This window comes from Conger conger, chromosome 11 (genome assembly GCF_963514075.1).
Source record: "Conger conger chromosome 11, fConCon1.1, whole genome shotgun sequence".
NCBI lineage: Eukaryota > Metazoa > Chordata > Actinopteri > Anguilliformes > Congridae > Conger > Conger conger.
In genome coordinates, this window is record NC_083770.1 from 28878832 (window position 1) to 29098434 (window position 219603).

The 219603-nt window shown below is 44.2% G+C and overlaps 9 protein-coding genes across 16 annotated transcripts; 4 read left to right on the forward strand and 5 right to left on the reverse strand.

Moving 5' to 3' along the window:
• The first annotated feature begins 10358 nt into the window (after positions 1–10358).
• nefmb (neurofilament medium chain b) lies at positions 10359–16516 on the forward strand. The gene is made up of 3 exons (XM_061261443.1): positions 10359–11505; positions 12744–12868; positions 13831–16516. Exons 1-3 carry the CDS (start codon positions 10471–10473, stop codon positions 15797–15799), a joined length of 3129 nt encoding a protein of 1042 aa, XP_061117427.1. The 5' UTR covers positions 10359–10470; the 3' UTR covers positions 15800–16516.
• Positions 16517–21958: 5442 nt separating this feature from the next.
• On the reverse strand, positions 21959–25793 carry neflb (neurofilament light chain b). The gene is made up of 4 exons (XM_061261738.1): positions 24668–25793; positions 23469–23593; positions 22850–23169; positions 21959–22757 (listed from the first exon to the last, which is right to left on the reverse strand). The coding sequence occupies exons 1-4, from the start codon at positions 25718–25720 to the stop codon at positions 22471–22473; spliced, it is 1785 nt and encodes a 594-aa protein (XP_061117722.1). The 5' UTR covers positions 25721–25793; the 3' UTR covers positions 21959–22470.
• A 5019-nt stretch (positions 25794–30812) lies between these two features.
• On the reverse strand, positions 30813–54856 carry LOC133141302 (centromere-associated protein E-like). Of its 2 annotated transcripts, XM_061261810.1 has the most exons (61): positions 54740–54856; positions 54164–54279; positions 53613–53702; positions 53363–53481; positions 53157–53276; positions 52984–53065; positions 52767–52834; positions 52354–52428; positions 51573–51624; positions 51347–51434; positions 51108–51237; positions 50891–51010; positions 50396–50551; positions 49778–49922; positions 49587–49686; positions 49298–49490; positions 49125–49181; positions 48873–49040; positions 48359–48433; positions 48111–48179; positions 47866–47997; positions 47593–47770; positions 47349–47503; positions 46918–47211; positions 46634–46762; positions 46253–46474; positions 45830–45997; positions 45132–45353; positions 44927–45022; positions 44757–44840; positions 44347–44511; positions 43983–44204; positions 43763–43876; positions 42427–42648; positions 42216–42320; positions 40759–40980; positions 40550–40645; positions 40380–40463; positions 38488–38655; positions 38124–38345; positions 37904–38017; positions 37054–37275; positions 36831–36947; positions 36588–36683; positions 36154–36237; positions 35867–35983; positions 35557–35778; positions 35352–35447; positions 34764–34844; positions 34497–34631; positions 34197–34400; positions 33898–34104; positions 33562–33774; positions 33081–33278; positions 32799–32975; positions 32593–32705; positions 32219–32316; positions 31986–32121; positions 31510–31772; positions 31300–31365; positions 30813–31010 (listed from the first exon to the last, which is right to left on the reverse strand). In XM_061261810.1, exons 1-61 carry the CDS (start codon positions 54793–54795, stop codon positions 30925–30927), a joined length of 8424 nt encoding a protein of 2807 aa, XP_061117794.1. In that variant the 5' UTR covers positions 54796–54856; the 3' UTR covers positions 30813–30924. The 2 variants fall into 2 exon arrangements, with proteins under 2 accessions (XP_061117794.1, XP_061117796.1); XM_061261812.1 differs by lacking the exon at positions 31300–31365 and having other exon boundaries at positions 43730–43876.
• Positions 54857–55112: 256 nt separating this feature from the next.
• ddx51 (DEAD (Asp-Glu-Ala-Asp) box polypeptide 51) lies at positions 55113–60770 on the forward strand. Its single transcript, XM_061260975.1, has 16 exons — positions 55113–55405; positions 55810–56192; positions 56318–56571; positions 56718–56868; positions 57271–57416; positions 57505–57576; positions 57721–57827; positions 58161–58269; positions 58404–58546; positions 58686–58884; positions 59290–59405; positions 59530–59646; positions 59821–59922; positions 60029–60092; positions 60337–60471; positions 60638–60770. The coding sequence occupies exons 1-16, from the start codon at positions 55383–55385 to the stop codon at positions 60662–60664; spliced, it is 2148 nt and encodes a 715-aa protein (XP_061116959.1). The 5' UTR covers positions 55113–55382; the 3' UTR covers positions 60665–60770.
• Positions 60771–61645: 875 nt separating this feature from the next.
• cabin1 (calcineurin binding protein 1) lies at positions 61646–133121 on the forward strand. 4 transcript variants are annotated; one of them, XM_061259874.1, is made up of 39 exons: positions 61646–61691; positions 62353–62402; positions 62536–62628; positions 62963–63076; positions 63174–63308; positions 63589–63769; positions 64782–64911; positions 65032–65181; positions 65648–65946; positions 66436–66607; positions 66694–66830; positions 66929–67146; positions 67592–67664; positions 67752–67939; positions 68282–68431; positions 68996–69190; positions 69279–69521; positions 69988–70138; positions 70227–70342; positions 71120–71281; positions 74756–74962; positions 77468–77613; positions 79068–79329; positions 80349–80519; positions 81434–81523; positions 82190–82350; positions 84038–84255; positions 89938–90003; positions 91608–91787; positions 92401–92837; positions 100393–100506; positions 114374–114537; positions 114751–114847; positions 115107–115802; positions 118003–118077; positions 126187–126445; positions 128732–128884; positions 129613–129818; positions 131037–133121. In XM_061259874.1, the coding sequence occupies exons 2-39, from the start codon at positions 62400–62402 to the stop codon at positions 131178–131180; spliced, it is 6756 nt and encodes a 2251-aa protein (XP_061115858.1). In that variant the 5' UTR covers positions 61646–61691; positions 62353–62399; the 3' UTR covers positions 131181–133121. The 4 variants fall into 4 exon arrangements, with proteins under 4 accessions (XP_061115858.1, XP_061115859.1, XP_061115860.1 ...); XM_061259875.1 differs by having other exon boundaries at positions 67592–67655; XM_061259876.1 differs by lacking the exon at positions 89938–90003.
• A 6793-nt stretch (positions 133122–139914) lies between these two features.
• tbx16 (T-box transcription factor 16) lies at positions 139915–143280 on the forward strand. The gene is made up of 9 exons (XM_061261740.1): positions 139915–139930; positions 140249–140405; positions 140622–140724; positions 141230–141394; positions 141722–141868; positions 141970–142040; positions 142135–142223; positions 142334–142553; positions 142842–143280. The coding sequence occupies exons 1-9, from the start codon at positions 139915–139917 to the stop codon at positions 143278–143280; spliced, it is 1407 nt and encodes a 468-aa protein (XP_061117724.1).
• Positions 143281–154014: 10734 nt separating this feature from the next.
• LOC133141175 (crk-like protein) lies at positions 154015–162690 on the reverse strand. The gene is made up of 3 exons (XM_061261608.1): positions 161392–162690; positions 159923–160385; positions 154015–156072 (listed from the first exon to the last, which is right to left on the reverse strand). The coding sequence occupies exons 1-3, from the start codon at positions 161700–161702 to the stop codon at positions 155938–155940; spliced, it is 909 nt and encodes a 302-aa protein (XP_061117592.1). The 5' UTR covers positions 161703–162690; the 3' UTR covers positions 154015–155937.
• Positions 162691–165626: 2936 nt separating this feature from the next.
• Positions 165627–173864, reverse strand: klhl22 (kelch-like family member 22). Of its 2 annotated transcripts, none has more exons than XM_061261800.1 (8): positions 173698–173864; positions 172624–172904; positions 172327–172492; positions 170882–171193; positions 170014–170420; positions 169445–169637; positions 168400–168633; positions 165627–167769 (listed from the first exon to the last, which is right to left on the reverse strand). In XM_061261800.1, the coding sequence occupies exons 2-8, from the start codon at positions 172842–172844 to the stop codon at positions 167428–167430; spliced, it is 1875 nt and encodes a 624-aa protein (XP_061117784.1). In that variant the 5' UTR covers positions 172845–172904; positions 173698–173864; the 3' UTR covers positions 165627–167427. The 2 variants fall into 2 exon arrangements, with proteins under 2 accessions (XP_061117784.1, XP_061117785.1); XM_061261801.1 differs by lacking the exon at positions 173698–173864 and adding an exon at positions 173290–173621.
• A 4586-nt stretch (positions 173865–178450) lies between these two features.
• On the reverse strand, positions 178451–190469 carry LOC133139846 (sphingomyelin phosphodiesterase 4-like). 3 transcript variants are annotated; one of them, XM_061259281.1, is made up of 19 exons: positions 190338–190469; positions 189518–189604; positions 189309–189395; positions 188419–188555; positions 188163–188238; positions 186849–186954; positions 186058–186110; positions 185807–185958; positions 185524–185656; positions 185206–185277; positions 181893–182041; positions 181489–181579; positions 181210–181310; positions 180971–181134; positions 180422–180627; positions 179741–179971; positions 179463–179594; positions 179108–179236; positions 178451–179005 (listed from the first exon to the last, which is right to left on the reverse strand). In XM_061259281.1, exons 2-19 carry the CDS (start codon positions 189551–189553, stop codon positions 178685–178687), a joined length of 2376 nt encoding a protein of 791 aa, XP_061115265.1. In that variant the 5' UTR covers positions 189554–189604; positions 190338–190469; the 3' UTR covers positions 178451–178684. The 3 variants fall into 3 exon arrangements, with proteins under 3 accessions (XP_061115265.1, XP_061115267.1, XP_061115266.1); XM_061259283.1 differs by lacking the exon at positions 190338–190469 and adding an exon at positions 190187–190271; XM_061259282.1 differs by lacking the exon at positions 190338–190469 and adding an exon at positions 189684–190036.
• Positions 190470–219603: the final 29134 nt, after the last annotated feature.

Sequence of the window (219603 nt, forward strand, 5' to 3'; positions counted from 1 at the left end):
TCTGCTCTGTAATCTGCTGCCTGCTTGATTTTATAGTCCAGGGCCGTCTCAGATGAACGCTGTAAAACATTGGAGAGTGATGTGATTTAATTAGTAGCCAATGGGGAGAAAATGCCCTTCACAGCACATAAGTAGTATTTCACTCACATAATCTAACTTTTCGAGGATACTGTACTGTTTGCAAACTCTCAGGATGAAAAATTCAAATCAATAAAACTTACTGTGAGAACTGGATATACACTAGTCTTCTGCCTCTGTACCCTATCCACTTGTTTGATGCATTGTGTTGATGTTGTGATGCTCTTCTGCATACCATTGCGTTAATGTCACCTTCCTGTCAGCTTCGACCAGTCTTATTCTGTTTTTCAGTTCTGTGGGCAGCGTTTCTGTGTGCAGAACCGCTGCTCACTGGATGTAATACTGCATGCTTTTATGCATTTAGCTGCTGCCACATGATTGGCTGATTAAATACTTGCATTAACAAGCTGGTGTACTGGTCTACCTAATAAAGTTCTCACTGAGTGTATTTATCCATTTACATTTTGTAATTAGGTGTCATTTCTAAACACCCAGCATGACAGTCTTAGAAGATTGTGTTTGTATTTTGGTGACACATTTTCACAGGTTTTGTTTGGATTTCTTTTGGGCATTAAGGTGTTTGTGTCATTTAAATACAGAATATGTGCAGTACCAGTCATCCTTCAGCTAGGAACATGTCTTGTCTTTTTGCCATACATTTTGTCTCCCTTTCTTCATTGTCCTTTCTGCCTTTCCTGTGGTCATTCTAACATTTTGTATCTGTGATACAGATGTAACATCAGTAAACAACAGAGAGACAGGAGAAAAAGAGAGAGGGAGGGATTGTTAATGTAGCGAGACAGTAAGAGAGACAGAGAGAGACAGAGAGAGGGAGAGAGAGAAGGGGGAGAGAGAGAGAGACAGAGAGAGAGAGAGGGAGAGAGAGAAGGGGGAGAGAGGGAGAGAGAGACAGAGCGAGGGAGAGAGAAGAGGGAGAGAGAGAGGGAGAGAGAGAGAGAATGTGAGAGAGATAGTCTGCTGATGCATTGCAGATAAACTGCAGATCCTGAATCAACCATCCCTCTGGTCTACTGGGACCCTCTAAATACACCCCAACCCGTCTCAATCCAAATGTTGCATCATTAGAAGCCTCCTCCTGCCTTGCTCACCCCATATACCCTGCTCCACTCTCCCTCCACCCACGGAAAGACGGCTGCATCATTAGCCTGGAGCGATGCCCGTTTGCCTTACCTCCGTGCATGTCTGTCCTTGCTTACGTGGCCTCTACTCTTAACCTCTCTAACAGTTGCTCAAATGTGTATGTGTGTGTGTGTGTGAGAATATATGAAATGTATTGAAGCAAATGGGTTTCATGACTTCAACTTAAATGAACCTACTGTAAGTAATTCACCCTTTTACTCAGCTGTGCAGGTCTTGCCCGTTTCTTTAAGCGATCTCATTTGGACAAGCAGCTCAGCGCCAGATGGTGCCAAGAGGGGCCCGCTCATCCCATTATGAAGGCTGCGGCTCCTCTGTAGGCTACATTAGCGAAATGAGTTTGTGGGAGCTTGAGTGGGAGAGAGAGAGGGCAGGTAAGGCTATCCTGCATCCCTTCCAGAATGTCCTTTTATTGATGAGCGTCTGGGAAAGGAATGCGCATTTGCTCCTCAACTCATCCATCCAGCCACACATACACACACCACCGTCTCCATCTCTACTCCATTAGATGGTCCCGCATGCCTGCAGATATGGGGCTTTGCCATCACTCCCATTATTCAATTGTCCGTTGGCCTTTTTTGCTGTTCAGAAGCAGGCATAGTCAGCCCCTGCATTTTATTTAACATTGTTTCAGTTTTGTATAAGTAACTGTGTGAAAAATGACCTTCAGAACTGCTTAGAGTGGGGGTTTGCATCCCTGGTCCTAGAAAGACACTGGCTGTGTAGGCGGTCATTGTTACTCAGCAATTATGCAGCTAATTACGCAGTAAATCCATCTCATCTGGTTATGCGCTTATTGTCCATCTAAAAGTGGAACAAGAGCAGATGCTGAAGGAAGGACAGTCTTTTATTGCACCAATATTAGTATTATGTCCCTTCAGTAATGGTGATTCAGGCTGAAGAGTTGATGTGTTAGAGGTTGGGTCCACGACAGTTGACGATAAAGCGTGTATGCTATATCTACAGGCATCCAGCTTCAGCCTGTAGAAGGAGAAGATAAGCAGTATATGCTACATCCAGAGGAATCCAGCGACCGCCTGTACTGGAGTATGAGAGCCTATGGGTTAATTGTGCTGCGTCATTCAGTCTACCTGACCTTTCAGAATCGCCGCAAAGAAGACTGGTGCGGGCACAGATTTGTGTGATGAATGATTTGGACCCAGTCCACGGTGCGCTGTAAGTCATAGTCCATCTCCCTGCCCTTGGCTCACTTATATCACCCATAAATATATGATGAGGCTCCTTGGTTGAAATGGGATTGCGCTGCCCATAAGGCCTGCTCCTCCTCTCACCGGCATGGAGATCCTCATGGGGTCTGAGTCAATACGGTTTTTAGCACCATACGAGAAGGATTTTTCCCACCATCACTTTTTCATGGCAGATTGCCGTACATAATAAATGATACCGTGCTCTACAGTACAGCAGTGCAAAAGTATAATGCATAAGCATCCATTCAGCGAGTGTAGCGGCCTGGCTTCTAGCCCCAAATGAACTCTGAGGAGTGGAGGGATCATGTATACACGCGATCATTAAACAGATCAAAGGATGCCGTGTATTTATTTATTTATTTTTACTCGTTGGTGTAGCACGTCTGAGCTCAATCCTTAATGTGAGGACCAGCACGTATGCAATGTGCAGTACTGTTTCTTTTCTTTTTTTTTCTGTCTGTCAAATTCTGCTGCTTGCTGCTGATTACCATCATCCATTCTTTCATTGTTCTGATAACTCTATCACTGCAAGTGCTTCTCCACTTCCAGCTCCTTCCTCTAATTAATTCCAGACTGGATCAATTTTAATATTGATTGCTTACTTACCCATAAACCCTCCCCCGCTTTCTGTCAAGTAATGTGAGCTTCTGGTTATCTTTCAGGGCCTTTTCTTTCCTAGCACTGTTTTACAACACAAAATGGCTCCAACCTAACAATTCCCATCTAGTACAAATCCCGTTTAAATGTTTGCATACCTTCACACTTCATAAAGAAGTATTGCCTTTTGTGACCTCTGTATTCTTGTACTTTTTCAGCAGTCTGTTTCTCATAAGTCTGTAGTACTTAAACAATCCTTTTTTTGCCTCTACCCCTACCGCTCTTAATCCATTTTTTTATGCACTGTTTGAATTTCAGTAGTCGCTGCTGTTCTGTGCATAGTATTGATAGTGTTGTATCCCGTATAATTGTCCAACCATAATCCCATCTGTAAAAGTGTTGCCATTTTAATTATGGGGGATTATCATGGGTTTATAAGTGATTGACATGGGTTTGTACGTAATAGAAAAAAAGCTAATATGCATATCACTAGTGCCTGGAATTGTGGGTGCTCTGGGATTCAGGTCACACTGACACAGACATTCCAGCACACACTAATGGGTGAATAAATTTGAGTTATTTTCTAAAATTGTACATGACTGTCAAAATGTCATGTATTTCCATGTATCTAAAGGTAATGTAAGCATATCCAATTACATACAATATTTATTTTGACAGGACCTGGACAGAGCTGAAGGTCCAACATTAGTTATGCCATCACCACTCAATTCGCATTATTGTCTGTTCTTCTCCATTTAATACACAATAAGGAAAATTGGACATGCAGTACAGTATGTGAATACAGAATGTGTGCTATATGTACAATATGTAGCCTTTGTCCGTACAAGTGGGATGCATGTTCAGTGTTTTCTGATGCTTTCTATTCCCTTCATATAAACTGACACACACCCTTTCTCTCTCTCTCTCTTGCTCTCTCTTTTTCTCTTCTTGCTTTTGTAATGTCTTGTGTATTGTAATTGCTTTTGTGTGACCTTGGTGAAAATAGACTATTAAAGAAGACCCATATGGTTTGACTGTGGGTTCCTCAGCCAATTAGCTGATACTCCCAATTTATGGATTGACAATCCAGGAAGGCCTGTGAATATTATGACCATCTATGACCAAGAAATTGCATTTAATTTTACAGTCTGTCTGTGCTTGTGCAAGATTCTACAATACTTTTCAAAACTTCTCTTCTTGCTATAGCTCCTCCTTCTTCCTCCTTCCCTGACTTGTTTTGTGTTTCATTTTTGCTAAACAAGCATGGCATTATTCCTATCAAACTCCAGTGTAACCACAATAAGATCTGTGTAGCTGTGGGCCCTAGAGCAAGGTCCTTAACCCCACATTGCCCCAGGGGGGATTGCCCCCCACTTAGTCAGAATCAACAGCCCTCTCTGCCCCCTGTGAATGAGGGTGCCTTTTCTGAGGAATGGAGTGTCTCGTTTTTAGATTAGACCCTCTTCCCTAAACACATAACCTGTCCCATGCACACAGTCTTCATTCCCTGACCTTAGATGCCCCTGCTGAGCAGGGTAGCCATTTTGCTGTGAGTCAGTACTGTGGGAGAATGCCCTCTGCTACAGCCTTCCCATTGATCGTATGTAATTGCATTGACTCGTCTGCATTGTGAGCCGCCATGCGGCCACAGACATTTCCCAATAATGCAGCCTCTGCTGCTGCCGCTGTAAGGCTTCCTCTTACATCATCCTGGCTCTACGGGTGAGCGCAGCTAAACTCGGTTTGATCAATAAGACCTCACAAGCAAGCTAGTCCATTAGTTCTAGAGATGTGAACACGGAAGTATTATGACAAATCGTTTGCCCTTGTACCATTGCAGGCTGTACTGTAGGGAAGTGTGCAGGCAGACAGCCTGGCAACTAGAATGCATATAAAGTATGTACTGCACGGAAAATAGGTGGCTTTGTTAAAGTAGCAAGGGGCTTGTGCCAGAATACGGCCAGAGTAATAAGATAAAAACATAAAATGAATTAATGAATTGGACAGTCATATTAGTGATTTACCATTGTATTTTTCCTCTTATGCATGAGAAGACAAAACAAGTGCCAGCAGACAGAAAGTACTAGAAAATAGCCAGTCGGGAGCAGATGTAGAGATGAGGAGGGTGAACTGGCAGCTGTCTCTGTTTAAAATGGCTGTTTTACGAGGCAGCATATGCAGCAGATACTGCTTATGCATTATAATCGTGCATGCCTGGAGGACAGGCTACTGCTGTCCATGGTCCTGCATCTCCAGGCCTTGGGAAGCGATGACAGTAACAAGTAATTAGCCCCTCTGCCCCTCCCCCACTCCCCAAGATCTCCTGGAGAAGATACTCTTCCATTTCTGTGATATGGTCATTACAATGATTCATTATTAGTTAGTGCAGCTAACAGTTATGAATAAATGTGCTTTAAAGGGATGGTCTGGATCCTTTTCAGCTGAATACTGCAGAGCGCATAAATTTGAGCCGCTGCTGCAGGAGCCCCGTGCAGGCTTTTGAATGAGGAAGAGAAGAGTGTGAGGTTTCGGCTTTAAAAGCCACATTGATCGGAGACTGATGAATGGGTGTCCAGTCGGACAGCTTTGCTTTACTTTTGACCTGCTCCCTGGGACTGGCTCACTGATACCCATGCTGATACTAAATTCTTCTTACCCTCTCATCACCTTTTCATGAATATATAATGATCCCAGGCTATGGGTGCAAAAGGATTAGGGAGAAAGAGAAGAGAAGGAAAAGACAGACTGTATCATCCTTCATCCTTTTACAGTAGAGCTGGAGAAATAGAGAAGGGGGAGAAACAAACTGTATCATCCTTTTCAAAAAGAACATCACCCACATAAACACAATTTTCATGCAATATGGCTGTTTGAAAATGTGTAGTACCACATCTAAATCAAAGGAAGATTAGCCTAGTGTGCGTCACAGTGTAATGCTGTGTACTGATGGTGTATGCTGCCAAAGGGGAAACAGGAGAAACCAAAATTCAGGATGGGAAAGATTTAAACCCTTTTCCTTGTTCTTTGAAAAAAGTAATTAGCATATGCATTAGATTTTAAATAAGCCTCCTCACAAAGAGAAATCCATATCCGCTGTGTGGCAGAGATGAAAGATGACCATTCACAAGATGCGTCAGTCCTCAGGAACCACCCATGTTCTCGTAGTGTCAGAACTGTTTGAGTTCGAGACATCTGAGAAAGTCTTTATCATAGCCTAAAGTCAGAACTTGACTAGTTTAAAGCCCATAAACTCACAATTCCTTAAGCAAAATTGTATGAGCACCACTAACATAAATAATAAGGCCTACAGTCATTGTCTCTGCTTGGTTCTCTGTAGAGAGAGGAATATATCTACAGACATGCATGCAATAGAATGCTGACTCAGTCATCAATACTATTGATTGTGATTTCCCAGAACAAAGTGCATTTTATAAGGTAATTTGGCCATTATCCTCAGGTTTCCTGCAGTTTGTTAGTTAGATTCCTTTTAAATATGCTTGATATTCGGCATTGAAAGGCATATTTTTAATAACCACTCAACACTTATTGTAACAGTCTTTTCATTTTAAATATGAATATGCTGCATTGCAGAAGCTTACATTAGGATAGAACACTGATTTACTGATGAGAAACTCAAATGCAATTACAAAATTATGCTCAGTTGGGTTTTGAGGTTGCTTGGTCAATCTAAACATACTAGACAGATAGATAGTTTAATTTATTTAGCTCTTTTCTCACACTCAAATCACTTTACAGTGATGAGGGGGAAACTCGCCTCAGCCACCACCAATGTGTAGCACCCATCTGGGTGATGCAACAGCAGCCATTTTGTGCCAGAATGCTCACCACACATCAGCTGAGGTGAAGAGGGTGAGATTAAATCAGGGGATTATTGGGTGGCAGGTTGGGAATTTAGCCAGGACACTGAGGAACCCCCTACTCTTTTGCAAAGAGTTCCATGGGATCTTTAATGACCACAGTGAGTCAGGGCCTGGGTTTAACGTCTCATCAGAAAAACAGCGTCTTCCTCAGCACTGCACTGGGGCATTAGGACTTATTTGGCCAGATGGAATATCACCACCTACTGGTGACTCACTAACACTACTTCCAACAGCAACTTAGTTTTCCCTGGAGGTCTCCCATCCAAGCCCACACCTGCTTAGCTTCAGCCATTCAGCAGGAGCAAGGTGCATGGTGGTATGGTGGTATGGTACTATTTCCTGATCTTTGCAATGTTTGCCAAACAAAAATTGATCAATTCCGTGTTACTGTGGAACAATAAGGGATACATTAAGATATGCTCAGTTTAGTTCAGCCTAATTGTCTGAATCCTTAAAGGATTTTTAGTTTCTTGGGGATGGTCACGGGTGTACGTGCAGAAATGGCTCTACTCCAAGGTTTTGATTTTATCACAGTGCAGAGCTTCATTGCCTTGAATCTCAAAGGGTAATTGTTTATAGTTATCTTTTGCTGTCCATCTAAATGTACTATTTAGCATGAAAGCCAAAACATGACGTTGAACAGAATTTAATAAAAAGCTAGCTCTGCTTAGTTACTGATGTTATAGATTAAATCACCCCATAAATCTGTTTAAAATGTCTGCTCAGTTTCATCTGAAGCAAGCAGGGAAGAGTATTTTGTTTAATTGACTGAATGGTTTAATGAAATGTCACGCTGTTTTCCTTCCTGATCATGCAGCGGTATGCCTCAACAGAAAATAGCTATGAAATAAACTGTGGCCAATTGTTTTCACTCTTCATCCATCTCAGGTTTTAAATACCATAAATGAGGTAGTTGTAGTGTTGTAGGATTACACCAGAGACAGTAGCTTTTGTGTGACCATGAATTTCATAAGGGACATGAACTGGTAAGTCCCTTATGTAAAATACACCGATGAGCCAAAACAATATGCCTAATATGCTGTTGGTCCAAAACAGCTCTGACCTGCTGAAGCATAGAATCTACAAGACCTCTGGGAAACACCTTGAACTCTTCGACATGTTCCTCAAACCATTCCCGGGCAATTTGTGCAGTGTGGCAGGGTGCATTGTCCTGCTGAAAGAAGCCATTGACATCAGGAAATGCCATTGCCATGAAGGGATGTACCTGATCCGCAACAATGTTTAGGTAGGTGGCACATGTCAAATTGAAGTCCACATGAATGCCTGGACCCAGGGATTCCCTGCAGAACACTGCCCAGAGCATCCACCGGCGTGTCTTCTTCCCACAGTGCATCCTGGTGCCATTTCCTCCTCAGGTAATAAGTGAACATGTATCCGGCCATCCACATTATGTAAAAGAAAATGGGACTCATCCAACCAGGCGACCTTCTTCCATTGTGGACTGGACTTGGGCACTCTGTCTGTGGCTACGCAACCCCATATGCTGCAGGATGCGTTGCACTGTGTGTTGCGACACTTTCCTCCTGTAACTATCAATACAATTTTAGGTCAGATGAGAGAGCCTTTGTTGTCTTCGCACATCGATGAGCCTTGGGCACCCAAAACTTTGTTGACGGTTCGTGGTTTGTACTCATCACTGCTGACCGAGAGCACCTCCCAAGCCTTGCCATTTTGGAGTTGCTCAGACCCAGTCATCTAGTCATAACAATTTGGCCCTTGTCACAGTCATTCAGGTCTTTACCCAGGCCTGCCCATTTCCCCCACATCCAACACATCGACTATGTGAACCAACGGTTCGCTTACTGTGTAATATATCCCAGAACTTGACATATGCCAATGTTAAGAGATAATCAATATCATCATAATGTTTTGGCTCATCTGCATATGTCTTTACACAAGTCTTGCCTTTAAACCAACATGCTTCATGCAACAAGCCCACAGATATCACAATTGCAAACCATCATTTTTCAAATGATTTTTTAAGAAATTACAGGACCCTAGGTTACAATTTATTACACTAAGTGCATGTCTCAGAATGCTCTGTAGGAAAGCAAAGGGTGAATCTTGAGGTCAGTGGAGGTGAAGGTGAAGAGACACTTGGCTGAAATTTTGTGCTGAGCTACAAAGCCATTGCTCTGCTGTGTGAAGGAGGGAGGTGGGAGGAGTGAAGAGATGCTATTGAGTATTCAGTGTGGTACAGAATTTTAAGTAGCACTCTGCAATTTCCCCAACTAAGAATGAATCTTTCAGATGTATGCCACCGAAATTCTCCCCTTCTAATGTGCCATTTCTTTTCACAAATTATCCATATTGAAATATCCCTCCTTATCGGTCCATCTTTCATAATTTAAGGGTCAAGTTTGTTCTGATATTATTAGAAACTCTGTATTGGTATTATGTTGCTTTTCAGTCACGCTGTAGTAAAGTCTGTGACACTACAATGTCCGAAGCCAACTTTAAACCATTTGTGATCAAGCAATATTCTAAGTTATATTCAATTAAGCTAAATCTAAAGAAAGGTCTGTCTATTGTATCTAGAAATAAATAAATTTCAATCCAATTCAACAACTTGAAATAATTTCCACGGTGTAGTATTTCATTTTAAATATGGATTAATTATTATATTTTAATGTAGCAAATTAGTTCGGTCACAGTGTAGCTGCCTATTTGCGCAAGTAGCTCAGTTTCCTCTTTCCAGGAAAAAGGAGGCCTAGAATGTCATTGGAATTATCTTAAGACGTTATACCTCTTCATAAGCAACATGGTTCTTCACGAGAAACATATACTATTTCATATATTTACAGCATTATTCAAATGACAAAGTAGGCCTATGTGTTTTGTCGGATTTTCATAAAACATTTAGCCTACGTTAAGCGAATTATTTATCATAGTCGTATTTTATGTTATTGCAGAATTAGATTGATTCGTGTGCCTAATCGACTGAAATACTGACAGAACTTTAGTTCATATACGGCTATCAGTGAACCCCTTGATGAATTGACATATAGGGTACTGTTATATTTGTTTAAACGATATGCTAGTCGTTTACAGCGTGCATGCTTCAGCAAGTAGCTTTGGGTGCTACCGGTTTCCACAAAAAGATACTGGCAATAAGACTAACAATTAAGTTCACGTCAGTATCATCTCATTGTAGTTTCAATGTTGCCAAGTCTTTGTATCGCAATATTTTTCTTTGTAATCATTTTCTTGAATTATCTGTAAATATTTGTCGTCTGTTCTATAGCTTACACCTTTTCCAATGTGGTCTTTTCATCAGAAAGCAGGAATATGTTTGGTGGAAGTGAAAATAATAAGCCCTCCCTTTTCAACGGATCAATTAGGTTTCCCAAGCAGGGCTGCATTCTTGCCCTGTTAGCGAATATGGCTCTTGCCTCCTGTATAAAAGGCTGGTCGACAGAGCAGTGGGTGCTATCAGAGCCAAACACCTCATACCACACACCAACAGGCAAACAGCTCATATCCACTATACATCGCCCCGAAACAGAACTCATTCACTGTCTTCCAGGATGAGTTACACACTGGATAGTATAGGGACCCCCGTTTATCGGAGGGCAGAGTCTCGTAGCTATAACCGCACCAGCGCATCCCCGTCCACTAGCTATAGACCCCAGTCATGGGCAAGGACGAATCCGGCCACATTTTCAACTTCCTACAAGAGGACCACCACAGTGCCTAGGGCGTACAGCTCCACTGTGCTGTGCTCATCCGACAACATCGACGTAACCCCGTCTATGTTCAACGGGGACTACAAGCGCTCCAACGAAAAAGAACAGCTTCAAGGGCTCAACGACCGCTTTGCCGGCTATATTGACAGAGTGCATTATTTAGAACAACAGAACAGGGAGATTGAGGCTGAGATCCAGGCGCTGCGGCAGAAACAAGTGTCGCACTCCCAGCTAGGTGATGTATACGACCAAGAGCTTAGCGAACTGCGCTCGATGCTGGAGCAGATACACCACGACAAGGCACAGGTTCAGCTTGACTCAGACCACCTGGAAGAAGACATTCAGAGGGTAAAGGAGCGCTACGAGGATGAGCTCCGAATCAGAGACGAGACGGAAGCGACTATCCGAGCCGCGAAGAAAGACATGGACGATTCGGCCCTTATAAAAGTAGAATTGGAAAAGAAAGTTCAGTCTATTAGAGACGAATTGGAGTTCCTGCGCAACCATCACGAGGAAGAGGTAAGCGATCTTCTGTCTCAGGTGCAAGCGTCGCAGGTTACTGTGGAGAGGAAAGACTACCTGAAGACTGACATCTCCGCGGCGCTCCGTGAGATCCGCTCCCAGTTGGATGGCTACTCTTCTCAGAATCTGCAACAGGCTGAGGAATTGCTCATGTGCCGCTATTCCAAGCTGACCGAAGCTGCCGAAGTTAATAAAAATGCTATCAGTGCAGCCCGGAATGAGATTGACGACTATCGCCGCCAGATACAAAAACAGAATATCGAACTGGAGTCTGTCCGCAGCACCAAGGAATCACTGGAGAGGCAACTGAATGATATCGATGACAGACACCACAATGATATGAGCAGTTATCAGGTGAGTTGCACCGAGCCGTGTTACAATATCTGCTTAGGAAACTTGTAGAGATAGCCCTGTGGAGTAGGCTATTGTGCTGGATGTGATAGTCAAAACCCTTTGCAAAATGTATTGATAGATTAATCAGAGGCAGAATTAACCTTTATATGCTACAATTCTATAACTCAATGATTTTGTCAGGTCATGTAGGCTAGGCTATTATGATTTCTCTTTAAAGGCACAGATAGGTTACTTAGTTTCAAAGTCACGTATGAGCATCTCATCGTTCTACCTCGCTGCACCAGGGATGGAAACTTACTTTAATGACACGTGTATTTCAAGATAGAAATTAGGCTACATCTTCTTTCCACATCTGCACGAACTGGGAAGAGAAGATGAAACAATGTCAAAATTACTTCCTCAAATTTGTTTCCTGTCATCCTATGAGACTATTTTTATTTTATTCTAAGCCGCATTATTTTGTAATTAAGAATATACAATATAGACGAAAAATAGATTAGAAAGAGACTTACAATGCACTAGAAAACCAATGCATTCGCCTGATTTACATGACAAAAATAATGGTAGACCTGGCTAACAGCATTCTCAGGCTTTAAGATATATGCTATAGATGGCAACTAAAGAACGGATAGTTCGTTATGCTAAGCAAGAAAACAGATTATACCCATAACATGCCCTAAAACAACATACAACCAATAACCTAAACCCATATAATTACCATAACCGAAATTAATACGTAAGGTGGCAGTGCGAGTGTGTGTGGATGGGAGGGTAATCGATTTACCGAGATGAAAATAAGGGGACATTAAATAGCATTGTAATTCAGCTTTTTCTCTTACAGTTCTGTGTGTGTGTCAGTGTGCAGTTAGCTGTTAATATAACTACTTGCATCGTCCGAAGTAAGGACACACTCGGGACACTATAAGGAAGTCTTCCCCATTGTAGATTACTTTCGGTTGGATATCAACAATGTATTATGGCTGTATAGAAGTAATTCACATTCTGGATTTCCTTGTTTTTACTGTTAGTAGGCCTACATCAGAACTACATACATTTCTTGCATTTATTTTGACCCATTACCAGTAAGAATGAATACGCATAGGCTATAATTGTCATCGAGCTACAGGTGTCTTATGCCATCTACTTACATCAATGTTATTTATTTTTGATATATCACTGTTGGTCATCTTTTTATAGCAGTGTTTTTTCTAAAGCCCTCTCAATTTTATTTTCAAAAGGAGACAATTCACCAGCTGGATAATGAGCTGAAGGGTACTAAGTGGGAAATGGCCCGTCACCTGAGGGAGTATCAAGACCTGCTCAACGTAAAGATGGCCCTGGATATTGAGATTGCTGCATACAGGTATGATTGAGCCATTACATTTAACTTCCAATGAGTTTAGCAAATGGCGTTATTCAGGTTTTTCGCAGAGTTTGTAGCTTTTAATTATGAACAAAGTGCTCAGCAGTTTATTTTTACAGCTAGATATTTACAACGGCACAACGGCAATGTTCTACCTGGGATACAAACATGTTCCGTCTAATTACAACTCCAGTCCTGAAATGACAATTACAACTGACATCACAAACTTTACTGATCTATGGATACACATGTGATCATTTGTTTTCATTATAGAAAGTTCTGAAAAAGACTGCATAATTAAATATGATATATCATATACAAGGGGCCACAGCAAAAGCATCTGCTCTCAATGGCGCTAAGTGCCTGTTTCTGCTGCACAAGAGGCTAACCCTCTGTGCTCAATGACTGCACAGCTCTCCTGACTGACAGCATGAGTTTCAGAGGACTTGTAAGTTTATCTCTTCCTGAATTGGTGGATAATTTTCCTGGAAATGGACAGAAATAAGATTTTTATTGGGCATTCCAAATTTGTTAGTTAAAGCAAAATCAGCAATCATGCAAAGATAATATATTGTATTTGTAATAGTACATTGATTTGAAATCTCTATTACAATAAATCAAAAGACTGAAGTCAATTCTCTCTGCAATGCTATTATCTGTGGTGTGAGCACAAAGGTGATGTTACTTATGAACATTTTTGTGTGGATATAGTTCAAACAAAGCTGAAGCTTATATCATTAAAATTGAAAAGGCACAAGGATCAATTTTTAAAATTATTTTATTAACTTTTATTTTTACAGGGTAGACTAGACTACATGTAGCCTAATGTAGTCTAGGATTTATAAACAGTTACAAATTAAGAATAATTCTTAATTGTTTTTTTTTTTCTGCACTTTGAAATTGTGAATGTAATCAACCTTTATGCAATAATATATCTTGGGTATATGTTTGTCTGTCTGCAGGAAACTTCTGGAAGGTGAAGAGACTCGCTTCAGCACCTTCAGCCCCTCTTTTCCTTACCGCCAACCCATTGCCCCCTCCAAGAGCCCAAAAGACAAAATTGAACCTCCCAAGCTGAAAGTACAGCACAAGTTTGTGGAGGAAATCATTGAAGAGACAAAAGTGGAGGACGAGGACTCAGAGATTGATGACTCCCTGGCTGAAGTGGCCGAAGAGCTGGCTGCTGACCTGAAAGAAGGAGAGGAGGACAAAGAGGGTGAGGCAGGAGAAGAAGAGCTGGTCGCCTCCACTGAGGCCAAGGTGAGCGCTTGTGCCCCAGATGACCAGGAAGAGGAGGGAGAGAAAGAGGGAGATGAGGAAGAAGAAGGTGGAGATGAGGGAGAGAGTGAAGAGAAAGGAGAAGAAGGAAAGGAAGATGAGGAAGAAGGAGAAGATGAGGGTGAGGGAGATGAAGAGGCATTAGTGATGGAGGAGACTGTACTCTGTACCAAGGTTTCTAAATCTGAGACAGTACCTGCAAAATCAGAAGAGGGAGACAAAGAGGACAGTGCTGAAGAAGAGGAAGAGGGAGAAGGAGATAAAGAGGGAGAGAAAGAGGAGAAAGAAGGGAGTGACAAAGGATCTACCAATGGTGAGAAGGAGGAAGCAGGAGCAGAGGATAAGGGTGAAGAAGCTGAGACTGTAGAAGATGAAGAAACAAAGGAAGAGATAAGTGAGGAGCCAGAGGTAAAGAAAGCAGATAAGGAAGATATAGCAGTGAATGGAGAGGTGAAGAAAATTGACTCTGATGATGAAGACACACAGGGGAAAGAGAAGGAAGATGTTGAGGAGAAACAGGCAGGAAAGGAAGTAGTGAAGGAGAGCCCCACCAAAGAGAGCCCCACTAAAGAGAGTCCCACCAAGGAGAGCCCCACCAAAGAGAGTCCCACCAAAGAGAGCCCCACCAAGGAGAGTCCCACTAAAGAGAGTCCCACCAAAGAGAGCCCCACCAAGGAGAGCCCTACTAAAGAGAGTCCCACCAAAGAGAGTCCCACCAAGGAGAGTCCCACTAAAGAGAGTCCCACCAAAGAGAGTCCCACCAAGGAGAGTCCCACCAAGGAGAGCCCCACTAAAGAGAGTCCCACCAAGGAGAGCCCCACTAAAGAGAGTCCCACCAAGGAGAGTCCCACCAAGGAGAGCCCCACTAAAGAGAGTCCCACCAAGGAGAGCCCCACCAAAGAGAGCCCAACCAAGTTGAGCCCCACTAAAGAGAGCCCCACTAAAGATAGTCCCACCAAGGAGAGTCCCACTAAAGAGAGCCCCACCAAGGAGAGCCCCACTAAAGAGAGTCCCACCAAGGAAAGTCCTACAAAAGAGAGTCCCACTAAAGGGAGTCCCACCAAAGAGAGCCCAACCAAGTTGAGCCCAACAAAAGGAAGTCCCACCAAAGAGAGTCCCACTAAAGAGAGTCCCACCAAGGAGAGCCCCACCAAAGAGAGTCCCACCAAAGAGAGCCCCACTAAAGAGAGTCCCACCAAGGAGAGCCCCACTAAAGAGAGCCCCACTAAAGAGAGTCCCACTAAAGAGAGTCCCACCAAGGGGAGCCCCACCAAGGAGAGCCCCACTAAAGAGAGTCCCACCAAAGAGAGCCCCACTAAAGAGAGTCCCACCAAGGAGAGCCCCACCAAAGAGAGCCCCACTAAAGAGAGTCCCACCAAGGAGAGCCCCACTAAAGAGAGTCCTACCAAGGAGAGTCCAACCGAGGAGCAGACTCCCACAAAAGAAGACCCTAGTCAAAAGGTGGTGATTACCAAAACTGTGGAGACTATCACCACTGGAGAAGATGGAGCCAAACATGTCACCAAGTCTGTTACGGTGACAGAGACAGTGGAGGAAGCAGAGGATACCGTGGAGGAGAAAATGGTTGCTACCAAGAAGGTGGAGAAAGTTACCACTCAAGCAATCAAAAAAGTCGTCACAGAAACAGAGTGAATAATTTAAGCAAATGCAAGAGGATCAGGGGTTGAGATATGGGGCTATCCCTAAAGAATAAGAATGACATGTTTTGAGAGCCATTAGATGCAACACGCTAATCAAAAACGCATGTCGAGTGATAGCTTATAAATGGGCTTTACTGCAGTTGTGGACCTGCGGGTGAGTTGGGGGGTGTAAAGTATTTGGAAAGGGGACACAAATTGTCTGCATGCTACTTTAAATAATTGATTTTGGAGAGCAAATTCTGATGTAAGTGTATATACACATGCACAGAGTAAATGCAAAAAATAAGCTAAACTTAAATGAAATGTGATGATGAGATTTCACTTGGAATGGGGATGGGTGGGTTCTAAACAGTCAGGTGGGATGGTTAGTTTAGTAAGGTGTGTAAAAGCTAATGAAGCAGCTTGCATATGCAAAGAACCAACTGAGCCAATATTAATAGTGGACAATCTACATGAATACTGGGATAGAGAATTAATAAATCTAAGTTAATAATGTGAGGAAGTGGGAAAGTTCCAAGCCTTAAAATGCTGTTTATTCTTGTCAGCTATGTTTACCCAGTGAGTGCAATTTAAATAAACACGCACATACGCACACATCCACATACTGAAGGACATGCATTCAAAACTTAACACAACTGAGGTGCTAATGTTCTCAATCCCCTTTGATCAATCATAAGCATTTGCTCAATAAATATACTGAATTACTGTCTTCCAAATGTCATCTTCTTTTTTTCCCTTGTATTAGTGTGTGTGTTTATGCATGTGTACGTGTGTTGATCGATGTTATGAAGCTCAGTTCAAATGGACCTCTATGTGACAAATTACTTTACTTTGCATGAACACCCAGACTCATAAAGACCAGCTACTATTAATCCTTGGTTCCACCAAGCTACATTTGGCCCAGTTGTCCTCAACTAACCCCAAATGTGTCCTTAACTGAAGGCACAAATGCCGTAGACTATATACTATATAACTTAACTCATAAAAATATACTGTACATATTACAACAAAAATAATCAGGCGTGCAAGAGAAACAGTGCTTTCATGATATTGAAAACAAATTCTTGTATTCCAAATGCTTTTCTTTCATTTCTTCCATGAATTACAATTAATGTATTACTTTTATATGGAAAATGTGAGGAAGATGTATTAATGCTAATTTTCACTATACTAAATAGAGTCAAACAGAGCTTGAATATTGGTGGCAGCAGTCTACAATTTGCTTTAAATCCGACATAGAAAATAATAAATGACAATAAAAAGGTATGGTCAGCTTAATTATTGGTCATCCATTTACCAAAATGTTATTATCCAATCTAGATTCTGTAAAGGTTATTTATATTCCTATACATAATGCTGTCTATAAAAATAGTTACTTTAGAGCAGAGATCAACAACCCTGGTCCTGGAGAGCTACTGGGTCTACTGGTTTTTGTTTTCACCTTAAAATCAGCACCCTGTTGAGACCCAGGTAACCAAGTGAGGTGAGTTAGCTGTGTAATCATTTGCTCTAATTGATTAATTAAGTGCAGAGTAACAGTGAAAACCAGCAGACCCAGTTGCTCTCCAGGACCAGGGTTGGTGACCTTTGCTTTAGAGACTACTTTATGAAAATGCTACACCTTTATTTTACTTTGTAAGAACAGCAGGCCAAACACCAGGAATACACCAAGCTGAAGTACATTCAATAGTCAGTTCTGAAAACAGTATTCCAGTTTTGAAAACAGTACCAACAGTGCTTGAAGTGGAAAAAAATAAGTGCCAGTGCCTACTGAGCACAATTTAGTCCCAGTAGGCTACTTGAGATTTTTGAGCCAAACTAACATTGAGGGAAGCATATGATAATATATTAATATATTGCTACAATAATGTGAATGAATAATAATTGTGTGCAGGATTTTGTACTTTTGAATCTCACTGTGACTTATGTTCAGAGTGTGTCGCTCTCTTGGGGCCACACCTATGCGTCAGCCCAGGGCCTCCGAACCCCTTAATACGGGCCTGCTTGGTGAATTATTGGATTTAGGTATAAAAATGTAATTATTAACATTAAAAATAAATGTACCAAAATCACGCTGCCTTAGCCATCTACCTTTTTTGTCATCAAATTCTATTTCACAGTGACCACTGGCATCAGAGTTGATATCCCTATGCGTATGTGCGGATGTAATGCACTCTATATTCTTTCATTTATTTTAACACTGCATTGCAGGGCTACACAAGACAGGTACTTCTATGAGAAGTACCACAGGTCAAAACACTTCTCTTTCTCTTCAATCTTCAGCTTATTACAACAAGACTTCGATCTCCTTACATCAGGGGTTCCCAAACATTTTTCTGGTGTGACCCCAAAAGAATGTTTACAAACTTACATGACCCTAATACCCCACCCACACACATCTTGTTCCTAATGACTATTCTGGAAATATACCACTACCTCTCCTGCCTCATTGCTTTATCATAGTTATGTAATGTTAAACATGTAGTGGCCTTCATTCTAATATATTTTAAAGACGCAAAAATTACATTTTATGTTTTTAAGAATTTTCAGACAACCCCATCCTGAAATCGAGTGACTCAACATGGGGTCCCGACCCACAGTTTGGGGACCGCTGCCATACATTATTATGATGACACATAAGAGTTTTTATTGAAAGTTTTATTTGTACTTTAGGCCTATTACATTTACATCATTGGAAGAGACTTTCCCAAAGCAATTTACAGATGCGCTTTTAATCACAGTAGAAGATCAAGTGTTTTCTGAAGAGATGGGTCTTAATTCTTCACTTTGGCATTAGGACAGAGGATAGTCATGAATCTTGAGCATGCACTGGACCTTGTAGTTTTCAGGTGACCAGCTTTGGCTGGACAGTGTCAGCCAGGGCATAGAGCTTAGCACTATTGTCAACCTGAAAATAATCTGAGTTAGCAGGTATTTCAATGTAATATTCCATCGTGAGTTTACACTTAATTGGTGCAATATACCAGATCCCCTTAAAGCTCACTGGTATCCAAGCCTTTTTACTGACCAGTATTTATCAACCAAATGTAAATGCTAGTAGAAACTGTACTTGAGTGAAAAGAAAAGGCTCTCAGAAGGTGCTGAGGTAGATTTTTTAAGCATTCATATACCATGCACATTTTATCAATTGCCTGCTCATTGGCACAGTCTGTCAGAGTGCAGATGCTGGCAGACTGCAACCCAAAGCACTTACTGATATTGCAATGGACACGGATACAAGTGGGCCAATTCTGAGATGAGAGTTTTTTTAAAAGACAAGTGGCTCCCTCTCTTCTCCCTCCTCTGGTTGCCAACTGGATATCAACTAGGAACCTTGATGCTAGCCTATTGGGTAGCTAAAGGGACAACTGGACAGGTAATATTTTCAACAACAAATTTTCATCAAACCCTAGGCACTCTAGACTTTTCCATTCTGCTACATCTGACCCCTCCCCCCTGTGTGTCTGCACTTCCAGATCATGTCTCTGGTCTGTTCTGACCCCCCTGTGGTTAAATGACCTTCTTACTGCAGTCAGGATAACAGAAACACTGTCCATCTTCTGACACAGGCTGAAGACTCACCTATTCATGCACCATGATTGGTTCTCCTGGCCCTGTTAGCTGAACATTACACTTATTGTTTAAAAATGGGCCTCTGTACCTTCCTGGTAATATTGCACTTTTGTATTCCTGACGTTCTCCGCTATTATACATCACACTAGATAAGTGATTGCAATGTAATGCAAAGCAGGTACAGTATTTAAAATTTTTAAATCAAGAATAATGGCATTGTAAAAGTTATGCAAAACCTGTCAACACTCTCTTTAGTTTCAGCAAGGGTTCCAAAACCTGCTGAATCGGCCCTACCCGGGTCCTGTACAGTTCCGGCAAGTGTGTATATCTTGAGTCAGTAATTGTCCTTGATACATTTACCTTGTATGTGACAGCATACAGTACAGTAGGTACTGCTCCATTCTGCTGTCATATTTCATTTGTCCCTACTTAGGGGTCATTCGGCAACTGCTGTGTCAGCTGCAGCAAGCAGTATTCAAAATAACATTTATGATGCTGACCTATAAGACAACAAGCAATGACAACACGGTAGTTAAAAATTAGTATTCCTACATGTGAAAACTGCAATGATATTAACCTACTGAGCTGTTCCCCATTGCCTTGAAGTGAGTGAAAGGGAGATGCATTATTTTCAGATTTCAGATTTGAAGTAGCATCTGCACTATTAATATCATTTTGTTAAACTTGTCAGGTCTTTGACTGGGGCATGACACTTTTTGTGTCCTGATGAACACTCCATATTTCCCATATAGGAAACATTAATTAAGTTATTAATGTTTAAGAGGGCCCACATCACCCCGCTGCTAGAAAAGCTACTCGACCCAGCTCCTGGTCCCACCTGGACTACTGCAATTCCCTCTTGGCTGGCCTCCCAGCGTCCACCCCTCCAACTTATCCAGAATGCAGCAGCTCGTCTGGTCTTCAACCTTCCCAAGTACTCACATGTCACCCCCCTGCTTACTTCCCTTCTCTGGCTGCCTGTCATGGCTCGCATCAAATTCAAAACATTGGTGCTAGCCTTTCAAGCAGTTAAGGGGTCTGCCCCAGCTTACCTCCAAAAAATCATCAGACCTTACACCCATGCCAGACCTCTTCGTTCAGCCTCCACAGGCCACTTGGCACCTCCCCCTCTCCGAACTTCCACCTCACGCTCACGACTACTGTCTGTTCTGGCTCCACGGTGGTGGAACGAACTCCCTGTTGAGGTCAGAAAAAAGAAAAATAGGCCCTGGTCCTTATCTTTGTTGTGCAGGTAGTAGTTGAAATTGTACTTCCCTCTAGGGTCTTTCAGCGCACTTATCCCTGGTTATGGGTATGCACTTTGTTGTACGTCGCTCTGGATAAGAGCTTCTGCCAAATGCCATTAACATAATGTAATGTAATTAGGTAGACCTGTACAGGTAGACTAGCTTGTTAATGCAAATATTTAATCCACCAATCATGTGGCAGCAACTAAATGCATAAAAGCATGCAGACGTGGTCAAGAGGTTCAGCTGTCTTTCAGTTAAAGTGTCAGAACGTGGAAGAAATGTGATCCAAGTGGCTTTAACTGTAGAATGATTGATGGTGCCAGACCGGGTGGTTTGAATATCTCAGAAACTGCTGATCTCCTGGGTTTTCCACATACAACAGTCTCTAGAGATTGCAGAGAATGGTGCGAAAAACAAAAAAATATCCAGTGAGCAGCAGTTCTGCTGGCAGAAATACCTTGTTTATGAGAGAGGTCAGAGAAGGGCCAGAGTCGTCGAAGCTGACACTAAGGTGGCAGTAACGCCAATAACCACGCATTACAACAGTGGTATGCAGAAGAGCATCTCTGAACACACAACACATCATAACTCTAAGTGGATGGGCTACAGCAGCAGAAGGTCTAATAAATAGGTCTAATAAATACATAATAAAGTGCTATAAAGTGTGTAGTTTACTAACAATTATTGAGGTTGGAACACAGTGAAAAAAATATATACAGACTGCACTTCCTTGTCACAGGGTTCTGAAACATTTACATTTATTCATTTAGCAGACGCTTTTATCCAAAGCGACTTTCAATAAGATTCAATAAGCCCCACTGGAGTAATTTAGGGTTAAGTGCTTGAGGGCACACTAGTGGTGGTGTTCCCAGGTGGGATTTTAACTGATGACCTTTTGGTCAACAGGCAGCGGTCCTACTCACTGTCCATTAGGCCACCAATACCACCCCTAACACAGTTCTAGGGATCTAAGTTCTATATACAGTAAGTGCAGGAATAGCTAATATCAGTGTAGGGGTATAAGTTACACCAAATAATGGAAATGGCAGAATACTCCTTTGGATGATGTTAAACTAAGGTGGTCTGGTAAAATTCCCACAAGACTGGCGTACTGCTAGAATTGAGTTCTTAGATTATATACAGTACATGGTTTTGTAAAGTGCAAAAACTCCCTATGATATATTCTCCTTTGGAACACTTGGTCCCGTTGGTTAAAGTGACTTGTACCTGTTTCAACCTCTAAACTTATATTTATGAACAATATTACTTCACCTTCTGTAATTGGTGATTGTAAAGATAAATAGGGAAAAATGCAAAATTCAAGTTGGCAGGTTTTCAATCTTTATTTCTGTTTTTTTTTTTTCCAACAGTAGATCATAGATACTTAGTTGAGGCATTTTGACTAAGGCAATTTGATTGAAATCTCAATCATTCTCACTTGTCAGTTTTTTAATAGGCAAGTTGTGGTGACACAGTGAGTGAACATCTGGTACAGTAGAACATACTGACAAGTTAAAGGTTGACATGAAGCTCAAATTCATACACATCACAAAATTGGCACTCCCTCTCACAAACTCGCTCACAAGCTCACATTTAAATAAATACATGACCATGCATATTCGCTTATTCACTCCTGCACCCATAATTTGTAGCAGTTCAGCATGTTTGCAAGTAATCACATTCGCGTTTATTTTGATGTGTAGTTTTTTCCCATGTGATGGACAGAATTTATTATTTTTTGCATAGAGCACCTTGATAATTAGCACACTTTTGAAGGTTGTTTATACTAGTTATTCTGTCCCAGATTTCATTCATATTGTCGAGTGGCTATGGTTTTGTCTCAATCCTTCTTTTTCTCCTTTGGCTTTTCTTTTTCTTCCTTATCATCTTCCTTTGTGCTCTCTCCTCCCTCCTTTTCTTCCTCATCTTTCCCTTCTTCCTCATCCTCTCCACCTTCGGTTTCTACCTTTTCATCTCCATCTCCTCCCTCTGCACCCTCTTCTTTTTCTCCTCCCTCTTCCTCCTCTCCTTCATCCTTTTCCTCTTCTTCTTCTCCTCCTTCCTCCTCCTCTCCTTCTTCCTTTGCCTCTTCCTCTTCACCTCCCTTTTCTTCATCTGCATCTCCACCTGTCCCGGAAATAAAAAGAAAAGTTTAATTCCTAACATTTTCATAAAACACGTTAACTCAAATGCATCTTCAATAAGAAAAGGAAAGTGACCTTCTTCTCCCTCTTGTGCGTCTTCTTCCTCTCCCTTCTCCTCCTCTTCTACCTCTTCCTCCTCCTCCTCCTCTTCCTCTTCGTGGGGTGGGCTGGACTCTGCTCGCTGTGCTTGGCTGACAGCAATGATCTCATCGGCAGAGGAGAAGGAGGAGCTGAGCAGGCGGGAGCTGAGCAGGTAGGGGGCACCAGAGGTCAAGCTGGACTGCAGAGAGAACATGGAGCGGCCGAAAGCAGGGGCGGCTGACACACCCGAGGAGAAGACGCTGGACATGGCACCTCCCGCACTGAAGCGTGATTCCTCCCCTTCCAGCAGCTTTCTGCAGAGGTACAGGAAGAGAGGCTTACTGATATTGTGAAGAGACATGAAGAATGGGGTAGAAGGAGGTCATGCTCATGCAAGTATGTATTATGTTACATACTATTTAGCTTTACGGCAAACTAAGCAGTAGGTACACTTTAGTGGTACGAAAAGGCGAGCATTGTTGGGCTGAATGGCCTGTTCTCATCATAATGTCATGTTATGATACGTTATGTTATATTATGTTATATAGCACAACACTGATACCACCACACCATACCAACTGTATACTGGTTTCCTCTCCTTACAGGAACTGACCTGTAAGCAGCAATTTCTATGTCCAAGGCCATCTTAACATTGAGCAGGTCCTGATACTCTTTCAGGTAACGGGCCATTTCATTCTTGGTGGCTCCTAGCTCATTCTCCAGCTGGTTGATTGCTTCCTGAGTGAGGAAAGAGATGGGTCAGAAGTGTTAGAAGGCCTCTAACCCCCTGTGACCTCTGACCTAGTGACATCATCACTTCCTATATGATGGTCGTGTCATACCATGCATGTTGTGGCTTCCCTTAAAGGACAAAAACCTTTTTGTGTGAGAAGACGAAAGTGGAAATGGAGTTGAACCCACACCCACATCCCTTGTGGGGCTGCCTGACCATCACCCCATAGTGGAATTTCAATAAATTAAATGTAAGCTTTCTCTTTCTTGTTCATAATGCTTGCTTTTGTTGATCACAGTTTTATCGTTTATATGTTAATTTAGATGCTAATTAGAGGTAGAGTGTTGGCTGAGTGGTAGTCATTTTTTAAATATTGGCGGATATTTTTCATGAAATATCACATAGGATTCACTCAGATAATAAATTACTATTATGCAGATAGCATTTACTCATTCTATTTCACTGAATAGGGGGAGGATTAAGGGAGGCTGTTTGCATGCCCTTCAGATTTAGCTTTTCTTTTGCTCAGTTAAAGGCAGAGGACAGCTTTTTGTACTTACTGCTGTGCAGTCAGTAAGATGTACTGATGTGAAGGAGATAGCATTGTGAGGAAAAGTACTGGAGCTGTAATTTCACAGACAGACACCCCAGTTCTGCACGGCATCCCAATGCTAGACCGAAACATGGACGGATGGCCTTCTGCCATCTGTTTCTCTCTCTCTCTCTTCTTGTCTTACAAGCATGATACATCTTTTCAGAGAAAGATTTATTGTCTGCTATGCACGGCAAGAGACACTCTCTTAACCCTCCCACTAAAACTCAATTCAAACAGACAGTTTTTATGAAATTACATGCATCCTGGATGCAATTTCAGCAACAGACACATATACAATATGTACGGTACATAAAAAAACAACTACATTTCCTAACAAAGTTGAGGTGGTTGTCTACAAACAGCGTCATCTCTAGACAGTGTTGGCAGTTTACATCAAACTAAATAATTGAATCAGATTCATACTTCAGTTACTGTGGAATTGCATGAGCTGGAAAGTGTCAAAGTGTGCAGTACTGGCACTGACCTGCATGGCGGCGATCTCAGCGCTCTGTTTGTTTTCCATGTCCTGTAGCTGCCTCTCCAGGGAGTCGTTCATGCCACGCGAGGCGTCGATCTCCAGGCTCCGGGCTTTGAGCAGGCGGCGGTACTCTGTGGCCTCGTCCTTGGTGTTCCTCATGGTGTCGCTGTGGTGAGCTGCGCTCTCCGTCATCACGCTCACCTTGCTGCGGAACCACTCGTCGGCCGCCTGCATGTTCTGGTGCGCCAGCTTCTCGTACTGCCCGCGGATGTCCCGCAGAGCCGACGACAGGTCCGGCTTGGCCACCTCCATCTCCACGGACAGCTGGGTGCTGTACTGCACCTGCGACTGCAGCTCGGAGATCTCGCCCTCGTGGACCCTCTTCAGGAAGGCCAGCTCGTCCAGCAGCGCCTCCACCTTCTTCTCCAGCTCAGCCCGGGCCAGAGCCGCCTCGTCCGCCCCCTTCCTGGCCTCCATCAGCCGGCCCTCCGCCTCCTCCCGGCCCTCCACCTCCTCCTCGTAGCGGGCCTGCAGGCCTCGCAGGGCGTCCTCCAGCTGGTCCTTGTTGATCTGGGCGGCCTGCTTCTCGCCACGTGCCTCCTCCACGGCCATGCGCAACTCGCGCACCTCCTGCTCGTAGAGCGCCTTGAGGCGGGAGGGCTCGCCGTGCCTCTGCCGGAGCACCAGGAGCTCAGCCTCCAGCACCTTGTTCTGCTGCTCCAGCTCGTGGACCCGCTCGATGAAGCTGGCGAAGCGGTCGTTCAGGTCCTGGAGCTGGGCCTTTTCTTGGGTGCGCACTGACTTGAACTCGGAGCTCACCTGCGCGGCCTGGCTCAGGTCCAGCTCTGCCGCGGCCACGGACAGCAGCGGGGAGGAGGTGGAGGACAAGCCGCGGCCGTAGCTGGAGTAGCTGACGCGGGACAGGCCGGAGGACAGAGGGGCCGAGTGGGTGGAGTAGACGGAGCGGGCCCCGCTCCGCAGGACAACTCGGGGGCTGCTCTCCACATAGCGCCTCTTGTACGAGGTGGAAAAGTACGGGTCGTAGCTGTAGGAAGTCATGGCTCCCGTGGGTGAGATGCTTCTCTCTGTTCTCCTTTTACTGACCCGATCCTGATCTGCCACCGCAGCCGCTGTGCTCCTGCTTTTATAGTGCGGAGGAGAACTCTGACGCAGGCTCGATTTGAAATACAGGCAGCAGGAATCGATAGCCTGCCTCTCAGCCAAAACATAGCCTGCCAGTGAGAGGGAGGGAGGGAGGGAGGGAGGGAGGGAGGGAGGGAGGGGGAGCGGTAGAGGTTTTGGGAGAGGAGGAAAGGGTATGAATAAGGGTTAGGACAAAAAGGATAGGATTTTCAGCCAGCAATGTACTATCCTGAAATCTTCTCTTTCATAAAACTAATTGTCACAGACTTTACAGAGACAAGATACAAATGAATTAATTAACATTAGTTAAGTCCCGAGAGGATTGCCTCTTTAATTGAAACCCTCTGTACTTTGGAGCTAATGAAGATGGTTCCTCTGAATACATTAATACATAAAAATTATTGATGCACGGTTGAACATACAGTGATAAGCCTGGAGCCTGTGATGTCTTTGGAGGCATTAAGAGATATGATGTGAGGATGATCAAAATATTTTGTCGCAACTTTGCTGCTGGATTTTGTAGTAGAGATGCATTAGGAGGTACCTATAAACAGCTTTATGGAGATTTGTGTTCTGCACTGCAGAGATGAACATTAAGCAGGCTTCTGCAGTGCAAAGTACATACACTGTTGCACACTGCCCCTTGTGGCTTCAGATGGCAATTACATAAAGTTCAGGGATAAAGCAATGAGACTATGTATGGTCAACATCCTAAATATCTACCTTGATTCAACACTATGATTTATCTCCTGCACTAACCGCAGTACAAAGTGACCATATAATATGCTTATTACACCAAAGCATAGGAAAAGATGTTCATGAAAACATGGTATGGTCTTTGGTTGAAGATCCAGAATCCAAGGCACTCAAGGGGACTGACATAAAAGGCCTTCATTCCACCCTACATGAGTGCCATGGATCACATACCACAGATCTTATTATATTTTCATAGACATTGTTTTAATATTTTTATTGATTGCATGTCTCCTGTTATCAAAGACTGGCTGTGGTGGATTATTAACCCCTATTGTGTATGAAGTGAATTTATTCATAGAATGTACTTTTAAAATTACTTTTTAGTTTTGAAAATCAAATAACATTGTGGCCTTGTTTATATCAAACAAGGTTCTGTTCATATCATGCCAATGCTCTCGAAGTAGTTCAGAAGGGTTAACAGGTGGATCATTCTTGCTCGTGCAAGTTAGCATGCTAGGGGTTCTGCTTCCCTAAACTCTAAAGGCAATTATTTTAATTTTCTCCCCTCCTCCCAATCCCTTCTTGTTAGTACCACCAAGCTAATTTGTCTTCATCTGTGCTCCCAGCCAGAGGCAAGCTCATTATTTTAAAACAAACTCACGGCACTGATAACAAAGCTGGAGGAACGGGGAGTAGACACAATACTTACATCGTAATAGGAAGACCAATTTAAAAAGGATTCTATGAACAGCTAACATGGGATATTTGTAGTTATTTTGGCTTCCCGAAGGACACACCACAGATTTGTGTGTTCATAAGAGTTTGTGCAGAGCTGACAGTGAAACGCATGGAGGAGCTGTGCCTGGTACATGATGGAGCCATTGTGGTTTGTCTGACATTCAACTTCATCTCCATTACCTGACAGCCCCCCGAACCCCATTCATTTCTCATTCCATCTTCGCTCTCATATAATGTTTTTGGGAAAAGAAAACAGTAGATTCCCAGAATTACTCAATATCTGCAACTGATTCTCCAAAGCAAACATTGTGAGCTGAGAATTAGAAGGTTCTAACTGACATTTTTGAAAAAATGAGTTAGTGTCATAAATATGTTGTTTATAGGGCACTAAATACGTGTGAAGTTTTATACAAAAATACTGCTTAAAAGAAAAAATGAAAAATGTAGAAGTTGTATCTGCTTGGAGCCCATTCAATTTGGAATAAAGCTAAAGCTCAATATCTCATAGAACCTTTTAATTCTCAGCTCATGAAATGCTGTACTACTTAGAGCAGCAACACAGACTGTTTACTGAAGGTTTCAGTGAGATAAGGTATGTATTGCATTTTCCTCTAATGTTCTGTCAAATGTGTATCAAGCAGCATATAGTGCTTCGTTTTTGGAGAACCACTGGAAAGTGTACGGATGGAGAAAAACCTAAGTATTAAGCCTTGTGTATCCTCCCATCTAGTGGTAAAATGTTATATTGCAGGACATGGGGAGGGGGGAATACTTGGATCTGGATTTATTTCTTGTGGTCCTTTTAATTATTTTATGAAATGCATTTCATACTGCAAATATGTTACTTGATTACTAGGCAATTTAGTAAAAGCCAAGTAGTGGCTATGCCATTTATTTACCGTCTATAGCCCATCTAGAAAGAGAGGCACCCACTAAAATCTTATCTGAAGTCATTTGTCTCAATTAAACAAATGTATTTTTAATTGGAGCATTTTATGTATATGGGCCCTTTGTTGCTATTATATTGAAAAGACAGAGTGTCCGTTTTGTCAATTGCTCTCTCATAATGACCAAACCAGCAGCAGCAACACACACTGTAATTCACAGTATTGATACCAGTACCTTTTTCAGTTAATGAATTAAAAAATCTGTGGCATTGCCATTTGCTGCCGAGACTGCAAATGTTTTGTGTTGTAATGGTAAATCCTGCCATGTCAGCAATTTTAGAGCAGTATAAAGAGGGGAAAAGATTCTGTTACTCAAGCGCTGAAGCAGGACTTTTATTTAGGTCCAGAGTCCCATGAGGATGGCCATGCAATAAAAATTAAGTTTCATATTCAGATAACAGTAGACCAATTCAAGGCCAGGGAGTTGGTCTACTGTTAACTGAATATTTTTGCTTCACAAAAGTCATACATGTATAAACTCCTGGTGCTTACAGCGGTCATGTTCTGCCAGACTCAGCTCAGTTTCCTTTAGATTAAACCCACCCTGGGCCAGAAACACAGGTGTGTGTCTAGATTATTTTAGTAGTGTATAAGAGCATATTTGTTTATTTAATTTTGTCATTATTAAAAATAATGTATTGTACATTTCAATGTATTGTCGGTGTTTAGTTTCGGTTAGTTTAAGGGAAGCCCTGGGTCTTACGACCCATTGTGTGGTTGGCCCAGGAGTTTACCCTCATTTTGTTTTTTTGTCCAGATTATCTTTATAATGTTAAATGTTAATATATGCATCGTTTAATGAGAGTCTGTTCCCCAAGCTTCTACCCGGTTTCAACAGTTCTGTCGCTCTAGGCAAGATATGAACGATTGTGAATCAGTGAGTGGCTGACAACCATCAAGAACTCAATGTATGGATTTTGGTTGTTTTTTTCCTCCCTCCCTGACAGACGGCAACCAAGTCACTGATGCCCAGAACCAGCCCTAATGCAGTGTTAAGAGAGTGACTGAGTAAGACATGGTTTTTGTGCTGACTCAGGTCTTCTCCTTTCGATTACCCTGTGGACTCTCCCATACCCCGTTATGTACAATGTTTTCTTTGCCGCGCTTCGATTGGCAGACCCCTGCCTCAGTCTCTATTAGCATTAATTTCAGTCTGAACTGGCCTCACTCTTTCTGTGTCCATTTGGCTACTAGCCCAGATTCCCATTAGCGTTATAATTTACTGCGGTCAGTATGGTTGTTTTGTTTCCATACAGTGCATCCAGGGAATTGAGACTCTGAACTAGACCTGGTGGATGATTGGAAAGACCTGCACGTAGCAGTCGCACATATGCCCGTGTGCACGTGAATGAACCACGCAGACATGTTAGGGCCAAGCCTGCGGCAGTCCGATCATCCGTATTACATTATCGATCCAAACATCCCAGGCTGCCAGTCAGGGTCAGAATGCATAATGTTAATGTGTTCGCAAGCACACACGCTTTACAAATTATGCTTACTCCAAGTATAGGTATGAGGAATGTCTGAAGTTCACTTGCATCTGCGAGATTAATTAATCTTGCCCTGTAGACTTCTATTGGCCCAAGCAATCAGTGAGATTATGCGGATTGGTAAAATGCCTTAGAGGTAGGTGGAATAATGCCAGTATGTTGTGCTTCATAAGCAGACACCTACACTGCATATAAATATCTTCTTTAATGCTGCAGAGATAGCAGTGAAAATGTGCTCAAGTCTAAAAATAACCACTGTTCATTTGAGCCTGGTAATGCAAAGTTAGTGAAGAAACTTTGCTTGTAATCATTCATACTTTCATTCAATATTAAACTGACATTGATGCCATTATTTGTATACATAATAGTAATTCACCTTTAAAGGTTGATTATGACCTTAGTTTATTAAGCCTAGCAAGGTTCTTTTTGGAATGTATCATTTATCCACAGGAGACTTTATGTACAGACATGCACAGCCACAATTGCTGCCTAGTTTAGTTGGTTGCATTCAGTTCCGAAACCATTCTAATCATGCGGGCCCAGATGAAGGCAGAATCATTTCCTATACGCTAACAGATCATTTCCTGCCTCCCTCCCCCTTCCTTAAGATGTAATGCTGCAGCAGGAGAACGCTCCAGTCGAAACCTGAAGACAGCGCAGAAAGGTCTACGGGTTCGTTTTGGCGGCTTTCCGACTACTGCGCCTCAGGTTTCTGCAGACAAAGCGCAACGGCCATCGGGGATAATTTAACATCTGCCATCTTACTCCAGGAATAAGGGGGCATGTTAAGGCGATCTGATCAATACACGACCGCAGGTGACTGAAGGTAACCATTAAGAGCAATACCTTCACCAACCACGTACATGGGGTGACCTCAAAAATAAATATTGTCTGGATCAAGAGGGGATTTTTAAAATTTTATATATAAAAAAACAAAACATTGAGTTAGATTTCATCATCCAACTCAGAAAAACGTTTCAACAGAAGGGTAAAGAGGTACCCAATCAAAATTCAAGGCACATGCAGTGCCATAGTTTATGACAGCAAAGGACATGTATTTTGCTTCTGGATACCTTTTGTTGTTTACCTGCATCTCTTGGCAGGTTCTGAAGATGAAGATGAAGTCATCAGAGAACGTCTTTAAGAGTCGCACTTTATTCAAGTTAAAAGACATTTAAAAGACAATTCAACAAAAATAAAACACTTAAAATGTGCAAAGGAGACAAAGACAAGGACCGATCCCATGAGATTATTGTGTTTTGCAGTTCTCACTCTGTGTTGGTGACATAGGCCACCATTCTGCGTTTCGGTCTTCCACTGCAGGTGCATTAAGATCTGGAGGGAGGAGGAAAGGAAAAAAAAAAAAAGGTCAAATGAGTTCAGTCAACCCCCCTCCTCAATTACAACATGGCATGCAAATAGTGTTTTTTTTAATGCACAGCTATTAAAACAAAAAACGGTGGATTCAACCCACTTCCTCATGTGCAGGGTCAGCTACAAAAATCACACATTCCCAGGTTACATGTGGTGTTCAGTCAAGTGAATGTTTGTTAAATGTTAGTGCACCAAGACTGCTGGAGAGCCACCAAGTGGTCCATACAACCCCAAAAACCAAGCTAATTACCAATTTCTGCAATTTCTTGACTTTCTGGAGACCCCAAAGCTGGCATGGTTGGTGGGTATAAGACCTCTGACAGACAAAACATACATTTCTTCACACACTCGGAAGGCACAGCTGATGGCTAGCCGGCACCATCCTGGATAACAAGCACCCAATAAAAAAAAGAATAATCCAGAGCAGACAAGTGGCAGGCGTGAAACAAACATGGCCTACCTGGAGCGTTCCCAAGGCTGGAGTTATCGAAGAACTGCTTGGGGCAGTTTGCCGACATGGACTCGGAGACCGAGCGGGCGTCAAAGAACTTGCTCTTGGGGGAGTCGAGGACGTGGCCCTCAGAGGTGACCGGGCGGCGTCTCTTGGTGGGAGTGTGTGGAGAAAGCGGCATCTCCTCCTTAATCGCCTCCCTCTTGTTCTCCTTAAGCTTTGTGGCTCTCATCTTCCACTTGGTAATCTCGAGCTGCTGACTGGAGATCAGGCTGTCCACACAGGCAACAATGAGAAAATCACACCTCCAACACTTGACACAAGGAACCCATTATCGAGCATCCCTTACTCACATTCACTCACAATTTGGCCGGCAAACATGAATGTTTATAATTAAAGGAGGCACTCCGCCAAAGGTAGTGCTAATTGAGCATTCAGTGAAAGCACTTCCTTTGAAGGAGCCAACCCTCTCCCGTTAACATTACCTCTCGAGCTGTGCAATTTTCTTCTTCAGCAGTTTCACTTCTTCTTCAAGTCTGTTCTTCTCCAGCGCTACTGTGCTCTGAACAGTGCGCCCCCTGGTGGGTGGGGGTCCCTTGGCATGGACGGGTTCTTCCATGACTGAATTAGGGGGGAATAGAAACCGTCAGAATATAGCAACATGCGTGAATAAAACAAAATCCATACAATTTTTTTGTTGGTCTGAAGGAACACTGACAAGACTCATCGCCTTGCTGCTGCGCTTTCCGAAGGGCCTCCTTCAGCTTCCTCAAGGCCTCCTCTTTGTGATCCAGCATACACGTCATTTTCACCAACCTGCAAGAGACATTTCAGACGTGCTTTTAATTTACACCATTACAACCGTTCTGTAACATGAAAATCAAACCCTACAAAACCCTTTAAAACAGTGAAGATTCTTATGCAATCATTGGCAGCATGGTCAGTTATCTGAAGAGAAAAACCAGTTACGAACCCAGCAGTGACCACTTATCTCAGGCCGGGGGTAGGGAGAAAAATCAGCATACAGTGAAGGTGTCAGTGCACCATTATGCGGATTTTCCAGTACAATAAGTAGACGGGCTTTGTCCTTACTCCTCTTGGTGAGTGGAAGCATGCACCGTTCTCTCCAGCTCCATTTTGATCAGTTTATTCTTCATCTCCTCAAGCTCCGCAGCAGTGGGTGCCATCCCTCTCTTGACCTGAGCCTGGGTGGCAAGTGAAAACCTCCGTAAGCAAACATCCACAGCTCAGTCTCGAGGCTCCAGACAGCCAGGAGTGAGGAGGGCCAGGAGACTCACCTCGGTCTCTCGGAGCTTCTCTCTGAGGCTCTGAACGGAGTCGTCCCGCTCCTTCAGCTGGGCGCAGACGTCCTGGAGCTCCGTCTGCAGGAGCTGCGTGGCCTCCTTATGTTTGGAGACCCTGTCCTCCGCCCTCACCTGCGCCTCCTCCAGCTCCTGAGCCCTCGCCTGCACCATCTGCCCAAGACAAGGAGCAGCGTTTAACGCACGTCGCGGGAGAGGAGACGCAGCAGAAAGAAACTGCCAACGCTTCGGCGAAGGGAAGATCCTTGAGCCCATTACCTGCACGAGTGTCTCGGACTGCTGGAGCTTGAGCGTGAGCTCCTGGATGCGCTGCAGCAGGTCTGCTTCACTCTTGGCCGGGCCGCTCTCTCTCTTATGCAGCAGAGTTAAGCTCTTGCTCCGCTCCTCCTTCAGCTGCTGGCAGGCCTGGGCTTTAAAGGCCTTCAGGTCCAGCTTCAAATACTCATTCTCCACCTTCTGCAAGTTAAGGATAGAGCGCACATGGAGTTAGCATCAGCTGAAACGCCCATCAAATATAGGCATCCTGGAGCCATGCAATTCCTTCGCACTAATATCGTCACTAACTTAAACTAGTGAGGTAGAAAGAAACCAATTCATTCTGCTATTATTCATTTCATTCATTCATGTTACTTTTCAGGATGTGACCATTTTCTAGAAGAATATATTTACAAGAATGGGAAATTTACAGGCAATGGAGTAAGGACAGCAGTCCTATGAATGTTGCAAATGCAGGACATACTTGGAAAGTATCCTTCATGTTCTGCAGCACGAGGGTGCGTCTAGCTCGCTCACGCTCCAGCAGGTTCTCCAGGGCAGCATGGTCGAGGGAGGGGGCATCGATCAGCGCCCGCAGCTCCTCATTGGTCCTCTCCTGTTTTGGAAGCTCTTCAGAAACAGTGGCTGCATTCCTGGCCACACCCTCCTCCAGGCCTGCCAATATGCTGTTCATTTCCTGAGGGATTAAAGAAGAAATGGTTTGTGTTCAACCTCAAAAAAATGATCAAAAAAATACATTAAAATAAAAAAACATGCGCATGGTGGTCAAGATTTAGGTAGCCTTCATGAGAACACTCACCTGCAGTTTCTGCTCTCTTCTCTCCAGAAGCTCGGAGAGCCTCAGGTCCCAGACCTGGTGGAAGTCACCTCCGAGCGTGTCTTTGGGGCACTGAACGGCCCGGATTAGCAGGTCCTGCAGGCGGCTCTCCACAAAGCAGGCCGTGTCCAGCGAGGCCTGGACCTCCAGACGCTCCCGATGCAGCTTGGCGACACATGCGCTACCCCGCTGGGAAGAGAAGAGTTCTCCATTGGTTAGATCAGTGCTCACAAAGCTACATACAACACAAAAATGTATAAGCACGTCACCGGGCGTCTTACCACTGTTCGGCAAAGGACATGGCGGATGTCGTCCGTACTCTTACGGAAATTTACATACAGGGCCGTCAGAGGCTTCGGAATGGACTCCAAGATCCGGAAAGCCAATTCGTTCTGAACGAGTGAGGCATCTGTCAGAGGCTGCAACAAGCTCTTAGAAGTCCCCGCGGCACTGTCGCCAAACTGCTGATATTTCTCGAGAACTTTCTGGAGACAAAAGGAAGACCGAGGTGAGCACTAAAGTACAGGTGCGAAGCTTGTGAAGGACTGAGCTTGGAGGTTTTTAATGGAGATATCCGTCACCTGGAGCTGCAGTTCAGATTCCTCTAGTCTACAGCGAAGCCTCTCCCCTGCCTGCCCAGCTGGGCCGCTCCGCTCCTCAAGGCCACGGATCTGCTCCCTCAGGCTGGAGATGACTGCGTTTGCTTCAGAAAGTGACTATAAACACAAACCATCAGAAAGCATTAAAAAAATCTTTACCGCCACAGAGAGGTGAAAGGTCAGCATTTGTTAGGTACCGTGAAGAAAAATAAAATAATAGAAATAATAATGAATAAATAAAAATTGAACCTCTTGTGAAGCCTTCTCCTGTTCGGCCTTCAGCCGACACTCCTGTCTCACTCCCTCCAAGTCCTCAGCCAGCTGCTGGTTCTGCAAATAGGCCAGTGTTATTTTACAAATCATTCTCATTTAAATAAACTTCACAGCATACCGACATTGGCAGGGTTTGCCAGGTCTCGGTAACAATTCCAGCCCAACGGATATTGAAAACCTGCACAAAAGTGGAGAAAGGTAGCCCATAGCCGGTGGCAAACTATTGTACTATTACTATTCTTGGCAGGCTGGGGAGAGCGGGAAGTAATAGCAGTACCATTATCTACTGATCAACGGCACCTCTTAACTGTGCTGCCTGGCTGAGAGTCCAATAAGTTTTGCCTTTTCCGTGACCGCGCACTTGCTAAATAATAAACTAGAATAATAAAACCACAACGCGCAGCAAGTCATTTTCGGCCCGCAACAAAGTCTAAAAAGTAGCCCAATTTGGCGTGAAAATTACAAACCTGAAAACTCAGCACTGAGGCTACAAATGTTCTCTAAAATGGATTGGCAACCACTCCAATCTGTAGCTGAATATACAAAAAGCAGTTTGACATTTACCTGCTGCTGGAATTCCGTTTGTTCTTTCTCCCTTACAGTCTGCTGCTCTGAGTTCAGATGTTCCTGCTCCAACAACTGTTTCTGCACCTGTGCAACCTGTCAATAAGGGGACATTTCTCCATAAGTTCTGAGTCAAAGGGAGAACAGCGAAGAAACAAGTGCCAGTCAAGGTACAATGGTGTCAATGAAAGTAGTTCCAACTCACCATCTCCTCTTTCTCCTGCACGTCTCTCTTCAGCCGGCTCTTCTCCTCTCTCACTCCCTCCAGTATCTCCTGGAGCTGGTCTCTCTCCTCAGTGAAAGAGGTGAGGTTTGAGCGGAGTTGCTCCTGCTCCTCCTCTGAAATCTGAGCAGTGTTTGTCCTCTCTGACTGGAGAGCATCTCTCTCACTGCGCACCAGCTGCAGCTCCTCACTCAGATGCTTTATCTGCAGAACAGGGGTCAACAATCCATTCAGACACCACTCCTCAAAAAGCCTGGACTAATTTGTAACATTCAACATCTGAAGTGTGAACCTGTTGTTCAAGGCGAGCCTCAATTTCAGAGCTTTGCATCTTGAGGTCAGCGTTAAGTTGCTGCTGTCGTTTTAACTCCTCTTGGATGGAGTGAAGCAGATTTTGAGTTTCTGTGGCCTGTAATGAAAATGACAAAAAAAGAAAAAGAAATTAAGTCATTTAAAGATTTTAAAGCCAGAGCCTTGGAAACAAGTGCACTGCAATATTAGACCTAAAATCCAGCAAGTATCCAAGTGTAATTCATAGAAATCAGTCAGTCTATCACATGAAGTCGAATATGACCTCACCATCTCCATGTTCTCCTGCAGGTCACTCTGGAGTTTGGTTCTCTCCTCTCTCACACCCTCCAGTTCCCCAACCAACTGCTGGATCTGATCAGAGGGCACAAGGTCACATTTAAAGGCTGCTTTCTAAAAAATGAATTGTACTTCCAGCCAAAACTTCAGGGTGTGTGCATTTTACTTGACCTTAAAATCAGGGCCAAAAATAGCCGTTAATGCAAAAATGCCAAATGGGACACCTTCTAATAGCTTCTACCTGATGTAGGAGGCCTCATCAAATAGGTCCTACAAGACAACATTCATTAACCAAGTCTGGAAGAATCTACTCTCACACAAGGAGAAAGAGTTGAATAGTCTGAGCAAAGTGTCGGCTGTTCATATGTTATGGCGGTCAATGCCGCCTCTAAAACCTCAGCAATAAAGAATCTTGGTAACAGAACCTGCTGTTGAAGCTCAGCTTGCTCCCTCTCCGTCACGGCCTGATGTTCGGAGTTCAGTTGCTGCTGGCGTTTCAGCTCCTCCTGGACCTGGGACACCTGAGGACACAGGAGGGGTCCTCAACCACTGCATCTGATTGGCTGGATATGCACTCCTGTTTCTTAAGCAAAAGTAGTTCTACCCTACCATGTCAGAGAAAAATATGGAAGCAAACCAAGCAGGAGTGTCATCGTCTCAGCCATTACCTGCTGCTCCAGCCGAGTCTCGTTCTCAAAGATCTGGGCCTGGAGGTCAGAGTTCAGCTGCTGCTGGCGTTTCAGCTCCTCCTGAGCACTGAGGAGCTCTGCTTGTCTCTCCACACTCTGAAGGAAACGTGCACATTCAGTTAGGAGGTGACCAGAAACCCCCATGAAATCAATAAGCAGGAAGGCAATGCTCATTTGCATTTTTCACAGATCAAACGCTGACCATCTCCTCTTTCTCCTGCAGGTCTCTCTTCAGCTGGCACTTCTCCTCTCTCACACCATCCAGTATCTCCTGGAGCTGGTCTCTCTCCTCTGCGAGGGAGGTGAGGTGTGAGCGGAGTTTCTCCTGTTCCTCCTCTGGAATATGAGCAGTGTTTGTCCTCTCTGACTGGAGAGCATCTCTCTCACTGCGCATCAGCTGCAGCTCCTCACTCAGCTGCTTTATCTGCAGAAATGTATTGAAATAAAATAAAAGAATAAAACAAGCTAAATTCTGGCTGCAACGTCAGTCTTAATATGAACTGGCCATGTAGCAATACAAATAGTTGTTAATGTCCAGCTACGTTAGCTATACAAATACAAAGTTCAGCGATATAAACATTTTCATGCCCTGTACTTTGAGTATGTTCACTTTATGAAACATTACGAAGGAAATAAATAAAATTCTGATGAGGTTCAGTAATCAAAAAATCTGTTCTAATTCCACAATTTTTCTTTAAGTCTTAGTACGAGGGGGGGGGGGGGGGGGGGGGATAATTCAAAAGTAAAAAAATGAATAGACTATTGCAGAGAACCACTCATCGTGTAGAAACAAATAAACCATTTGAATGATTTCCAAGAGATTCCCTAAAATACATTTTTATTCAGCGTAGCCAATTTTAACTTAACACCTGACAGACTATTGCAATACACTCCAATCTGCATCTATGAGAGACAACTAATGGGGAGGGGGGGTGTATGTATATTTTCCATATTGCAAAAGTTAAGTGACATTTAGTTACATTATAAAATATTAACATTTTGCAGAAGCTTATCCAAGTACTCCTGCATTAACTTATAGTTTCAATCATCACCTGCTGGATCTGAGTCTCGTTCTCAGAGATCTGGGCCTGGAGGTCAGAGTTCAGCTGCTGCTGCTGTTTCAGCTCCTCCTGAGCACTGAGGAGCTCTGCTTGTCTCTCTACACTCTGAAGGAAACATGCACATTCAGTTAGGAGGTGACCAGAAACCCCCATGAAATCAAAGAGCAGGAAGGCAAAGCACATTTTCATTTTTCATGGATCAAGCACTGACCATCTCCTCCTTCTCCTCCAGATCTCTCTTCAGCTGGGTCCTCTCCTCTCTCACTCCCTCCAGTATCTCCTGGAGCTGGTCTCTCTCCTCAGTGAGGGAGGTGAGGTGTGAGCGGAGTTTCTCCTGTTCCTCCTCTGGAATATGAGCAGTGTTTGTCCTCTCTGACTGGAGAGCATCTCTCTCACTGCGCACCAGCTGCAGCTCCTCACTCAGCTGCTTGATCTGCAGAAAAAGGGTCGACAATCCATTCACACACAACTCTTCCTTTAATTTTACTCATCACTTGGTAGTTCCATCCACAATTCAAGTAAATTCAATAAGAACCACAGATGTGCTAAATTATTGATGTGAACAAAGATCTTACTTGATCTGGATGGTCCTCTTCCAGGTAAGGTAGGGTGTCGTCAGCCTTGTCGACATTCTCCAGCTTTGACTCCATTTGTGAAATCTGAGTCTTCAGGTCTTGAACAAGATCCTTTAGTTTTTGAATTTTCTCTTGAGCTAATCTCAGTTCTTCTTGATTTTCAATCATCTACAGGACAAAGCATATTTAGTGTTAATATTTTATATTACAAAACAGCATATTTGATACCTTCTCATTATGGCGAAGATTCAATACGTTTGCCTTTGTAAACTTCTCCTTTATATGCCATTTTTATAGTAGTCTGTGTTGGGGATTAAAATGTTATGACAAGTAACAATATAGAAGGCGCAAGGTGCGATGCATGCACAGAATGTTGAATGATGAATAGCACGCATCAAAAATATGTTTTTTTTTTTTTTAAAGGCATCTTGAAAATTTGGTTACCTAATGTGCTCAATTATTACCGTGTCAGACAACATTATTGATTCTTTCTAGGCAGTTCTTTCTGCATTTATACTAAGGATGGAGCATCTTCAAAAAAAATAAAAAATAATAATAATAATAAAAATAAAAAGAAGAAGCACTTAATCGGCACCTATTAAATGGCTGCGTTTTGAATGGAACCCTGCCGTTTGGCACATGAAATGAACATTGACTACCAGTGACCACAGAAGTCACTAAATCCTCAAACTGAAAAGGTACAGATACTTTAACAATGGATCGTTCTTAATACGTCACAAACCATGTGACCTTGACTCATCTGCTATGTTGGAGGACAAGCTGCCCATAGAACTGCATTTTTCCGCCAAAAATATAGATTGGATAACTATCACTAGTAGACGGGGACCCGCAAGGTTGGAGCTTCAAACCCTGATGTAGCCAAAATAAGATCTGCACAGCTGCTGGGCCCTTGAGCAAGGCCCTTAGGCCTGCATTGCTCCAGAGGGATTGACCCCTGCGTCGTCAAATCAATTGTCAGTTGCTTTGGATAAAAGCGTCAGCTAAGTAACATGTAATGGTAAGTTTACTTTTAACCAGTGAGCTGAAAAATCCAGAGGACCAGTTTTACCAAGAGTAAACCCCAAACTTGGGAGCTACTTTACAACAAAATAAGCTAATAAATGTTGTGGCACCATGATTACTTGTATATCCTAGCTAATTGGCTACATCCTAACTCTTTTCGATGTAAATTGATTACAAAGAAGAATAGATAATCAATTATGAAAACTACGATGCCAAGATTGTAACCACAAGTTAGTTGGCTAGCTTGATTGCAACTGAAATATCAGATACGTAAATGAAACCTCTACTTGATTGTCGAGTTGCAAAATGCCACGGTGTTACTGAAAAATGATGCTGTGTGCAGAAAATAAGTTTCACTGTTAGTGAGTGACTGTGTGATTACACCGGTTGTGTGTAGGTGTAGGCTATTGGACCGTTTCCGTTGTGACACTGCATTGATGATACTAATGATACTGTAATGCATAAATCAAGAGTAAAGTTATAGCTAACTAGGCTACGTTCAAACTGAAACACAGTTTGTGCCACCCAGTCCTAGAGGGCACACAGACGGTTGCTGCAGCAGTGAAGTCCTCCCTCTTAAATCTACATTTTCTTCTGTTACAAGTCAACCATCCAATCTTTATATGAAAACTGATATTGACTGGGTACAATCATAATATATTTTTTAAATGGATGCCATGTAATCAAGGTCGAGTATAACCCCTGTGTTTTACAGCAAAAAAGAATGGGAAGCTATGGCCGCTTGTCCTCCAAAATGTCATCGTCAATGATGAACAGTCCATAGGAAGCTTCCAACACACATCATCCTGAAGATGAATGTCCTCCACCCCCACCTCCCAAAGAAATCAAGATCACGCCCATTTTCTCACCATCTCTACGTTCTCCTGCATGTCAATCTTCAGCTGGCTTCTCTCCTCCTTAACATTCTCCAGTTCCTCTCTAAGCTGATGGATCTAAAGCACAAAATCAAGATCATTTTCACAATCGACCACAGAAACAATCTTCAAACACACCCTGTGTAAGGGAAGCTGTGACCAACCTGCTGTTGAAGCTCAGCTTGCTCGCTCTCGCTCAGGTCCTGATGCTCTGAAGACAGATTCTTCTGCCGTCTCAACTCCTCATGGACCTGCACCACCTAACAGCCAAGAGATGTCCTCATTAAAAGCCCAATTTCTGACATCAAGTGAGAAAGTAAAGTGGAAGCACATCAGTTTCATAACATGAACAGTAGCACTTCTGATGCTGTACCAGCTCCTCTTTCTCCTGCAGGTCTCTCTTCAGCTGGCACTTCTCCTCTCTCACACCATCCAGTATCTCCTGGAGCTGGTCTCTCTCTTCTGCGAGGGAGGTGAGGTGTGAGCGGAGTTTCTCCTGTTCCTCCTCTGGAATATGAGCAGTGTTTGTCCTCTCTGACTGGAGAGCATCTCTCTCACTGCGCACCAGCTGCAGCTCCTCAGTCAGCTGCTTTATCTGCAGAAACATCATGGCTGCAATGTCAGTCTTAAGAGCATGAACAGGTCAGTCATATAGCATTAACATTAATAGTTGCTCAAATTTAAATGTCAAGCTGCTCAAATAAAGCAAAAGTTCGGCCCAAGAAACACTCATGCCCTGTACTTTGATTAATGTGCACTTAATAAAACTTTACCAAGAAAATAAATATGATAAGGTTCACTCATCTAGAAAATAAGATTTTTTTCATGTCTTCCGATGAGGGGGAAAAAAAGCATAAAAATTAAAGATAAAATTAAAAAGATGTATTGTAGAGGAACGCTCATTTATAGAAATGGTGCCATTTTGTATTTTTTCCAACTTAGCATATTTCTGAAATTTTTATTTTTTCAGTGTAACCTGTTTTGAAGAACACCTGACAATGGACTGCAACTTGCATTCGTGAGGGACACTGATATCAGAAAAAAACCCCTCTATACCTGGTTTAGCAAGATCCTGATGTATAGTAGAGCTAAGGGGAGTACGTGTAGCAGAAACGGAGTTCACCCAGGTGAAAGTTCAGTGTCACATTACGAAATGCACATGGTTTTATCGAATCAGAATCTGCACTACGTTATAAACTAACATTACCCTGTTTAACCAAGAAAGCTATAGCTACCCAAGTAACATGAAATCCAACACTAGAGAACTGCAGAAGATCAGGATTAACTAACATTATATTTAAGGATTTCTCAGATAAAATCTAATATGCAAGCAAACTAAATGCTTGCAACAGCAAACTCAATAGCTAGCAAATATTCTCACCTTCTATTAACCAAGCTACCTGTGGGCTACCAGAAAAACAGCCAGCTATTCATTGCTAAAGAGAAGCATTGTATAATACTTGCAGTGTTCGAATTAAGACAGCTATGTTATTTTAACTTGCATGTTTTATTTCATTCTCCACTATTGTATGAATTGCTTCCTTTCGTCTAGCTAGCTAGCACAGACTTGAGGAGTAGCAGTCTGCTTTGTCAACTTTTTGCAGCTTGCCGAATCTTCCGCACCAGACCCTACATTGTATGTACTGCGTAAGCCTTCTCAAGCATTTCAACAAGATATGTCATTAGAAAATAGAAACATACGATCCTAGGCCAGCCCTGTGGGTCCGGCAAAAACGAATAATTAGATGGGTCAAAAACACTTGTTTTGCAGAATCCGGTTCACAATTTGTGCACTTGCATTAAAATATAAAGTTTCAACTCAAGCATTACCTGAGTCTCATTCTCAGAGATCTGGGCCTGGAGGTCAGAGTTCAGCTGCTGCTGCCGTTTCAGCTCCTCCTGGGCACTGAGGAGCTCTGCTTGTCTCTCCACACTCTGAAGGAAACATGCACATTCAGTTAGGAGTTGACCAGAAACCCCCATGAAATCAATGAGCAGGAAGGTAATGCACATTTGCTTTTTTCACGGATCCAACACTGACCATCTCCTCTTTCTCCTGCAGATCTCTCTTCAGCTGGCACTTCTCCTCTCTCACACCATCCAGTATCTCCTGGAGCTGGTCTCTCTCCTCTGCGAGGGAGGTGACACGTGAGCGGAGTTTCTCCTGTTCCTCCTCTGGAATATGAGCAGTGTTTGTCCTCTCTGACTGGAGAGCATCTCTCTCACTGCGCACCAGCTGCAGCTCCTCACTCAGCTGCTTGATCTGCAGAAAGGAGAGAAATCAATGTTTTCAAATAAATAAAATAAATAAATAAAATAAACACAAATAAATAAATAAAAAACCAACAATTGCAGCAGCAATGTCAGTCTTCAGAGCATGAACCGGTCATCTAGCATTAAAAATATTTACCAAAAAATGTTACTGTTAAGCTGCTGAAATGCATAGGTCAGCCATTGAAACATTTTCATGCCCTGTACTTTGAGTAAGGTTAAATTGATAAAACATTACCAAGAATTTTCTTTTTTTAATTCTGATGAGGTTAACTCATCTATAAAATAAGTTATTATTTCAAGATTTTCTTTCAAGTCCTACTATGAGGGAAAACATTTTTAAAATTAAAAAACAATAAAGGAAAAATTGAGAAAAGATGCATTACAGAGAAACACCCATGTTATAGAAACAAAAAAACATTTAATATTTTCCACCTTAATGACAAGCTGAAATCGAAATTCACTTTCCTGAATTTACTCAATTCTTCATAACCGTACGAACACATCGAAGTATATATTCCATAAAATGAATATTGTAGTACTTTTGTATTTTCACACCAAAGTTTTTTTCTGACCAACTTCCTGGAAAACTAAATGAATTTACATTTTACACCATTATGCACCACTGGACATGTATGCTGATCAAATGTGTCAATTTTCCATTGCTCTCCAATCAGTATACTTTCAAGCAGCAGGGCACATTCCTCCCCCTTTTCATTTTACATCAGCTCCCCGCCCTTCGAGAATCCCCCACAAAAGTATTTGCTTTGTTTGCGTATATGTCATATCATGGAAGAAAGTGCTGCTCTAACTTCCATTTCAGCTTGACTAAGAGATTTCATAAAAACAAAAATAAATAAATAGATAAAATTCCCCCCCAAGTGTAGCCAATTTTGACCCATACCTGACAGACCACTGCAAAACTCCAATCTGCATCCATGAGGGACGATTAATAACAGAAAAAACTGACAATAGACAGTATATATCGCAAGCTATCACTAAGTAAAAACTCATATTTAGATGCATTGAAAAATATTCCTGCTTTGCAGAAGCCTGTCTGTTTGGACACTTGCCTTATGGTATAATCGTTTCAACTCAACCATCACCTGCTGGATCTGAGTCTCGTTCTCAGAGATCAGGGCCTTGAGGTCAGAGTTCAGCTGCTGCTGGCGTTTCAGCTCGTCCTGAGCACTGAGGAGCTCTGCTTGTCTCTCCACACTCTGAAGGAAACATGCACATTCAGTTAGGAGGTGACCAGAAACCCCCATGAAATCAATGAACAGGAAGGCAAAGCACATTTGCATTCTTCTCAGATTGAGCACTGACCATCTCCTCCTTCTCCTCCAGATCTCTCTTCAGCTGGGTCCTCTCCTCTCTCACTCCCTCCAGTATCTCCTGGAGCTGGTCTCTCTCCTCAGTGAGGGAGGTGAGGTGTGAACGGAGTTTCTCCTGTTCCTCCTCTGGAATATGAGCAGTGTTTGTCCTCTCTGACTGGAGAGCATCTCTCTCACTGCGCACCAGCTGCAGCTCCTCACTCAGCTGCTTGATCTGCAGAAAAAGGGTCAACAATCCATTCACACACAACTCTTCCTTTCATTTTTTAAATCTCTTGGCAGTTTGATCTGCAACTCAAGTAACTTTAATACGAACCACAGATGTGCAAAATGATCCATGTGAACAAACATCTTACTTGAGCTGGATGGTCCTCCATGTTAGGTAGGGTCTCTTCAGCCTTGTCGACATTCTCCAGCTTAGACTCCATTTGTGAAATCTGAGCCTTCAGGTTTTGAACAACATCCTTTTGTTTTTGGATTTTCTCTTGAGCTGCTCTCAGTTCTTCTTGATTTTCAATCATCTACAGAAGAATGCATATATTTATCAAAAGTAGGCTTCCAACACATATCATCCTGGAGACGAGTGTCTAGTATAACCCCTGTATTTTACGGCAAAAAAGAATGGGAAGCTATGGCCGCTTGTCCTCCAAAATGTCATCGTCAATGACGAACGGTCCATAGGAAGCTTCCAACACACATCATCCTGAAGATGAATGTCCTCCACCCCCCCCTCCCAAAGAAATCAAGACCACGCCCATTTTCTCACCATCTCTACGTTCTCCTGCATGTCAATCTTCAGCTGGCTTCTCTCCTCCTTAACATTCTCCAGTTCCTCTCTAAGCTGATGGATCTGAAGCACAAAATCAAGATCATTTTCACAATCGACCACAGAAACGATCTTCAAACACACCCCGTGTAAGGGAAGCTGTGACCAACCTGCTGTTGAAGCTCAGCTTGCTCACTCTCGCTCAGGTCCTGATGCTCTGAAGACAGATTCTTCTGCCGTCTCAACTCCTCATGGACCTGCACCACCTAAAAGCCAACAAATTTCCTCAAAGGCATATCCAGTGTCTGACAGAGATAATGCAAAGTGGAAGCCTATCAGTTTCATAACATGAACAGCAGCACTTCTGATGCTGACCATCTCCTCTTTCTCCTGCAGGTCTCTCTTCAGCTGGCACTTCTCCTCTCTCACACCATCCAGTATTTCCTGGAGCTGGTCTCTATCCTCTGCGAGGGAGGTGAGGTGTGAGCGGAGTTTCTCCTGTTCCTCCTCTGGAATATGAGCAGTGTTTGTCCTCTCTGACTGGAGAGCATCTCTCTCACTGCGCACCAGCTGCAGCTCCTCAGTCAGCTGCTTTATCTGTAGAACAGGGGTCAACAATCCATTCACACACAACTCTTCCTTTCATTTTTTAAATCTCTTGGCAGTTTGATCTGCAACTCAAGTAAATTTAATACGAACCACAGATGTGCAAAATGATCCATGTGAACAAACATCTTACTTGAGCTGGATGGTCAACAATCCATTCAGACACCACTCCTCAAAAGCCTGGACTCATTCATAACATTTAACACGTTTTCATCCCAAGCACGAACCTGTTGCTCTAGGCAGGTTTCAATTTCAGAGCTTTGCATCTTGAGGTCAGCGTTAAGTTGCTGCTGTTGTTTTAACTCCTCTTGGATGGAGAGAAGCAGATTTTGAGATTCTGAGGCCTGCAATGAGAATATTTTTTGAAACCGTTATCAAAAGTCTGTGGGAATGAGTCAAACATCCAGCAACCTTTCTTGCCATGCTACAGTACACTTAAACACAATCTATTCATACGAGGATCTTACTTGATTTTGAAGGTCGTCTGAGTTAGGTTGGACCTCGTCACACACAACACTGCTCACAGCATTGACAGACTCAGTTTGTGCCACCGGAGTCTCCAGGTGTTGAATGGTTTCCTGTTGGGTTCGGATCAGGTCTTCAGCAGCTCTCAGCTCTTCTTGATTCTCCATAATCTGCAGATCAAGAATTCCTCAGGAAAATCAATCATACAAATCAAATCATCATACAAGTTCAGCTAGATAACCTCTGATGATTATTGTACAACAGCACTTTTAAAGTAAAATGTTTTTCCAGGATATCAAATTATTTTTGTACAAGGGAAAAGAAACACAAGCCCATAGACATAACATATTACTCCTGAACACCCTCAATACTACATATTGTAAATGCAAACAAATGTGCAGCAGTTGACTCCATAATTTCACTACCATCTCCTCTTTCTCCTCCAGATCTCTCTTCAGCTGGGTCCTCTCCTCTCTCACTCCCTCCAGTATCTCCTGGAGCTGGTCTCTCTCCTCAGTGAGGGAGGTGAGGTGTGAGCGGAGTTTCTCCTGTTCCTCCTCTGGAATATGAGCAGTGTTTGTCCTCTCTGACTGGAGAGCATCTCTGTCACTGCGCACCAGCTGCAGCTCCTCACTCAGCTGCTTTATCTGCAAAACAGGGGTCAACCATTATATAGTTAATGCTTATGTTCTATTCATATACCGTACAGTGATGACAACAGTTTCATCTGCCATGAGAGCCAACTCTCTTCCGGGTCTTAGGACTACAATCTTCATTAGGATGGCAACTTAGAATGTAATAAACACCTGGTCTCGATGTTGCTCTTCCGCATTCTCAGATGACTCTTGAAGTTTTTTCTCCAAGTCTTTCACCAAAAGTTGTTGTTCGCACAGCTTTTCTTCAATAGAGGTACTATGTTCTCTGCTTTTCTCAGCCTAGAAAATCGCGAAATTGAAATGTTTAAAAATGACACCATTTGGAAAACAATTCTCTACTCTTGGGGTGAAAATCACATTTTAGGATGACGGAGGATCAATTTTCATGCAAGCGTGCAAAGAATTGTATTTTATTTATATATTTTTTTACTAACATTCATGTTCAGTTCTTCAACAGTGTTGAGAAGTTGGGTTTTTTCTGATGCGAGTTCGTTCAACTCTGCTTTGAGTTCCTCAGCCTGCGTGGTGATGTCCAGATGTTGCTGGGATAGACGATCCTCCCTAATTTCTGCCTCACTCAGTTTGGCTTGTGCTTCAGCCAGCTGATCCTGGGCTTGCGAGACTTCAGCCGTTAGTCTGCTGATTTCCACATCGCTGCTGGTCTGAGCAGAGAGCAGGCAATCCTTCTCAGCCCGAGCAGCACAAAGCTCTTCTGTAAGGCCACAAATCTACAGCCACAGAAAACAAAAGGTAGGTAATCTTTGATGAATAATTGATGCATGGACAATGGATCGTGCCGACACTGGCGAGCCATCAATAAGTCAATAAATAAATTAAAAGTTTTTAAAAGTTAAATAAATTTCACCTGTTTCTTTAAACTTTCAACTTGAATTGGGAGGTCCTTCAGAGGTTCCAGATCTTCCAGCTTAGTCTGCAGGAAGCGCTCCTGCTCCTGATGCATCTCAAGCTCTTTCTTCAGACCAGTGACTGTTCTCTCTAGTTCAATACTGTCAATGAGATCTGGGGAGGAAACAGTTTGTGAGTCAAGTCAATTACATATAAATGTAATTCGCCAAATAAAACAAAATGAAACCCTGAAGAGGCCATACTTTTAGGGACTTTTCCATCAAGAAGGGCAGTCAATTTGGTATTCTCTTCAAAGGCCCCTTGTAGTTCCTTCTGTAAATCAGTCTGCATCTTCTTAAAGCGTGATTTCTCCATCTCTAGTTTACTGCAAATGGCCGACACCTCGTTCTTCATCTTCTCGTAGTCCGCGGTCATCGACGACTAAGGGAGAACAAAAGATGACATGCAGCCACCAGCTACATTCACTTAAATTAATGTCCTTCACAAGGACATAAGAGATGGGAAGAGATACTTACATCCCTCTCCTTCAGTGAAAGATTATCACTCCGCAGGAAGGCCCACTCCTTCTTCGTTTCACGACTCAGAGTCTCTGAGTCAGCCAGGGATCGTCTCAACTGCTGATTCTCCTGGACCAAATCCCTGCCATTCTTTAAAAACACACACAGCAGCACAAGCAGTGAGCCTGAGGAGGAAGTTATGCTCATTTGTGCACATTTCTTTCACAGCAAGCAGTTTTACAGACAGATCGACATAAACTTACAAGGTTCTGTAACTCCTTTATGAGCTCCTCCTTCTGTTTAAGCTGAGTTGACATGGCAGCCATCTCAGCCTTGGGGGAAAATGAACATAAGTCAGAACTATCATTTCATGTGGATTTTGAAAGAGAATGAATAACAGCTTGCAATAACTAACAGCGATTTGGCTCAACAGGTGTTTGTGATGGTTCCCCATTATCACCATTGCCAGCCATTCCAAAATGCAAGAGAAGCAATACTTATGTACCCTCACCTCTAGCTTTTGGCTACATGCAACAGACTTCTCTGCAGCCTTCTTTAGCTTTGACATTTCAGCAAGTAGTTCAATCTGGGGAGAAATCCATGAGCAGAAAGCAAAAGCAGAATTTACAAGGCAAACCAAGATGCAAAATGCACCACCTTCCCAACATGTCAAAAGACCCCAGCCATCAACCACATGTCCACATGCCCCAATTTGTTTGTGCAGAGATGCATTTGCTTTGCTGGATAATCATCATGAACATCATTTCATTTATAGAAGTGAAAATGACCATGATGATTCAGTAAGGTGGCATTTGCAATGGAAAGGAATACAGGTGATTTCCCTACATACAAATTATTATCCTGTGCTCATTTATGACATGCATACAATGATTTCCCCCACCTTTAAATAACAATATCATCAAATACAATTCCACATAATGACCAGTTACATAGAGCCTTTTCTGAAGAATGGCATTTTAAAACACACCCATCAAGTGCTGATGAGACCACATAAGTCAAGTCACCTCGTATTGTTTTGTGCTCTCCTGTTCCAGAGCATTGAACTCCTGCATTTCTCGGTTCTCCTCAATTTCCTTCAGGAGATGGTCCTTGTCCCGTTTCAGGATCTGGTTTTCATCCTTCATGATGTTGAACTCCTGCTTGATGAGATCCCGCTCAGCAACAAGGATATCCTTTTAGAGAATACAGTGTTGTAAGTCAACAGAAATTCAGATAACCTCATTACATTCATCATACAGGCGGAGGGCGGAATCTACCTTTTCCGACACAAGCATTTCACAAAGTTGGATGGTCTCTCCCAGATCCTTCTTGAACTGTGAAATTACAAATAATTATTTCCTTCAATGTGACACTGAAACAGTAAAAACAACCCATATACCCCCTTTGTAACCAGGCAATATCTGGACAACCGGTCATGACTGAGGCCTACCTCCTCCTGCGGATCTTCCAGCGACTCTTGTTCTCGAACCTCCAGCTGTTTCTCCAGCTCGGACACCCTCTTCTCTAGGGACTGGCTCGCTTCAACAGCTTCCTGCTTCTGCTGCATCTCCATATGAAGCTGCAGTTCCAGGCCAGCGACCTTGTTGCAAAGTTCATTCAGATGGCCAGGAGAGGAAAACTCACTGAGGACGAGAAGTCAGAAGATTATAGCTAAACTGGCTGTTTTTTCGTTTTTTAGATGGAAAGCAATCAACTTTGAGACGTGTATCTTTGCTGACCTGTCAGGTATACTTCGCATTGTCACATTGCTCTGATTCATCTCTATGTCAAATTGAGTATCTTCTGGGATTTCCCACTGAGAATCAAACTCCACACCATCTGTTTCAGAATGAACAAACAGTAATTAGCAAACTCAGCAAACACATTTAAACACTATATTCATGTGGGAGTCTTAAACAAAAATGCCAACCCTCATCTTGTTCTGCCAACACAGACATGTCTGCTTTTCTCTTCTTGACAAGTGGCTCAAACTCAGCATCGCCAATATTAAAGTTGCCAGATTGTGCAGCCCTGAAAAGCTTGCCACCACCCCATGTGACTCTTCTCTTTGGAATCTGCAAAGCACACAAACACAAGCACATATGAATACAGTTAATAATTGTTTACAGAGACATATTTTCCTCAATACTAGCGACACATAGGAATAGCGTGCTTGCATTTTTGTATACGCAATATTACATTACATTACATTATTGGCAGGCACACTTATCCAGAGCGATGTACAGTTGATTAGACTAAGCAGGAGACAATCCTCCCCTGGAGCAATGCAGGGTTAAAGGCCTTGCTCAAGGGCCCAATGGCTGTGCAGATCTTATTGTGGCTACACCGGGATTAGAACCACCGACCTTGCGTGTCCAGTCATGCACCTTAACCAATACGCTACAGGCCGCCCCAATATACGCACCTATTAATTTTTGATACTTCAACTTCAAATGTGACAACATGCGATTGTGTGGTAGTGTGGTGAATAATCTAAGGTAAGCATTCACAAGTCGCACATCTTCTGATGCAGCAGAGCACAAATCACCTTTTTTTCAACAGCAACAAAGTTAGAAGATGTGACTATGATTTTGGTCAAGTTTCTAATTCTGTCCTGTTGTTCTCGTTGAAGTTGATCCTTCTCTTGCAGTAGCTGGGCCAAAACCTCCTTCTCGGTCGCTGTTGTTTGCGTGACAGAAGAAACCTAAAAGAAACAATGTCAGTTAGCCACAGTTCTGCCCAATGGCACGGACCTCAAGAAAGGTCAGGGGTGGGTTTTCCGATAACATTGAATCTTCAGACTTACGATTATTTTAACGAGGTTCTTAATCAAAGAACGTTCTCTCATTACCTGGGCTCTCCCATTTAGCCTATTCTCCACATTGAAGGGACGGCAGTGTTTTGGCCTTATTTATGCAAGTATAAGTAACATGCAGGTTGCATCTGCCCATAAGGGGTTTAGAGGGATCCGAAGAGGCCTTTAAAGAGGTTCCCACCCCTGTACTATTATGAATCACTGTTAATTAACACTGGGATAACTTGCCTCCTGCAGACGCCGCTTGAGATCGACAATTTCATTTCTGTATCTCCTAAGCAGGGCTCCATCATCAGAAACCTCTGTGACGTGGGGATCATTTTTCATGCGCTTTGCAGCACTGGCAAACTAGAGGAGACAATCATACACAAGAGTAGATCAGTACATTTGAGGGGCATTCTAAATGAAAATTACTCTAAAGTCATACAGTCATTTCTGTATCTACCTGCAGAGTGCTGAGTGTCTCATCTACTGTGGCAGGAGTGATGGTACAGATTATCACAGTTTTAGCATTGCCACCCAATGAGTTTTGGAGAATTCGGGTGAGTTTACTATCCCGGTAATTAGTGAAGCCCCTGAAGGAAGAAAATATCAAAACATGACAACAAAATCTTTAACAGAATATATATTTTAAAAACATATGATTAGAGGCACCACCATGGAATGTAAAAAAATTAATCATACCCTTGATTCTCATCAGTCAACTTCTTGATCACCTGCCCAAGAGTGAACAAGCTGCGATTTATATTACACCCTTCCTTGAGTCGCGCTCCTGCAAGAAACAAAGCAGTAATCAACATTTTTAATGAACCTTGTCGACAGCGCAAACATTTTTCTGGCATTGAAATATTATAATTCACTTTACAATCATAAAGGACAGACTTTGAGGACAATCACAACAAGCTCTTACCCTCAGCTCCTGTCTGGCTTGCCCTCTCAGCACCAGCTAAGTCAACCAAGTTCTAGGGGACACAGGGAGAGAAAATGAATCGGCAAGAGTCATACGTAGGCCCGTCGTATAAAAAGTGAAAGAAAACAAGCAATAATGTTCAAAAGCAGATTTACTATAGAGGAGCCAAGTGGGATTAATTTATGTACAATGAATACGGCAAGGACTTTTACTAGAATGGGGGAGTGTACATTGGTCATGAAGAATTGAGGAAAAAGTGAATTTTGTCTGTGAAGTCAAAAATGCCCAATGGCCTTTCTAGTGTTAAACTGCCAGCTGTTTGTAACCATCTCTTGAACAATGGGAACATTTATTCTTAATATGTTCGTAGTTGATTCATGAACTCCATGTGCATTTTCTCAGTCAGTTTTCAAGTTCAATTATAGTTATGTGTGTCCCAATCTTTGACATTTTCACACTTTTGCAATTCGTGCTAACTGAAATAAATTTTTTGAATTCGGATTACAGCCTCCCATTAATTTATTCATTTTTTTTTACTTCCTGTAACACTGTGGTCCTCTCAGCTTGAATTAACACTGCATGCATGGCCAAATGTGCTCAAAAAACGTTGATTAATGTAGTGAATGACTGTAGTACAGTTCTGGAGCGGAAATTCACACCGTTTTAGTCTGGAAACCCCGCAGAAAACCCAAAAAGTCTGCAGATTCTGTCCGGGCCTAGTCATACAACAGAACAGTTTACATGGTTTCCTCAGAGGGAAGATGTATGAATTTACACTCACCAGATGTGACACAATGATGGCACCATCAGCGTTTTCACCGGAGGCAGGGTCACTTCTCTCACGGCTTTCCAAAATCTACAACATAAAACATGTTAATAGTGAGAGTGTGTCAACCAGACATTACATTTACAGATGTCTTCAGAGATTTAAATGATCTTGAGGTCATGAGAATAGGCTGAAATACAAATGCGATTATATTCACATTTGATATGCCAGTTAAGCTTAATAAAAATGCTGGAGGCATGTAAAGTTTAGCATACAATCAAATTGTTTAGAACCCCCACAGCCCCACCATATAATTTCAACCAGAGATAATTATTCAAAAAAATATAAGATCTAACTTAAAAATAAATGTCAGTTATCAGTTCACAGGCAGCCACACAAACTACATTACAGCATGTGGCATATCTTACCATGCGGAAAATGGTATGCGAGCGACTGCTTCGTTGGTTCATTTTGGTCTTTCCATAATGACGATTCTCTGTACAAAATAAAAAATAAAAGAATATATTCAAATCAATCCAAAAACACATTTTAAAACATGCTCACAATAACCTCTTGTCTAACATGAGAAAAACGAACACGGATTGAAATCAAGAACTGAAGTGCAGTGGTCTGCAGTGCACCCACTTTCGCCTTTTCTGATCCAAGAGAGGGCTTGTTCAGCAGATGTAACCAACTCCTCAGACAGATCAGCCACGTAGACATTTTTCTGCAAGTACAGACATTTGACTTCCTATTAATATTCATGTTCCCAATCACACAGAAGGATTTTAAATAAAAATATAAGCTACCACACATACATAGTTTCCCTCTCGGATTTCCAGCGGTTTCCTCTTCCAACTGTCACAGAGCAAGTCTGTAACGGTCTCATTGTAGATTTCCATATAGGACACTCTCAGAAGGAACTCCTTTTTTGGACACTAAACAGAGAGTGAAAGATTAGCAAAGGTGGACAGTGCTCTCTTTAAAACACATTCTAGTAGCACTTCATTTGTAGATGACTCACGTTTTTAATGGTCTGGAAGACATCCTCCATGGCCAGTGGTATCACCCCAGGGATGCGACTGCACCCCATCATGGTAAAGGTCTTTCCGGATGAAGTCTGCCCATAGGCAAATATGGTTCCTGTAAAATGGGATTAAACATGTTACTCAGAGAAAATGAAAATGCTGACTGGGAAATGAAAGCACAACACCACTTACTGACTAAAATTAATTGTGTACTACATTTGCGTCTATGGCAAACAAAACACTTACCATTGTAGCCTTCAACAGCAGACACAACAAGGGGCTTTGCAATGTCTTGATACAGCTGATTAGTTGATTCTTCAGCACTGAAAACCCTATCTGTTGGACAGGACATAAAAATCACTTGATTTTGACATGTTTGCCTCTAGTGCCAGACCAGATGGGAAATTCAAACAGAAGTTGCTCCGGATATACCCTATTGGGTGTTATGTAGTATGCATATAGGGTGCTACAATGTTTCAATTTCCCATGCAATGACAAAGGCATTTTATTTATTTAAGCAAATGTTTTAAGGACACATTCAGGAATAAAAGTATTTAGGGCGAATTAGCTTTAGTTATCAACAACAGTGAAATATAGCAATAAGGTTTCTGTATTCGCTGAAACCGTAGCCTCCAAGCCCAATCATTAATTCAATCTGTCAGTTGGGAAGTTGCATCCTACAATACTGAATTCAGGTCAGTGGTGGTAACAGTATACGTTTCACAACATAGTAAGCTATTTTCTCATTTAATATTGCATAACGCTAATTACAAGTTCAGGTTTGACGCTCAGCTTACCAAAGCTGAAGCTCTTTGTGACATTGCCATCGTCGAGCTGATGCACAGCTTGTGTATCTGCTTTCCAATACAAAGGGACTGGCTCTGCATTTTCCGTGACGTTACTTGCTTCCTCCCTTTTTTGGGGGAAAAGGTGAGAAGACAACATTACCTTGCTAGCTAAGTTACCTTCTGCAAGGTTTAATATTACACCAACGGAGTATTATGAACTTACTGCATTTTATCTTAGTTACTCCATTTCAAAAGTTAACTTAATTGTCACAGCCACAACAAGTGATGTTTTCCAACACTTCAGCCTGAATACCATTAAGTGACGTTAGCCAAGACACAGAGTGAGTAAAATATACAATTTAGGCTAGCTTATATACCAACAAGTGCATTATAAACGTTCAGTATGTAACTTAATGATGTAAAACAATGCAAAGTAAAACTTTTAAATATTTAACGTCGTTAGCCTAATGAACTGACAATTTAGCTAGCGAGCTACGCTAACTTAGCTAACTTTATGGAATTTCTGAAATTTGCAATGGCTAAATTTAACTAACCACTTAACCATCGTTGCACCAGCTATCTCACCTTTGTATTAACGGTCGAACCCTCACACAGACTTTAACGGCGGATTCTTCTGTCATTTTGATTGAACATATGTCAGGGAAACGTCCTTCCCTTATATTGTCCGGTACCTAAATGGACTATTTGAATTTTTCAGGTTTAAAATTTAGTTCCTCACGTTCATTGGACGACGTCATCAAGCTTTAGCACCAATGAGTATCCTGGAAGAGTAGCTTTTTTAAAAACATGCATAAATGACCGCACTTTTTGTTTTGTTGATTATACAAATCTTATCTAAGTACCCGTTAGCACAGTTATACAAGCAATGTAGACACTTGTGTTTATGAAATGAAAATATCGATTTTTCTTCTTTTTAAAAAAAATACCATTTCAGCGTTTGGTCATTATTGAGCGACCTACGTCATCATTAGTCGTCGAAGAATCAGGCACACACATGGTGGGCTCTTTACATTTATTTTAAACCTGTAGTTTGTAAACATAATGAATACGAGGATTATGTGACAGCGAAAGCAGTGATATAAATATGCTAGTTTGCTGCTCATAACTCAACTCATACTGCTTACCGGTGTAGCTAGCTAGTAGAAACGAACTAGCTTGCTCATTGCTCCCTTCGAATTTTAACGTTACTTCACAACTCTATTTGAAGATGGCACTTTTCCTGATAAATAGGTCTGTATATTTATCTTGTTTTACGGAAGATGAATATGTAGCTACCTGTCCAGTAGTCCTGTTAACTTTGAATCGATGGCAATTCCTGGTGTTTCTCTACATTGATACCTGACGAGGTTATTGATAACTAGCAGCTGATTTGTAGAAGTAGACATTTGTGTTTAATTGTATTAGAAATGGGAAATGTTTTCAGCTCATTCAATTAAGATATTAGAAATGTAAATAACTACATTTGAAAACATGCCGCACTGGATTGGTATGAAATTATAGCTGCACATTACAAGTTAGCTTTACAGTTAATAATGTGCAACGGAAGTTTGTTTAGAGCTCTGTTTTTACTCTTTTTTTCTCCTGAATACTATTTCCTGTTTATACCATGCATTACGCTTGTTGCGTTTTCTCAGGTACCTTGGAGATGACGATGACAATGATGGATCTAGCAATGAATCACGATCCAAAGCCCTTCTGGCAAAGCTGCAGGAGAAAGCCCGTGCAAGACAGCAGCAGAAATCTGCCACTGAAGAGGAGAGCAAGGCTCAGCTGTCTGGTGAAGAGGTTATTTCAAAGAAAAAAAGAAAACCCAAGGACAAAAATGCGCTGGGACAAGGACACAAAAGGAGGAAGAAAGAGGAGCTTGCCCAAGGGTTGTCTGACACAACCTTACAGTTTGAACACAAGGACTTGAGTGCACCAACAGGCACAGGAAAGAACTCCTTGTCAAGAATGAAAAAGAAAAGGAAACACATTAAAACAGAAGAATTGGAAGAGGCAGAAAGCAGTTCCTCAGGTAAATAATTTAATTTAATTCAATATGTATTACTGATATCTGTAATGATTACTGCGGAAATTGATATCTGCACATTTCCCTGTGGCCAGTAGCTGTTGTCATGGCATAATTATTTTATGTTTCAGAAGAAGAGGTGGAAAAAAGTGTGCAGACAGAGAAGAAGTCAGTGCAGCAGAGTGTTTTGGCAGCTGATAAACCAGAAGAGTCAGACAGTGAGGAGGAGGAGGAGGATAAGGATGAGGAGGAGGAGAGAGTTGAAGACGTGAGCCCGGAAGAAACAAAGGAACAGACTGACCAGTCAACAGTGAACTCAGAAAAGGGCCTCTCTCAATCAGGGTTCACTATCCTGGGTGGATTTGAGAAAAAAACTGTACAGAAGGTACTCATTCTTCTCCCCTGTCGGCACAATGAAGACACACCACATGTTATGGGAATTCTCAATCTTGCTGATTATAGGATATTTTTGTCTAAAAATGTTGGGATATGTTTTTATTTTATTTATTTATTTTCATTTTTATGCCCTAGGTTCAGATGGTTTTACCCCAGTGGCTTGCACAGCCAGATGTGGTTCAGAAGGATATAAACAAGAATTTGGTCCCAGTTGAAGACATCACGGGAATCTGCCCCAGACTCCTGAAGAAACTGGAGAATAATGGGATCAAGCACTTCTTTCCAGGTGAAAATAACTGTTCTCCCAGTATGGCAGCAGAATGACACTATCATTCACTTCATTTACCACCACATTCCTAAAGCCTTTAAGGGAAATTAAATATATTATTCTGCATCATTGTAGATTGTGGTACAATATTTTTAAGCTAATGCCTATGATAAATAATCAGACTTGGTATGGCATGATCCTGTATTTAAAAAATAGATCTATAAAATGGTATACTTATGCTTGGTGCATTAATTCATGCACCGTAATGGACATGGTGATGGAGTACTAGATTTACGTGGTGCAAGGATTCCTCAATTGTAAAAGGGTAACAGTGCCACCTATTGTTTGGATGCGTTAAATCCACACTCACAAGTGTGACATGGCCACTAGAATCATGGTCTCTGGTTTTCTTACATGCAGTGCAAGCGGAGGTCATTCCTGCCATTCTCGAGAGTGTGTGCCATGGGCTACTAGTCGGCAGAGGGGGCTACAGGCCTCGAGACATCTGTGTGTCTGCACCTACTGGCAGTGGCAAGACGTTGGCCTTCGTCATCCCAGTCATTCAGGTTAGTATAGTATCACAGAATCAGATAATACTCTGGAGAAAACGTCTGTGCCTTAAACATTTAGCTGTGCTCATGCTCTTCTTTGTAGGCCTTGTCACAGAGGGTGGTGCGCAAAGTCCGGGCTCTGGCGGTGCTGCCAACCAAAGAGCTGGCACAGCAGGTAACCAGGACCATGGCACTCTCAGCTGTGGTCTTCTCGCTTCTCTCATTACATGGATGAGGAACCTACTCAGATTAAGGGACCACTACAGTGTTGTTCAGTCTGCTCTAACCACACCTTTAAACTCTTCCCACCCTGTGACAGGTGTGTAAAGTTTTCTCATCATATGCCGAAGGCTCCGGGCTGAAGGTGGTCATGGTGACCGGGCAGAAGTCCTTTGCGGCTGAGCAGGCCTCTCTTGTGGAGAATAGGTACTGTACAGTGAAATCACGCTGGTTAGGAAATTGACTTGTGATCCTTTAAACATTTTATTGTCTTTAATGCTAATTAAGCCCCTATATCAGGATGTATACCTTTTCAAATTCACAGCATTAACAAATCTGCAATATTGATAGTTTCTACAGAGGCACATGAAGATTTGAATGTGAGTCGACGGTTGGCTGCCCTACAGACTGTGACACATGGTCTACCATATAATTGTGAAGTACGATGATTTTAATTGAACAGGGCCTTTAAGGGTTGTGGAGCTCTGTAATGTAGTTGTAGTAGAGTAGTGCACAAACTGTGTTTTCTCTTTACTGTAGTGGAGGCCAAAGCCGGAGCCTTGCAGACATCGTCGTGGCAACCCCTGGCAGGCTGGTAGACCATATCAATAAGACTGCAGATTTTAGTCTGCAACATCTACGCTTCCTTGTGAGTACTGTGTACATTAACTCATCAGACGGGCTCACAGAGTCCAGTTGTATGTTTTCTGGAAGTCTGCAATGGTGATGTATACAAGCTTGTGCAAAGTTAAGGTCTTGATTAGTCTATGCGTGTGCCTGTAGATAATCGATGAGGCAGACCGGATGATTGACAGTATGCACCAGTCGTGGCTGAGTCAGGTGGTGAAGGCTGTGTACAAATCTGGAAGTGGTTCTGATGCCTCAATCTTCAGGAGAACAGAGCCTGGACCAATCACTGCTGCAAGGTAACCGATTACCTTCTGGTATTCCTTAAAATGTCTCAGTGATGCAAGGATGGGGTCTTCCCCTTTACAATACAAGGGAAATATTAAAGTGCATTTCAAATGCTTGAATGCTACCTTGCTACTTTCTGCTCATTCACAGCCTGTCCCAGCCCCAGATGCCACTCCAGAAGCTGCTCTTTTCAGCCACTTTGACACAAAACCCAGAGAAGCTGCAGCAGCTGGGTCTACACCAGCCCCGTCTCTTCAGTTCAGTCCACAGCCGACTTCCAGCAACGGACTCCTCCACAACTGCCACCTCCCAGCCCCAAGAGAGATTCAACTTCCCCCAGGGCTTGACGGTGTGTGCCTGACACAGCTCAGTCTTAGCTACAGCTTTATACATTAAGCTAAATTAAGTCATAAATTAAGCTCCATGACACCCAAATCGACTAACTTGTTTGAACCAATTACTGAATTTCATAATGCAGAGCAAACCTTGTGATTGGCTTAGACTAGCCAGTGATTGATAGATCTTTACAATTCTAGCCATTGTGGGAGCCCATGAAATCTCATGCTCATCACTTGTCCATGGTTGATCTGTTTGGTAATATCCCTCTTTGTTAGTGAGTGAGATGGGATAAACAATACAATTAAAAGCCTCTTAAATTTGATCTTGTAACAATAGCAATTTTAATGCACTATTTTAAATGTGTTACTGTGTTAGACCACCCTTAGTGAGCTGCCTATGCCCTGTGCCTTTCCAGGAGTACTATGTGCCCTGCACCCTAAGCAAGAAACCCCTCCTCATCCTCCACTTCCTTCTGCGGCTGAAGTTCAGCCCGGTGTTGTGCTTCACCAACTCCAGAGAGGCGGCCCACAGGTGAAGGCACAAGCCCCCTCGATTTAGCCAAAAGATGGACTTGCCAAATCTCTAGTTGTGCATTTGCATTTCAGAATGTACATTTGTGCAGTGTTGATGGTTTGTTCGTTGCTCTTCCCCACAGGTTGTTCCTGCTGGTGCAGATGTTTGGGGGTGTGCAGGTGGCAGAGTTCTCTTCCCGGCTCAGCCCTAATGAGAGAAAGAAAGCCCTAAAGGGTTTTGAACAGGGAAAAATCCAGATGTGAGTGTGTGATATACTAGTACTGATACTTCCTGTTTTGCAGCTGATTTAGAAAATGGTATATAGTTTTGAATGTGTTGTCTCATTTTAAAGATATGCATTCAGAGTAATTTTGACCATTTTTTGAAGCCGCACTGGTATGTGTTGTGTATTGGTCATTTTTGTTTAATAAAGGTTAATCAGCACTGACGCTGCAGCCCGTGGCATCGACATTAAGGGGGTGAAGTGTGTCGTGAACTATGATGCACCCCAGTTCATCCGGACTTACGTTCATCGGTAAGTAACCAAGAAAAGTCATGAGCAAAATAGAAAGTTTACATGCATTTCACATTTGGTTGCTGTATTAGCAGACTCAGGTTGGTATTTCTGGTGTTTTCCACAGGGTGGGGAGGACCGCGAGAGCAGGGAAAGCTGGACTGGCTTTCACATTCCTACTGGGAATACAGGCAAGGCTGCAATGCCCCATAGATAGTAATACATCATTACATTTGTAACTCAGTCAACATTTGTTACGGATTTGAATGGTCCAGATTATACATAAGGAAAGCCATGCTGGGAACTGCCTCAGTTGCAAGTGGGACTGAGTGATGGGAACGGCAACAGAGTTCAGACTGTTTCCACTTGTGATGTTGGGTTCTGGTTGTACGATGTAGTAAGAAGAAAGGAGGTTCACGTATCTTGTTTTATCAGGAGAAGAACTTCCTCCAGATGCTGAGGGATGCTGGCAGCCCTGGGGTGCAGAAGCAGATTGTTAAGCCTGAGAGCCTTAAGGGGATGGAGGACCACTATCAGCAGACCCTTCTGGAGCTGGGGAATGTAATCAAGGTAACTTCCACAGGAGACAATGTGGATATTTTCAACTAATATTGCCTCAACATTGAAGAAATGTGTGTTTTGCTCAAAACTTATTGTCAGTAGCATGATTACTTTGATCTGTTTTGAGTGGAAATGTGACACTGATTTTCTTATTCTTTTTTACTCCTTTAAACAGGAAGAGCGGGCCAAGAAGCGGATTTGATCATTTGTGTCCGTATAAAAGAAGAAATTATTTCGTTTGTGATGGGTTTTCAACTTTGAGTATACATATGTCTTTCATTGTATTTAATAAAGAAATTTCTCATTAATATTTGTCTTCCTTTTGTTCTTTTTTATTATTTTGTTTACATTGGCGGCACGGATGGTGCAGTGGGTAGCACTGCCGCCTCACAGCAAGGAGGTCCTGGGTTCAAATCCCCGTCAGCCAGGGCCTCTCTGTGCGGAGTTTGCATGTTCTCCCCGTGTTTGCACGGGTTTCCTCCGGGTGCTCCGGTTTCCTTCGGTTAGACTGATTGGAGAGTCTAAATTGCCCATAGGTATGAGTGTGTGAGTGAATGGTGTGTGTGCCCTGTGATGGACTGGCGACCTGTCCAGGGTGTATTCCTGCCTTTTCGCACAATGTATGCTGGGATAGACTCCAGCCCGCCTGCGACCCTGTTCAGGATAAGCAGGTTAGGATAATTAATTAATTAATTAATTAATTAATTAATTAATTAATTAATTAATTGACAAATACACTTATAATGCATACATTTTGTAATGTACAGTAGTATAAGCAAGGATTCTATTTTTATTTTTATTTTTAGTTAATCAGATTCAGCAACGAGTTTGTGTCCCATGCACAAAATATGTTTTTAAATTTTTGGTTGAAATTAGGCTGTTTAATATGATTCTCAATTTTCTTGGGGAAACGTTTGCCATATATAATAGCTAGTGTGCTTATTCGCCCTACCTTTCTTGCAACATGTAATCTTATACGTGGATTGTAAGAGGGTGAACATACATGCGCTTTTATTAATTTGTTCAGTTAGAACAGTGTAATAAAATAATATCTGTTATCAAGATAATATTTGACTGCTCCAATCTCTTCAATATGAACGTTAGGCTGAGTATTCACGTTTTTGATTGGACCCTGTGTACCGGTGAACGTCATATGCCGACCAGTCAGAAGGTGTATTGGTGAAAGACCAGTCAAACAGTAGTCCAGGGCGGACTCGCGTTCCTGTCAGGTAACGCTATTACAGTTATTTGTGAAAATTATTATTTTTATACGTGTATGGATATTAAAGACAAAAATTGATCTTCATGGATTTGGTTTGTTCTGGAATGCGGTTCTCGAGTGGCTAGCGCATGACACCTCGCATTTCAAGTATTCGAAATGCTGCTTAGCGGGATGTGAAACACAATTGCAGCTAGCTAGCTAACATCAACTAGCTTGCTAGCCAAGTTATCCAAACCAAGAAACAAGTTAATGTTTGCAATGGAAATGAGAACTTGTGCTTAGTTACATACCCCATTTCTAGCTAGCGCTACCTGTATTAGAATGTTTTGTTTACTAGTTAGAAGCTAGGCTAGCTAATATTGCAACGATTACTAATGAAAGACAGCGTCATTCGTGCAGATCACATTGTTCAGCTCATTTTGTTGCTAGGGCGTCAAGTTAACACGTTAGTTACGTTAGAGATGCATTCTTAGTTTTCACACGTGCAGAATATTTTCTAATATTTAGTTATCTGGTTGTATACTTAGTTGCCTATTGCAACATATCGTTGAACTTCTAGTTTGTAAATACCAGCCTTTGGAAATATTTAACGTCAACGTTACTGTTGGCAATTGTGTATCGGCAGCAGCATGCATCGTCTTTACAAATTTTGCATTTTTTCTTTGTAGGACTTGTTGCCTGGAACGGCTGGTGACAGATGGTGCTGAAGTAAATCATGGTAGCTATTCTTCAATCCTATGCTGTTTACATTTGTTTGTGAGGTGTAACATCAGTTGATGTAGGATATGTTGTGTGTGTTTGTAAACATTCATATTTTAAGCAACATTTTTATTTTATTAATTGCCCTGTAGATCCGAATTGCTGCACTGAATGCAGCCTCTGGGGCTGCAGACGACCACGAGGATCCTTTGAAGAGTCAGAAGAGCCAGACGAAGGAAGCTCAGGTGTGTCCTCACTGTCCCACAAAACACATGACTTGTATGCATCCAGAGTTAGATACAGATTGGATACATTTGCTTCTTGATAAATTCATGTTTGCCTGCTAGGACATGGTGCGAGTATCCCTCATTCATGCATGGAAAGACTAACATTGCTATTTTCCTGTTTTGTTTGCTACTTGCCTAGCCTTTAATGTCACCGTAAGTGTTGCAATAGAAATACAATATTCATAACAGACTCCACATAGTTACAGCCTCAGAGATTTGGCAATTATGTTGTGTTTTTCTCCTCTCAATCGATGCACTTCAATATAGTCTATATTTCCGTAACCTTGTCCAGGAAGCTGAAGCATTTGCATTATATCACAAAGCACTGGATCTTCAAAAGCATGACAGGTTTGAGGAATCTGCCAAGGCCTACCATGAGCTCCTTGAAACCCCACTTCTCAAGGAGGTACGACTTTTGACATTCGCACAACCCATGTTGTAATGTGTTGGCAGCGGACATCTCTGATTGGAATGTCATCTCTGCTCCTCTCGTCTCTCCTCAGGCTATGCCCTCGGATGATGAGAAGGTCGGCCTCAAACACCCAGGTTTAATGCTGAAATACTCCACCTACAAAAACCTGGCCAGCCTGGCTGTGTTCCGAGACGACCTTGAAACCGCCATGGAATTTTACCTAGAGGTACTGTAAAGCCATTCTGGGACACGACAAGAGCTTTGTGCAGCACAACTGCATGCAGAGGGATTGTCAATTGACAGAATGAACATGTCATCCGTAATCTGTCTGCATGCCATTTTTAGGTGTTCTTGAGAGCTTGGGGGGTACTCTCTAACTTAAAAAAAAAAAAAAGAAAAGGTATAGTTTTTCCTATAATGGGTGATCAGAAAGGGTCTTTGTAGCTGTACTTGGAAAAACTGTCCAGCCATGTATTGTTTTGACATATTTCTGATTGTAACCCCAGGCCGTGTTGCTGGACTCCACCGATGTTAACATGTGGTACAAGATTGGTCAGGTGGCCATGCGGCTGGTGAAGGTCCCGCTGGCACGGCATGCCTTCGAGGAGGGCCTGCGCTGTAACCCTGACCACTGGCCCTGCCTCGACAACCTTATCACTGTGCTCTACACACTCAGTGACTACAGCTGTGAGTCTTACACATGCGTTTGACCTGTGTGTGCACTGTTGTGTATACGGTCTAATTTAATTTAATTATGATGTTCACACACATTCAAAAGTGTGTTTTACAATTCGTGAGCTGAGGTTCTATTTTTGAAATTATAAGGTTCTATTTTTGAAAAAATGAATTGGTGTCATAACTATGTTGTTTATAGGGCACTAAATACATGTGTGAAGCTTTATGCAAAAATACTGTTTAAAAGTATGAAATTATTAGTCGTATCTGCTTGGAGCCCATTCATTTTGGAATTTATGAAACTGAATATCTCAAAACCCTCAGAACACATTTAGAACCCTCTAATTCTCAGCTCATGAATTGTGGATGACAAATCCCACTAAAGTGTTTGGCTTTAAAATGGATGCATTTAGAAATTAATTGCAATTATGAAACCTCTTTGGGTGAACGTCACTGTACCTGCCAGTACTTTCTCTTGACTGTCAGCTCAAAGCTGGGAAACTGTCATCAGTTCCTGTGATCAATTATACATCACACAGCTTTCAGTTTGCTCAGTGGCTGGTCATCAGTTCTGTGCCCCTCCCAGTGGCTCTAAGGGGCTCCAGCTCACTGAAAACACAGACACACACACACAACACACACACACACACACACACACACACACACACACACACGCACACACGCACACACACACACCAAACCAAACCAAGCCCTGATTATCTCTTCTCCTGAAGCAGTGCCAAACAAAGTCAGAGTCAGTGAGCTTTATCCTCCAGAAACCTGGCCTGCTGTGAAAGTCGTGTGGCACCTGTAGACACAGGAGTACAGCTATCACAGTTTTATTTTTAGCACTTGCTCCTGATGTGGAGAAGTTAACCAGGGAAGTGTGCACTGTGGAAGGAATAGAAGGAAAGAGCAGAGGGCTTGGGCTTTTCTGTGCTGCTCTGGGATGAATTTAGGGCTGTAATTTGGTGTATGTTGCCTCAGTCCTTGAAGAGCCTTCAGTCCGATTCTTCACTCCCAGGCTGCCTGTACTTCATCTGCAAAGCCCTGGAGAAGGACCACTGCTATACCAAGGGCCTGGTGCTGAAGGAGCGCATATTTCAGGAGCAGCCCTGTCTGAGGAAGGACTCTTTCCACATGTTCCTGAAATGGTGAGTTTTCCGGCTCGGAGAGATCGTGGAAAATACCAGCGCAGCACCAGCCGAAAAGCGGCTGCAGCAGCACTGGCCAATCAGCATTGCCCTGATAGTGTGCCCGCCCCCACCCCACAGCGACATGTCGGTGCACTCGGTGGACGTGGAGGAGGAGGAGGCCCGGGTCATCGTGCAGGAGGGGCTGGACTTGCGCCGGCGACGGCAGCTTCTCTCCGCCCAGGAGCCCAAGCCCGACCTGGTCCTGGTGCGGCCCATCACTTACTTCACGTACGTCGCCCTGCCCTCCCACCGACCCACACCGCACTGTGCTCTGCAAGGTTATCTTTTTGTTGCCTTCTGGTAATATTAGTGTGGGTCTTCTCATAATTCGCCTGGTAAATGAGGTAAATATGTAAGGTACTTTGCTACAGGGGTGTAACTGATCAGACCAGTTTCTGTGTGAGAGTGTATTTGTGGAAATGAATGCAGTTCACTGAAGTGTTATAAGAATGTGTGAACACCAGAACTGAAAAGTCTCGGGGTCATGGAGTATAAGTCCTGCCATGTGTTTTTTCAACCCCATGCACTCAGCTTATTTAGTTCACTAATTAGTTCTACCTCCTCTCTGAATAATTGTGGTAATTAGCAAATCCAGGTGGTTGGAACAAAATACTGGGGAGGACTTTCTGAACCTGGTGTACGCTGTGTGGGAGAGCAGTGCCTGTAGACACCTTGCCCTCTGTTGCTGGCTCAGGTGGAAGTGTCTTGGGGAGAGCCTGCTGGCCATGTACAGGCACCAGACCACCTGTGAGCCCCCCCGTCCCGGCCTGGGAAGACGGATCGACCTGTCGGAGTACCGGGACCCGGCCCGCCTCCAAACATTGCCACAGACCTTCACCCCGGTCAGCGTGATCCAGACCCTGCCCTGCAGCAGCCCCAGCTCCTCCCTGCCCCCGGTCAGCGAGCCGCCCCCCATCCCCCAGCCCACCACCCTGGCCCAGATCGCCCAGAGCCAGAACACTGTGGAGGTCACCACGTCAGCCCCCATCATGGGTGAGGCCCTATCAGCTCTCTTCATTTACAAAACCTGATCTTCATGGGCGCAGCCTGTAGCCTGGTGCCTATGGTACATTACTGGGACCTGGAAGGTTGGTCGTTCAAACCCCGGTGTTGCCACAATAAGATCCATTCAGCTTTTGGGCCCATGAGCAAGGCCGCACATTGCTCCAGGTGGGATTGTCCCCTGTTTAGTCTAATCATCTGTAAGTTCCTTTGCATAAAATTGTCAGCTAAATAACTGTAGTAATAGACAATGAACCAGCTGCCCTGAGAAGACCAAATGCTGCCATTTCTTGTTTGTCATGGCTTCTTTAAGCCTCAGAAAGCCTCAGCATTCTGTTATTTGCTGAAGCAGAAGCGAGCCATGCCTGGTTGTAATGGACATTTGTATGTTAATGCTCTTATACATCAGTAGATGTAGGTGACTGTGTGTATATGGGTGTGCTCTGGGCACATACATGGTGCTCTGTCTGTGCCCTGCAGCAGTGGACAGCTCTCTCAGTGACAAGGTGAAGAAAGCCACTAAGCGGAAGCGCACGATGGAGGAGAACGGAGAGACGGCCAAGCGCCGTTCGGCTCGCGTCAGGAACACTAAGTGCAAGAAAGAGGAGAAGATCGACTTCCAGGAGCTGCTGCTCAAGTTCCTCCCGTCCAGGTACGCCTGTGAAAACGAATAAACTGCAGACGTGTAACACATCCGTGCGGTATCATCTCCTCACCACCTCCCGCTTCCCCTCCCAGGCTGAAGAAGTTTGATTTCGACGACGATGAGGAGAGCCTGAGTAACTACGAGGCGCAGTCGGAGGTGAAGCCTGACTCCCAGCTCCACCCGGGTGCCAACTGCTCTCCCGTCGACTCCATCATGTTCATGGAATCAGGTGGGTGTGACGGCGAATATTTCTGGCTCACCAGAACATGTAGACTGTTGAAAGGCGTTGTCTTGTCTGAAGTGTCGTTGTCTTGTTTCTCCACCCAGAGCGAGACGACGTCCACAGCTTCCTGCTGAAAAACATGGTGAACAGCGGCATTCTGGAGCTGATGATGCGATACCTGAAGGCGGTGGGGCAGAAGTTCCTGGAGGAGTGGCCTCCGGGGCTGGCAGCCGTGGTGCTGGAGGTGTACTGCAGCTGGAGGAAGCACAGCAGCGGCCTGCCCAACCCCCTGCTCAGGGACTGCAACAACCAGCACATCCGGGTACCAGACGGGCACAGGGCCGGGGGGCGGGTGGATAATCGTTTTTCTAACAACATTTTGTTGAGTTTTTCTTATGCTCTCTGACTACAGTGAACTACGATTGTAATTATGAAATATTTATATTCTACTAAAAAGTGTTAATGATATAATATACGATACGTAATGACATTATTTAGAAATTATTTCATGCAGTGTGTTGCATAGCCACTGCAGTCCAGCCTGTATAATGTAACATATTCATCTTTTTATTGTGCAAGGGGTTGTCCGCAACAGGGGCTCATTTCAGGAGGCTGTGAGAAAGTTTGTAAACCTCTTCTCTCGAGTGTAGATCTGTATTAACACGGACTGGTGTTCTTCTTGAGAGAGCTTGTTGTTCTTTGCTTCTGACCGGCTGTTACTGGTTGTCCGATTTGTTCCTGAAAGCTGACTGGTGTTTTCGTTGCAGGACATGATGGTGATGAGTCTCTCCTGTATGGAGCTGCAGCTGGAGCAGTGGTCACTCACCAAAGGCAAGACTGGTAATACTCAGACATGTCATCGGCCTGTGTGACATCGGCGGGACAATAGAATGGAGTCGGTCAGCTCTGTGTGTGTTTAACCTGCAGTGTCTCCACGGAAGTGCACCCTGGGACAGCCCGCAGAGCTGGGGGAGGCCGGGTTCCCCGGCCTGCACTTCCAGGGTGACCTGCTGCAGCTGGCCTTCGCCGCGTCGCAGAGGGACCTGTTCGAGGACGGCTGGCTGGCCTTCCTGGTGCGCGTCTACTGGCTGAAGGCCCGATTCCAGGCCCTGCAGGTAGAGGCTCACTGTGGGTTTGCTCCACTTGTGGGGTTACAATGTGGGGTTAAGGGCCTTGCTGGTATCATGGCTGCACCGGGGCTTGGACCAGCAACCTTCTGATTCCCAGTCATATACCTTAGCCACTAGGTTACAGGCTGCCCCTACACATGAAATAGTTTTGCAGCATGGACCTGTGATTTCTGTATACTTTTGGTAGTATTTGAATTACATTTTGGACCCAAGTCTATAGGACAAATCATCATCTGTCCTTTTTTTCCTTTTAATGTGTATCTGATTGTGAAGTTTAGCTTTGTTGATGAAGGGGTCCTGGATGTCCCCTTTGCCTCCTTCCTGCAGGGGGACATGGAGCACGCTCTGGAGAGCTACGACGTGTGCACGGGGATGCTCCGGAGCCAGGCGGGGCAGCAGGCCGGGGGCGAGGGAGGGGAGAAGTACACCATCTACCTGCCCAACCTCCGAGTGGACGCGTCCATCTCTGTGGACGAGGTCAGTCGCTCCTCAGGGGGGCGCTCTCATTACGGACAAGACCTTTCGGAATAGGACTGAACATATGTAGATGTGTCTCTGGTCTAATCTAATCCAAACCCATTCCAGGCTTTGCCCATTAAATGCAGTTACGGGTACCCTCATACATTTAACACTTAAGTAGGTGGAGGTTATAAGTAGGTGGAATAACTGTTCATCTATTGTTTCTTTTGAGTGCTGTAATATCAGTGATATTTGAAGCATTACTGTAATGTAATTAGTGAGTTTTGTAATGTGTATTTAGGATGTTTGTGTACATGTGTTTAGTATGCTTGTGTATCTTTATTTAGCAATTTAGCATGTTTTGATATCTGTATTTAGTATGCTTGTGTATGTTTATTTAGCAATTTAGCATGTTTTGACATCTGTATTTAGTATGCTTGTGTATGTTTATTTAGCAATTTAGCATGTTTTTATATCTGTATTTAGTATGCTTGTGTATGTGTGTTTAGCATGCTTGTGTATGTGTATTTAGCATGCTTGTGTATGTTCAGTGTATAAGCCCTCTGCTCCTGCCCTGGACAGATTGATAAGAAGCTGAAATCTCTGGAGCGCTGCCAGTCCCTGGAGGAGATCCAGCGCTTCTTTGAGTCCGGGGACTACGACTCCGTGGTGCGGCTGCTGCGGCCCACCCTCAGCTGCGGGGGCTCCGGGCGCCTCAAGGCCCTGGACTTCATCAGCTCTGTGCCGGAGAGGCCGGCCCAACTCCTGCTGCTGCAGGTACGCAGGGGGCCGGCGGGGGGTGGTGGAGGGGTAGGGGAGGGGAGTGGTGTTCTTCTCTAACGGACGCTGTGGTTTGGGGTCTCAGAGCTCCCTGCTGAAGCAGCAGGACCTGCAGCAGTGCCTGGAGTGTTCGGAGGTGGCCCTGAACGAAGCGCTTCAGCAGCTCACCAGCGTGTCGCCCTCCTCGCCCTCTGCCAAGGAGGAGTGGGTGGCCACCATCACGCAGATGCTGGGCGGCATCGAGCTCTGCCTGTCCCAGAACCCCCAGCTGCTGAACACCGCCCCCCGGTCCGCCAGCCTGGCCCGCCTCACCAATAACCTCATCCAGGTCTGGAGCCCCCACTGCCGTCCTCTCTCAGCTGTACACACGGCTGCCCTTTAGGCACTATGAAAAGGTCTTAAGTATTTTCATCTTATATTTAGGCTTAAAATCTTATATCTTAAATCTTAATCAAAAGATATCGCTTGTGAGTTTTGCTCATTTCAAGATGTTCAAAATTATGGCCCAGTTTTACAGACACAGATTAAGTCCTGAACTAAATAGAGTTTTGTATGGAGAATCTAAATTTAATCTAGGACTAGGGTTAATCTCTGTCAGTTAAACTGGCCCTTTATGTCTTAATACTAGATTAAAACAATTGTTGAGACCAAGGTTTTTCCAGTGTAACAGGAAGTTCTGTCCGGGTCCTGCCCCTTACTGTTTTTATGTGTGTATGTGTATGTATATGTGTGCATGCGTGCGTGTGTGTGTGTGTGTGTGTGTGTGTGTATGTGTGCATCCTCGCGCTCTCCAGCTGATTGACTGCAGCATGGCGGTCCCAGAGGACCCCAAAGAGCCCCACTTCTCATCCGTCCTCCCCTGGATCATCCTCTACCGCATCATCAGGCACGAAGAGGCGGCTTTCGACTGCCTGCTCCGACAGCACCTGCCTCCGGAGGACGAGGGTAGGGCGAGCTGCTCTCCGACACGCCTCACACGGCCGCGCCGCGAGCCCCGGCGCCCCGCCTTAACCGCGCGCTTCCTGTTCCCCAGACGACACGGACACGCCCATGCTGCCCTCCTCCCTCATGCTGCTCAACACGGCCCACGAGTACCTGGGCCGCCGCTTCTGGTGCTGCAACTCGGACGGAGCGCTGCTCAAGTTCTACGTGAGTCTCGCCCCCGCGCTCCGTCAGGGGGTGACAGGGCTTCCTCACTTATTAGCGCTTTGGACGACGGTCAGCACTTGTAATTCATGATGAACAATTTTTCAACCGATATACAGATGTCTGTGGTTTGCTCATTTTTGACAAATGGGACTTGAGACAGGCATTTGACTCCTCTGTTGAACAGACGTAAGGTTGCTTGATAAATTAGGCTTTATAATAATAATGATAATAATTCCTTGCATTTGTATAGCATTTGTATGGCATTTGTATAGCACTAAAGCACTAAGGTGCTTTAGAGTAGTGAGGGAGAAACTCCCCTCAACTACCACCAATATGTAGCACCCACCTGTGTGATGCGCGGTAGCCATTTTAAGCACACCTCAACTGTGGTGGTGAGGGAGAGAACAATTTAAGCGGCCTTTAAGAGGCTCTGTTTTTGGGGAATAATAGGCTGATGGGAATTGCGATTGCCTGATAATGTAATTAAAGTAATAGCATTGCGGAGCAACACTCACATTGACAGATATGGAAAACTCAATCTTTGAGGTTAAATGAATGTTACATGAACTAGGCCATGCAACATACTGAACTTATTTAGCCAAATAACCCAGTGTGTGGCACTGAATAAAGTAGAATAGTTCACAAGGCCAAGTGCCATGTTGTTTGGCAGGGTTTGTATTTGCCCTGATTGGGTTTGACCTCGGCAGTGTGAGCCTCAGGGTGTGTGCGACTCTGTGTCACACTGACCGCACACGGTGGGGCTGGGTGTGGGCGCAGGTGCGGGTCCTGCAGAAGGAGCTGGCAGCCTCCACCTCGAAGGACACCCATCCATACAAGGAGGAGCTGGAGACAGCCCTGGAGCAGTGCTTCTACTGCCTGTATGCCTACCCCAGCAAGAAGAGCAAAGCCCGCTATCTGGAGGAGCATTCTGCTCAGCAGGTCAGACCAACGCTCCCTGACAACCCTCACTGTATTTCATACTCAACATGAGGGCCATCTGTCCTTCATAATTGTTAGACCGGTTTAGTGTTATGTCCAGTATAATATTAATATAAAACCCTCATTGCATTTCATACTCAACATGAGGGCCTGACTATGTGTCCTCCATAACCATTATGCCCAGTGTGATATTAATGTACAGTGGGATGCAAAAATTTGGGCACCCCTGATTTAAATGTCTGTTGGATCTGTATGTGATCGAAAGCAAACCTGAACTCTAAATGATCCAAAGTTAAACATGAGACATTTCTGCAAATTTTAAAGCAAGATTGCTTTTTATGTTCATTTTTTACTGTTTATTTTTTTTAAAGGAAAAGGGCCCTGTGCAAAAGCCTTTTGGGTTTTTCTTTGTTATTTAAAAGGTTATATTTCTGAGCTAGAGGTGTTCTGCCAGGAAGAATGGTGAAAAATTCCAAAAGCAAGAATTCAAAGACTACATGATACAGGAACCTGTTGTTATGGCCCATACTAGTTGAAAGAACTCTTGAAAGAAAAAACTTAAATATAGGAATTGGATCAGGGTATACAGGATATAAAACGTCCTTTATGTCTTTGGGGATGCAGAAAGGGCATATGTAAAAATAGGCAAGAATCACTTCAGCTCACATGAACATTTAGGCATTTAGCAGATGCTCATATGCAGAGCTGCTGGCACTGCTTACATGTTTAGTGAAAAGCCAATAAGATGGTACGATTGTGCTAAGACCGGTATCCAGCCAGTCTCAGAAAAGCGTACTCATGCCTACCAGTGCTTCTCATTCTCACAATTCCATAGCTAAGTGCCTGGCAAAGAAGCATGTGCTGATGTCACAGTAGCACATTAGCATACCTGTAGTGCCTGATACTTTGCCAGGCACTTAGCTGTGGAATTGTGATAATGAGAAGCACTAGTATGTATAATCAGAAGGTAACACTTGAGGCCAGTTAGAGGGGAGGCATACCAACAGTTGCATAGGACACCCCCTGGTTCTGGCAAGATGGTCAGGAGGATCATAGTGTAACTGATTTTCTGTCACCTTGTTCTTCTCCCTTGTGTGTACCATCTCCTCTGCTGATTTTAGCTTGCTTAGTTTTTGGAGCTTGGTGCACTTGTCCTGTGTCGTATAGCAGCTAAATTACTGTCATTTTACAGTCCAGGCTTGCTGATTGTAAGTTGTGCCTGATGCTTGTGGATTAGGCAATGCTGTTGCACTGTGGTTGCCATGCCTGGAGTGGCTGCTAGGGGGAAGCCAAGTGCAGGAGATGGGTAGCAGTCCTGTTGTTGCTGTGCAGTGTGTGCACTGAACGTGTTCTCTCAGAGGAGTTCATTAGTTAATGAATACAGCCTCCTGAGTAATTAGAGCTGGTCAAGCGGGTTACAAGACTCCGGTTCAGTCAAACTGTTCAATAGACATGTCATTGATTTGCTTTCAGGGACCTTGAATCAGGTTATTAATCAGACTCTGCAACCAAATCTTTACCGTTTTTTGGGATAAGTTGTGCAGACTGCGGTTTAAATCTGCATGCGTGGTCGGGCATACAAATGATTTTTAGTGCATTTTTGTCCGTGTATTGAGCATTTGTTTGTGATTCTGTGATTACGTGTATGTGTGTGTGTGCATGTATGTGTTTTTGTGGGCATGTATTTCAAGGTGTTATGTGTATGTGCACACACTTTCTGTGTGTATACACTCAGTGAGCACTTTATTAGGTCGACCTGTACACACAGCCAGTCGTGGCAGCAACTAAATGCATACAATCATGCAGATATGGTCAAGAGGTTCGGCTGGTTTTCAGACCAAATGTCAGAATGAGGAAGAAATGTGATCTAAATGACTTTGACCGTGGAATGATTGTTGGTGCCAGACAGGGTGGCTTGAGTATCTCAGAAACTGCTGATCTCCTGGGATTTTCACGCGCAACAGTCTCTAGAGTTTGTAGAGTATGGTGCGAAAAACAAAAATCTTCCATTGAGCAGCAGTTCTGTGGGCAAAAACACTGTGTTAATGAGAAAGGTTTGTTATATCTTTGAACACACCACGTGCCAGACCTCTATGTGGATGGGCTACAGCATCAGAAGGCCAATAAGTAAAACATTTTTTTTAAAATAAATGCCTAATATAGTGCTCACTGAGTGTATGTTCCATGTGTCTGCATTTGTATCTTCTGTGTGCATATGTGCTTTGTGTATGTACTGTGCTTGTGCCTGTATAGTGAGTGTGTTTGTGTGTGTGTGCACGCGCATGCATGCTTGTGTGTTCGGAAGTCTGGCTGCTGCTAATGTAAACACTCTGGAAGCTCTCTGTGTTGCCAGCTCTGGGACTGTTAAAATGGCTTTGCTGGCATGACTCCGTCTCATATCGCGCTCTATTTACAATCTCAAACTTCTACTGAGCAGCTTTGGCGTTGCAGCAAAATATGTATTTTTTTCATGTTTACCATTTTAGAGGATATGCAGAATCTCCCTCTTATTATCATATGCCTTTATTTATGCATGTACATATACTTTGATTGACAGCGAGCCTGATCAGCAGAGACTGCAGTTGCAGCAAAGCAATGGAGGAGACTGTGCTGGTAGATGGGCATTGATAAAATAAACACTTGCTCCATCACGTGCCTCCCTGGGATCTTTTTCTCTTCTGCTCTTGTTCCCTGCAGGGGGCAGTAGTAAAGCCCCGGGGGAGCTGATTAGCGGTAGCGGTTTCAGCTCGCCCCCGTAGCCGCGCGAATGGGAAAACGGGCGGTAAAGGCACGAGATGAGCGAGGAAAATATCGACCGGCGCGAGAACCTTGGAGGGAGGTTGCATGTAGGAGACGGCACATAGATTAAAAATACATCGGCTTCTGTCTGCACGCGTGCAGAGCGAGCAGAACGCTGCTTCGTCTACAGGCAGAGACAGCCTGCTGTACTCACTCTACCCTCTCCTCTGGGTAGACAGGTAGTGCTGTGACTGTGTAACTAATTTAACCCTTCATTTATTTATGTGGTAATTGTTTCTAAACACAGAAGGGATGAATTCATTTGGGGTGGGGGGGTGCTATCAGGGTAGATAGGGGGTGTGCATTGAAGCGGTTTGGGCCAGTGTGAAGACAAGCGACTGAGTTTGCATAAACTAGACTGGAACGCATGTCTACTGATGTATGTTTAACATATTAATGAGAGTGGGGATTTTGTAGCTTTTTTATATTTAATCCAGTCGTACAATGAAAAGAAAAAGATCTTGAAGTAAGCTCAGGTGTAATGAACTTAATGTTTGCAGTGCTATCCCCGGTGTGACTCAAAGATTAATAGAAATATGAACAACACATCGTGACTTGCGGTCACAAGGTAAAATCTATGCTGTCCCTTCTTTGCGGTTGTTAAAGCACACCAGTCATATGGGAAATTGCAGTTTAAAAATATTAAAACATTTTGTGATTGGCTGTTTCCTGCAGGTTGAGCTGCTGTGGGCCGACGCCCTCTTCATGTTCCAGTACTTCAAGCCCAAGACGCTTCCGGAGTTTGACAGCTACAAGACGAGCACGGTGTCGGCCGACCTGTCCAACCTTCTGAAGAGGATCTCAGGCATTGTGCCCCGTACTGATGAACCCACGCTGACCATGGAAGAGGTGTCGGCCTACATCGAGGGCGGGGGGCTCAAGGTTAGCAGAGCCTCAAGCAAAGTGCTCAAATAAAATAAATAATTTCTTATTTAGTTGACAAAATATTGTAGATTAGATTAAGCAGGGGACAATCCCCCTGTAGTAATGCAGGGTTAATGCCCTTGCTCAAGGGCCCAACAGTTGTGCTCATCTTATTGTGGCTACACCTGGGCTAGAATCACCAATCTTCCGGGTCCCAGTCCGTGTACCTTAGCCACTAGGCTACATGCTGCCCCAGGCTCCTCCTAAGGAGCTCTGTTGTGTGAACAACACTGGGCATTGTGGGTTTATGACAATGATTCAACAACGAATGTAGACTCAAAGTACATTGAGCTCTATGTCCATCCACCCCACACAGGATGTTATTTTGACTGATGCTTTGATCTTCTTTGAGTCGCACAAGCTACCTCTAACCGCACTCTTAACACATTTCGCTATTTCCCCTTTCTTGCTAAACCACTGCAGCCCTGACTAGGTGCCATCAGTTAAGTGGCTTCCTCAGATTACCAGAGGATGCTGAAGCAAAATCGTTGACCGTGTAAGAGTGCAGTTAAATCTTACAACAAGCTATACCAAACGCCCATGCTCCTTTTCCGATCCATGTTGGAAGCCGCTTGTATTGTAGACAATTACCGAGCAACATCACCGTAGCAACACATATTTTACTCGCTGCCATGCTGCCCTGCCCTTTTTTCCCGTACTGTCCCAAAAGTGCCGTTCTGCCGTCGACCGTGATCAATGTGGACGTGGCATTTCCTGGTGAAGCTGTGGTAAATGCCTTGAGCATTTGAAGCGACGGGATGGATGCCCCAGAATGCAGAGTTTATAAAAGAAATACTTTATTTTTCCTCACAAGAATTTCAAGTCAGTTGAACTCACTTAAAAACATTCAACTGGAAACCCACTGGTTGACATAACTGCACCAAGAGGGCTGACTGTATAACTTAGAAATGCAGAGTTAGACATGAGAGCTAAAAACAACGGAGGTTGAATGTCTTCCAATAGCAGAACACACAAACGCAACCCATCCACTGCCTTACACAGCAAACAAAGTGGTGAAATCTGGGCTGGGGATGTGTTCGTTAAGATATCACTAGCCAAGAAAAATATTATTTTGTGCGGTGTTCTTCAGCTAAAAATAGTTCCTTTCCTTTCAAACTTTCCTTTGCCGGCTGAGTTGATCTTGGCACCTTTGTTCCAAACGGAGTCGTGAACCTAGCAGCTTTAGTAATTTGTGTCTTTCCAGTGATGAGCTGCAGATACTAGAAAGAATGTTCTACCTTTTTTTTTTCTGTAAATGCAAAGGTAACTTCACCATGAAGTTGTCAAACAGCCCAGTCTGCTCTCATGAATATGTCACAGCTTGATGTCCCAGCTAATCATGCCCCCCAACAGCGGGGAATGATTACTACACATACCTTCTGTCAAGCCCTGTCCGTGTGTCTGCTTGGATCTGCATCTATAAATATAGATAGGGATGTGTGTTAGAAGAGCAGAACAGAAGGCAGCTCCTTCGGTTGTTGATAATGTTACAGGCCACCCTTGTGAACAGTCGGTGTATCTGTTCCAGTACTGACGGAGCATGGCGGTTTCATGTTGGTGTCAGTGGGCTGTCGGACCCCTCGAGAGAGGTCCTGTTTTGCCTATGGCCAGGAGCTCCTTGGGGCAGTGCGATATTGGCCATGGTGTTAGACATTTTGAGAAGGGGAGTGGTTTTTACGTCATAAAGGTATCTTCAGCCTTACCGTGAACCAGCAACTCATCTGCTCAACTAAGCACCTTCATTCTGGGTGCATGGATTTTGGGGAACATGCATCCTTGTGTGAGCCTTCTCCTGTAGCATGGTAATAGACAGAGTTAATGTGTGAGGTATAAGTTTGAGACACGGTACTGTCAAGTGTTCTTGTTGGGCTTGTCAGAAATGCCTCCACTCCACCTCAGTTAATGTGTGGAATGGACCTTGCCAGCAGTCATTTTTATTTTTGTCTGTTTACACATGGGCTGTTCCTCTGTTCGTGCATTCAGCCCGCCAAGAACATAATAGAGTAGCTGGATTGGTTCCCTCGCACCCTTAAGTTTCCTGGCGCTCTCTTTTCATGCAGCAGTTAGACATTAGCTTGTGGAGTGAAAATCCCTGGCAACATTGCCGTTGTCTGCATATGATCCCTCTATTGCCACAAGGGGCGGAATGCAGCTTGCCTTGTGGTCTGCCTACCTGTCTGGATTATGCAGGTGGTGAAGTCCATTTTTATTGTGGATTACTAGTTGTCACACACTGTCACGCTATGTGTCTCCTGAGAAATAATTCTGTTCCAGCAAAGAGGCCTCATTTCCATTCGCCTTTAATCGTAATGCCAAGCCCTGTCAAGTAAGCCTCTGCTTTGAACAAGTAAGAAGGCTCTGGAAGTTGCTCGAGAGGAAGCCATTTACCTGCGCTGTGAAAGTGATTTTGCTGAGACTGAAGACCATTGCTTCACCTTTGATTCTTTGCTTTCTTGATTCCAGGTGCCCTGTCTTCCTGAGGGAGCAGGTCCAGCGCCCCCTCTTGTCAATGAGCTGTACTACCTCTTGGCAGATTACCACTTCAAAAACAAGGAGCAGTCCAAGGCCATCAAATTCTACATGCATGATATCTGCGTCTGCCCCAACAGGTTTGGGTCACTCTGCATGTGTCCACTTCATATTGCCAGATGCTTGCTGATTTTTAGGCCTCTCCAAACCTTAAATGATTTAGTCAATTTAAATGAGTGAGCAATGTCTTATTGAGTGAGCAATGTTTATATGTTTGTGATGGTTTATTTAGTTGCATCGCCACCAACATAATGTTTTTATGGCAATTTAATTCCAAGACGGAACTGCTTTACTGCTGATAGAGTGAATTGGAATATCTCCTGTAAATATTTCATTGCATTATTCTACTGTACATTTGTTGTTGCTAATTGACTGATTTGATGTTGCTAGTGCTATCTTAAAACCCTGAAGGTTATAATATATGCTGGATTTAAAAAATACAAATACATCATGGCAAGACTGCGCGGCAGGCCATGGTTGTACACTAGAACTTGTGTTCTCATCATCCTCTTTACTCTAGTCTCTTAGCTTACCTTGGCAGTCACGCACTGTTATTGAGTAAACCAGGTTAGTTTGGGGAGCCTGGCTGGGCTGAATGGGCTGTGCTCATTATGTATTCTCATGTGTAGTGCCAGTAAGTCATTAGCCATCGGTTATCGAGCACAGCTCAGAAGAACGGAGTTAATGTGCATTCTGGAGCGGTGGTCTCTGCTAAGGCAGGAGGTCGTGTTATCACCAGCTGAGGCGCATTGTCTTGCATGTGAAATGGTTCTCAACTGGGTAGCTGGAAAATGTTATAATTATAATTATATATTATTATTTTTTTTATTTTTTTATTTTTTATGTTTCAGGTTTATGACTTGGTTGCTTACCACTGTTTTTTATAAAATTACATTAATGTTGGAAATGTGCATGCTGTTCAAGTGATGTTACAATTCAGTTACAATTCAAATAGTGCCTTAAAACAGAAAAAGCCCATGTTGAGCTAATGGCCATTTTCAAGACGTATATAAAGTGTATATTTACCAGGCAAGAGCTTCTCTTCAGTTAGGGCTAATAGTTTCTTTCAAAGGGATTTTATTTTTGTCTGCTCTGTGATTATCATCCAGTGGGTGGTGTCACTGGAGTCACTGCGAGAAACTGCGGCTGAAACCCTAAAACCCGACTTTCCATGAAATGAGGGACGCACTCTCCGTCAGGGTCAATAAAACAGGGTTAAGATAAGTAAAGGGCTGCTGGCTGTTAGTGTGATGCAACTCCCGCAAGTCTGCCCGTTGAGCTCCAGATGAAGCGTCTTCCTCCAGCTCTGCATGAACCTGGCTTATAGACTGCTGTGTGATAAGAAGCAGTGGCGGAGAGCATGTCTATCTGCACTCTCCAAACTCAAACGGGGAAAGCCTTCATTTAAAAGAGACCTATTTACCGGGGCCAAACCAAAAGCAGTAGCCTTAGCATGTAAAGAACGGAGCCGTTTGGTGCCAAAGCATGGGCGTGTCACGTTCAGTCTCGCCCCTTTAACGAGCCTGCCCCGCAGGTTCGACTCGTGGGCGGGCATGGCCCTGGCGAGAGCCAGCCGCATCCAGGACAAGCTCAACTCCAACGAGCTGAAGAGCGACGGCCCCATCTGGAAGCACTCGCAGGCCGTGCTCAACTGCTTCAAGCGCGCCCTGGAGATCGACAGCTCCAACCTGTCGCTGTGGATCGAGTACGGCACCATGTCCTACGCCCTGCACTCCTTCGCCTCCCGTCAGCTCAAGCAGTGGAGGAGCGAGCTGCCCCCCGATGTGGTCAAACAGGTGAGGCCCGGGGCCATGGGCAGTGCAGTGGGAGGAGAAGACCACTGGTGGAGGAGTTGGGGGATACCCTATGGAGGTGTGAAATGGAGGAAGGTTGATGTTGAAGAATTACTTGCCAAATTGGGGAGGGTCATTAAAAGGGCTGGATACTTCAGCTGGCGGTAGTACTTAAGTTGTCTTACAGGAAAAGAGGAGAAGACTCTGGTCGCGGGGCAGGGAGATTAGTGGATTGTGTCTGTAATGACACTGGGGGGATAAGAGTGATGTTGCTCTGGTATTCCGGCTTGGCTTTAGCTCCCGGAGCTTGCCGCTCACTTGATTAGACTGCCATCTGTTTATATTTTCAAATGATTTCAGCACTCTCCCTGTTCAAGCTTCACAGCAGCATTTTATTTATATACAGCAAATGCCATAAAGGCAACCAGCGTAGTTTTGTTTTCCCCCACAAAGAGAGAGAGATAGAGCAGAAGGGTGCTAGAGAACGTAGCCTTCAGGGCCTGTGTGGGAAACAGTAATACTGCTGTCGGCAGCAGAACAGAGCTGTCCTCATTTTTCTCTTGTCATTTTCTCAGAGTAATCATGCTAATTGTGCTCCCTCTACCCCCTCCAAAAGCTCTGGCACAGTTCCTTTCACCAAGCCAAAGTCAAGCTTGTATGACCTGAGGGCACTAGCCGATGTGGCAGTGTTGTTTAGTAAGTGAATGAGTTTCCTGGAAGAGCCTTTGCTTTGAGGATGACCCTGTTCCAGCTGTCAGCAATTCAGTGAGGGAAGAGAGTGCCAAAGAGTGAATGCGGCAGAGTAAGCTACATGACAATCTGTGTGCGTGCGTGCGTGTGTGCGTGTGTTTTTGTGTGTGTGTGTTTTTGTGTGTGTGTGTTTTTGTGTGTGTGTGTGTGTGTGTGTGCGTGTGTTTTTGTGTGTGCGTGTGTGTTTGTGTGTGTGTGTGTGTGTGTGTGTGTGTGTGTTTGTGTGCGTGTGTGTGCGTGTATGTGTATGTGCGTGTATGTGCGTGTTCTAGATGGTGGAGCGGAAGCACGCTATGCTGGAGACGTCTGCTCAGTGCTTCCAGGGGGCGTCCCGATGTGAGGGGGACAGTGATGAGGAGGAGTGGCTCATCCACTACATGCTGGGAAAGATCGCAGAGAAGCACAAACACTCGCCACGGGAATACCTCCTGCTCTACAAACAGGTGCGCTTTGTGGTTACGCTCTCAACCGCCAGAGACAATATTGTGGGGAAGTCACTGAATGATTAGTACTTAAATTATTCAGGGGATGGTACATTTAGGTTTCGCCATATATACAGTGCAGTCCATTAGTATTTGGACAGTGGTACAATTTCTGCTCTTTTGGCTCTGTACTCCAGCACATTGAATATGAAATAAAACAAGAAGGTTAAAATGTAGACTGCCGCCTTTAATTTGAGTGTATTTACATCCATATTGGGTGATATATAGGAATTGTATCCCCTTTATAAATGGTCGCCCCATTTTAGGTGACCAGAAGTAATTGGACAGTTGGCTTCTGATTAGTTAGGTCTAGTTCAGTTGTTTCCCTAGTGCAGGTATAATAAAGCTTTCAGTATCTAGTTTTGATTCTGTGCTTTTGAATGCCATTGGAGTCTATTATTGGTGTTTGTCAACATTTGAAGACCAAAGTTGTGTGGATGACAGTCAAGAAAGCTATTATGAGGCTGAGCAATAATACAAAAAAAAACTGTCAGAGCCATGAGCCAAACAATATGCTTACCAAAATAAACTATTTGGAACATCATTAAGAAGAACTCGATGAGCTCAGTGATTGCAAAGGGGCCGCTCTCCGACAGATCAGAAATGTTCTTCCGGAGGCAGGCCTGGATGTGCCAAGACTTTACAAACAGATCTGCACAGGCTGCACGGGTGGGGCGGGCGGGGGGGAGCTAACACTGCCGTAAGGGCCAGAGACGTGTGTGTGTGTGTGTGTGTGTACATATGTACACAGATCTGTATGTGTATAGTACATGTTCTCCCAAGCAGCCTGCCTTTTCCCCCTCCCCATCCGTACTGGAGACTGGAAGATGGGGAGCTGCCTGACCTCTCTTCTCCCACCTCTCCTTCCTCCCCAGGCAGCTCATTATCTGCATGAGGAGGCGGCCCGATACCCACGCAAAATCCACTACCACAACCCCCCCGAGCTGGCCATGGAGGCCCTGGAGGTAGGCGGCACTCGTGGAGGGTGCCTGGTCCGCTGACCCACAATCCTCGCCCATGCAAATGAGAGCGGCCTGAAAGCACGGAGTTGAAAGCGGAAAACATGAAAGCTGAATTCTCAGTCTCATTTGATTCTGGACGTGCTGCATTTCTGAATGCTTCCAGCCAACTCCCCACTCTGAATGTTTGATAAAAACACTGGCGGACCTAAAGGAGCTGACAGATTCAACAGCAGTCTAGACACCAGGCTTCTGAGTGAATCAAGTGTTTGTTAGTCAGCAGTTCAGTTTGGTTAGTTTTTTCAAAAGTTATTGAATTTGAATTTGTAGTTTTTTCTTTGGTTATTTCAATTTAGTTAGGCTGGTTACTATGCTAGTTTGTACGGTTAGTTTAGTAATTTGTTCAGTTATGTGCTCAGTTTCTTCATTTGGGTTAGTAATTTGCTCAGAAATCTTCTCAGATTAAGATTAAGGTTAGTTACTGGCTAGTTACAGTGCATTCGGTTAGATGAGTTATTTGCTCAGTAATTTGCTCGCTGTGCCCAGTTAGGTGAGTTATTTTCTCAGAGTGTGCAGTTAGATGAGTTGTTTGATCAGTGAGGTGAGTTATTTTGTTAGGCAGCTGGCTGGGTTGTGCGCTGTACCAGGCCTTCTCTCCGGTGTTTCCTGCAGCTGTACTTCCGTCTCAGCACCACCATCCTGAAGCAGCTGGAGGCCGAGGAGGCCCAGGACTCCCACCTGGAGCATGAGCTCTTCTTCACCATCCTCTCAGAGGCCGCGCTCGGACCCTTTGCCAGGGGGGAAGAGAAGAACATGCCCAAATCCAGCGAGAAGTGAGTGGCCATGCCCCAAACCACTGCAGTGCCTCCTGGGTACTCCCAACCCCCCCTTTCTTCCTATTCTGAAGGATTCTGGGAACACTAATTTTACAATTATTGCCAGTTTGCCAGTAGCCATCCCTGACCTGTACTGGACATACAAGTAGGATGCAGTGCATTAGTATCAGGCTACAGGTGCAGCCATGACTATTCTGCTGTTCATCCAGCACATTAAACATTGGACAAAATCTAAATTGGGCAACTCATGTCCTGCATGGCTACATCCATCTCACATGCAGATTTGGCCATTTCATGCTTTTCTTCCTTTCACTCGGAAGCCACAAAGCGAAAGATTACAACAGCCAATGACCCAGACTTGAACCACAACAAAATAAGTACTCCTTACAGTGTCTTAACATGTGTGTTGTTTATTGATCAATATTTACACAGTCATTAGCAGCATTGCAAGATTCAAAAGAGGAAGTACTTCATTTGAATGAAAACTAGCTATTATGTCCTTTTCAGTTTTCTCCACACGAGTAAATTAAAATGAATTCAGAAATCGCTGCATGTTTTTTCATCGTCATTTATGTTCCGCTTTAGAAAACCGGAGAGTTTGCTCTGGAATCTGTTGGGTTTTTTTTGTACTAATTTTGAATTGAGCTTTCAATTTTTCTTTTCCTTCACAAATCAGTGCTGTTGCACCTCTGCTGTCTCAGCCCCAGTCTAGCTGCATGTAATTAGGCGAGGGTGGCAGGAGCCTCTGGCAGATTAAATGTTGAGTTGTGTAGCGGAGGCTGCGACCCAGAAGCCTTTGCAGCTGTAAATGAACTGTGGCGCCTTCATGCCTCGACAGTGACACCTTGTTAGTTTGCATTCTGCAGAAGTTATATAATCAAAGCCATGACATCACCCTTTTTTTGTTTCTTCATTGTATTTTAGTATGGAAATAGAAGGCAGGACTAATTACAGTGTTTCTGGATCAAATTAAAATGTGTTACAATGGCAGTAACTGTGGCGCATGATTAGTGCAGATTTTTCTTTCTGCTTATTTTGCCAGTGACAGATGGTGAGCATGCAAAGCACCCAGTGTAGACAAAATATTCTGTTAGTTTTCTTTAATCTGAGTCAGTAACACAATCTATTAAAAACACTGTTCTTAAGCAGGTAGGTCCTTTCTATTTGCGTTTCTGTTGATATCCCCCACGTGCAACCTGCTCAGATAGGGTATTTTCCCCTTTCCCCCCCCCCCCTTACCCCCTCACGTATGCACTTGTTCTTAATGTGAATGGTGGCCATTGTTGCTGGTTGTTGCGTGGTGCTGGTGGGGGGTTCCTCACGGTGTATTTTTACATGGGAACCCTGTTTTTTTGTTACATTTTGTTCTTTCTCTCTGCCCTTCTCCACCCCTGCGGGGACAACTCCACTAATATTTTCTATAGTTATTAATCTGCTTCTTTATTCTTTATTATACCCTAATATTCATTACAATAATCTTCTATCTCATACATTACTTGGCTATCTATTGATGTCACATCTTTATTTAAATATTACCCCACCCTAACTATGTCCCATCTCTTGGCGTCGGTTAAAAGTCGTAATTTCGTGTGCCGTAAGACTCTCAGTAGTAATGTGATAGCCCTGTTCTCTGAGGGGCGCTATGCTGGAGGCTCCTGACCCCGCCCTGGTTGTGTGGTCCCAGGGAGAAGGCCCCTTCGGTGAACGACGAGGACTCGCACTCTTCCTCCGCGGGCGCCACCCCAGGCCTCGGGACGTCACTCCCCTCCAGCGGGCCAGGTCTGACATCCCCACCTTACACGGCCACTCCGGTCGACCACGATTACGCCAAACGTAAAACCTTCCGGCAGCAGCAGCAGCAGCAGCAGCAGTGGCAGCGGCAGGAGGAGCAGCAGGCCGATGGTACAGTCCCAGTCTTAGACTCCCGCCGTCTCTTCACTGGGACAGGAATCGCACTGGGGAGGATGGTGATAGTGATGATGATTATGGTGGTGATTGGTATGACTCCAGTAATGGACCCCCCCCCCCCTCCTGCACCAGGTGACAGGGAGGTTGTAAGATGGGCAATATGGCTGCTGAGAGCGTGTCAGGAGATGAGGCTGTGCAGATATGTGTCGCCGCGTTCGAGCTTACGCGCACGAGCCGCCTTCGGACCCGGCTGAGTGGAAGCAGAGGTGACGCTGTGCGCGTGTGCGCGTGTGCGTGTGTGTGCACTTGTGTGTACGCGAGAGTGGCTGTGTGCGTGTGTATACTTGTGTGTGCGCGAGAGTGGCTGTGTGAGTGTGTGTCCACTGTGTACATTTGTGTGCGCGCGTGTGTATACTTGTGTGTGCGCGAGAGTGGCTGTGTGAGTGTGTGTCCACTGTGTAAATTTGTGTGCGCGCGTGTGTATACTTGTGTGTGTGCGAGAGTGGCTGTGTGAGTGTGTGTCCACTGTACATTTGTGTGTGCGTTGGTTATGACGGTCGTCAGTTGGAGACGGCTGTAGCTGCAGCCTGTGCTTCTCACCCCGCCCCCCCCCCCCCCCGTGCTCCCTGCTCTTCCCCCCCCCCGCTGCTCCACCCCCCACCGCCATCATTAACTAATGGCCCCACGCACATCAGCGAGAGGCACAGCCATGCATATCTAACACGGGCCTCGCACCGAATCACCTGCAGCGTCCTGCACTTTTCCCTTCTCTCACAATTACCACAGGCCGCTGGGTGCTCGTGCCGTTCCTATTTTTAAAACCGCCGTTTATTTATACGTGTTTTTTTAAGAAGAATCGCTTTCGTCTGGGAGCGCCGTGCGCCGGCTCGGTGAAAGCTACATACGTGAGCTGCGGCGGTACAGATGGTCCCCGTGAGTTGTTTACGTTCCCGGCGAGGCAGAGAACGGCAGGCAAAAGAGCAGATAAAAACACTACCCACTCAGGCATGTTCACGCAGGAAAGCGCTTTGAACCCAAGCAAGCTGGCAGCCCCCAGGAGCCGGGGTGGGGGCCGGTGCCGTGGGCTCGGCCGGTCTGGAGCGCACTGAGGGGGGCCTGGGTCAAAGCCCAGCTCTCTCCCACCCCGCCCAGGACGCAGGGTCCAGAGAGCAGAAGGGTAACCGCAGGAATGACAAATCAGGCAGAAATTGCTCCTTCAGCCGGCCGAGGGAAGTCTCTGAAATGTGCAGCACTTGAGCTTAATTATCCCGTTCTCTGGACCACTCATCCAGTCTCCTGTTATTAAAATGATAGATTTTTTATATTAGCCAGACGTGAGTCGGTGGTTAATATGGTGGCGGGGTGAACAGGTGCCTCTCCGGCAACTGAGCAAATACCAGCTCTGTCTCTCGCACTTGTGTTCATGTACACGCAAGCGAGGTATCTGTTTATGGGCGTCTAAGCTGTTGGTTCCCCAAGGACACACTAGATGAAGACTGCACTCTCTGTAACCCTCAGATTATGGGAATTGTATTAAAAAAAAGAAAATAAAGTAGAAGTTTTGTAAAAACGGCTGCGTTTGCATTGCATCTAATGCAGTGCATGAAATAGCTGCCACATTTAATTTGTGGCAATCTTTTTATCATTTTCATTTGAAGTTTTTTATTAATATATCTTTTTCTTGTGCGCATCTCATGACACAACAGTGTGTCCCGACCCATCTGGGTGCCACCTGGAGTACTTTCTCTGCACCTGAAGCTTGACAGAGGCCTAAGCAAGCTGAAGGCTCTCGTGCTGAAAGCAGCTTTGAATGTCAGTCTGAGCAGCACAGTCGGTCCTGCTTTGTGCAGGGGGAGACTCTGTTCTGAAGAGCACAGCCGGTCCTGCTTTGTGCAGGGGGAGGCTCTGTTCTGAAGAGCACAGCCGGTCCTGCTTTGTGCAGGGGGAGGCTCTGTTCTGAAGAGCACAGCCGGTCCTGCTTTGTGCAGGGGGAGGCTCTGTTCTGAAGAGCACAGCCGGTCCTGCTTTGTGCAGGGGGAGGCTCTGTTCTGAAGAGCACAGCCGGTCCTGCTTTGTGCAGGGGGATGCTGTGTTCTGGCAGGAGACAGGGCCATGAGGTGCCCCCCTGTGCTGTCTCACCCAGGTTCATTTGAAGTATCCGGGTAGAGGCTGGTTCATAGAGGACAGCGAGCACTGTGAGAGGAGAGACAGTGGTTTGTGTCCGCTTAAAAATGTCTACTGCTCCCTTTTAATGCACCTTGTGCAGTTTGTTTCCCTTTTTACTGTCGCCATCGGCTATAATTGATTATTATTGCTGTTAACATGTTTTCAGAGTCTCATTGCAGAAATGTGAATCTGCTTAATGGGAAAATGCTTTTAATGCATTTTCCAGCCTCCGCAAAATGAAATTGTCTGAAATCTTACTTGCAGTCCAAACAGCCTCTTTGCAGTTTTCTTTCCATCCTCCAATAACTGAGGCAATAAGGGATGAAAATATACAGATTAACTATCATTTCTCACTATGATTTGGTTCCAGTGTGCTGAGATTGACATGTTGATTACATGTCATGACATGTCTGATATGGAGATATGTAGCTGAACAGCTTCACTGTGACTAAATAGGCAGTGACTCTGCGGCCCAGCTTTAAGGGAGTCCTCTCCTCCCTGTCCTTCTAAGCCCCAGTCAAGCCCATTAGGCCAGCATGTGAATAATTGATTTGCCTGCAGTGATATCTCTTATCAGTCCATACCCTTTAGACAGTTTGGGGGACATGCAGGCTGAGCAAACCGGTTGGTTTACTTGGCAAGGACAGACCTTTGTTTTTCTGTGTTTTTTTGTGCAGAAGAAAAGAGCCAAAATGCAGGCGAAAAAAACACTGCAGACATTCTGAGATCTGTTTTTTAAGGTTACAACTGGCAATGACTCAGACATGAACCACAACAAAATAAGTGCTCCTGTTTATTTGAGCCTATTTGAGGTGTCTGACGTTCGTGTTGTTTATTGATCATAATATTTACGAAGCATTGCAAGATTTAAAGAGAAAACCCTTCATTTGAATGAAAAGATGTAACGCCCCAGCTCCACTCGAAAAGAAGATGAAATGTCCGTTTTTTATGAATTGGGTAGTACACACACACACACAATCTCAAGAGTCATAACATGTCTGTGCACCCCGCCTTTGTGTTATTTTCTTTGAAATAAATAAAAAAAACTGATTCAACCAATAATTCAAATATAAACTCCAGAAAGTGAACAGTCCCTTTAAGATATCAGTTGAAGTGCTGCTTTCAAGGCCATGGTTATAGCTTGCATTGCTCATACATGATGGGACAGGATGTTATGTTGAGTTTGAGCAGATCAATAAATATCACTCACTGCCGTGCTATTTGTAAGGTGATAAAAAGTGTATTTTTTTGTCCTGTGGCTTCCAGTTTTCAAGTGTTAAATCATTTCACATATAGTTTGTCCCATATTGAAATTGTTGAGAGGCTCCTTTAACATTGTATTTTTATTTTCTAGATCAGGTGTCTGTGTTCCTGTTCAATGATTTATCTTTGAATAATTATCTTCATACCTCATACATCATTTCAGTGCTTCCAAATGTCATTTTTGAAACAAAGCTTTTAAGTAGTTTCAACTCCAGCTGGTATAAAATGGCTGAATTAAATTGAGTTTCCTCAGAAGCAGTTCACCATAAGTAGTAGTGTAGTCACTGCCTCAACAAAAAAGCAAAATAAATGTAGCGGTAGAAGGCTGGTACCTAATGGGTGGGTACGAAGGTTGCCTCAGGTTAGCTAGCACATTTAGGATTTGGGTTGAACCTCGATCCTGGTTTATTCCCGTACATTCCGTCTTAAGGAAATATGAAGTTGAAATCGGTTTCTTCCCTTGTATAAAAATACCCCACCTCTGAACAAGGACTAGCACTGCAACCTGCATTTTGCACTTAATTTAAGATGCATTGTGTTGTTGAAATGGTGTCAGACAAGGCCTGATCAAACATCTCTGTCATTGCGAATCAGAAGTGAGTTCACAGGCACTTTGTTAGAAAGGGACTTAATTGCACTCCTGCATCACAGAGAGGGTGTAAGGGCTGTCACTAATGCTTTTAGAGCTCATGACACATCCACTCAGTGAGCGACACAACAAAATAGCCTCGCGCTTGGAGTGATTTTGACACGAGTAAGAGACCCCGGTCACTCTGCTTGTATGTGAGAGTATTGTTCTGTTGTCATTGGGCTGCTTTTAGCCCTCAGTTGCGCATGCTTATTCTGTTTATTCTGATGGCAGGACAGTGCTGATTACCTGCATTCGTGTCTCTGCTAACATAAAGGTTATATGAGGAAAAGAGCACATCTAGGCGGTTGAATTTGCCTCAACTTGCAGACCGTGGAACATTTCAGATAGTTAAATCTGATTAGAACACAGCAAGATTTTCAGTCGGTGTAAGAAAAAGCTGTGGTTTTGCTTCAAGTACAGTTCAATAAAGAAATCTAAATCTCTCCATATACCTGTGAATAAGGGTATACCCTGCTCTGAAACCAATCTGACCGGCCCACAGCTTGTGTAAACTGATGGCAGCTAACTGCTAAGGTCTCATTAAAGTTGATAAAAGAACAGCAGCTGTACTGTATGTGTCAAAATGCACCTGTTTGTGATCATTTTGTTTAAAAATGTGTTATTTTTTCCTATTGTTTTGTAGAGCCTGTTTGTCTGAGTACTGCAGCCATATTGCCCATGTTGCTGGTTTCTCTGTCAGCCTTTCCAGATTCCTTCCTGCCTACCTGCCTGCTACCTCTCTGCCTGCTTGCTTCTGACACAACCTGCTTTATCATTTTTGTATGCATGTTGACCCCATGGGATGAATGCCCCGCCAGACAAGTCCGGTGCCCCCAACCCTTCCCCCCTACCACCCCACGAAACCAACATCGTCCTACACCATGTGTCTGAAAATCTACAGTGTGGCTGGTAGAGGGTTTGGACCTTGTGACATCAAATTTCCAAGTGGTTCTTTTTCAGGAGAAATTAGAACTGTGGTCACAGAAAGGTCTGTTGTCAAGGGGAAAAAAAGGAACAAATGAAATGATTGGTTCACAGATGACCTGTAGTGATGGCGTCACAGGTTGCCCCTGTCCTGGGTCACACCACGTTGGTGCACCGCCCACTGGAGTGATGTCTCCCGTTGATTGGCCGGTCAGCAGGACGGCCCTCGGGAGCTGAACCCTACCTCTGCCTGGCGGGGGCTGCTCAGGCTCTTCTGTGCTGCGATGATGTGTGAGCTGTCGGGGATATGGAGGAAGTCAACAGTGCTGCAATAACTGGCTGCACTGACTGTCCTCTTTGCATCATCCCATCCCAGGTGGCTGCAGTATTGTAGTAAACAGCTATCTAATACTGTGGCTCATGTTGCAAGTTCACATCTGAGGGGGGTGGGCCTCTGCCATTGTACTACACCTGAGCTGCTTCAGTAAACATCCATCTGTATAGATGGATTGTATGTAAAACATGTAAGATGCTTAAGTAGCCTTTGTAGAGTGGCCAAATTAATAATGATTTTTCAATGCTATAGTTATTCCTGTCGACCAGGAAAGCTGGCGCACTGTTTCTCCTCAGTTCGACAGGACGGGGAACCTTTAAACATGTAAGCTAAAGCAGGCTCCCGATGTCCTCCACAGCCCCCCCTGCCTCTGACCACGATTACTCCCTGCCCTGCTCCCCAGTGTGGCTGTCGTCCAGGAACGGTACAGTCCCCACCGTCTACTCTCCCAGCTTCCACAAAAACAGGGCCATCTCCTCTTCTCTTTCTGCACTTCATTGGCTTCCCGGGCTCTGTGCACTCCCTCTCTACCGGTCTCTTCACAGATGGACTTATTGGGCTTACACAGCGCACTGAAAAGTGGTTTCATTTAAAGTTTTACCTGGCTTAGGGCAGAATGATGCAGCCTCTAGGCTATTTCTTTTAGTAAAGGGGTTGAATGTACAGATGGTCTGTGATTAATTTCTAGCTAAATTCCTGGATGCAAATGGACCTTGGGGAGGTATGTGCCAGTAATAACTTGCAGTCCTGAGCTACCGCTGTGTTTTTTTTTAGCTAAGCTAACAGAGAGCATGTAAAAACGAATGGAAATAAACAGAAATATCTGGCTTATATCACACGACCATGCAGTCGAGCCTCCTAAGTTACAAAGGTTTTTGGACAAACCCAGAGGACGGTGAAGCGTGACACCAAGAAAGGAATCCTATGCTACCGCAACCAGTCCTGGCCGTGTACACTGTCTGAAAATCTATCATGTCTGCTGATGCCGGGAAGCAATACCCCGTGTCACGACTGGCTCTCGGACCTTTTCCAAAAATACGCTTTGTCCTTTCTCCAGTGCAGTGGTGGCATTCCTCTGCCTCGCAAATGCAAAGCAGGCCATCTATCATACAGCCCCGCACTCCTGAGTAAAAGCAGCATGACAGCATTACGCTAATTAGATTTAAGAAAATTCCCCTGTGTTCCCATTAAAAAAACACACCGGAACCTTCTCCTACCCCCCCCGCAGTTAATTTTGCTATTGTCTGCTATAAGTCTGCTGGGTGTTGCTGAGGCTGCATTCTGAGATACGCGGAGCTCTCTCCGTGACGAGGAATGCTGGCCCCAGCTTCTTCGTTCCCTGCCGGAGTTTGGACACGGTGTGCAGTTTCACCGGTCGACCGGAGACCCTGCCCGGCCCCTTGCGTTAGTGAGCACAAAAAAACACTACCCTTAACCGCGGTCCTCTCTCAGCGGGAGGAGACGGACTGCCAAGAGTGGTGCCAGACTCCCTCATTAAAGGCCGACGAGCTAATGGCTCCACCAGCTCTACTTGCTCTCCGCGCTAGGCATGCTGGGAAAAGCCTTTTCAACCCTAAGAAAGGTGGGAGGTGGGGGGGCTGGTTTTGTAAGTTGGAGCTCCATCGGTGAACCCCAGGGGCTGGGCAGTGGCTGCCGGCAGACCTGCCTCTCCTCGATGAAGCGGCGCGCCCCGGCGTTGGTTGGGGCAGTCATCGCGCTCCTCTGCCGTGTCTCGTGAGCCTGCGGGCTGGCAGTTCCTGGCACCATAACGCTCTCTCTCCTCTGCACCTGCTCCACCTCCAGCGGTGTTTCACCTTCACACCTCTCTGCTGGCGGGACATTGCGGCTCCACAGGTGGTGCTCTCACTTTCTCGCTCTGTCGAATCTGCTGGGGGGTTTTTGGGGGGGTTGGGGGATGATTCATGGGCTGATTCATTGACTGAGCGGTGTGAGCCCTCCCGTCCCACCCGAGCCACGCCCGCCAGCTCTGACGACGCCGTCCGCTCGTTTGTGTGTCTGTCCAACCAGAGCGCAGTCAGGACAGCGAGGTGGTGATGCTGTCTGACTCAAACTCCACCCAGGACCCCTTCACCGACGCCGCCAGCTCTCAGGATAGCAGCCACAAGGTGCATTCTGGGAAGGGCGGCACCTCTTCTCCCGAGAACACCACTCCCACAAAGGAGGGGCAGCCACGAGGGGAGGATGCTGGTAGGGTTTTTTTTTTCAATCTGTAAACACGTCAGTTAAGTGTAGATTGTATTAAACAGACTATAAATGGTTAACTGGAATATTTGATTGGAAATCTCCTGTCAAGTTATTACAACCAGTTGGAGTGCAACATCTCAGTTTTGGAAGTGGGAGGGTATCTTACAGTGAAGATGGAAGCAGTAATGACCTTTGCCACCAGTAGGGGGAGCAGAGGTTATACAGGCTCCTCTGTCTGTCCTTCTTGTCTGCCTCTCTATCTGTCAAAAATAGCACAAAACATGAATGATCAAGCGGTTAACTGTACAGAACACAAAGTGGTTACTCAAAACAGTTTCAGTTTTGGTGCTAATAGTAAAAGGTTGGGGGGGGGGGGGGCAAGCAAATTCTTTCTGCTTGCAAATGTAATAACCCTCATCAGTAATGGGAAAAATAATAAGGCACACGCTAATAACGTCTTGCATGAGAGACTGTCATGTCACCGTTGTAACAAGGGAACATTATAGGCTATTTGTAGACATCACAGTCCCTGTTCCACAATTTTCAGTGTTTCCTGTGTTTCTCCACCTTATTACGCTGAAGCCTTATTGCTGGTTCTTGTGTAACCCTGCGTTAGCTCCAGGGGCCGGCGTGTCAGCAGACCCTCCCTGCCTGGGTCCTGTGGACCAGAAGAGTGCAGAGGACCTGCAGGAGGACAAGTGCATCCAGGAAGTGCTGGACACCCTGTCCATGACGCTGGCAGAAATCCCCCCGCCCAAACCTCCGGCCGAACCCTGCCCCCCTCCCCCGGCCGTGCCCACCACTCCGCCCAAGGCCGGCCCGCCCCAACCGCCCGCCCTCCAGGTCACGCCCGGCGAGGGCAGGAAGAAGGCGGAGCCGCCCGCCGAGCTCCCGGACATGCCCAAATGCCTGCCCGCCGGCCGGCCGGAGCAGCGGCGCCTCCTGGTGGAGATGTGCGTCCGAGCGCTCTTCCTCTGCCTCAGCAGATTCCCACAGCACTACAAGAGCCTGTACCGCCTGGCCTTCCTCTACTCCAACAGCAAGACCCACCGGGTCAGTCCCCACCTCCCACACACACAAATCACAATGTCCTCGCAATGTTACTGGAATGTTACTGGAATGTTACTGGAATGTCAGTGTTGTGACATTAACTGGGGAAAAAAAGCCTGCACACTTTTGAACTCCAAACCTTTCACCTTTCATTTGTGATACGCACACTAGAAGGAGGACAGCATTTCTGGATCCTGTCTGGATCTTCTTCAGGTTTCATGTTATAACATTAACACTGCATTGCAGCAACATTGTGAGACTGTTTTGTGTTAGCTGGGCTGTCCCTTGTCCACTTCACATTTATAAGCAACATGACCGGGATATGAGATCTGTTACACTTTAAATGTCATTTGAGTTTAGACTGCAGTTCAGTGTTTAGTTGTTTCAGTGAATCTTGGAGTTTGTAGGGTAATTAAAAAAGGCAAGCAAGATGCCAGTGTTGGTATTTGCATAGTTTCCATTTTCATGTGATTAGCTCTGATGGATTCAACGTAAAAAATGTTGGATGAGTCGTGAGACGGTGGCTCTGTTGGTGCTGGTGTCCGCGGGGTGGGGTTTGTGCTGCGTAAGGTGCTGACGCAGCGGAGCGGAGTATCGCCGTGTGGGCGTACACGCCATCAAAACAGTCCCCGAGTCAGCACCACAGTGAGGATGTGCACCTCACACGCGCTCCTCACGCGTTTTCATCTGCTCATCCTTCTGCTTGGCTCTCTTGGTTGAGCTTCCTCACAGTGAGGCTGTGTGCTCCAGCATCAGTTCGGCTGTGCCCTTCAGCCTCGTCTGCGCACGCAAGTTAACGCACGCGGTCACAGGCTAGAACTGACTCCTACTCAGAACGTCCAACTGACAACTGACTCCTACTCCGAACACACGGTCACAGACTACAACTCAGTACTTTCAACTGACTCCTACTCAGAACGCGCGGTCATGGACTACAACTGGCTACAACTCAGTAATTTCAACTGACTTTTACTCCGAACACGCGGTCACAGACTACAACTTGCTACTAGTCAGTACTTTCAACTGACTCCTATTCAGAACGCGCGGTCATGGACTACAACTGGCTACAACTCAGTAATTTCAACTGACTTTTACTCCGAACACACGGTCACAGACTACAACTGGCTACTACTCAGTACTTTCAACTGACTCCTACTCAGAACGCGCGGTCATGGACTACAACTCTCTACACCCAACTGACTCCTACTCAGAACGCTAGCTACAACTCAGTACGTCCAGCTGACAAGTGCCTATTACTCCAAACACGCATTCACGGATTACAACGGACTACTAAATTTAGCATCCAACTTTACGAAACATGCGACTGAAGCAGTTGGAAGCTCTGTAGGCACTGGATGATTAATTGAAGGGGTAAGCACTTTCTGAAAGGGTGTCAGTTTCATTTGTGTCACGCTTTTGTCCAATTTTCCATTACTCCTGCGCACAAAGACTTTAAACCCTTTAAGAGTGAAATGACAGCTTAAGTAAATGGGCTGGTAAAACAAGGCCTTTTATGTGTTGACTGATTAGATGGTTGTATTAAATTGCGAGGTTGTAACAGCTGGGACTTTCAGCACAGTGGAACTATTGTAGCTATTCCTGCCCCCTGGGCTCTTGGTTAATAAGTGATGAGAGCCCTGTTGTTGGAGTACAAAGCCTTGGCTGTTATGGTTGTGTTCAGGTGCGCTTATGAAAGTGATTTAACGTCACCCTCTGCATTCTTCCGCCGTTTTGAAGCTGCGCGGTGGCCTTCCGTTACGAGCGTGTCTGTTCAGGGAGGAGCCTGCAAGGGCAGAGTTGTCGACCGATTATTGGCGACCATCTTATAAGATCTGGAGATTGGGACAGGAGGTAGAGGGGGGTGGAGGTGTATTGGAGGTGTGTGTGTGGTGTACTTATCTGACAGAGGCTGCAGTTACAGCCTCTTTTGGCTTGTTCTCGTCAAGAGTTGAGGCTGGCTGTCGCAAAGCAGTCATTTGGAGCTGTTGTCTGTTTTCAAGCCCATTGTGAAGCCAGGCTCAGCGTGACGGAACAAGTCATTCTCTCGTATGAAATATTTAACAATGACAGATCTGGCAGGAAAAACCCCTCGCTCTCCTCCTCTACATCTGCCGTTCTTGTTCCTGCGAGAATAGCCCTGTGGAGGAAATTGCTTTCATTCCGCTGCTCAATTATTACAGTATCAATTACCTTCAGTGACTAAGAAGCCCAATGATATGCTAATGTGGCGCCACTGTGGGTGTGTCGATCCCTTTCGACGTCGTTTAACGAGAATGGAGATTCCCGACGCAACAGTCACTTTGGGGCACAAACCTTCACACGCTCTGCCTCTCTTCCGTGTCATTGTGTCATTCTTCGCAGTGTTTAACCGGTCACACAGGACACAGATAAATTGTGTGTGCAGTGTGCATGAAGCAATTATCAGACACTTAGGAATTATTACAAACTGCTCCATATGTTAAGGGGGAGTCCCTTCTCCTCTGTGGTATTCCATATTTATCGCCCCCCTGATACTCCGTTAGCTAGAATGGGGGAATAGAGACATGGCAGCCATTCTGCCTGAGATCATTTTCAGGAAACATTTACAAACACATTTTTTTCCCCCTTGGACCACAGCGCAGCCACTTGGCTTCATCTCCATGTTCGTCTCTCATGTCTGTCTGAAACAGCAGCACTGTAAAGTGTCTAGAAAAGTGCTATATAGATGCAATGATCTACAGAATTTCAGCTTTTATTTCCTGGTATTTATATGAACTACTTAGAACATAGCATATCTGGTATCGGATCATCCAATTTTTAGGTGAGCAAAAGTATTGGAACAGAGATTATTTAAGTAATAAAAGTAAATAACATTGAATATTTGGTTGCATATCCCTTGCTTGCAATAACTGCATCAAGCCTGCGACCCACTGACATCACAAAACTGGTCGCAGGTGATATGTTCTTTAACAAATTTTGTTTAAAAAGTTGTAAACAAAGTTGTTTAACAAATCTAGATTAAAAATACCAGGAAATAAAAGCTGACATTCAGATCTGTCATCTCATGTACATCTTTTGACCTCAAACTCAATTGTCTTCAGTGTATAGTAAAAACAAAGGAATTGACCGTTCCAATACTTTTGGAGGGGACCGTATATCAGGAGTAGGTGTTGTAATGTTGAGAACAAAATTGGTTGCCGCATCTGGCAGTTTCCGTCCGCAAGCTCATCACTTTAACCACGAGGCATGTAGAGGAAGGCCCCACTCTCTTGTGATGGTCGTGCAGAGGAGAGCTGTTTCCCACGGTACTGATGAAAGCGTTGTGGGACGGCTCTGTAGATCTTTGCGTTTCAGATCCCCTCTCTCAGTCACAGGATCCTCTGAAGCCTGGCTTCTGTCATATCCTGAAGTCCACAGGCTGCTTCTACAGGTGGGAGATAGATGCACTCTCTTCTTTCCCGGCCAGAACAGACCGCTCTTAGGGCTCCCCTGACAGGCTTGTCCCAGGAAGGGGCCTGTTCGCCCTCCACCCCCACGCGCCCAGAAGCACCGCGCGCTGCACGCAGGGACAAAAGCGGAAGGAGCCGGAGATAACCTTTTCCCCTGTCACCATGGCAACGGTACCCCCCACACACTATCTGTGGAAGTCTGATGGAACCCGGGCACAAGGAGACGGGAGGGGAGCGAGGACAACTGGGGGGACGGGCTGCAGAGGCTCCGTGTTCTTTTCACATGTCACCCAGCCGTGCAGGAGGCTGCATTTCTTTTGCTCCCTTCAGCCAACGTGCCATCTCACCCTCTCCTTCCCCCTGCAGCTCTGGGAACCTGGAATAGGGTATTACAACATCAGCTTTACCGATTACAGTATGTTAGAGAACAACAGTCACAGTATTTAGCAGTTACTCTGTGGCAATACTTCCAGGCTCCCAGTGAGTATGAGCAGGACTTGTACCAACAAACTGCGTTTGACACTGTTCCGTTGTTTCTGTTGGTTGTTACCAGGGTATTGGTGGAGCTGCTCCCTTGTTTCCTACCAGTAAGGTGACGTCATGGCTGCCTTATAAGTTTTATTATCCCTGCCAGGGACCAGGAAGCAGACTCCGGAGACATGGAAACCCACACCTGGGTTCTGTCAAGCTTGCAGCAGAGCAACAGTGGCAAGGATCGTTCTGGCAGCCTTCTGGCTGAGAGGCCGCTCAAACACAGCTACCCCCACCTCTCCGTCCCACTCGCTGTCCCAGCAACTCAAACGCACCAAGAGGATCCTCCTTTACAAAGGCCCTGCTGCCCACACAGAGTCCACAATACCAGATCAGAGTACAGAACGTAATGATTGGTAATTTCCCAGCTGCGACCAAATTGTTCTGATGCTGGCCTAAATATCTTCCTAATAACACAATACACAAGCCCACCCTGGCTGGCTGATTAATTCTCCAGTGCAGCGATGACCTTTTTAATCTTCTCCCCAATGCGAGTCCTGGGCTCAGTCATGAGATATGTGTCCATTCATGAAGTTCAACTTATCAAAGTCTTGTTTTTTCCAGATGAAGTTGGGCTTGAGAGCTTTGTGCTCATTATAGACATGGCGGTTTCCTAGCGGCGTTCTTGCTCCATAATGGATAATGCTCACAAGGTCGAAGCTCCTCCCAGTTTCCGCAGCAGAAGCAGCGAGATAAACCAGCCCACCCCCAGGGCCTCAACTCCAGAACACTGATCTGACTCCATGCCAAGCAAACTATTATTACAATCTTTAACATGACTTTGGGTTTGGCCACGGACCCTGATCTGTCTATCCACATAGTTTCGCTAATGAATTTTCTTGATTTGACATTTTTAACACAGTTTGCTGTGATATACTGGACCTCTAGGGACGTCTTTTTTTATAATGAATCTGCCAAAAAACCCAACAGCAATGTCTCTTTCCAAATATAATGCCATATTTACTCACGATCATCAACAGAGCTGAAAAATGCACATTTCATTGGAGAATTGTTTGCAATGTGGGACAGTGAAGAAGGCATGAATACTTTGCCCAAGAATTCTGGTGTGCTTCAGCAGAAACTTCAGCTTGCAAGGACACTGATGGCGAATTTGAGTTCCTGCAGCAGAATAAATTGTTTTTGATTAAAATGTGGAATTTGAGCACTGTTGATGTTTGTGAGCAAACGTGGCATTATATTTGGGGGCCAAGCAGCGAAGCTACATCGGCACAGACTTATTATTCATCATCATCATCATCATCTGGCAGCCCCTAGAACCATATGGTTCTGACTGAACAAAAGTTGCCACACTGATTGGGGATAGTCCAATGATTCTTTTCACCAAGATTCATGTCTCCACCTGAAGCGCTCTAGCGCCATCAATGGGTCAAATTTGGAGGTACGCTTTGAGCCTTATGAGCGATTTTTGAAAGCATTCGTCCATTATGGTCAATCGAAAATTGCGGTGAAGTTGCCAAACAGGAAGTGATGTCATAACTCAGCAATGCTTTGATCTGTCAAAACCAAACTTGCACGGACTCTGGACTCTGGACTCTGGACTCGAGGAATATTCCTTCCTTTGAACACTGGGGGCGCTGCAATAAGAAAAAATGGGTTTTGGCTAATAACTGGTGATGTGTTTGCTTAAGTAAAATAAAAAGTTTCTCGTGCCTGGTGATACCATGACAGATCCCAAGGCCAAGACATGGCCAGTTAATTCTCACAAGGCACTTAGTTTGCCCAATCTTCACCAAATTTGGTAAATGGTAAATGGTTTGCATTTATATCGTGCCTTTATCCAAAGTGCTTGATACTTCTCATTCACACACACACATACTTCCTGAGCCAATGTGAGAACCGCTAAACAGGAAATGAGGGCTTATCTCAGCAACACTTTGATGTGTTGATTCCATATACTTGGTATATGGACTTCCTGAGTATGTATAAAAATACTTCAGGAGATCCCAAAGATGAGATTTGGTGACCCTGACCTGCTGAATTTCTTGGTCCCCTTCAACCCTGCTTCCAGGTTTAATTGGCAAGTTTGCTGTTGAGTTTTGTTAGTGTAAATTGTCGCCCTATTGATTACCAGGTCCACAGAGCTCCATTATATCCATTATTTATATAAATGGGGAAAAGGGTAGAATTTCCTTTTGCAATTGAATAAAACAACCACAATACTATAGTATTTCTTTTCTTTGGTTCTTTTTATATAGTGTTTTAAAAAGTGATCATTTTGGGTTGTACAGGGTCAGCCGATCGGCACAGATCAGCCTCAGGCTTGAGCTGCCCCTGTATGGCCCTGTCCAAACGTACAGTCCAGTGAATCAGGGCTTCGCCCATCATCCCGGCTGGCTGTGAGCCAGGCAGAGCGTGGCAGCTGGGACTCGGACCGCTGAGCCCGGAGTGCATCAGGAGCCGTGTCACGTGCCTCCTTTCACACCACCGTAACACGTGCATATGCTTATTTACTTATTCAAACACATCAGTTCATCTGAAATACTCTTCCTGGGTTCACACACAGGTACGATAGAGACACGTACATACATGCTCCGTGAAATCTTAACAGTGCATCGCAATGAAGTGGCATGGTAATGCCATGTCAATAGGCTTTCACCTTGAGCTCCCTGTGTGAAATGTATGTAGTCCCCACTGTGACCACACTGGGTGTATAAAGAGTTTCTATACTTTTTACACATGGGATCTGTAATACCGTTTAGTCACTACTCTTAATCCAGTAAATGGCAATTGTTATGCCCATGCCTAACTGTCGTCTTCAGTAGGGTATTTTCCTTATTTATTCATTTATTTCCCTTAGTTAATAGTAATGTAACCCCTGTTCTAGGAGCTTGATTTTATTCATTTATTTCCCGCAGTTAATAGCGAGGTAACCCCTGTTCTAGGAGCGTGATTGTCTGAGTGGGGGGACGGACGTGTAATTGGGAACAGGCCCAGGGGTTTGATTGGGTAACAGCAGGTAGGAAAAAGATAAAAGGAGTGAAGAGGATGGCGCGGTCTTTGAGGAGTGTGGCTACCGCCATTTTGAGTTCCATGCTAGACGCCCATCTCGCACATTCTTTCCATCACTTTTCGGTTCTTCTGCGACCTGTTAACACAATGCTTCTAGTGGCTGAATGGTTTTGTGTTTGGTTGTACATTGAGCCGGGGAAGTGTTTTTCGGATGCAGATTAATACTAAACCTATGTGTCGTTAAGCTCCTGTTGGCATGCCACATTCATCCAATTGTCTTGAACCAGTCAGATGTCAGCAGATTTTCTCCAGTTCAGATATTACATTTGTGCTGTATAAATAGAATTGAGTTTCACTGCTGTAATCGTCCTCTGATGCAATATTATGGGACTTGTTGGGGGATGTATTGTGGATGAATCAGCTCTTGCATTTAAACTGAATGGAATGATGTAAGGAAGGATCTCCTATCAAACTGAACATTGCTTGTCATTTATATCTGCCTTGTTTTTTTTTCCCCTTCTCATTTTGCCAGTGTGTGCCAGCTATCTGTTTCTGGTTCTCCCAGCAAGGAGTGGTTTTCCCCTGCTCTTCTACCCACAATTCTCTCTGATTATATTTTGTCTCCACAGAACCTGCAGTGGGCCCGAGATGTGTTGCTAGGAAGCAGTGTCCCATGGCAACAGCTGAAGCACATGCCAGCGCAAGGACTTTTCTGCGAGAGGAACAAGACTAATCTGTTCAATGTAAGTCACACAGCTCAGCAGAGCTGTGCTTCTTCAATGCTGTTGCCCTGTAGGTCCACAGCCAGGCTTTCAAATACAGGTCCCTCCTGTAGGCATACAGTAGAGCCAGGTGGTCCAGAAGCTCCATTTTGAAATGGCAGAGACTGGAGGGGTTGGGATTTAAGCGTTACAGCGATTTCCCAACTGTGCTCTTATCTTTCACACCAATGGGACACTGCAGTATCCCCTTCACTGTTCAGAGGATAGGATGGCTCAGAAGTGCTTAAGCTGAACCTGCAGCCATGCAACTTGCCAAAATGCTGAATGCTCAAGTTAAGCTGAATTAACTTTAACTTTTGTTGTTCTGTTTTATCCATGGATTTGCAATCCTTGCCAAAATGAGAAGCATGTAATCTCGAAAAATGTGAAAGTGAAATTCATGTTCTTCTTTTAGGTTTATTGAAAGTGTTGGTCTTAGATGTGCTCATAGCTTGCCAGAGTCATGAAATGGATGCTTTAAAGGCTGTAGCTGTTAGTATAATGGAGTCTAAGGAAGTTGCCTTCTGTGTGGCAGTAAGACCCGCCCACTCAACTCATGATTGACAGCTTGAGCTTGAACGGCTCCTGTGCTTTGGGTAAAACTTCCATTATTTGCATGGGTTGCATATCCATGTTATGCACAGCAGGCTGTAAAGCCACCATCTGCGACTAAAGAATCACATTTTAACGTCGTTTCATTTCTTAAACATCCGTTGGACAGTGTGGTAACAAATTCAGAGAGATTTTATTAGTCATAAGAGCTATTTGGGAATCTTTATTCACAGCATAACACACAGGCTTTACCATATTCATGGTAATTATAGTGCTTCTTGTGCTCAGGAGGGAAGGGCAGCTGCTTGCAGATCAATCAGGGGTTTAATATAATACACTGTAAACACAATGCATCAACGACAAGCACAAAGCTTGTTCTAAGAGCTCACTTATCGCTCTTCCTCAAAGGCTACTTTTCCAATTTCCCTTTGCATTCTTCATATTTATTTGCGGAATCTGCGGAGAGTAATGTCTCTGGGTGCGGTTGCCGTTTGTGTCTGCGACGGCGGGGTTGCGGGTTGCCCTGATGAAACGCTGCGCGTGCTGTAGGCGTGCGTGGAGGCGGATTGTTTCTGAGGTCTGTGTTTGGAGAGCTGGGTAACGGCGAGCGGGGGAGGGTTCTCAGCGGGACGGGAGGTCCGCTGCTCGGCACGGGCCGCGCGCTCACTTCGCCATCGGCTGCCGAAATGAAGCGCAGATGAGCGCGGGCGCTCGCTGCTGCGTGGGTGGGAGGTGCCGCCGTTCCAGAGGGTCAGCGGGAACAGGCTGCGTCAATCGCGCCTTCCGGCCGGGAGGGACGGAGCCGGCGCTGGGAGCTGGGCAGTCTTCCTTCTGGAGGCGGGCGGACCTGTGCTCCGGCTCGCCCGCGGGGCCCAACTGTCATCGGCGCCGAACTGAGCCCGGCCTCTACGGAAGGATCTAGAAGCTCAGACAAAAGGGCAGCCTCAGCCGCGCTGGTCGGAGCTTCTAGAACCTTCCGTAGAGGCCGGCCTCAGTTTGGTGCCTGTTTGGTTCCCATAGCCAAAGTGTGCATTGTGGCCCGCTGCTAGAGTAGAGCTGATATGCTCCTGTTTACAGGGAAGGCCTGTGGTTAAGGCCTCACTGGACTCAGAGGAAGGAAAGCCTCCTTCGAGAGTATTCCTCCTTTACGGGGGTGTCTTCTCCATCTCCTTCTGTTCCTTTCAATCTCCATTATGTAGGTCAGGCTGCCCTACTTTTCTCCTTGGATCGGCCTGGGTATTTGTGCTGGGCCAAGTGAGGCCCATGAAGCCTGACCCATATCCTGCTTATCTGACATGTTCCAGTTAACAAGAACCCATGCATTATTTATCTGCATCATCATCATCATAATTTCTTCTTCTTCTTCTTTTTTTTTTTTACCCCCATGCGATCGCTAATTCCGCATTTCACACTTTGCCTTGAGAAGACTCAATATTGACGCGTTCCAAACTTTGATTCTGAGCCACTGCCGTTGCACATAAGAGCAGGCGGCCACCTGTTAGCTTGGCTGAAAGCTCGCTCCTTATGGCATCTCATGAAAATATTAGGCTGGTATTTTTGATCCTTGTTTTTCTCAGCCATTTTTCACATAATAACACCCCTTATGTTCATTCGGGCCTTTTGCCTTCTCTCCGATTCATCGCCCATGAACGAGCACATCACCTGAACCCCGGTGTAAGTGGATTCCTCCCAGCCCAATGACCTCCCACACACACCGTAGGTGGTGACTCCATAGACTTCAGGTAGACTGCACACCGGGGCGCTGTCTAATAGGGTTAATGAACTGATTGTGTCGAGCTGCACAGAATATGCGATTTGTGCATTGTTCTTGAGCATTGTGATTTTTGTTGATTGAGGTTAATGCGTGCCAGTCTGGCGAATGGCAGTCCTCATTATCGCGTGCGCTTGGCTGAACTCCTGCGTCGGAGGTAAAAATAGAATGACAGAAAGTTGCATATTAAGTTCCGTTTCTTCAGAGGAGGCTGAGCGGGTTATTTCACGAAGCGGGCGGGAGCCGCGCGCGATGCCGGGAACCGGGTTTGAAAAATAAGGCCCGTTTGAAGTGCCTTGCTTTTAGTTTCTTTGCGTCCATTTGGATGCCTGATTGTGTTTGTGCGCTCATCCCGTCACTGCGTATCCGACGCGTGTCCGTCCTCCGGAAAGCGCGGAGCCGGCCGTGTCGTCTCTTCAGTCTGTGCTGCTCTCACAGCTGCTGCAGGGCACACGGAGTCGTGCCTCCGCGCCGCGGCAGGGGCCCGGGGTGGGGCCGAGGGTGAGCGCGAGGCCACGGCTCATACTCTGCAGACAGGAGTGATTTCAGGCTGTGGGGTTCATCACCCTACGTGGAGCGAGTGCTTTAGCTGCGTGCCACCCAACTGCAAATATTTATTTGTGGGGTTTTTTATGTGTTTTTTATGTTTGGTTAGTGGGCAGTTGCCGGGGCAGCATAATCCCCTGGCACTTAAATGCAGAAATGGAAATTAGGGAAATGAAGAGCAGCCTTATACAGTGTTTTTTATTGCCGTTTATATAGTCTCTTTATCTCTGGACGGACGGTTTGTTTGTGACAGCAGGGCCAGGTGAGTCGGTGCACTGCAGGATATGGCAGGATGTTTCCGCTGTGGAACATGGAATCTGATCCTTTGTCTTCCTGCCTCAGAGCAAATCAATCTCTATCAGTGTCAATGCAGCCTGTGTTCTCCCGAGTGCCTGTCTGGTATGAGATGTTCTACATTGTGAAAGGGCATTTTTGAAGGTGCGAATCATGTCCATGTAAATCTGCGCTCGCAGGCAGAACGGATTTCCCTCTCATTCTGAGATCCCATACAGATATAGTGCAGTCCATATGTATTTGGACAGTGACACTTTTTTTGTTTTGTTTTTTGGCTCTTCCCAACGGCTTTCTAAATCATTGGATTCAGAAAACAATTAATATGGTGTTAATCTCCACTCTCCGCTTTATATTGCACATATATAGTATACAGAAGACCCTGCAGGTTGAGAGTGTGCAGGGTGTGAGTATACAGAAGACCCTGCAGGTTGAGAGTGTGCAGGGTGTGAGTATACAGAAGAGCCCGCAGGTTGAGAGTGTGCAGGGTGTGAGTATACAGAAGACCCAGCAGGTTGAGAGTGTGCAGGGTGTGAGTATACAGAAGACCCTGCAGGTTGAGAGTGTGCAGGGTGTGAGTATACAGAAGACCCTGCAGGTTGAGAGTGTGCAGGGTGTGAGTATACAGAAGACCCAGCAGGTTGAGAGTGTGCAGGGTGTGAGTATACAGAAGAGCCAGCAGGTTGAGAGTGTACAGGGTGTGAGTATACAGAAGACCCTGCAGGTTGAGAGTGTGCAGGTTGAGAGTGTGCAGGGTGTGAGTATACAGAAGAGCCTGCAGGTTGAGAGTGTGTAGGGTGTGAGTATACAGAAGACCCAGCAGGTTGAGAGTGTGCAGGGTGTGAGTATACAGAAGAGCCTGCAGGTTGAGAGTGTGCAGGGTGTGAGTATACAGAAGAGCCTGCAGGTTGAGAGTGTGCAGGGTGTGAGTATACAGAAGAGCCTGCAGGTTGAGAGTGTGCAGGGTGTGAGTATACAGAAGACCCTGCAGGTTGAGAGTGTGCAGGGTGTGAGTATACAGAAGAGCCCCGCAGGTTGAGAGTGTGCAGGGTGTGAGTATACAGAAGAGCCTTCAGGTTGAGAGTGTACAGGGTGTGGCAGTAGTCCTGGAGCTAACAGTTTGGTGCTGTTCCCCCGCCCTGCTGACAGTCCTGCAGGGGCCTCAATGGGGATGGATGCTCTAACTCACAACCAGAGAGGCTGCTTTTTTCTCCTGCCTGGTCTTCATCTTCCACACATTTTTCTGTTTTCACATTTTACAAACCGCGTCCAGTGCCATTGTTGAGCATTCCACAGTGCCTCACTGCTTTGAAGTTCAGAAATATTGTTTCAGCATAGTGTGCACAATGTATGGACTGTGCCTTGCTTGAATATATATTCCTATGTATGTATTTATTTTGTATGATGGTGGATTTCATGCAGTAATGCTCATCCATGAAGATGCTTTGAGAGCTTTGGCCTTGAAGGCCTGCCCTGATTAAAGGGCTTCCCATCATGCAGTGATTAAGCCCCATCCTGCCTGTGCACATTGCGTGATTCCCTCCCTCTCTGTATCGCAGGCCCATGGGCACTGCCCCCCTACAGAGTGCGGAGCCCACCGCTCAATCAATGCATAACGGCCGTCGGTCACGCACAGAACCCTGCCTCACACGCCAGCGTACGATCCCGTGTGTTTACCAGCTCTGCCAGGAAGCCGCTCACCCCAAACGCTAGCCGTCTGTACAGACGTGTAACTAAACCACCGGCCCAGCACTGTTGACGTTGCTGGGAAACGCAGCCGTCTGGTGCCATCGTGTGCCACCATCAGCACACACTGCCCAGAGGCCTCAGCCTCCCCTTCTCCCCTCCATGTTCTTCTTTGAGGGCTTTTTTCTTTGTTTCTTCATTGTTTTGGCAATTCGTTGTTGTAACCTCAAGGTCATTTTGGGTTTATTTATCCTTAATTTGACCAGGAATACCCCATTGAGATCAAAATCTATTTTACAAGGGGGACCCAACATAAAACACAAAGCTACCAGCAAGACCGCTTACAAACTTGAAATGGGGGATGGATGGTAGTATACAGGTAGCAGTGATAGAAGAGCAGGCCGGAGGTTAAAAGCCGCAAGTGAAATCGCAAGTGGAGAGAACATTGATCCACTAAAAGCAGAGAATCCAAACCCCGGGTCAAGATTGTGGGCCACAAACATAGAATTTCACTAGAATTTAAGATAGCCTGCCTACATATAGTGAGGTGTATTAAGAAAATATGAAACGATTTCACCCTTTAATTGAGGGGTTTACATTCGGCTTTGTATGTAAACATAGAAAGCATGAACATTTTTATCAAGGAAACAGCATCAGCAGCGCTGGTAGTGTCAGGGCCGCACCATCGATCCAGGCAGAAGGTTATGTAACGGTTTGTGTGGCGTGTGGAGGTGTTTGTATCTCACTGTACCAGTAACATTACACTGTAATCAGATGAGCCCTATTGGAAATCAATAAGGAAGTCTGGGAGTTCTCTTCCAGCTATCACCTGAGAATCCAACTCTCAAGGCCTTGATCCTTGTTTCATGTTTTGTGTTTTTTGTAGCTTTAATATAAGTCTGTTTTCTGTAACGTAGACTGCCACGCATACATGTGCCCATGCGTGTGTGTCAGTATCGTGTGTTCACATATGCATGCGTCTGATTGTGTGTTAGTGTTGTGTGTATGCATGCACCCTTTTCTTTGCGTGTGTGTCAGTATTGTGTGTTCGCATATGCATGCGTCTGATTGTGTGTTAGTGTTGTGTGTATGCATGCACACTTTTCTATGCGTGTGTGTCAGTATTGTGTGTTCACATATGCATGTTTCTTTGCATGTGTCAGTATAGCGTGTCTTTGCATGCACTCACTCTGAAAGCGCGGTTGTGTCAGGCAGGTGGGGTTGAGATTAGGGCGAGGGAGGGGGCAGGTGGTTCACATTTTTTTTTCACCTGTTGGATCCCGCTCCACCTCCCCCCGGGCGCGGGGCTGAGGCAGTAGCAGTCAGCACATTTGTGCAGCTCTGCTTCGACAGACGCAGGCGACAGGAAGCAGGAAACCCAAGGCGTGCGACAGTGGGGGCAGCCCAGGAGGAGGGGGAGGATGTGAGAGGTGGGGGTGTTTCTGTGCAGGCAGCACTCTCCTGTTGCAGAAATTGCTCCATTTCTCTCTACAACAGATGTGTGCACACAAACTCTCTCTCCTTCCCTCTCTCTCTCTCCCCCCCCTCCCTCTATAGCGTGCTTTGCAACTCCCCTCCCCCCTTCTCTTTCTCCTGGTGAGGCAGTCTATCTGAGCTTGCTTTGGCAGTGAAATGCTGAGCGCACTCTCTCTCTCTCTCGCTCGCTCGCTCCTCTGTTTGTGTATGTTGTGTGTGGGTGTGTGCCGGTGGGCGGGAGGAGCCCAGCCCTCCTGCCATTGGTTGGCCGCAGCCTAAAGGGGCCGGCTCTGGCTGTGTACACAGCGAGCGACCGAGAGGGGAGGGGAAAAGAGAGAGAGAGAGAGAGGGGGGGGGGGAAAAAAAGCCCTAGCTGGCTGGGGTCAGGGGAGAGTGGAGATAGAGTGCGTGGGCGTTTTGTTTTGCCATGGCAGGGTTTGAGAGAGAGAGAAGAGCGAGTCAGCCCGTCTGTCAGTGGCTCGCTGCCTCTCTCAGCCCCGGCGCCTGCTACGTTTCCCCGTCCGCCCGAGCCGCCTCCTCTTCATCCCGCTCTTCCTCCTCCTCCTCCTCCTCCTCCTCCTCCGCCAGCGAAGAGCCGAGCCCCGCTTCTCTCCAGCGCTCGCCCGCACTCCCGGACCTTGTGCACGCGCACTGAGGGGCACTGCCTCAGCAGGAGTAATACCGCCGGCTCTGTGCTGTTCCTTCCCTTTGTGATGGTGAGTTTCTTCACTCTTTTTCTTCAGAGAAGGAGCGCTCTGCGCTGCCGTTCATTAGCGCGCGCAGGATGCTTTGCTCCTGCCAGTTACACTTCTCGGGGGCGGGGGGGGGGGGGTGGGGGTGTGAGGGGTGGAGTTTTCTGTCAGTCTTTTTTGGAGAAAGGAGAGGAGAGTTGACTCGAGTCCACGGCTCGTTTTTTGAAGCAGCCTGTCGACTCTTGCCTGTGTTTTCTCAGAAACCGCAGGTTGTTTTGAGCGCGGTTAGACCCGGCGTGTTGTGAAAAGCACCTTTTATGTCACTGTTTTGATGAGTTAGATACTGTGTGATGGTCCTCACCTCAGTAGAGTTTGAGGTGGGGTCAGCTGGTCAACTTGGCATAGGGTAGGGAGACAGTGACAGAAAGAAAACTTTGTAATGGGCAGAGACCACCCGGCAAGGTTTAGAGGAAAACGTTATGATGTGGGAAAAGGAGGAAGACCAGTAGGGTGACTAACGAAAGCTTCGGGTGAAAACGAAACAGTTGGAAGATGGTCAGAAACATGCTATTCATGCAAGCGATGGCAGAATTGGTTGTATATTAAAGTTGTATATTAGAGTTGTCCACCCAACCTCGCTCTCCTGTCTGTCTCTTCTGTGCTTGAGTAGCTATCCTTAACCTGGTCATTGTCAGGACCACAGAGTTATCACACACAGTTCACATCCTGCCTCACCTGCTAAAGAATGGACAGACTGGCCACGTGACTACTAGAAGAGGAAGGTTTTTGTTCCTCTTCCCATTATTTGTTAATGTTTTCTTTTAAGTTGATAGGCTGTTCCAATAAATGCAAGCTTCTGCTGTAAATGTGTTGTGAATCCTCCTGCCCACCTTAAAGAATAAGAATCTGTGAATCAGGAACCTCAAATGAAAACAAACGGTAGATTAATGGATGCTGGCAGCGATGTGCTCACTGGTGCTGTCAATGCTTCAGTGGGGTATAAATATTTGATACCCGCAGATCAATTAGAGCGGTGAGCGTGAGAGAGAGAAGGAGCTGGGCCTGCCAGCCCTGCCAGAAGCAGTGTTTCTCTGGCTGGGGTCTAATATGGAAGAGCATTTCACTCTCAGTGGGCAGGAAGGCAGTAGGCCCGCTACATGTTACTGTAGCATACTTTTTGGTGCAATGTTGCCGTAACTCAGGCTTGCAGTAAATACATTCCTCTGGATTCTGAGTTCCCAGGCTTTTTATAGCGGACGGGGAGCCCCTGTCCCAGTCCGCGCTCAGGGACAGCCAATCACAGGGAGCCCCTGGCGGGACAGCCCTTACGGGGGTCGCTCTTCCCTCGTTCCCCAGATACAGGCAGAGGGGATTCCCTGCCGGACACTGGCACTGCGCTCTGCTCCCTGCCCAGGTCTGCTTCATCTTTTATTGATGCACAACAGCCCGGGGAGAGCAGGGGGAATCTCCCTGTGTCTTTCTCTCTGTCCCTCTCTCTCCCCCTCCCCGGCTCACTCTCCGTTCCCTATCGCTGGCAGTGCGTGAGATGAAGACAAATTATTGTAAAAGTCTGCCTGAATTATTGATGGAGCCTTTGTTTGGCTGCAGAGTTTGATGCCCATTTAAATTGTAAATTGCTTATGTTGCCAGGGGGTACATACACACACATTGTCCCAAACATACTTTAGTCGCACACACACACACACACACACACACATACACACACACACATGCACACACGCACATGCACGCACAGGACACAGGGTGGAGTTACACACTCAGTCTCAGGGCTGAGTTACATGTACTCACTCAAGAGCACTCATACTACAGTCTCCACAGCCAATGCAGGACAGTGTAGAGCAAACTTCTCAGGCCACGCTTGACAGACACATATCTGAGATAGACTTCTCACATGGCCAGCGTGGGGCGCTGGAAAGCGATGAGCAGTGACACTGAATCCTCTGACAGCAGGACGGTCAGGATTCGAAACCAGACCATTGGGCCCTTCCATGCACTGGAGCAGAGCCCCTTTACCGTTTTAACAGAAAGGATGGTCAAGGCATTACAGCATCTTAGGGTGACTGTGTAACTTCTGAAGATCATTTTTCACCCTGTTATAGAAAAATGGGTGCCACTACCACAGTTTCTGAGTAAAGCGGGGGGGAAAAATAGCATTGATATTGTGCAATAACTTCAGACTTCTACTTACAAATGGGGAAGAAAAAATACTGAAAGTGTAAATAAATATAAAAGCAAGGCTTAATCCCCTGCATCAGCGTAATCTGCACAGTGCCTGGGTTCCAGCTCTCCCTGAGGAGCTTTGCTGGAGTCGCAGCGCTCCTGCCCAGGAGGATCCTTCCACCATTAGGTTTGTTTTTCCAAGTGATCACAGCCCCCCCCTCCCCTCCGACTCCCAGTCGGACACACAGTCGCACACAGCCCCACCCCCGGGTCCCACCAGGGTATGAGGCTCTCTAATCTCTTCAGTGGGAGGGTAAAGCCGTCTCTGGCCCACTGCACAGGAGCCAATGAGCTCACTGCTCCCTTCAGCAGCCTTCAGCCGTCTCGTCTCTGTTTGGATCTCATCGAAGGTGGGCCTCCATCTCACCGCCGCGTTTCCCTCCAAAACCTGCTGAGAAAGACTTTCATACTGCCTGTTTTAAAACCATTGGAGGTGTTCCGGTTCAGGAGTGTAGGAATGACTTAATCGTGTTTGCTGTAATGTCCGATGAATAATTGAAATAGACACACAACATGTACGCGTTACCGCTGGGAGATGAACGCGAGGCTGCGTGTCCATCGCACTGGGAGATGGAAAGTGCGACCGCGGAGTGGGACGCTTGATTAATGCCATTCTGTTTGATGAACTGGTTGAGCTTCCTCTTCTGGGGACTGTCCAGCCTTGTGAAAATGTCAGCAGATGACACGGGCCATGAGGAAGCTCTCCAGCACAACACAGAGGAGCCCACAAAGGGATCTCATTTGTTTAATCCATCCCCATACTGCCTTCCTCCTCCGGGCACACGTATCTAAGGAGATGCACCGCCCGGCGCCAAGTCTCTGTTAATTGCACACAGACCACCATCTGCTGTCCCTCAGCCTGGCACAGAGCGCTGAGACCCAGACCGGTCTTCACTGTGCTTCTGTGCTCAAAGATGGCTGAAACTGAAAACGGTGGCTGAAGTGGTTGTCGTGGTGTGTTTACCCAAGTGATGAGTGAGGTAATTTGCCCAGTGGTTCTCAGGTAAAGACAAACCTTATAAACCAATGCTGCTTTATTTGGTTCCTTGTTTTTGCAGGTACAATAGGTCATTTCTGACTCTTAACGGTCAGGAGAGGAATTGCTGCAACAAACACCTTCAAACCACAACACTGTTTATCCCTCCCCCTTGTCTGTAAATGCGCTGACGTTGATTGTCCCATGCCATTGGCTGTGACAATTAGAACCAATTTTCAGCCAATGAGCTTGAATTATTGTACAGCTGTACAATGTTTTGGAGCAGTGTTGGCCCGTCAAGTATATATTTTGAAACCCGAATTGAAAGATTGTAAACACAGGCAGAGGGTGAGTCAACATGTCAGTGCATGTCAGTTTTTCAATGATAGTAAGGGATTTACAATGGTCTTGTTACAAAAATCTTATTGTGCCTTCAAGTATTTCAAAAGTTTGTTTTTGAGTGGGAACCATTTCTATAACTAGATTGAATGTACCATGTCAGACTTGTCTACCTCTAAACGTGTAATAACTGTAAGGGTAGGTGCAGGGTGTGCAGTGTGTGCGGTGTATGTTGCAGACCCTGTGGTGTGGTCTACAGGCTATGCCCATTTCTCTTGTACAGCCGCAGTGCAGGGCGGTTCCTGTCTTTCAGGTTCCAGGGGGCATTCCAGGGTTGTTTCTGTCGTGTTGATGTGCGTGAGCCTGGCCTCGTTCACGTAACTGTGAGCTGGGGTGAGGCTGTAGAGCAGCATTCTTCTGCATTGGCCTTTGAGACAAGACCTGGTGCTGGAGACTCAGGCTAGAGGAAGGGGACTGGCCCAAAGGCATGTGCCACCTGGGTAATGTGAAGCTCGTTTCAGCCTTGGACTGCAGAAGCCCAGGCTGCGTCCCCCTCCTGGTGTACGCGGTGTACCCAGCGCTTCAGCTCTGGTTGCAGGGCATACAAGAGTATACGAGAGTTTACCTTTTGGGTAAAAAATGATTGATTTTGTATTTCGACTGCATTGGTAGCATTGACTTGCATTGCAACGGGGCTGACAGACCTATACTGGAGCCAACCACACTGGTGCTAGTGAGCAACGTCTCAACAAGACCAGGAAGTGAGCTTCAGAAACCCTGGGTTGGGTTCCAATTGAACATATTCCCTTATGAACAACCTCTTGCAGTCTGCCCTCGAGGGAGGTATTTTCCAACTAAGTCTGTGAAGCTTAACAGCCGGTCTGCAAGGGAGGATAGACGATGAACAAACCAAAACGGAACTGAACCGCTCTATACAGGAAGTAACCTAAGTATTGTCTTTAACCGGAAAATTCCACCCATTCTTAAGCCTGTCCTATAAAACACTAATGAGGATTTCTCAAAAACACAAAACATGTAAGCTAAAGTATCTGGAAGTTACATTTTCACTTCTTAGTCCCCCCTTCCATTCCTCAACATGTGCTTATGAATTATTCCCCAATTATTCCCCAACCTCTTCCATTTTAAAGCGCACTGATTTGCTCCTCTCTTCTCCACACATGGAACAATGCATTATGGGATTTCCCTTCTTGCTGGAAGCTTGAATTGTATACCTTTGGCGGGAGGGAGAGGAAAAACTAGGGGCCAAGGGAATTTAATTGCTCCCTCCCCTTTCATAATTCAGAACCGAACCAGCTTGGCATGGCCTCCATATTTTATCCTGGCATTTTGGGGATTCCCCCCCTTAAAACAAGGAAAGGGAATGCCAGGAAAACTGTCAGCAGGCAATTTGGATTTGATGTTCACTTCCTTCAAGGGGGGAAACCCCAAAATGCCAGGATGAAATGCGGCAGTCACGCCCCGTCCCACCCCACCTGCTTGCTGTTTTCCATCTCTTCATTAGGGCCTGGAGCCACCGAAAGATTCCAACTCGCCAACACCACAACATTGTCCCAAACATACTTTACTCGCGCACACACACACACACACACACACACATACACATGCACACACATGCACATGCACGCACAGGACACAGGGTGGAGTTACACACTCAGTCTCAGGGCTGAGTTACATGTACTCACTCAAGAGCACTCATACTACAGTCTCCACAGCCAGTGCAGGACAGTGTAGAGCTGAGTGCCAGGATGAAATGCGGCAGTCACGCCCCGTCCCACCCCACCTGTTTTCCATCTCTTCATTAGGGCCTGGAGCCACCGAAAGATTCCAACTCGCCAACACCAAATCTCCCTTTCCTTCAGTTCTCCCTTTTCCTGTGCGTAAGCCCCTTTCTTCCTGTTAATGCTTTCCTGATGTCAGCCATGCTAACGTTTCGGGGCACCGCTGGGGGACCGGACTCGGCCAAAGGAAACAGCTGTCCACACGCCAGACGCAAATAAACAGCATTAACAGACCCAAAATTAGTCAACCCTGCTCCCCTTTTCCAAAAAAGCACAGTCCTCTGAGGGACCAGGGGTGAGATGTCACCTGCTAAACGGGCTCTATGTTCTGCAGCAGATGGAATGTCTAAACTGTGTTCAGCCTCCTGATTACAGAAGCACCAAGCAGTTCTGGAAGCTGTTCTCAGACTTCTCTGTCTGGCTTTATTTATTTATTTACATTTTATCCGTGTCTACTTAATGAACCGACACTTAACATTTGAAACCGTTGTTTTAATTATCCTTGTGCCAAAGTATGCTGACATTTTCAGGCCTTGGCCTGGAGAATATAGGCCTCCATATGCGTTTCCAGCGCAGAGGCTAATGCTGAAGGTTTGGCGTAATTAAAGCCCTTTATTGCTTTGTTTTGCTGTGGCTGACATTCATCAGCAGCGCTTTAGTGTGATCGCAGTTCCCTTCTGAAGGCCAGTTTGTGTTAGATTAACAGAGTCACACGCTGTCCTCTCCCAGCCTTTATAAGGAGACGGCCATCCAAGCTCTCCCCACGCGGCTATCAAGGCCATCATACAGTCCCCCTCATAAAGGCAGGAAGATCGTCCAAAAAATAACCTGCCCCCCCACAGATACACAGACTTTGAAGTCTTTGAAGAGTATGTTTATCGGAATGTTTTTTTAATTTATTTTTAAATTTATTTATTTTCTCTCCAGTTAGTGTTCGAGAACTCCATATCTTTCCATTACAACTGATTGTAGTGATTATTACAACAGCATTCAAATGTCCAGTTCGTTCTGATGGCATATTTGTGATCCGCAGCGTGCCTAAACCATTTTAGAATGTTGCAGAGGAGCTGCATTTGGAATGCCTGATGTCAGCCTTTGACATTGCAGGTGATATCACTCTGATCTAATCTCTGCTAAGAATGCTGCTAAGAGTCGCCAGTTGAGTCGTACCATCAAGAATATTTGGTCTTTACACCTCAAAGGGTTAAAACTTCATTTTGTTGCACCTCACATTTAGGTAATTGTCTATTGCAAGCCTGTTCATAAGCCCATTTATAAAATGTTGTGGCCCTGCTGAGGCCAGGCTTGGCTTATTTTCTGGCTGTTTTGAAATTGGAGTTGAGCAGGCCCGACAGGCCGCGCAGTGCGTGAGCCGGTTTCAGTAACGCGGCCGAAGTGAGAATTACTGTCAGTGAGGGTCAGGCCTGGGTACGGGCAGGATAATAGAATCCAGCCTTTTCTTGTGCCCCGTCTCCCCCAGGGAATCTGGCGTATTCCAGTGGATGAAATTGATCGCCCTGGCAGCTTCGCGTCTCATATGAACCGATCCATTGTGCTCTTGCTGGAGGTGCTGTCTCAGCTAAAGGACCACGACACTCTGCTCAAAGTCTCCTTCATGCTCCAGAGAACCCCTGATCAGGGAAAGTAAGTGCTTTTTCCTCTTTTATTGTCTTTTATTTGGAGATTGGTACCGTTCACTATTTATTAAATTCCTTCATATGTGTTGGAGGGAGGGGGAGGGTTATTAAGGATCGGATGTTCCAGAGACTGTTTTGCGTCATGGATTTCTGACTCTCTTTCTCTTTCTCTGTCACTCTCCATTTCTCTCACTCAATCGTATTCTCTTCCACTCTGAAGAAAGTATTTGAGGGATGTGGATCGGCAGGTTTTGGCCAAGAGAGCTTTCTTCTTCACTGTAAAAGTACTGGAGGATAACCTGAACAAACTTACAGGGGTAAAGAACGCATACACACGCACACACAAACACATGCACACAGACATACACACTCTCTCACAAACACACACGCATACAAACACATGCACACAGGTACAAGCACACAGACACAAGCAGACACACACTCTCACACAAGTACACACACACACACATACACATGCACACAGACACAAGCACAGACACAGACTCTCACACAAGTACACGCACACACACACACATTTGCATTTGTGTTAAAGCGCTGTGCTCCGTGTTCTCCCAGGTGTCCGAGCAGCCTTCCCCAGCGCCCGTGCCCCCCATGGGGGAGATGACCACCACAGACGTGTCCCACAGGCCCTCCACCGAGGACGGCAAGCACCCGCCGCCCAGGAAGCCCGGGCTGACTGAGGGCGCCTGCCCGCCGGGCCCCGAGGCCGGGCCCCGGGAGGCCCCCCTGGGCCAGACCATGCTGCAGGCCATGGAGATGCTGGAGCAGCAGCTGCAGGAGCAGCAGGGGGCCCAGAGGAACGAGGGCTCAGGCCCCGAGGGCCCCAGGCCGGGGAGCGAGGAGCCCATGGAGCTGGACAGGGAGCTCTGGGGTGGAGCCGCCAGGACCACGGGCCCCCCTGCCACCCCCACGGCGGCCGAGGCCCCCAGAGCCGTGGCGGGGCCCGGGGAGAAGGGCCCCGAGTGCAGCCGGGCCCCTGAGCTCTCTCTGGAGGACCTGAGCATCAGCTCCAAGCAGCAGCAGCTCCAGCTCCAGGCCCCCTCAGCCAAGGCCCCGCTCTCGGCCGGTGGGGTGGAGCCGCCCGCCGCCCGCAGGCCCAGCAGAAAGAGGAAGCTGCTGGAGGACGCCGAGTCCGGCAAGACCCTCCTGCTGGACGCCTACCGGGTGTGGCAGCAGGGCCAGAAGGTCATGACCTACGACCTGAGCCGCATCGAGAAGATCATGTCCGAGACCTACATGCTCATCAAGCAGGTAATCAATTCTGCGCTCTCATTGAGAAATACTTTAGTCAACCATTTTATTCCTGCTCTTTGTGTATTTTATAGATATACAGATAGTATCTTTCTGTCACACATATACCTACACCTACATATATACACACAGTAGGAAGCTTTATGCTGGGGAAATATACACAAACACAGATGCACAAACACTCACGCTTGCATACACAAACACAACCTTCCATTCAGCAGGTGGTGGGTGCGGCTGCTAGGTCACCATGGTTACATTACAGCGAGCATGGTAAACAGTTGTTTATCCTGGAACTGTGAACCAGCTGTGATGTAATCCTTAATTGGCTGCTACTTGAGATTTTTGACATTTTCCTTCCTACTTTTCATAGCCTATGATGGCTTCACCATACATAGAGAGCTAGAGCTCTCCAAGGCTCCCTCATTCATTTGGAAGGGGAATCTGGGCTGATTGATGGCTGTTCCGGTGTGGCTCCCCTCGTTCCGGCCTGGATGATCGATGCTCTGTGTGGGCGGGTTGGGATGGAGGGGGGGTGGGGGAAGGCGTAGGAGCTCGGCTAAACGGATGCAGCCCATGGGAGAGGGGAAAGGGGGCGGGGCCTTGCCGTCTCCCCACCACTATGGCTCTCCACACAGCCCACCCCCGCTCTGTCACCTCCCCGCTCCACACCGAGCGCGAAAATAACACTAATCAACTGCTGCGAAGGCGCCAAGACTCCCACTCACAAAAGAGGCTAACGGCCCTTTACCACGTCTATTCTAAGTGAATATGCTAATTCGTATGCTAAACCGCATACGGGTTCTGCCTCCGACACACCTTGGAAGTGTCCGTGCTGTACCTCTGCCATAGGGGCAAGACCTGAGGGCATGGCGTTATTCCTGCTTCAGCCATCATGCCTGAAGTATACACAGGCTACACTGGAGGTGGTGGACCAAGTTGTGGTCAGATCTTAACTGCCAACACCGCCAACCCGTACCACCCCACCCGCCATCAAAATCTCTGCTCCTTCTGCAGAATATGTGCCCCTTAGACCTGGTCTACAACTTATTTAGTTGATGCTTTTATCCAAAGCGACTTTCAGTTGATTAGGGTATAATCCCCCTGGAGAAATGAAGCTGTGCAGATCTTATTGTAGCTACACTGGGACTTGAACCACCAACCTACCGGGTCCCAGTCATGTACCTTAGCCACTAGGCTACGGGCTGTGCCAAGCCTTTGCAGGAACTCCATACGTTTCCCTTAACATGGCTGAGCTGCTGTTCCTCAGTCCAGGCAGCCAGTGAGGATAAGAAACTGCTCCTCTCCTCCTTCCCAAGGCCTCAGCTTTCCATTCAGCCCGTACGGTTTTGTTTAGCGATTAAGGAAGGTGTCCCAAATCCACGCTACTCATCCTCAGATTAGCTGTGGAATCCCACTCATTCCAGCTTCAGTCGAAGCTCGAGTCTGTCTGTCTGAAAAGAGCTTTTGATCTTTATGCATGTAGTGCTGTAAGTGGCTTACGCCTAATGGACTTAATTTGTGGATTTACCTTTGGTTCTTCAAATGTGGCCCACACAGCAGAGTTCTTCTTCAGTCTGTTTCGTTGTCATTTTCCCCCTCAGTAAGCAGTTAATCCTTCTGTCCTAATCTACTTTTTACTCTTCTGTGTTGCTCTTTTATTCGAAGCCTAAATGACCATTATTTGTGCATTAAGGTGACGGGACGTTTGTGCTTTATGGCTATTCAAGCTGAGAACGTACGTGTTAGTAATTCTGTACCCCAGTAATTTAGGACAGTCACAGAAAGGCCAGAATGGCGTGGCCTCCCCTCTCTGTTTTGTGCATCCTGTGAGAGAGCAGTGGGTTACGTCACAGAGAGCGCCGTGTACAGGCCGGGCAGTGAAGGCAGATGCGCTGGAGAGCAGGGCTGTTTGGCTAAATTACAGTGTGCTGCTGTCACTGCCCCCTGACCCGAGGGGACCCGGCTCAGCGGAAGCCTGGCTACACCACACCGCCCCGCCCCGTTTAACACTGCCATCTGACCAGAGTGATGCACTGGACTCCTGATCCCACCTCCTTATCTCTCCCTCTCTCTCCCTCTCCCTCTCTCTCACTCACTCTCTCCATCTCCCTCATTCTCTCCCTCGCTCTCTCTCTCCCTTTCTCTCTCTCTCTCTCTCTCTCTCACTCTCATTCTCTCTCTCTCTGCTCTGTGCTGTCAGGTTGATGAAGATGCCGCGCTGGACCAGGCGGTAAAATTCTGCCAAATTCAAATGGCTACATCAGCACAGAGACAGGTAAGAACTCTGCTGGCTCTCTGCATACACACCAAAACACCACACACACACACACACACACACACACACACACACACACACACACACACACACGCACTCGTGTGAACGCACACGCTCAAACACACGCACAGAAATACCATACTTGCATCCACACACCACACACGCGCCACATACGTGTGTACACACACACACACACACACACACGCAGGCCCCGCTGCACTCCACTCTGACAGATTGGTCCCCTGGGAGATGGATAATGGGGCTGAGTCACCACTTCACAATACACATGACTCTCTGGAGCAATCACAAGCTCCCACCTGATGGAGGAGATGGATGAAACGGATGGAGTCCAGTCCCCGGATAAATGAAATGTTCGCATCGGGAAGCTCTGCTTCCCCTTCACAGTTAATCAGGAGACTTGAAGTTGAGCCTGAGCACTAGCCCCGTGCTCAGAAGTAGACTCTATTTTTCTTGGTTTGATCTCGACCAGATTAGCTTTTCATCCAATGCAATCCAGTTCGGAATGCTCCTAATGACGGTAATAATGATTCATTTTCTTTGCGATGTGCATGACTCATGCTCGAAGAATTCAGCCGGGCGGTAAGCACCACGACAGGGAAATTTGAGAAAAAGATCAGGTGAAAATAGAACAGAGGCTTAACCACAGATCATAGCCAAGATATTGAGTAGGTTAAACAAACTCATTTCAAAACGTGCGCAGAAGGCTTGAGGTACCGCGTCAGTGCTGACTGCTGACTGTTGGGCATCACTCGGGGATGCGAGGGTTTTGGTCCTAGCAGCGGCTCGCTGGAAGCCAGCAGGTACGCACACACAGCATCTTCCACACTGGTGAAATGCGGTGAGATGTGAACTTTCTACACACTTGCGTGTGCCCTTCTGATAGTGAACATTGTAGGACTGAGAGCTGATATAGAGCGGGCTCCAGCATTTTTGGCACCGTTAATAAAAAATGGGAATAAGGGCTGCATATCTATATTTTATATTCAAACACTACTAAAACTACTACAGTATATACTTTTATTTGAATAGATTTACTCATGTTTCAATATTTTTTAGTTGGTAATCACATTCTTTTCGAAAAACTTCAAATTAATCTCAGTCTAAAGAAACTATATTGTGGCTTCATGAGTGTAAGGATCAGGCAAAATCCCTTTGTCAACCATCAGCATGGGAAAAGTCAAAGAACTGTTAATTCAGGAGACACAGATGGTAATTGAGCATGTCAGGTAATGGGTACAAAAAAAATGCTTAAATAGTTAAGCATACCACTTATCACTGTAAAAGCAACAATAAGAAGGTGTAAAATGTATGGAATGGTGATATAATGGAATGGAACTTGCCAGGAAGATTATGCAAATTAATATCCCCACGGTAGGGAAGACGGTGAGGGAGGCCATAAGCAACCCACAGTTCAAAGTTTAAGAATTGCAGAGATTGGTTATTTCATGGGGTCACCAAGTAAAAAAAAAAATTTAAAAAAAAAACATTAAATGCCACCGGCATACCAACAAATTATTTGGAAGCATGGCACAGAGACAACCCTTACTGAGCACAATTACAAAACCAAACATCTTGCATTTGCCAAACCTCATTGGAATTATGCCTGGACGAAGTATGGTCAGATGAGACCAAAATTGAATGTTTTGGCCATACACACTGTCAACATGTTTGTTGACAAACAGAATGCATACAAGGAGAAGCATCTCGTACCTACTGTCGAATATTGCGGTGGGTCATTGACGTTGTGGAGATGTTTTGCTGCCAGTTGTCCTGGGACACTATTTAAGGTGGTTGCCTCTGCACGGAAAGGGTTAAGCAAAAACAATAACCATGTTCTGCAATGGCCATCCCATGAAAACCTGTGGTCTGAACTGAAGAGGATAACATATCATGCTGAAACGTTCTGCATGGAGGAATGGTCAGAATTCCCTCCAAATGTGTTCTCTAACTTATCACAAATTATAGGATAAGACTCATGGCTGTCACCTTTGCCAGGGGTGTTAAGAATTAAACCAGGGATGCCAATAATTGTGGAACCAGTTTTTTGGGGAAAAACTTTTTTATTAAAAAAAATGTAAGATTGGTTGATTCCATTAAGAAAGCACACTGCTTCACACATGTTGGAAAATGAAGCTTATGTCAATAGCTGTATTATATTTTCGATGACAGTGACTTCTGTGCATATTTTTCAAGGATGTCAAAAATTCTGGACTCACTGTATATACAGTATGGTTCGGCATTTCAAATTAAGGAGCAAGAGTTCAATTTTTTTTTTAAGTTCTAGGCCGGTTTTGAAGCCGTCAGCTGTTTCCTGCTTTCGTTTTTTTGGTTTACGTCAGCCCGGTTAATGTATTTCCAGAGCTAGACAGCTACCCACACTTTCATAGTCCCTGGGCCCTCCTTTCCTTCTCATTGCCAGCCATTATTGAAACCGAGGAGTGATTTTCTGGATGCTGCGGACTCTTCAGGCCGCCCGTGGAGCTGGAGTAGCCTGGAAAGCAAATGGCCTCCGGCGAGCGGGAGCTCAGTTGAGAGTGGCCTTCTCGGTGTGCCTGCGCCTGCGCATTCTTCCCACCAGGACACCGCGGTCTGAGTCCTCGGTGACGCGCCGGGGTGTTAATACACTCGCAGGTTGTCCGAAGCGCTAAAACGACCCGCTGTGCCTGCTTTCAATACGTGAGCTCCCCTGCTTCCCTGCTCTGCCGTTTGCATGACACATCTCCTGGCACGTCTCTCTTTCTCTCCGCATCCCTCTGTTCTTTTCCCACTTCGCCACACGCCTCACACCGCTCCGTTTCCACGACAGCCTCCATCCGCTGGGTCCTGCCTGCAGCGTTCTCGGTGTTGTGGGCTCTGAGCGTGGAGCCAGGGAGCGCAGGTCAGACGGGGACAGCGGTCATAGAGAGGTAGTGCGGGAGAGAGCCGTGAGCAAGATGTCCACACACTGAAGTTTTGCTCCGCTATGTTTATTACCTTGCTGGTCGAAGCGTCGCAGTAATGAACTTCTTTGAGCAAAAATCAGTGTGCAGACATCTGACAGCTGCATATATTGTCCTGCTCCTGTGCGCTTCTTGGGTTGGATGTGCACAACAACTTTTCTTTGCTAGGGAGCCAGGAGCAGCCAGGACCATTCTTTTAAAACTTTGTTTGTGTGTGCATGCCGATGTGTGTCTGTGTGTGGGACTGTGTGTGACAGTGTGTGTGTGGCTGCGTGTGTTTGTGTGTGACTGCCTGTGTGACTGCGTATGTGTGTGTGTAACCACGTGTGTGACTTTGTGTTTGTGGGTGCCAGTTCTTCAGGGAGGGGCAGGTTTGGTCGCTCTGCCAGGGGTGCAGACTGCAGCAGCCAGTGTGAGTTTCCGCAGTGGTATTCCTCTCCTGCAGTCAATCTTAGATCAGCAGCATTGTTAGAGCAGTCTCTCCTGCAGTCAATCTTAGATCAGCAGCATTGTTAGAGCAGTCTCTCCTGCAGTCAATCTTAGATCAGCAGCATTGTTAGAGCAGTCTCTCCTGCAGTCAATCTTAGATCAGCAGCATTGTTAGAGGCAGTCTCTCCTGCAGGAAGTGCACGCTCTTGCAGAAGGCAGTGTGCAGAAATCACAGGCCTTTTGAAGCCTTATCAGCACAAACCTGCCGATGCTTAAAATAACTCAGAAAATTCCCCCTCACAACTTCCGTTCTTTCCACACTGCCGTTTGTGTAAGCAGCTTGGTAAACTTCACCTCTTTTGCAACGCATATGCATGCAGATAAAGTTTCTGCTTGTATTTGTGTCACTGAACAACTGTGGAATGGAATGTGCAATTCAGAATCCAGCTATAATCAGCTGCGCTCCAGAGATCCGAGAGTCCCTGGGCGGGAAGGAGGGAGAGAGTGAGGGAGGGATGGAGAGAGAGAGAGAGAGAGGGAGGGAGGGAGGGAAATTATGTTCCTCCCCGGTAGAATCAGCGAAATGGAGGCCTGGGATTTTGCATTCAACCCCCGCCCACGCTGAGCCACTCTGCCTTAACACTGGCAGTACAGAGAGACAGACACACAGGCTACACCTGCATGCACCACACTCCAGTGCTGAGCTGCAACCAGACCTCAAACCTCTCTCTCTCTCTCTCTCTCTCTCTCTCTCCCCTCACCCCTTCTCTCTTTTCCCTTACCCCATCTCTCTGCCTCTCTTTTTCCTTACCCCTTCTCTCTGCCTCTCTTTTCCCTTACCCCATCTCTCTCTCTCTCTCTCGCTCTCTCTCTTTTCCATTACCCCATCTCTGACTCTCTTGTGTTCCTGTTCTTCTGTCTGTTCTTGCTTCCTACGAATCTCTTGCTCTCTCTTTTGCTCTTACTTTTTCATCATTGTGTCAGTTTACCTGTTTGCTTTCTTCCATCCTCCCTGCAGCCCTCTCTATCTCTCTCTCTCTCTCTCTCTCTCTCTCTCACACACACACACACACCAGTACGGAACAGACAACAGTACGGAACAGAAGCTGCGGAATGCGTGACTGTCCGTTGGGTAGTCTGCTCGCCGTTCTCCCAGGAGATGTACAAATGCCACAGTGCGCATTGGTCAGGACCAATCCCCCTGCCCGCTCTCTGCAGCTGCCAGCCCCTAATCTCCACGGAGACGGAGAATGACAGCCCAACAGGAAATGAGTTTCCAGGGAGTGTGGGGGCGGACTGAGCACGCTCTGTAGCGAGCCGTGTCCCAGAGGCAGGGCGCCCCCGGCGACCTCTCCCCACCTGGTCTCATGCCTGGGAGAAGAGCCGTAGCAGTCACTTTCCCCTGCGTTTGGCCCTTTCTCAATGCCTGGTCTTGTCTTTCCTCATCAACTGTTAACAGCCCCAGTTCTGTTACAAAAGCAAGGACGCTAAGAAGGGTTAAAGAATGGTTAGAGAATCCTGAAAGAGTTCTTGATTTCACCCCCCAATACTGAGGATGCATCACCTTACATCTCGCTTCGAAGTAGCACTCACTAGCAGGGGGCTTCTGCTAAGATTAGTGGAAGATAGCTAGATAGTCTCTCAGTCCTATGTTTGTGTCAGAGACTTGCCGAAAAAATGCAATGCCTCCGTATAATGCTACATCTTTATCTCAGATATATAGTGCAGTGTTCTCCGTCCCAGTGACACTTGACAAGACCATTCTTCAGGAGAAATCAAGTCTGAACTTGATGTCCTCGGTATTGAGAAACACCCCTTGCGTGCGCTTCATTGCGTGTGAGTTGGGGCTTGTTTGTTTCGCTCCGTTTGTAACACTGTGGGTTGAGTTTGTAATGGAATAATTTGTATCCAGTCGAGCTTTTCATCATGGCCATCACTTTCTCCTACGCAAGCAGCTCCCCCTCCCAGCCAAGCGCCAAGAGACATTCTCTCAACATTTTCCTTACGTAACGGCAAGATTGTGGTAACGTACAGATGAGCCTCCTCTGGGTATCTAGCTTGTTTCTAGTCTGAGTGCGACAGGCCCCCTTTCCCCATATTTTCTTTAGTTTTTGGGAAGGACCGCATCCCGCCAGCTGTAAATATAAACAGGGTGAGTCAGGCGGCAGGAATGAAGGGGCAAACAGCAGCGAAATATCGGAGGCCAATCCCAGTACGGCCCTCCTCTCCCCACCCGTCCGCATCTCGCCTTACAGTGAACCGCAAGGCATGCTGGGAGGGAGTCACCCTGCGCACCTGTGTCTGATTATTACTCAAAACAGGAAAGGTGATGAGTGGGTACGGCATGGTTTTGCTGCACATGTGCACGGCTACAAGGCTGTGTGTGACTGTGTATTTGTGCGTGCCTGTGTGTGTGTGTGCGCACGTGTGTGTATGCGTGTGTGTGTGCGGGTATCCAGGGGGAGACGATGCGTGCTCTGTGGAGTGTGAAACGCCTCCCTCCCTCCCTCCCTCCCTGCCTGCCTGCAGGAAAGGAGCGCTCCCTGGGGAATCCTCACTGTGCTCTGTCATGGCTGAACGCGCTCTCACACTGACAGACAAGCGCTGCTGTGCACTTAACCTACAGCATGTGTGCCTGTGAGCATGTGCGCGCACACATGTCTGTTCAGCTCCCGCCGTGGTTCTTCAACCACTGCAGGAATTTGTGTGAATGCATGGGTGTGTGTGTGTGCGTGTGTGCATGTGTGTGCATGTACGTGTGTGTGTTCACGTGCGTATATGTGTGTGCGCGTGCGGGGGCGATTTGATCTCGGCAGCGCAATGAGTCAGTGCTCACAGGATGGATTGATGTGTCTTAATGACTGTGCTAATGAGAGCAGCATAAGCACTCGTACCTCTGAGAGCTCCTTCTCCGCTCACCCCGCGCCCCGCGCCCCACTCCCCGCCCCCTGCCCCCTGCCCCCTGTCTCACTGGCGCACAGCTGGGACCCTGGTCAGCTTCGACTCAAAAGCTCCAGTGCCACCTGGTGCACTGAAATGTGTGAGAATGTAACTTCTGCGTGTGTGTGTGGGTGTGTCTGTCTGTGTGTCTGTGTGTGTGTGTGTGTGTGTGTGTGTGTGTGTGTGTGTGTGTGTGTGTGTGTGTGTGTGTGTGTGTGTGAGAGTGCGTGCATGCATGCATGCATGCGTGTGTGGGCTTGGAATGGGAGCTTCTTCTTTTTCCCTCGAATAACAGTGATAGAACTACACTGAACTACAAGCGTGTCAACAATTTAATTTAAAATGTTTCGTTTTTTTCCTGTAATGATACTCAAAATGGCCGTTGAGATAAACATCACAGATAAGCTGCTTTAATACTCCATTCCCTGTAATTCCGTTGATCCGTCTTCATATGGATTACAGTATATGCGGATGCAGAAGCATTGGGGAAATTCTTGCGGTACAGTGCGTTACAGCCAGAGGGTGTTGCTCCTTCCTTCATTTGTGATTTATTAATCGTTCTGCTGGCTTGTAAGCTCAGTCTGCAGTGGTGCTGTTTGTATGTGGCTTATGACAGGCCCTTGGGGGGATGGTGGTAATGAAGGGCTGTGAGTCACAGGTTAGACTTGAATGACCTGCAATATCGTTAGGAGGAGAACATCACGAGTTGCATAAATTAGCTGCTGCCATGTTTCTTGGTTTGTTTTCGCACAAAATATACACCAAATAATGTATTTTTGCCAAGCAGCATCTCTAGATTGTGTTTTCACGGTTACTTGTTTTCCTGTTTATGTAACGTTTTGAGCAGCCAATATAAAAGTTGACTTTGAGGTTGTTTATTCCTTCCTGTCCTGTTTTTTCTCTTCACTGTGTATGAACCGTGTATTTCCCATGCAAGAGAGGGAGATGGAGAAGGGGTGAGGGAAAAGGCTTCTTTTGAATGCGCTGCCTTTTTGGAAGGGAGACCAAACGAGTTTCATCTATTTCGTTAGCCGTCGGCTGTGTTCTCTCCCGTTGCCATGGCAGCAGCTCCGGGAGCAGGGTGGCTGTTGTCACAGGTTGTTTGTGCAGCTCTTGTGTTTATGAGTGGTCCTCAAAAGACACACGCTCACACACACACACACACACACACACACACACACAGAAGTGGCAGGGAGGAGTGGTGCTCACGTCTGTGATTCTGGACCCAGAGCCAATTCGTCCAGCAAGGTGATCCCTTAGCAGCCTGTTTGTGTCTGCGCAGAGGCACTGTCCAGGGGTAAGCTAGTGCCATCTGGCGCACTTAGAGACCGGCTTCGATTCCTTTAGCAGGGCACTATTCTGTTAGTGGCACGCTATTCTGTGAGTGGGGCACTATAACATTAGCAGGGCGCTATTTTCTTAGCATGGTGATATTCTGTTAGCAAGGCACTATTCCGTTAGCTGGCCGCTATTCCGTTAGCTGGGCGCTATTCCGTAAGCAGGGCACTCTCTTTTTGAGTTGATATCCTTTTGTTTTTGCCCGCACATTTTCATATTGTGTAATTAGGTGTTGGTTTGTGTTGGAGCTAACGGTGGCCCATCTGTGTTGCCTGATTAAGCATCCGAGTGACCGGCTAAACCATCTCCCGACCTGAACCCGTGACGCTTTTGACTGGCTCCTCTTTCGTCTTACTGCGGGGAACCAACTGGTGACATCGTTACCACCCCACCACATCCAAGACCAGGTCTGAGTATCTGAACTCTCTGCCTTCCCTTCCAGTCGAGCTGCGACACCCCCACCACGCCCAAACACACCAAGGAGCACCGCGACATCTTCTTCCCAGCCGCTCTTCCCACCCCGGTCCCGCTCAGCAGCCCCGTCAGCCAGTCCCTGCCCTCCCAGGACAACGAGCCCAGGCCCAGCTCCGAGCCCGCCAGCAAGGCCCCGAGGCCACAGGCCACCGCTGCCCTGGACCAATCACAGCCCAGGAGAACGCACAGCCATCCAGCAGCCGCCATGGCCTTCCTGTCCCAGACAGGTGAGTGACAGTCTTATCATAAGTGATAATACAAAAATACTGTTTTACTTAGGTGACGCTTTTATCCAAAGCAGGGGCCAATCCCCTCTGGAGCAATGCTGGTTTAAGGGCAAAACTTTCTCTCTAGTAACATTCACAAAACATTCATGTAACATTTTGAGAGCATTTTGTTAGCTGAGAGGAGGCTAACAAAACATTTTACCTCGTACAGCGTTTGATTTCAGAAAAAGCACTTACATCTAACATTTAAACCTTGAAAATCCCAAAAGGTTGGAAAAAATGAACTCCAGTCTCTCCTGCTGATTTGTAATCACCTACGGTCTTTATGTGGAAGGGGCAATTTGAGGGAAATCAGTCTTAAGTGTTTTCACCGGGCACAGAACACCTTGTGCCTGATTTGAGAAATTGGCCCTCGCAAAGCGCGGGTTTTGCAGACATAACGTGTTTAGTTGCCGGAATGGGGAACGTGCAGCGTGTGTGGCTCAGCAACACTCTGCGTGAGATGTGTTTTGGCAGCGGTTTTCAGTACCCGGTACGCTCTGAGTCTACGTGGGCCTCCCACACCCTCAGCGCACAAACAGCAGGCGTGCGCCCTCCATCCAAAAATCACTCTGGTGTTGCCGTGCGCCGTCCAGCACAACCGCCATCACAACACTTCCGGAACCCCTCCCTCGCACGTTCCCCGCTCATCGAACGCGCTCGCTGTCCAACAGCTGCATTTCACCTCCTGCCGTGTAAGGCGGAGTTTACGAGCTGTTGAGTGGGTATCGGCGAATCCGCACGGACAGGCGCACGCAGGTACACGGGCCATTCGAACGCTCTCGTACCGAGAGGCGGGGAGAGACTCAACTGTATCTGGACGCTCGCCGCGGATTTCTACAAATGGTGGTTGCCCAGGCAACGCAGATGAAGAGGTCAGTGCGAGAGTGGATTATTACATTTGCTATTAGCCCTCGCACAAAAGCACATGGGCGTTCGCGTTTTCAAAAGGGCCCGTTATCCTGTTATGCTGCCTTATTTATTTATGTGTGGCTTTATCTATTTATCACCAGGGCTGGCAGGGGGGCGGGTGGGGAGGGGGGGGGGGCGGGGGTCGAGGCTGTAGCCAGTCAGGTCCCCCCGTTCACAAGCTCTGGCCAGCGATTGGTCGATCTGAGGCACGATGCAGTGAAGTCGCTGTAGCAATGCGAGTGGATGACAGGGAAGCAGAACTGAGACACAGATCACGCACAGATGCAATTATCCAATTTGACTGCCGGTCCAATCCGTCACTTCATTTTGTTTCAGTGCCATTTTGCTTACATTTCACTAACAGGAAATCAACCACAAGCCAAAATACACCCAATCTGACATTATTTGTTTCTAGAAGTACTTTGAAGGCTACCTGCTTGCATAACCTAACACGGGGTGGTTGAGGGACATGTCTATGAACTATGTATACCACCCTACCCTTTTTGTAAAGCATATGATTTGTTGCAGTGATTTTCCTCCAAAAACTATCAGTTAATTTAATAATATACCAGACGATGGTCTTCCCCTGTCTTCACCAACCATCATCACCCGTCTGTCTTGAATCAAGTTCACTGGATTTTTTATTCAACCGATTTCATAATGTCTAGCACCACCTTATGGCCAAATGATGCAGCTCTTCCACAAGTTCCAAGTTCCACACTCTTTTCAGAGTTGTCTTGCAGTTGACTTGCTGTATGACAGGCAGTGCCTGTATACTAGGTTTACTTGGTGGTGTGTACAGTGTACCAGGTTCACCCTGCTGTGTACAGTAGCCAGAGGAGATTGTCAGGCTTGTGAAGCTGTGCCCAGGCTTGTTATATCTGTGTCTCTGTGTTTCTCCTCCAGAGGAGCAGTGTATGTGGATTGTCAGGGTTGTGAAGCTGTGCTCAGGGATGTGTGGCTGTGTTATATCTGTGTTTCTCCTCCAGAGGAGCAGTGTATGTGGATTGTCAGGGTTGTGAAGCTGTGCTCAGGGATGTGTGGCTGTGTTATATCTGTGTTTCTCCTCCAGAGGAGCAGTGTATGTGGATTGTCAGGGTTGTGAGGCTGTGCTCAGGGATGTGTGGATGTGTTACATCTGTGTGTTTCTCCTCCAGAGGAGCAGTGTATGTGGATTGTCAGGGTTGTGAGGCTGTGCCCAGGGATGTGTGGATGTGTTATATCTGTGTGTTTCTCCTCCAGAGGAGCAGTGTATGTGGGTTGTCAGGGTTGTGAGGCTGTGCTCAGGGATGTGTGGATATGTGGATGTGTTATATCTGTGTGTTTCTCCTCCAGAGGAGCAGGAGGAGCCGCTGGAGGGGCTGGGGTACAGGCAGCAGGAGTCCCGGCTGTGTCAGCAGATGAAGATGGCCAGTGTGTCCCCTGGACAGGATGCCTCGGGCTGGCTCAGTGAGGAGCCTGCCACCTGCAGCGCACCGCACCCTCCAGGTGTGTGTGTGTGTGTGTGTGTGTGTGTGTGTGTGTGTGTGTGTCTGTGTGAACGCGAACATGTGTGTATTTACACATGTGTATGTGTTTGTCTCTCTGTCTCTCTGTTTCTGTTTCTGTCCATGTCCATGTCTATGTCTTTGTATCTCTTTTGAATTCCCTTTTACTTTTTTTGTTTTCATTAACTTACAAAGGCTGTAGAAACTGGTGAGCTCTAAATTGCAGCTCAGGGCTGCACGTTTCTCTCTATGCACCATGCTGCTGAGATGGTTTGAGGTGAGGTGTAGTAACCGGTCTCTCTGGTCTCTATGCACCATGCTGCTGAGATGGTTTGAGGTGAGGTGAGGTGAGGTTACCTGGTCTCTCTGGCCTCTATGCACCATGCTGCTGAGATGGTTTGAGGTGAGGTGAGATTACCTGGTCTCTCTGGTCTCTATGCACCATGCTGCTGAGATGGTTTGAGGTGAGGTGAGATTACCTGGTCTCTCTGGTCTCTATGCACCATGCTGCTGAGATGGTTTGAGGTGAGGTTACCTGGTCTCTCTGGTCTCTATGCACCATGCTGCTGAGATGGTTTGAGGTGAGGTTACCTGGTCTCTCTGGTCTCTATGCACCATGCTGCTGAGATGGTTTGAGGTGAGGTTACCTGGTCTCTCTGGTCTCTCTGCACCATGCTGCTGAGATGGTTTGAGGTGAGGTGTAGTAACTGGTCTCTCTGGTCTCTGTAGCCTCGTCTCTGAGCTCCTCTCCGGACCAGCAGTACCCCGCCGGGGACGCCAGCCGGATCCGCTCCCGCATCCCGCCCAACATGCCAAAGCTCCTCATCCCGTCCACCGTCACCAAGTTTCCCCCGGAGATCACCGTCACACCCCCCACGCCCACGCTCCTCTCCCCCAAGGGCAGCATCTCTGAGGAGACCAAGCAGAAACTCAAGGTGGGGCTCTCTCTCTTTCTCTCTGCTGACTATGGGAGTCAGCATTTTAGAACATTGTCTTGTAATAACTACATGTAGCCTTTCAGGCCATATAATGAAAATAATTATTTGTCTGCACATAATTATTATTTACTGCAAAGCGAACAGTGTAGCTAAAGCTAACGCCCGGTATGTCCAAACGGCATCAGAGTTAGCACGCTGAGCAGACCTAGCTGGAGCTGAGGTGCACTGTGCTCGGCCAGGACAGTATGAAAAGGGCAACGGTTCCCCAGGTAGACCTTAGCAAACAGCTCAAAACCAGGAGGACATAGACAGGCAGATGGACAGCCACCTGCTCATAGAGAGAAGCAGATCAAATTGACGTAGTATTCCCAGTGTTGTTCAGGCACTGGAGGAGAACACAGTCATAGAGTCGGGTGGCCTGTCAGGGCGGCCTGTAGCGTAGTAGTTAAGGTACATGACTGGGACTCGCAAGGCCGGTGGTTCGATCCCCGGTGTAGCACAGCCTTTGGGCCCTTGAGCAAGGCCCTTGTCTCCTGCTTAGTCTAATCAACTGTATGTCGCTCTGGATAAGAGCGTCTGCCAAATGCTGGTGTTCAGGCACTATATTAATGTAATGTAATGTGTAAGGCTAATTTTCTTAATTGACAATGTGCGTTAACATAAAGACAATCACATGATTACAAATAACCTTTTAGTGATAATCCTTATTACTATTAGAGCACTTTCTGAATTAAGTGCTTACTATGAGTCTTTCTCTGTCTCTCTCCAGCAGACAGACAGCCTTTGACCTTAATGTCTCGGCTTCTCAGCTAGCACATTCTGGTCTTACAGCAAGGTCAACAAGGGGTATTGCAAATAAATACGAAAGTTAAAGAGAATAATAGCTATTGTTGTGTTTTTTACTGGATTTGTTTCATCAGACGATGCTCACCTGTGAAATGTTAAAAAGGGCATTTTTCCTTAACAAATGTAATGGGAGGTAAATGAGAATATGTGGAAGAACAGCAGAGTCGATGAGGGGGGCGATGTCTCGGTTGAGAGGGGGTAATCTAGGATATAGGTATCAGTGAACAGAAGGGTACCGGTTTGATTACCCTGCATTGCTCCAGGGAAGATTGTCCCCCTGTAAGTCACTTTGGATAAAAGCGTCAGCTAAATAACTCATTATTATTGTTTATAATTACTGATCTCCCCTCGTCCCCTGTGCCTCTACAGAACGTCATCCTGGCCTCGCAGTCGGCCGCTAACGTGAAGAAGGAGACGCTGTGCCAGCCAGCCCTGGAGGTGCAGGAGACCTCCAGCCAGGAGTCGTCTCTGGAGAGTGACACGGACGAGGAGGACGACTACATGGACATCTAAACCGTGTCACTCCTGACCGTGTCCACCCTGACCGCTTCTCCCCCTGACCGCTTTCCCCCTGACTACTTTCCCCCTGACCGGGTTCCCCCTGACCTCTTCTCTCCTGACCGCTTTCCCCTGACCACTTCTCTCCTGACCGTTTTCCCCTGACCACTTCCCCCCTGACCGCATTCCCCCTGACCGCGTCCCCGCCCCGTCCCTCTCTCTGCTTGCTTGGAGACTGTACCCAGACGGAATCCACTCCACGCTGATACACCTGCCTCTGGTGACCTCTGTTTTATTTTATTTTATTTTAACCCCCCCATCTGGAGGACAGTATTTGTAACTGCTGCGGGTTTGACTCCTGTGTTGTCCACCTCTGACTTGTGTTTGTATGTGCTGTCTACACGTGTTCAGGCGAAGGGCTTTCCTCTTTCCGCAGTGTTCAGCCCGGCGGTTTCTGCGCTGCACTGCTAAGTAGCGTTGGCACGGCGATAGCTCTGCTCTAGAACAATCCAGCAAAGTGCCATTTTCTTCCATCACACTGACCAGCTGCACATGTTTCTACACCCAGTACATGGCAATCTTGTCAAACAAGATTGCCCGCAGCAAAATAGTGATTTGAAGTCATTCACATATTCAGTTAAAAATGGTGGATCATTGCCTACCCTTGTGCTATGCAGATAATTTCTCCAACTGCAATGCAATTTTCCAGTCTTTTGTTTATAAGAGTGATGTGGTCTATACATATTTTACATGTAGTGAAACTAGAATCGTTATGTTTACTACGTTTTTGCAGCCTTCAGCTGCTGCCAAACTTTACAAGCAGTTTTCAAATCCCATCTGAGGTGCTGAAATCACGTGCCAAGATGACATCACTCCTGCAAGCTGTTTCTTCTTTTGTTTGTGAATGATTTTTCGGAGACCCCTGTTTGAGTTTGACCTGCTGGGACACCAACAGTAACTGACAGACTGGAGGGTGGAGGCATGACTTCAGCAGTGCAGGTTTCAGGACTGCGCTACATGCAAGAGACATCCCGCTAAGTGCAGCGTCTCCAGGAGACGGGTTTACATACGGTTTACATTGTCAGTGCGGTACACTTTGGTATTTTTACGAGCTGGTAATTACCACCGTTTGTATCAAAGTTACTTTTGCCGAAACAAACTTGCTTCAAGTCCTTGTTATATTGTGTCTTTAATGTGTTTACATTATTGTTCATGTGTGTATTTGTTTTTGTTTTTTTCCTCCAAAGGGATGATGGTCACAAGTAAAATTCTTTGTCACATGGAGGGATTGAACATTCTGCAACTAGCAAGGTGGCAGAATCTGGTGTTGGGGGGTCAGAGGGGCTCGGGGAGAGATTTCATTTGAAAACTTAAGGATACGTTCAGTTGGCTTCTGTACATATCATACTTATTGAAAGTGTCATTTCTTTGAAGATATACGAGTGATTCACTTGCCAGCGGTGGCAAGATGGACGCATGGATGCTCTTGGTTTTTGTCGGAGCAATTATTTTTTTCAATGGATCAATTTTGGAGTGTACATTTAAACAATATATTTAAAATGTCTAACTACAGAAAAATAAATTGAAGACAAAGAATGTTTTTATACAGATTGTTTTCTATATGAAGATGGATATTTGCAGTATTTTTCTGGGAATACTGTTAAAGCAGCATTTTTAAACAAAAAGAAAATTCCTTGTAAATAATTATGAGGGAAACAGTCAAGTCTCGCTGAACTACCTGTAAATGTATGTTTGTATTTTTCTGGTGTAAATTGATGCTGTTTTGTATTCTGCTGCGCTTCACATGGGAATGTATCATGGCAGAAAATGGATCCCTTCTGGTCGGGAATAGATTTGAGTTTTACTGTACTCAGACACCAGGGGGAGATGTTGTACTCTGAATACTGACTTGCTGCATTAAAGATGTTAAAAACCAAAAATACACTTGATACCACACTCTTGTCTGCTCTGACTGCTTTTTAACTAGTGTCCTCTCTGGGGTTAATGATGGCTTTGTGATAAATTCACGATTCAGTTATTTTTCATCAGGAACACAAAGGGGAGAGCTGAATGTGGCTTGTCTGAAGTGACTGCACTTGCTGCATTCAGCTCTCCAAGAGCAGAATTAGTCATGTGGATCTGAAAATACTCAAATGCTCACATCCAGATGTGTTGAGGGTCACACTCGGCTGTTGTGTTTTGTCTATTGAACCAATGATGACCAAAGCCCCGATTTAAGATTTTCTGTTAGCATTGTGCTACTGTTGCAGCTAAAGTGACAGCCAGGGTTTAATACGTTTAATAAGCAGACATGTACTAGCTACACATCCTAAGAAATGTCTGATTTCTACAGCCAGACCCATGATAAGCAGCGCTGTGTTTCTCCCTTACTGCCTGTTTATCTGTGTCAGGAAAGCGGCCTTGGCTGTGGGCTCTGCATTACAGACCACCCATCTCAATGTAACGCTGTGGCTTAGGACTTGTGGCCACGTGAGAAGTTCCTGACATGAGGGGGCTATTAGCCCTCATTAGCAACTTCCAGAAGTTCTTATGAAGTGCTGGGAATGTGTCATCTTCCCCCACCTCTGCCAGCCAAGCTAAATTTGAGGGCTGTTTTTATGAAGAGGGCCAAATGTGCTCTTGTCCTCACCGTTTTAAAGTTGTGACATCAGTGTCGTTCTGAGACCAGAGGGGGAGGAGCCGGCCCTCCTGTTCACAGGTGCCAGTCACCCCCAACCCCCAGTGAGATCTATCTGGGTCTTAACAGGGCACTAAGTTTCTGCCTCTTTTATGTTTCAAGGATGGAGCTGACGTGTTTTTTAAACCATCCAAAGAAACAAATTCTGCGGCTGACTAAAGTTTATAATGTGCACCCATATGACTAAAGTTTATAATGTGCACCCATATTTGCAAATGTATCCTCTCTTCCATACTTTCAGTAATGCAATCCATGAACGCAATTTCAATTATGCTTCCAAATGTGTTTGCATTCATATTCTTAAATGGCTCAGCAGATGGTGTTATTAAGAATGACTCAGGGGCCAGGAACATCCACCGAGCTGGAATTAAATGTGTTTACTACAATAATAATGTGAAAGCGTGTTTAAAAAGCCACTCTGTTTCAACTCAAAACAAAAATGGGAAATTACATTAATGCAATAACCACTTAAATTAATGGCAGATGTAACCAACGGCAATCTTTTTTTATCATGATTTTCACTGCATTTCAGATGTGGTGGAGAGCGCAGTTGCTTGCTTCGGGTTAGCAGGCAGCAGGTCTAGCTGCTGCTAGGCTAACATCAGAGTCCCTGCCTTTCTGTGTGCCAGGGGCTGCAGCCTCCCAAAGTGGCCAATTAAGGCATCAAAAGGGCCGCTGCATGGCTAATGTGGGCGAAAGGTGTGAGATTTCTCGTCGGGGCACTGCAGGGCTGCTTTATGGGCCCTGGCTCTGGCCGTCTGATCCTCTGCACCGGCTGTGTATTGGCAGCTGTTAACTGCACAGATCTCCTGCGCTCGACAGTTAAGGCAAATGGCCGGTGGCTGACACCTCGGACGTAGAGCATCGGTGGCGGAGAGGATCAATGCGCAGACAGGCTCCTGCCCCAGGATGGCCCGAACAGGGAGCCGGCCGGCCCATTGGCGACCCATCAGGAGGGAAGCAGCACGTCGATGGGCCTGAATGAAGCCAGTCAGGGTAGGGGAGAGGTCTGGTCTCCTCGTGGAAGGTTTTATGTTTTTTTTCTTCACGGTCTGGTCCGATTATGTCACTCGTAGGTGTGCACTGGCCGTGAGGCAGAACGACATTGCAGCTGGCAAAACAAAACCACTGGTGACTCGAACTGTGAGCCAGCCTCCTCCCTGGGCCTCTGTGCATTCCTGAGCGTGCGGCTTCTCCCCGCCCCGAGTTGCCTCGACATGTCGCCTCCAACTCGTCCTCCGGTTCAAGAAATTTCACCCCTTGCCACTGAATAGTTAAGGAGTTTTATGCCTTCTTGTCAGACCTTCCGAAGTGTGTGAGAGTTTGACTCATCAGCAGATGGGACGAGGCTAATCAATAGTTACTGCAGCTAATGTCTCCTTTCAGGGTCATTTGTTCTGAGCGATAACATTCCTGTTCTGTATTAAAGTGCTCTCGAATTCTCTAAAATATAATCCACCCTCAACGCCCCGTGCTCTCCTTCACGTGTGAGTGGGGTGTGAACGCATTTGTGTCTAAAACACACTTCTGTTAAAAACTAATCTGTATAAGGACCATTGCTGGGCGAGTTTAATTTGTAAGATTTAAGCCTATACCGTCCAATCAGAATGTAAAATATGGTGACATGGCTCCATTTTGCAAGCTGGCTCAGAGCAGCGGAAACGTGACACGTGAGGATGAATGATGGACAGAGCGGTGTGTTCTCCCATTGCCCAACTCCCCTGATCCCACCGTAGGCATTGGTACCCCCGGGCACCCACCTGTGCCCTCAGAAGCTCAGAAGCTTTCGACAAATAGCACAGTCAAGTCTGGAAGGCTATCTATGGCTAACCTTTATGCCTGGTCACACATCTACAGAGAGACCAACAGTCTGCACCATTCAGATGAAGACAGTTTATTTTACTGGCATGGGAAAATTTGGTTTTATGGAGGTTACAGTACAGTATAGCGAATGCACACACAACAGGTGCCATGGTTTTAGCCTGCGTGTGTGTGTGTGTGCTCTGGGGTGCCATATAGAGATCAGGAGTTTGGATGATTCCAGAGGCCTTGATTGACAGCAGCATTCAAAACAATCTCCTATAATTGAAGTCCTGGGGTGGTGGGGTCTAATGTGACATTTGCGTTTGTGCGTGTATGTGTCTGTTTGCATTTGTGTGTGTGTGTGTGTGCGTATGTGTGTGTTTGCGTTTGTGTGTGTGTGTGTGTGTGTGTGTGTGCGTATGTGTGTGTTTGCGTTTGTGTGTGTGTGTGTGCGTGTGTTTGCGTTTGTGTGAGGATGCGTATGTGTGTTTGTGCGTGGATGTGTGTGTGTTTATGTGTGTGTGTGCGTGTGTGTTTGCGTTTGTGTGTGTGTGGATGTGTGTGTGTGTGTGTGCGTCTCTGGAGTATAGGAATTAGAGCCTCCCTGGTCTGCCACACCTGAGCAGGAGCAGCTGTAGAATGTGACTGGTCTGCACAGACCTGCCGGCCCTCTCTTCTCTGCCCGGGTCCTCTGCTGTGTCCAGTGCTGTGCTCACTTGCCACCTCCATTCTGGGCACGTAATGAGATTGACACTAGCACTGCTGAATCATACACCTTAGCTCTACCACCGAGCCACACTCACACAGGGCCGCAGCCTTAATCCCTCTGTAAGCACAATGTGCCAAACTGCTCCAGAACTCAAATAAACAGAGGAACTACGCTGTTAGCAGCCCTTGCCGATGCTTTTATTTTAACAAGGAGTTTGCTTTGAAAGGGCCCATGAATATCAAATCTGCCACATAATTTGTTTTGTATGAAGTTAGCTTCGGAAAGGAATGCTTGTTAGTAAAAAACATCTCTAAAATATGAATACTTAAGGCACGATGGTTTTGCACAAAAGTCCTGATACTAGAAATGGTGTGCGTGTGTGTATTCAGTATGCATGCAATTTCTTTGAAAAAACAAATGTTATCCATTTTAATAAGCAAGTTCAAGTTCTTGTGTAGCTTAGCCTTACTCTTCTTGCCTGAGAGGCCCTGTGAAGATTATGGTAGGCTTATGATAACAGCTGTAAGTTGGGCAAGGTTCTGGAAAATTCTAACGCTCGAGATGAAATGAAGAGCCTGGGGAATATGCAAACCTTCTCAGAAGTGCAGAGTGAGGAGAGTCGCACCAAACCTGTAATTAATAACTCCCCTGCAACAATTGGTTTCACACGAGTAGGCTGAAACTACATCACACGTTAAGGAGGTCCCTGAAAACTGTGAGGAGTTTGCCCACGGCGGAGCGACTGTTGGGAACAGTTACGGCTGGGGGCAGCGTATTCCTCCCTTCCCTTTTTGACAAAATGGCCTTTTAATGTTAATACGAGGGCTGCAACATGCAGGTGTGAAAGTCTGAAGGATAGCCTCTTACCCTTTGTATGGATCTGTATGAGCGATGGGACAAATATACATCCACTCACTCGTCCACTCAGGGCACAGTCAATATTCTGACAGCCTGGGCTTTCAGCTCATAAACACCTCTCAGCCTCTTAAACCGCCTCTGCTCTGGGGAGCCTTTTCATCCTCACTTTATTCGGCGGTAACAGATCCAAAAAGCAAGGCGATGAAACAGACGGATTGATCAAATCTGTTTTGCACCATGGCGGATAGAGAGGGCAACATACGGATTCGCTGGATTTTGAAAATGAAGAATTACGCAGCGCCTTGCAAAACGAATGAACTCGTTCTAACATGCCCGGGCCTGGGGGCCAGGGTGCAGCCAGGCCTCGTCTCACTGCAGCAGAACAACTGTCATGCAGAGTGTCTTAATAGCAGCCATCATTCAGAATTACCTACGTATTCATCTGTAGTTGGGAGGTCAGACACTCTGCAGGAAGAAAAAGTTGATTTCTTTTGGCCTTACAAACAAAAAGATTATTTTCAACAAATAAATATCAGTATTATATTTTAGTTGGCCACTGATACGGAACCACAAGGTATAAAAATATATATATACTTGCGTTGCTTATACTTTACCACCTTCATAGTCTGAGATAAAACTGACAGTTGGAATGTAGCTCCTCTACATACTTATTTAGGGGCACTATAAGAGCGGTTTCCTTAAATAAACAAAATAACAGAATTAACAAAAGTGAGCATGTGATGCAACTTCTAAAAACTTAAAAACTAAGTTACAATGCATATTTATTTGAATACATTACTTACAGTGGAGGAAGAGCAGAGCTAAAGCACTGTGAAACATGTTTAGCATTTCTATAGACAGGGGACAAACGTGGTAACTGCACTCTGATCCAGGCTGACCTGAGGGCCCTGGGGGATGTGGGATGTGGATTTGGGCTGATGGGCTGTGTGCTGCTGAGAGGTTGGGTTTGGGTTGGGGAGGGGGGCTTGTGAAGGGGAGATAGGTCTTTGCCCCAAGCTGGTCTCTTTTTTAGTCTTTCTGTAAAGCAGACTCTGGCAGCCTTTTTAGCTAACTGCTAAGTGCTGGCCCATACAGTTCCTTTCCTCCTAGAGGAACGCTGGCCAACAGCAGAAACTTTGCCTAATGAGATTATCAATCAGAACAATGTCCTGTCTAGACTCCCCAATACACAACCCTGCCCCCTTTTGCCTCTCCAGCCTGAATACAGTCCCACCCCTTGGGCTTTCAGGTAGCCATCACCTGGAGAAACATCCAGTGGGCCAGGATGTGCTCAGTCACATTATGGATGAATGTATCCCTCTCTTACTCTCATAGGAATATTAATAAAATTATGTTTCTTATGCTTCCATTTTGAAGACTTTTTCAAGAACCAATTATTTCAAATATAATCAATATAATGAAAAATGCCATGTCAGCAGCATACACTGCTAAAAAAATCTCTTATCAAGTGTTTTGGTCTTGTAATGACACTAAAATCCTATTTACAGTTGAAAATATTACTATTTGTAAGTGTTATAAAAGTGTAATTGTCTTACCCCTTTAGCAAATCTTAAACGGTCTCATTGGCAATCATTTTGTCTTATTTAGACAAAAAGGTGGTGAAGTAATATTTTAAGCCTAAATTTAAGACACAAATGCTTTAAATTAAACCTTCAAATTATTTGCGTTTTTTGTAGTGTACAGTATGTATACATAGATGGATATTTAGATAATAATCCAATATTTTTCTATCACAATATAATATGTCATTCAATAACTGGTGGTTCTGAATTTCTGTCATTACCATAGTATGAAAGAAGAATTTGTTTGCAATATTTAATAGTTTGTACTGGTACCTGGCTACTTTCTTTCTAATGTTTTTATATGCATACATTACTTCATTTTGCCGCAAACTTGTTGCGGACATTTATTGGATGAAGGTATTTTGCAACACATATTTTTCCTTTAAATTAATACATTTCACAATTAAATACCTACAATAAAGCAACATTATCTAAATAAGTTGAGAAAACTCACTAACTTCAATAATGCAATCATCAGCACTGCTATGTTAAAATACCATTTGTCTTCTTTTTGTCAGTTAGTTAATAAAGAGGTAGCAATGAGTATATTTGTTTGCAGGAACAACAAATGCTGTGCTTCCCTCTGCGGGTTTCTTTCCTCTGACGCAGATTATCTGGATCTGTACAGGGATTTTAGCACCGTGGCTGGCTCTCCTGAAGAGGGGAAGCCTGTCCATATTTGTTTAAAAGTCTCTTAGCAGTTAATAAAGATGCATTTCCTCCGTAACCCCTTCCTGTGGGGACGGTATCAAGGCTCTGCTAAGTCCCTTTGATTTCACCTCCCCGCCAATCAGCTGTGGACATTGGCCACTCATTGTGCCACTTCAAAGGCAGGGAATGGGTCCCTAGGCCCCTCCTACTCCAGGACTCCCCTTAAAAGCTGAGGACACCCCTTCCTGCAGATTCACACTCAGGACCTCACTCCTTCCCCATACCTCCTCTGGACTAAGCATTGAGACGCTACCTGTGGACCTTACTGAGAGCTCACAGTGGAGCTGCAGAGCCCGCTGACGGTTGGACATTAATTCTGCTCTGCAGACTTCGCTTTCCTTTCTTCCTTGGAACCCTTTCCTGTACTGGCCAGATCGACTTGGAAAAATGCAGCCCATCCGCGGTGAGTGTCCCGGTCCACAGTGTTCTCATGAAGATCTGCTTCCGAATGAGTTTCCACCATATAACGCATAGTTCCATTCTGCAGGAATGTTTTTCTTGCATTGTGACAACTTTATTAGTTTGCGCAAAAGGCAGGAATGAACTTGCTGTGCTTCAACATGCTGGCATTCATATTGTGCTTGCATGTATCTTATCTTGCGTATGCAAGTTTCGATATTTCGCATTGCTAAGGTTCTGCTTTTGTGCTTTGCTGGATCCGCCTGCCCTTCCTGATCTACAGCTCTGTTGGCCTTGTCTCACGACCCTCTCCCCCTCCCAGATCTGAAACACAACTTCAGCGTCCCCTCATCGTCCTCCGTGGCCGGGGGTCCGGACTCCTATCACCAGGGCAACGTCAGGATGACACTGGACGACTCTTACCTGTGGAAGGCCTTCCATGAGGTTGGGACAGAGATGATCATTACCAAGCAGGGCAGGTGAGAGAGAACCCCGTGCAGAGCACTTCATCTCTACTGGAAACCACTCGCATGCAAACACTGGCATGCTGCAAAGAATGCGGCATTAGTGTCGATTTATTTTTGGTGTAAAGCGTGCAACCAAAAAACTCTCTGTCATAGCGATGCAGACCTGGTTCTGATCAATAGGCATGTTGTGGGTTGATGCTAACAGCTGTATGTGTGCTCGTGTTTCAGGAGAATGTTTCCACACTGTAAAATCAACCTGTCTGGACTGCTGCCCTATGCCAAGTACATCATGTTGGTCGACATGGTTCCGATTGATGCATTCAGGCACAAGGTGAGAGCACTCCTTTATTCATAAATTAAGTGCTGGGAACACCACTTTTGGTTTTTAATAAGAATGCTTTTGGCATTAGCATATCTGAAAAAATATTTTCTCATTTTATTTAATGAAATGTATTGAAGCCACAAAGACGTTTTGTGGATCAAACAGCAGGGCCCTGGGTGATTGATTCCTCCCAATGTTGGCCGTCTCCAGACGCAGCTCCACCCAAGTCCTTGTTAATCACCGTGCTGGCATGGGACATCAAAGGGCATTATCTCTTCCTGTTATTCTACCCCCCGCAGGGTGCCCACTCTATTAGAGACCCCCTTCCCCCTCTCTGTGGGTGGTACAGCAAAAAACGTCAATGAGATAGCACCATCACCTCCACTCGCTCTGAGTGCACCTTCCTTCTCCCGCAACAGATTCACTTTGCACATCAGTCAGTCCACTCTATAGTTTTTGACTGTTTGATTTGAATCCAGATTGCTGATTCTCTGTATCTCTTCACCCCTTGCAGTGGAATAAGGACAAGTGGGAGGTGGCAGGGAAGGCAGAGCCCCAGCCCCCCTGCAGGACCTACCTGCACCCAGATTCTCCGGCCCCTGGGAGCCACTGGATGAAGCAGCCTGTGTCCTTCCTGAAGCTTAAGCTGACCAACAACACTCTGGACCAGCATGGCCATGTAAGTCTCACACCTATAAACCACACTCTCTAGTAGCCCTGCGGTCACACAATATTAGTGTGCTAATATTAACTCACAGCTATTCAGAACAACTGGTTCTTATTACTTGGTACTTGTTATGGTACTTATGATGCAAACTTTGTTCTCCGTGCAGTTGCTCATGTTTGTGAAATTCTTGCTGTTTATGAATGTTGCAAAAACAGGCTTGTGTGTGAGTAAGAATACCTGCCAAACGCGTAGTAAATATGAGGAATGTTGGCACAGATGCACAGGAAGGTGGGAGGTATGTTTGCAGGCTGTGCTGACTGTTCCACTGCCCCCTTTCAGATCATCCTGCACTCCATGCACCGCTACCAGCCACGCTTCCACATCGTGCAGGCCGACGACCTGTTCAGCGTGCGTTGGAGCGTCTTCCAGACCTTCACCTTCCCCGAGACATCCTTCACTGCCGTAACCGCCTACCAGAACACCAAGGTCAGTGACAGGCACTGTACTGAGCATACCTTTCGCCATTCTTCAGAGCAATGCTTTGACAGTCCAGTGATCTAATGGACTCTTCCGGCTTTTCCCTACAGATCACCAAGCTGAAGATTGACCACAACCCCTTTGCCAAAGGTTTCAGGGACGAGGGCACCAACACCAAAAGGTACTTATAAGGATGATTGCACCAGAGCCTTTTCTCCAGTGGATACATGATAGCCATCTCTGTGATGTGAACACATCTCTCTCTTTCCCTTCAGACGTGCACACAGAAGTCAACCTTATCCAGAGAAAATGGCAAAGAAAATGAACCCCATGGACAAGGAGTCTCAGGATGAGAGTTCTCCAGGTACTGGATTCTACTGCCATCTTTTTTTACTGAACTGCGTGACACAGAGGCACACCAGCATGCATTTCCCCAGAGCTCTGCCACTGACCTTTTCTTGTCTCTTCTGACAGATTTCCGCAGGTCACCATACAACGGCTATGAAGACGAGCACATGGCGCACCCCAAGAGCAAAGACGGGGCTCCTGTGAAAGAGGAGCGCTACTCGCCCTGGGGTCCTGAGCAGGACCCGTCCCTCAACATACGCACAGACTCACCCCTGGGCGCCGACGCCCGAGACATCTACAACTCGGAGCAGCTGGTGCCCACCCCAGCCAGCTACCAGCCCTACAGGTACTGACCGAGTCTAGCCACGCACGCATGTCAGGACAGAGGCAACAGATTTTCACCCTGTCTAAACGTGAACTGAGCCACAGTGAATCGCCATGGTTGGGTCGTGGGCGTGGGTTAGGGCAGTTCTCTGCGGTTGTGTGAATCATGCAGTCTTGTGTTACGGTTGTTTGAATCATGCAGTCTTGTGTTACGGTTGTGTGAATCATGCAGTCTTGTGTTACGGTTGTGTGAATCATGCAGTCTGGCCTTGCGGTTGATGCTGACCCTGTCCTCCTCTTTTCTCTGCAGAAATCATGACTATGGAAAGTCTCCCTCTCCCTCCTCCAGCGCGGGCAGCAGTACTGGACGGCCCAGCTACGAGTCCAGGGTCCCCGATGTGGCGACGGTCCCTGAGCACGAGGTCCCAAAGCCGCACGCCCTGGAGATGGGCCCCACCTCCTGTGCCCCACAGCTTCCCCCCGGGCCCCAGGACTACCCGGGGGTCCTCAACATGTCCATGCCCGCTGCCAGCAAGCCAGGGGTGCTGGGACACCACCTGTACGCCCCCTACAGCACAGAGCAAGCCCTCGGTCAGTGGAGCGGCCCTGCCCCTGGCCAGTACCCTCCTCCTCCTCCTCCTCACCACCTGCCCGCAGAGTACAGCACGCAAGCAGTGCATCATGGGTATCACCACGGCAACGTAGCTGACTGGAGCCAGTACCCGCTCTTCTCTTACTCCTGCTGGTGAAGGGCACCAGACTGACCTCAGACCAGCGCTCCTGCCACCGTAGGGCGGGGGGCTGCGGACTTGCACAATCCAGCGCCTGCCAGTGATTCCTTTACCTGCTGCTGCTGTACTACCCTGCTCGCTTCCTGACCGATGGTGTGAGCACGCACGCTGCGCCTGCTCTTGTGTCGCCAGGCCTCGTGTAAGATGTTCTGCCCAGGGCTGGAGGCTGGAGCCAGCATGCCGAGATGCTTAAACAGCTTCCCCTATGGAGACGCTAACTGATATCTCACGGCTCAGTATCAGCTTGTCGCCGTTCTGCTGTTTTGTACATATCATGACCCCTTTTCCCAAAGGACTCTAAAATGATGTCATTGTGAAGCTCATATACCATCCTTTGGGAGATCTTTATTGACATAAAGAAGCTTTTGTGTGTTTTTCAGATGTTTATTTATTTTTTGATTGCAATTTATTTCTCCCCTGTTGTTAAATATTATTTTTGTAAAAACAGTTAGAATCTTTGTTTGGTATAAAGTGTTTTATTGAAATAGAATTATGAAATGCCAAATGAAAAAAATAATAATAAAATTAAATGGCCTTGGGAAAGCTCATGAAAGAGTTTTTGGTTTCATAAAAAAAGTAACTTGTGCCATTGTTGTAAAATCATTGATATACAGCCATGTCAAATGGGGGGAGGGGAGCTAAAATGCCTGTATTTGTTAACACTACTGAACGTGTATTTCTAAAATATTGGGAGTAGTGACTGACGCACAGGTATAACGTGCCCCAAATTGATGTAAGTTCTGTTTGTATGCTTCACGTGCCAAATAAACAATGAAGATATGAAACAATTCAACAAAATCGACTGGAGAATTTATGAGAAAAGCAGATTCTATAGCAGAAGTCAGTGTTTCACTTTAGTTAGCTTCAAGCTGAAGGGTGAAACACGTGTGCATTTGAGAAGCCTGTGCATTTCAGTGTTTGACATTAGCCCCAAAAGATCCACAAATCACTCCAGAAGGAAGAGGCCATTTGGTGCACTGACAGGAACCAGAGCCGGCCAGCCTGGGGGAAATGAAATAGACCTGACTTGTAAACTGGCTTGGTTGATAAGAGTAATTAGGACACCCGTGTCAGATCCTAAATGAGCTTGTGTCTTATTTCCTTCTTGGAGATAGTTGTGACTTTTCCCTGATAGACACATTAAGATCCGCTTCTTCTCCTCCGCAGTCACATATTGTGGTCTTTGTCATTAATGTCAAAGTAAAAAATGATTTAGAAAACCAAAAGTAGTTCAAAGAGCAAGTGTTAACTGGGCAGTCATAGATTAACATTAATCTTCTCTGTAAACATTAAACGAGTCAATATATATTTTTAATTCAGCTACTTAAGTAAAATAGACTTTTCCTTGATCTTAGCTGATTTGTTGTTGCTGGGTAATTCTATTTCTTACATAGAGATACATCTTGGGAAGATTTTGCATCTGGATGCAAAGAGAAGCATATTTGCCAAAGAGAAAATGTCACAATTGAAATGCCTTCCTTACTGACAGATTAGCTGATGTGCACAACTGTCCCGTGAAGGCATATTGCTTCAGAACGCACTGATTCCACTTAAGGTCAAATCAGTGGAATTAGATTGAAAGTTAATTCCAGTTGCTACAACACAATACTCAATACTGATTCTAAAAGCCGGTAATATGAGCGGGTCTAGTCAAGTAATTATTCAGTTCCACTTCATCACATGGAACTGGAAAAATAATTGTAGTCTATTTCCAGCATGGACTTGGAGATCCAGATTACATAGCTTGTGGAATAAAAAAACAAAAATTGAAAGCAGACTTGACAGGGAAAGTGACTCAGGTGCATTGTATGTAGTCACTCCAGCATTTCCTGTGAAGCAATTTACATAACAAAGACCTTGACCCGGCCATTGAATCCAAGTGGACCGTCCTGTTTGGACTGTAGAGGTCTATGGAGGCTCATACGGGCCTGGGGCTAGACGCCTTTACAACCAGGTTTGTTTGTGTTTTCCCATTGTTGATCTAATGCAGGGCACACTCAGGTGTTCCCCCACATTGAAGGCCCACTTACAGGCCCCTACCATTGTGCCTCTGGGCAGGGGGGGAAGGGACAGCAGCTGGACGTATTACCTGCGCCATAAAGCCACCGCTGGTCTACTGAAAGTCACTTAAACAGCGTGAAAGTGGTGGGCTTTTCGCAGGGCCAAATGAAGAGCAGGCCTGATGGCCCCTCTTCACAGATGTGGGCCGATAATGAGCGCTGTAAAAAGCCAGCCAAGAGGGCGGGGGGCCATCCCACAGGGACAAAGCCTCTTTCCACGTTTACTCCTCTCAATTCATTAGGACCTTTCTTTGGGGCATTAGTGCACCGAGTCCTCCTCTTGTCTCTCCCACCCTCTGCAGACTTCACTCCAGTGGACGCACAACACTGTAAAGGGGTGCTAAGATGGAACAGAAACATTGGATTCCTGTGCCAGATGCTTTTAGATCTAGTTACTGTTTTTGAAGGTTCAGCATATTCATCTGCATATTAGCCCTGCTAATTAAATGGCTGGAGATTCATTGGACTTTGCTCCATCTGTTTGCCTGACCAACTATCCTTATGTTAGAGTAGGGGTCTGAAACCTGGAACTGGAGAGCCTCTCTACACTTAGTTGTTCAATTAGAACACAGTATTACACAGTTGACTTACTTCACCTGGCTATATGGGTCAGAATTTCTGATTTTAAGATGAAAACTAAATCCAGGAGAGTTTGTGCAGAGTTGGAGAGTTGGAGAGTACCACCCACTTCTCAGCAAATTATGGTAGGTAGAGACAAGGCAGAGACAAATCCAAGCTTGCCAGTCATACAATGTCAGCTGAGTGACACAATGGGGGAGTAGGAAATGGGACTGCAAGCTGCTGTGAAAATTGTTTTGACCACAAACCCCTGAATGTCCACCCAAATACCTGTCACAGCATGCCCAGCTCATCATCTGAAGGTCATTTCACCCAAAAACTGTCTGGTTCAACTGAAAACATTCTAAAACTCAAACAAATATATATATATTTAAAACCCGAACTATGCTTCTCAATGTGATACAGGTGAAATCCAATCACCTCAACAGTTCTCAGAGCATGTGAAAACAGGCTGTAACCTGGCCTCGGTTCCACGGTTGTTGGTTTACATGGTTGTAAAGTTCAATTGCACCAATGGTTGAAAGTCTACAGCAAACCCATTGATGTTGCCTTTGTTGACAGTTTTGACTTTTGTCTGCAAGCAAGATGGAATCCATCCAAACATGCAAGGAGATTGGGTGGTCTTGTTTAATATGAAAGTGCCATTAAATGATGAATAATTTTTATTGTTAAATAAATCATTATTGTAACCCTCCTCATTATCTCTCAGCATTATGGCCAGAAGAAATAATCACAAGCCCAGGGAGACAAATATCTCTAATTTCATCTGTGTCCTGTGAACTGCTATTATTTAGTATGGGAAGCACCCCTCCTTCTATACCTACAAACACTTTAAATCAGCTAGGGACCTCAGGCTGATGCACCAAAATGATCTGAGTACTATTTTAAAAATGGAAAACATTAACATTTGAACTCAGAACACTAATACTGATATATTTGTACTCACTGAGTCTTGGCTGAATGAATCTTCATTTCAAACAAAGCCATGAAGCTTGAAAGTTAGATTACTTTCTTATGGTAGATTAATTCCTTAAGTTCCTTGTGACGAGTTTGAATGGGGCAAATCTGCATTTGGCAATTGTGCTTCTCTTTCATGGAATGACAATATTTTAGAGCTAGACATCCTGGTTCCAATAGCCTACCTCACGACTTTACTGAAGGGACCATTCTTTTAAGAGACTCTTTCAATTACATTTTCTGCAATCTGCATTGTATATAATTCTGCATTATACACATTTATTTATTTATTTTAGCTGCCCATTCAATTTAGTATTTAAAAGCCCAAGGTCTCAATGGAGTTTCCACTGATCATAAAGGTAATAAATATATTATTTCAGTGGCTAATATACAAATCTAGTTTGATAATAATCTTTTTCAACTTTCTAAATGGTATTTTCCAGGGAATCTTGTAGCACTGCAGCAGAAATATGAATGCTGAAGAATAAACAGGGAGAGAACATGGGGACAGGGAAGCGAGGAGCTAAGGATATCTGTCTGTGTAAATTACGTGCTGAGGCTATCCTCACTAAACCACAGCCTTATCCTCCATTATCGAAAGGGCCATTTCAACAGCAGTCTGTTGCACAGTAGGGGGGAGGGGATGGTGGGAATTGTTGTGGGGGGGGGGGGGGGGGGGTAGTTGACAGGCCAAGTACAATGAAGGGAGGAGAGAGGTCTCAGAGAAACCAACTCCAATCCCCCCACCTCCAAGCCCCAATGTACCGTATCCTGTGTTTGTGTTTGAAGAGCTGCAGTCCAGACAGGACAAACAGACAAGACGGCGGTCACCTTTCACCGGAGAATGGCCTACGACCCAGGACAGCTAGGAACATGCCAGAGCATACCAGAGCAGCAGCACTGAAAACAGCCTCAGTACTGCACTAAAGAAACCTATGTAGCTACTGAGGAGTGTACCCGGAAAGAACAACATAAATTACCCCCATTTATCTGTCAATCAATTTTTCTATCTATAATAACATGCATGTCATTTTCACATGGTGAAACCAAAATATAAAAGCTGAGAATGTACACATTAACCTGATGTGAATGTTTGATTACAAATAGAATATTTGAAATCACATGCTGACAGTATTTGAATTTTCATTTGTTAAAATGTAATTGTCAAAAGCCAATTTTGGCCGGCTCTCGTGGAGCGGCACAATTGGCTCGCTGCTCCGGAGGGAGGGACTTGGCAGGATTAGCGGGTCACATTACATTACATTACATTATTGGCATTTGGCAGACGCTCTTATCCAGAGCGACATACAGTTGATTAGACTAAGCAGGAGACAATTCTCCCCTGAAGCAATGCAGGGTTAAGGGCCTTGCTCAAGGGCCCAACGGCTGTGCGGATCTTATTGTGGCTACACCGGGATTACAACCACTGACCTTGCGTGTCCCAGTCATTTACCTTAACCACTACGCTACAGGCCGCCCGGTCACCGCACACAACAGCACCCCGGGCGCCTCGGAATCATGGTCACGAGCATGACATGAGACAGCTTGAGGAAGGCGTGTTGTTCTTGGATCGCCAGATCCCTTCGGGCTGCTGAGGGACAGGGTGTGGGCGGTGTATCCCCAGCTAACACTAATTGGATTAGATAGGGTACAATTGGCTACAGCCTCACAGCAAGGAGGTCCTGGGTTCGAATCCCCGTCGGCCGGGGCCTCTCTGTGCAGAGTTTGCATGTTCTCCCCGTGTCTGCGTGGGTTTCCTCCGGGTACTCCGGTTTCCTCCCACAGTCCAAAGACATGCAGGTTAGGCTGATTGGAGAGTCTAAATTGCCCATAGGTATGAGTGTTTGAGTGTGTGAGTGTGTGAGTGAATGGTGTGTGTGCCCTGCAATGGACTGGTGACCTGTCCAGGGTGTATTCCTGCCTTTTGCCCAATGTATGCTGGGATAGGCTCCTATCCCCTGTTCAGGATAAGCGGATTAAGATAATGGATGGATGGATGGACAATTGGCTACCAAATTGGGAGAAAAAGGGAAAAATCTGAACAAAATGTAATTGTAATTAAGTAGATGCTTTTATCCTAAGGGTCTTACAGTCGATTAGACCAAAAAGATAACAATTCCTTCATGTCTCAGCTTTGGGATTTACCAAGGTATCAGCATACATAAGAATCAGTTTTTTTAAGCAAAATACATCAACAGTTATTAGCAGAGACAGTCTTTGCCTATTGCAGTGCCTCCTAGTGATCAAATGACATCCTCAGGAAGGAGGCCTGAGTCTATATACCAAGTTTGGTATCAACACATTAAAGTGTTGCTGAGATATGCCCTCACTTCCTGTTTGATGGCTTTAGCACTGATTTCGATTGTCTGTACTGAAAATGGAAAATTTAAAAATGAAAAATCCATCCGATAACTTTTGTGAAGCTTGGTCTGAAGATCATCTGTGCCAAATTTGGTGAAGATTGGGCAAACTTTGTGACTTGTGAAAATGTTTTTCAGACTTTTTCAGAAAATCCAATATGGTGGAAAATCCAATATGGTGCAAATCAGTGCGTTGAGCTCGGCTTGATCCAAGGAATCCAACGGTACCTAATTTTTGAAAATCGGGCATACGGCTCAAAACATGCATTAATGTACCTCCAACTTTTACCTGTTGGTGGCGCTAGAGCGCTCAAGGTGGATACAGAAATCTTGGTGAAAAAATCATGGGTATGTCCCCAATCAGTGTGCCAAATTTCAAAACTTTTTACCATACGGCTCTCGGGGCTGCGATAGACACCCTAGCCAGAACAAAAAGATAATGATGATGATGATGAATAATAATAACAACGTAGAAACACACTCTGTGCCTACGCAGCTTTGCTGCTTGGCCCCCAATAACATCCATCTTGAGATGATAGTTCCCTGACAACAGGACTGATAAGCTACAGGCATCCCTCTGTGATCTTCCAACCTGAAGCAAATACATGGAATGCTTACCCTAATGAAGGTCAATTGGCTGCAACAGTCACATCTGAACGAGGTCAAAGTTGACAGAAAGGCCAAGGAAACTTTCAACAAATTACTTTTTGAGACCAATTCTAATCCTGGCATCAACTTCAAAATCTGACCCAGATGCAGAAGAAATATCCGCAACAATACACAGTGGCCTCATTTTAACAGTAATGTCCAACAGAAAAGAAGACAGTCAGCATGCTCAGTAAATACTTCATTGAGTTAATTTAAAAATGAAAACCGTGTTTAATGAAAAAGTGTTCCAACTGCTAGCCAGGAGGGTATTGCGGTGAACTGGCTGGGAAGAACAGGGCACTGCTTTGAAGACAAGGGTGCAGTGTCGGGGAACAAATTATTGTGGGCGACAGTGCCAGAGTGCCAAGGGATAACAACATCTCAGTTGAGTGGGACTTAACAGATTTTTCTGCATGGACAAGAGCTCAGTGAAATTGTGTCCGTTCTGAGATGCAAGAAACTGAGGTTAATCACCACCCCTCCCCCCTACATGGTCAGCAGGACTCCTTTCAACAGCCTCTGCAGAAATGTTATTTTACCCCCTACACCTGAACTGACAGAAAGACCTTGCTTTGCTTCCAAGGAGTGCTTCTACTTTGTTTTACACACTTCCCTAAAACAGAAATGGGCATTACTCAGATTAATAGATGAAAACTTAATGAAGAAATATTCAGTACCTACCCCTGAAACACAGAAAGACACACAAGGGATATCAGTGATTTCAACAACACTATCCAGTGTGAACAAGTCTTATTTTTCTTTTCTGAAGTTTTGAATACTTAAAAAGAAAATTCAGCTTAGAAGCCATTTGCTGCCTGCAATCAGAGCCTGAAAATGATCAGTGCATCAGCTTCAGCTGTCAGCCAGGAGAGAAAACCCAAATGAGCAGAATCGAAATGGAAAAGCCTGGAACCACAACATCATTCTGTGCACTTCAGTGCCTCCGAGAATGAAGATAGGCTGCCCACACAAACAGATGCCTGAAAGATTTTGGAGGAAAAAGCCTGCAATGCATCACAAATGCACGACTTGTGCAACAGCACCCACGGCGCTCATTGCCAGCTATCTATTCTGCATAAACATGCAAGCTGCCAACCTTTCCAAGGGAGAGACACTGCACCAAATTAGCCTCAAAGTGCCTTAATAATGGACAGCAAAGAAGCCTGAATCGACCTGCAGTGCCTTCGGATGGAACTGAAAACACTAAGTAAAGGGGGTTCATTTCAATTAGTCCCAGGGTAGCCACCACCGTTAGAATGAATTGATCATGCTGTTTAATGGCACCAATCTAACAGACCAAGCTGTGTGCTGTTAAAAAAGAAAAAAGAGCTTTTAACAAGCTTCAAGGTATGAAGGAATTGGGTGTGGCTAGAGTGTAGATGTGTGTGTGTGTGTGTGTGTGTGTGTGTGTGTGTGTCTGTCTGTGTGTGTGTCTGACATGCTTTTCATGGGTATATTCATCATTTCTGAGCTTGTGGTCATTTTATCCAGCAATTAAGGTAAGGTAAACCTTCCCTCACCAGCTACTTTTCTGCCTTTTCCCATTAGAATGGAGATAAATGTCTAGCTTATATTCAAATAAAGCAAGTTGCATGTAAACAGTTGATTACTTGATAACCGACCAATATAGAGTCTGGCCGGCTTTCTGCCTTATTTTTTAAAGAATGTTATATGAATAATTGTACAAAAATATTATAGCAATATTTACAGAGATTGTTTAGGTGCCATAAAACAGGCACAATGTAAAACAAATTAATAGAACTAACCATAGAAAGCCAACATATACAGTACGTACTTGTATTTAAGTGACATAAGGAACCCAAGACTCTGATTTTCAAACAGGGTAAATATAAAATAACATTTTCACCATGAAAGGATTATAGAAAATCTTAAAGAAGATAGAAAAGTGACTCATCCAAACAATGCTAATTGACAAGCCCTTTCCTTTGCCTACATAAAGTCTGCTCAATAAGGCCAAATGGTGAGGAAATGCTGCAGACCAGACAGGAAGAGGGGGTTAGGAAGCCCTCATTCTACTTCTTGGGGGTCTTTGGGGTGAGGCATACTCAAAGAACAGAAATAATTAACTAGCGACCAAACTGCACCCCATTCTACCATTGCTCCAGCACCTGTCCCAAAGGCAGGACACAGTGGGTCCAGATTAGAGCCCGGAACAGCTGTTTTTCTTCGGTCCAATCCATTTGTTAGGGTTCCAGGTTTAGTTTTCCAGCTAACTCAGCAAACCTGCATCGTGATGCAGGCTACAAGACTGGATAAGTGGATTGACAATATAGAAATAGATAACACTGATTCTGGACTTGGAATTCTGGAATGGAAATGAACTGAAAACCTGCAACATTTGCTTATGCCCTTAGCTGTGGGATTTAATGTGACTCCTCTGATTCTGCAGTGGGACTACATTAGCCTATGTAGATGAACATTGCTACAGTTTGCTATCTATCGTGACATTCAGTTCAGTTTCTAGAAGATAATCGTCGGTATAGATGCACAAAATCTACGCATAATTTTAACTCAGCTCGGAAACACGGTTAGTATACAAGACAGATGAGACGAAGATGGTTTGCTAACCAGCTGGCCTGCAGATCTATTATATATAGTAACAACTATAAACTATAGAGCTGTGTTCTGTAGCCTAGGTAGCTTTCCACTTCATCCATGGAGATGTTCATTAGCAAACTAGCAGCATACAGCAAGGACACCAGTTTAGACGCATTGGAAACGTGTTTGGGGGAGGAGATAGATATCAGTATCAACATAACAACTGCTGTTAATAAACCGTAATAAACTAATGTTCCAAAAAAGTGACCGAATGACGCCACTGAGAGGGAATAAAAAGGTCATTTTTACCCAGGCACAGCGATACAGTTGTTCTTGCGCCGCATCCAAAAACCGCTGAGTGACAGCTTGCCCTCTTGCGGTCAACTACATAAACGGACCACGTTTAGAGTCGGCCGCCATGACAACTCCAATAGGCTACCTAAATTTAATTAGCGAAATAATTGCTGAAACTTAGGTCCTATATGCTACTGTTAGGCCCATAGTTAATATGTGTACTCAGTGCAGCAACTAGGTGGCATGCTGCCGGTGTGAACTGAACGCACGAAAGAAAGGCAAGATGTGAGATCACCATCAATTTAAAATGAACAGACTTCGTTCTCTAATCGTTCATTAATCTAGTCTTAATTTAGCCTACATTACAATATTTTACAACAGCACTCTGAAGACTTGACGACTGAAGGGAGTTCATGTGAAAATACGATCTACAAGGAAATGTCACACGTGCATTTATTTTGTTTAATTGCAATTGATCTTTACAATGAGAAAAATATCTTGCTCGCATTTGCCGACTTATTAGACTTAGCCTAATAAAGGCTAGGCGAAACGAAATAGTTCCCAACTTTCGTTCGCCCTGTGTCTTGTGATATAGGCTATTACACTTGGGTGGGTGTTAGTGTTAGTCTATCATGACTCAAAACAGAAACCACGTAGCCCTACGCATTAATTTGTCCTTCAATACACTACCGTGTTCATTTTACCACAGTTGACTGCTCGTAGCCGAGTTGGTCCAGAGCAACGAAAGCAAGCGTCTTGTAATGCTTAAGTCGTCACATAATTGTAGTGTACACGAGGATATATTCAGAATGAAGGAAGTTACCGTTATGTTCCTGGAATTAGTAAATAGTTTCGATTCCATGTCAGGAAATGCAAGACATGACGCGACCCAGACATGCTCAGGTAAGCAGGCCTACATCTTGTTGAATGGAATTGATAGAAAATGAAATCAAAACCACAGCCTAAAGTGGTATGTATGCATTGTCGGAAAAATTTAAAAGAACATGGACTAACCTTGAGAAGTTTTCCCCTTCCGAAGGGCATCAGTTCATCGGCGCCTTTTATAGCATCTCATTAAAGAATCGCTAATTGCTTGCTCCTTCAGGGCAAAGCTAGGAAGTAGCACTGAAGAAAATTAAAAGCATATTACAGTGGTTGTGAATTAGGTATTTTTGTGCATAAAGTTTAATATCAAACAAAGTAACGAAGTGGTAAGAAATGTACAAACAAATACGAGAAGTCGATGGTAATTTTTATTTACTTGCACTGTACATGATGGGTTTTTACCAACACGGGTATTATATTAACCATGTGACGCATTACACACATAAATGGCGTAAGAAAATAAAAGGCACAATTTTGCTTTTTTTTTATTAAAACAAACAAATGGTCACTGTAGGCTTCCTAAACCAGAAAAAAGCACAGTAATACTGTTACAAAGGAATACAGAATTTGGGCAACCTCCTGATTTAAACAGACAATTTTAGAGCACTTAGAGACAAGGGATTGATATTGCTTCTTTAGAATTTAGAAAGGAGGCTGCACGGGTATCTGAACTATGGGTCAGGATACAGCAATTCCACTTACTAAAAAATATGAAATAAAGAGTAAAGGAGATTAGAGGTGACAAAGCAGCATTTCGATCTTGAACAAACCACAAGATCAGGATATCATGCACAGAGTCCACTAGCAAGCACGATCCCTTTATGAAATGTCCTTATCTGTCGATAAGTGACTCGACAGCTGACTGTTAAAGGAGAGAAATAATTTTTTTTTCTGGACGAATCTAATTGTACTGCATTGCTATTCTACCAAAAAAAGGCTAGGTTAGGGAGAAATCACTATATAGAGAGCAGCATGTACAGCTTTATTTCTTAGGGAGAGCATCTAGTGACAGTCTACAAAGCAGAAAATCCATTAAGGTCAAGCTTCAAAAGGGGGGTGAACCTGCCAGACACATACTTTATTTTTCTGTCATGATTTTACATGGTAAACCTTAAAATATATTCAAACACATCCAATTTCCTTGTACAGTGACAGTCGAGGAAAAGCTGGTTAAAAACATGAGGGCAAGAGTGGAGATCACTCCTGAAACTCTTCCTGGTTACAAGAGCCTCGTCAAAATGGGCAGTGCCTCCAAGTCAGTCAGTGAGACACAGGCAACATACAGTAAGATTTCTTCTACAGCCCCCTTTTACTGATGGACCTATAACCTCTACTAAGCTAATGTTATAACAAGTCCCCTTCCTAAGGCAGCAACATCACTGAAAGCTAAGTTGCAAATTGCGGAGCTCCTATTCACAAGGAACGCCCTACAGTGAGCTGTTTTACAGCACCTAAAGCAGCTGGTGCATGCGGCAACCCTTATGAACAAGTAGCATTTAGCGTGGTCTCCTGTGTCCTATCCATCTTCACTCACAAGATCTGGAGGCCAGAGTTACACCGAAAGGCACGCTGCTGGGTCCGCTCTCTGTACGGGTCAGTCTCTGCTCCACATTAAGCTTGCATTGTCCTTTTGCACCTCAGCCATTTTCAGATTATTCATATAGATACACTCAAAATTCATGTAATTCAGCAAAACAAGGGCAGCAGCCTTGATTTTAATAAGTTTTAAGGTGTCGGGAGTTAGAAAAAAAACAAAACAAAAAAAACGAAACTAAATTGGACTAAATGTGTCCGTCTCTTTGTTGTCCCAGTTCTGCTCTTCGTTAGTGATTTGTCTTCTCATCATTATGACTCTTTCTGGCCAGAGACAAGAATAGGAGAATTAATTGTGGCTTTAAAAACGGTAAAACAAAACAAAAAACAACATGAAAATAAAAGGACTTCGGCATCACTTTGAATTGACAGCACATTACGCTCTTCTGCATGGCAAGAGGCTGCCAAATGTCCAAACACAAAAGGTTAAGAAGGGGATGACAAAACAGGGGCAGGTAAGATAAGGTAAGGTCACTCCTGTTGCCAGTTGAGGGGCTAACAGCTGTTTGAAGGTAGAGCTGGAAAGACTCTTATGACGGTTTCAGTGGCTGTACACGGGCCAGACGTTCTCTGAAGCAATGCAGTGTGGGAGAGGGCGGGCGAGGCCAGCAAAGACAGGTGGACGAATGGAGGCAGCCCTCAGACTGGAGACGGGGCGGGTTAGGGAGCCAGGCTGGGTCTCATTCGTTCTCATCCGGGTTCTGGGGGTCGATTATTTTGACGTGAGTGAAGGGGAAAAGCCCTCTCCGACCGTTCACCTCCCCTTCCCACTGGCCACTAATGTTCATCCGCGTCACTTTGACCATGTCACCAACCTGGAAAAAGAGCACAGGGCACTTTAGAGAAAACCTATTCTGCCTCTAGGCCTATACACCAAAATGTACCTTTGACAGATAACATTGCATTGATAGCTTTTACAAATCCGATTTTTTCCATTAAACCTTCTGCATTTGGAAATAATACATAGAAGCAGACCATGCATGCATAAGAGGTTATGCCTCCCAAACCATGCTTGCAATCCCAGCAGTTTGACTGACCATACAATAAAAGTTAAACGCTGTATTCATTCCTGGATTAAGAACAAGCAAAAGCCAAATCCCCTTTTTGCGTGCCAAAAGAATCATTGAACAGATCTATTGGGGCTGTATGTACACATGCATCCATCCAGAAAGGCACCAAAATACTCATTCAGTATGAGCAATTGGTCTCATCTGGTATCATCTGTTGGCGTGAGAACGGTCATCCCGGTGCAAAGAACCTCACTAGCACTGCCGTATTAAAGTATCAGTGAAAAGGCTAAGGGATTGTCAAGAAAATGATGGCTATAAAACCCAGAAACAAATATTAACCTAGACACTAGTACGGATGAAGCTGCACCTTGAGAATTGTAAAATCAAAGTGTGAGGACTAACATTCAAGTCTCAACCATTAATATAATTGCTGCATCTTAAACCAATACTTAGATGATTGCCCTTGTTTGACACCTTATACAGTGCGAGAACAAAATGACCGCTTGACTCAAAATGGAAGAGCCCCTCCATAAAACTGTGCTGATGAGACAGATCGCATTCTTGGGTATGACATCAATTGTAATTGAAAAACAAAAGATGTTTTCAAAGTATTTCCCCATTTTTCACCCGAGGCTCTTTCTGCAATGTCACTGCCTGCAGCAATACCCTGTGGCTGTCAAAATCCAAGAGGCTGAAAAGAAGGTTCCAATGAATTTGAAATTTTTGGCTTTCACATAATTTAGTATACAAGCCCTTGGTCATATACAGCTGTAAAATGAGTCAAATGGCTTGCCCTTCAGCATTTCCCCAAAGGGACACGATGCATCACTGCAAGCTATTCTTGTAACAATGTGCCTTTACGCCTTTTGCACATTCACACTCAATGCTTTGCAATTCAAAATCAAACTCTATGGCGCTATAAATAAATAAAAACATGTTCACAGTTTTAAGACCATTTCTTTGCCATCTGACCTTTGGAACAGTTGTGTCAATGTTAAAAATAATAATAATATATATAATATATACATTAAAAAATATATTATATATATATATATATATATATATATATATATATGCTGAAATGCAGAAGGGCATGCCATTTGTCTAATTTTATGCATTTGCCATGTAGGTTGGCATTAGAGCCCTACAGTCCAGCAGTGAAAGACAGGCATTGCCCTCTGGATTTCATCCATCCCTCAGTCATTCAGCACAGACCCCTGCTGTTGTAAGGTACCAAGCCATGCTCATAATGGCAGACTGTGTGGAGAGGCACTGTCCAGAAGCAGAGGACCAGTCATTGTGCCCGTCAGTACGATATGTTCAGGATTTACAAGCACATTTTCCTTTTCCAGCCCCTATCCTTACCCCACCTCCTCAGTCACATCAATGGGCAACAGGAAGATATCCAAGTTTTTACCAAGTTACCAACCTTGTGAATACCACTACATATTACACATGTCGAGTTGTTCCAAACATTAAGCATCTGAAGCATGTATCTTTTACAACAAATATCAAGGGCATTGCTTCCTACTTCAACCAATTAATTTAACACCACTCTCCCGTCACAGCAAATACAGAAGCAGTAAAGCTGCTTAGTGTTAACAGCAGCATGACACCAAAAATGCTGCAGTGATCAAAGGAATAGTGTAAAATGGAGGAGCACTTTCGATACAGATTAGCTTTATTGCTCAAACAGACTTCACTCAACAATGGTAGGTCCTAATCAATCTGGACCACACCATGACTACAACATAACCGAAATTGCATGGCTTCCTTGACCACTTTCAAAACCTTGCCAAAATTCTAACTTGCCTCTTTTCATAGTCATGGCCATAATTTAATATGACTTGTGGTGTCATACAAAGAAGAAAAAAGAGATAAAACATAATCAGATGAAAATGAACTACATACCACTGGCCACCTTTCTAACACATGATGGTCTTTCCACAAAGCACTATACTTAACATGCTGCACACTACCTATTTCCACTGCCAATTTAGTTTTGATGGTATTAAAGACTTTGGGTGACATCATTTGAAAAAGCTGTCAAATTAAGCTTGCTCCTTTCAAGTTCACGTTACCCAAATTGGGAAGCCTTGTTAACCAAGACTTCAGCTTGCGAAAGTTGAAAAATAAAAAAGTTCCCCTTTAAATGTGTATTCATTCACCTTTTAAGATACCTCAGATCTCAGATCCTCATCAGCCTCCTCGCAACATACTGCTTTCAGTTTCTAAAGCGGTTTACAACACACACCACGCAGTTAAAGACTTTAAAGCAGAGTGACTGTGTGCTTTTAAGCAGGCTGGAGAGATGCTCAGGGCTTAGTCAGACCTGGCTTATGGGTATGACTGTGCCGTGCGGTGGGGAACTACCTGCCGCACTGTGTGCTGAAACAGGCTTTGGGGACGGCCCTGAGATTTCCATGAAGCAGCACCACGAGCGGGTCCACGCGCGTTTACAGCATAACCAGAAAAATGATGTATGTCTGACAAAGTGCCTGCAGTGGGGGGAGAGGAATGCAGCTCCACTATGTCATTTTGGCACAGAACAGTATGCAGAGCAGACAGTTTTTCAGGCAAACGCTGCTCAAGGCAGGAGATGTCCAAGACCACTGCAAATTACCACTCAACAAACATCATCCGCACTTGCTCAACTTCAGAAGCAGGTGTGACCAAACCCGGCCCTTTACTTTATTTGTGCATTTAGAGACGGCTCGACACAGAGATCAATTTTTAGGTAAAAAGGACAAGATGAAACATGACATAACCCTCGGTCAAAAAATATCTAAGTCTGGCCAATCTTAGTTTTGCAGCTGAAAACATTACACTATTTTACCTGAGAAATGCCCTAACAACTTGGGTGTGGTTGTGCGGTTACTTCAGTTGTATCAATACTTTGATGGATTCATTGTAATAAGGTGTGGAAAGCATTCACAGCTGTTGCGAAAGAAGAAGCAGCAACAACACTTGCTATTTTTTCTTAAAGTTAAGAAGTTAAGGACATCAGTTGTTCACTGACCAACCAAGTGAAGAACACTTGAACGCAACCAGTGAGCCCAGTTGAAAGTAAACAGGTTCAGGTTTTTACCAGCGATTCTGTGTTACTAGGAGCCAGTTTTAATGAACATTCAGGGAAAGACTTATTGACAGTTCTTCTCGCTTTTTTTCTTTTCAAATGCTTATATGACAAAACATTTTTACGAACACTGCAGACCTTCTGCTTTAATACTTAAGAGTGAGCATCATTGAGATGTTTAAGCTAATCAATTTTAGATTAAACATTCTGAAAACTTCATCACCACCGCTGACTGCCGTCTCCTTTGCACCTACATGGCGATCAATACAGACCATCGATCAACAAAATCTATGCCAGCGGCTAAGCAGAAAGACATTTGGCAGCCTGCTGATATTGGACTATTGCTAGACTTCACCTTAAAAGTCAAGAGCAATGTATACAAAAACTATCAAAGACAAGTTGAGTGAATACAGCACAGGCAAAACAAGTAGAGGTGACAAGGTTCACCTGTACGGTATTGTCTCAATATTTTCTAGTCCACAGCTTCTGCACAGAAAATGGCAGTATGCAGCTCTAAGCTGGTAATCATTTCGCCATAAATTCCAAAGAAGAAGAAGAGGCTAGCGACAGTAGCCCTACCTCTAGCGCCAGGGCCGTCTTGTCATAGGCGCAGGGCACGCGTTTCTGGATGGCCTTGGCCATTACAGGTCCGTTCTGAGTGGAGGGCAGGGGATTGATGATGGCCCCGGGTGTGCCGGGGGGCAGAGGAGAGGGGGTCTGGGGCTGAGCGTACGCGTGGGCCGGCTCGGGGATCCCGTAGCTGTTGGAGTTCCGGTTGCCCTGGAACTGGTGGGGCGACGGCCGCACCAGCTTCTCCACATAGGGCACGGGGATCATGCCCACGCGGCCCTCCTTGCTCTTGGCGCTCCACCACTGCTCCTCGGGCTTCTCCAGGATGATCAGGATCTCGCCCTTCTTGAAGGGGAGGTCCTCGGCGTCGCTGCCCGTGAAGTCGTACAGAGTCCGCACGTATTCCAGGTTCTCCTCCGGGCCCCCCATCATCGGGGCCGGGCTGCTGCTGCCAATCGCTGGGTTCGGGTACCTGGGGCACACGGTGAAAGGTACCGATGAAGTCCCATTTTAGCAAAAACAACAAAAAGCGGAAGTGCTTCTCTCAGCACAGGCAGAGAAAGATTATCACTCTGCACTTCATCAAATAGTGCATTGTTTTTAATATTGATGCTGCAATGTTATGCTGTTACATTTTTTACATCTTTAATAAAGGTCTGAATAAATGTTCTTTGGCGCTTCATCCCAAAGCCCTCGGGTCTATGTTAAAGAATATTAGCTGCTTAAATGCGTTGATGTCTGGCAAACATGGTTTGAAAGTAGAATTGAATTCACTTGGTTTTAACAGAGTGACTCAATATAATGGTACAATTCTGGATAAGGAAGAGCCTAGAAGACGCAGCTTACTGCCTATGACATCTTCAAATATAGCATTGAATTTCACATGCTATGTAATTACCATACAAGCACAATGTACAAGCTTTGCAAATGATCTTACATCTGTAACAGTGCACTCAGTTTACTTGGCATTATGCATTTAATCTGTTCACGACTACCAGGGGTGTGTAAATAGTGGCAGAAAATTACATCAGTCTAGAATTAAGACAAAGTGGTGCACACTGTCTTGATTATATTAAGCAGGCAATTCCAGCATCCAATTTACATTTAATAAAATAATTATACAAAAAGACATGAGCCTATACAATTATTCTGTGGGTAACCCATTAAAGGACCCATTTACTGCAGTTCCTGTCATGGAGTACACAGCTTTCACGCCTATGAACGGAGTTCACGGCAGGGTCTGCTAAACAAAACGTCAAATTATGCTTTACAGCATTAACTGTTAAACACTCGCGAGTAACGTTAATTAGCAAGTGTCCAATATAAAGACAGACAACCGCTCTTAACTGACATTACATGATTAATTTGCAAAGTAAATACCGCTAGCTGCATAACTACAAATACATGCCAAACCCGAAGAATATCGTTAAGCAATGTCAGGAAGTCGATGTGCAAGGCAGTGTCATTTATTCACTTACCTGGGAGCTGGCTCTATGAGTGTCGTGGTGTCTAAGTAATGGATTTTGTAGAATTCCAAGAGAGCCGGAAGATGATCAAACTCTTGATCGCCAATCTTGAACCTCTTGGTGGGCAAGGAATTAATAATATAGTGGGACACTTTGGAGTTTTCTGATACCGACAAGACATAGTCGCCAGGGCATGTAGAAGAATCCCGTACTAGAAACATGCCATGCCGCTGTCCCTGCAATCTGTTCTGAGCTTCCAGCCGAGAAACAGGACCGAAATACCAGCTGGCTCTGTCCGATGAATCGAACCGTGCGGATGACATCGTTGTAGATTTAGACGTGAAGATTAAGTTAAATATGCTGAGATGCAAACAAATGGCTAGCCCGCAAATAACGTCAACGTCAGATAAAGTTAGCTAGTGGTAGAAAATATCAGCGGTGTCTCACGTTAGCGTTTTACTGTAGTGCATGCATAGTTTGTTTGCTTGATTCAGCTAGGCAACTGTTATGTATCCAAAAAAGTAACAACTCACATCAAATACTTAAATGAACAGCTAGCCAAAAGGCTATTTTGCATGTAGCTACAGGCAAGTCTTCGTCTTCAGCGAGCCACTCGCTATCCAACAGTTAGCTTTGCGTGCAATCTGGCGTTTCACAGAAAGAAAGCTACAGCAAGTGCAAGACCACTGTGAACATTCTAGCTAGCCGACCAGTTGGCTGATGTTGCATTTAAGGAGTGACAGAGATTTTTCCAAACTAGCAAGATAGTTAAATGCATAACTGGGATTCCTTGTTTCACCATTACCAATCAGTGTTCCCTTTTCTTTCTCTCTTCCGAGAGAAGTGGTGAGGTTAGCCAGCTAGCTAGCTAACCAACTAGCTAGCTACTCCTATAAGCTGCACTCATGTCTTTATAGCCAAGTTACAACGCTAGCAAGCTAGTTGGCAGAATAACGGGAAGCATAACTAGTTTTGATGCGCTTGACTAATCGTAGTAAAACGAACAGGTCTCGTTAATTCTCGCTATAACGTACATTACTTGACGCCTGTATACTGTAGTTAGCTAGCTAGCTAACTAGCCAATAAAAATGGCGGCCTTCAACACGTCCTAGCAAAAAAAGAATCCTGCAGATAACGATTTGTGTCCGCTGTGCCTATATCAGCAGAACCAAGCGATACTAAGAACCTTTATCTCTTTATCTGTATCCGCACATTATTTTATAAGACTCGAAACGACATAAGCTAACGGATCTCTGTAGCTGCCTCTCGCATTGTTGATATTTAGTTCCTCTCTGGAGACCGAAGTCTGAAACTGAGAAATGGCGGATAGAGGGCGGGTCCGCGCGCTCCAGACTCCAGCACGTACAGTGACGCTAAACAGGCGTTGCATGAACCAGACAATTTAAACTGGTTTAAGGTGTCCACTTTATTGCTAATAGTTACATATTTTGGGTGCATTATCAACTATTTTATTACCCAACCAACGGAGGATTGATGAAATGTGGACAGAAATTCCACGTGCTACAACAAAGACCAGTGCTTGCAAAAAGGTATACTATACCCTGTAACTATAACATGTGGGTGGTCTGCAGAAGATATATACCCCTATGGTCTATCTGTACTTCATTGTGGTACTTGGTGTGCTACAGAAAAACATGCTCATCAAAATACACAAGGACCAGGGATGGCAAAACCATCTACAAAAGTGTTGTTCTGGCTGAAGATTAATGCTGATACTGAACACGCAATCAGAGCATATTTGTGAAACATGCCAGAAATACTGGTCAAAGCAGTGCTATCATGGTTGAGGAAAATAAAGTTTTGAGACCATGGGGTAAAGTAGGAATGGATCTCTTCACATGAATGGCCTTATTGGAGATCATTGCTGCTAGTCAGGTGATAATTCACATAGTCATTTTTTCTCGCCATGGGATTGCAGAGGTAGTCTGCATGGAGAATGCAGCTAAACTGTAGCGATTCACACATATCACATCCTGACCATTGCAATTGTGTGGAGAATGGTGTCAAAGTGATGAAACTACTGCTCAAGAAAGCTCTTGACTCATAGACAGACCCATATCTACAGGTTTGTTAAATTGCAGGGCTGCTCCACTGAATCATGAGCTGTGTCCGGCAAATGACTCAAAACTAGGTTACCAGTACTAGAAAATGGAAAATGACAAGGCCATTTTAGGCAAAAGAGAGAAAAGAGAACGAAAAAGGATGTTAGGTGCAAAGTCAAAAGGCATGAGACATAGTAAAACGTTATGTGTACTGAAATCAGTGACACCTAGGTCATGATGTAATGATGACACCTAAAGGAATGACATATGGGAGAAATAGGAGGCATTTGTACCTGAACATGAACAAATAGACAGGTAAGAGGCTACAGTCCAAGCCAGACAATATCTCGCGCAGATACAGACAGCACAATGTACGACACATTCATTGAAATAGGACAGACACGGAGAGAAGCAAAAGCACTTAGGAGGTTGATTAAAGAAGTGTATGGTTTAAACAACTGAAAGGCAAACTAAAACTATCAGTATGTTATAAAATTGGATGTTCACTATGTCATGACTGGTTTGTAAATACAGTCTGGTTTATTTGGTAGTAAAAAACAAAACAAAACAAAAACATTGACAAGGGAGATGCAACATATTTCATATCGAGAATGTCACATGATCTGAACGTAAGCGCGCATCGGGAGCAGACACTACGACAGAGGATTCTCAGTCTAACGCGCGGTACTGTACCAATTTTTTTTATAATAATAATAATAATAATAATAATAATAATAATAATAATGTTGAATAAACTACTAATATGTAGCTAACCGTTAGAATCATTGTTTCGTTTGATTAGAAAAGTGCTTGAAGACTAGTTTAATTCGAATATTTTAAGTTGGTAAACTTTGCTGACGCTAGCTAACTATTCTACACTTTTCTCAAAATCTTCCCATCCTTATGCAAAACCCAACGCTCTTCCTATATAATTATTGTGTTTTGTTATGTATTTATTTTCGTTACATATTCTGTTATCTTGGGAATTTTAATCGTTCCTAGTGAGTGCCACAAGCACTAGACAGCGTTGAAGCGTCTATGCAATACACTATAATCACTTTGTTCTGTTTTGTAATTCATAAATTCATTCTGAGCAATCGAGTAAGTACTACTGCTTTTCGAATGTCAAAATAACCTTAATGATGAACATTTTATTCCATTCTAAATGTGTTCATTGCGACCCTCGAGCACTAACCACAGATTACCTCACCTACATTCACACACCGGGGAAATAAACTTGGGGCCTTGGGATGTAGGGGACAAAGCAACCAGCCTTCAAAACATTGAGCTACCCAGGGGCTGTTGTGAAAGCTGTAGCACAATATGCCTTTTTAAAGCCCTCAGCAGTAAGGCCTGTCTTCATCTGTGAGAAGAATTCTAAACAAAAAACAGTCACAGGGACTCGCCTACAAGGGTTTGGTGTTTCCAAGCCGGATAAAGAAGCTGGATGGCTGCCTTGCTCTTTCATCCACTCTCGGTTTGGGTGAATGTTAATGCCTTCACCCGTAGGTTTGTAACGCACTGCCTCAGCCAATTCCCTGGAGCTGGCTGAAGGCAGCGGCACAATAACAAAAAAGATAAAAACAAGTTGGGGAAACTCATCCACCTTAGTTATTTTTAATGTTATACTGAATCACTCAAAAGGTGCACAGATGCAGTAGTGTGCAGGATGATATTGCATTACATTTAGCAGACTGACATACCCAAAGTAACTTACACAGCTTGTTTTAAATCATACAGCCCAGTCATAGAGCTGTCTGTACCTGGCTCATGAGTAAAAGGACCTTTACTGCACATGAAAATCAAATAAAAAATCAAAGGCAATCTTTGCTTCTCACACAGCCTCAATCCGACCATAAGAGAGTAAAAATAAATTAGTAGTTAAAATTAATTCACAATGATGCCAGAATCTTCTCTTGGGGATGATCTTCCACCAATGTATTCCCTGAGAGAGCATGTTCTTAATGGAGCAGTGTAACACTTTGTTGGAGTTCATCTCACATCTTCAGCCAGCTACTTACAATATTCATTTTGGGACAGACACTAATGGATGGAGTCAGGGTGTATAAGCAACATGCCACATTTGAGTATTAGGCCTGCCTGCCAGATGGCACTTCTAGATAAGTATTTTAATGTAGTTGGATAGGTGCCAAATCATCAAGTAATGACTCAAGCAATGGTAGATTTGTAAGTGAACAAATCATTTATTTAAACTTGCACAAATATAGACAGAAAGTTGATCAACGAAACCAAAAGCACTGTGATTTTTGTGTTTGAAAGCTTGAATTATGCACCACACCAGGCAATGGGCAACCTACCAATTTACTGGCAAATAGTGTCACTTGGACACATTTCATCCTTAAATGCAGCAGCACAACTTTTCTTTTGAACAATTCTGTAAAATCAAACATTCCTTCACATCAATGTGTGTGTCAGAGAAAGCCAATCTTGGCACAACATTCATAAACAATTTATTCTCACTGCAATCAAAATTTGACACAGGACTGGTATTCCAGTAAAAGATCACATTGGTGCCAATAAATAAATAAAACTAAATGTGGCAAAATAAGGCCTTTTTCAACAAAGAGCAACCCTACAAGGGACTTCCTGATTTTGTGCAAGCAACAGTTGCCAATGCAACAAGAAACATTCTGGAAGATGAAGTCTTCTCTAGTTCAACTCGCTGAGTGATAAGAAGTGCATGGGTGGGAGGGGTGGCCTAGGAAAAGTAGGCCACAGTGACCCAGATTTAGTTTCCCTGAGGAAAATGCACTAATGCTCCATGTGGAAAGTAGATGAGTGGTTGGGGAGGGGGAGGATCAAATTAAACATGGTCTGTTACTCTACTGCGACACCTCTCTCTCTCCTTCCCATGGTGCAACGCAGGCCTCCCGTGTGCATCACAAATTCAAAGAGATAGCTGTGTCACGTCTCACCTTATTACGATTCAGGCACTCAAGGTTACACTAATTTCATGGTATACATTTTCAGAAACACAATACTCCATAAACCTATTCAGACTCCTTCAGTCAGACCCAGTTCCATCTAATTATGTCACCTTTGATAATTTCCTGACCATTTTAGTAACATAGTGTTGGTCTGATATTATTGTATAAATTTACAGTGCCAAAAAACTCAACAATGTTACAATATTAATAGTAATGAGAAATATCTAATGCACTTTCTTAAGGGCTTCTTAAGGGTTATCTAAATCGGGAGTCCAGGATTTTGGAAACATGAACTTGAACAGGAAAGAAATAAGGCACCCTGGAAATAAGACAAAATTTGAACGATTTAAAGTGCGTATGTTACATTTACAATTTACCAAACAATTGCCCATAATTGCCTGGTCCACCACTTCACCAACTGGTGTTGAGTCGCTTGGTAATTGCATGAACATACAGGAGGATATCAAGAATAGGTAACATTATTTTCATTTCTAGCACATAACATCATGCAATTAGTTTCCAATCACAGACATTCCACACAAATCCCTGTTCAGTAAGTGAATAAACACTGATCTGATGATAAAACAGCTCACACAGATTAATTGACTTTTTTTCCCCCCAACGTAAAACTGACTGGTAGGATGACTGCAATTTTTTATTTAAATAAAATAAAATAATTAAAATCTCATGAATATTCAATCAGCCAGCAATTATTTTCATGTTAAGATAGCCCAACTGGTTTAAAAACAAATCACGGTTTGCACAACTGTAGGACTGCTGTATTCAGTCTGTCTGATTATATATATATATAAGTTATTTCTACATTGTGCCTAATTATATAATTTCACAGATTGTTAAAACAAGAATGTTAGCCTTCCGCTTCGCTGGCAGACCACCATCCCGACAGGGAGTTCCTTTTTCCTCACAGAAGCCATACTTAAAACCTGGCAGAGTTTAGCTAGGATACCATCAGCCTTACATGCAAGAGAAAAGGAAAACAAACAAAAGTGCTTGTGTCCGTCTCCTCGGAACAGAGGTCAGTCCTCGCTGGAGTTCTCGGAGTTGTCAATGTCCACCATCTCCCAGGAGGCCTTGGCGTGCTGCTCCCAGCTGCGAGCCTGCCGGATGACAGAGCGGGGCATGAGCAGCACGCAGGCAGCCAGGCCCGAGATGCGGTCCTCGAAGGGCGTGCCGTTGTCCCAGCAGTCCGTCTTGGTGTCATACACGTGCACGTACTTGGTGCGGCTGCCCTTGTTGTGGGAGCGGCCCCCCAGGATGAAGATGCGGCTGTCCACCACCACCGTGCCCGGCTCCCCGTGCCCGGCCGGCAGCGGGCCCAGCAGGCTCCACTGGTTCACCGCCGGGCTGTAGCACGCCACCTGCAGGCGGAGGCTGGCATTACCTCCGAGCGACACTAACGAGCGAAGCTGCCAACGCTCACACGCACATCTGAGCGCAGTTCATATAGGACTCAACAACAATGCATACATCCTTTATGCTTTAAGACAAATATTTCTCAATATTTGGACCTTTGTCATCTAAATTGCTACATAAATGCATACCCAATGAAGATCCGTCGTATATTCTACTAAATACCCGATTCTGATTGAGAGAATGCAGATTATTTTCAGCACAGAGCAGTAGTATAATGTATATTATGAATAGATTACAGAAAAGCTTCTAGGACTCCAAGGTAGGACAATACCATTTTACATACCCACTGTGAGAGCATCTGCCAAATTCCTAAAATAACAACCAACATGCCAAATGAGTGTCTTATTATTTCTGTTGCTAGGAGCCATAACCTATGACATAAGCAGAACAAGCCACTCCAGGTTATGCAGGTGTAAGAAAATGGACTACTTCAGTATGATGAATGGGCACTTGGCTTCGTCACTGTGTCATGGTTTACTCTCATCTGGGAGGGTAAGTACTGTGGAGTAGGACGGAGGGTAAGTACTGTGGAGTAGGACGGAGGATGTGTGAGACGCGTCTCCTGTCCGCGGTACCTTGAGGACGTCGCGGCGGTACCCCCGCTCGTCGTTGCTCCCACCGATGACGTACGCGCGGCCGTTCACCGCCGCCATGCCGTGCCACGCCCGCTCCACCGGGCCCTCTGCGCAGGGGGCCCAGTGGTTGGCCATGGGGTCGTAGCAGTAGGTCTCCTTCAGGTACGAGAGCCCCCTCCGTCCACACGTGATGTAGATCTTCCCGTCAATAACCGCACCAGCGTGGGCATACACCTGGAGAGGGGTCCATCAGTGGAGCTTATAGGGTCAACGACCTGGTATTTCTTACAATTCCACATGTTATGTAATCCATACCATGCCTAAAAAGTTAGCATGCAAAGACTTTATATCCTTCTTTTTGTTTTCAACAGAATACAGTTTTCAGAATAAATAGGCAGGATAAAAGCTTTTTCAAAACAGTGTCCCAGTGTCTTAAGTGCATCAACACATTTTTAAGGGGATGGATTTCTGAAGTTCCATCTCCCTCTAGTGGACAAATTAACTTTTGAGTCATTCGTGCATTTGGACCATCATATCAACGTAATTATTTTTTAACAGCATCTAATTTTATATAACATTATATAACTATGGTATTTTATGGCAATATCGACTCAATATGTTTGCATTGTGAAGCTAATCCTTTAATATGCTGTTTTTACTGGCAGAGTTGAATGCAGCATTGCCACCGAATGTGAAAAGCCAAGCGCCTAAAATCCAAAAAGCGTATTTAAAATTACATTTGCTACGTGGTGCAATGTTATTGTGTCACAAAATATTGTTGGTTGGTTCTCCAAAATATGCTACGGCTGGATTGTCTTGTTCCTGCTTTGAAATTCTACATAACCAGAAGGACACACTGACCAGAGATTTGCTAAACCACCAGATCACAATCTGCTAAAGCAGACTAAAATCATTCACATCAGGGTTTTGCCGTTTCGGTGTGAAACGCAATGCTGAAAGTGTAACTGGATGGTTAACTCAACCCCCCCAGCGTGCAATCCCCTGCGGTCAGTAAGTGGTGCTAAGTGCAGACTGTATCTGTTACCTCCCGGCGCAGGGCAGCCACACACTCCCAGGTGTTGGTGTGGGGGTCGTATCGCTCCACGCTGTCCAGCTCGTTGCTGTAGTCACGGCCCCCGATGGCGTAGATGAAGTCTCCCACCACGCACACGCAGTGGTCAGCATGCTGCTTCTGCAGGGGCTTGATGCTGCACCAACTGTTGTGGCGAGGGTCATACCTGTGGGGGGGGTCGGGTCAGGGGGCGAGACATGAACATGGGCCGCTGGAGCGACACCACTGCCCCTCACAACACATTCTGCCTCTATGGATACAGAGTCATAAATCATTCATCTGATATCATCTGTGTATGTTTTTCTTTTTTTGAGAGAGATTCTAGGCCCTACCATACTCTTTACTGTGTCACAGAGATTCTAGGCCCTCCTACCATACTATTTATTGCGTCACACAGAGATTCTAGGCCCTACCATACTCTTTACTGTGTCACAGAGAGATTATTGGCCCCTCCTACCATACTCTGTACTGTCACACAGATAGATTCTAGGCCCTCCTACCATACTCTGTACTGTGTCACAGAAAGGGGTCCTGGGCCTCACCGCCAACAGCGTGTCTCAGCACGGAAGCCGCTGGTGTTCTTGTCCCCTCCGATCAGGTAGACAAAATTGTTGAGCACGGCAATGCCCTGGTTCGACATGCGGGGGCCCTGGGCGGTGGTCAGGGTCCTCCACTCGCCCCAGGAGGGGTGGAAAATCTGGAACTCGTCGCTGGGCATGACCGAGCCGGGCGAGTACATGCCCCCGAAGCCCAGGATGCAGCAGAAGCAGGAGCGGGGCTGGGTGAGCGGGCTCTGCAGGACGGGCTGCCACAGCTCCTGCCCGTGGTAGCGCAGGGCCGCCGCCACGCAGTCCTGCAGCGGGCAGCGCTTCAGCCGGTCATGCAGCCGCTGCAGAACCGCCCGCTCCATCAGGCAGAAGCGCACCGCCTCCAGCATCTTCAGCGGGTCCTACAAGAAGAGCACCAAGTACAGTTAGCCCTACATTACAATACATTACATTATTGGCATTTGGCAGACGTACAGTTGATTAGACTAAGCAGGAGACAATCCTCCCCTGGAGCAAGGCTGGGCCAACGGCTGTGCGGATCTTATTGTGGCTACCCCGGGATTAGAACCACCGACCTTGCGTGTCCCAGTCATTTACCTTAACCACTACACTACAGGCCGCCCTACCAACGTCCCCGCTAAAACCACATTCTCACAGGGCTTCTGTTAGCACAGCTGTGTTATGCTGTCAAGATGACTACTGTTAATGCAACAGCAACCCTGTGAGAAAAGCTTTCTTTGAGACCCGAATCAGATTGTTTTTGAAACAGACACGAACTGCAGTCGTGAAACACAGCCAAAGCAGCAGCAAGCGCAGAGCTGCAGAAAGCAAAGAGACTGAGGGCTCCCCCTGCTGGCGGTACCTGCAGGGACACCTGGTCCGTCTCCACCTGCTCCGGACTGTAATGGTAGTGGAGCGCCGCCTCGTACACCTCGTTCTCGGAGCTGACCTCCAATTCGTCGCTGGACAGGACGCTGAAGACCTTCTCTGGCGGGAGCTGGCGGTAAACGGGGGTGCGGGAGAACGTCTCGATGTTCTTCAGGATGTAGGAGTGCACCTTGGCTCCCAGCTGCTCCAGCCCGTACATGTCGGCCAGCTTGTACACTTCCAGGATGTTGTCGTCGTCCAGCCAGGAGAAGAGGAAGTCGCAGCAAAAGCCAATCACATCCTGAATCTACAAAGGACACAGCAAAAGGCATAAACTTCATTCATTTCCCCAGCAAACCTTGTAAAGAGTAACCCTGTTACTGTGTACTGTGGTGCCACTGTGCAGTGAATGAATTGGTGCTCTATCAGTTCTGAATTTCTTTGTCATTGCCATTTCAGTAGCAGCGGCCAAAATAGTATATCCTCCACTAATTTATGTGTCAAAAGAATGCTAGCTTTTGGCTGGTTCATTCAAAGCAATCATTATTTTTCCATCCTGTGGTTGTGTGCTCTTTCATTTAAGTTGGGAAATTAGGTTTTTCAGCTAAAAACCGAAGCAAAAACTATAATTTTTAATACTGTGATTTTTAATTCAGTTAATTCATGCTTTTTTTTTTAAGGAGCCTGGATTACTGGTATGCTCTTTTTCACTGGTCTGCCAAAAAAACATTGAAAGATCAGAACTCAAATTTTTAATAACTAAATAATTAATGAATAATTCATTTAATTCATTTTTAATTTACTATCTTCTTTACTTTCTATTTTGCCACGTATTTCTTTATATTTTGCAATGTTTCTTTTAATGGAATTTATTTTATTCAATTGTTTTACTTATAATGCAAATGTTAATCACTTTTAGTGAATTGCATTCTGTTAGAAAGGTGGTACGCAAATACAGTTCTTTATTATTGTTATTACTATTATACAACATTTAAAACAGCCTGTGTTGATTATGGCTATACAATGGAGGTCCACAGTGATAGCACAACAGCTATAATTCCAGTCCCTTTTAGGTCTGTTTTAACAGAATTAAAGGTGGAAAATTCCTACATGAGCAAGAAGTGGTGTTTGAGTGCTGTAGATATAGATAAAAGACAAACTGGAAAAAAAACATCACTTCAGACTCAGAGGAGTAACATTCACATACTGAGTTACACTCTGTATGTGAAATAAAAATGTTAAATAATGAAATGTATTAATTTATAATTTTATTAAATTATGAGTGTCTAATGGCTTCTCTAACTAGGATTGTCCTTATCATAGTAACTGGAAAGGGGGTTTCTTACTTAAAGTAAACAATATTTAAATTCATTTTGGAAAGGCACTGGTCCTTTGGGAGGAGTCAAAATAGCAAAAACATGCAATGATGCAAATGTGCACCTGCAGCAGAGTGGAAGCACATAGGATCTCCTGTACATTGTCCAGGTTCAACTCCAGCTCTGCTGTGTAAATGAAGTCCAGTAGCTTGGTCATTGCTGTGTAGGTAACCCCGTGAACCGGGATCTCAGACTGCTGCATTTCCCTCAGTCCTCCAGCAAACATTCCCCTGAGGAAAGAAACAGTCGTGCTGAATCTATTTCAGAGGCTCAAAATAAACGTCTAAACAAAAACATTTTCCCAATATCTAATTAAACGGGTTTCAAATTATTTTTCAATAGAGGCAATTGTCCAGTGTACCTGAAGTAGTCGCAGGAGGCCGCAAGGAGAATGCGGTGGGCTTGGACGGGCCTGCCCTCAACCAGAAGCACTACATCAAACAAGATGCCACTTTGCCTCAGCGCAAGCAGTCCTCCCAGCAATCTCTGGGAGTGTGCATTGCTGCGGTACGTCTGACGGCTACGCTGAGCCGTTGGAGGGGCAGCCGCACCCGCCGTTTTCAGCTCCCTATCTTCTGCCATCGCTGGTCAAGTACGCCAACCCGTAGTGATCACATCACACCTGTCCCGACGTTTGCACACCTACAGTAGGCAAGCAATTTCGTAACATTAAATGCCAGGCACAAAATGCAAGATGTTTTATTTAGCTTACAAATAAAGTCGCATTAGCTTTTTTTCTCCAATGCACTCGAAACCCTATATCGGCAAAATTAACTAATATGAAACGACAGATGATAATGGATAACATTAGCTAATATTTTGCAAGGGAGGATTCCTTCATACCAACAGGGGAATGTGATTTTTGCAGAGCTGCATGCTATCCTTAGCCCCGGAAACACCAAGGATAGCAGCTACGACGTGACCTTTGATATCTAGTTGTATAATATATAAATAGTTATATAAACAATAACAGTGCGCCAAATGTTACCAAAAACTAAGTGTGTTACGCGTTACAACAATATTGTACCTTATATTGAATAGCACAGCTAGCTAGCTGAGATTGCTAACAATACCAATGTTGCTAGCTAGAAAAACCGGTTATATCTGCAATCTGAAATACAGCGATCTAGCGAATACACTAGCTAGCTACACATTCGTCATCAAAAAAGCATTATCTTAGACAGCAAGCGTCATGCAAAGCTTCAAATATGCGACAGTCCTGTCAAACGAAAAGCTAAACATTTTCGACAGTTAACGTTAACAACATTCGCTGCACATCATAGTTGGCAACGAACTTTAGCCTAGCTAGCTATCTAGATATAGTGACAGTAGATAAATAGCTAACTTAGCTAGCAAGCTAATGTTAAACATACAGCCGGTCAGCTGGTCCACAAACCAAAACATTCCAGTATTTTATCAGATGATTGTAACGTACAAATTCATGCACTCCCAGTTGAAACAGTACTATAAGCCGTATTTTTAAGGTTTAAATGCAGTTGTCGTCGTGAATTGCCCTTTTCAGTTTCATTCCCTTTCCAATTCGTGTGTTTACTTTCTGACAGTCGTGCGTCGCAGTTTCAGGTATTGCATACACCCAATGCATGTAACATCCGGTACTGAGAACTTGCAGAAAGGGTATCCGGATTAATGCACCATGCAAGTTTTTTGTTTTATGACAGTAACACCAAACAACAATACTAATATGCTCACGAGTGTGATTGGCATCATTACATACACTGCAAAAAAACAAAAAATAAGTCATTCGCAACAATTACTTTAGTTTTGCATTAAGACACAAATGATCCCATTAATATAAATTTAATTACAGACAGTACATTTTAATCATTCAAAGGCATCTGCAATTCAGTTGAATCTGTTATATCTTATTAATTATTTGTAATTTTGAAGGTATCTGCAAGTCTGTGTTGTCAAAAGTGAGAACCTTAAAAATGAGCCAAAAAACATGCACAGACAATCTAATGTTAGCTACCTCTGTAATGCAGGACATGGGAGACAGATGTTAATGTATTTTTTCATCTTCTATGTAGCAGCTCACACACAGAGTAATTGCACTGAGAACCACATGTCTGTCAGTTCCAAAACAGGTTGTTATTTCCTCCTGTTTCATGCATTTGTTAAAATCAGCAAATGTTTTTTCTTGAATATTAAATGTACATATAAAAGTCTATTTAGTTAGACATCACTCCTGAGACTGCAAATGAGAAGGCTGCCTTAGTGATATTTCTGGCAAGCCTTGATCATGTAATGATGTATATTGACTTGAAATATTGTTATTGTTAATGAGTAATTGATGTATTCCTTTATCACCCCCCCCCCCCCCAAAAAAAAAAGAAGAAAAAAGAAAGAAAGAAAATAAAAGAATATGGAATAATATAATGCCACACACAAAAAAAAACTCCCCCAGGAGATGCTGCATTAAACTGTAATCTTGTATGGAACTGTAATGCAATTAGAAAAGTACATTTGTGAAACTGCAGATTAGACATCTAATCTAATTAAGAAAAGTTAAGAGTCTTGAGGCCTAGCAAGCTATGAAAGGGGAGTATCGCAGAAGAGGCAGATTGCTGTACCTATTCTCCACAAGAACACAGACAGAGCAGCTCTAATTTTTTATTTTGAGCTAAACACAAAAGCTGCAGTCATGGACTAGAGCTGGTTCAGGTGGAGGCATATGGCTGGGCATAACAGAGCCACTACCTAATTGTCCTCATATGGGGGAGAAAGTAAGAAGCATGAGATTCCAAAGCATAGAATATCCAGGATGGGCCAATATACAATATCAGACCTCTGTGGATGCCCAAGGCCCCACAAAGCATGTTCAAATAAGAGTTTTCAGCTTCTTGATCTGTGTTGGACGGTCAAAATGGTCAATATGGTTTGATGGAACAATCACCCACTGTTCTACTTCATACAGTTCCTGGTGCACCAGCACACTGTCACATGTCAATAGTTCTCTTATCATCAGTGAAGAAAAATTTTGAACACCTCTGCCATGGGAGGATGGAATATGTAAATTGTCTAATTAATAATAAGGTGGAGACAATGGCAGTTTCTGACATCCAATGGCTAGAGGACTAGCCATTAAATAACTAATTCTCACCCAATTTAAACCAACCCCAACTCCATCCATCCATCCATCATCACCCGCTTATCCGGAGTCGGGTCGCGGGGGCAGTAGGCAAAGCCGGGTATTCCAGGCGTCCCTCACCCCAGCAACGCATTCTAGCTCCTCCTGGGGGATCCCGAGGCGTTCCCTGGCCAGGAGAGATATATAATCTCTCCAGCGGGCTCTGGGTCTCCCTCGGGGTCTCCGCCCAGTTGGACGAGCCCGGAAAACCTCCAAAGGGAGGCGCCCGGGAGGCATCCTGATCAGATGCCCGAACCACCTCAATTGGCTCCTTTCGACGCGAAGGAGCAGCGGCTCTACTCCGAGCTCCCTCCGGATGTCCGAGCTCCTCACCCTATCTCTAAGGCTGAGCCCGGCCACCCTACGGAGGAAGCTCATTTCGGCCGCTTGTATACGCGATCTTGTTCTTTCAGTCACTACCCAAAGCTCGTGACCATAGGTGAGGGTTGGGACGTAGATCGACCAGTAAATCGAGAGCTTCGCCTTCCGGCTCAGCTCCCTCTTCACCACAATGGTCCGGTGCAACGCCAGCATTACTGCTGACGCTGCACCGATCCGCCTGTCGATCAGATGCTCCCTTCTACCCTCACTCATGAACAAGACCCCGAGATACTAACCAGTTAATGTGGTCAAAAATATTCAAATGTCCTTCACAGCTGACAGCACAGCAGTGTTACATTTTGTTAGTTGTTTTCAGGGTCCAGTGTGTCAGGGGCTGCAGTGCTGCTGTCAGACAGCTGTCTTCTTCTGCTGAGCAGTCATTCTGGTGTTCAGGCTCTGCTTGCAGGCTGGCAGGATCACTCTCTCCACCTCCCTGACCAGAGGTCTGTGGTAGGAAAGTGGGACGGCATTTATCTCCCCAGGCTGGCCTTTTCGTACAGCACAATCCCCAACACCCGCACCCACACCCCCAGTGACTTACACTTTCTTAGGTAGTGATTTGAGAGTTCTGAAACATCAGCACTTCTTCATCCGTGCAAGAAGAGGAACAGTTTTGTGGCTAGGGAGGTTGGGGTGGGGGGTGTTTCCTTCCTGTTCAGTAGCATGTCTCTAGGGACTGCCTTTGCATGCACGAAATGGATTAGAGGACCATGTGTCCCTAATTAATTGAAATGTACTAATAAAAAAAGAATGTCATAAAAATTACATCATTATAAAACATTAAATCTTTATAGGCATTCTTAAATTCATTCATTTAATTTCAGTTCATCTGAACTGGGTCAATTGAAATGGAAATGACATTCTGCCATTACAAAGGGAATTCCAGCAAACAATAATCTGTCACACACATATACTGTATTTTACTATATGAGAACAATACATTTGCGATTAGAGTGCTATTCTGAAACAGGGGGAGGGGTAAAGGCCTTGCACATGCACTGAGACACCCACTTCCTGTGACTGCAGGCTTTGCAGAGCTGTCAGATTAGGTCCTGGCATTCCTTAAGGATGCTGACACAGGCTGAGAAAAAGAACTGTGGGCAAGCAGATGCATAATCTACAAGTCGGAATCATCTGTTCAATGCAGTAAGATATGATATGATGCAATTAACAAGCCATGGTGCAGAACAGTAAATTCAGAACACAGTGGTCTCTGCAGTGCAGGGAACTGCTTGGACTTTGACCGTAGAATGATTGTTGGTATCAGACAGGGTGATTTGAGTATCTCAGAAACTACTGATCTCCTGTGATTTTCACACAGAACAGTTTCTAGAGTTTTGAGAGAATGGTGCTAAAGAATGGTTTTTGTTTGTTTGTTGTTGTTCATCCAAGCTTTGGCAATACAAGTGAAGTAATTTGTCATGCCAATAAAGCATTTTGAATTGAATTGTATTTGTGTAACAACTTCAAAAACCTAAGCAAATGGATATGCACTAATACAAATAAATTACACTTCAGATATAACTCTAGAGGTCTGCGCAGTCTTAAAAACAAGTCTTCAGTTAAATGCATTTTTGCTTTCACAGCCCTTTATAAGGACAAAACAAGACAAAGAAATGACAATTATGTAAAATTACACCTTTATCATCAGGGGCTGCAACAATGTCCTACAACCTTCAAACCTATAACCACTTATGTGTCTCAGGCTTGGTTCTTTTTTTCTATTAAAGGAAAGCATTAATCATTTTTTAGCCATGGTGGTAGTTATGTATTTATTGTTGCCCGTTTCCTAGTTCTTTCAGTTCCCAGACAGTATTCTGAGAAACTACCCACTGAAAGAAGCTAATTAAAAGGACTAAAAACAGAAAGATTCCCAATTACTTGGCAGGGTAAGAAAATAATAAAATGAATGTCATCTTGCAAGTTTATGTAGCCTTATTATTTTCATAAATCCTGCGATTTAATTTTCAATTCCTGGGTCAACTGTCATTTTTCAAAACCACTTACCTCTAACAAAAATCTTTTTAACATTGTATTAATGTGCCCCATAAATGTTTAAGGGTACTGCAAGTATATTAGTCCAGACCCACGTAAATCATTGTCCTTCAGGGAGTACCAAATTCTGCCCTAGTTACCAGAGCCTAAAAAGCAGGCCATTCCTTTCATTGGTCCGATGTATATATTTAGCATACAAAACTTACTTACTTTAAGTACTTTACTATCAAGGTACAATAGTATATCACACTAACATGACTATTCTCCCGCTCTGTAATATCCTTGCCTTTGGATTTCAGAATTCATCCCTAAATTTGCCAAATGCTCTCACAGGACATATCCTGAAATTCTGATTGATGAGTTAACACACACACAAAATGGCTCTTCTTTTTCTGTTCATTGACACTGGCATTGCAGCATTCCTGAGCAGCTTCATTTGTCCATGTGGCTGAATTTTGGCCCCTCAGCATAGGAGCCAGACCATTTTGTGGGAAACCGCCATATACTGGAGGCTTACAAGTTTTGGAAAGTTCTCCAAAAATAGTAGTCTGTCGACATCCTTGTAAATCAATTAGTAATATCCTAGCTCACTGCAGGTCCATGGATCTTGGTGTTCGACATAGTATGTACAGTCACAGCAAACAAAACAAGAACCTAATCGTAGTTCTGTCATCTCACTCCAAAGGAGCTTTATTCCACTTGTGTGTGAAGGTTGCTACAACAGGGCTGCTACAGAGCATAAAACCTATAGGTTTCTATTGGGGAAGTGACACACTGCCAAAGTTATTAATACATTGACCGTTTTTCAGTCAGCCGTTTTCACATGGAGACATAGCTTCAGTAAAAAAAAAATACGACAGTTTTATTTACATGAGAACTTACACAAGTATCGTTTGTGCTATTGTTTTTTCTGCTTTTCAGGCAGGACAGTCATGAAAAGTCCGTGAATGAACGTGGCCATCAGTATGAGGCCCGTACTGGACAGAGCGCTGAGGGAGAAGAGCGCCCCCAGCAGGTACAGCAGGAGGATGGCGAGGATGGTGCGATAGCTGGCGAACAGGCGGAGGCTGAGGCGGGGGCCCGGGTGGCGTTCCAGGCTACGCCGCGTCACTGGGCTCTTCGAGCACCTCTCTGCGGACGTGTCGCTCATGAAGTAGTACTGCCCCAGACGGCCCAGAAAGTCTCCTCTCACACACAGTGCACCCATGTGCCCTCCAAACTGCATAACGAAACCGCTGTTAATGCGTACAGTCCTGCTACTGAACACTCATTCTCTGCACAATCTAAGAGCTGTATTCAATTCTCTCAAATGCATTCTTACCCGCTGGTTTACAAGCGATGCTATCCAAAACAGCAGCCGTACTAAAAATGCGTTCTCATAACTTCTTATGGGCTGTAGTTCTGGGTCCCCTTGATATTCAATCTCAAATCTGCGCAGTCCATTGATAATCTACAACAGAAAAAGCATAATAGGTACAAGTTAACAAAGACATCTATGGTAAAAAAAAGGAATCATTTTACATGTAGTTATGAGCATCCTCCTGACAAGTATATATTTACTATGAAACATACTGAGGGTCTAACTACGACATTATATTGATATTAAGTATTTTCTACAACCTGGAACTCCCTCAGCTGAAAATGGTGGTCACTTTCAATGTAAAGACCTCCGTTACCTGCATCCTGCCCAGGTCAGTGAGGATCAGCCCATTTTGTCCTTGAATGCAGTCAGGAAGCTGCTTGGAGCCCACATCATTCTTTGCAGCTGCCATGTTTTCTATCAGCTGACACACCTGGCCAGCATTCAGCTACACCCAATCATGGGAGGAGAAACCATTAAGTATGCGATTAGTCAAAGTGTCCATGACTACTTCCAGGGAAAATCCTGGTGGCAGTACCTATAGAGCTGATTATCCTTATTAGTTCATAATCAGTTGTATTTTTGTCCACCCACCCGAAATATCTGACAGAGATAGTCCAGAGCCCTCTCCAGATGCTCGTGGGTCTTCTTCCCGCTCTCGCCCGTCTCGTCCAGCTCTCCTCCCGTGTAGGTGCTGTTAAGGTCAGACGAACCCACGCCGAACCAGGAGAGGAAGGACTGCTTGGCAGCGGCCTCCCCCGAGCAGTCCGACAGGCGCTTTGTGGTCTGCTGCGCCTGGGCCAGCAGCTGCACCAGCTGCATCACCTGGGAGGGGTACAGGGAAGGGTCAGCTACTCAGCCCTTTCATATCAGGCCAGCTTCATCCAGAGAGGGTCTGTTACAGTCTACAGGGTATCGCACTACACTGCCATCCAGCAACTCTTCTAATCTCCTGCCTGCAGTCTGCCTGTGGTGTTAGAAGCTGCGGCAAACGAGCTGGTTGGTTTGCAGAGTGTAATGTATAATAAGCAGTCAGCTGGCTGCACACTTCAGAGGGTGTGGAGTAGCATAGTGCTCTCCAAAACCGACAAGATAAAGTTGCAGTGATGGGACTAAGAAATAATGCAGCACTTATAGAATATTTCACTATTAGTTTAGTAATTTGAGCATTTAGAGGTAATTTTAAGATGTAATTTGGCATTCGGTCAACAAATACCAGTCCCAGCACAGATAGTTATCCTTGGGTAAGAGGCCATCTGTGGTGAATGACCTCACCGCATTACGCTGCTCTGTCCCAAACATCTGTTTGTACTGGCAGTCCTGCCCCTCCAGGCTGTAGACATGGCTCTTGACCTTGAAGACGGCGTCGGCCTCCGCAGGTTGCCGTGAAGACAGGAAGCTGCCGCCGTGGGCGGGGCTGAGAAACAGCCGCTGGTGGCGGTGGTGGAGAACGTCCTCCGGTTCCAGGAAGAGCTGCTCTCCTGCAGAAAACCACGCGTGAGACACGCTGTTCGCAAGGTAAACTGGCAGTGCCCAGGCAGCCATTCCACAGGCAGACCCTACCAGTGCATCGGTGAGTCACCAGGTTATATGGGAGGTATAAGAAAGCTGCTGAAGAAGCATCCACACTGACAGCAGATGTGCTGTGTCTGCGGTTTGTTGCACCACATCACCGTGATGAATGTCATGCCCTCGTCACTGTCGGGATTCAGGGAAAGACTGATTGCAGTGGCACCTCCCGCTCCTCCGAATGCTTCACAGATCAGCAGGAAATACGAAACAGCTTCAAAATGACCAACTTTACAGAAACTTTTTTGCGGTTACCTTTCTGGATCATTTCTGACAGGTTGGGCTGAGCAAAAACTTTGGCCACCCTGAACACCATGAGTGCGTTTTTGCTGTTGACCAGGTCCGTGCGCACTGCTCGGTTTAAGAAACCCTGAAACAGCTTGGTGTACATCAGCAGATTCTCCTGTACGAAGGTGGCCCTGTGGGAGAGAGACACTGATCAGATATACTGCACAAGCACAAGGCAAAACAGGCCAGTTTTCCTAAAGCATTACCATTTCTCAGGGACATTTTTGTTCTGACTGTCCAATGAGGGATTGCTCTTTTCAGAAGTGTACCTCCAGGGCTGGATATAACTTAGCCATGTTTCTAGCACCTGCAAGGAACCCAGAATAGAATAAAATCGGTTAGATAACAGAACGAGTCCCAGGATACAAATACACTCTACGAATACTGGACATGCAGCAATGCAAACCAGGGTGGAACAGGCTGGAACAGCAAAGAGTAGATTTCCAGACGAACAGATGGACCTAGTACCAGGGGAAGCTACGTACTGCTCTGAAGGAGGCGTCCAGGGGCCAGTGACCAAAGCAATGCTGGAGGAAGATGTACAGTTTCTGCTGCACAAATCGGGAGATTACCACCCTGGGGACAGACAACAAGAACAACAGGTTATGGCTGTCATGATTAATGAAGAGAAAATTATTTGCGCCTCTGCAGATGTCCTCAACTGGGGCAAATTGCATAACTTTATATAGCCCAATCCATTTTACGGCTGGCCAGTTACTGAACAATTCCAGTTCAGCATCTTCCCAAGGGTATGACATTGCAGTTATCTCCCTTGAGGATTAAAGCACACAACTATGAACGCATCCCGCTATTCCCGGGTTCTACGGCGCACTGCTGGGTTTGAGTGCGGACATGTTGCCGCAGGGGCCTGGGGGAGACAGGGGCTGACCGTTTAAACTCCTCCAGGGGGCTGGCCTGGGGCTGGGCAGAAGGTGAGGGGGAGGCCGGCTCGGGCTTCAGGCTGTTGGAGAAGGTGTGCAGGTGTTTGACCAGCAGTCTCACCACCAGCACGTGCTCTTCGGTGGGGCTGAAGGGCTCCTGCAATGCCACCCCCACGAGAACAGAAGTGCAGTTAACACGGCACATCTCTCCTTCTCAGAGCTCATTTCAATGTCACGTTTAAGGCCTGTCGGTTAACTTACAGTCAATGGGCAGGTTACAGTTTACAGCCAAAGACTTTCAGGTACTCATTAGCCCATATTTCCTGTCTCTTATTTATGAATGGTAAATGGTAAATAGTTGGCATTTATATAGCACCTTTATCCAAAGCGCTGTACAATTGATGCTTCTCATTCACCCACCCACACACACACACACACACACACACACACCCCCACACCCACACCCACACCCACACCCACACCCACACCCACACCCACACCCACACCCACACACACACACACACACACACACACCAACAGTGATTGGCTGCCATGCAAGGTACCAACCAGCTCGTCAGAAGCATTTAGGGGTTGGGTGTCTTGCTCAGGGACAACAAACCCAGGACGGGAATCGAACTGGCAACCCTCCGATTGCCAGACGACAGTTCTTACTGCCTGAGCTAATGTTGCCCCTTATGTGTTTTAAAAGATCAAGCAAATTGACAATATGCAGTAATATACCCTATTAAACTCATACCATCTCAATGGAATGCTTTATTGGGAGTAAGTTTGGATTTATGGGGCTCAAAGGATGTGTAAAAGGAACTCATTAAACATGGTAATTAAACACCATAGTATAAATAACACTGCATTGATGTTTATTTCCTCTTTTTAGCCCACCCAATTACCATGACACTGTGTTCATGATATCTCATCTCAGAACGCTGAGAGGTCAACAGCGCGCACACACACAAAAACATTTAAAAAGACATTTACAAAAAATATTAAAGCACATTTGACACCCCTATAAACAAATGTCACTGTGCCTAATGTACCGTGTTCACTGCTGTTGAATCTTTCGATCAGACACAAAATGCTTTCTTTGAACTTTCCAACACATTGGCCTGTAATGAATTGCTCAACTTCCAGGCCCTGTGTACTTCACAGAATATGATATAAAGGTGTAAAAGTACTTGGTACGTGCTGAGGGTCCCGTAGCCGGGTGGGGCGGGGGGGCCGCAGTGCATACTGGAAATACCGAGTCGGTACTGGAGCACCGCCAGCTGAGACAGCCGCCACAACGTGGGTGAGGGAGAGGGGGAGCAGGAAGGAGGGAAAAACAGCACGGAAAAACAGAGAAAGAGAGGAGAGGTGGAAGGTGAAAACAAGAGGAAAAGAACAGAAGGCACGAAAAGTGCAATTCAAAGACATAGGGGGGACAATATGAGACGGGAAGAAACACTGTAACAAAAACAACAAAAACATGGACAAAGGAACGCTGCCGTGACAACACGCTGATGCGGTAGCCCGCTTCAGAGCAAGCAAATGCAGTGGGGAAAGTACACTAGGCCTTAAACAGGGTCACAGGCAAAACATGCTTCAGGCTTGAGTGCTGGGAATGATTTGGGATTTCACTGAAAGGGGTTACCGCATCATCTCAGACTGTATTCTACACAACCTCATATTGTGAGCCAGACAAACCATAAATGGTGCGACTTTCTGTATCATTCAACTGAATTTCTATTTTACTATACAGAGACAATAGCACTAATTATGCAGCGTTCTCTTGAGAATTTTCAATTTATAGTAAATTAAAAATATTTTACATGCATTAAACTAGCTTTGGAATCATTGCATTTCATAAGATGGGTGGACTACTGAGTCAGAACCCACATGGATACACACACAATACATTCTCCTTTTCCTGTGATATAGGGCATGTATATCAGAGGAGTGACAATGTAACAATGGCAAAATAGGTTCAAAATGCAGCTTAATTATGTGGAGTGAAAAATACCTGGCATGTGAGGATGAAAATATAGGGGATGGCAACTAACAGCCTCCAGCCAACATTCAACAGCCAACATAGAGCACAGACAGGAACAGAGGAGAAAGCAAGAGAGAGAAAGGGCATGCGCAGATCAGAGGAAAAAAGCGGTCCTAAAAAGGAATCTACATGCTATTCTGGTGCAGTGCAGAATAGTTCAAATGACCACCACATTTCTGCTCAAGCAAAGTGTCAAAGTGGGTACTTGTGCTTTATTGGATTCGAACAAGATGGAGAGGTGAACAGCAAAGTCCTGCTTGTACAGGGAAACAGACCATTTAAATCACCCCTTCAGCCAAGACGAACAGACCCAGAGCAGGGGGAGAAGAGCCAACATTTCTGTACAAAATGTACATAAATGTCAGGTCCCCTTCCAAGGCAAGAAAAAAATAATCTATTGCAGTTTGAGAAAAGGAAATAACAGGTCATCTGTGCTCTGGCGAAAAGCGTGGTTGTGATGTAGGTGGAAACATTATGCGAGAAGGTTTGTGGGAGAATTAAGAGATTAACACAGCTGGATCTCTCAATAAAAATGTAACTAGGATTTTGGGCTATTACAGGCTTATGTTTACAATTCTCCTCGTCAGGCAGTCTGTGTATTAACATCAATAAAACTGAATTTAAGATCTGCCATTATGCATAGTTTAACAGATACAGGGGTCTAAAGATGTTCCAAAATGTATACTGATAATGTCTTACTGATATACACTCAGTAAGCACTTTATTAGATGCACCTGTACACCAACTTGTTAATGCAAATATTTCAGACATGGTCAGTCACGTGACAGCAACTAAATGCATAAAATTGTGAATCTTGCACACATCACCATGAAATTATGAAAGAATGAGGCTGAAAAGAAGGTTTCAGTTGAAGATGTACCACCAGTATACAATTATAACCAATATTTTGCACAGATGACTTGTTTTTAAGGTATGAAATTTGTTTATGTATTTTGCAAAAAAAGAATGAGATTCTGATCCCTATTTTCCCCAAGAGATACAGACATTTGAAAATCAGTAAAAATCACCCATTTTGGATAATCATTGGTGATTTACGTCAATAAATATTTAGTATCTGGAGTTCAAGCTTCAGTTTTAGTCTTTACAGATAGGCAAAAAATATGTATAAGAAATGAAGAGATTCAAAGGAAAAAAAAGTCTAATCCATGGAATGACTCAGCTGAATGAATATTCCTGGACTGCTGTGTTGACCTTGGCGAAGGGGGGGGGAGGGGGGGGGGGGGAGCGGACATGTTCTTCAGAAATGTTCTTACCTTGGCCTGAGGGGACTGGAGCTTCTGGTACATCTCCAGAGAATAGTGGTGCAGCCATATCTCCACAAACATCTGAAGCAGAGGTACACAACATTAAACCAGTCATTCCAGTTAATCAAACAAATGGCAAACAATCAAAATACAGTATAAGAAATTGTAGAATTATTGTTCAGAAATGACTAGCCAACAGGCTACAAAAAATTAATAATTAGGAAGAATAAATCGATCATTGGAATAACGAGTGTCAAATATTAGATGTGCGTAAATCTCGTGTAACAGCGGATGGTGCAGTGATCCAGCCAGGTCCCTTGCCCTCACCTGCAGCAGGGTCTCGGTCCTCCAGATCTCCTGGGCCGCAGGGTCGACGCTGCCAGAGGGCTGATGGGAGATGTGGCGCTTCAGCAGCCTGGTGCTGGAGATACCGTACCCAGCAATCGGAGCACTGGGGGACCTGCCGTCGGAAAGAGAAAGAAAATCCATGAAGAGCTCCCTTGTGCATGGACATGGACATGCATCAACCCCTGAGCCAAGTGTAGCCATACTGAAAACTGCGTGCATTATACAGTTTGATTTTGTCTCATAAAAATGTGTAAATGTGTACCTGGGTGCAGGTGGTGGAACCGTGGCCCTGATGTCTGAGAAAGGCGACAGAGGTACGTTGCCCTCAGTGGGCAAGAAGTACTTCAGGTAGATGTCCACCAGAGTGAAGTAGGCACTGTCAGATGTGCTAACATGCAGCCCACCGGGGTGATTCTATATATTAGAAAGAGCAGGCACCAGTTGTTCAAGTCATATGTGTACTGGGAAAGAATAAAGTTACAATAACTAGGTATACTTAACTAGCACACTTACCCTTTGTGTTATGAGGCTTAGGGAGAAATAAAACATGTAATATTCAAAGGGATCTGATGACAATTTAGGAACTGGACAATATAAAGTGAACAAGGACCACAAATACTTTATCACAACAAGTGCAGAGTTATTGACCCATAACTGGCTACATTTAAATGCACAACACTACCCTGATTATTGGGAGAAATCTGTTTAAGGCAATATTCATATTAAATGTTAAAATGGTTTGGAATAACACGATTTATCTAATGATTTCTCACTTGCAGTTCAATTAAGTATGAAGAGATTCATAATCACGTGTCAAAAATGATTATATTTCTTGAAAACTGAACCGCTGCTCCTCACTTTGCTCTACGTGTTTTTGGTTACCATGTTGGTTTGAAGTCGAGTTCTACAAACAACATCCAGCATGCAAAGCCCCCCCCAAAAAAAAAAAGAGATACAACGAAGATGTTCACATGAACTAATAAGCTTAAATATTCAGCAAAGACCTAGGTGTCTTAATTGAGTAATATTCTCTCTGACTTTATCCCAATTATGATAATCGAATAAAGGTATTTACATGACAAGTTTGATAGTTAACATTTTCCCTAAACTGGGTTAAAATTAAATTAAGTGTGCACGTAAATGTATTCAGTGTCAGTTAATTATTAATAAAACCACCAAAAATGGTTTTCTCCAGAAAATAAACAACATGATTTCAGCCACCGTACTGCGGAGTGCGAATTTCAAATGGAAATTTTAACAGCTTGAGTTTAAGTTATAAGTTACTGGGCATAATGAAAGGATACTAAAGGACAGACTGACACTCATCTGGCCAGAGAGAGGGAGCTGCAGCTTATGAAAAAGTGGACAATCAGGGATGGTGCCTTCCTGAATGGATGCCTTCAAAGGTCCCTGCAAGAGAGAACAGAACACTGTTCACAGAAAACTGATGCACACATGATCTTTATTTTCAGCACCGTGCAGCTAGATTTATTCACATCAATATATAGGTGTCTACTTATACAAAGGATCTCAATCACTTCATGGTAAGCATAAATAATATACATTATAATAGCATACAACAGTGAGTTTGTCAAAATAGAATTTTGTTTCAGAACGTTTTGAGCTTTTTAGCATCAGACACTTCTCTTATCCCCAACCCTTGGGACAGTCAGAAGGCTGGTACCAGAGGACCTCAGGGACCTGCTGGCCACATACTTTAAAAGCATCTGCTAAATAGGGAGGGAAAATACCATTCAGTGGTTTTAAAAACCAGTAAATCATTTCAAAATGTATTCTAAAAGATACAAAGAACCACTGCAGCGTTCATAGTACAGGCATGATAAGATCTTGTTTCTTTACTCTGGTTAGCATTTTGTATCAATTGAAGTCTGTTTATTTGTTTTTATTGGGAATGCCAGTTAAAAGAGCATTACAGTAGTGCAATCGGCTGAACGCAAAGCTATTTACCAACCTCTCTGCAGCTGCGTTAAGAAAGGTCTTACCTTAGCTATAATTCTGAATGGAAAAAGGCAGACTTGGTGACAATCCTGATATGTGAATTAAAATTTAGATCAGAATCTAAAATAACACCCAGATTCCTTACTTCTGTTTTTGTCTTTAAAGCCAGACAAAATTCATTAATTCAAGTGCCCAGCCTAGAATAAACTAAATTTTAATTTAACTTTAATTTCGTTTTTAACCAACCTGAATCTCATTTAATTGTACATTTAATTAATCCAATCATTTATGTCGGGCAGTGTGTTTGGCACTTGGATCATTTGGCTTCACAGCCAAGTAGAGATGAGTTTCATCAGCATAGGATTGAAAATTCATACCATGTCTATGAATAATATCCCAGAGAGGCAACATATACAGCAATAACAGGAGGGGTCCCAAGACGCTGCCTTGTGGGATGCCACAATCTATACTAACATGCTCGGAGAAGTGGTCATCCAACTTTACAGTACTGCCTCCCAGTAATATATGCATAAAACAAATGTAAAACATTGCCTGAGATTTTCAAGCCTAAAATTCCATAGTCTATTGTGTCAAATGCAGTGCTAAGATGCAAAAGAATTATAACATCGGTTGTGTTGTGGGTAAGGTGGAACGCTTACAGGGAGACAAGTGACTGGGACATCATACTTGTACTCTTCTGCTTGAAGCTTGTACACAAGTTTCATCATTGGGCCACTGAAAAGCACAATAGTTAGTTAGGAGTTTTAGCAATGGGTCGTCTTGTCATATATCCGTTTTTTAAAGTTTCATTTAATGGTCTGAACCACCAAAACTACAATTTTTGACTGTTGTATTTGTGTGCAGAATCCTTTGGCAGTGCAGGGACAGCCATAGGCACCGGTGAGAATTGTGTACCTGGGGTCTAGGAACTGCATGGCGATATTATACTCATTGTTACGAGCCTGCAGAAACCGTAGGTTCCACCCTCCAATGACACCGTCAAGACTGCCAAATATGCTCTCTACCAGCCAAGGGAAGATCAGGTGTAGCTCCTGCAGAGGGACAGAGCAGTCTATGGCAATGTATATTGACCATCATCATACCCATAATCCATTGCGCAAATGAGACTCACTGTATACCAGAGGCCAACAACATTATGTCCTCACATTTCTTCTAAACAGTCAAACGTTTCACATCAAAAGTGAAAAACAGTGGATTTCCTAAAGCTCATACATGCTTTTACCATGCTCTTTATTGCTTTTATAGGACAGTAAATGTAGCTCCTACTGTCTTGTGGCTTTAAAAGCCTAACATAGGAGATAGGAATCCTATAATCCACACAGCAGTTGATGTTTTGGGCATGCTCAGTGGTGTCCGGAAACCAGCAGCTGTTCAAATGCACTCTGGCCCAGCGGTCGCACTGAAACAATCCTCTCTTTCACCCACAGCAGCAGCTGTGCGATACCGTTCTGCACTGGCACACAAATAAATAAAGCCCACTACTGAAATCGTGTTTTCAGACAATTCCGCTAGCTAGGTGCCACATTAATTTTACTTGCATCTTTGTCAACAACCAACCCACCTTAGAATGTCTCTAAGATCTGGGATCCTTTTGTGTGAACACAATCTAACGTAACCCAGGCAAATCGCGATGTTGCTATTTTTTTCTAAATAATATCACTTTTGAAACAGCAAAATGTTTCCTCTATATTGAGAGCCTAGTTGAAAGTCATAAAATAAATGCGGGCTTTGAGAAAATGTGGCTTTCGCAGCAATTAATAACTGATCGAGTGGCTGTGCTTCACCTTGGCAGGTTGGTCATCGATCACCTTCACCAACTCTTGACATCGCTGAAGAAGAGGCTTGATTGCCCAGTCAGTTTTCAAATTGGCCTGAGAAAACAGTCAAATTTATAAATAATACAATTCATATGTTCGCAGAAATACAACTAGCACATCATTAAGAACATACATTACTTTTTAATAAAATAATGTCACACAGCGTTATAACAAACCAGTAGGAAATGTGGCTGTTGCAAGGGAGGGGCCATGAAAGCAGGGTAGTCCCAACACCACAACTTGGAAGTCAATACGTTAAGCTCCTAAAATACACAAATGTAATACATCAGACACACATTTTACGTAAATATCTTGTCAAATGTAACGTTGTACTATACTGACGTTGTGCTAGCTAGCTAACAGTTCAGTCTGTCCCCGGAGGAAAGAGCAATTGGGACTTTTGAATAAGAAATGCATTGCTGCCTCTAACTTAGTCAGTTAGTTAGTTTAACTAGTGAATACTGCTTAGCTAGTTATCCTAAGTTAACATCGCTAGCTCGTTTGGCATTGTTGATAACGTTGACTAGTTAGCCTAAGTGTATCGCTGTAATTGTGGACTAATTTAGCGAACAATCCTCGCAGGATCTAACGACGTTAAGACTGAGCCCCTCAGCATTGTTGTATTTATGTGCGAGGTTGGGCAACAATCATCAAATATGTTAGTCTAGCTAACCTAGCTTTAGCTAACCGTTAATCTAGCTAGCCTGGAAGTTAGCCAGCTACATATCATACGGATATTGTTTGAAGTCCCATGCAATAACAAACAGGTTCCTGGCAATGCACAAAGTCGAGAAACGCGCATTAACTTTTCAGCTAACATTAGTTCAATAATTCAGTAGGCTAACCAATAAACAGTGAACTCGCTAGCTAGCATTGACACAGTATTACAAGGCTTCACACGTCGTAACGCAGCTAACACGCTGCACACTGCAGTGACAAGAACATCATTAAATAAACTGAAAGCCAGTGGAACTCGTATAATGCAATGAATCTTACTTCTAAATCCTTTTCTAATTAGTAGCTAGCCAAATGAATCGTCCCAATTTCAATCTACCGCGTTCAACACCGTCCACGCAGAAACATGGAAAACAATGATGCCATTTCCGTTGCTGCTCCACTCAGAACGAGAAGCCCCTGAAGCCCAGCCCTAGCCACGCCCCATCCCTCCACCCTCCTACCGCAGACAGGATAATCACATAACTGTGGTAAATTAAACATGCCATTGTCAATGATAGTTGTAAATATAGACGGTTGCTAAATTCCAAAGTGTTGGTTTCCATGATATAGTCTGGCAAGTTGGCCCTGTACCAGTAGTCTGGGAGTCGTTCTCCAGTCTCCACAAAGGTGCATAAGAGGCCTACCTGTTTTGGCAGCAGCTTTTGCTTGAGATACAAAGGTGAGTTGGTTATAATAATAATAATGACCCACATTCTTGCTTTAAACAGCATATCCTTTTCTTCAAAGTGAAACAAATCACTATCATTTACAAAGGCATCATTCAATGTGACGCTTCAGAAGACTGGTTTGACAAATATATTATTGAGAAAATGCATATCAGAGAACTGAATACTCTGCAGAATGCATAAACAAATCAGGACAATCATCTGGCATGTGATATCAATCACAATAAGTGTAGAAGCTTGTCCAGGAAAGATTTTCTAGGGCCTAATATAATGTGAAATTCTAGTTTATGGGCAATTAGTAAACATTTGGTAAATGTGTTGATGTTTGGTTCTCTATTTTAATTACTGATTATATTTTGAGGTTTTGCCCCAAGTCTCCAAACTGTCGATATAGATGTGGTTACATTTCTCTTCCACTGCTTCAGAGATTCAGTTGCTGGATCTAGTCAGGGAAAGCTAGACTGGTCACGCAGAACAGGTGCATACATTGATATTTTCCTGCACAGGCATGAGGGACCAGAGAAATCTGCTTGGCCTCTGATTATGAATCTTGGGAGATGCTCTATTTCCCATTCAATAAGCTGCTCATTTTTCATTGCTTAATTTGGCCTGTAGAGTGTGTAATTAAATGTGATATTTGCATGGCCCTGCATGTGTTATCACTTGATCATCTGTGGGTGCACTGTGCCATGGCGCATAATGCTGTTTTGGGGACAGAGAGCATCTGGTAAACGGAGTGTTAAAAATCCCCCAGTATAGCCTTTTCAGTGCACACGCGGTGATACATTTTGTGGCTTTCCTTTTGGGACTTCAAAGCATATTCATCCATCACAAATGCCCTCGGTGGCTGATGTCCCCTTTCTCTGAAAGACTGGGGCAGAGTAGCGAGGGTTTAATCAATGGCTGATTAATAATTCCAATTTAATCTTGTTCAGGCAGAGCATTATTATAATTGCAACTCAGGCACTCAGTAAACCATTGTTCTCTGCGGGGAGAGAGCACAGTTTGAAATCCTTCTGATGTGGCTTCAGTCCACTGCCATTTATGGCACCGCAGTCAGTTTGCTCCCTATCTTCATGCCATGAGTCCATGATGGATTGGGGTTTCCCTCCTTTTTTTGAAACCATGAGAGATTAACCCCCTTTCCTTTTATTCACACCTGTCGGAAAACTCTGGATGTGCCTTAGATCTCTCCTCTCAATTAATCTATTGCCTGAACCCCAAGTGGCAGATGGGTGAATATGATTGGCTGTTGTAGAAAGGCAACATTCGGCGTATGAAACATACTACGCTTGATCCTGGAGAAAGCATTTGTCTGTCTCAGGGGCTTAGACAATCTCTTTGTGCCATGACAATTTGCAGTCTGGCCACATCACTGCTGCAATTTATCCCAGAATACTGCCATAAAATGGGCCTGTGTGGTCATGAAGGGTGAACTGGCATTTGCTTCTGACCATATCTTTGCTCAATCGAAAAAGGTGTGTGTATTCTTCAGCCATGTGTGTGAATCTGCCTTAAAAGATCTGTTTCAGCTCTTTAAAGGATAAAGGATATTTATACAAGTCCTTCAGTTTAAGAATAGTAAACAATAGTAGCACTTGGCGTGGGAGGTTAACCAAAAACGTTACAAGCCCAGTTTTTACCCGCAATACACTGCTCCACTAATGAGTTTGTTGTTTTGTTGCCTCACAAATATGCTCATGTAAAAGTGAGCTGTGCTGACTTTAATTTCCCCAAATTGACAAGCATGGGAAGCAAAGTGGCGATAAGTCATATGAACAGAACTGCCACTTTCCCTTTGACTGCGATGCCTCCCTGTACCATGTGTCTGAAAGAGAAGGGAGCAAAAGTTGAAATCACTTAAAGTATGACTGAAGGAGGCCACACTGTAAACACAGGCAATGTATGTGCACATGTATTGATAGCTGCATTAGCAAGGTTTGCAGCCTATAGACTGAACATGTACAGATACATTGGGGGGCAGGAATGTGTTTGTTTGTGGTTGTAAAAGAGGAAAGATTTATTTCAAGAGCAAATCCCAGCAGACAGACACCCTGTCGGATAATGAGTGCGAGGGTCAGGCATCACTGATTAGGAGCTGAAACACCCTGGCACATGGTTACGCAGGTAACTACTTTGTAAGTAAGATGGACACATGAAAGCAAAGTGAAACTAAATTAAGCCAAAGAGAGGGAAAAGAAGAGCTAAAGCAAGGAATGAAGAGAGCTGTTGACAGGGCCATAGTGCTTTAGCATTCTGTTAGAAAAAAAGCAAGCAGCGAGAGCAGTGAAATGGGAATGAGGCATGGCAAATTGCTGGTTCTGTTTTTGTGGGCTCATGTGGGTGGCTGAGAAGGGACAGACATAAGAGCTGGTGGGCAGACGGCAGGTGCCTGCAGGGCTACATCCCCGGGGCCCGATGAGACGTCAACACACAGCCAATCAGAGAAACCAGGAAGGACGGATGCTGGCTGGTAACAGTGAGGAGTAAAACTCTTGGCCTCATGGAACCCCGATCATTTATTCTGTGAGAATTCTAGAGAATTTTCATGTTCGTAAACCTGATGATGGATTGTGCTTCATCTACAAAACTGATGTTGTGGGACTTAAATCAAAGAACATGCACAAGAATAGCATTGCAGTACAGCATATGAAAGATGAGAATGTCATTCCAGCTGTCAAGTGGTTTAGTCAAAGTTTTTATTCTGTTTTATGAAATTGTATATGTTATGGAAATACGGTCAGAATTTTGAAGGTGATTCAGACGAATATTGATCTCCATTTACCATCACCAATAATGCAGCAGGTCTTGACCCTACTTGAACAGTGTGAACATTCTAAAGGGCACCCAATTGGAAAGGCTGCATATTTTATGGGTCATTTACTCCCTTACTACTTTTGCAAAGAAGCCAAGAAATTCAGGCAGCATTACTTTTATTTCCGATATCTTTCACACTTAAATATTCAGCTCTTCTCAACTGAAGTAAAATATAACACATTCTCTGATCTGAAGCCCGGAATGGGCTGTTTTCATGCGCCGTGAAGCCATAGACACTTTGTTGAAGCATATTGATGGGTCAGTAATTGAAGTCACTTTTATTAAGATTGGTTTGCTAGTATTTGCACTGTCCAGTGGAATAACTTGAGTGGATTCTGAACAAATGAGTGGGAATGAACAAATCCACTTTATTCCCTTCATAATTGTTTGGCTTGATCCAAATGCTTTGTTGTTGTATTAAGAATTTGGATATGTGTCCACTGCTATCTTTGGATTTTACTCATTGTAGGATACAATTGCTGCAACTATGGTGGTGGGTGAGGCCAGGTAAAACCATTGACTGATTGCCTTTCACATGTCTCTGTCCAAGCTATACAAATATGGCTATATGTCATATTTGTGCTAGGCGAGATTAGTTAATTTGCTTTGTCTGTAAAGCTGATTTATCTAAGAAATACAGATATGTAATGGCATATTTAATTTATTCTTTAAATATCCATGAGTCAATGCTGAATGACGGGCGTTTCAAGGAAGATAAATGTATGCATTTATGTTCTCCTTACAATCTGTGCAGCCACTTAGAATTGCTGTCAAGGTTGATTTTATAAAACAGACCACCAGATCTTACAAGTCTGCAATATGTGAGTCTTGAGACTTGAGTTTTCAGAAATGTACTTTTGGAAACCATCCTTTTAGAACTGTTACTGCAAGCAGAGCCACAGTATTATGAATATGGATGCCAGTTGCCCTTGAGTAAGGCACTAATTGAATTCAAATGAAAAGAGGGGAAAAAAACAACAACGGCCTGTTCAATGAAGAGGCATATGAATAGTCTGGATTTTCTGCCCTCTTTGGTTGCATAAGCAGAGCTCCTGTTGATGAGCAATGCTTTTCAGAAGACAATAGTTGAGAAAATCAAAGCGTGACGTTTGGGATGTGAACAAGCATAGTAATGAAAAAGGAACAAGGCTGTTTAAATTGAAAACCATGTTCTATCATTATTTGTCTTATACATAAACTTGAATAGATCCCTTTTGAAAAAGTAATCTTACTCTCTTTTCAAGAAATACTCAACCTGTATTGGAGAATGTTCTCAGAATAGCAGCTGAAGATTCAATGTCTAATGCAGTTTTTCTCCTTCCATATAATGTTGGTAATATATCTGTCACTCTGTCTTTTGTCCTTTCCCTACCTTATGCAAAACTTCACATTTCAGACGTGTTGAACTCAATGCCTTGCTGTATACTGCATATCTCAAGCCTTTACAGTTGAGACGCTCACCCAACTTAAAATGTCAGGAGGCTTCTTATCAATCCAAAGGAATGAATCGTATGTTCAGTATGACTTTAACAGGATACACAGCTTCCAGAAATCCTCTCCTTCGTGTCATAAACTTTCTTAGGATTGATGGCCAAACAAACATGTGCATTGACTGCTTTGCTACCACTTTCGGGAGATGCTTTTTGCAGTCAGACAGAAGTAGAGTCTTTGGTACAGATGGAAAAACCCTTGGCCATTTAAGATTCCCTTTGCTCTGTCAGTCTGTTTTTTTTCCTGTCTAATTTCACACTGGACTGTGACGGGAGGAGCAGAAAAAGGATAGAAAATGACTACAATTCCATTCCTACATCCCCTGCCAGTAAATTGGCCCTTTATTAAATTTAGGCACCATCTATCAATAGAGAAGCTGGTATCGAAATTGCTCTTCTGGCCACAAATCGTCGGCAATAGATTGGGTCTTATTTGAAACAAGGCCGTCATTAATCTGGTTCACTTGTTCTCCTGAGGTGAGGAGGAAGCAGGACATATTAAGACTTTTATTTGTTCCCTCAGTGATAGATGCGGCCCCCTTGAACCTCTGATTACCAGATTACCAGGAGTAAAACAGGAATCCATTAGACAATCATTTACTGCTGTTGGGAGGTCCGGTGAATTCTCTCTTTTTCATCAGACAGCAGGAAGGAGGCTTGGATAAAACAGAACAATGTGCTGTACACTTTCCTTGAAAAGAACCACACCGGTATCATATTTAGTTTTTCTTCCAGGCTTATGTTTCGAGATTTTCTGCATCTCATATATACCAAAAAGGCTAAAATAAATCGTCAATCATATCTTGTGATGTTTATCGTTACAGGGGTTTGCTGTCTGTTCATCCTGTTAATGTCACTGTTCTAAAGCATGGTTTGGCTCAATGGTCTGGTATCGCAATGCCCAGGGATGAGAGGGCTGCAATTTCACCTGTTGAGCTGCTTCACCGTCCTTGCGAACCCAACTTACGATGCAGCCGTTGAAGTGGTGTTGAAGTTGACATCACGTGCTTTAGAGAGCACATCAGTGTTTCTCTGCACACTACTGCATGGGCATGATTTGGCAATACCTTTACTGATTTTAATAGATGTCTATATTTTAAATTCAATACTTTCATGCCATAGGGAGACCGGACATATAACTTATCTACAGAGAACCAATAATAAAGCCAGAAACTGCCCTCAGCAAAGTGAAGGTGGTGGTAATTAAATGATGATAGAAGTGTGAAAAGCCATTTGTTCTTGTTGCTTTCTGCGGACATACCAACCAGAGGAGTTTCTGTGCAGGTTAGCTGAATATTGAGGAGAGGATTCTCTTCTGGCAAATTATCAGCAGCAATGAAAGGTCAGAGAAAGTTAAACACATCCGTAGAAGGTCATGACTTCATACTGATAAGAAAAACAGTTTGTGTAAAAAGTGTGGGGGGAAACATTGAGTTCCATTCTCTCTATCTGAGCTGCCAGTCAAAGTAATTGTCTATCAGACCATTCAGTGTTTCCTCAGAGCCCAGTTATTTTTGGGTCACTAAATAGGAAGCTGCCTTATCATACAAAAGTGCCCCATGTGGACATCATAGACTACTTAATTATAAGTGTATTGTAAGTTGCGTTATATATTGTATGATAAGATCATCATTACAGTGTTATTTTAACAATAAACTTAAATATCATGTCATGCTGCTGTTGTTATAGACTACAGAGCATATTCATGAATGCATATTGTGCCCTTCATAATGTAACACCATAACAGGCATGCAAAACAATACATGTATATTGTTCTGTATGGTTGTATTATGAAGTGCTCAATACATGTGTATGCATGATGTCACCACCTTAGGCCTTATCGAAGGATCACAGACCTATGTGCTACACACATAATACAGTACATTCATGAGTATAAAAATGGTATATTACAGAATATGTCTACAAAGCATTACTGACCTGTGAGTATTCATAATCATTTCAGAATGCCCGCGTATGTTGGACTACATATTCAAAGAATACTGTAAAATACCAAAAAATATCCTTGTCTCACAACATTATAATAAAGGATTCACGTGAGACTTGGTAGTGCATGCATCAGTATGCTTCATAAGTATGAGTGTGCCCTGTGCAAAGGTGCCTCCCAGGATTAGGTCTATCTGCTCAGAAGTCCCTCCAGACCAAAGTGCCAGTCACTTCGGCTGCAGAGGGCTCTCAACTGTGGGATGTCCCCAGCAATGTGGCAGAGGGAACACCCCGGAGTGATCCTGATGATCATCTACCGATGCCTGCTTAGAAAGCTTGGGTGCAGTGCACAAGGGCTGGGGGGTGTCCGGCTATTGGACAGGACACTGGGCAACTCGACACACAGACGTTTTGGAGCTGGGGGAAGTCACTTTCTGCCATTCTTGTGGGGCACCATGGGAGCAGAGCAGACAGCTCTGTGAACGGTTTCTAGATCCTATGGTCTTATTGTGGCAGCCAGCACCTTTGCAGCCTCAAACTAGTGTGTACAGTGAAACTGTCATTTAAGTCAACTTTGCACCACTCCGTGTTGGTCCTTGTGCCTGGCAGGGCCTTTTACCTTGAGTAAACAGATTGTTTGTGTTGTACCGTGCTGGAAGCAACTATTCCAGCTCCTAATCCAAGGGCTGCTTTTTAAGAATTGCAGAGATTAGTTGTGTCTTGGGGTCACCAAGTAAAAAAAAGCCAGATGGAACATTTTGGCCATGCTCGCCATCAACATGTTTGGCAGGAAAATGGAATGCATGCAAGGAGAAGCACTTCATACCTACTGTCAAATATGGCAGTGGGTCCTTGATGTTTTGGAGATGTTTTGCTGCGAGTGGTCCAGGGGCACTATTTAAGATCAATAGCACAACATTTTGGCAGAAAAAATGGTTGCCTCTCCTAGGAAACTGAAACTTGATCGTAAGTGACTCCAAGCATACATCACAATCCACACTGAAATGGTTAAGTAAAAACAACAACCATGTTCTGCAATGGCCATCTCAGTCTCCAGACTTAAATCCCATGAAAAGCCTGTGGTCTGATCTGAAGAGGGGGTAGGTCCCAAGGATATCACTGATTCTGAGAAGTTCTGCATGGAGGAATGGTCAGAACTCCCTCCAAATGTGTTCTCTAACCTTATCACAAATGATCATCTTTGCCAGGGATGTTTGCAAGAAGTATTAAACCAGGGGTGTCAATGTTTGTAAAACCAATTTTTTGGGGAAATACATTTTTTATTAGAAAAATGTAAGATTTTGGTTGATTCCCTTGAATCATTTATAATGCATTTTTTTGCTGCCACATGATTGGCCGATTAAATATTTGCATTAACAAGCTGGTGTATAGGTCTACCTAATGAAGTGCTCAGTGTATTTCTCTATAAAATATTTCAACACAAGGCTTGGATGTTCTTCATATTTGTTTGGTTGTACATTTTTGACAACACATTTTATGGGTCTTTGTAGACATTCAACTCCCAAGCAATCAAATAATTTGTGGTTTTCCATAATAAGGGAGTGTAAGGCACTTTCACTGGAGGTGTCTTACTCATAAATAAATACTATAGGAAAACACCTTGTTAATAATTCAGGAGGGGTTATTTGTTGCTCGTAGCCAAATGTGTAAATGTGCAGCTTAAGTTAAATCCAAGGAAATTGATCTTTTATTAGCTGCAGGAAATATAAGTAGTATACAGCTCTATAAGATTCTGTAAAATTAGAGAGTGGGTTTAATTCCCTGGTAGGACACTCTTGTTGTACCATTGAGGAAGGTACTTAACCTGCATTGCTTCAGTGTATAGGTGTACAAATGAGGCAAAACCTGCAGAGCTAGTTCAGGTAGACAACTCGAGAAGCACATTCTGCATGTTGCTGCCCTGCTGCCTGGCTCATTCTGCATGCTGCTGCCCTGCTGCCTGGCTCATTCTGCATGCTGCTGCCCTGCTGCCTGACTCATTCTGCATGCTGCTGCCTGGCTCATTCTGCATGCTGCTGCCTGGCTCATTCTGCATGCTGCTGCCCTGCTGCCTGGCTCATTCTGCATGCTGCTGCCTGGCTCATTCTGCATGCTGCTACCTGGCTCATTCTGCATGTTGCTGCCCTGCTGCCTGGCTCATTCTGCATGCTGCTGCCCTGCTGCCTGACTCATTCTGCATGCTGCTGCCCTGCTGCCTGACTCATTCTGCATGCTGCTGCCTGGCTCATTCTGCATGCTGCTGCCCTGCTGCCTGGCTCATTCTGCACTCTGCCATTGTGCTGCATTACTTGTTTCGGCAAGCTGGTGCTCCTATGCTGCCATTGCAGATATTGCATGCTGTTGCCACATGTGCTAGCTTTACTGCTTGAATTATCCTGTTTATTCGTAAAATCATACCTTCCAGAAAGTTTTTACGCTCCCACCACCACCCCAGCATCCATCTGAGGGCTCTGCTTCTCAAGATCACTCCGGATAAGTGTCTGCTGAAGGCCGGTAATATAATGTAATATAAATAAACCATAGAATATATTTAACAAATTCAAAAGTAAATCTGAATTGAGGTCCAAATATGACAATGCACTCAAAATCCACAGTCTACACAACATTGTTGTACCTTTCCATTTCCTAAAGTTTTCTTAACTTTGGCACCCAAAGATGAATTGTAAAGATAGTTAACTTCCTCTCTCTAAATGGCACTGTATTGTGTCTATTGTGTAAGTTGGCAATGCTAGCATGTACAATGCGCCAATGGAAGTCTAATTTTACTTGGTGATGTAGCCTATCCTGCCCGCTCCAAGACTGGCCAAAAGCTTATTTTTCCAATCTTAATGGTAGCATACAATATATGCCCGGTATGAAATGTAAGCAATGATATTGCTTAGCAATATCATATTATTGAACAATGTATAAAAACTCATTTTTAGCCAGCATTTCTTCAGCATTTAAATAGTAGTTCAAAAGGAAGCAATACGCAAAAACCACCCATGCCATACAGTACATGCTATATTACTCCACAAGCACTATATTTACCTGAAACAGGGAAAAACTGTTTGGTTTTGGTGAATGAATGTTTGACTGAACATTGATTCAGCAAATGTTCAGTCAAGGGAATGCTGAACATTTTCTGAATGAACGTTCGTTCATGCTGTTGACAGTCATCTGTACTTTGGAAAAGAGATTGTTGTCCTATTGCACTTACTCTTGAGCAATGCCTGATTTATGATGCTTTTCTCTGATCCGAGAGAGCAGGACGCTGATGTATAACTTCATGCTTTATGGTGATTTTAATGTGGTGCGGTAATGGGGTCAGCTGACACTATCCTTGAATTACAGTCTTTCTCTGGGGCTAATGGAGGACTGTAATACTGGGGGCACCTGAGGACTGTACCCTTCCCAGACAAGCCTGTTTGGATCCAGGGGCGATCGACGCACCCTGACGAATGTGATCAGCGCAGCCATTGGTTTAAATGGGCACTTGAGCTAACAGAAACATGGGTTCACTACAAGCAACACTGTCAGGTTTTGCTTGCAGGTGACAATCATGATCTAGAGGCTAGATAATCATCATCTTACATACTACACATAGCATACCATAAACTATGTGTTTGACTGTATACATATTTTGTCTCACATTAATAATATACTGTATTTATTCTTCATTATAAAGAATGAATCTGTTATTAACTGTTACCTTATGTCATATACAGTGGTGTGGAAAAATGTGGGCACCCCTGGTCAAAAAGGCTTTTACAATTAATATATTGGTGAACAGAAACAAACCTGACCTCTAAATGGTAAAGTTAAATATGACACATTTCTTCAAATGTTTAAGTAAGATTACTTTTTATTAAAAACATTTACAGTTTCAAAATAATAAAAAATGAAATGTTTGGTGCAAATGTGCAAATGTTTGGGAATCCTGTCAGTTGATTTTGAGATATGCTTTGGATCATTGTTTTGCTAGAATACCCAACCTCTCTTCAACTAAAATTTTCTTGATACCAGAATTTCTTGATATTTGGTGGAATCCATTCTTCCTTCTACTCACACAATATTTCCTTTGCCCCCAGCTGCCACACAACCCCAAAGCATAATGGATCCTTCACCCTTTTTTTCTCCAAACATATCTTCTTTGGTGGTGGCCAAAAAGGTTTTGTCAGTGGAAAGCACATTGTTCCAAAAGGCTTCAGGCTTCTCAAAATTTTCTTTTGCATACTTCAGACTCCTCATTTTGTGTTGAGGTTGTTGTAAAGGCTTCTGTCTGTCAACTCTACGACGTAGGTCCTTGTTGTTTAAAGTATGTTGTATTGTTGTCCTGTGAACAGCTAGACATGTGTCTGTTACGCTGTTTTGCAGCTTGTTTGCAGTGATGTGTGGGTTCTTCTGAGTATTTCTTTCCAGGTCTCGGGCCATTCTATTTGAACAATTTTTTCCAGATCTTACCTTGAAAGAATAATCTAAAAGGGTTCCCAAACTTTTGCACAGGCCCTTTTTCCTTTTATAATTTATAAACAGAACAAAATGAAAATAAAAAGTATTACAGTTCAGGTTTGCTTTCCCTCACATGCAGATTCATTGCAACAGACATGTACTGAGTGGAGATTAATCGTTTAAACTTTGAACAAAATCGTTGGACCTATTTCCAAACATTAGCACATGCTATAAAAATACTCATTTGAAAGTAACTAACTATCAGAGCCTCTGTTAATGAGCACTTAACTTGTGGCAGCAAATCCAAAATGTATTGTACATTTTAAATAGAAATGGATAGTGCTCTAATTTCAGCCCTTTAGGTTAAAAATAGGGGATTCAGTGGCTACGTTCAGAAGGGGAAGGACACTTATAATGGGTACCATTACAGAGCTTCTCTCAGGATCATTTTTACTTATTTTCAAATACATGTTTTCTGTTGATATGTTCCTCAGCAAAAATGGCTACTCATAGCAATAAAGTCAGGGAACAAGAAAGTGGCAGGCGAAGCGCATGCTAGCTGTTGAGAGCACTCTAATGACTGTTGTCTGGGGGAAGGTCACATTGTGCTTTCCTGGTGGACAGCTGGCAGGCAAACAAAGTGGTAGCACAGGCAGAAATGATAAGTAAATATGGTCTTAATGGGGTCCAAATCGGGAGAGGCGATCTGTGGATGGGCAAGGTGTGCCGGGGCACCCAAAGAGGACTGAGCTGGTCCTGCCATGGTTATTATTAGTGCTATCATAGATCAGATAGAGCTTGGAAAATGAAGGGCAATGATGGATTTTGCAGCTCCAGACTTGCGACCACAGGGGAGGTTGTCCGTAGTGCGGGATAAAGGATGTCACCACTGGGGTGACCTCAGATTGGTCAAATTAAGCACTCTTCACATTGTGCCTGGAGGGGATGGACCTCCAAACTTTGACTGGAAGGTCAGAGAGCAAGTTGTAACATTGGCACAACTTCCCTTTCATCACAAACTTGCAGTTCCATATATTTCAGCAGTCTAAGTTGCAACACAGATTGAGTAGATTGTCCTCCTACTGGAGTCTTGGTATAAATATTAAATTATATTTCAGCTACACACACATCTGCCAGGTTGTTTTACTTCAATATAATTGGAGAGAAGAATATTTTTCTCTGTAACCTGATTCTCTTTTGTTGGCAATGTAACAAGCCTGGTCAAACAAATGTGAATTAGGTCTATAAGATTTTCCATTCATTTAGTGACCCTTTCATGTCTTGAAAGTTTACCTCCATTTCACCCAGGGAATATCGCTATTTATTCTTCCCAACCTGTGTGAGCAAGTCCAATTCCCACCCTAATTTGGAATTGCCAGCTGTCTGCAAACACAGCCCCACTCATGCGCGAATCCCACTGCCAATTCTGGAGAGTGCAGACATCTGTAGTTCTTCCTCGAAACGCATGGTGTCGCCAGTCTGCATTTATTCATGCTGCTGACTTCAGTTAAGCTTGTACAGAGCAGAGTCAGAGGAAGAGCTTTCACATGCAACTTTAACATGCAGTCCATGGGCACCCGATCGACCAACAGGGGTTGCTAGGCAACGATGAACATGCGTCCCTAGCTGCCTGAACCCTCCCATACCCTGGCCACCCTATGGAGCTACTCTCCAGTCGATCCAAGACCGTAGAGCTTGTGCATTCAACACAGCATGGTGCCGTAACTGAACAAACCACACAGCAGTCCCCTTTATGTTTCCCTTTCACCTATAGACCCAGCTTTCCCCTTTGCTGTTCAAAACAGATGTAATTATGAAACAAGAAAGGACACGGCTCTACTCCACTAAAACCACAGAAAAACAACAATAAATTACCAAGAATCTTTCAGATATTTCAGATATTTTAAGTACAAAACGTTCTCTTGTTCACCAAACTAGCTTTGTAAATGACAAAACTCTGACCCTATTATTGTCGTTTTGCACTTTCTTGTTGCAGATGGTATAACCACGCATATGCTGGCCTTAGCCTGGTCCTCTTGAGGGTGTGTTTGGCAGTTTAATGGATTTCAGAGTAGTATTTGCTTCCAGCACTACAACTTTCAGCTCCCTATGGTGTGGAGCTTGGACAGTCGCCAGCTCCGGTGTGAATGAACGCATGGCACACCTTTACTTCAGAGAGGAAATTGACCCTCCCGCATGGTGTGCAGTTTCTCCCTACCTCTAATGCTTTCTGCAGCTGTCTGAGAGTGAACCAGTCGGCTGGCTGGGGAAGCGCATTAAATACACACAATGAGAGATGCTAGTTGCAGTGCACAGATGGTGAAATGAAACCAAGTTCTTTTGCCAAATGTTGAAAGCACTGCACATTTAATGTCAGTGGGTTTTTGTTGTTAGTTGTAAAGAGAGAGACTTTTGTATGGCAATGTCTCAGATTTATGTGGTTGCCATTTCACTTCAAACAAAGGTAATGGAAGAAATGACATGATTCCAAAAAATCTAACCGCAAAGAATTGCCTTGCTTTGAAAAATACATTTAAAGTCAGAGGGTTGTTTGAAAACATATTGATGCTTATAATGTTTTCTAACCATACATTTAGCTACTTCCTGAAATAGAAGGCAAAATAATTCTGTGAATACATTGAGTATCCATTAAACTTTTTGTATGTTAAGTAGAAGCTCAGCTTAAACAAATGTATGTTTTGGCAGTTCATCAATTGCAAAATACACAAAGCACACACATTCACTCACTCAGGTGTGCAGACACACACACCTCAACCATACATTTAGCTACTTCTTGAAATAGAAGGCAAGATAATTAGCTCTGAATATTTGACAATATCTGTGAATACATTGAGTATCCATTAACCTTTTTGTATGTTAAGTAGAAGCTCAGCTTAAACAAATGTATGTTTGGGTAGAATACTCAAAGCACACGCATTCACTCACTCACATGTGCAGACATCACAACTTCACAAAGATGAAATAAAGGATTCAAGTGTTTCGTATGTGAGTTTAACTTGTTTTGGAAACTTTCTTACCAGATGTTGTATAGGTTTACTAGATATAATGATGAATGTGGAATTACCAGATGGAAAAGCTATTCTGATCCCTACATATTATATTATGTTCTCTATGACTTTACCATAAGGGAAAGAAAGAGACATATTTTCTTACATGGTGTTACCTTTTGAAATGTTATATAAGTTCAAGTCTGTAACTTGACTTAAGGTTGAGGGGGAAAAGCCTGTGCTATTATGTTTCTGCTCTTAAAAAATACCCTTCAGATACCGTTTGACAGAAGGATTGAAAAATTCTAATCACAAATAATTTGGAGTACAAATGTGATTTGGAACAGATTGGTATTTTCATCAGTAAAACAACAGATAGATAGTGGGTCTTTTTGCGTCAGAGACATTAACACAATTCTGCAGTTAATTTTCTGAACTCCAGAACACCATGACAGAACACAATTAATTTTGATCAGAGATTTCAAGGAAGTCTTTTGTGAGCTTCTGAATACCATCCGCGGTGCTTCCTCCATGAATCAAAGAGTGCTCCCTCCTACTTTAGACACTTTACTTCAGATTATCTCTGTGTGAGTCGTAGCCCTTTAAGTTAGGGACCTTGTGTCATCCACATTGTCCCTTCATGTGAACCATCCTGTTTCCTATCCCCATTGCATTGAATAGTTTATCCACCCCTCCACCCCTAACACACACTCTATTTAGACTCCTCTCCAATTCAACTTTTCAACTTTGCGCTCTCCTCAACCCTGACTGTGAAGTTTCACTAATGGGGAGACAGCTGCAACGGAAGGCCACACAATGGCCACCCAGACCTCCACAGCCGAGAGAGTGTATTGGGGAGCACCACGCATAAATAATTCATGACTAAAGATTCTTAAGAAGCCTTCCAGAACATTCCAGAGGACATAATCTCCTTGATAGAAATAATAATAAAGAGCGATACAGAGGGTCAGGATGTGAAGATCAAATGTTAATCCTGACAAAGATTTTGTTATGGATTCTAACTGAGCCATTTCAATCTTGTTAATGTCTCTGATTGCCTTGCTTCTTGGGGTCTTGCTTCAGTACATTATTGCGGGTCATTAAGGCATCTGTTGCGGTTGCAATGACTGATGGGAGAAATGTGCTACCTCTGTTCTTGACTGCCCTGCACGAGGCAAAAAAAAGAAACTGCTGACACAGGCAATATAAATGAGCAATTACAATACTCATAAAAAAGCTAGGGCAACCCAGAAGCAGATGCTCGATCATAGCTGTTTGTTTACCATAATCATAGCAACAGGTTGTGCCTCTAATAGAATACCAGATTGCAGAGCCATTTTGTCTGTCGTATGTGTCAACCATAGTGGTTAGACCTATGTGTTTATACAATTGTGTGATATAGTATGTAGTGTATACATTTGGATATTGGTCTATTTTCCTCTGTAGAACAAGTCTTATTTTGTCCATTGCCTTTCCCAATGATTAAACTTATACTGTATACTATATTGTGCACTACTCACAATTAATGAACAAAAGGAAAAGGAAAATGCTGGGTAGTCCCTACCATTAGTTATCTGTGTCAGTAATGTGCCACCATTCCCCTTAATTTTCATATTTCTCATTCTGACATGCCCAATGAGATCTAGGCTTTGCTGTTATTTTTCAACACTTCACACTTACTGAAGTATGGATATTACTGCTTATATGATATTTGCCATGATTGAGATGAATATAATCTAAATTAATCACAGCGTGTGAAAGGCCAGAATATGTTTGTTGTGCCTTCACTTGTGTTTGTGCTGATAAAAAATGAACACAACATTGGAATACAAAGCAAACGTCCACCCCTGTCATTCTGCAATCAGTTAATGCCTAGACAGACACTACACCATTAGGCCAATGCTAAATACTGACTGAGAGTTTGGCTCAAAGAGATGAAAATGAGATATAATTGCAAATTTAGTACTTTGAGTTGATAATGCACCAAAGTTTCTATTGGTGTCCTAACGAACTTAAATAGCAAAGAAGCCGCTGGCTTGACAAAATGACAAAATGGTGCAGCATATAAACCTCCACAAATCTGAGCTTGGGGGAATGTCCAAATTATTCAGCAGTGCAAAGTCTGTTTGCATAAATCTGAATCTAAGAGCTGGCAAAAAGTTATTAACATGGTGTTTTCATACATTGTTTGCTAATGCAAGGAATGTTCTATGAATTGGCAAAATTATAAATCAGGACACTAGTGCTCAATTTGCCTTGGACACAGTTAAATTAGGATGACCATTTGAAGGGAAGGAATCGTGTGACTTAAGTTCAAGTGCAAGGTCTCGCAATGAATATGCGATCAGAGGGTTGTTTGTGCCTCCAATACATGCTTTACTTTAGCAAATTGTGTCGACTGCCATTGCAATTTCGAAATGGGAAGCAAATTGTGACACATATCTGTTTTAACATTTAATCATTTAGCCGATGCTTTTATCCAGAACAACTTACAAAAGTGCAGAAAAAAGGTTGGGTTTTAACAAAGCGCTGTAATTGGCAAGTAATTGGGGCCAACACTGAAAATAACCATGAATACACATCTTTCATTGTAGTAGTAGATGCCAAACTCAACAAGTTAACTGTCATGGTAGGTGCAAGAAAGAAAATGAAAATGCATTGCTTCATACAGCAAACGGGTTTGATGAGCTCAGAATTAGGTTAGCTGTGATGCAGGTTTTCTCTCTGTTGTCTGTGTTGTGAATTTTTGGGTGTTATTTGGATTTGAAAGTGTGTGTACACGAGGTTACCAAAGCCATTATCTAAAGCACATTTAGCTGAAGGACCGATGTCTGGTCAATGAACTGGCTCCGCATTTTTTAAATCAAATGGCTATATCATGATTCATTAGCACAGCAACCCTGGTCCTGGAGAGCCGCAGGGTGTGCTGGCTTTCGTTGTTGCTTGGCATTAATTGATCAATGAAAGCCGTTGATTACACGGTTAACTCACCTCACCTGGTTTCTTGGGTCTGAGTCGCTTGCTTATTTTAAGGTGGAGACGAAAGCCAGCACACCCTGCGGCTCTCCAGGACCAGGGTTGCCGACCCCTGCATTAGCATATGATGAAGAAGCCTCAAAAGATTTAAAAACATGAATATACACTCAGCACTTTATTAGGTATTTTTTATAAACTGCTGCTTCTGCTGCTGTAGCATATCTACTTAGAGGTTTGACATGTTGTGTGTTCAGAGATGCTCTTCTGCATACCACTACTGTAATGTGTGGTTATTTACATTACTGTCACTTTCCTGTCAGCTTCGACCAGTCAGGCCATTCTCCTCTGACCTCTCTCATGAACAAGGTGTTTCTGTCTGCAGAACTGCTGCTCACTGGATGATTTTTGTTTGTCACACCATTCTCTGCAAACCCTAGAGACTGCTGTGCATGAAAATCCCAGGAGATCAGCAGTTTCTGAGATACTCAAACTGCCCTACCTGGCACAAACAATCATTCCAGGGTAAAAATAATTTCTTCCTCATTCCGTCATTTGGTCTGAAAAACAGCTGAACCTCTTGATCACATCTGCATGCTTCAATGCATTCAGCTGCCGCCACATGATTGGCTGATTACATATTTGCATTAACAAGCTGGTATCCAGATCTACCTAATAAGGTGATCACTGAGTGTATATTTTGTGATATGTATTGGTCCAATACATTCTGGGTAGTTGTCTCAGTTTATTCAGCTTAAAAGTTGAATTTCCCTATGCCATAGACACTTTACATAGTAACAGAAGGGAAGAAAAAATGGGAAACCAGCCCTAAGCCCCCAAATAGCATATGAAGTAAATGACTCCCTAGTGTGAGAAAAACCCTCCAATAGTGGCAAAACAAAAACGGCTATAGGGAAATGCCCATCCTCCGTTGGCTAATAGGTTGAGATGGTAACAGTTCAGGTATTGAACTTTTTCCCCAAATATAATTTCAATTGCTATTCTTTGAAATAATAAGTTAAGAAATACCTTCATTTCATTTTCAGCAGCATGATACATATGTATTTCCACAAGATCTGATTACACAAAATCAAATGACAGAAAATCCATATGAGATCCAGTTGTCAAACAACATTTCATTTGACCCAGATTAATTGACACCAGCTGGAGCTAAAATGAGTTTACACACGGTGGTCCCTGAGGATGGAGAAACTGCAATATAGTACATGATTACTGGACTTAAATTGATGGCATATTGAATTTGGTGTTATTAATACATTTTTATGGTTGGACAGCTGGTCCACAAGCACACAGCCAAAACACTGCATGCTGTTATCAATGTTCACTTTATTTGTATCTCTTCATTGTTTGTTTTATCTGAATGATGCCACATGAGAAGCTGTATGCCAGCAGTAGGTACAGTATAAGTGGGTTTCTAGATGACGGGAGGAAATAAAAGCATTGGCCAAAGGCACATTCTACAACACATTTGTTTCATAGTCAAAAGAGAAAGCTCTCAATTGATTTTGGCTTTCTATGACAACTTTGTACAAAATATTTTTTCACCTCAGCAAGTGATGAGTTTATTGTAATGTCATAAATCTGACTTCTAGGAAGGTGACTAATGTATACATTAGTGGTCAGAAGGTCAAAGGTCTTGGCTGGTATTTCTGACAATTTCTAATGTGTCTTTACTTCTAGAATATTCTTTGCTGGTGACATGGTATGGGTTTCTTTACATCTCAAAATTGTGCAGAAGCACACTGATTTATTTAAATTTGTTAATAAATATTGGCAATACTTTATACTCCATTATAATTGATGGAGGAGTTACCTCTTAACCATGAACTACTGTATTTGGTGAAAATATTGAATTGACTGAATTTAATTGAAATTGTCTATTTTTTAGCTGGATATATTCTCTAGTGTGATAAGAAGGAGAATGTCACATCATGAGATGAGAGATAAATTAATTCATAATAAATAAATTACAATAAAATAAATTACAATAAAACTGTTACTGTTATTTCTATGTATACCTCACATGGCATGCTATGTTTAGCTGAAGCACCATGGAATGTGTGATCACTGGAAATATGTGTTCAAAAATCATGTGTCTAAAAACCAAATGTGAACACCCAACATGGAAGAGTACACATATGAACTACAAAATTAATCCCACTGATAAGATGAGAGCAGGAATAGGTAACTTATGCTATTTCAGGTTTTCACATGTTTTGTTTTCACATGTGAAAGTAGTTTACATATGAAAAATCAGTCACATGTGAAAATATTAAAATCACATGTGAAATTGTGATTTTCACGTGAACCAGCTAATTCCATGTGAACCTTTTTAGAAGCTAAAGGATGATAGTGTGAAAAGTGTAAAAAGTATAGCTATGAATAGCATGATGATATTTTTCACCAAGCTGGTTTTTGGTGAAATGCAGATCCAAACACATAATTACACTAACATATAAAAATGGCCTAATTAATTCAGTTATTCAACACCACATGAAATGGGTGTTGTTCTTTTTAATTCTCTCTGGCCCGACGGTTCCTCTCCTCCTTTCTCTTTGGGGGTTAAAATAGAGACATCAAAGCCCCCGCAAACAAAAGGAGCCACAGAGGACCCCAAGAAAGACTGTATGTTAACAACCCTTCTCATTTTAATTGTATTTCGTTTGCATGTTCAAGAGGCTCTTCTTCCAGAGCTTCCTCTTTTCAGTCAAAGCCAAGATGGCTGGCTTTCACACAATTGTGCCGTCTTACAGAATTAAACCTTATGAACATAATTAACCACAATCTGTACACTTATTTAAAACCATATTATGCGATTGAAAAATGAGAAGTCTTAGTGGTTTTTAATTTAATATCGGTACACAGTAACCTAGATGGATGACGGATGAACACATTTTCCATTACACGAGGTCACATCATGTAAACACTGTCTAAATGAGATGGGTAATGATGGAACATTATCTCTGTGATGTGCCTCTTCACAGTCTTACATTGTAGTCATCAAGTATCTAATGCCCTTCCTATTAAAACCTTGGCGAATAAAATGATGTACTTGCCATGCCAAATTGATGCATCCATTCAATACCTTACTGTCAGTTTGGAACAACATTCTTTGAAAGCTCAACTGTTGTAATTAGCAGTTCATTAATATGACTGATAATTGAAAGTCTCAGTCCTTTTTGAGTAGTAATTCCCTGTTATTGGTGGATAATTTTGATCATGAAAATCTGAAGTGTAAAGGATTTGTAAAAAATAGATGTGAAATAGTTCAAAACAAAATATGTGTACCTCTCCATAGGCTTTTGAAATCATGGAACTTGAACTTGGTTACTAACAGACAAGAGGGCTACGAGTTGTGTTTCATTATCCTCACATTGAGTACCTGAACGGGCACTAGTATCATGGTAGGCCAAAAGGCTTCTCATTCTACTGGCTGTGACGTGGTGAGACCCTGGTGCCTGGTAACCATGGTTATTGCATGTTACTGTTAGTTGAATATGGTCTCAGGTTTTAGATACACAATGTTTAAACCAGATGTTTAATGAGACATTTGAGTCTGTTCTCTGTAATACGGTCTGTGTGTTAACACATTCTGTTGAATTGGCTGCCTTTGGGAATGCATTTGACCCCTTTGGAGTGGTCTGCTTGATGATAAGTCAAAACATGTGGAAATTAACTTTTAAATAAAATGCTTTGCATTAATATTATCGGTGAGTGGGAGTAGCAATGGCTATGCAAAGTACTTTGAGAGACCTTGTCATAACCAGTGATAACAAAATGAAGAATGAATGTAGTGGTTTACACCCTTAGAGATCCTTGCAAGTTACCCGTCTGAAGGAAACATGGCATGGACCCATGCACGATCAAAGTGAAGAAGCTCAAAATCTTACCAGGTGATGTATGTAAGGCCAAGAACCTCCAGGATTTGTGGATGATGATGATTTTCTTTCAGACATTTCACTCACTGAAATAATTATTTAAGTTTACTGAGCATATAAAAAGCCACACTCATTATGTACTCTTTTTGAGATTTTAGAAAGTTTAACTGTGACATTTGAATCTGAGGGTGGTAATACATTTGTAACTTTTAAGAAAAGGGATTATGAATTGTTCTGAATGCAAGGGGTTCTTTTCTTAATTTCTTCCTTTCAAATGTGTTGTTGAACTTTGGTTTACCCTCAGGTCATGCCTGTTTTTCTGTTTTGTGAGTGGCTAATTAGTAGCGATCAAGCCATGGCCATGGAAGGGTTGGAGAACGGATTGGACTGTGCATGCAGAACAGGGGGCAAGTTCACAGCTGGAAGTTGGAGGAAGGGGGAATTGTGTCGAGATTTTAAACAGCGAGTGAGTACACAGCTGAATCAAGAGAAACTTGGCCTACATGTGGGATGGACTGAAAATTCAATGCAAAAGTCATGAGTACATTCACTACTGAGCTCCAATGAAGAAGTGTGCCAAGATTTCCTTCTTTATTATATATTAATGGCCATTTGACAAGAGTCCTCTTACAGAAATAGGATAATTGCCTACCCAAGCATTTTTCCCGGTAACACATTATGAAAATATCATAACTGGCAATATTTGCCATATTAGGATGTATTCTATACCACCTTGTGTAAACATCAGAGGGTCCTTCTAGATCCATTCTGGGAGGATGAAAAGCCAGCTAAGCGTGTGAATCGGTTTCCATGGTACCCTTTGATTGAATCCTACACTTCTATTTCTTAGTGTTTTTCATAGTCATTCAAGACCAAATTAGTTTTCTCTTGGAAATAATTTAACTGATGCTGAGTCTTTCATCAACACCTTTTTTTCCGTATTATACCCCTGTCAATATTCAATGTCAGTCCATCTAAAGGGAGGTATATTCACAGTGCAACTAAAAAATCATTTTCCATCACACATAAGCATATAAAATGGAAACCCCTTGATTTTTTTTAAGAATGCAAGAAGTTATGCAATGTGTTCAAAGCACTTATATTCACCATGTTGGACAGCACTGATGGTACTAAAGACTGAATTCACCATTGCAGTAGACGTGCCCTCTGAAATTTGGCACAAATATGAAAAATAAATTAAATTTTTTAAATGTGTGTAATCGCTTGCCAGGTCATGTAGTGAACGGACCCTAGGGATAGTCAACTCCAAGAGTGGGGCAGTGCTAGATACTCTCTAGCGTATATATAAATTATGAGCATGAGATACTCTCTATAACTAAAAGGCGAGCGTACATGGGCTATTCTTGTTATAATGTGTTCTTCTCTTATTCAGTAATACTGGGGAAGTAAGGTTACATGCAGCAGAGCCTTCACCTTCCTGTCATTAATCTGCTGACACAAATAAAACCACTTATGGGCCACTGTATTCCTTAATATCCTTTGCCAACCTGGTTACCAGATTAGCGCTTGTAAAAGTAGTCGGCTACTTGGAGTGAAGATAATGAACAAAAAATGGAAATGCACAGTGTAGTCCAGTAGTTATGTGCTCTGGTTGTATGGCAACTGTACTTGACACATTTTCCCAATACGGTTTAAATACTTAAATACTTATTTGGAGGCCCAGGTTGACATGACCTGTTGTTTAATGGTCATGACTCATGAGTATGGGTCTTCTTCACCACATCATCTGCATCTCTTGTTAAATCATGTCTTATTATATAAAGTGTAGTCCGTAAGTATTTGGAAAGTGGTAGAATTTGTGTTATTTTGGCTGTCTACTCCAGCACATTGGACAATGAATATGATGTTAAAGTCACCTTTCATATGAGGGTATTTGCATATACATTGAGGAATCCGTGTAGAAATGACATCCCTATTTATATATGGCTTGAGACGGGTGCGTAGGGGGTGTAATAAAGTCCCATCATGGCTTTATTCGGGGAATGTCCAGAGAGCGTAGTCAAAAAACAAGCAATGTTCGTACACGTAAAATCCAGCCAAAACCAAAGTGCAGTACCGAGGGAGAAGGCAGTCTCGTAATCGGTACACATGCAAAAAGTCCAGTAGCCAGGAAAGCTGTCAGTGGGGCAGCCGTACAGGCAGACGGTAGGCAGGCTCAGCAACAATTTCGCAAAGACATGACATGAAACTGAGTTTTATATGCAGGTGTAGACAGGTGTAGACAATTAGCTTGAGAGCAGCAAGAGAATGGAAATCAGGTGTGGGGGATTGACAAGTCAACAAGGTAATTAGTAATTGTTAGTAATAAACCTATCCTGCCCTACCGTTTAAATAAATTAGTAAATGACATGCACAATAAACGTAAGGTAACATGAACACATGGGTAGAATGTTAGTATTACCCAATCCTGATCTAAAGTTAGTAGATTAGTAAGAAGACATGGGAAATTGAAACAATTAGGGTGAGTGACAGAAAGGGAGAGAGAGAAAGCAGGAATGCAAGGTTTGCAGAAAGACACAAAAACATGTATGCTAATCAATGAACAGAACATAACATTACACAACATAAATCGTGACATAACAAGTTAGAGAAATTATGACAATAAACTATATAACATGACATGTCATGGCAAGACTAAGAAATAAATGGTAACAAGAACTAAACATGAAACATAACATGACATGACAATGAAACGTAACAAGAAATAAAACATAAAAACGTGGCGAGACTAGACTAACAAAATAGGTGACATTACAATAACATAACTAAGAGAATGACTAAACATGAAACATGACGTGACAAACATGAAACGTGACATGGCTCCCCATTTTAGGGGGCCAAAAGTATGATGTCACTGCTACAACCTTTACATACTGATACTGTAATACATCAGGACACTGCATTTATTTTCTGCAACAAAACATGGCAATTCTGGAATTACAGAGAAAATACAGCTTACCAAGGATTCATTTATTATGTCACAATTTATTCAATTCAAATTTGTTTCAGGCTACGTTGTTTCGGCATAGTCTTCAGCTTGGCAAAAAGCATTTCTTTACGCAGAGCAAATTAAAGCATCCCACAGAATTGAAAGCAAAGCAGTATTTGGTATTCATGAAATCAATGCTTTGGAAATTAAATTTGAGAAAAAAAAATGTGTGCTTTGCTCTTTTCATATATGCATGTAGTCTTATCTTTATGAATCAACCTACACCCAAGCCAGAAAATTTAATCAGAATCCAGGGCTGTTTTTCACTCCATGGATCTCAAGACAGTGCATTTTATCTTAATCTTTCCTTGAGATGTTTTAAACAAACACGCTGCCATAGCAATGTCAACATGTTTTATGGACAGCTAATCCAGCTCCACTTATCCAGCTAATAATAGGGGAAAAAACTAATCAAACAGTGTGTGCACCCTAAACTATGATTCTTGCTACAGGTTCTTAATTTAGTCAATTCCAGTCATACAATATGTACAGTAACATTTCTCTTAATTGAAAATGGCATTACATAACAATGGAAAACATTACATAACAATGGAAAATTACTTTTGTTTCAGAATGAAGAAATATCGTTGTATGAACAGTATATTTTACTAAAGAAAGTGGAAGTTATATGAGAAATTTGGATCAAATTGAAGAATGGTTCTTATTATCCAACAATCACGTGATTATCTGTTGCGACTAATATTTTATGGTAAAACATCTTGTACTCATTCACAAAACAATGTAGCTCACATGCATAATTCAAATTGGATGATAATTAGGTAAATTGTACTATCCTAAGTGGATATAATTACATATTTGTTTGAAGTACATCAATTAGATGTTTACATGTAGGAGCCATATCAACAGTAATATATGTCCTGATAACTGGTTACCTTCTCAGAAGCAAAAAAGCACTCCCACTATGAAAGGGCTCATAGTGACTTTTAAATCCAAAGACCACTTTGCTTTAGACATCCTCCTATCACACACTATTTTCCTTTCTGAAACATAAATACTGAATTACCTGAAATTACCTGAAATTAAACAAAAGAGATGGAGAAGAAACAAGGAAAATGATATGGATGTAAATGAAAATAGGAACCAGGGAACACAAAGAAACAATAGCTACGTGGAATGAGTCATATTCAGTGGCATGTGATTGCGCTGGCTGCACACTGAGTATTTTGGATGCTGCGTAATATAAATCTTGTTGCATCCCATTCCAAACCTATTGCTGTTATTTTCACTAGATATACAATTTTTATATCTCTAAGCAGACATGTTCTTTGCAACGTTCAGTGCAGTCCATAGGCAGAGCTGTGAAGTCACTGTGTTGGAGGACAACGTGTCAAGCACAACTCACAGAATGCAGACAGTTAATCTGACACACTTATTCCATTGGGGTGGGGGAAACGCTGACGACTAAAAACCTTCTGACCAGAGTGATGCAATGACCAACTGTGCATTGCCATATGGGTCTCAGACAACTCTTCATAAAAGCCCTTGGAAATGCATTGACAGGCAGCTTGTCTGATACATGGCACAGTTGTTTACAAGGATTGCTTTGAAAATGTGTGAAAATAAATTATTTTGGACCCCCTGCCCAAAGTTATTCAGAGCTATTCATCCTGTCTTGTTTTTGTGTCCAATTAATTTAAAATTTTCTTCCTACTGACAGCCAGCTCTGATGAGAACACCATAGATCCTATTACCTGTTTGTATCCTTCTATTTTTTTGCGATGGCAAATCTTGGCAAAGCTTTCATGATATAGTGCTTTACAATGTAAACATTGGACAATATAATGCTAGATGAATAAATACATCCCCAAGACCACTGAAGCACAATATATTTGTTCTGTTTGGCCTGTGACCCAGAACAGCTCTGATGGCCCTGACTGCATTTATAGTGAAAATAACCAGTTTATGGGTGAAAGAAACAGTTAATAAGAGTGACACATCCTATACCCCATGGTCCAGAATCTCATTTCCAGGGCCAAATGTGAACTTGCTCAACGAGTCCTGTAAGATCGTCCATGATTGGCCCAGAGCTTCTGTAAGCAGGGTACTGCCCCACCATAATCCAATAGCCACTTGTGCCACATGCATGAGCCATTCAGATCTCTAGTGCAATAGCTGTGCTGTTCAGGAGGTGCACTTCAGAAACAAGTGACAGGGGCAGCTCACAGATTGTGGGAGGACATTTCAGCAATGTTTCCCAAAAACGGAAATGAAGAAAATTGGGATAAAAGTAGTGCTCTTTTCATTGGAAGCAAACATGATATTTTACACAAGATGGCAACCAATGCTTTCCTGTCTGGGATTAGCAGTGACCAAGGCCATCCGGACAATCCTATGGAGGGTCACAGAGCACAGGAATGAGTTGGCAGGCTAGCCAATAGGACTGGTAGATTCAACATTAAGCCACATTGGAACAGTGCTGCAAATGGTCACCGGATTCTATGAAACACACTACCACTTAAACAAGTGCATTTCTTTGTTCAAAAGATGTTGTGTTTTCTATGTCTATTTCCTTTTTCTAAGAAACATGGGATCTGCATGGTATTAACAATTTTTCTGTTCTGTTCTTGATATTGAAGGTCTATATTATGCATTGTGTTGGTCAACAGTACTGTGGTTTTTAGTTTTTATGAGACGTGCAACGTCTGCTTGACAGGAGATTTTGTTTTAATTTTTTAAAATCAAGAGTAGTTTAGGGTATGTCTGGGGAAATTATACTGGTTTGCATGCTGTTACTTTGAGTTTTGCAATATTTTTGCTTGTGTTCAGCTTTTTCAGACATTTCAGAAAATGACCATAATTTGAAATTGCCATCCATTCTTCCATGACAGGATATAGACATTCCTCTGTAATGTTATTTTAAGATTAGCACTCCAATGGGCAAAATCATATTTCAAAGCAATTCTAAGGTTTTTGTCATTATTGTTCTTCCACCGCTGTGGCAATGATGAAAGCATTTTAAGGGAAGGCATCAATGAACTATATCTAGAAAGAAATTAGTTTTATTTTCGTGTCAGCAACCTAAGACATGGCAAAAATAGTTGTTTTTGTATAGCTGAACACATGCAACTACTGTACTTAAAGTGTAATCAAGATCATAGTACAGAAAACTTGTGAAAATGTTTAATCAATTTGTCGTTCTTATTGTCACTGCCTCTTCTTTCCAATAGGCAAAGATACGAGTAAACTACTGTCCGTCTGTAGTGTACTCTCCACGAGGGGTCACTGTTGCTTTTCTGTGGAATATAAACTACACGCAATGGAACTGGAGAATTCGTCTGGTTAAAGGGGGACTTTCTAATTGTTCCACGGACAATCTTTCGTCAGCTTGCATGAATTGTTTCTATAGCTTTGTTTCACTTTAGAGATATTTTTAGAATGGCATTTGAACATGAAAATGCATCTTCGCATAGGATGGAAATAAAGCGAAAGGGTATTTCCGAATGGCACTTAAGCTCTGCTAAAGCATTGAATAAAACAGTCCACATCCAATCTCATCCACTTGACTGTGAAGAAGAAATTGCATCTCATTTGTGTTTTAGTAAATTACATGATTCACTTGATACTTCTCTACATTTCTCCCCATCATTCCTTATATTTGTGTAGTGGAGTCGCTCTGTGGCCAAAGCCGCTCTGTGACAGCACGCCGTCCTGGTTTTTAGACAATATATAACATTTTACAGATCATTTCTATAATTACTGTGTTATTAACTGTTAGATTTTGGAGAATGTATATAATAGCATTCTACAGTTGGCTACACAATCATCTATATTTCATCAATATTTAAATAATAATTTTCATAGTGGAAATAATGCAATTTTGCTGCACGATCCTTTTAAGGACAGTGATTCTCAATTATTTTTTTGCGTTTATGAACAAACATGTTTTAAGACGTCCTCCAAATCATAGATTAATGTGGCAGCGCGATATTAATGTCGGCAACATTATGGAAATATACTTTTTCAGCACTGACTGTATAAATTAGCTTGTTATGGATGCCAACTATGTAGTCAGTCGTGTGTAATTAAATATTTCTGCAGTCCTAATTGCTTTACGTTGTTCATTGTGTAAATCTTTAATGGTCCAACTTTGAGGATTTGGTTATAAATAGTTTGTTTTAATACGAGGCTTTCTGTTGTTGGATGTAATATAGTTTCTGTCTGTGTTAATGCGCGATCTAGTAATAATACTGCTGGATTTTGGGGCCAATTAGTAAAGGTTTATGGTTCACTACACTAACGTAGCCTATATAATTTACTATATGACTTATTTATGTAATAAGACTTATGTAGTTTTAGTTCGTGTTTCGTATTTTTAGGAAACCAGAGCTTTTCCAATGGCAAAACGGTATTGTACGCGAGCTGTGTGTTGGGCAAGATCCACCCATAAAAGCCCCCCAGCTCTGAATTTGCCAATCCATGTTGCCAGTATGCAGTGTTCTGATCCCTTATATTTTTATAGGAAGTCCTAGCAGGATTCATTGACGACACCGAACGGAGAGCGTAGGACAGCGCTTTGGTTGAAAATAACTCGTCTCTTCGCTATGCTGTAGGTGGACATGCGACGGGAAAAATACTTTTTAAGAAGCTTCTCTGAGTGATTTTGTCATTGGGTACTATTCGCTGGTGTACAGAAGTTTACCACGAATATAAACTAACTGCAACAAATGGTTGGAATACAAGACTATAACTCATCTGGAATTCGGAATATTTTTCACTTGCACGGGCAACCAAATATAAAAGGTCTCCTCACATTTTTCTTAGAACAATGCGACTTAAAAGCAACTCGACAGCATGCAGGAAAAACTCTTAACAACTCTTTATTTTTATTGTCCTAAAATTTTTAATCGCGAGATACAGTAGCCTAACTGTAAATGACATTCTCATTGCTTTACTTTAAAATACTACGACTGATATTACCAATAATTAGCAAAATTAAAATGCACTCATGTGTAACACAACTCACTGCGATCGAAGTGGATATAGTGCGTTGGTCGGGAAAAACTGGGTGCATTTCTCAGTAGCCTACCCGCGGCCAAGTTCTGTCTTCTACGAGAAACAGAAAGCTGAGAACATAAGGATTCTGTCTGGTTCAGGGGGACGGGCGATGATGCAGAGAAAACGGTGACTAAATCGAATCTACGCACCACAAATCCGTCCTAGCCACATGAGGAGTAAAAGCGGAAATCACTATAGGGAAAATAAAGACGTTTTTCGGAAGAACGAACCTCGCTAAGCACAATCACCT

Excerpts from the sequence above, each read along its gene's own strand:
- cabin1 (XM_061259874.1), top strand. Across the intron at positions 80,520-81,433 it reads ACCTCCTGCTCTACAAACAG|GCAGCTCATTATCTGCATGA; the intron begins GTGCGCTTTGTG and ends CTTCCTCCCCAG. Across the intron at positions 91,788-92,400 it reads GCCACGAGGGGAGGATGCTG|CTCCAGGGGCCGGCGTGTCA; the intron begins GTAGGGTTTTTT and ends ACCCTGCGTTAG.
- LOC133141302 (XM_061261810.1), bottom strand. The coding sequence starts at position 54,795 with ATGACAGAAGAATCCGCCGTTAAAGTCTGTGTGAGGGTTCGACCGTTA. Across the intron at positions 49,491-49,586 it reads ATGCGAAGTATACCTGACAG|TGAGTTTTCCTCTCCTGGCC; the intron begins GTCAGCAAAGAT and ends TCTCGTCCTCAG. Across the intron at positions 38,656-40,379 it reads TGCAGGAGAACGTAGAGATG|ATGATTGAAAATCAAGAAGA; the intron begins GTGAGAAAATGG and ends TTTGTCCTGTAG.
- LOC133141175 (XM_061261608.1), bottom strand. The coding sequence starts at position 161,702 with ATGTCATCCGCACGGTTCGATTCATCGGACAGAGCCAGCTGGTATTTC. Across the intron at positions 160,386-161,391 it reads CTCATAGAGCCAGCTCCCAG|GTACCCGAACCCAGCGATTG; the intron begins GTAAGTGAATAA and ends CGTGTGCCCCAG. Across the intron at positions 156,073-159,922 it reads AGACGGCCCTGGCGCTAGAG|GTTGGTGACATGGTCAAAGT; the intron begins GTAGGGCTACTG and ends CTCTTTTTCCAG.
- tbx16 (XM_061261740.1), top strand. Across the intron at positions 140,406-140,621 it reads ATCATTACCAAGCAGGGCAG|GAGAATGTTTCCACACTGTA; the intron begins GTGAGAGAGAAC and ends CTCGTGTTTCAG. Across the intron at positions 142,224-142,333 it reads TCAGGATGAGAGTTCTCCAG|ATTTCCGCAGGTCACCATAC; the intron begins GTACTGGATTCT and ends CTCTTCTGACAG.
- LOC133139846 (XM_061259281.1), bottom strand. The coding sequence starts at position 189,553 with ATGGCCCCTCCCTTGCAACAGCCACATTTCCTACTG. Across the intron at positions 186,955-188,162 it reads TCCCAGTCACTTGTCTCCCT|GGACCTTTGAAGGCATCCAT; the intron begins GTAAGCGTTCCA and ends TCTCTCTTGCAG. Across the intron at positions 185,657-185,806 it reads GTTCCACCACCTGCACCCAG|GTCCCCCAGTGCTCCGATTG; the intron begins GTACACATTTAC and ends TTCCGACGGCAG.
- nefmb (XM_061261443.1), top strand. The coding sequence starts at position 10,471 with ATGAGTTACACACTGGATAGTATAGGGACCCCCGTTTATCGGAGGGCA. Across the intron at positions 11,506-12,743 it reads ATGATATGAGCAGTTATCAG|GAGACAATTCACCAGCTGGA; the intron begins GTGAGTTGCACC and ends TATTTTCAAAAG. Across the intron at positions 12,869-13,830 it reads ATTGAGATTGCTGCATACAG|GAAACTTCTGGAAGGTGAAG; the intron begins GTATGATTGAGC and ends GTCTGTCTGCAG.
- klhl22 (XM_061261800.1), bottom strand. The coding sequence starts at position 172,844 with ATGGCAGAAGATAGGGAGCTGAAAACGGCGGGTGCGGCTGCCCCTCCA. Across the intron at positions 171,194-172,326 it reads GTGCTTCCACTCTGCTGCAG|ATTCAGGATGTGATTGGCTT; the intron begins GTGCACATTTGC and ends TGTCCTTTGTAG. Across the intron at positions 167,770-168,399 it reads ACCGCCGCGACGTCCTCAAG|GTGGCGTGCTACAGCCCGGC; the intron begins GTACCGCGGACA and ends CTCCGCCTGCAG.
- neflb (XM_061261738.1), bottom strand. The coding sequence starts at position 25,720 with ATGACTTCCTACAGCTACGACCCGTACTTTTCCACCTCGTACAAGAGG. Across the intron at positions 23,594-24,667 it reads CTGAGATCGCCGCCATGCAG|GAAGCAATCAACCAGCTGGA; the intron begins GTCAGTGCCAGT and ends TTCCTCACTCAG. Across the intron at positions 22,758-22,849 it reads CGCACAAGAGGGAGAAGAAG|GTGGAGATGCAGATGAAGAA; the intron begins GTCACTTTCCTT and ends TTTCCGGGACAG.
- ddx51 (XM_061260975.1), top strand. The coding sequence starts at position 55,383 with ATGGCACTTTTCCTGATAAATAG. Across the intron at positions 56,572-56,717 it reads AGAAAAAAACTGTACAGAAG|GTTCAGATGGTTTTACCCCA; the intron begins GTACTCATTCTT and ends TTTATGCCCTAG. Across the intron at positions 57,417-57,504 it reads TCGTCATCCCAGTCATTCAG|GCCTTGTCACAGAGGGTGGT; the intron begins GTTAGTATAGTA and ends TCTTCTTTGTAG.